The sequence below is a fragment of the Cupressus sempervirens genome, chromosome 6, assembly GCF_028749045.1.
Source record: "Cupressus sempervirens isolate cs-2001-9-10 chromosome 6, ASM2874904v1, whole genome shotgun sequence".
NCBI lineage: Eukaryota > Viridiplantae > Streptophyta > Pinopsida > Cupressales > Cupressaceae > Cupressus > Cupressus sempervirens.
This window is the reverse complement of record NC_143123.1, coordinates 379598807-379887164: the sequence shown is the minus strand read 5'-3', so window position 1 is coordinate 379887164 and position 288358 is coordinate 379598807. Positions and strand designations below refer to the sequence as shown.

At 35.3% G+C, this 288358-nt stretch overlaps 1 protein-coding gene across 1 annotated transcript; it reads right to left on the bottom strand.

Annotated features, from left to right (window-relative positions):
* Positions 1-151581: 151581 nt before the first annotated feature.
* LOC149552644 (uncharacterized) lies at positions 151582-264458 on the bottom strand. The gene is made up of 6 exons (XM_089788219.1): positions 264125-264458; positions 212714-212853; positions 156523-156627; positions 156263-156379; positions 152181-152303; positions 151582-152072 (listed from the first exon to the last, which is right to left on the bottom strand). The coding sequence occupies exons 1-6, from the start codon at positions 264333-264335 to the stop codon at positions 152001-152003; spliced, it is 768 nt and encodes a 255-aa protein (XP_089644345.1). The 5' UTR covers positions 264336-264458; the 3' UTR covers positions 151582-152000.
* Positions 264459-288358: the final 23900 nt, after the last annotated feature.

Sequence of the window (288358 nt, the reverse complement as noted above, 5' to 3'; positions counted from 1 at the left end):
TTAGAGAGCTCTACACATTGGTTCAGATTTGGTGCAGGTTTGGCATGATTTATTTGTTGATATATTGATCTAAATAGTTTATTGATATATTTTGACTATGGTAACATTGTGAGTTTATGGCATTGGAGATTTAAGTTTTGATGTCATTGTATAATCAGTTCATATTTTAGATTGGTCTCATGATGATATGGTTATCAGTGTTTGGATTTGGATATGCATGATGACTTGTTGGATCTATAAGTTGTGCAGTGTTGTAAGTGGTCTATACTTACAGGTTGCATTTATAGCTTGGTTATGGGTTGTCTTTGCCCATTGATCTTTCATTTTTGATGCATATTCAGATTGGTGGCTTGGATTTGGGTTGTCTATGCCCTAAGTCACATGATTTACTATTTTCTTCATGTAGAAGGGATGAGATTTTGTTACCAGGTACAGTCATGGTAGAGGATTGTGGTTGACTATTTTATGCTAACAGGTTGGACATATTAAGAGCTAGGTGCTCGATTCATGGATGTGATCATGGTGTCATGGATTTTGGCATGACATGATTGGATATACAGGTACATCCTTGATGTTCATTAGCTTGGATTTTTTGATACAGTTATGGTGGTATATCTTCTTGGTTGAGGATCATGGTTATTTGATTTCTTTTGAGGACCTCATGATGTTCACTTTGATTTCTTTGATGGTTTGATGCCTTGGTTGATTCTCATGGTTAGAAGATGGTTTTTCATCATTATGTCATGGATAGCTTGGATACACGGTTTAGTGGGAGCTTGTGACATTGATGGGGTGACAGTGCAGGATTAGTTCCTGGTTTGATTTGGATCTTCATATAGGAGATGGATTTGATGATGCCATAGGTGACTTGGTACCACGGTTGAGTGGGAGTTTTTGGCATTGATATATTTATTGAGTGTTTGCAGATGTTGGAGGTTTGTCTTAGATCCTGTTGCTGCAGAAGCGTCTTTGACATTTGCATGGTGCACTTGTTATCTTCATGGTGTATGAAGATGGTTAGATCTTGAGGACTCATGGAGTTCTTGGTTATCTTCATGGTATGTGGAGATGGTTCTTCTTGGTATGTGGAGATGGTTTTCTTCATGGTGTGTGGAGATGGTTGCATCTTGAGGACTCACAGGGTTCTTGGTAAAGGTGTGGTTTATACTTTTATTTGGCATGTTATCCTTGGTATGAGGATGGTTTCATTATTATGTCATGGTATACTCTTGATACGCGTTTAGAGTTGTGACATGTTATAGTATGTTCATGTGGAGCATGTTATCTCTTTAGTTGAGATGGTTAGATCATGTTGTCATGTTTATGTTCCTGAGGCCATGGTTAGAACTTTGACATTGATCTTGGTTTAGTTTCTTGGTATTGAGTACACTAATCATAAGCTGGATACTTCATGATATTGCTATGTTGCATTTGAAGTTGGCATGGATTGATTGGTTACAGGTGCTCATGGATACTTAGAGACGGTGGTGACGCTGATTTCTCTTGGATTAGAGAAGTATTTGTTGGGACGGTTGATGGTTTCTGTAGGAAGTTCGAGGGGAAATCACCTGATATGGACTTGAGAGGAGATTGTTCTTAGATGAGTCTTGGTTGGAGACTTGGGTATCTTGATGAGTATTCTCATTCCCCACTCTTGGTCTACTCGGCGGTTTGCTACTTGAGAGGTATAGCCCATTGTTTCTCTTAGTTGCATTATATTTATGCTTGTCTTTCATGGATATGGATCTTGAGCTATGGTACATGAGTTAGTTATGGAGGGTTCATTTGAGAGATGGTTTAGCATTGGTTATCTCCATGTGCATATGTTGTTATGCTGGTTGAGTTTGGGAGATGGTTTTATATTGGGCATATTCCTTAGATTAGGAATGGTTATTCCTTGGTTTAGGAATGGTTTTATGAGTTTGATCTTCTTGTGAGAGGCTTACATCCATGATTAGTTATATGGTATGCTTTGGATGTTGCTGAGGCTTCTTGTTGGGGTTTTATGGAGGAGATCATACTTGCACAGTTTACATCTAGAGGTGTGTGTAGAAGGACATGATACAGGTTATGATTTGCATGGTTTCTTTGGTCTTGGTTATCTTCCTGGATGTTTAGTTTTTCTTACATTGGATTTGAGATTGGTTAGAGATTGTGATCACTAGTTTGTGCTCATGTATGTCATGTGAGAGATGACATGGTTATTTCTTTCTCTTTCCTCTGTTGGTTGTGGTGAACTTGGGAGAGCATTGGAGACTTTTTATGAGAGTTATTCTTGCAGGATATTGGATTATGTATTATGGATGTCCTTGATACTACATGGATTCACTTCTTTGAGATGTGTTGAGTGGATTGGTTATAGATTTGACATTATCTTTTGCAGTGGGAGCTTCTTGGTATATATGTGGTAGGTATTGCTCTTGAGGCTTGTGATTGAAAGTTATAGATTGGATATGTCGGTGATATGAGATTCACTTGTTATACCTTTGAGGTATGGATAGTTGGATGGGTTTGGCACTTGTTGTGGGTGTTATTTCAGCTATGGATATTTTGACAACTACAGATACATGTGATTACCTTTGGATTAGGTTTTTGTGCTTGGAATTTCAATTGGTACAGGATTTTATGATCTTCTAATGCAACAGGTTGGGTGGTTTTTTCTCTTTGGATGGCTTCTATGTATGTCCAGTGGGAGTGGCATAATAGGAGGTGAGATCATTCATGTTTGAGATGTTGGATACTTTGATTTTGTTGTGGGTACCAAGATGGAGCACTTGGTGTATTTTGATCCATGATGGTGGATGTGCTAGGAGGGATTGTTCCCTTGTTCATTTGTGTGGCTACAGATTGACCCTCCACTTGTAAGGAAACTTGGCAACAAAGAATATAACCGTTTCCACATAACCCATAATAGATCTGAAATAAACACAGAATTAAAATCCACATGCAAGAAAATAGACAACATACCCACAAAATTGTGACACAAGATATACCCTGGGAAACCCTCATTGAGGGAAAAACCCAGCCTCCAAAAGCATCCATCATCATGTATTATTCAGCAAAAAATACCATTGCCATACAACCATGGAAGCCTTCATGGCCATAGCCACAACTGAGCAAACTATGTGAACAAGCATGAATCCACACATCCCATGCCATGCTTTCAACCTTCACAAATGCTCCCTTGGCTAACTTGTCAAGCCTTGTCCTACTCAACTCTTGCCTTTTTCTTTCTTTCTTGTCACTCTCTCTCTATTCTATCAACAACAACTACCCTTGTGGCTGCTTATATAGTAGCAAGTCCTACAAAACCACTCAGTGGTATTACATAAACCATGTGCTAAAACCATGTGCTACCTAACCCACTGACCCCACATTTAATATTGGGCATTTAATTCTTTTCCCCAATATTAAATAATTACATAAAATATTATCGCAATGTTACAATACAACTCATCAAGTATATTCCACGAGAATCTTTACATGTTGCACGTCCATCTAGGTGCAACATTACATAATAAAATAAAATAATAAAATATAACAATATTATGCAATGTGTGCAACACCCATTATCTCAACAAGTTAGAGGTCAAGGATTATAGAAAATGATAGCTAATAATCAGGTTGGGGTTGAAAAGGAATTTAGATTTGATAGAAAAATAGATATAGAAGATTAGAAAAGGATGATAGTATCTCAATTTGATATTGATCAGGGTGTAATAATAGATGTCTAGTACCAAGATATTGTTTACTATCTTTTACAAAATTAGTACCCCATTTGAATGAATAGTTTACAACATAGGGGAGTCAAAATGAAGTGTGAATCCTACATGCTACATGATAGAAAATTATACAAAAGGAAATATGAAGGGATCTACCTGAAGTGCTTAGGACATGAGCAAGTCAAAGAATTTCTAAAACAATTCCATGATAAGTATGGTACAGGACATGGTTTAGTAGAAGTAACTGCTCATATGATTTTGAGATTGAGTTATTTTTGGCCCATGATATTCAAGGATACTTTCAAGCATGTGCATACTTGTCATATTTATTAGACTAGTACTAATAGAGAAAAGCATCTCACAATTCCATTACAATCAAGGTTTGAGGTGTGCCCCTTCACAAATTAGGGGCTTGATTTTATTGGTCTAGTCAATCCACCATTGTAAACTAGACACAATTTTATTCTCACATCCATTGATTATTGTACCTGATGGAAAGACATTTAGAAACTACACAGCTAAGGTGGTAATAGACTTCTTGGAAGAACACATTGTTACTAGATTTAGGATGCCATTTTCCCTAGTGTGCAATAACAGATCAGCTTTTGCATCAATATTCTTGACTCAATGGGCATTGGAAAATTAGGTTATTACCAAGTTATCTTCAAATTATTACCCACAAGGAAATGGGGTAGCTAAATATACAAATAAGAACTTGATCACAGTAATAAGATGTTTATTGAAGGAGAATCCTAAAGATTGGCATACACAACTCAAATATGCTCTATGGACAGATTGACTAAGGGTTAAGAAAACTTTAGGGATGTCTCCTTATTTTCTTGTTTATAGACAAGAGCCAATATTCCCACTTAATCTTAGGATCCTAATTTTGAAATTCATGAGTGGGTATGTTGAAGATGCTGATAGAGTAAAAATCATATTGATGAATCTTTTAGAGATGGATGAGAAATGGACAACTATTTTGGAGCACATGACTAAACATCAGCTTGTCATCAAGAGGTGGTTCAATAAGAGGGTCATGATAAAATCCTTTAGAATTTCTAACCTTGTTCTACTTTAGGATAAGGCAAAAGAAAATTCGGGCAGTAACACTAACTTTTAGCACTTGTGGATTGGTCCCTATCAATTGCAAAAATTCTCAAAGAGAATACTTTTAGGCCCAGTTCCTTACAGGGGGAATTGGTTCTATTTCTAGTCAATGGGCAATTTCTTAAACATTACTTCAAAGCCAAGAAGACCAAAAAAAAATAGATAGATAGGTTTCATTTCTGCAAGTGTGTTTATTTTCTGCAAGTGTGTTTGCTTTTCAATTGCATGTTTTCTTTTTAGTTACATGTTTACTTTCTAGTTGTGTGTTTATTTTTTAGTTTCTTGTTTTCTTTTAGTCACATGTTTTCTTTCAAATTTGTGTTAGTCCAAGGGGTAGGTGCACTTGAGATTTTATCTTGACTTATCTTACTAACTACTCTTTTGGTTCCAATCTTAGGAAGAGGTATTTCTTTGTCAAAACATTTCGATGATTTTGTGTCTTATACCAACTAAAGAATGGATGTTGCTTGCAGTAATAGGGGACTTTTAGTATTTAATTCTGGATTGTAGATCAACATGTTCTTAACACTTTGCAAATTTAAAGATCAATTGTCTCAAGTTTTGTTGAACCAAGGTTGAACATTGCAAGAGATGATCCAAGCCCTAGTGGTTCAAACAAAAGGGTCTTCTTGAAGGAACTGCTAAGATAATTTTTTGGCATGAAACCTTCTAAAAGTCCTTAAAAGAGGAATGCAAGGGATCTTCACAAAAGATTGAATCCAAGAAACAACACCAATTTCTTGGCCACACTATCTAAGCATGGTTAGGATACAAAAGGAAAACAAAAAGGAAGAAGTGTGTTTGCTTTTCAATTGCATGTTTGCTTTTTAGTTACATGTTTGCTTTCTAGTTGTGTGTTTACTTTTCAATTTATTTTTTTCTTTTAGTCACGTGTTTTCTTTCAAATTTGTGTTAGTCCAAGGGGTAGGTGCACTTGAGATTTTATCTTGACTTATCCTACTAACTACTCTTTTGGTTCCAATCTTAGGAAGAGGTATTTCTTTGTCAAAACATTTTGATGATTTTGTGTCTTATACCAACTAAAGAATGGATATTTCTTGTAGTAATAGGGGACTTTTAGTTTTAATTCAGGATTGTAGATCAACAAGTTCTTAACACTTTGCAAATTTAAAGATCAATTGTCTCAAGTTTTGTTGAACCAAGATTGAACATTGCAAGGGATGATCCAAGCCCCAGTGGTTCAAACAAAAGGGTCTTCTTGAAGGAACTGCTAAGATCATTGTTTGGCATGAGAGATTCTAAAAGTCCTTAAAAGAGGAATGCAATGGATGTTCACAAAAGATTAAATCCAAGAAACAACACCATTGTCTTGGCCACACTATCTAAGCATGGTTAGGATACAAAAGGAAAACAAAAAGGAAGAACCATGTTAAGAATCAAGGATTCTAAAAGGTCTGAATGGTAATCTGATTATCTAGATATGCACCCAAAATAAGCTATCTGATACCAAGAAAACATTGCCTCACTAAAGAATCAAATGACAACATTATGAGCTACATGAAACAATTATTCAAAGGATTTCCAAGAAATTCAAATGAAAATTGATAACCCACTGAGAGCCCTTGAACTAATTCTCTCATCTGGTTAGACAAAGGATCAATAAATAGCTTTTGTAAAGGTTCTTGATGAATGAGCCAAATGGGGTGGAAGATTTTTCTAAGTTGTCAAGAAATTTTGATAGACTGCACTTTGAGATGCCAAAGGAAATGAAGGCACAAAGCACACACTCAACTTGGAGCTTGAGATTCTTAAGTTTTGATTACAAAGAGACTCAAAATATGCTTGGAATATTAAGGATTTAGTTGGTGTTTTGATGCACATTGGAGGAATTTTTGTTGATGAAGAAATGCCTTTGTCATTTCTTCCTTTTGTCAAGGCTATTTTTTTTGGTTCCAAAATGCACGCCCCATTTACTTAACTAACTGGGGACCCCCCTACTTCTTTTTGAGCTTTTTAGATCCCTAGTCTAGGATAGAAGTCCTTTTGAGGTCTTACCTAGTCTCCTAGTCTACATTTTGATCTTGATAGAAGAACCCAGTTGATGGAAAGATAGAAATTTGGATGAAGGGAGCTTTTTTTACAAATGAAAGGCACACTAGCACACCTCAATAGGTGTGCCTAGTGTGCCAAAACCTTTTAAAGTCTAAGGGCATCTCCTTTATGTAGATGCACAACAACATACCTATGTAGCTCCAAGAAGGTGAGGGTCTATATAACCTCCCATTTCCTTATTTCCCATCACCTTGGTTCTCATTTGGTTTTCTCCTACTTCCATCTCCACACACCCTGCATCATTACAACTCTATAGAAATAGAGGTACTTTACTCCTTCCATCTGTGCCCCCTATAGAAGCATAAACACAAAACCCTTAAGAGGGTGTGTAGTAGTGCACCTTGTAGGTTGCGCTACTCCATACCCTATAAAAGCTTTAAACATATCCAAAAAACTAGGTGAGCACTAGCGCACCCAAAAAACACTAAAAACACATTAAAAACATAAAAACAAACAAATAAGCCTAAAATAAAGTGTACATTAGCACACCTAATTAGGTGCACTAATGCACACCTTATTTTAGAGGTTTAAGTATGGTAAGGGCACACTAGGAAAACATATTAGGTGCGCTAGGTGTGCCATTTATTTTTTTATGGGTGTAAGATCAAGCTTTTTTGTGTTTTTAAGGTGTCTGGTCTTTAAGGATTTTGTTTGAGATATTATTGGGGTGTGAATTAATCATGTTTCCTAAAAACCAAAATAATGGACATCTTTCTGTGCAGATATAATGACATCCTCATCATCTTCCCTTGGCAAGAAAATGGCACCAAAACTTGTAGTGTTTAAGTTCTAGGGCTTTCCAAAAAAATCAACTTTCAAGATGACAACTCTGAAATCTAAGATACTAATTTGGGACATGCAGATTTGGGCAAATTTTTGAAGATATGCAATAAACCCACTCAGAGGTCCCAAATGGTCTTTGCACTCATCCGATTAGGACTTTTCAATGTAACTTTGCACTTGGTGTCAATGCCTTAGATTTACTAGATGTGATGCAAGTCATTGAGATAGTTAAAAAATTCAAGAGCAAGTAACTAGACATAGCTCTAGTATAAAGGGGAACAAAATCTAGAAGCCAAAATTTTATTTTTAACACTTGGTGAAATTTTGCATTTTTTGATCCTCGAGGTGCGCTAGTGTGCTAGGTGCATAGGTGCACTTTTTGCTATAATATTTGAAAGAAATTAGAGGTGCATAGGTCTGCTAGGTGCACTTCTTTTGAGGTGCATTTTTCCAAAGGTGCACTAAAAGTTAACTACTAGTATCAAAATTAGATCTTTCCATGCATTGGAAACACATTCTGGCATTAGTTTAACTCTAACAGATGCCTAGTGAAGATTGAGCTTCTATTTTCAACACTTTCAGACACTTCCAGATCAATTGAGGGCTCTCTTATTCTTATTCTCTCATGATTTCTTTGTTTTATGACATGTAAAGGCTCATGCATCCAATTAATGATATAAAAATGGATGGAGTCCTACTAGGCACCAGTTAGAGAGTCAGTTTGTACATAATTAGTTTTTTTATTAATTTAGAAGGATATAATTACATGAAGATATCTCTCACTCTCAACACAAATTGAGGAGATGATTTCTTATAAATATGGGATTGTAATATGTAATTAAGGCCACCATTATTTTACAATAATATATGCTTTTGGTGCTTTGATTTGGAGTGTAGTGATTCTTGCCTAACTGTGTCTTATTTTTGTGAATATATGTTCATGGAAATGTGATTGAGCCAAAAGTTTATTTCTTTATTTTTGGTTGTGCAATCTTTTAATTCTAGTGTTTGCTATAGTTTTACAAATTCCATTGACTTATCTAGTTCGAGAAGAGATCACCCATTAAGTTCTTGCATAACTTTTTGTCTCACATGAGTGCATTTCCTGTGGCCTTGTGATTTGATGAAAAGTGAAACATATTATAGTTATTGAATTCCCATTGATTGTTACATTAGTGGAATTAAGAAAGCACTGCTCCTATTTTCATTGGTTACCCAACAATTTCTTCGAAGGCTTAGTTCATAGACGTGTTGTTTCCCTAGCTTAAGTCTATTAGGATTTTACTTTCATGTTATTTTCTTAAATCTCTTATCACCCTATCTTTGTTATTTTCTTTATTAACCCCTTGTTAAATTAGGAATTCATATTAGTTGCATTGTTAGATTGCATTCATTGAAAAATAGAAAAATAAAAAAATATAGTTCTTTTTGTGTGTTTATTTTGAAGCAACAAACAAATTTTACATCTTATCCAAGGTTATTAGAACTAGCAAAGGCCTCCTCATGAACACTCATATTTATCTTCAATTTAGTGAATTCCAGTAGGTCACAAGATCACTTGAAACCTTGGAGTTGATCTTCAAGATTGACTTTTCAAGAGAGGAGTTTGAAAGGATTCCTGTTGTTAAGCATCATGCAAAATGACAGCTCAACACCATTTGATCTCATCATTTTGTCAATTCCAATGATCCTTTCCAGAACATCTTTCCTATAATAGTTTCCAAGTACCTACTACATAACTTTGCACGCATTTTATTTTACTTTATTCGTACTTTGTTAGGATTTGGTATTGTTTATAATTATTTACTCTTATCTTGTCCTAGTGGGACCCATGCCTTTATTTAGTTGGGGTGAGGGAAACATTTAATATTTTCTTTCAAATCAATTTCAAATCACATGTAGCTTCAAAAGTTCATTAAGATGACTAGAAATAATTGCATGCTTAATGTCGCATGTTGATGACCTGTCCTTGTGTGATTGTGTCATTATGAAATTAAGGACATGAAAAGTATTTACTTAACTTTTAATGATAATTTTCAATGTGTTCGAGTGATGGACCTGTACATGAGAAAAAATAAGAAATTTGATGCAAGAAGGATATTAGGAGATATTTTACATTAAACTCTCCAAGTACATGTCATTTTTATGAATAAACCAATGCTAGTGCCTTGATTCACCAAGCTCTAAAACATCACCATTTTTGCCACAATTAAGCTAGAATAAACCATGGGTGGATAGGGGTTTAGCTTATATCTACTAAATTAGAACAAACTAGAATTATAGAGAATGGCTAGATAGGGGTCTAAGTTACTCACCTTTGGCTAAAATGTAGTTGCCACACTCGTGACTCACCCAAAAATGATCTCAATAGTATGAGAAATTGAGACTTCACTAGTGATTAGAATTGAGACAACCTACCGATCTATGAATGTATTTATACTTGTCTTTTTTGGTAAATTATGTAGGAGTATTATAGTGGATACAAATATTTGGCAAAGCCCGCATAATAAAAACATGCATTCTAGAATTTCCAAGGCAAATATGGCTCATCCATTATATGACCATGCATAATATAGTTGGAAAAATTATATTAGTGTGTGACATGCATCTGCATATTTGGGGGACACATTTTGTCCCCCTCCTATTTTTTTTTAACCAAGTGATGAGCTTCTAAAAGGCCATTATTTTGAGAACCTTTCATCTTGTTTTTAGACAATTATCTTGCATAAACATTTTATGACTCTCTATTTTAAGTAAAGAAACCTATGTTTTTATGAATATATTATCTATATGTTAAGACATGAAGATTGAAGTATAGATAATTCATATATGCTATGCTTGGTTGAATCTATGGACTTCTATGGTATAATGAAGAAATGTTACATGTTGATAAATGTTTCCTCATCCATCCTATGTTTGGGTAGATTCCTTCATGTAGCCATAGGATTTGAAAAGAATGATAGTTTGAACATTATAACTTTTCTAACATTGATGATGAAATATATATATATATATATATATATATGTATGTATGTATGTATGTGGAAGTTGTATGCATTCAATATTTTTTGGGTACTTTCCATACATATTCAAAGTTAAAATTTCAGTGTTAAGTCAAAGTCGACTAGATTGATGAATCACCACAATAAGTAGATTGTTGTGTATTTTTGCTATGGTAGTGCACAAATATAGATCCCTCAACCTGCTATATTCTTGGAGTTAAATCACAATTAATGATATTTTTTTGTAAATTTTATGAATCTATAATTGATCCTCATTGTAGTTTTCCTTTAAATAGTGCCCATTGTAGCTTTGAAAGAATTTTTTACCGGGATAAAGATAGAATAGATTAATTTTCATAACAATAGTGTGTGATCTTTTTTTCAATCATATGTAATCTCTTATTATGAATTAATAGAATATAAAGTTCAAATTTCCATCTTTTGTCTTCATTGTCTTTTCTGTATATTCATCCAAGGGGGTCCACTTGGTGAGTGAACTATTTTTTTAATAGATTTCATTTCCTTGTTTGTTTCTTTGCAAGGTAGACTTTTATTTTTCCTACAACCATTGATAACAAAATCATTGAACTGTTCCTACAGCATAGGTGCATAGATAGATATACTATCTATATCATTACTCTAAGCTCTAAGATAAGATGTCATTTAGTTCCTAGCTTAAGTCTCCTTCAAAATTCTCTACAATTTTAGTTGTAATAACTTAAAGAGGAATCAAAGCATATACTTCACAACCACCCTCTCAAGCTTACTCTCCTAGGTTAACAAAATAAAATGAAGCCAGTATGTTATTCTAAGGAAAACACATGATTCTATCTAATCATAGTGAAAGGATGTCCAAACCTTTGTTATTGAGGTATTAAGGTGACCAGCCACCAAGGGTGAATTGAGGTCATCTAAAAAGTTCCTCTTCAAAAATCATTGGCAAATGTGTTTAATTTGTCATGTGCAAAAACTATTTCTAATTGGCTCTTTCATTTAAAAAGGAGATCCAATGGCATAAATCCTATAGTGATGGGCCTAGGGGTTTGGGGTAATGTGCCATACCATATATGCATAAAAAATTGCCAAATTGACATTGGTCAATGGGCAAAATTCACCAAATGGTGAATATTTGCTACTAAAGTGAACCTTGGGTATAGTTTCGATAATTGGCCCAATACATGGTATCCATGTGGAGTTTTTTGAGATGCAATATTGGTATTTCTAGTAGGTGGAATGGTGGATGCAAATATGGCTAGTTGAAGGATAACATTTTGGTTTGATGAAGTGGTGGGTCCTATAATATCTAATGGGATAGATGTAGGTTGGGTGGTAGCAATAGAAGCAATAGGAATGTTGGTTGATGTCATTTGAGGTGAAGTGGCTTGTTGTAGTATGGTATAGATTATAGATTTCATGATAGTTGATGAGTTGTTTTGGGAGATGGGAGCACTAGTTTTGGTAGATCTTGTATCAGGGTCTATGAATGATGGTCTCAATAACTAGCTTTTATCTATAGAGTGGGGATTTATGGATTCCGAACATGGAGACATTACAAAAAGAGGATGATCAATATCTATGATGGCACTGAATGAAAACATTCACCCAAAGTCAAATCTTTTGACATCTTCTCTTTCTAGATTCTCTATGATAGTATCTCTATTATGTTCAATAATGGCATTGACAAGTGTGGTATTTGTTGGGTGATCCTTGAATGCTACCATGGAAGAGACTATAGGATGCAGACTCATATTACCTTCACTATTATTTTTTGGATCTTGAGATGTGGGATCTTGCATGTTTGTCATTTTCTTGGATATGAGACATGCATTAGTTCTTTTGCTAAGAGTGTGTGGGGCAGTTTCTTTTTTATTCCTTTTTCTTTTGCTAATATGTGTGGTTGGTGGCAGGAAATGATACTACAACCTTGATGTAGAATGCAAAGATGATGTGATAATAGATGCAAATAGGTCCATGATCTTCCTATAATGTACAAATTCTTCTAAGGATCTATAGGTGGTGACCAATGAAAAGAGATAGGTTGATGGTGGAGGATTAGCCTAAGGAGGTGATGCCTATAGGACCATGAGGATTATTTTTGTATCAAAAGGATGGATGAGATGTGATCAGTGTGGGAGTTGTAGGATGATAGTAGATAATCAAGTGTAATTCCCAACCTTTTGATCAAGGTGGTGTGGAACACAAATAATGAGGTAAAGTGCCTTAGATAAGTTTGTTAACCAAAGGATAGTTTGTAGTGAGATAAGATTGCTAGTTTCTAAGATAATGATAACAAACATGGGATGAGGTAGAGGATGCAATTTGGATGAGGAATTTTGATATGATAGCTAAAGGATGATGGATGTGCTAAAATAATTAAAGAGGATGACTTAATGATTATTACTAATGAGAGATTCTAGTATAAACAGAACAACAAAAGTGTGTGATGAATAAAAATGAAGTTTTAATTGTGATAGTTTTAGGTTGTCATTTTTGGCATGAAGGCTCAAATTGTACTACTTTTTGGCAAAAAAATTTTAGATTCAAGTAGTGACTATAGTAAGCATACCCTAACTTAGTTTATATGATATTTTTCTCTAGAACAAATCCTAGGGTTGTTGCCAATGGACTTGCTAACAACCTTTTGGCACATCAATGATAGGGATCTCAATGGAAAATTGCATATGCAAACAAAAAATATTTTAAAAGCATTGATAATGATTTGACTGATAATACTTACTCAAGAAATAAATCTTAGGATTATTGTGAATGAACTTGCTAACAACCTTTTAGAAAATGTTTATAAATTTATCAATCAATAAGATAAATTAAAAATCATGATATTTCCAACCTCTAATCAGATCTTTAAAATCAAACAGCTAATATCCCAAGATCCACCAAATTCCTCAAGAAACCCCAAATCGGGTATGTTGAAAATAGTGCTAAAAGCTTCACAACTTCACAAATTATTAATGAATCTGAAAATGGAAATTTTTACAGAACTTTCAGAAGCATAACAGCCTAAAAATTTACATTTCCAGATCCGTATAGCCTTTACACAACAGCTCGAAAATGTAGGACCAAAACTATGCTCATCGGGCTCCCGAAATAGCACAAAATATGCCCGAAAACACCACAAGAACACTAATAATCTATCTCAGAAGTTTAATAACATCCCAATATATATATTCATCTCTATTTTAACAGCTTAAAGTATAAAATACAGCAGCAACCAAAACTGATATGAAATACTCAACCGGAAACACCAAACTCTTACAAAAATACACCCGGAAACTCACAAATCTGCACTGTTCAGCACAAAGGCAAACTCTGTATGAGCATGCACATGGAATGGCTTCAAAATCCCATCCTTAGCCTTCCTGGAAACCTGCAAACTCCCATTCTTGGGTCTCCCTGGAAACCTGCAAACTCCCGTTCTTGGGTCTCCTTCTCCACAGGTTTGGCAGCCTCTGAAGAATAACAAAGAATGAGCAAAAATCAAGTTCTGGAATGAGCCCAAAATGCCTCCAAACCCCTTAAAAGAGGGCATAACTGTAACTCACGTCCAAGAGAGGTTAATGAAACTAATTTTAATAATAATTTTCATTTATTAGTCCAACGGTTTCCAAAGATTAACCCCCTTTTTCCGAAACTTCACTTTCTTGGGCCTGCCTGCCTTAGCAAAGATTTTCTTTTTTAATTATTTGAAAAGGGGACATGACAAGTCCTCCCCTCCCAATCATTTCTTGTCTTCAAGCAATGGCTGAACAATAAACCAATCAATCCACCTGGATCCCAAATGTAGTCATGAACTATACTACTACCAATTAACACAAGCTCCTGCAATATCCTCTGCAATATGACCAAGAGGAATCCATAATCAAATTGAAAATTATAGCTCAACCAAACTCCGAAATCACCACTACCACAATCAAAAACCCATGAGGCACAAACTCTTAGAACATCAGAACCCAAGTAAAGTGGACAAATCAAACTACCAACACAGTAAATACCATCAACACATCCCACTGGCCTATATGGAATGTACAATCCAACTCTGCAACAATGGTGAACCCTCTCGAATGAAACTGTACCAAGTATGGAGAATCCACACACTGTACAACTCCTACAGTCAACACAACTCTGCAAATTATCGGCCACTATCTCATAACCATAACTCCCATACACTGCTGGATGTGAAAAGACATTACAAGATAAAGAGTAAGAAATGGAATCCAAACCAAATTTTTCTGCCATCAACTCCTCAACACAAGGATCAAATGCTAACTGATGTACATACCTTGCAATATAATGTTGATAAAAAAAACCAACCTTAGTCAACAACTCACCATGAACAAGTGATACAACCCATTGTGATTGATCACCAGCTAAGTCAGGAGATGTCATAGCCAAAGGAGTAGAATCAATAACAACACCCGCTGAAGCATCACTCTGAAACTCCTGCTCTAAGTCATGTATTATCAAGCTTTCAACTGTAGAACCTATCATCATGTCATGCCCATCACAACTCTCATCTTGAGGCATCAATTTGCCCCATAACTGATGATAAGCACTAGGAACCAAAGTACATCTCTGTATCATTATCTCATCAACATGGTCATCAAAGGTAGATAGATGAGCATACCTCATAGTGTAATGCCGATAGAATGCACCAATCTTAGTCAGTGGCTCAGACTGCAATCTAGATGTAACTAACTGCAATCGATCATTAACCAAGTTGGAACTAACTACTACCTCTGAAGACATTGCGAAGGGAGTAGTATTACTAGTAGGAACCATGCCAACTATCAGCTCACCAACGTCACACATGGTCTTTGATACAACATCTCTAGTCTTCGTGCCATTAGTACTAGAGGTCACCACCATGTCAGGCACACCACAAAAATCTGCTACAGCACCCAACTCAATTGAACCTGACTCTAGTGGGAATGAACCTGATATGCCAATGTTAGTATCAAGGATGGATGCATCCCCATCTCCACTGTCTCTAACAATCTCGGCCATGGACATCCTCGGATCACCAAACACCATAGCTTGTGACTGTATAGAATTAGGTAAAGACTGTAGTCGCTCTAACTCCATGGTCACCTTAGCCAAATGAAACTGTGACTCCTTGAGAGCCAACTGTGTACTCTCAAGAATCTTAGAAGTCACCTCAAGCTGCTTAGTAAGCTCACTCACCTCATCTTCCTTGGCCAACAATGCATCATATGTTGTACTGCCCCACTCCATAAGATAATCTCTGTCGGCTACCAACTGCATATAATTTTGTCTCAAAATCTGAATAGCCTCCCATAAAGAGTGGATCTCTGTCAAGGAAAGATAACTTCCTCCCTGCTCATCACTAATAGGAGAACCCCATCCATAAACAGCTAACAACTGACGAGCAGCATCGAAATGTTGGCAAGTGATAGCAATGTCTTGGTCACTAACTCTCAACTGATTAGACACATGATGGCACTGGCTTGACTGTCTCCTACAAACCTCCTCTGATGCACTGTCTGAAGGAGTGTCCTCAAAGTTACTAGTCTCTAGAGTATTACCATCCATATCCTTTGAATCAAATCTAAAGCTCATAACAACATACGGAGTATCAAAAACATTAGCATTTCTGTCCAACTCCTCTGTACCCAAGGAAACTAAGTCTTCAAAACTGCCCACTGCATCCTCCTGGATGTCATCAGTGCCAATATGATCCTGGGACTCATCTATACACACTGCCAAATATGAAATATCATCAACACATTCCAGCAAGTATGGTCGACTAGATATATGAACAAAGCCCAACACCGGTGTATAAAAACTAATACAAACATCGGATAAGCTCCTGGCACAAGAAAATACAACACCGTGCAATCTGCTAATCAAATCCATGGTAGCACCCAAACAATCACTGCTACCAAAAAGTGTTAATGATTTACAGTCAACTGAACCCCAAATGCCAATATAAGAATCTCGAGTCCATATCTGTAAACTAGAATTAGCTGGTAACTCAAGCAAAATCCTGACTTGAGTAATATGACCAATACCAACTAACTCCACATACCTATCATGATGAGATAATGTAGTGACAATACTGTCTTCACACACCTTCAGCTGGCGGGATAAATCATGTGAAGTACTACTAGCCTCAAACTCATGTGACGAAGCATCTAACTGTGCCTGGTACTCTCTCTCAAAAAAGTCATGAATGCTCAATGTCTGCTCATCTACACCAGGTATCTCACCATCATGCACAACAACATCCTCATAATCATCAACCTTGAGGTCAAATCTATCTATCACTCTTTGACTAAAATCATCAAATGTAGTTACCTGATCATGACCTTGAGTAGTCATTCCATGATACCACCAATCATAGGCTGCATCTTCCAAGTGTAGACTTTCAATTTGAACAACATCACTCTCCTTCATGGGGTTAAGTGTGAAGAAGGTCTGTAATTTTTGTAGCCATGCTCTAGCTGAAATTTTATTTGTTCCATCAAAAGTAGGTGCTATAAACTTGCTTATTTTATTTTTGAGCTCTCTTCCACTTATGTCATGCTCCCTTCTGTACTCTTTCTTGGGCATCAAAGTGTTCATCATATCCACATATTCTCTAAAAGGAACTGAACTACGAAAGTCATCATCTAAGCCATTATAAGTAGCTCTTAATGTAATCAAGTTACCTGTAACCTCTTCCATAGGATTAATGGCTGGATTTGGTACTGGTGGCTCATCTATAGGCAAGAAAATAGTTTTGGTTGATTTAGATGGTGGGGATTTCAGATTTCTTGGCTCCTCTGAAGTGCTCCCTTTCTCATTAATAGATGCAACTCCTTGTAGTTTTTCTGTCAATATTCGCAAAGCCTCTCTAGTTTTTGCCAAACTATCCACTGTTTGCTTCTGAGTATTTTGGATGTCTTGGAAGAATTTCTTTTCCATCTTATTTGGATCAGCCATACTTTTCCATTCCTTGGATTTTGTACTTTTACTTTCAACTGGAGGTTTGATCAAAAATTTTTTATTCTTTTCTCGCTGCAAATATCTTTTTTTCTCTTTCACTTAGTTGCATGCAACCATAAATTTTGACATGCAACTGATTAGAAGCAACATGCAACCACCAAATTCACCAAGAACTAACATGCATATGATTAGAAGTAGAATGCAACCATAAATTTTGACATGCAAGATTTGGGTAGTTATCAAAACTGACATGCAAGATCTGGGTAGTTGTCAAAACTAACATGCAAGATCTGGGTAGTTGTCAAAACTGACCTGCAACTTCTACAAACCCTCAGGCTGGCAAGATCATAGCTCTGATACCACTATAATGTCCCTTTTCTGATTTTTCATGATATTTCCAACCTCTAATCAGATCTTTAAAATCAAACAGCTAATATCCCAAGATCCACCAAATTCCTCAAGAAACCCCAAATCGGGTATGTTGAAAATAGTGCTAAAAGCTTCACAACTTCACAAATTATTAATGAATCTGAAAATGGAAATTTTTACAGAACTTTCAGCAGCATAACAGCCTACAAATTGACATTTCCAGATCCGTATAGCCTTTACACAATAGCTCAAAAATGTAGGACCAAAACTATGCTCATCGGGCTCCCGAAATAGCACAAAATATGCCCGGAAACACCACAAGAACACTAATAATCTATCTCAGAAGTTTAATCACATCCCAATATATATATTCAGCTCTATTTTAACAGCTTAAAGTATAAAATACAGCAGCAACCAAAACTGATATGAAATACTCAACCGAAAACACCAAACTCTTACAAAAATACACCCGGAAACTCACAAATCTGCACTGTTCAGCACAAAGGCAAACTCTGTATGAGCATGCACATGGAATGGCTTCAAACTCCCATCCTTAGCCTTCCTAGAAACCTACAAACTCCCATTCTTGGGTCTCCCTAGAAACCTACAAACTCCCGTTCTTGGGTCTCCTTCTCCACAGGTTTGGCAGCCTCTGAAGAATAACAAAGAATGAGCAAAAATCAAGTTCTGGAATGAGCCCAAAATGCCTCCAAACCCCTTAAAAGAGGGCATAACTGTAACTCACGTCCAAGAGAGGTTAATGAAACTTATTTTAATAATAATTTTCATTTATTAGTCCAACAGTTTCCAAAGATTAACCCCCTTTTTCCGAAACTTCACTTTCTTGGGCCTGCCTGCCTTAGCAAAGATTTTCTTTTTTAATTATTTGAAAAGGGGACATGACACAAAGGACATAACAACTTTGAGAGAAATAAGAAATTGGTTTCTTCTAAAATATTTCTTAATAATAGGACTAAAAACTATGTATGTTCAACAAATGTTTTCATGAGGTCAAATCACAATACAAGCACTTCAGAAACACATTATCCTTAAGGTCAAATTGGATTTGTAGAATATACCTAAAAAGGTGGCTACTAAGTTGGTTTGTAATTAGTTTTGTGTAGTCCTCCCAAATGGTTTTTATTCATGACATGACCCACTTGAGAGTCTATTTTGACCATGCTGAAATTGTGGGGAAGTTTTCCTACCTTAGACTACCATTAGAGATGCATCTCTCAAACTTGCATAGATATAAGGTGAGAGGTTTTTTCAGCACCTTGTTTCTATAGCAAATGGGGAATTAACTAGTGTGAGATCATTCTCTAATGGGGTGAAACTTCCCAATGGATATGCCTCTCTAGAAGTGATCCCAAGGTTGTTGTGAATGATCTTGCTAACAACCTTTTAGTACACATGTCATGTAATTAACTAGATTCTAAAATGCAAAGAAATCAAATGAGCCCATAGAAGTGTTGTAGTAGAAATACTTCTAGAAACACACCAAAAAGTATGTTCTTTCCAAACTAAAGATTTTAAGTTGGCTATCTATGAAAAATGAGACATGTGATTAATATTGCAACATTTATTTTTTCAATTTGAAAATGCATGTAGTCAACTTAAGAAATCAATAGTCAACTTAATAAATTGTTTGCGGGAGTCCACTTAATAAATTGAACTGTGAAAGCTAGAAAGAGAAGGGAATAAGAGCATGTTAACCTTAGTCATTCAAGAAATGTGCATTCATTTTAAAGTCCAAATTTTCAATTTTCAATTTCTAATGTTCTTTAAAACTTTATATATTCAAGATTGTGTAACTTCATTTTAAACCCAAATTGAAAAAAATCATTGTTTGGTTCATTTCCTTAATCATTCAAGATTGTGTGTATGTGAGAGCATGCATTATTATTTTTAGTGCCCAAAATTAAATGTGAGTTAAATTTTAAGATTTAAAAATGTAACTCCCAATACTATATTTTAATCTAATTTTATTGATGCCTCCTAATAGCATCACCAACATACAAACAAAATCATTAGACAATGCCTTTATTTGCTCTTGAATGAATTATTTTAATGAAAACTCATGAAAAAAATTATAAATTGATAGAAATTGATCTAAAAACTCTATTACTATAGGTTGCTAACATTGATAACAACCTCCAAAAAAATCTTCCAATTCTTTTATAGGCTCCCAAAATATTTTTTTTGATGAAAGATCTTGCAAAAAACATAAAAAATCACAAATTGCTTTAAAACTTCTAAATTGTTTACTACACCATTACAACATCAACAACAACCTTCAAAAAAAAATCAGCTCTTAGTTCTTTTATTTTCTCCCAAAACAAATTTTTAATGAAAAAGCATGCAAAAAATATAAGAAATCATAAATTGCTCAAAAAATACCAATTTTTTTACTGAAGGGGTTATGGACATCAACAAAAACCTACAATTTTTTTTTTGCTTCCAATTCTTTGATTTTCTCCCAACAAAATTTTTTTAATGAAAAATCATATTAAAAAATACTTAAAATTTACAAATTTCTCAAAAAAATTGAGTATTTTACTATAGGACATTAACAAAAACCTCTAAAAATAATTTTATCTTCCAATTCTTTCATTTTCTCTAAATATAATGGTTTTTTAATGGAAAATCATAATATATATATATATATATATATATATATATATATATATATATATATATTTCAAAAATTGATCCAAAAAATGTTTTTTTTTTGTAAGCTCATGATATGAACCTTCACCTACAAAACCCAAGAAAATATGCAAACAAAACACAAAAACACAAAAATGTTAGATAATCCTTTAGTCCTTTAACAAAGAGAAAATAAATTTTGGATAGAAAAATGACCCATTTGCAGGGTCCTACCAAGCATGCCAAAATGTACACATTAGAATCACGATGCAAAAGATATAAATATCCAAAGCTAAACATCTAACAAACTAAATCAATTAACAAACATATACGATAAACCAATAAGGAAACCCAAACAATGAGAATACAAACCTAAATACCTATGTAGCCTCCTCAATATGCTCATAATTATGGATGTGTGTTCAATTGTTTGACCTGTTGAGACTCAAAATTGAAGCCCTAATTTTGAGTACCATCTAAAAAATCAAGCCATATAAGTGCTTTTTGATGCATGTGTACCTGGTTGTACTTGTGAGGCCTAAGAGGTGTTTAATTTTTCTAACACCTTGCATTCAATATGTCCACTTATCCCTTGAATGTTAATTTCCATTTCGAGCCATCCCGTGAAGTCCTGTTTTGAGCAATGTCCAAATCTGCATTTTTGCCTGAGTGTCAAATAATGGCAGTAGGTCATGTTTGCATCTAAATATCTCACACTTAGTTATGTTTCATGACTCACTACTTTTGGAGTGTTTAGAGTCTATACTAGAGAACCTATGTATCAAATTTTGAGTTGTTTCAATATGTTTTGACTAGGTTTTGAATCCCTCAAAGTTGGTCATTTATTGTTGTCATTGCTGATGCTAATTGTTTAGAATTCTAGGAGGCCTTGTTTGACTTGTTATAATTTTGACCGAGTTGACCTAAATGAGAGAATTCTTTTTGCATTTCTTTCTAGAGGTAAAGACTTGCTATGTTAAAATTTTGAGCTTATGACGAATCTATTTGATTAGTTTTCAAATGTGATTCTAAATGCAATTTATAACCTTTTACTACTGTCAAGAAATGCAGATTTGTCGGTACCCCTATTTAGGATTTCATAACTTAGAATCCGTGATAGGTGACATTGAATGGATGGCACTATTTTTTTCTAACCTAAAAATTCTTTAAGTGTGCCAATTTTCAAATCCTAACAAATTCATCTGCACACTTTCCTAGGTCCATTCCATTTGCAAAAATTGCTTTTATGCCAGTGTTTCTAGTCTACAAATTCTGAGTAGCCCGATTTGACCGCTTGCCAAATTTTCCTCATTATTCGTCATGAGCCCTAATCCTAGATTTATTTTTTCCTCATGATAGTGAACCAATGCCCCATTTTCTCATCTCCCAAGTATCTATTTACCCAACTTTCAAAGCCAAATCTGAGCATGTTTTATTGTTTTTTGACATGTATTGTAAGCAATTTTGAGAGGGAAACTTTAACAGTTAATATATTTTGATTGAATGGTTGTCATCTGACAAGATCTGGTAAGGTGCAATAATGCAAAACAACAAACCAACATCTTAGTTTCCAGAGCCCAATTACTTGTTTGGGTCAGTTTTTAAGGCCAGTCTATAGGCCTTCCCTATCAATGAATCATAGTTTGTAGATATGATGTGAAATGAGTTTTGATGATCAATTAGTGTTTAAAATTGATTCTATTATCAAGTGTTCTACAAATCATTTTGTGAGATCAATTATTTTAGTTTGAAATTTTTTTTAGCCGGACCCACTTTGGGGCCTGCTAGCATCATCAAACTAATAGGAGAATGTAATAGTGAGATAAAAAAGAGTAGCTATTACTTTAAATTTTTGAAGAGGATCATAAACATTCATAATGATCAAATAAAGACTAAATGACAAGGAGTATGTTTCAATTTTATTTTTTGAGATGATCATATCTCCAACATACATCATCAAGACAGGTGGATTTTAGGTGGAGTAAGCCTTTGCATGTGTCTAATCTATGCATTTGGATGGGGATCACTTAATTAAAACATTGAGATTGAGTTGATGATTTAAAATATTATTTCAAAATGGTTTATAAATTCAAGGTTTCGAGCAGGTGAGTGAAGTTCTATACTTAAAATTATCGACCCCATAACATGCCAAGCCCCATTCAGATATAGATAATAGAGTATCTAGTATGAAAAACCCTATTTTATCCCAAGGATTGCCATCTTTAGTAAGTTTTGCATCATTAATTGGAGATGGAAGCCCTCATAAATGTTTTGGGTGTTTGGGGAAGACATGGTAAGGAAGGCAATATAACACATCTATAGCATGAGCAAGCTGACTCCATGTCTAATGGCATGAATGAAGCAAACACCCCACGGCATGAGAAGAGGATTAGGAGATCCACATTTTTTAAGGTAGATGCCAAATTAAAATAGATCACTTCCACCCAACTCCACATCTACAGCACAAAAGTGGATGACAAGATCAAAAGAAGAACATCCCATCACAAAGATAAAGTTATAGCATGTATAAGGAGTCCCATAATGAAGGAGAGCAACCTGCAAGATGGAAGAATATTCAAGTTGAAAAGGCATCTAATTGTGGCACAAAGTGAAAATAGAATAGGAGCATCCATACTAGCAAAAGGCTCCAATACACAAGAGGAGATTGGGCACATTTTTTTAAAAAAATGCAACATGAAAGTGGAAGGCAGTTGGACCAAGGCCACAGCTATAGAGGACATGTTTCCACTTTCTCAAGCAATTGGAGATCACAGAGCTCACTCGCCAGGGTCAAAGCTATCATATTCAAAAATTCCAAACCTTTTATTTGAGTTGGAAACCTGTCAAATTTTCTAGTTAGTATCACAACATGAGTGCAAAGGAAGAAGGGGAATGGTTTGCTTTAATGAATCGAGCTAACATGCATGGCACTACATGGGTGATCACCTATTCCATCCTTCCTTCTTGTTGTGATGCATGCAAAGAAAACCATCAAAATCACATAGATCTGCTTTAATTCTATAGGAATGATGATTTATCCCACATACTTGGTGAGAGGAATGAGAGGTATGTTTTTATACCCAATTATGTCAAAGTCAAGTGTCTTAAGAGACACATGTTTTGGAACAAAACATACTCTACGTGGTGGAGTCCACTAGGTGCACAAAAAGGTTAGACAATTTTGATGTTGTAGAGAAGGTGCTAGATTTCATTTCCAAATTCTGATGGTCTCCATGTCACCATCAAAAAATGGGAGGTCTTGTCAATAGAGACATGGTGACCTCCTAGAAAACTTAAAAACTAAAAGAGATTGTGAGGCCCACATGGATGGAGGTGGCAGTGACTAGATAGTGACATGGTAGTGTGGATTAATCAAGCACTGACACATGGTGATGAGGTGATGGGGAAACAACCCAACAAAAAAATAGACACAATAGAAAGGGGGAATTATATTAACTGAGAAAATAAGCTAGTACAAACAGTGCAGAGAAAATATACTTCAAAACATGCCCTACGGGCTTACAATAGCATAAATCTGGAGAATATTTCTCCTTTTAGCACCTCCTCTCAAGCTCCAATCTGAACTGCCTTTTACAATGCCAGAAATCTCCTTAAATAGACCCCGGAGGGTTAAGGACTAGGAGTACATTCTAGAAAGTGCTAGTAGGCATCCACCGACAAAATAGAAGGTTCCAGAAGCTGTGTTAGAAGTCGGTGCAAATCTAGAAGAATCCAGAAACGGTAGCCAAACTTCCGGGAGGCATAACTTTTGAACCGTAGCTCTGATTGACAAACCGTTTACATTTTCGGAAAGCTCTCGAAGCGCTCTATAGCCTTATGGACAAGCTTTGCTCATCCCCCATTTTTTGACCCTTTTTGAGGTCATTTAATGCCCCAAACCTGACTTTGAAGCATTCTTAGGAGGTCTCCAAAACCCAAAAAACTACAATAACTTTCAAACCGTGGGGCCTTTTGACCTGATTCTTTTTCTGGAATGCTCTAAATCTTAATTACATTCATCTGGGCAAGTCGCACCTTCTAGGTCACCAAAATGATGGTCAAATTGCATGCTCCTATTTTTTCGAGATTTTCAAATGCACTAATAGTTGAACTATGAGAGTTGGAACCTTTATTTGAGCCAAATGGGTATCCAAAAATGTAAAGACATAAAACAAAAACTAAGTCTAAGTACATTTTTTTTTGGCGACATAGGATTGCCCTTATACCTCTGGATGCTCTTGCATCATGAGGTGTTGTGGTTTGACCAATAGTATTGTGCCACATGGCACACATTTGGCACTCGGGTGCATTTAAGACTAATAAAATATTAATTATTTTAATGTTTTATCCAATATTTTCAAATGGGTGTTTAAAAATTAAAAGTCAAGGTTATAATTAAAAACCTATAGTTTATACTATACAGTTTTTAAATCTATAAAAATATTTTGCATTTCTATGTCCAGCACATACTTGGAGTCTGGAACTTTGAACAGCTACCAAGGGGCATTTTTTGCCCAAAATATGGACTTTAATATGTTGTTGGAACAAGGAGGAGATGAATTTTTTGAATATGGGATTAGAATTTGCATAGCTATTCAGTAATACAATCTATAAGAAAATTTGTATTTTCCAGAGCATTCTCAGCAGAATGGGTAGAATTCATCATTGAGCATCAAAATTAGTTGGATGACATATATGAAAATTTATTGAAGCTTGAATGTGGGGGAAAATGGTTCTAAAAATTTTATCTTGCCTCTAGAGGTCATTTGACTGATTTTTTGCCTTTTCCTTGATCTCAGATCTGGCATCAAAATTAGTTATGTTTTCCTTCAAATATCTGAGATATTTTATCCTTTTGTGAGGCAAAATGAGTAAGGATTTGATTTACCAGTTGTTGAGAGATATTAGAGAGATTTTTTTAACTTCTTGTGGAAGTTTTCCAAGTGGACACATGGCAATTGCAAAGCAGATAAGAGAATTCATTCCTTCTATATCTTTCTTTCTCTCATTCATTCTAGTGGTTGGAAATTTTCTCTATGAAACCAATAGGGGTTCTAGTTTTTACTATGAAACTAGGGGGTTGTCTGGTATTACTTCCTATCTATTGAGCAGAGCTCTAGCAATGAAGGCCACACATCCATTCTTGTACAATTTTCATGTTTCATTTCATCTATTGTTTCTCTAAGATAATGAAGATTGATCATAGATCATTTAATGTATCCTGAGTTTCATTTAGTGTTGCTAGTTAATGTGTTCTATCTTTTCAAGGATGAATACAAAATGGGATTTACAATGAATTATCTGTGTTCTCTTATTTTGTCTCCTAATTCTTTGATTACTATTAACTTTGTGATTGAATGAATAAGGTTCATTCAATTTAAGACAACTAGGATGAGTTTTGTGTTAGATTTTTTGTTACTTTTAATTCAAGGAGTTATGTAAATGCTTCAATGATTTGATAGGGTTTCTAGGTGTATGGAGGGAATGCTAGTAAGAATGGAGTTAGGGGATTTCAGTTGATAAACTTAATTATAAGGCAATCAAGTTAGGTCATCCTACTGGTAGAGACTCTATGTTGAAATGGATAAGGCACTCATCACTAAATTACATGCAAGCTGAGATGAAGGTCATTTGCACAAATCATTTTAATCAAATTAGTTCAATTTTTAATGTAATGTAGTGAGCTAAAAGGAATTAACCCTCACTTATCTTATGGGTTCATAGGTTATGTTTTGTAGCTTTTTCATTCCTATGCTATTGCATAAGTATCAAAAGATTATAAGAGTTGTATCTATTGTTAATAGGTTCAGATTTTATGTTTATTTGTATTGGTACCATATATTCAAACCTCAAGGTATACCCACTTAGGTTTTGAAGAGCCTAAAGTAGAAGAAAGAGTTATGTCTTATAGTTGCCCCAAGATTGTAGTCAAGTGCATCCATCATGGGAATTTGCTAGCCTTAGATGTATTGGTTTGGTTTCTTAATTATTCTTAAACCTATTAAATTAGGAGCCAACAAAATGGTGACTCTATTGGAGAGTATATTGAATTACTATGGTAGACAAATCTTGAGAATTTGACAGTAGGAGTTGTTCATGGAAAAAGTTGCAGCAATGAGTTTTTTGATGTGTTTTCCAATTTTCTTACTCAAATATCATGCACCCTAGTGATGTTTTTTTTGGGACAGCAATAGCTTTGAAGGTTGAATGCAATTTGTATTGTTACTAGGTTTTATCTTCCATCAATTCAACTAGTTTTGGTTTTCAAAGTATTGCTATAAATTTAGAGTCAGAATTGATCAAAAGTGGTGTTGGAAATATTCAAGACTATGCCATGTTACTAAGAGGGGAGGGGTGAATCAGTCACCTCAAAAAATTTACCAAATTCAAATCTTAATTGTAATAATCCAATTACCATTTAATTCATTAAATCAGATCTAACTGCATGCATGAGAAACTGAAAACATAAACATCCATAACACTTGAACACAATAATTTGGTGACCCAGAAACCTTCCAAATAGAAAGTAAAACTGGGGTGGGGATGATACCCACAAAACTTCAATACTGTAGCATAATGTTAGCTTGTTAATGCTTACAATGATCACTTCTGATGATCTACCTTGTTAGGAGTAATTAGGACTACTAGGTCCACCTTGTTAGAGGTTTTACAAATATACAATGAAGTATGCACTTGGTAAAGAGATTTGACAAAAGACTATTAAGTCTACCTTTGTAGAGGATTTGGACTAGTTCACCTATTAGGATGAAATAGTAGATCTTTGACTTACAACTAATTTTTTGATAGAGATTCTTTGAAGTACTGATCACCTTTATGTGATAGATATGACTCTAGTGCTCCTTTGCTAATATGGCCTTACAATACACTTTTCTACTTATTCACATTTGCATGCTTTTATTTCATACATTCACCCTTCTTACTATCTTTTTATTTCATGCTTGCTTTCTTTCACCCTTGGATATGATACAATACATTAGATATATATCAATCCAATTTACAAAATTACTAAGTTGGCCAATATACAAGTTAACACCAATATTACAAAGTCAGCCTAAATGAAAACACTCAGGTTTTGAAGACTGACTTGGTGAACTTTTGATACATGACATCCACTATTACTACTCGACATCATCATGCATTCGATAGAAGTAGAAACTTAGTCCATACTAATCATCTTAGAGTAGTCTCAAACTCAGTTTACATTGGTGACTCAGTAGATACTATATAACTTGGTAGAAACTAAGTTACTCATTTACCATGACTGCACTCAATAAACACTAATTATCACATAGCTCAGTTAATCACTAACTTTGCTTCTCATGAACTACTAGCTCGATTGAAACTGTGAAGGTTGGTAACCACTGAATTACTTGAGTTGAATTTTTTTGACTTTACACTGCCTGATTATACTCAATTTGAACTATTTCACTTCACACTAACTAAATTCACTTGGTAACCACTAGAATGCTCAATAGGAAATGTAAAGCTTGGTGGCTATTGAATTACATGGAAAACACTATAGACTATTCAATGATCTTGGTAACCATACAAAATTTGAATAAGTGTTGCCACTAATAACAAGCTTGACTTAAAGTCAACAATCTCCCCATTTGGCTTTAGTGACAAAAACACTCATCACCCAAAACTTATATACATCATAGTGTGCTACTGGCTCGATGTGGTATACTATTTTTGAGATTTTTCAAAGTTTGTCTTTGTAAGTATAATACTTTCCTTTCCTTTGAATGATTCTCCCCCATCTAATATGTGTAGTATAACAAGTATCTCTCATTATATATGGCAATCTTCCTTTTATTGTATCACCCCATATATAGCATAGTAAGTGTCTCTCCCCATATATACATAGTGTCTCTCCCCCTTTTTGACAATAATGCCAAAGATTTATTCAAAACTTATTTACACAGAGACACTAATATAAAAAAAAAAATTAGAATTTACCTTAAGTATGAGTGCTAAAGTCTTATCCAAATTTTCTTGCAAAACTTTACACATATGTAGAGCAATTCAGACTTTTGTAGAGAGTTCTATCATGTGATCTGCAATGGATAATTTGATGTCATAGATCAATGTTTTTGAGTAAACAATGTAGTTCTACATTGTATCCATGATGTGAAGGATCATATTTTGAGCATCTATCAGTGAAGACCAGATCCTTGCTTCTTCTCTCAACAACTTTGCCTGCATATTTGACAAGAATCTGATTTTGATATGATGTTCAAAGCTTGAACTATAGTCAAGTTGCAACTGTTGTGCACTAGCCTTCAGATCTTCATCAATCTTTGTCAATTTTCTCTTTATTTCCTTTTTGAACTTGGTAACATTACATAAATTTCCAAAAAGTGATGTTACATTTGTGCAAGAGGTTCCAAGATTGGTCAAAATTGAGGAAAGCTCCACTTTCTAAATGGCAATTTGTTGAACAATATGCTCAAGCACTTTATTATCAAATTTCTTCTCTACTTTCTTAATCAATTTGTCTTGACCACTGGAGTCCTCATTAAACTTTTGGATTGACACTTCCAATTGAAACAAAATGTGTTGAGAAGTATCAACTTCAACACCTATCACCTCAGTCAAAATATTCTTAGCATCTTCTATAATTTTATGTTCTCTGTCTCTTTCCTCTCTCAATTTTTTCTGTTTTGCCTTCTTTTGGAGGAGTTAACTAGCTATTTGCATTTGATCTATATTAGCATTATCAAAATCCCATTTTGGAATCTCAATCTCCTCATCTAGGTCAATATCCTCCTCTATCTGCTTTCCACTCAAAATGTTTGTACTTGGTTGTGCCTTAGGTTCAAGTGCCTTTGTACTTAATGCCTTGGAATCTGGAATGGAAACAATAGTTGAGATAGTAGGACTAGCTATGAAAATTGATATAGTGCCAATAGATGGAATCCTAACTAGTATGCTTACTAAATCCAAAACTCAAGTACTTATAGAAGTATCCAAAGCTATAGCAAACAAAACTGTAGAATCCAAAATTGTAGAACTCAAAATTGAAGTACTTACTGCTGAAGAACAAAAAATTATAGAACATACTGTACTCATTGTTGATGATGCTAACTAAAGAGCTAAAGAAGAGGGAGGCTACAACTTGGTAGATGAAGTGGTAGACACTTCTATTAGTGATGTGCTAAGCTATGAGGGAGCAAAGAGTGATTGGAAATTTGATGTATCTGTTGTGCTCACAATCAAACTTGCTAAAGTTGGATCCAAACTTGATGTAGCTACTAATTTACTTGGAGGGTGAGGACTTGAGGCAATGGTTGTGGCTTCTATCCTCATAGGATCAGTCTCCTCATCATCTTCTTTCTCTTCCTCGATAGCTTCTTCCTCTTTATCTTCTTCAACTTCTTTATTGTCGAAATGTGTTGGCTTAGAGTATATTTCTTCTTCCTTATCATCATTGTCATCATCCTTAACTTCTACTAGGAAGTCACTTTTTTTTATGCAAGTGATAAACATTCTTCCACATACTTATGGCATTCTTGACTACATGCTCTATATCCTTTAACAAAATTAAACAAGTATTAAATCTAAGAGTCATCTTGTCTTAATTTTTCTTCATAGACTCTTTTACCTCAACATTTGTGATGTTTAGTAACATTTTCTTTAGGATTTGTTCATAGATATCTTTTTCTATTTCCATAGCTAAGTCCCATCTTGGCTTTAATTTCTCTAATAATTCATTAGAGATCTAGGAGGCTAACTAATCAGGGGAATACTTCCATTTGCTCATCTTGGTTAGCACCAATTCTGCAACCTATTTCTTCTCAATCTCTATCCTAGTCTCATACTTTAATGATTTGAATTTGGTTATGCCTACACCTTCTTCCAATTATTTTAGTTTTTCTTGGAAGGTGGAAGGAGGCTTGCTAAACAAAACTTCACATCCTTTCTTTTTGGATCTCCTGGTGAACACTACAATGGATGGCATGGGTGGCTTGGTGATGATCACCTTGCCTTTCTTCTTCACTGGCTCTTCTTCCTTTTCTAACTTCTCTTCATTCTCTACTTCATCATCATCTTCTCTCTTACACTCGATGAACATAACAAGTGTGTTGGTTTTGAGTTTTTCTGTTCTCCTCTTTCCTTTGTTGACTACTTGTAGAATCTTGATTTCAAGCTCTATTCTTGCCTTGGCTTTATCATATATTCCAAAGTGTGGTGCCTTTGGATAAATAGGTTCATTTATCAAGGCTTCAATTATGTCCTTTTCTTCATAAATGTTCACCTCATAGGGAATCCTGAATCTATTATTCATTTTCTCCTGGAAGACGTCAAAGTAATTATCCATTATGCTAACAAAATTCTCACCCATTTTTGTAATATACTCATTAATCTGATACAAAACTAGCACATCCTTTCTCCATACTACCATGCCTTTTGAAGGGAAAAACTTTTGAACATAGAAAAATAAACATGTCAACAAAGAACCAAATTTACAAGGATTGTTCTTGGATTTCCTCATACTTTCTATATTTTTGTTAAACTATTTCAACAACAAATCTGCAAGATCATATTACAGATTATTCTTCATGACCTTGAATGCAAAGTCTACTTCACATGACACACTATTTAGATGACTAGAACTATAGATCTTGTGAGCTATTAAATTTATTCTGAATTTCAATTGTACATTAGTTACACTATTAATCTTCATACCTCTATTGTCTCACTTGGCTAGGGTTTTCTTCTCTAACTCCACCCGACCTAGGGTTTTAGTGGTTTTGGCTTTGGAGAGCATAGGAAGGTTGGTGATACAATGAATAATCTTCTTAGTGATCAAAATTGGTTGCTCAAGCCGTAACAAACCATCGTGAACTTGACTTAGGATGTATCTAATTCATTTGATTTGGAAACTTTAGGGTAGGTGGGGAATGTGGGTTAAACCCTTATCTTCCAAGTGCTTATGTTTGGGTTTAAGAACACCATTCACACACAATTCACCTAGGGTATCATCCATCTCTAGGGTTCCAATTTCTTGAATTGTACACTTAAAATGAGTTTGAATATCATTAATGAGTAGTACCTTAGGAGGGATGTGTGATTGTGCTCCATTTAGATTAAGGGTTTTAGCAATTGCTAGCACAAGTTTGAAATTTGGTGGTTTCAATTTGGCTCCTCAAACCAACATTCCTAAACCTTTCTTTTCCTTGCTATTGCTGCTTTATGCTACCATGGCTAGTTGGTAAGCTATGAAAAACTTTACTACAAATTCTGCTTGAAGACGCTTGATCACTCTGCAATTCACTTGATCGCAATAACACTTAAAATTCCTGATAAAAAATGAATTTGATTTCTTGCTTTTTGATAATACATCACCATTAATGCTTGATACAAAGGTAGCTATGATGACATCATTATGGGCGATAGGATGTCATCCACTATCTATTCAGATCACTTAGTGAATGCTTCATAACTCGATAACCAAACATGTGTGACTAGTTACTCCCGACCTTGCTCGGTAAAGTCTATGACCCAACCTAACTTGGTAAAGAAGGTAACTCAGTGATAATTGATACTGATCTTCTATGATCCTTTTGTATCTTGAATTCTAATTTGGATCTTTGCTTCCTTTCAATTTTGGAACTATTTGGATGTGATCATGATAAAGTAGTTCCAGTCCTTACTTAAGAACTTAGTTGGAAATGGTGGAGTCACCCACTTCTTGAGTGACATTACCATCATTTCTTGGACTAGCTTCCTCAGTGGATTTAGGAATCCATTGCTGCCCCATTTTCTTTTTAATGTTGTCTACTTTTACTTTCTTTTCATCTTCACTTCTACCTATATTCATGCAATTCTTGGCTAGATGACCAAGTTCTTTACAAGTGAAGCATCTTATGGTGGTATCTCTTTCTTGTGTGATGTTTAACATATTTCATGCCAATGTGTCCATACTCTCCATAGTAATGAAATCTACACCAAGTGTTATAGTGCCAATTGAATATTGCTTTCACAATTTGCTCTGCTAGATTGAATAACTTGATTCTAAAGTTTGATGCCTTGTGACCTTGTTTCTTGCATTTGTGACACTTGCCTTCAAATTTTGGTTTCTCTTTGCATTCATTAGCCTTGTGATCATGCTGATTGAAATTGTAACATTTACCATTGAATTTTGCTTTACCATTACTCCAACATTTGTTTGATATATGACCTATCTTACCATAGTGATTGCAAGTAGGTATTTGATTCCTTTGAGCACCTTGTTTGGAGGATTCACCTTCTTCTTTGTATCCAATTCTTGCTTTACCTTTTTGTCTATAGAGATTCTTCTCATTTAGTTGATTCAATTGATTCATGTCTACTTGGGATTTCATCATTCTCTTATTGATTTGCTTTTCAGTTTTTAGGCCATTTTTCAATCTTTCGTTGATTTGGTTTTCATAATTCAGCTCACTTCTTGTTCTTTCATTGATTTGTCTTTCTAAATTTAGATTATTTCTTAGTCTTTCATTTCTCTATCTTTGGCTCATGATTTCCTCATTTGCATCAAAGATTTACTTTATAAGATCTGCATGTTGAAGGGATTGGTTTTGGATCTCATTATTTCTTCCATCCATTTCTTCTTTCATCTTGTTCCTTTGTTCCAAGATTTCACATAGCCTTACTAACTAAATTTCTTGTTCTCTTTTGAGCTTTCTTACTTCTTCTTGCAAGGAACCATTCATCTATAAGAGTTCTTTGATTGCATCATTTACTTCATTTGAACTGCTTGAAGGGGAAAAGTCCTCAATCTTTTCTTCAATGTACTGATGATTATTCATTTGATTTTCAAGTTCCTTCCTTCTTTTCAAGGATTGGGAAAGTTGCTCCTTAGATTTCTTGAGTTGTGCAATGGCCATTTCTAGATCTGGCTTTTCATTGCCAATTGCCTTATCAAGTTTGAATATCTCCATTGTCCTAAATCTTTACTCAAGCTATCAAGCTTTATCCTAAGAACCACAAAGCTCTAATACCAATTGTTGGAAATATTCAAAACTATGCTAGGTTACTGAGAGGGGAGGGGTGAATCAGTAACCTCAAAATATTTACCAATTTAGATCTTAATTGTAATTATCCAATTACCATTTAATTCATTAAATTAGATCTAACTACATACATGAGAAACTGAAAACATAAACATCCATAGCACTTGAACACAATAATTTGGTGACCGATAAACCTTCCAAATAGAAAGTAAAACTAAGGTGGGGATGATACCAACAAAATTTCAATACTACAACATAAAGTTGACCTATTAAGGCTTATAATGATCACTTCTGATGATCTAACCTATTAGGACCAATTAGGACTATTCGGTCCACCTTGTTAGAGGTTTTACAAACATACAATGAAGTATGCACTTGGTAAAGAGATTTGACAAAAGATTGTTAACTCTACCTTGTTAGAGGATTTGGACTGGTTCACCTGTTAGGATGAAACAATAGATCTCTGACTTACAACTGATTTGCTGATAGAGATTCTTTGAAGTACTGATCACCTTTATGTGATAGATATGACTTTGTTTCTCCTTTTCTGATACGGCCTTACAATACACTTTGCTAATGATTCACATTTGCATGATTTTATTTCATACATGCATCCTTCTTACTCTCTTTTTATTTCATGCTTTCTTTCTTTCACACTTGGATATGATACAACACATTACATATATATCAATCCAATTTACAAAATTACTAATCAACCAATATACAAGGTAACACCAATATTACAAAGTCGGCCCAAATTAAGACATTCAAGTTCTAAAGATTGACTTGGTGAAGTTTTGATACACGAAATTCACTATCACTACTCAACATCATCATGCATTCAGTAGAAGTAGAACCTCGGTCTAGACTATTCATCTTAGAGTAGTCTTGAACTTGGTTTGCATTGATGACTTAGTAGATACTATGTAACTTGGTATAAACTGAGTTACTCATTTACCATGACTGCACTCGATAAATACTAATTATCACATAGCTCAATTAACACTAACTTTGCTTCTCATGAACTGCTAGCTCAATTGAAACTATGAAGCTTGGTAACCACTAAATTGCTCAGGTTAAACTACTAGAATTCACACTGCCTGATTGTGCTTGGTTTAAACTATTGTACTTCACACTAACTAAATTCACTTGGTAACCACTAGAATGCTCGGTAGGAACTGTAAAGCTTGTTGGCTATTGAATTACATGGAAAACACTGTAGACTATTCAATGAGCTTAGTAGCCATACAAAACTTGAATAATTATTGTCACTAATAACAAAATTGACTTAATGTCGACAAGTGGTTTCTCTCTTCTAAATGTTTAATGATTTGCAAGTTCTACAAGTTGAAAATCTAGTTTGTTTTGTCATGCCATGATTCATGTTTTACAATATTTCTCATGATTGTGAGTGGTGACTCTCTAGAAAATCTCTATACCAATGCAAATTGATTCTATGTAAATACTTTCAAGAGTTTTCAACTTGGTTATGCAGATCCAAAAGTTATGATAAAGTGTAATCAAGAAGAGAGAATATATGAGTTCTGAGAGGGTAACTTTAATAGTCAATATCTTTTGACTGATTGGTCATCATGTGATGAGATTTGGTAAGGTGCAAGAATGTAGAATAAAGAGCTAATATCTCAATTTTTAGAGCCCAATTACTTGTTTGGGTCAACTTTTAAGGCCACTCTATAGGCCTTCCCATAAATAAATCAAAATTTACATATAAGATGTGAAATTAGTTTTAATGATCAATTAGTGCTCAAAATTGATTCCAATCAACATTAGGTGTTCTATGGATCTTTTGTGAGGTCAATTGTTTTAGTTTGAAATTTTATTTAGCCAAACCCAACATCATCAAACTGATGAGAGAATGTAACACTGAGATAAAAAAAGAGGAGTAGCTATTACTTTAAAGTTTTGAAGAGGATCATCCACATTCATAATGATCAAATAAAGACTAAATAATGTTGAGTATGTTGCAAATTTTGTTTTTTGAGATGATCATAACTCCAACATACATCATTAAGATAGGTGGATTTTAGGTGGAGTAAGCCTTTGCATGTATCTAATCTATGCATTTGGATGGGGATCATTAAATTAAAACATTGAGATTGAGTTGATGATTTAAAATATTCTTTCAAAATGGTCTAGGAATTCAAGGTTTTGAGCAGGTGAGTGAAGTTCTATACTTAAAATTACCGACCCCATAGCATGCCAAGCCCCATTAAAACATAGATGATGGAGTATCCAGAATGACTAAGCCTATTTTACCCCAAGGATTGCCATCTTTAGTAAGTTTTGCATCATTAATTAGAGATGGAATCCCTCATAAATGTTTTGGGCAATTGGGAAAGACACAACAAGGAAGGCAATACAACACATCTATAGCATGAGGAAGTTGACTCCACATCCAATGGCATGAATGGATCAAACACCACATGGCATGTGAAGAGGAGCAAGGGATCCACATTTTTGAATGTAGATGCTAAATTAAAATAGAGCACTTCCACCCAACTCCACATCTACAACACAAAAGTGAATGGAAAGATAAAAAGAAAAACATCCCATCACAAAGATAAAGAAACAACATGTATAAGGAGTCCCACAATGAAGGAGAGAAACCTACAAGATGGAATAACATCTAGGTTGAAAAGGCATCTCATTGTAGCAGAAAGTGAAAATAGAGTAGGAGCATCCATATCAATGAAAGGCTCCAATACGCAGAGAAGATTGGGAACATTTTTAAAAATATGTAACATGAAAGTGGAAGGCAATAGGATGAAGGCCACAGCCACAATGGACATGTTTCCACTTGCTCAAGTTTTTGGAGATCACAAAGCTCACTCACTAGGGTCAAAGCTATCAAATTCAAAAATTTCAAACCTTTTATTTGAGTTGGAGACTTGTCAAATGTTCTTGTTAGTATCAAAACATGAGTGTAAGGTGGAAGGAGAATGGTTTTCTTTAATGAATCAAGGTTACATGTGTGGCACTACAAAGGTGATCACTTAATCCATCCTTCCTTCAAATTGTGGTCATGCAAAGATAGGCATTGAAATCACATGGATTTGCTTTAGTTCTATAGGAATGATACTTTATCCTGCATACTTGGTGAGAGGAATGGAAGGTATGTTTTTATACCCAATTATGTCAAAGTCAAGTGTCCTAAGAGACACATGTGTTTTGGAAACAAAACATACTCTACATGGTGGAGCTTGCCAGGTGGATGACAAGATCAGACAATTTTGATGTTGCAAAGAAGGTGTTGGATTTCATTGCCAAATTTCAGTGGTTGCCATTTTGCCACTAGAAAATGGGAGGTTTCATTAGTGGAGACATGGTGACCTCTCAAAAAACTTGAAAGCTCATAGAGATAGTGGACCCCGCTTGGATGGAGGTGACAGTGACTGGGTAGTGACATGGTAGTGTGGATGAATTGAGCACTAACACATTGCGATGAGGTGTTATGGTCTAACCAATGGTATGGTGCCATGTGGCACACATTTGGCACTCAGGTGGATTTAAGACTAATAAAATATTAACTATTTTAATGTTTTGTGCAATATTTTCAAATGAGCATTCAAAAATTAAAAATCAAGGTTATAATTTAAAACCTATAGTTTATACTATAGAGTTTTTAAAATTTTAAAAATATTTTGCATTTCTATGTGCAACACATAGTTGGCACCTGGAACTTTCAACGACTACTAGAGGGCATTTTCTTCCAAAAATATGGACTCCAATAAATAGTTGGAATCAGGAGATGAATTTTCTAAATATGGGATTGGAATTTGCATATGTATTTAGTGGTACAATCTATAAGTAGATTTGTATTTTCCAGGGCTTTCTCAGCAGAATGGGCATAATTCATCATTGAGCATCAAAATTAGTTGGAGGGTAGATATGAAAATTTGTTGAAGCTTGAATGTGGGGAAAAATGATTCTGAAAGGTTTATCTTACCTCTAGAGGTCATTTGAATAATTTTTTGTCTTTGCCTTGATCTTAGATCCAACATCAAAATCAGTTATGTTTTCCATCAAATATCTGAGGTATTTTATGATTTTGGGAGGCAAAGTGAGTGAGGATTTGATTTACTAGTTGTTGGGAGAGATTAGAGAGATGTACTTCTTTGGAAATTTTTTTAAGTGGACACATGGCAGTTGCATAGTAGATCTAAGAATTCATTCCTTCTATATCTTTCTTTCTCTCATTCATTGTAGTGGTTGGCAATTTTCTCTATGAAACTAGTAGGGGTTCTAGTTTTTACCATGAAACTAGGGGGGTGGTTGGAATTTCTTTTTATTTATTAAGAATATTTCTAATAGTGAAGGCCACACATCTATTCTTGTGCAGGTTTTAGGTTTCATTTCATGTATTATTTGTCTAAGATAATGAAGATTGATGATAGATTATATAATGTATCCTGAGTTTCATTTAGTGCTACCAGTTAATGTATTCTATCTTTCCAAGGATGAATACAAAAGGAAATTTACAATAAATTATCTAGGTTCTCTTATTTTGTCTCCTAATTCTTTTTATACTATTAACTTTGTGATTGAATGAATAAGGTTCATTTAATTTAGGACAACTAGGATGAGTTGTGTGTCAAATCTATTGTTGCTTTTAAATCAAGGAATTATGTAAATCCTTCAATAATTTGATAGGGTTTCTAGGTGTATGGAGGGGATGCTAGTAAGAATGGAGTTTGGAGATTTTAGTTGATAAACTTAATTATAAGGCAATCAAGTTAGGTCATCCTATTGTTAATGACTCTATGTTGCAATTGATAAGGCATTGATCACTAAATCGGATGCAAGATGAGATGAAAGTCATTTGTGTAAATCATTTTAATCAAATAATTTCAATTTTCTATGTTTTGTAGTGAGCTAAAAGGAATTAACCCTCACTTAGCTTATGGGTTCATAGGTTATAATTTGTAGTTGTTTCATTCCTATTGTATTTCATAAGTATCAAAAGATTATAAGGGTTTCATCTATTGTTAATAGGTTTAGATTTAATGTTTATTTGCACTAGTACCATATATTTGAACCTCAAGGTATACCCACCTAGGTTTTCTTAAGCCTAAGGTAGAAGAATGAGTTATGCCTTATAGTTGGCCCAAGATTTTAGTCAAGTGCATCCATCATGGAAATTTCCTAGCCTTAGATGTATTGGTCTGGCTTCTTGGTTATTCTTAAATATTTTAAATCAAGAGCCAACATGGTCGATGCTTCAGCAATAGATGATCGTGGATGGATGCATGGAAATCTGAATATCATCAAATAGTTCTTTGAAAGTGATTATCTCTCAAAATTCTATAATAATTCTACTCAGAAGGTGGATGATTTGCAAGGAGCAAAGGGTTCAATTTATAGAAAATTGGGTGAGGATGAGTTAAGAATTCTTTATGGATAGTTAACTAAGTGATGTGTGAGATAGCCTTTAGTTGACTAAGATAGGTGGAGCAAATATACTTTTTTTTTTAGAGGTAGATGTTGTCAGTTAGGTTTGTACCCTTATCCAGAGCCTATGTGTGAGGACAACCTAGTGAAACATGGAAACAACCTCCAAGCTATAGGACTTGAACTGTGAGGTTGAGTCTCCAAAGAAGGCCAGCTTCCTCTTACTATCAGGGTGCACCTAACTTCTCTTGGAGAGGAAAAGGTAGAAAGAGAGCATGAAAGAAAATCTACCTAATCTAATCTAAAGAGGTGATGCACCAAAATAGAGTGTTCAAACCAATCTCCGCCCATATATGCACTATTGAACCAAAATGAAACTAGGGATATACACATCCAAACTTGCTTTAATCTAATAACCACATGCAAATCAAAAAACCAAAATGAATGACACATGGAAGAGAGATTCACTTATATTATCATTCATAGGCCAAAAGAGATACAGTCATGTAGGTTACAGATATCCACAAAACAATGGTGAAGGCAAAGAGTTCTTGCACTTTCATACTAATGGTTGAAGGAGATAAAATAGAGAATCATACAATTCAGAGGCACAAGGGAATTTACACTAGAATTGTAGAGCAACAGTAGAGAAAAGTCAAAGAAAGGTTGATCTTTACAAAATCTACAAAATTTTCCTTTATAGTGTAGGCATAACTAAGATTTTCCCTCCAAAACTATCTTGTAACCACTGCCATCAAGGCTCTGCCAAGGACAATCATGGTGATCTGAAGAAAATTTGATCCTTTGTGTCAAATAATGCCTTGAGAAGATAGAAACAATGCCATAACTATGCTCTCACCAAGTAGATAGGTTGGATCGGAGGGGTGGAGTGTTCTTCTATGTTCAACATTCACTTCTAGGTAGTTGGGACTGATCATAAATATCCAATCATGCAGAAAACCTGATCTCTTATCATTTTTGGTGCATGAATCAGTAGAGTCAGCAAGTCAATCAAACTCTGCATCTAGAATGGGCCACATGGGCCAATAACCTCCTTTCTTTTTGCCACCTCATAAGGTCTTCTCGTGTTGACCACTCTCTTTCTTTACTAATTGTGCCAACCTTTTAAAACTTGATCGCAACGGCTTACAACATAACTGCCAGCACTTAACTGTTACTGCCCACACTGGACTCATCGAGACACGTGTCACTTAGGTGTTATGTTGCTATGGTTATCTTTTGAGCACTTTCTCATAGTGAGATAACATCCACCGTAGATCCTCCTTAATCTGACGATTGTGAAGACTTGTCATTTCTTATGCTTGCCTTTAAGACCTCTGGGCCCACAAACCACTATCAACACACCTGGCACAACTTGGCATCTGACTTAGCCTAAACTGGTACCATCCCCATAGCTTTATAACACTAGGCCCCATTGATCCACATGGTGAAAGGGTGTTATGTCACTAATGTTAACATCCTTACAGTTCTCCATAGCAAGATAAAGCCTATCGTGGATCTTCTTTTAGATCTACGGTGAGCCACAAAATTGTACTACTATGCATCAAGCTGGTCAAATGGACCAATGAAAAAATTGCCACCGTACTATGACCCATCTGACAACTACCACCAAGGATGAGTTGTACTATCACTTTTGCAGAAGGGCAAGCCCATTACATCATCTGTACCATGCATCACCGAGGCATTATTTCGCTATGGGTATACATCGTGCAACTCTCAATGGCACGATAGCACCTATCGTAGATGTTCCTTGATCTGGCGGCAAGCAAGATGGGTTTGTCCTGTTAGTATACCGACTAACGAGAATCGACCACGTGAAAAAATTTCTGACAAGTCCTCATAGGGCCCACATTCCACACAATCATGCCTTAGCCAATGAAAATACTGATCAACTACCAACAAGGACCAAGTTACATCACTAATATCTGACGGGACATACCTGGGACCCACCTTCCTTCCTGATGTCACTAACGTATCATTTTTCATTTGGGCACTATGTCGCTAATGGTGAGAAGCATAAATTTTTTGATAGCACCATAGCGCCCTCTGTTGATTTATCCAAAACTGACATTGGAGAAACAACCAGGCAAAGAGGGACCCACCTGACACACAACAAAAGGGTGCTATGTTGCTAATGCAAAACATCATGCAATTTTCAAGAGCGACATAACACCAACCATCGGTCTAGATTGATCCAACAATGAGGAACTTGCGGGCCCATAGAAACATATCATAAGTTTTTTTTTTTTAATTTTTTTGATGTTTCTTAGGCATTAAAATAATATTAACTCTAGGAACTAGCCATTGATGGGTAAGCATTTAAAATTTGAATATTGGTGGGGCGCAAAAATGAGCAACATTTTTGGCGACTCACATGGGATGCTAGCCTACTATGCATAAGACCAGTGGCATGAAGCATCCATTGGGCTACAAAGTCAAAAGATGTAGATCCCATGTATACTATGAAACCCTAACCCTACCTTTAAGAGGAAAACACTGGAACCCCTGTCTCTACAACTAGAACCAAAAATCAAACATCTCTACAATCTTAAAAAAAATTGGGACTTGCTATCTCACGGAGACAACCCTATGCTTGTGCACTTCTTGGAAGACAAGAAACAAACAAAGAATAGAACTAAACTAACTATTTACATGGAACCTCAAACCCTATCAAAAACATGACTTAAGATAAATCCCATTGACTAGGATGGGCAGAATTTCACCACTAGGTCTACTTAACTAGAAAGCATTGGCCTATTTGTAACTGATAATTAGATAGGGGCCACTCCATAACACATCAAACTTTGAGTGTCTTCCCAATTTTGCACTATCTACATCCCATTTTAAAACCAAATCTCCCTCCCTAAAGATTCTGACCCTAGCCTTCTTGTCAAAGCTCCTTTTCACCTGCTGCTGGTGTGTCTCTAGGGTCTACATAGCTATATTTATCTTTTCTTCCAGCTCCATCAGCTCTACCATTCTCACTATCATGGCATCATCTTCAATCAACTCCAGTTGATGAGCTAGTTCCAGGGATGGAAATTCCAACGAAATTGGAAGCCTTGCTTCTTTTCCATATACCAGCACAAATGGTGAATTCCCTAATGATCTCTTAGGTGTTATCCTATCAGCCCATAGAGTTGTCCTTTATTTTGTTATGCCAACACCTTTGGTTATCTTCAATTGTCCTTTTTATGATTTTGGTCAGGTTCTTGTTGGAGGACTCAACCAAACCATTACCTTGAGGATAGTAATTTGAGAATGTGCTCAAATAGATATTATGATCCACTGCCCATGCACAAATCTGAGCTCCAACAAAAGACTTTGCATTATCTAAAATAATGGTTGAAGGGGCACCAAACTTGGTCACAATTCCATCAAGGAACTCAACAACTAAAGATTCAGTGGCATCCTTCAATGTAACCACCTCTATCCATCTAGTAAAGTAATCTGTAGCAACTAAAATCCATTTGTGACCTAAACTAGAAGGAGGATTGATAGGGCTTATGAAATCCAATCCCCATTGAGCAAAAGGTTGGTCCACTTGAATAGGATGAAGGGGAAGAGCTACAAGCCTTTTGTTGCTAGAGAAGAAGGCACATTTTTCACACTTCCTCACATACCTATGATATTCATGAAACAGAGATGATCAATAATAACCAACCCTCATGATCTTCATTGCAGTTGTTCTAGCTGAGAAGTGGCCACCATCAGGACCATCATGAATCTTTTTGATCATTCTTTTAGCCTGGTCTGAATCAAGGCATCTTAATAGGGCTCCATTAAAATCTTTTCTAAAAAGGACACCATCAACTATGACATAAGGAATTGATTGTAATCTATACTATCTCCTTTTAGTTCTATCCAATCCTTGAGGGTATCCATTCCCTAATAAGAAACTCTTCATATCATCCATCCAATTTATTGAGCCATCATTTCTTGCTTCTTGTTCTTCTGTTAATACCATGACAACTTCTTCATCAAATTCTTGAGATGATAACATTTTTTTACACAATCCTTTCCCTCTTACCAGCCTGGTGACCTGGATGTCAACATCATATTCCATCACTCTTGTAATCCAACCAGCTCTTTTCTCACTAATATCCTTGCTTAAAAGGAACTCCTTCACACTGGTGTGGGGTACTAACAAATGAATCTTTTTATGGGATAGGAGGTGTTTGAATTTCTTTATAGCTCTAATGACTACAAGGGCTTGCTTGTCTACATAACTGTACCTATCTTCATACTCCTTGAGCCCTTCACTAGAGAAGGCTATGGGCTGCTCTTCATTCTTGTCATTTGTTTGAGTCAAGAAAGCAGAGATACTTGACTCACCACCCAAGGTATAAAGAATGAAATCCTTCTCAAAATTTGGATTCATGAGAGTAGGGGTTGAGGCTATGGCTATCTTGATCTCTTCAAAACTTTATTTCCCTTCCTTTGTCCATGCAAAGACCATACCTTTCTTAAGCATAGTTGTAAGAGGTTTCACCATGGTAGCAAGATTTGGGATAAATCTTCTCACAAAATTTATCCTACCTAGGAAACTTTGCAGCCCTTTTTTGTGTTTAGGAAGAGGGAGGGCAAGCATTGCTTTTGTTCTCTCTGGATCAATGGTTAAGCCATCTTTAAATACAATGTGTCCTAATAATTTTTCTTGGTTAGTAGCAAAGACACAATTTCTTGGGTTAAGGGAAACCCCAAACTCTCTGAATCTTAAGAATACTTGTCTGAGATGATCAAAATGATCCTCTACATCCTTTGAATACACATTGATATCATCAAGGTAAACTAAGACAAATTTGTCAATCAATCTTTTGAAGGCCATCTCTATTGCCTTCTGAAATGTAGCACCTACATTGGTTAGCCCAAATGGCATCTTACAATAAGCATAGGTACCCCACTTGGTGGTAAATGCAATCTTGTATCTATCAGACTCCTTAACCAGCACTTGATTGTAACCAAAAAATCCATCAAGAAATGAAAACCTCTTTGAACCACTAACCTTGGACAAAATTTTCTCCATAGAAGGGAGAGGATGGTGATCTTTAAGGGAAGCTTGGTTAACATCCCTAAAGTCCACACACAATCTAATTTCTCTGTTCTTCTTCCTAACAAGGAAAAGGTTTGCTACCCATGATGAGTGTTTGATGAGAAAAATTATATTGGCCTCAATCAATTTGGATAACTCCTTTCTCATTAGGGGTTCAATCTTGGGATTCATTGGTCTTTGTTTTTGTCTTACTGCTTTTACATTATCAACTAGATCTATAGTATGCTGAAATAGCCTTGGGTCAAAACCCTTTAAATCATCATATGTCCAAGCAAATATATGATTAAATTCTTGACATAGATGAATAAAAAAAATTTGTTCAATTTTAGAACATACCTTCCCCATGTTTAAAGATTTTCCATTAGCAACCATGATTGGGGTGTAGTCACTTTCATCAGTAGCTAGGTTCATGCCTTTGCCTCTTGCTTGGTCATTAGGATTAAAAACACTCTCTAAGGTGATGAGACCTTTAGGTAGCTTGTTGGAGCTAAGGTTAATGATCTGATCACCATACTGATCTTGCAGCCTTGACTGATTTCTTTCTAAAAATTTTGCCTCATTCTACAAGAAGCTCACAATTTTCTCATCAGACTCAAACACTTGCCAATGGATGTTGTTATCAGGGATGGTAGGCCTTACTACCACTCTGATTTGTTGCTTCTTCTCCTCCTCAAGATTCCATGGCACATCATAAGATGCACCTAATGCTGCAAGTTTATCAGCATGTCTATTTTCTTTTCTAGAGATGTTTTGAATAATAAATGCATTGAAACCTTCAAGCTAATCCCATACCCTATTTTAATAAGACTTGAGCAAACCATTTTTGGTGATATTCTGATTTCTCACTTGATTAACCACCAACTCACTGTCCCCATACACCCTTAAGGCTTGAATTCCTCTTTTTTGAGCAAGTAGGAGACCTTAGATCAAGGATTCATACTCGGCCACATTATTGGTGCAACTAAATTGGAGCCTAAAGGAGAAGTAGTACCTTACTTGTGCAGGAGAAACTAACATCACACCAACCCCTGATCCATTTTTATTCCTTGATCCATCAAAGTACATACTCCATATCCCACTTACATCTTCTTTAGCACCCACAAGATTTGGGACTAGAGCATCCTTTTCCAATATACAATATGTACTGAGACCTATCTCAAGGATCTCTGACATAGGGTCAAATTGATATTCATCAGCCCACTCATCCAAGAAGAAATTAGATATCTCTACCAAGGGAGTTGTGGGCTCCTTCGCTATGTCATTCTCATCCATTTCTAGGATAGTACAATTCATGTTGATGAGATTAGGGGTGTAGGGTTCAGTATAATGAAGGGCTTGAAGCTCTACTCTAATTGAAGTATTGGCTCCATATCTCATCTTAAAAGACATATATGACCAATTAGAAGACATGTAACCACCTATTTGGGTAGTGAAATCTCTTGACAGACAAATGGCAAAATATAGCATGACCTCAGCAACTGATATATCTTGGGTTACATTACAACTAGGGCATGCATGTAAGGCCATCTCTACATTCTTAAGGATCCCTACAATCTTGACAATACTACCATCCAACTGTAACACATCCTTAACAATGGGCTCATATTTCATCTCCAAAGCATCAACAACACACATAGGCATTACTAAACTACTAGCCCCAGAATCAATCATGCAATTATGAACTAGTTTCCCCCCTATAATTAGAGAAACATAGAATGGAGGAGGTCTAACCTTCTTGCTTGTTTCTACCTCCCTTGATGGTTGTACTGGGCTTGTGGCACTTTCCATGTTAGGTGTCTGATCCTTTGGTTCAATTCTTTCCAATTCTTGCTGCAGCAACCTCTTTTGCATAGGTATAGTAGCAACAACATCCCACATAGAGATATTCACATTTGCCTTCTTCATTTGCTCTACCATGCTTAATGTCATAGTAGGTGTTTGGGTAGAAACTTTGGGAGCTTCATTTGTATGAGGTTGGGATGGAATAACCTAAGGATCACTTGCATTCTTTCTACCATGATTTTGCCTTTGCTACTGAAGGGTACTTGATTGATTATTTTCTGCTTGCTCATTAGATACTGCACTTGAAGTTGAGGCCTGATTGGGAGGAGGAGGGACAGCATCTTCCATAGCTCTTCTTTTTCTTCTAGTGTTATGAGCAATGGAATATTGGTTTACATTACAATGCTCCCCCAACTGATGATTCATAAAAGAGAAATCACCCTGTCTTTGCATATCTGAGGCATCCTTAAATTGTCCTTCTTGGTATGATGGTTTTGCTACGAGTTCTTGGACCATTAGGGCCAAATAAGATTTGGCCTTCTAACACATACAATAGGCATAGAAGTAATTGCAGGATGGACAAAAATCTTGACCTTGAGCCATATTGTTTTGAGGAACTATGGCCCTACTTTGGTTTACATTTGAAGTTGAAGCATGGTCATTCTGCCTACTCTGATCAAAAGAATTCTTCCAATGATTAGGATTTGGAGGCCTACCACTTTTGGGAGCTTGATATTACAATTGATGAGGCTTACTACCTTGAGCTTACTATCTTTCTAAAGTCACCACCTTGTTGCTCATTTTTTGCATCATAGAAAAATTATCCTCTAGCCTCCTTCCTTGATCTTCTAACTTCTTCCCTTGATCTTGCAATTATTTATCAAGGTGCTTCTATCTTTTTTCCATGTTCTACATTAGAGATTGCATCATTTCTTTGATTTCATCTATCCCATTTGAAGATGTGGAAGCTTGAGGGACTGGGACAAGGGATTGAGAGGTGGAAGTTGTGGGAAGAGGGGCCATTGTTGGTTGATGATTTGGAACATCAGGGAAGAAAGGCATAGGAGGCCTTGGAGCTAACTTACCTCCTTGTATTAGGATGTTCTCTAATTTTATTGCTATGTCATAAGCATTAGGTAAAGAATCTCTCCCATAGTTTGGATTGTAGTGGCAATATCACTGTTAAAAGCTCTAAGGTAATGCAAGAAGGCATTATAGGGGTAGGCTTTACTAAAGTAGGTATTCTATCCCATGTCTTTTGAAATCTATAGTTAAAATCAGTCATACATTCATGGGGGGCTCTTTTTATAGTAGTCAACTACTCTAAAAGTGACAAATAGTCACTTTTATCCTCAAAAAGTTTGCGCAATCCTGCTCCTAATCCATCCCAATCTGTTATAGAACCATGAGCTAGACCTCTATACCATTGTAGTGCTTTTCCTTTCAAGAATGAGGCTAGGAGCCTAACTGCAACATCATCCTCTATAATACCATGGATATTGCAGACATTTGCAACTTCTTGAATGTGTTGTGAGGGAGAGATAGAAGTTTCACCAATAAACTCTAGTAGACTTTTGAGGGCAGCTACTGGTATATCATGTCTTTGGGCTAGTAGGAGAGGGCTCCCACCATTAAAGGTGGCAAAAGTATGAGCTCTAGGAAATGCCATATAGACAAGTGGTCTATTGATATGTATGGATGGTAGTCTAGGCTGAGATCTAACAGCAAGAGGAGTAGAGATAGATCTTATAGGTGTATTTTTTACTATTGCACTCCTAACTGGTGATAAAGATATTCTAGTCTTCCTTCTTCTAGTGTTTGAAAATGAAAGCTCTTGATATTGAAACTTACCTCTAGAAGATGCCCTTGTTTCAGCTCTGGGCATGAATCACTACAACTTTGGTCTGGAACCAGATATGTATTTGAAGCTCAGAGTTGCCAAGTACTTGAAGAACGAGCCTCTTGAAGGCTCAAACATCAAACCCAGTACTATCTCTTCAGTACTAATCTTGTTATCTTCTTTTTTGACACCAGTAGGCTTGCAGTTTTTTGAAAGTTTGTTCCACCGAGCGTGCCAAAAATTGTTGTCACTTAGGTTTGCACCCTTGTCCAGAGCCTATGCATGAGGGCAACCTAGTGAAACATGGAAACAACCTCCAAGCTATGTGACTTGAACTATGAGGTTGAGTCTCTAGAGAAGGTTGGCTTCCTCTTACTATTAGGGTACACCTAACTACTCTTGGAGAGGAAAAGGGAGAATGAGAGCATGAAAGAAAATCTACCTCATCTAATCTAAAGAGGTGATGCACCAAAATAGAGTGTTCAGACCAATCTTTGCCCATATATGCACTATTGAACCAGAATGAAACTAAGGATATACACATCCAGACTTGCTTTAATCTAATAACCACATGTAGATCAAAAAACTAGAATGAATGACACAAGGAAGAGAGATTCACTTATATTATCATTCATAGGCCAAAAGAGATACAGTAATGCAGGTTACAGATATCCACAAAACAATGGTGAAGGCAAAGAGTTCTTGCACTTTCATACCAATGGATGAAGGAGATAAAATAGAGAATCATACAATTTAGAGGCATAGGGGAATTTACACCAAAATTTCAAAGCAACAATAGAGAAAAGTCAAAGAAAGGTTGACCTTTACAAAATCTACAAAATTTTCCTTTATAGTGCAAGCATAACTAAGATTTTCCCTCCAAAATTGTCTTGCAACTACCGCCATCAAGGCTTTGCCAAGGAAAATCATGGCGATCTGAAGAAAATCTGATCCTTTGTGTCAAATAATACCTTGAGAAGATAGAAATGACACCATAACTATGCTCTAACCAAGTAGATAGGTTGGATCAGAGGGGTGGAGTGTTCTTCCATGTTCAACATTCACTTCTAGGTGGTTGGAACCTATCATAAATATCAAATCATGCAGAAAACTTGATCTCTTATCATTTTTGGTACATGAATTAGCAGAGTCAGCAAGTAAATCAAACTCTACATCTAGAATGGGCCACATGGGCCAATAACCTCCTTTCTTTCTACCACCTTGCAAGGTTTTCCTTTGTTGACCACTCTCTTTCTTTACTAATTGCGCCAACCTTTTAAAACTTGACTGCGACGGCTTAAAACATAACTGCCAACACTTAACTATTACTGCCTGCACTGGACTCATCGGGACATGTGTCACTTAGGTGCTATGTCACTATGGTTATCTTTTGAGTGCTTTCTCATAGTGAGATAGTGCCCACCATAAATCTTCCTTAATCTAATGATTGTGAAGACTCGCCATTTCCTGTGCTTGCCTTTAAGACCTCTGGGCCCACGGACCATAGTTAGCACACTTGGCACAACCTGGCATCTGACTCAGCCTAAACTGGTACCATCCCTGTAGCTTTATAACACTCAGCCCCACTGATCCATGTGGCAAAAGGATGTTATGTTGCTAACGTTAACATCCTCACAGTTCTCCATAGCGAGATAGCGCCTACCGTGGATATTCCTTTAAATCAATGGTGAGCCACAAAATTGTACTACTGCACATTGAGCTAGCCAAATGGACCAATGAAAAATGTCCACTGTACTATGACCCATCTGAAAACTGCCACCAAGGATGAGCTGTACTATCTGTGCCATGCGTTGCTGAGGCATTATGTCGCTATGGGTATATATTGTGCAACTCTCAATGGTGCGATAGCACCTACCATAGATCCCCATGATTGTCCTTGGTAGAGCCTTGATGGCAGTGGTTGCAAGATGGTTTTGGAGGGAAAATCTTAGTTATGCCTCCACTATAAGGGAAAATTTTGTAGACTTTGTAAAGGTCAACCTTTCTTTGACTTTTCTCTATTGTTGCTCTGCAATCCCAATGTAAATTCCCCTATGCCTGTGAACTATATGATTCTTTACTTATCTCCTTCAGCCATTGGTGTGAAAGTGCAAGAATCCTTGCCTCTCATTGATGTTTTATGGATATCTATAACCTGCATGATTGTATCTCTTTTGGCCTATGAATGATAATATAAGTGAATCTCTTTTCCTCGTATCATTCATCTTGGTTTTCTGATCTGCATGTGGTTATTTGATTAAAGGAAGTCTAAATGTGTATATCCTTAGTTTCATTATGGTTCAATAGTGCATATATGGGTGGAGATTGGTTTGAACACTCTATTTTGATGCATCACCTCTTTAGATTAGATTAGGTAGATTTTCTTGCATGCTCTCCTTCTCCCTTTTCCTCTCCAAGAGTAGTTAGGTGCACCATAATAGTAAGAGGAAGCCGGCCTTCTCTAGAGACTCAACCTCACAATTCAAGTCCCACAGCTTGGAGGTTGTTTCCATGTTTCACTAGGTTTTCCTCATGCATAGGCTTTGGAAAAGGGTGCAAACCTAAGTGACAATAGTAGATGACGGTAATGTGTCATGAGAGTGAACTTGGGCTTGAGTCAGAGGGAATAAATCATGTTAAAATCTATACAAGTTATCTAGAGAGGGATTCTAGACATGGAAGAGGAGGTGATGCGTGCTAATTAATGTGGGTGAGATGCCTCAATTGACTGGATGATGTGGGAGGTGGATGGATTTGTTAGAAAAAAGGTTGGTGGGTGAGCTTAATTAAATAAATAAATTATCTAATTAAAAGAGGAATTTCTTGGTGCATGAAACTTAATTAAATAAATAAATTATTTAATTAAAAAGAGGAGTTATTGGTGCATGAGTTGAGTTTGGGTAACTATTGGTTTATAGGATGAGATTATGGGTGGAGCGATTTAATTAATTAAATTAATTAAATAGAGAGGGGTTTTGGAGATCAAATTAAATGGATTTTGCATTTATTTAATTTACTAGAGGAAGGGGGATTTGATTAATAAATTAGACTATTGGTTGTTTGTTAATTTATTAATTGGGCTATAATTAATTAAATATATTAATTAATGAAGGGATGACACTAAAATTATTTAATATTTAATATTTAATTAAAATATACTTTAGAAGATGAATAAATTTGATTACGAATCTATATGATCAGATTTAGGTGTCTACACCCATTATATGGTCTCTTTTGAGCATACATGTATCAAAAAGAAGATTTTATTTTGTCTTCCTATAGTGACACAAGTCAAATAAAAGACCAAAAGGAAGCAAAGGAGGAAAACTAACTTACAGAAGTTGAGCTTAATGGGAATATAGTTTCAAATCAAATTATTTTTGGAATACTCAGGTGAGACATTCAATAAATGTTAAAGAATTTTGGATATTAAAGAAGAATTAAGGAATGGATGATGAGAAATCTAGAGAGTTTCACAAAGGTTTTCCTCATAGAAATTATACTTGTATATGCAAAGTATTGGGTAAGGACTATCTTTTTTTGTTAGTCTCTTTTATAAAAATCTAGTGAATAAAAATGAGTCTTCAACCCACCTTGTTGAAAACCTCAATCCATAGAGGTGTATTAAGAATCTTGAATTTGTGTTACTTCTACTTATTCAAAAATAATTTTTCAATGATATGAAATGGGAAATTGATTTGATTCTGGATTTTAGATGATTTACATGAGCAATAGTTATTTGGAAATGGTGTCTCATTCAAAGTAGTTGCACATGCTAAACATACCAAGACTAGAATTCAAGAAGCAAAGATACAAATAATTTAATAGCTACTTGAGGATTTACACTTGTGGTTATACCATGGTTTTTATTTTCCCTTTCTTTTCAATGGGTTCGCATATTCCACTTGGAGTTATTTTGAGATAGGCTTTACCTACCATATACATATTTTAGGTAGAATTTTTTATTGTTTCATCCCCATTTTCAGCTTGCCTTTAGTTTCTCCAATTTAATCCCTATGTTGTCTCTTTTATGACTCTAGTGACCATGGATAACACACATATCTTTTTGAGATACTAGATTCATTTTACGTCCTTAGTTATTTTTATTGCTTGTTAGAGATAGTTGTTTCATTAATATCTATATCCCTAAAATTTGAAATTTTGTATTGAAAATAATATCTTATAGAGGCTTTGTGTCCTCCTTGGTTACTTTTCTTAAATTTTTATTGATTATTTTGTGCCTAACCCTTCAAAAATGGAGTCATTCTATTCTATTGCGAATCGAAGCCACCAAAACTCTATCAAAAAATTCTAATCATTTTTTTGGAATTGTGTTGGTTTTATGGAATAATTAAGCTAGGTTGTTCTCTAACTCTAGTCTACAATTAAAATTTCTAGAGAATATCATCCCGCTCAAAATTTATGGTTGGTTAATTGTGCTCCACTTTTTGCACATTTTCCAAGATTCATTAACCTACAAAATAGAATAAAAATAAATTAATCACTTAAAATACATAAAATTAAAAAATTAAATAACCTCTTTCAAAATAATAAAAGAAAAAGAAAGTAGAGGTTAATTAACTTTTACAAAATTGGTTAACCTCTTCTTGATTAAGCAAATGACATATTTTGCTCAATTTTCTTAAGAAACATTAACCCTCTCAGAGCATGTATTTATTTGTTATTTCCTTCTTTCAAGTTGAATAAATATATGGTTTCAAGAAGACACCATTTTATATAGGTTGTTGATGTTTCAAAGAAAAATATCTTATATTCTTCACTTGTAAATTTTGTTTGATGAGTCATCATGACTACAATAATATAAGAACCAAATGTAGAGTATGCATGTAGGTGGTTACATTAACAATGAATAGTTTGACCACAATGACATAGCTCTTTCTTTTATATGCATAAAAAATATGTGATTATGAGCAATGGATATGAGTTGTCTAAAGATAAGTTCTAAAATCCTACCACAAGTGTGAAGATAATTGGTGATGGTATATAAAATAATCTCAAAATAAGTTGTGTCATTATGATGTATTTGAACATCTACCAAAATGTGAGAGATGGCAAAAAGTAATAGATTATGTAGGTTTAAGGATCATGAATTCTCAAAGTTATAAATTGATGCATTCTCCTTTAAAATTGCGTGTATAATTAAGGTTATCAAGAAATTAGAATCCATCAATAAGAGTTTTTGCACAAGTTTTTTATATTTCAATTCATCTTTACAGAAATATCACTTTCCCCAATCGAGATCAAGCATCACCCTCCTACCTTGTGGATCTTTGGAAAAACAAAGATATGGTATAATACTTGTTTGTAAAAGTTCCTCATGATGAATATAATTGACCAAAATGGGTAGAATAAATGCATATGTGGAGGTGTACAGTAAGCATGTTACCTATTTGAAAAAATTCTTTAAAAGAGGAAACATTTCATAGAATGAAGTAATCAAATATTTTAAATAGACAAAATGCTAATTATTTAACCAAAATTATAGACTCTTGGAATATGATGATCCGATGATTGAAATTATAATTTTATATTCTGATGTAACAAGTGCTTAGAAGATATGGAATCATAAACAACATAGTTAGCTTCTTTGGTGAAATACTTCAAAGAGTTGTCACATTAGTGAATGGACTATTTATAGTGTACCATCTTAAATTGGACAGACTCCAATTCAATGAAGGTTTAGCACCTATTTAATGCAAGATCATTAATCTCATTGTATCTTTCATTCCTTCTTACCTTTTCTATCCTTCCTCCTAGGTTGAATTGGGGTAAAACCTAATAGATCCTCTTTAAAGATCCTATTTTAATAGAATTAAGCTCAAGGTAGGATCTATCCTCTTAGGTCCTCCATTCCCTTCATCTATCCACTTTGGAATCTACTCCTTGCACCTTAGTGGCTATATCTCAGATTTTGCACTCAATTCTAGAAATTTGGCACCTATTTTGGGATTCCAAAGGGATCTCAAAGGTTTTAGGATCTTGTTGTCAGGGGCGTAGTGCACCCCTAATTGAGACCTATTTGGGGTCTACTCTTTGGGTCTCATTTCTATATATGTTTGGGGTGTTAATTACTAGGCAGGTCATCTTATAGGAGTTGGTCAATTTCAAGCTGTATATAAACCCTTTCATTTCTTCATTTTCATATCATCAATCTACATGCTCAAGCACTCTATCATTCTAGCATTCAAGTTCAAGTTCTCAAACCTTTAAGTCTTCAAGCATTCCTCCATTGAAAATCAAGGATTCAAGAATTCAAGGGAAATTGAAGTAGTTTTTCTTCAAGATCTTATGTAATCAATTCAAGACCATTTGTTGTATCTTCTATGTCCATTCATCTTCATCTTCCAAATCAACTGAAATAGGCACATTACATTTGACTTGAGAGCTTCAAACATTGTAAGCTGAATTCATACATTTACTTTACATTCATACTATTTCAATTCGGGGTTTGACCAAGGAAAATCCCATGTCAAAAAAAAGCTTTTTTTATTTGCAAGTTGTGGATATCAAATCAACAAACTTTGGAATTTTGAAATTAGAATTAGCATCATAGAGACTCAAATAGTGGTGTATTGCACCCTTGATTCTCCATCCCCTAAAGATCTAGTTTACCCCTAACAAATTTCTAAAATATTTATAGGTTGTATTTGTTGTATAGTTTTAGGCTTGAATCCAATAATTTCCATTTATTCAATTAGAAAATCAAGCTTAAAATAGATTATAAAGATGTATTTTTTACCTTCTATGTCTTTTTAGCACATTTACTTATATCTAACTCCATCTTCTTACATTCATCTAGGGTTTTCAAGCACTTGGATATATTTTCCCCTATTCTTTCCTAGAACTAGTTTACATTAATTATTCTTACTTGCTTTGGTTGGAACTAATCTCTCTAGACCTACTTCTTTAGAATTGGGATTAAAAAGGACTCATCTCCTTGACCTCCCTCCCTCTATATGCATATATATGGGTATTTTATGTGATGAATTTAGGTTCTTATCCTTGATTCACATTTTTGTACACCATATTTATTTGTGAACATGTGTACGTCAACTCTTTCTTTTGTATTTTTAGATTATCCTTTGTATTCTCTTGTGTGTTCTCTTTTATTGCTGAGCATGGCTTATAAAATTTCCACTTTTAATTTGGTGTTAGATCTTTCTATTATTTTTTGATCTATCTTTGCATGATTTATATCTTGCTTTACATTATTTTGAATTTTGATTCATTTCATAAGGTTGGATCTTTTTGTATCTCCTTCTCTTGTTTTGTGTATGAGATTTACTACTTTTAGTTGTACTTATAGTATTTCTAGATAGGAAAATTTGTAAACTTGTAGCTCTCTTTTATCTAGAATCCTCTTCTTAGAAACGTTAGTGAACCTATGGTTTCTTATGGTCCTATTCCTTCTATGGAGAATGACTCTTTCCACTCATCTCGTGATGAAGATGAGACTTTAAGGGTTCCTCCCAAACAATTTGAAAAGCTTACTACTAAGATTGATAAAATGATATATTGACTTTTACAAGAAAATCACAATACTAAGACTATTGTTTCTTTTGATGCTCTTAACAAAGTGATCTATAATTATGAAAATGGTGTTGATATTTTGTAAGATCTTACTTACCTTGTCCATATTCATGTTAAGCTTGGACTCAAGTTTCTTCTAAAGTAGGGATGGCTCTACATGTTTCTACTCTTGAGCCTATTTTAATACATATCTCTAGCATTCCTACATATGTTGTTCCTAATGTGATTACTTATTTTCAGGCATCTAATCTTCTTAGTAATCTTCCTATTCCTTCTTTTCATGTGAGTGTTCTTCCTATTTCATTGTGGACTTCACAACCTTCATATAATAGTGTTCCATTCACTTATCCTAATCCTCATACTATGATTCCTAGTGTTACACCCATAGTTTCTTCTATTCTAGATATGTTTACACTCTCCCTCATGTTTCAAATGTGTTTGTCACTCAATCTAAGTTTAATGTTCCTACATGTGATATGGGTAGTCCTCTTTCTTTTGACATTATATGTAATGTTGCTCCTTAGCAAGTTGATATTCCTTGCCTTAACACTTATAATACTAAAGGTGATTGTCTAACATATCTTAAGACTTTCCAAGTTCTTTGTAGTGACTATACTCATGACCATAGGATTTTAACTATAAAAAATCTTGTACCTTCCTGGACAAAAATTTGCAATGGTATTTCTCTTTGCCACCTTATTCTATTGATTCCTTTCATAAACTTGCTAATGCCTTTATACAATAGTTTTAGAATAATATTGGTCCTTTCGTTTACTTGATTTATTTGATGCTTCGTAAACAAGGCCCTAAGGAGAAAGTAACTCATTTTATTCGTAGATTTAAGCATTTGTATGCTCACATATCTTATCCTCTATTTGATCTTTGTATTCAACATATATTTATTGTGAATTTATAAAAATACATTATAGATAAGATTATACTTACCGAGTTCACTTCTTTTTCACAACCTTTTATAGCACTTAATCATTATCAATTACAAGTGAATCAATTTGAGAGCACCCATCCAATGGCTCATGTACTAGTTGAAAAGGGTGATGCCACACCTAATCCTAACAAATTTTAGAAACCTAACAAAAATGTCAAGATTTAAAAAGCCACAAATATAGTAGATGACCAAGTAACTTCTCCATCTTGAGGTGTCAGTACTTCTTCCTCTATTTTTTAGATGAATCATGAGTTTACACCTCTTTCTAAGGCTTTGCCTTATATTATGAGTAGGTTGGTTAGTGCTAATATGATTACACTTCCTCCTAAAAAATCTCTTCTTCCTTCTACTACATCAAGTACACACTTTAATCATAAAGCCTTCTATCAATTTCATTACCAACCTCGACATGATGCTAAGCCTGGGTATTCTTTTGAAACATTAGATTCAGGAATTGATCGGTTCTAATGTATTATCTATATATAGTCAAGATAATGGGAATAAATTTATGGCACCTCCTAATCAAAATCTTCAAATTTACACTAATCCACTACCTCAACATACTACCAATACTATTTTTCAACATCCTTCTTCTTCTACTACTCCTGAAGTGAATGTTCCCTATGATACATTATGCTGAGAGAATGTTAATGTTGTGAAACATGTAGTTTAACCTCCACCTACTTCTAGGGAAGACATTACCTCTATGTATATAATGATAAACCTAAACCTAAACTGATGTCATGACCTAAATTTAACAAGGTAAAACACAACCAAATTTTTTTTTTTCAAAAGGTGAACTAAAGGTAATTTGTATAGATCTTTACTTGTTATCAATGTTTTATTGAATTGTGAGGTGTGCAGAAAATCAATTCATGTTTCTTCAAGGGTGTTAGAAGGTTACTAATTTGATCATTAGGTTTGGAGATGATAAAGTTAGTTAGTGTAAAGGAATTTGTTTCATTCAAAAATCTAGACTTCAAGTTTTCCATGAGAGGCCACCTTGTTTTCTATCATTGGTTGAACTTCCAAGTTATAATGACAAAGTTAGATGTTGTTATCATTTTGAATTTTCACCTCTTATATCCCAATTAAGACATTTCATATATGCAAGTGGAGTACAAATTTCGTATCAATTTAGTTGCAATGATTCAATGGTTTGTGGATGCAAAGATGTTTTATAGTTGTCCTAAATGTTCTGAATACAAGTCACCCTACCACATACATATATACACAACCGTATTACATGCCTTGTCCATTTATCTTCCATTTCCATTTATTTGTACATATATATCCCCTTTAACGAACTTCTTACATCTTATCCCTTTTCAACTTCGATCATATTGATAAATTACTAATTAGGTACTACTAACTAGTTTTTTTAGATTAATTATTAATTATTTATTTGATTGGATTTTAAATAATTATTTATTTATTTATTATTATTATTCTTTAAATTTACTAATTACATATAATTAATTACTAGATTAAAAAAACAATCATATACTCCTATAACTACCACCCCAAAAGCTACACATATTTCCTATTAACACATGTTTTTAAATAATATTCTAACTTGCAAATACTACCAAATCCTATACATCCATGCTATTTTCCATCCTAATTACTAGTCCACCCTACTTACTAATTTCTACCTTACTTCCTAAAAGCCTTATGCTTGACCCATACATTGTTAATTTAAGTATCACTTAATCACAACTTGAATTGCCTTAGTTCAATATTTAACTATTCCTATGTCCTAACATTAACCCATCAGTTGTCCTAAAGGCTAACCTACTAACTACCCTTTCATACTTTACTAACTATCTTATCAAATCACCAATCTAACTCCCTTAACCCTATCTATTAATTTTCTAATTTAATCACCTTATTCCCAAGCTACCATACTCCCCACAATCCCTCTAACCACTAACAACTACCCCTAACCCCTCCCTAGGTGACATAAACAAGACAAGGCATTCTCACCAATGTGGGATGCTTTCCCATGCTCCGAAGGTGCCAAAGAAAAGTCAAATCCCCATCCCATGTGCCAAAAAACCTTTATGGAGTTTTAGGCACCAATTACATGGTTTGCTAACTATGTCAGCTTAAATGCTAACCTATTCTTTTTCATAGGCACTCAAGTATTGCCTAGGGGTATGGGGACCACTCAAGCTTTGAAGAATTTCCACTTTTCTCCTTGAAAAAAGGGTGGGTGCCTCAGGTGAATTCAATTTATATATGTTTTAAGTTTTTCTTCTTTTGTTGTTTATTTAATTTATATATGCTATGATGTGATTAGGACATATATGTCCCCACCAAGGATCATGTGAGAATTTGGGGAGACTTAAGAGATTCAATCTTTGTCAACTTATATTATAACCCCTACATTTTTAGGTTCCTACTAGGAGTATCAAGTATATTCCCTTATTATTTTATTGGTTGGTAATCTTGGAGAAGGAATTATTTTCTTCCCCCATACATTTTCTAGAGGACATAATATGCACTTATAGAATTGTTTCCTTATACATTTTCTTGGTGTTGAATTTTCTACTTGGTTATTCACCACTACTCTTGTTTTTGGTATGAGTTTGATGATGTCCTAACCTACTAACATATATTTACAAATCAATGAAATTTATCAACTTTATTTTAAGGCTAGCATTTATTATATGTAAGGCTTTGGAACAATATCAAGTATGAATATTTAGATCACATAAAGTCTATCAAAGAAACTACCAATTCTAATCCTTTGTTCTATAATGAAAGAAAATTTTAAAATGATTCCTCTCTTTTAACTCATTACATAATGCAAAATTTCTTTACATGATCGACATAATTTTGAAAATAAAATACAATTCCTTCATAGCATCTAATGGCTTGAACGTAAATACAAGATCGCATATACTTGCTAATCTCAAATAATCTTCAAATACAATGGAGTCTCTGAATTATTAATTCTTCTTTTGCATGAAATGTTATTTCATTTTCTTTTACTTAACTATGATAAAAATACAATCTTTCTCTTGTAAAGACCACTATATGTAGGATATCATTTTTCTCTTTACACATCTACAACAATGTAAAATAGGAAATAAATCCCCTTTACTTTTCAGCAACACAACAATGGAAATTTTAACATTTCAATACATTGTGAGATAACATGGATAGAATCTATCTCTCACAAATGAACTTGGTTCTTCACATAGTCAAAGGGGAGAAAAATCCTAATCTCCTCAAGGAAACCATCTTCACAAAACCTACAACTAACACAAAAACCAAGAACCATGGAGGCTCACCTCCCATCCTAGGCTTCTATGAAGCCACCCACCAAGTAGGGGAAACAAGATCCAAATTAGATTTCATTCCAATCTTACAAATGCATAAACATCTCACTTCAAAACTTGAACAATCCTATCCCAGGGGTATTTCACAATGGTTCACCAATACAACCTTGAACATAGGGTGAAGGTGTGCTTTCAAAAAGGAGGCTTTCCATATCATACCATATTTGCAATAAACAATTTTTCATTCCCTTTTGGGGTTTTGCACAAGTCAAAAAATTTCAAGCCCTTTCAAGTCTTCCACAAACATCCTCCAAACATACTACCAATAGTTATAGCTTCCTTGAAACCCATACTTCATCAACTTCCTTTCTACACCATCTTTCCCTTATCACCCCCAAAGTAAGATATGGATGAATATAGCATACAATGGATCCCATATGATGTAGGCAAGAGGACGAATAACTAGGGCCAAAGGCTCACCCAACTATCCAAACCACCCTACAAGAGTTAACACAATGAAAACAAAAACAAAGAATAGCAACCAAAAGAGGAAGAAGAGTGAATTACTTTTATTGATTCATCAAGATATCTTCATACATGCCCAACTATAAGGCCTTCTAGGTTATGACCAATTGCAAATACATTCAGTTACAAAGATCCAACAGCAAATTTGCACTTTCAATTCTGCTCCCTAATCTACTCTCTCTGAAGCTTGCCTAATTCTAAGCCTGACCATTCTATTTATACTTGCCAAAATGGCTTATAGATCATTATAGAATCATTGCATAAGAGTAAAGCCAACCCAACAACAATCTGGACTCATCCCAAGAAAAGATCTTAACATAAATGTCACAAATGAAATAAATTTTGCAAGTCGGCTTGCAAAATCACGTCCAAATACTGACACTCAGCATACACTGGGTAACTTGGCACATGAAGAAACACTTAGCATGCACTGAGTAACTTGACACATGAAGAAACACTCAGAATACACTGGGTAACTTGGCACATGAAGAAACACTCAACATACATTGAGTAACTCAGCACATGAAGAAACACTAGGCATACACTAAGTAACTTGGCACATGAAGAAACACTCAGCATACACTGGGTAACTCAGCACATGAAGGAATGCTATAGTAACTCGACACATGAAGAAAAACAGGGTTACTAGGCACATGAAGAAAATACAATTGCTAGGCACATGAAGAATTGCTAGGCACATGAAGGAATTACTAGGCACATGAAGGACTACTAGGCACATGAAGGAACTGCTAAGCACATGAAGGACTAATAGGCACATGAAGGAGCTACTAGGTGAACAAAATGAGCACGATAACAAGGCAACCTAGGATGCTCCTACATTAGACAACCGAGGTTGAAAGAAATGATTCTCCTGAATCATTGAGTTCTCCCAACCTGAGCTAAATCCAACTCAAATTGAGAAATCCATGAAGCATCTTCAATAGGTTTTTTCTTCCACTTCACCAAATATTCATAGTAATCTTTTCCTCTTGTACTCTTGTCAACTCTCTGATCCAATATTTGTTCAACTTCCTCAATCTGTTTCTTAGGATAATCATCTGGTATATCAACTTCATCCTCTGACTCATGATACTTATGTAAATCAGCAATATTAAATATAGGAGATATATCCATGTCATCAGGTAACTCAACTTCATAAGCATTACCACTGTCAAACTTCTTCAGGATCTTACAAGGTCCAAATTTCTTCATCTTCAGCTTGCTATATGTTCCAACTGGGAATCTTCCTTTCTTTATATGAACCATCACCTCATCACCAACTTGAAAATCATGGTGTCTTCTAGACTTATCAGCATTCTCCTTATACTTCTGATTACTTTTTTCCAGCCTCAACTTCACTTCCTTATGCAAAGATTCTATGAAATTAGCAAATTCTTCTCCTACAGTGCTTCTCTTTTCTTCACTAGCAACATCTCTCAAATCTGATATACCTCTAGGATGAATTCTAGTAACAATCTCAAAAGGTGTATTCCCTATAATCCTATTCACAAAATTATTAAATGCAAATTCAGCTTGTGCCAATACCATCTCCCAATTACTCGGCTTATTCCCAACTAAATATCTCAGCAAATTACCCAAGCTTCTATTCATAACCTCTATCTGTCCATCTGTTTGTGGATAGAATGTAGAACTAAACTTCAATTTAATTACCGTCTTATTCCACAAAGTCTTCCAAAAATAACCAACAAACTTACTATCTCTATCTGAAATAATGCTTCTTGGTAATCCATGCAATCTCACAATCTCTTTAAAGAAAAGTTCAGCAACATGCTCAGCATCTGATGTCTTCTTACATGGTATAAAATGAGCCATTTTAAAAAATTTGTCCACTACAATAAATATGGAATCATACCCTTTCACTATTTTAGGCAATCCAAGAACAAAATCCATACTAATGTCAGTCCAAGGTTTCTTAAGAACAGTAATAGGTGTATACAAATAAGTATTTTGACTCACTCCCTTTACAACTTGACAAATTCCACAACTCTTTACAAATTTTTGAACATCCTTATACATTTGTGGCCAATAATATTTCTCTTTCAGCAAACTCAATGTCTTATCAATTCAAAAATGTCCAGCTAATCCACCGCTATGCTTTTCCTTAATCAAATTCAACCTCATAGGACTTCTAGGAATACACAACTAAATACCTTTGAACAACATACCTTCTTGAATGAAATATTCATCATACTTACTTATGTGATCTATCAAAATTGGTGCTCTACACTCTCTCCATGCCTCAAAAAAATTAGGATCAACATCATACAATTCTTTCATTTCATCAAAACCAAGAACTTCAACCTTCATTTTAGACAACAAAGAATGTCTTCTACTCAATGCATCAACAACTTTGTTAGTGACTCCACTCTTCTAATTGATCACAAATGTAAAAATCTGCAAATACTCAACCCACTTTATATGTCTTTGATTCAATTTATGTTGACTTCCCGAGTATTGTAAAGCTTTATGATCAATATACAACACAAACTCCTTAGGCATCAAATAATGTCTCCACTTCTTCAATGCTTGAACAATGGCACAAAATTCTTGATCATACATAGAATATTTCCTTTTAGCATCATTAAACTTTTCACTAAATAAAGCAACAGGCTTACCTTCTTGACTTAATACAACTCCTATTGCATTACCACTTGTATCACATTCAACTTGAAATATTTTTTTGAAATTAGGTAAAGCCAATACAAGTAATTCAACAACCTTTTGTTTCAAAGTTTCAAAACTCTTATCAGGTCCATGTGTCCACTTGAATTCCTTTTTATCTCCCCTCATTGTTTCAGTCATAGCATTACAAACAACACTAAAATTCTTTATAAACTTTTTGTAAAAATTAGCCAAACCATGAAATGATCTTACCTCACCCACATTCTAAGGTGTAGACCATTCCAAAATTTCTTTAACCTTCTCAGGATCCATCCTCAATCCATCAGCTGAGATCACAAATCCTAGATATACAATCTCCTCTTGCATAAAAGAATACTTATTTAGATTGATCAACAACTTTTCCTCTTTCAAGCTCTGTAATACTTGTCTAATATGCTCAAGATGTTCTTCATTAGTCTTACTAAATATCAGAATATCATCCAAATAAACAATCACAAAATTACGCAAGAATCTTTTCAAAATTGCATTCATCAACCTCATAAAAGTACTAGGTGCATTAGTAAGACGAAAAGGCTTAACCAACCATTCATACAAACCATCTTTTGTCTTGAAAGCAGTCTTCCATTCATCACCTTCTCTAATTCTAATCTAATGATAGCCACTCTTCAAATCAATCTTGGTAAAATACTTTTCTCCACTCAAAGAATCCATTATGTCATATATCCTCGACATAAGAAACCCATATTTCACTGTTATCTTGTTAATGGCTTTGGAATTAGTACACATTCTCCATTCTCCATTCTTTTTAGGTGCTAATATAGTAGGTATAGCACATGGACTCAAGATTTCTCTGATCAAACATTTTTGCAACAACTCATGCACTCGTCTGTTAAGTTCTTCATTCTCTACAGGTGTCAATCTATATGATGCTTTGTTTGGAAAACTAGCTCTAGGAATTAGATCCATACAATGACTTATACTTCTTGATGGAGGTACACCATTAAGAATATCATCAGCAATAATTTCTTTATACTCATTCAACAACTCTACAATTTATTTTGGTACTCGGTCGATACTACCATCTGTCATTCGATCACCACTGACTAGCACTAGGTTAACACTATTTTCTTGCACTCGGTCTCCATTGACAAAACTCATTTTTCTTGGAATTATAGAAAAATAGACTTGATTCTTTTTCATTTCCTTTTCAAATTGTTTCCCATTAACCATGCAAATTTTTATAGCAATATAATTAACCTCATCTAGACTTTTGATCAAACACAACAATGTTTGTTTCTTCCCATTTACCCAAAGAGTATATTGATTCAATCTTCCATCATGTACAACATATCTATCATATTGCCAAGGTCTACCCAACAAAATATGACAACAATCCATAGGCATAGTATCACACAAAACTTCACCAACATAATGTCGAATCTTGAATTTCACAAGACATTGCTCACTTACCAATATCTTATGCTCATCTTTGATCTATGAAACATGATAAGGTTTGGGATGTTCAGCCTCTCCAACTATAGCTTGGTAACCAACTCTTCTAATGCTAGATTTGTAGAACTTCCACTGTTAATTATCACTTTATAGCATTTTCCAGCCATCTTACATCTTGTCTTGAAAACACTTCTCCTTAAAATAGGTTCCTCATCACTTCCCTTATTGCATAAGGTTCTTCTCACCATCAAACTTTCTCCAGCCTTAGGTCCACTTGGTGAACCCTCATCATCTTCTTGAATCACATCATTTTTGTTACCTTGTCTACTTTCAGAGGATCTACATTCAAAAGATCTGTCCTTGTTTACCACATCTAAAACAATTACCATGAAATTCACCTCTAGAATAAGAATTACCTCTTCCTCAGTAAGAATTAGTGCCTCCTTGGTAAGAATCACCACATTTCCATTCAGTCTTGCCTTCGTCATCATTCTTCCATTCAGATTTTCCTTTATCCTGCATAGAACTGTTAGATCTGCCACTTTCTCCATAAGATCTACCTCTGCCTCTCTAAAATCTACCACCTCTACCTCTCTTCTTTGTTCATGTTTCTTTGTCAAGATCTCCTCAGCTTTCAAGGCATATTGATATGCTTCTTCTACACTTTCTAGCTTAAGAAAACTTATTTCATCTTGTATTCTAGATCTCAATCCATTAATGTACCTTGCAATTTTCTCAACATCATCATCCACATGTTCAGATTTGATGTCTAATCTATAGAATTCCTCGATATATTCTTTTATAGACATGTCCTTTTGTTTCAAATTTTATATCTTTCTCAACAAGCTAACTTGGTAATCAACAAGAAGGAATTTGTTCTTTACCTTGTTCACCATCTTTGGCCAAGTTCTGATCTTCTCCTTTCCTCTCCTTTGTCTATCAGTTTGCAAGTGCTCCCACCATAGTGATGCATGAACTTTTAATCTAGTGACTAAAATCTTCACCTTTCTATTATCAGGAGTGTTTTCATACTCAAAGAACTTCTCCATATCAGAGATCCAATCTAGCACAACATTTGTATCCAATTTTCCATCATAAGGAACAACTTCTACATCAGGTTTTGAATTTTCCCTAGACAATACTTGCAACAATCTTTCCTCATCTTGATCTTCTTCAGGTTCTAGATTATGGTTTGGTGCTACTACTTCATCATCACTCACATCTTCAAGATGTGCTCCTCTCCTCTAGGATGTCTCTATAGCATCTAATTTGGCTGCAATTTGTCTCAACTAATCCAATATAGCATTATCAACATTATTTCCTCTACCACAAACCATCTTCACAAATCAGGTTCCCACAAGATTGTAACCCTCTACAAGTTATAGGTCAAATCCAATAATCTACCACCCTAAAACCAAATCGCAATCAGGGTTCCACACGATCCAATATCCACAAGGATGAACCTCAAGCTCTGATACCAATTGATGCAGGAAAGTGGATGAATAACTAGGGCCAAAGGCTCACCCAGCTATCCAAACCACCCTGCAATAGTTAAGACAATGAAAATGAATACAAAGAACAGCAACCAAAAGAGGAAGAAGAGTGAATTACTTTTATTGATTCATCAAGATATCTTCATACATGCCCAATTGTAAGGCCTTTTAGGTTACAGCCAATTACAAATACATTCAGTTACAAAGATCCAACAACAAATTTGCACTTTCAATTCTACTCCCTAATCTGCTCTCTCTGAAGCTTGCCTAATTCTAAGCCTAAACATTCTATTTATACTTGCCAAAATGGCTTATAAATAATTCTAGAATCATGACATAAGAGGAAGGTTGATCGAACAATGGTCTGGACTGATCCCAAGAAAAGATCTTAACATAAATGTCACGAATGAAATAAATCCCACAAGTCAGCTCGCAAAATCATGTCCAAATACTAACACTCAACATACACTGAGTAACTCAACACATGAAGAAACACTTTGCATGCACTGAGTAACTTGGCACATGAAGAAACACTCGACATACACTGGGTAACTTGGCACATGAAGAAACACTCAACATACACTCAATAACTCGGCACATGAAGAAACACTCCACATACACTGAGTAACTTGGCACATGAAGAATCACTCGGCATACACTGAATAACTCCGCACATGAAAAAATGCGACAATAACTCGGCACATGAAGGAAAATAGGGTTACTAGGCATATGAAGAAAATAGGATTGCTAGGTACATGAAGGAATTGCTAGGCACACGAAGAAACTACTAGGTAAACAAAATAAGCAGGATAACAAGGCAAGCCAGGATGCTCCTGCATCACCATACTCCAAGGTCCTCAACTATATTTCAAGCCCAACTAAACCCTTCACCTTGGACTTCTCTTCCCTTCTCAAAGGGTGAGTGAAGCCCTCACACCCATAACAACACTTGACATTAAAATCAAAATAAGGAGATCAAGAAAGAAAATAAAGAAATCTCATGAAACACAATGTACAATCACACCACCATAACATGATAGAAAGATTCACAGTGATAATACATAACCCCATAACAACACTCCATGCTTGCAGATTCATTATCCAATGCTAAAAGAAAGAAAAATGGTCATAGTTTGAACACCAACCTTGGTGCAAGCTAATGACAATGCTAGTTGATGAAGAGCTCCCTTTGCCTCCCTCCAAAAACTGTAACTATCTCTAAACTTAGAGAGTGGGTGAAAACCCCACTAGTTTTTCCAAGACTCCCTAAAAGGCCTTCCACTAACTATTTTGGAAAAAACACCTTGCCACTTCCTCTTACAAACTTGTCTCCCCCTAAGTTTGTTATTTTTGATTTAGTGGAAACATGGGAAAGAGCTCATGTGAAAACTCCATTTTCGAATTGATGGAAGAAGGCATTAGTAAAGGCCCCCCCTAGGCTACCTAGGTATCAACAAGGTAAAAATTAGGTCCCTAACATGTTATACTATCATATGGGTATCTTATTTTCACACAAAAGGCACTTTGGGACCACCTAATGACCCTTCAAAACCCTAGTCAAGTCTAATTTCAATTTTCTTTTGATTGTGACCCATCCTATCCCTTATCAAGTGGGTTTACTCAGTCGTTAAGAAGATAGTTAATTTTAGGGTAAAATGTTACCATAACCAAAACCCTAGGTGACATGTCATTAACAACAAAAATATACAAGTGTTAAGTGACACATAAAATCACATTCCACATCATCATTACATGTCTCTAATACATCTTTGAGATTAACAATTATACACACAAAAAAGCCTACATTTACCAAATAAAATACATCACAACAAGGCTTTTGAATCTTCCAAAGATTTTTCTTGACTAAACCATGTTCACATAGGTTTGGAACTTGTTTTTCCCAAAAAATTTCATGGTTCCACTTCTTGCACACTAAACTTGAGCATCAGTAATCGAAGGATGTCATATAAAATACACATCATAAATGCATATGAATTTAAATGTTACGTAATCCATATTAACATAATTCAATGGAATTCCTTTACTTAAGACATCCAAAAATATCAAAATTTGCACAACACATTTAATAATCAATTTTAACATACTCAATTGTCATAATCAAATTTTATTTCTCAATCATTTTCATATAAAGTTTTTGAAATATTAAAATGTCAAAATCTGCATATCACTATTAATTTTCTAATCAAATGATCCAACTAACATTATGAACCACATCCTAATCCATTTCCTATCAAAATGAAAAAATGTTGGAAAATTAGTTTTGATTACATGCCTTAGGTCAAAACCACCAAAATGTAATCATCACAACTAGTATCTTTTATTCAATTACATATATTTGATTACTAACACTATCTCGTTATCATTATGAGATATTACATTATAAGGTATATGTGCCTAAAATCATTAGTGTTAGGATGTTTTCAAAATCATGTCTGTATAGGTTCAAAATTGGTCATTAGGTAAACCCATTTTATATGTTAGTCAATATATTATATTTTCATCTTAATCATCAAGCATTGTAGCCTATCCACCTAATACTACTTGTACAATAGTTGACTTATTATATTTACATCATTCTGAGCTCTACCGAGTAGGCCTTTATCTAAATTGATAACAATTTTTGTCTATAATTAGTACTCACAAGGGTGGGCATTAATTTATCTTTACACAATGGCCACCTAAAACAACTATCCTAATAGATTATAACATACTATGAAGCATCGGCATAGTTTTCTAAGTTATAACATCTCGAGTCTTTATTTCATAGGTTCTTAGCTTGCCAACCTGATAAAAAATTTGTAACACCTCGCCAAGGGACCCAAACTAAATGACCTAAAATTTTACTAAGTTTGGCAATAAATTTTTTTTTTTTGAAACAAGAGAGAGTAACATACACATCAAACACATAATAGCAAAAGCAATAACATACAATCATCTAAAACATACATTATAGGTTACATTTCTTAAGGATCCCAAGATGTTGAATTACATATAAATTTATTCTAATACTAAGTCCATCAAATACCACATCCATATGAAAGAATAATCATAAAGTCCAATGTCCATTTAATATACATTTTTTCCAAATTCCTCTTGAAAAATTAATTCAAAATGCTCAATCATCCACTGTACATGTCATAGGATATGAAAGGCTTAAAAGAATATACATATTTAAAAATAGAAATATATTGTCCTCTTTGGACCCATAATACAAGTACAATAAAATAAATGAAACTATCCACCATACATGATACATCCATCCATCATAATGATCCATGAATAGAATGAAGGTAAATGCAAACAAGAAATCTCCAGCCATCATGGTTATGGATGGATCTCAATAGTAAGAGTGAGAAAGCACTACCACCCGACCGTGTGGAACTTAAATGGCCCACTCCCACTGTGCTAAGGAGATAGTCTCAAGTTCCAAACAAGATATCAAATCACATAACACAAATACTCTCTAAGTCCAAGAAATCCTAAAGGTATACTAACTCAAGGGTTCCAAAATAGATCGACATCTATACCTAGAGGCACGCAAAGACAAATAGGAATCTACTATGTAAGCAGGCAAGTGTCATCGCATGAATCATGCTTGGAGTTACCCAAGAAGTCCCTAGGACTCCTAGGTCCCTAGTGATCCCACTATGGCCACTAGTATCCTCTCGTATACTCTCTAAGTCTAGAAAATCCTAAAAGTATACTAACTGAAGGGTTCCAAAATAGATCAACATCTATACCCAGAGGCATGCAAAGACATGTAGGAATCTTCTATGTAAGTGAGAAAGTGTCATCACATGAATCATGCTTGGAGTTACTCGAGCAGTCCCTTAGGACTCCTAGGTCCCTAGTGATTCCACTGTGGCCACTAGTATCCTCTTATACTGACAAGGCATACTACAAAATGCAAGGTTGCAACCAAGCATTCTCTCTACTCCCATCCTAGTTTGTACTAGCACTCAAGGCATGGGAGAGAAAATACAGTTAACTCTTATTAGGTTCATTTTACTCTCATTTAGTGTAAAGTTTTCACTTATTAAACAACTTACAATGAGTTACCTTGGCATCCATTTAGGGCCCTAGCCCCCATTGCAAGCCACTTCCTGACACTACAACTAGATAACCTACCCTAGGCTCATAAAAATCACAAATCAATAATCATATAAAAATTAGCTCAGTCCTATACAAGTGACTGGAAAGCATCATAAAGATAATCATAATAATCACATCAGTTCTCTACGAGCAACTGAAAAGCATCAAATGATAAATCATAATATCCACCGATTCTCAACGGGCAATTGAAAAATATCCCAAAATAAATCACAATATCCATCGGTTCTCAATGAGCAACCAAAAAGTATCCCAATAATACTAATCAATGAATCAAAATGGTTAAGTCAAGCATGTCTCAACATGACATCACCAAGGACAAAGCAAACACTTCAGTCCCATCAAGTTGACTAGAAAGTAATCCTAACTATAATTGATCGAGGACTCATAAATGGTTAAGTCAGATATCTCATCAACATACACCTCAGTTTCATACAAGAAGACTAGGAAGCAATAAAAAATAGTGAATACAACATATCATAGAGCATACCATCACATACCATGGTTAAGTAAAATAATCAAGATCAAGTCAGCATGATACCACACTCACAAAACCCCTAAGCCTCTAGTAGATGCCCTAAAATTGGTCAACAATCTAGTCAACCCCAAACCCCAAAATATAGACATCATATAGAAATAAAATGCAAGTACATGTTTTGGTTTGTTTTAAATCACATGGTTGGGTTAAATACAAGGTTTCCATTTTAGTTCCAGTGTAAGTCTCAAGTTAAGAAGATTTCCCATTTATCCTATAGTTAGCCCATGAATTTGTTTAATTAAAAAACAAAGATTTACCCCTCGTATATTTTGAAATCAATTTTCTAAAAATTTACTGAAGATAATACTATATTTGGATTTACGATTTAAAAAAGAGATCTCCTATCTTACTAACTAATGCACATAGTAATTTGAATTAAATTTTATTTTTAAATAAACTAATATATATTAATTAACATTTAATTATTTTTTATAAATTTAGTTTAAATAAATTAATAACTATATTAAATATCATTTATTACTTTTTCTTTTATAATTTAAAAACTTTTTAATAAACTTTATTATTAATATAAATATATTTTTCTCAAAAAAAAAATTATTATTAAAAAATTTAACTAAAATAAAATTTTAATAAAATAAAATAAAAACTTTTAATAAAAATCAATTAACATCAGCCTGTGCTTTTAAAAAATGGTGTTGTATATACAATTGCCAACCCTTTATAAGGGTGGTTGCAGCTCTGCCATGACAATGGCTTGCCACATAGCCTTTAAAGGCTATCGACAGTCCACTATCGTGGACTGCTGATTGGGGGGTGGGATGTGACTACCCACCCTCCAAAACAAATTAATTTTTTTTTAAAATATTTTTTATAAAACATTTTTAATAAATTTTTTTTTTTATTTAATATAAATTTCTTTTAAAAGACAATTTAATTTATGAAACACAAAATTATAATAAACTTCTAATTTATTTTTTAATAATTTTCCAGCATTATTCTGATGGGAAATTTATTACCAACCCCTAATTAATTTATATAATTTATTTCTTTTAATAAGAAGAATTCTCATATTCATTCAAACCCTTCTCAATTAATTTCATATTTCTTTAATCTACTGAAGAGGGTTATATAGATCTTTTGGTTTTCCAATAAACTAAAGATTTAACACACACTCTAGAAAATCACAAGATGATAAATTTCATCACAAGAATTATCCAGGCATCCATTAAAAAGACATGATGAAGACAGGAAAGAAAAGAGCATATTAAGATATGCAAAAATCACAAGCATCTGCCTGGACACTGATGCTAATCGCTACACTCCAGAAGCTATAGAGAAAATTTCTCCTCCTAGAACCTTCTCCTTTCTGAAAACTTCTTCTCCAAAATTTGTGGTCATTTGAAAATGAATCCCCAAGTTTTGATATGGAGTTCTCTCCCAAAATTTGAAGCACTAATTGTGCGTTCACCCTAGAGAACTCCTTGCTCACCACTCTTAACTCCTTATTAACTTTTATTTATCTTTCTCATGCACACTCATTAATTAATTAATTTACTTTATTTTAATTTTCACTTGACTCTCTTAAAATTAATTTATTAGATTAAATGCACGCATCATGCAATCATGAAATTTTTAATTAATTTATTTTCCCATTTCTAAATTTATTTTCAAAACTTAATTTGATAAAATATTTATTAACTTAAATAATAATATTATTTTAGCATTTATTTAAAAATAAACTCTAAATATATCATTATTAAATATTATAAAAATTATCACATTCTAAATTTATCCTTATAACTTCTATCTTCAAATTTAATTCTTTTTATTTAATTAATTTCCTAATTAATTAAATATAATTAAATAGTAAAATATCATAATAATTTTCCATTAAATTAAATCATTAATTTAATCTTTTAATTAGACTTAATTAATAGAAAATTCACCAAAGACTCATAAAACAAAATACGAAAACCCGTCATAGCAAAACACATACAAAAACAAACTAAAGGGTTATAATCATGAATTAATGTCATTCAACACATTCAAAAGATATTCAACTCATATACTTGTTGTAATTTTCAATTAGGAAAAATGGCTTAAGGATATAGGATTTGGACTTAAGAATTTATCTCTCCTCTCTTACCATTGAGATAATGTGATAGGGTACGCTCATCTTGGCAATTCAGGAAAGTTGATACCCAATACCTGCAAGCTGCATAAAATCCATATATGTACATACACAATATATACTAAGCTAAATAGGCAATGGTAGAAAGTGGTGCATCATGTAGATCCTGACTAGTAGGTGACTACAACTCCCTTCTTTACCACATCAAAAATACCATACATAAAAAAAACAAACATGCACACCATACACATGCAGTATGGGGTAAGTATCCAAAAGAAAACACATATGATAATCCATCTAACTAAACATCATCAATTACTTAACAACATTGTAATAATCATCATGCATACATGAATTATAGAGTATAAAATAATCTCATCATATATCAATTGAGTCTAAAACAATATCTAATAATCTCAAGATAATGCTACTAATCATCAAATGTAAAACTAGCCTAAAAGAGTTTGAAAATTATAGAAAAATGTAACTTAGGGGTAGGAACTACAATTTTGAATATGATACTTATGATAATAATGACTACAATGTATATCAGTCTTAATAAGATCTTAGGTCCAATATTAATAAGAATATTGCCAACCTGGACATACCTAAATCTTAGAGCCTACTTATCAACATTCTATCATAAGGTGTATGGTAACAGTCTATGATTCACATACCATGCATGACATCTCTCCTCCTTACACTTCCTAGTTTTGACCATATTCATGTTATTTAGGGTTTATAATATGGTACTAGGGAAGGGGGCTTACAATTGAATCATAATTGTTCTAGAGCCCTTACTATCTCATTCACTAATGTTGAAAGTTCAAGGCTCTGGATGATCCTCTCTCTATATTACTACTCAAAATTCTAAATATTCTTCTTATGGGTTTCTTATTGATACTACTTCTATGGTTAACATTATTACTGAGGAACATTTATATACTAAGAAAAACATTGTGATTTCTATGACTTAATTGATACTTGGATTTAGGCTTGTAATGGTTTCTTGTATCCTCCTAAAAGTTTCATCTCTGTGTTTTTGCTGAGCTATATGGTAAAGTGGTGAGTAGTACCTTTATTTTCATTCCTACTTCTAATTAGTTCCAAGTGAAGCTTGTTTTACTTTGATTAACTACCATGCAATATATTTCTTCCCATATTCATCAATGCCTTTCCTTATAATGGTGAGATCACTACTACATTTGGGCTCCAATTGCAATGGTTGTCTGTCAAAATTATGATGGTCACTCATCAAGTGAGCAACAATGACTAGAATTGGGTTTCATTGGAAGGGTGTAAGACTTTTTTTTTCACAAATTGGAATGGCATGGGCTTATGTTGCCATTGAAGTAGCCAAAGCCATTACAATTTGGAAATGCAAGGTTAATATTACCTATTCACATAGTTGTATGTTCGATGGTATACCATCATAACTACAACAACCTACAGTTTCAACTAGTCATCATAGGTCCAATGACATTGTTGTAGGCTTGACAAGCATTTGGATAAAAGGGCATCACAATGGAATTGGGCATGTGATAGAAATATTTTTGGAGTGACGTCTAGCCATTGGTGGTTTTTTTCATACTGGTGAAGGCATGCAATGGTAACATTGTCAAAGTGAGGGCTGCTTGTTGAACATGTCATCGCAATTGTGATGAATTGTTGGATTATTAAAAAATATATAGAATTATTTGTAAAGCTCTGAATGGATTATGTAATCATGCTCTACATAAATGGCTACCAATTACCAACTTCTATACAAATATTATAATGATCTGCTCCATTGAAGCCTTGGTAAAAGTTGAAATAATCTTAGCTATACAATAATTAATTAAAAAAAAGTTACCAACTTTATACATAGTAGCTAAATTTCATAAATCAATGAGTTTGACTATGGGGTCCTTCTGCATTTCCTAAAACCAAGAGATTCACACAGTTAGTTTTCATGCAATCATAGGTTAATATTGAGCTTCAATTCGTTTCAAGAATAGTTTAATATTCTCTACTAATCAGGGCCAACCACATGAAATTGGAACCTCATTTGGCCCCACCCTCGTACCCCCCCCCCAACATATGAATTCCCCATTAACATCTAAAATCTCTAAGAAATGATCAATCTTTAAAGTATGAAAAAAGGTTCTAGACCTACAAAAGTGACATCATTTTCTCATCTTCTAGTACATGTCATTTTTTTGTCGCATCCAAAATAAGATTCTGCCACTCCAAATTGAGAATGCATGTGCAACGGCATTCTATATACATGGACAATAGAAGAATCTTAAAAAACCTAGCACATTTACATTTATTTAATAGGTCAATGCAAACTTCTAACAAAAATAAAAGCTTGTTGGGATTTTTTAGCTCCACCTAATGCCATATGCATATGAATTCAAATCACATATTGAACTATGACATCCTTTTACATTGCTTAAAAACAATAGATTCATACATTCAATTGTCATACAATCATAGGTTAATGTAGAGCTACACTTGGTTTTGAGAATAGTTTAATATTCTCTACTAAGTAGGGCCAACCATGTGAAGGTGGAAGCTCATTTGGCCCCACCCCTACCCCCCACCCCCCCTCCCAAACATCTAAATTCCCCATTAAAAACTAAAATCTTTAAGAAATGATCAATCTTTAAAGTAGAAAAAAGATTTTAGACCTGTAAAAGTGAAATCATTTTCCCATCTGTAGACGCTCAAAACTGGTTTACATCTACGGTTTTATCACTTCTTCATACTAATTTGTCCCACTTTCTCATTCTACTAACTTTGATCTTTTGGCCAAATTGAACATATTTCATTATTTGTATCCTCTTTTACATCAATTTCATATCGACTTGAAACCATTTCATATCAACTCAAAATTACCCCAAATCAACTCAGAATCACTTAGAATTAGTCCTAATCAACCTGGAACATATCAAACATCCCAAATCAATCATCATTTATCCATTCCTAGGTATCATTGTGGCTTTTAGTGCCTTGGAAACCTATCAATCTTATCAATCTAACCTTAGTACTATCGTGGCTCTCAGTGCTAGGTCAAACTATCATTCATGCCATTCAATATTTGACATTGTTGAGGCTTTCAATGTCAGATCATGGCATCACCAACCACTTTAATAATATTGACAGTGTCTGTTGATGTTATTATGATCAAACTTTTTCCATCATTTTCAATCCTATAGCATTTACAATGTTGGTTAAATGTTACATGTCAATCAATTCATATCATGTGTCCTTGGCATGTTATCAATTTGACCATGGCTTTGGTCTATTTGTCATCATCTTATTTGATCTATATTATCATCACATTTTCATCAAAGGGTCCTATCACATTTATTTAATCATTTTTGGCCAATCATCTACTAATTTTCCCTATAGGATTAAATAACCCATAATTTAATCCTATTATTCTTTCAAATTATTCTTCCTAATTATCATCCTTAATTAGTTAATTTTATTAATTAATTGGTTCATCATCCATAAACCTTGGAAATTCTTAATTTCCTAAGTCACATTTTCCTTCATTAATTCCATTTTCTACCAATTCTTATTTTGTGGAATAAAAGGATTTTTAATTCAAATATTCCATAAAATATTGCATCATAGTGACACTTAGATATGACACCTCATGGATTCTCCTTTGACACTTGGCTAAGATTTTTTGTAATCAAATATTCTTATTCCCTTACGCATGTCCATATTTGGCTTACTTGTCATAGATTCTTGGCTTTAAGTGGGTTGAGGTGTCTTATGACGGTTCATAGATTCTCTTCCACATTTAGCCAAGTTTAACTTCCATGAATCATAGAATCCTACATTTGGCATCTTTTGTCATATGCATCATGGATTCTCAAAGGAATCTCTTGCCACATCACATATCTAAGGGTGACAAATCCAATGCTCTCATCCTCCATGCCCATTATAAAATGAGCATTCTTTCTCTCATTTCTGGTCCTTTGGTCCTAAATCTTGAGTCCTTAGGTCCCTAATTCTTGAGTCCTTAGGTCCTAATTCTTGAGTTATTAAGTCCTTAGCCTCTTTGTATTCTCATACCATTTTCTCTCAAGCTTAAATCACAACTTCAAGTATTCTCATGGAATTATGCATATCATAGACTTTTGCTTCAATATTGTGTGCACTATAAGCAAGTTGGAGCTACAATCATTTGGAGATGACAGACGGACATGGTAGCTACAAATGAAAGAGGGGGTTTCTAACCTTGTGTTTGCCTCTTTCGATTAGTTTGGCTTTCATGGTAGACTAGTGGGTGCTAATGTATGTTTATTGATTCTTGTGATTTCTCATAGTATGTTATGAATTTATCCCATTTTCTAGTTACTACATTTGGTGAACCCGACGTAAACATGCTTATCTAACTTGGGTTTTCTTATTTTGTGCTTGTAGGTGCAAGGAAGGAGCTCACTTGGAAGGGAATAATGACTATTTTCTCTTCCTTTTCACACCTAGATTAATTAGGGGGTACATTAAAATTCTTATATGCTCTTGTTTCATGCATTCTATTAGCTTGTTGTCCTAGGGTGCACTATGCTCTATCAGGGCCTACTTGGGACCCCTAGGAGCAGTTTTAGGAGTCTAGAAGCTACCAAAACCTCTTTCTACTATTTTTGACTTACCAACTATGTCCAAAAATTACCAACTACATCATTGACACAATTTACACTATTTGGGTGCACTTGGGAGTGTAGCTTTCAAGATTTCCAATTTTTATGTCTCATTTAGGGCACCATTTCCCCTCAGTTTGCACCTAACCTCCCAACTATGCCCTAAAACTACCAACTACACCCAAATGGGCCCCAACTATGTCATTGACATAGTATACACTATTTGGGCACACTTGGGAGTGTTCTTAGCCATTTTGGCCTTCTACGGTGCCACCTGCTCTATTAGAGGACACCTGGTTCACAGTAAGCACATACATCAATCAGAATCTACATATAAGGTTTCCATTTCCTTCTAGAATATAGATTAGATGATTTTGTGTTACTAATGGTCTACTTGTAGCATGTGGCAATCATGGGATGAAGACATGATCATAACATACTACTAATGCTTGCTTTGTAGGACATTGTCAAAGACTGTGTGTTTTCCAAAACCATGTGTGTGAATTTCCTAGATTAGATAATACTTTGTTTGGTGCTTAAAATGAACTTTTTCTTTTCTACCTAGTGTTTCTATAGTGTTTAAATCCCTAGGGGTTACATTGGATGTATCCTCTCCTCTTGCCATTCATGGATCTTGGGTGTAAGAGAAATTTGTGTAACTTCTAAAGGAGACCTGCCTTGGACCAAGATACTTGATATTAGGTATGCTAGGTGATGACCTCAAAGAGGTAATGGGCCAAAGCCAGGTCAATTTTATAGCCACTATATAAAATTCAATTATGGTGAAAGTCGTGTTGGTGCTATTGTTGTGTGATAGCTCTCCTCCAGTACCCTTGTGGTGCGTCAAACCCCAATTCTTGGGGCTGGGAGACCTTCTGCGCAAGTTTATCATTCACTTGTTGAATGGAATGCCCTTACTAAAAACCATGTTTTAGTGGCCAAAATATTTTCTATCCATTAGCTCAAGGGGTCACCCATGCCCGTGAAGACATCCTACATTCTTGCAGTCCTTAGTAGAGGAAACAGTCCCTTGGGAAGTCATGCCCCTTGGGAAGTGGATCTTGGTAGCCTTGAGAAGTGACTACGCTATAAGGAGGAGCCTGTGGTGCCAAAATCCTAGGTTTTCAACTTTGGATAAGCACGGCTGGTCTTTAGTTCAAGTAGGAATTTAGTGGATACAGTCCTAAAAGCCTAGGTTGTGGTGTGTTTGTTCATTTTTAACAATGGCTATTCTTGTCTTAATGTGTCTTGCATGTGTGTAAAACAATAATCAAGATAATAGCCAACATTCAAATTTACACCTTGGAAACTTTCAAACACTTTTCAAAACATTACACATTGCCAAAACATTTCAACCTTTTTCCAAACTTTGTTTCAACACGTTCAAACCTTAGAAAACATGGCAACTTGTGATCCTAAATGTGCTTGGCAAAACGTAGATTTCATTCTTGCATAAACTCTACTTGCATTCATCCTAGTTTAGGCCTCATTCTTGCATCATATAGACTTCATATTGCACCTTTTAGTCCTCATTTAGTAGCCATTACATTTCATATTGTACCCATTTGGGTTTAGTTTACCTCTCTTAGTTTTTGCATTCCAATCTCAAAATCTACACTTTGCATCCACCACCTTGCATCTTTTCATACCTAACCATCATCCTACATGCTTTAACTCTCATCCTAGGTATCCTAAGCATCATTTTGTTCATTCATACTAGTCTTAACACTATCCCCTATTGTTTACCTCTCTATAGCATCAATCTGGAAAACATAGCTCCCAAAATTGCCTTAGTTTTAGCCCAGTTTACCAACTACACCCTGAAACTATCAACTATGTTTTGAAACCACCAACTACATCATTGACATAGTATAAACTATCTAGGTTCACTTGGTGGCCCTTAGACCCAGTTTTCAATTTCAGATACCATTTTGGGGCTTCAAATGTGTCTTTAGGTGCCTAGTTAGCTCCCCTTGCATTAGCTTGCCCAGATCTACATCCTACATCATCTAGTCTTCATTACCTTAACTTAGGACATCATTATATAGGTCATAACCTCTATTCTACATCTTCCAAACCATCATACAATCAACCCTAGCATCTTAGCCTCCTTGCATACCAGTTTGGCAACTATACCTTTCAGGATCAGCAAACATTCTTCCTAGCTTACCAACTGTGTCCAAAAATGACCAACTACACCCAAACTAGGTCCAAGTGTGTAAATTATGTATTTGGTACTATTTTGGTGCACTTGGTGCTATTAGGGTGCACTTGGGCACCTGCATGACCATTTTGGGCCCCCAAACTACACTTTAGAACCCTAAAACTGCATCTAGGAGCCTTTGTACCTCCACATTCTGCACTTGACCCAAAATTGCATCTTGCACCCAAAATCCCATTTTTCTTCATAGGAATTTTTTGTATGACATATCCACTCAGCATAACCACCATTTTGAGTCCCCTAAACATCATTTTGAGCCCCAAAACCTTTGAATTTGGTCAAAAATCTAAACAAAAGTATGAACTCTAGAGTATTACATTGTGTCAACAGATAATGGATCTTGACCATGGTCATTTATCATTTTCCTTTATCATTTTCTTTGGTCAAATTTTACCTATGTCAATGTAGATTTGGCTTTGTCATTTTGATCTTATCACTTTTTGTCTTTTTTTGGTCAAGATCCAAAGTCTATTGTCATAATGTTAAACTCTTAGGTTAATACCTTGTAAAGATTCCACCTAAGTTCAAACCTTGCATATACCCTTGTCATTGCATTTTCATATGATTAGTGTCCCTAAACATCATCTTGACTTACCCTAGTGGTATATCTCCTTCGTCTTGCATTGATCAAAATTCTAGCATCATTTTCATTACCAAACCCTATCAAATTGTCCATCAACCAAATTGCCTTCTTGAGCATTTACCCTCATTTTGCATATCCCAAATGTCATTATCAACCCTTGAAAACCATCCCTTTCATAGTATACCTTGCATACACCAACCTTTAGCATCTTTAGCAAGTCCAAAACATAACTCTAATTTTCATTTTTCACACCTTAGAGTCATTTTCATCCCCTCTAGTCAAGCTTCAAAATGGCACCTTGCATTTGGATTTGCATAACATCCCTAGCACATTCACACTTTGCATGTCAAAACTCTAATTCATTTAGCATTTCCTCACATTGATAACATCTCTAAACACTTAAAAATCCCAAAAACACACATATCTTGCATACCCACATCTTAGTTATCAAGTTTTGACCTCTTTTACCAATTGCAACTCTATTTTACCAATCACAACCCTATTTTACCAGTTACACACTTCAAGTACACAATTGGTATGTTTAGGATGCACTTGGTAATTAGGTGTTTCATTCTAGGTTCTATAACCCTAATCTTCACTTCCACACCTTGCATTGCATCCTGAGACGTTAGGAAACACTCTAAATCACTCAAAACACTCAAAATTTACATTGCATCTACATTCTTAGGTATCATGCTAGCACTTACTAGGACACAATCAGCTTAGAGACCAAAGGAACTTTATCAACCTTTATTTTTTAAGGCACAAACACAACCAAAACCTTATCCAAGATAGAAGAAGAGCAAGAAAACCCAACAAACCATTGACGAAGAACAAATCGAGGCATCACAACCTTTACTTGCAGACCCCTTAACCATGTATCTACAAGAACATCATAATCAAACTTTGACACAAAAAACCTTAAAAAATGTACCTAATATGATTTTTCCTTCAAACACTTCCCCTACACATGGGATGGTTCAATGGAGTCTAAACTTTGAACCAATATTCGTACCAATACTACCAGGAGGAGGAAGTGTACCAACCACACCTAAAGATGAACAATCACATTCCTTTGAATTCAGCCAACCTAACACAAGTACCTTCCACCCTAACACATCAAACATACAACAATGTATCTTGCACCTAAGTGATGACTCTGACACTAATTATGGCATCACTAATGAAGAAATGGCTAGGACATGTCAAGACAAAAACTTTCGTAAAAACTTCAAACTTTTGGTAGCCCAAGAAATTGTCAAATTCAACCCAAATGTGGAAGGACCTAAGTCCAAACATCAAACCAACACAACCATTGAAAACATACAACCCATGATCAATCTAGACTTAGATAAGGGAAAACAGCCTTTGGAACTTTCAAACATGATAATGGCACCTATAAGGTCCCATCAAGAATCAACCATCAAGATCCTCCAAAGTACATTTGAACACATCAATGTTAACCCCTTGTTCAGCGAAATACCACCAATTCCTAAACACCCCAAAAGGACATTAAGACTTGATTTTAGTCACATGATGCAACAATAAGACACACCTAAAGGGATTGGTGCTCTAGGAATGCCAAACATACCTCCTTTGGAAACAAATCAACAAAATGCACCTTTGTTCCTAACTCTACCAAGTTTTATGACATCAAATGTTATGGAGCCTCCACAAGTACACTATGTGAAACATCAAACACAAAAATCCCTATTGATGTGCTAAGGAAAAGACTTATTGACATTAAACCTATTCCTAAAAGAAATACACCTCATTTTCAAGTCAATATGATGTCCCGCGAAGAACCCTCCAAAACTCAAAGGAGCCAAAACAACAATACTAACATGATGATCACTTCTCAAAGACATTACCAACTACCCCAACAACATCAACCTATGGTCGTACAAGGACTTAACACTTCCAACCCTCAACCAAGTCTACATCCACTTAATGCACATCCCACATATCAACAACAAAATCAACTACAACAACAACAACCTCAAGTGGGGCGAACAACCAACATTCCTAATATGCAGTCCCATGTGAACCCACTTGACTTACACACAATTTATCAACAACAATTTTAGTAGCAATTATAGCAACAACAATCCATGTTTTCTAAACAACAAGAACAACTCAAACAACAAATGGAATATCAAAGATACCTTGAGCAAAAAATTGCATACTAGCAATATTTATTACAACAACAACATGTGTCACAACAACCTCAATAGATACCTCTACAACAACAATCACATGCATGGTCTCACATACAACTGACAGAGGTATCCCAACAACAACTGCCACACATGGCAGAACAACAACACATAGTACAACAATTTTAGTCAATCTCGCATAAAGTACCACATCAAATACCACAACAAGTACCCCAACAACAAGGACCCTTCTATCTTTGAGGTACCAACATACCTCCTCCACCTAGTGACACATCACCAGACTCATCAGACACAGAAATGTCAGAGCCAAGTAGACATAGCTCTCACCACAGCAAATGATCTACTTACAAACACAAAAGACTTGAAGGAAAGATTATCACACAAAATCCCAATGAAGAGCTATTGCAATAGTTCAAAAAACTTTCCAAACAAGTCAAGACATTGGGAGTCAAAAAGAAACAGGCTCTATATACAGAAAGGGACCTACGTCCTAGTCTATTTGACAAAAGTCTATATATGCCTCCATTCCCAAAACACTTTGAAACTCCAAGTTTGAAAAATAATGAGGAAAAGGAAACCCTATTGATCATATCAGAGAATTTTTTGCTTCATGTACCAAACTTAGTGATGAGTCCACTTACCTCATGAGATTGTTCCCTTGTTCTCTAGGTGGGCCCGCACTTGAATGGTACTCCAAACTTCCTGGTAATATCAAATCTTGGTTAGAGCTAGCAAATAAGTTCATCTCCCACTTTATCTTTAACATTACAAATGAGGTGACACTTTCTAACTTGTGCTCAACTAAACAAAAGGTAGGAGAGCCATTCATCACATTCTTACTTTGTTGGAGAAGCTTAGTCAATTAATGCTCACTAGACATTCCTGAAGAACAACAAGTTAACTTGTGCATTGAAAACTTAGTCCTGGACTTGACGTATGAACTCAAAATCAAGAGCCCAAGCACCATTTCTAAACTGATGAAAAAAGGGCCTAGTATTTAAGGTGCTCTTATCCATAAGGGAATCCTCAAGATAAACAAAGAAAACACAAGCACTAACTCATCTAATGACAAGCCAAAAAATTTCTCCAAAAATAAGAATGTGACTAATGATGGTATCATGGATGCCTGCATGATTAGCATAGCACAACCTCAATTGACTTTAAAAAGTGCAAACCCCACAAATTCACAAACTCCTAATCAATCAGTACTTCAACAGTAGAAGACTGAGACTTCCATGCAAGACAAACCTTGGATACATCCTAGAACCAAGGACAAGAAATTCACACCATTGGGGATACCACTTGAGACTGTACTACAACAGTTACTGAGTAATAACTTCCTACAATTACCCCCAATCAAAGATAAACCATTGACTAAAGCGAATCGGTGGGATGACAAAAGTACTATGATTACCATTGCACCAAAGGACATAAGACTTCATCATGCTTCCAATTGAAACATGCAATACAAGACCTTATCAATGATGGTGTAATCACAGTTGATCCATCACTATTAGCATCCAAATCTAACCACAATATATTCAAAGATCCTTTGGGTAATCATGACAAAGCGAAATCCTCAAGTTCAAACTCAAACCCACAAGGTAATGTGAATTACACACGCACCGAGTATGACTACACCATCAATTTCTTTAATGAGTCTGATTACCACATATCCACATTCAAATTGAAGGATGAAGACCCTCATTGTGTTATCACTACATGTTGTACCAAGATCACCCTACCTAGAGCTCCATCTAGACCTATTGCTTGTACTAGACTTGCACCCCCTAGTAGACCTGCTACTCCCACTTCATCTTATTATAGCCTTATTGAATAGCTTGGTAAGGCCCCTATGCAAATATCCATTTTGGACCTATTGCATGCATCTCTCCAACATTAGAAGATCTTGGAACAAGCCCTTAAAGAGTCAAAAGTCCCAAATAACATGGATGTTGCCCAGTTCCAAGCCATGGTTGGGAACTTAGATGCCTCACAACATATCACCTTTTCCTCTCAGGATATTCCTAAGGACAAACCTAATCACAATGATCCCCTTCATCTCAAAGTCTTCATCCATATGCCAAAGTCAGACGTGTCTTAATAGATGGAGGAGCAAGACTGAACATCTACACTCTTAAGGTTGTCAAAGGTTTGGGTTATTCTAAAGATGATGTGGATCCCTCTCGAAGAATCACAATAAAAGCTTATGATGATGGTGAACGCTTCTCCAAGGGCATCATCACATTGCCTGTTAGAGTTGAACCATCTACTGAAGTACATTGTTCCATGTCCTAGATATAGAAATAAATTGCAACATGATACTAGGATGCCCTTGGCTTCGTGCTTTTAAATAAATCCCTTCTACATATCATCAATGTCTAAATTTTTCCTATGACAACATGGAGGTTACCATCCCTGGTGATCCAGATCCTTTCTAGTTTTGTGCTAATCTAAGAGATGCTACCACATACCAAGTCCTAAAAAACAATGAAGCACAATCCATAGATTCCTCTAAGTATGTGGATGTTGATATGCTCCTCAGTAAGACCAAGGAAGAGATGAAAATTGAAGACAATGTGCGTGGAGAATACTTTATGTCTCATGTATCCCACATCAGGGAGTCACCACTTTCATTCATTAGTACAAAGAATGATACTTCTGTCAATGAGAATACATTTTTATGCATTGGTAAAGCAAAAGAAGACCAAGAACCCACTTTGATATCTCCTAGCCAGTACAGACTTGGGTTTACTAGCATGTAGAAACAAGGCTATGATGGCTATAGCAGTCTTGGATATCAGAACCAAGGAATAACTGAACCTATCACTACAAAAGGAAAACTTCCTAGTTTGGGGCTTGCATTTAAACCATTACGAATAGGTCCTCCTAGTACTACATTACCTACATGTAAGACTATGGATGTTTTGAATGATGAAAAGGCATTTGAGGATATCCCACCTAAAACCAATAATCCTCTAGCTTCTGAGCATAATCCTAATGATCCAACTGAAACAGATACCCATATATCTACCTTCAACCAAAGCCCATTCAATACTAATGATGAAATGCCCTCAAGTTATCCTGAACTATTGGATTGGGACCAATGTGGACCACCAATTTTTGATCAATTTGACAATGATGATGCTCTCACAATAGACTTTGAAATCTATGAAGGCATTATGATTGACAATCATAAAGAAGCAATTTCTTCTAAAGAAAAAACATTGGCATATTGTTGGGAGTTAACTCCATCTGATAGCAAAGAAAAAACTAATGAGCATAGGTCTCTTGGTGAAAACTAAAAGGTGCCATTAGATTGTGAAAAATCAAAAGCTAAGCAGCTCCCAAAGATACAAAATGAAAAATATGATGCCATGAATATCAGTGTTCCAATCTTCAACATGCTACAAATTCTTTTGGATCTCTCTCAATCAACATTCATGTGGAAGGTCATTGGTCTCAACCCTCCCTTATATCTAGTTGTTTATCCCCACATCCAGCTACCTAATTTTCCCAACACCCAAGATCAAATCCTTATCCAACAAGCCTTTGCATATGTCATCATTAGTGACATCCCACATGACATTTTTTTGACCCAATTATCCTCAAATGCCTTGATTCGCAAGAGACATACATTGTCTTACATATGGTACATGATGGTATATCTCGAGGCCTTTCCAGTGGTTTGATTTTAGCTACAAAATCAGAATGACTCCTATGTAGTTATGGTCAGTCATGGATCCAGAGCTTATTAGCTAGTAGCACCAACAATAGATATTTTCTTAGCATTTTTCAATGACATTCTTGATTCCATCTAAAAGTCCTGAAAAAATATCAAAAAAATAGTAAAAAGTCTTGAAAAAAACAAAAAAAAAAGGATGAAAAAGGTCATGAAAAAATGGATGCCTTGATGAAAATCTAGAAAATAGGCATCTTGGCATGAAAAATTGAGTCAAGAGAAAAATCTTGTCCAAAAGTGAAAATCTAGCAAACAGGCACTTTGGGCAAGTACCATGGTGAAAACTTGGCAAACAGGCACCATGTGTAATCAGTTGTTGCTCCTCCATCTATCAAGATTCCATCTAGTCTTTTCCCTCTCTATTTTTCCTTGATAATATCTTTCCTATTGCAAGACATCCTTGGCTCCTTGACCATGGCTTATGAACTGGTTAATATCCATCATTATCCTACTTAACACATCAACAACCTACACACACTCTGTCATTGGCCTTTGTACATAGTTTATGTCTTGTCTAGGGGCATATTGCCTACACATTGCATGAGTTTGAACTTGGATTGGAGACATGTCCCTAACAACTTTTTATCCATTGGACCTATCGCATAACAAACTGGAGCTAACACTTTGATATGCTTTTATGATCTTGAAAAAATCCTAAAAATTCAAATACAATCCTAAAAAAATCCTAAACATTCAAATACAATCCTTTAAAAAATCACTAAAAATCACATAAGATCCTAAAAAATCACTAAAAATCACATAATGTCCTGAAAAAATCACTAAAAATCATAAAATGTCTTGAAAAAATCACTAAAAATCATAAAATGTCTTGAAAAAAATCACTAAATATCATAAAATGTCCTTAATAAACCCTAAAAATCATAAAATGTCCTAAAAAAACCTATCACACAAAAAAATCAAATATTCCCAAAAGCCCTAAAAATCACAAAACCCATCAAAAATTTGCAATAAACCTTGTACATATTCACTACGGATAACCACCCCTTTTGTGTACACACTTGCACTTTGCTGACTAAAACTCAAAGCACTACACTTTTAAGACAATCACACTATGTGAGCAATGTGAACCAACAGTCAATCCAATCCACAACCAAAACTATCACACCGTCAACATGTCAAACACTATCTGAACACCTCACAACATGAAAAAAACAAGTAATAATTGATCTATGAGAGTGATCGAGATGGTTCATGGTCATCCTTTTCTATTTCTATCTATTACAATGTACCTTTGAGAGTCTGGGGCATGTAAATATGCCTTAGGAAGGACAAGGTCATTCTCTATCTGCATCATGCTTGTTTATGCAAAGGGCCTGCATTTGCACTCTAGCCTTTCTACCATGATGCATTGCATTCCATTTTCCATATCAAAATAAAGCTCTATTTGACATATAGTGCACTTTACAAAAGCAAAAGTCTTCCCATCATACTAACTACTCCTTGTCTCATCTTCTCTTTCTTCTACATCTCCTTCTTCTCCTACCTTGGTCTTGTACTTTGATACACCAAAGGTGTTGTCATCCTACATTCCTACATATTTCCTAAGTCCAAAATGATCCAAAGAAATAAACATGGCATTTATATTATATTCACATTTCATTTTTATCCATTTTACATTTCATTTACATTCATTCCATATCATTCCCACTACATTAGGCATTCATTCATGAGAAAAACATGTGGCAAAAATAAAAGATGGCATTTCCTACACATAACATGTGGTAAATCAACATGTGATGTCATCATATATAAGTCCACACAAAAGCATAAATGCATCCATGTAAAACATATAAAGCATATAGGCATCACAACATAACTCATCATCTAGTCCATCTCATATAGTCATCATAACATAAGTACATCTCATAAATGTCTCACAAAAATATCAGAGTACACGACCATGGTTTACATCAATACTAACTGCCCGTAGGTGTGAACCATGAAAGAGCATAATAAAAACCAAAAAAAACAACATAGGGAAGCCCTTCTATACATGAGTATGCTAGTGTCATCCTATGCTATCCCTAGCCTCACATCCTTTGTTTGGCCTTGAGGAGGATCCCTCTACTCTCTATGGTGACCTCTTAGGCCCCATCACCCCTGCACTGCTCTATGTCCTATGTGTCCTATGGGAATGAGATCTTGATGCACAAAAACTCTCTACTCTCTACCATGGTGGCACCACTCTCTCATAATGATCATGCCAATACTGTGCCTCCATGTGATCCTTTCTCATCATCATTTCTAGATCTTGAAATTTTGCATCTCTAATGCTGCTAATAAAAGTCTAAGACTCTTACCTTGCCATCTCTGCCCTGTGCATAGTTGTGTCTCTCTCAACCCTAGCTTGGTCTATCTTAGCCATTGCCTAATCTCTCTCTACTATAACTACATCCCTCTCTCTTGTCACAACATCCCTCTCTGCCACAACCCGATCCAACTGAATCTATAGCCCTCTGATCACCTCTAAGAGATCTAACTCACTAGGCCTTGCTTGCATTGGTACTAGTGCCCTGTCAGCATAATCCATAGGATCCCCCTCCATATCCATCACAACTGCATCCCTATCCTCCCAGTAGCCATCCCCATCCTCACCTCCAATGTTATCTCCACCCTCATCATCATCATCACCCTCATCTTCCCCCTCATCATCACCCACATCATCCCCCACACCCTCCTCTTCACCCTCATCATCCCCCCCTCATCATCCTTAGTATCATCTCCCTCCTCATCCTCCCCCTCCTCATCATCACCATCATCAAACCCCTCATCATCATCTCCCCCATCCTCCTCCTCCTCATCATTCTCCTCATCCTATGGCCTCCCTTGGGGTACTGGTATTGTTGGATCTGTCAAAGGTCTCGGTCAATGCTGTGAAAACCACCTATCATACACTATTTTCATGCTTGCATCAGATATATCTGCTATTGCCCCTCATAGTCTCAGTTGTAACTCTACTAACTATGCATATTCTACTTGTGTCCTAATAAGTGGTCCCCACTCTCACACCTCTACTCTAGATTGAGCAAACAATGCTAACCCTGAAGCTATATCTTGTGTCTCCCCAAACTATCTTTGTACCTACTCTAGCAAGTACATCTCTATAACTAGGTGACTAATTAGTGTGCACCCTATGAGGTAGTGCTCCTACCTATGGTATGGTAAGTGGATGTCATCATCATCCCATCTGGGGAAATCTCTATATGGTCTCCATATGAACTGGGTCATTGTGTCTATTTGATGGCAAAAGTACCTCACATATTCCAATGGTCCTCAGGCTACTACACCTCTATAGCTATAGGCATATGGCATATCATCCACCAACACTTGCTCTACCAAAGGCCTAAATACTACAATATGCTCATAGGCCCAGATCTATAATAATGTCCCACCAATGCTAAAGGATAGTCCCCCTCTATATGCTACCTGATGTAGATAATAATATAACATCCCTAACATGAATGGGCCCCAAGCAAACATAGTGCCCTCCATAATCATCTGCTTAAGTACTTGACCCCATCCAACTAGGAATCCATGTCCCCATCTACCAGGTATCAACAATCCACCAATCACCCAATAGATCACAACCATCAACCACTCATTGTGTGCCACCAATAGGTCCCATCCAATCTCATAGTCTCAGATCCCTAGCTCTACATCTTTGCATCCAAATAACAGGTGTAGAGCTGCTCGTCTGGTAGCTAGGTCATATGTTGCTAACTCTCCATGTATAGGGATCCTCAAGATGTGTCATACATCCTCTAGTGTCACAATTTCCTCCCTAGTCAATAGGTGGAATGAACTAGTCTCTGAGTGCCACCTCTCCGTCAAAGCTATCAACAAAGCTCTATTCCCCCTCACCTCTGGCATAAACATCACATAATATAATCCCAACCCACCCAATATCCCCCACTCACCAAGTGTCATCTGATGATGTAATGCAAGGCTTCATGGCTTATCTCTTTGTATCCGTAATAGGGGTAGCTCCTCCTACATAATCACATAGCCTATGTCAACCTCTTATGGTTTTGCATCTAGTTTACCCTACTTTTGACCCAAGTTTAACTTAGTTTCACTCTAGTTTTACTAATTTTAACTTTTTTTTGAGCATTTTTGACTAATTTGACTTATGTTTTGAACTCTTCCTATGGTTTTGAACATGTTTGCCAAGTTTTGGGTCATTTTGAGCTCATTTGCATCATTTTGACCCTATCCCTATACATCGATCAGCCTTTCTCCTCCATCACAGCTAAGTTTGACCAAGTTGACTCTTTTTTCCCACTATCCTAGCCTTATTTAACCTATTTTTTCAACTCTTAATAGGGTTTTGAACATGTCCTCCAAATTTTGAGTCTGTTTGCACCCTTTCGAGCCCTTTGCATTGTTCGCTATCAATATTTACCCAGGTTTAACCTTCATCTACCCTAAGTTTGACCAAATTCTAAGAATTTTGACCACCTTTTACTACATTTTATCATGTTTCTAACATATCCCTAGGGTTATTCTAGCCTCTGCCAAGTTTCAACTCGATCCGGGACCATTTGATCCTCAATCAGAGCTCTGGCGCATCCTAGGGCGTAGTTGGGGTTCCCAACTATGTCATTGATGCACTTGGTCATACCAACTATGTCATTGATGCACTTGGGAATGCCAATTGTGTCATTGACACACTTGACTGCATTTTGGGTGCAGTTGGGGCATTTAGCAAGCCCTACCTAGCCCCAGGAACCTTGTTTGACCCCATTTGACCCCCATTTCCCCTCGGCAGACTCCTAAGTACCTAAAAACTAGTAAAAAAGCATGAAAAAGCATAAAAAACACAAATTTGGCCTTGATGTACTCACCGGAGGTCCAACATCTACTCGTCATTGGAAGGTCCACACCCGTTCACCATGGTGTTCCTCCCTAGGTAGTCGATCCATCCTCCTTGCTCCAGAGCTCTTTCCTTCCAAATGAGAGAGTGAAAATGACTTTCAAACTTCTCTCAAAGCCCTTTTATAACTTTCTACTACCTAGATTATTGTGCCAAAGACTCTTTATGTGCTGGTCACAATGCCTATTTGCAATCCAGAGGTCATAACTTTTGCGTTTTAACTCCAATTTTTCATCTGTCAATTGCTATGACTTTGTTTTCTCATTGTTGATGAAATTGACCTATCAGGTCAATTTATCAAGGGGGCATAAATATAAACCACATTGCTGGGCCATGCTTTTATGGCTTTTTCGTTAGCATTCTTTGACACAATGCTCTAAATCACATTGTATCAAATAGGGGCAAAATGTAGACACTCAAAAATGGTTCACATCTATGATTTCATCACTTCTTCATACTAATTTATCCCATTTTCTCATTCTACTAACTTTGATCTTTTAGCCAAATTGATCATATTTCATCATTTGTATCCTTTTTCACATCAATTTCATATCAACTCAAAATCACCCCAAATCAACTCAGAATCACTCATAATTAGTCCTAATCAACTTGGAACATATCAAACATCCCAAATCAATCATCATTTATCCATTCCTAGCTATCGTTGTGGCTTTCAGTGCCTTGGAAACCTATCAACTTATCAATCTAATCAATCTGACCTTAGTACTGTCGTGGCTCTCAGTGCTAGGTCAAACTATCATTCATGTCATTCAATATTTGACATTGTTGAGGCTTTCAATGTCAAATCATAGCATCATCAACCATTTTAATAATATTGACAGTGTCCATCGATGTTATTATGATCATACTTTTTCAATCAATTTCAATCCTATCGCATTTACAATGTCAGTTAAATGTTACATATCAATCAATTCATGTCGTGTGCCCTTGGCATGTTATCAATTTCAATCAATCAATCTGACCATGGCTTTGGTCTATTTGTCATCATCTTATTCAATCTATATTATCATCACATTTTCATCAAAGGGTACTATCACATTTATTTAATCATTTTTGGCCAATCATCTACTAATTTTCTCTATAGGATTAAATAACCCATAATTTAATCCTATTATTCTTTCGAATTATTCTTCCTAATTATCATCCTCAATTAATTAATTTTATTAATTAATTGGTTCATCATCCGCAAACCTTGGAAATTCTTAGTTTCCTAAGTCACATTTTCCTTCATTAATTCTATTTTCTAGTAATTCTTATTTTGTGGAATAAAAGGATTTTTAATTCAAATATTCCATAAAATATTGCATCATAGTGACATTTGGATATGACACCTCATGGATTCTCCTTTGACACTTGGCTAAGATTTGTCGTATTCAAATATTCTTATTCCCTTACACATGTCCATATTTGGCTTACTTGTCATAGATTCTTGGCTTTAAGTGGGTTGAGGTGTCTTATGATGCATCATAGATTCTCTTGCACATTTAGCCAAGTTTGACTTCCATGCATCATAGAATCTTACATTTGGCATCTTTTTTTGTATGCATCATGGATTCTCAAAGGAATCTCTTTCCACATCACATACCTAAGGGTGAAAAATCCAATGCTTTCATCCTCCATGCCCATTATAAAATGAGCATTCTTTCTCTCATTTATGGTTCTTTGGTCCTAACTCTTGAGTCCTTAGGTCCCTAATTCTTGAGTCCTTAGGTCCTAATTCTTGAGTTCATGAGTCCTTAGCCTCTTTGTATTCTCACACCATTTTCTCTCAACCTTAAATCTCAACTTCAAGTATTCTCATGGCATTATCCATATCATAGACTTTTTCTTCAATATTGTGTGCACTATAAGCAAGTTGGAGCTACAATCATTTGGAGAAGAAAGGACATGAGAGCTATAAATGAAAGAGGGGGTTTCTAACCTTGTGTTTTCTTCTTTTGATTAGTTTGGCTTTCATGGTAGACTAGTGGGTGCTAACATATGCTGATTGAGTCTTCTGATTTCTCATAGTATGTTATGCATTTAGCCCAATTTCTAGTGACTACACCATCTTCTGGTGCATTCCTTTTTTCATCATATCCAAAATAAGAATCTTCCACTCTAAATCAAGAATGCCCACATGCAGCTATGTTTTATATGCATGGACAATAGGCACAACTGAAAAAATGTAGTATGATTACATTTATTTAATAGGTCTATTAAGTTTTAAAAATTATAGACCATCATAAATAGTAGAACTCGAGTTGCTATGGCCAAAAGAATGTTTGTGAAGGTCTATAACTTAAAATACCTAATTGAATATCTCTAATAAAAATTGTAAACCTATTTCATTTTTTCAGCTACACCTAATGTTTTATGCATATGAATTGAGATTTCATATTGAACTATGGTCTCCTTCTGCATTGCCTAAAACCAAGAGATTCATATAGTTGGTTTTCATGCAATTATATAATGTTAATGTTGAGCTTCACTTGGTTTCAAGAGTAGTTTAATATTCTTTAATAAGCAGGGAAAACCATGTGAAGGTGAAAGCTCATTTGGTCCACCGCCCCACCCCCCCTAACATCTATATTCCTTGTTAACATCTAAAATATTTAAGAAAGGATCCATCTTTAAAGTGCTTATAATGTACTTATTGCCTCCTACTCTCAAGGGAAGTCCATCCTCATTACTCACAAGAAATTCATCATAATTCTTTATTGATTCTTATATATCTAACATGGGTACATCCAAGAATGTCCTCATCACTTCCTACATAAAATGAATCCAATACTACAAAATTCCCCCTAAGAAATAATTGTTCAAGTGAAATAGACACATAGAGGAATATACTTACTAATAGGCATTTTCATCGCATCTATGGCCATGCTACGTGTTAAGTGAATTTTATTATTATTTTGTTGTGCCAAGATCTCTTTTTTATATACATACATACATAAACACATACATGTGTGTGTGTGTGTGTGTATATATATATATATACATATGTATATATATGTATGTATGTATGTGGATATATATATACACACACACACACACACATAAATACATACATGCATGCATATACAAAGATCACAAGGGCACGATAATTAAATGTAGCAATCATAGTGACACATACATACATACATACATGTATATATAGAAAGATCCTTTTTAAGGTTCTAAGTGACTTCCCTCAATATCTTCCACAAAAATAATGCAGACCAGGAAAAATTGGTAGAGTTTACAAGAAATTTTATAAAAACATATCACACCAGATATTTTTAGAAAGAAACAAGCCATAACCTAGTTAAATGGGTCTAGTTGCTGATTAGCTAGGTTGATTACAAATTCTTGTAGAACTATCATCATATTAGGTACAATAAAATGAATGAGATGCAGAGATCAAAAGGGCACAAAAATGAGATGAAGACATCACAAGGTAACGACAAAAAAATGCAATGATCACAAGGGCACGAAAATGAAATCGTAGATCTCCACTAATATAGTCATATATACATATATACATACATATACATACATCATACATATATATGTATGTATGTATATAGAGAGATCTCATTTAAGGTTCTTATTACATCTTAGCACAACAAAAAAATTGATCCAACTGCATACATATTCGAGAGTCCAAATAACAAAATATTAAAACTCACTCAACCTGTACTAAGAGACTTACCTCAAAATTTTGAACACAAATAATGCAAATTTAATGGAATATATATGTATGTATGTATGTATGTATGTAGGGGAAATATAATGCCCATTGATAATGACATTAATTATGTCCATTTTTCCTAGTTTATATATATATATATATATATATATATACATATATGCATGCATATATACATACATACATCTGTATCCTTAGCATGGTTTAGAAGTAATGTCATTGTGGTAGAGAATTCTACAAGGGAATGAGCACTGTGATTATGGCATTTACACAAAAAAAATGGGGAATGATTAATGTCATGTTTTCTTTTCTTTTTTGTTTATTTTATTTAGTCCTTCATATGGACCTATGGCCTATAGTAATATATGTATTGCATCTGCATTTTCTTTTTCATTGTAGCAGTAATAGTAGATACATGGGATCCTCATAGAGAGAGCATGTCAATACATGTGTGGTTACATCCTTGGCTTCCATTATTAGGCCAACATATGGAGCCTTTATAACAAACCATTCATTATAAATTAGGGAATGCACTTCATGCTTGGCATTCAAGTGATGCATCTATATATGCAATTTTATCACCTTCAAAAATTGTATTTGATCTTGCTAGCTAGGAACAACTGATTATGGAATTTACACAAAAGCATAACTTGATTCTTCAACTCCTTACACTCAACTCTTCACTAAAGTTATTGTTCTAGTGCTGATAATAGCTACTACAAATTCTTGGGAGCCAAGGGACCCTAAAACTATGCTACATTTTCTAGAGACATGGAAGAAGTTACTACTAGCTTTAGTACTTCATAACATTATGGATCATATAATGATGCCCAAATTAATAGCAGTAGTAGATACTTGGGATCTTCGTAGGGAGAGCATGAAAATACATGCATGGTTGCATTCTTGGCTTCCATTTTTGGGCTAGCATATGGAGCCTTTATATCCAACCATTCATTATAAGTTGGGGAATGTGCTTGATGTGTGGCATTCAAGTGATGCATCTGCATATGCAATATTATCACCTTGGAAAATTGTATTTGATCCTACAAGCTGGGAATAGCTGATTGCTAGTTTTATTAGACCTAATCTGATAATAGTTCTACAAGAATTTGTAATCAACCTAACTAATTAGCAAGTAGAACAATTTAGCTAGGTTATGGCTTGGGCATCTATTATTCTCATTTATCATATGGTTTCAATGTTGGAGGTAGAATTTTTTCCAAAGTGGTAGTAGATCATGTAAAAAAACAAGTGATTGCATAATCTAGAGATAGATGGGTGATTGCATTATTAGAGTAGCTAGTTGAGATGCACCATAATAAAACTAGAGGAAATCAATGATAAACCAAACATATAATGAAGAGAAAACTTAAATGTTAAAATGCTGAAATGAAATCTATTGAGGATCAAACACCTATGCCAGAGTTACAACACAATGTGAAGTTGATTTTAGATATGGTAGAGGTGGGTATTCAGAAGCTTGATCAAAATTTAAGGAACAAGAGAGATCTTGTGGCAATATATCCAAGAAAGTGTTGTGGTAGGTACTCTAACATTGGAGTCACTTGCAAGTGTCTTTGAGAATTTATAGTCCAAATATCAGGAGAACTAAAAGTTCTACAATTTATCATGTATTGCATCTGCATTTAGAGGAATAAAAAATTATTTCTCATCTTTGTCTCATTGTTGGACACAAAGTGTACTTGAAATAATGAAGTTTAATCATCTTCCATTAGTGGACAGATATAATAAATATGCGAATTTGGTTTCTCACTTGATACAAATATTTAAAGAAAAACACCATCTTACAAAGAAGATCAAATTTTCACATTTGTAGTGATCTAATGACTAGGCTATTCACCTAATCTAATGATAGTTCATTTTACTATACCTAATCTAATGATAGTTCTATGAGAATTTCTAATCAACCTAGGTAATTAGAAACTGGACCAATTTAACTGGGTTATGGCTTGGGCATCTGTTATTCCAATTTATCATATGGTTTGAATGTTGGAGGCAAAAAAAATTCCAAAGTGGTAGCAGGTGATTTTTCTGGGAGCAGGGAACGAGCTATTCCCATTTATCTCAATATAGCACTAGAGGCATACTCTTTGGTGAGACCCATAGCCCCAATCCTTAGTGCATAGACCATGTTCATCTTCAATTTTGATCTCATTTGGTTACACATCAATAATGTACACTGCCTTTTCTTCTACACACACCTTCCTCTCATTGAATACTCTTCATTCATAGAGTGCATGAAAAAAATCATCTCATCATTTTTAGTGCATTTCTATCCACTTTTTGGTTGGTTGAAAAAGGGAGAATTTCATGGCAAAACACAAGTTGATTGCAATGATGGATGGGTATGTATAAGGAACTAATGCAGTAAGCTCTCCAAGATTTCCATTGTACAAATATGTAGATCATAACAATGAATGAAATTAAATTATTATTTTTGTCATGTGGAAAGGATAGAGGAAAATAAATTTTGGTCTCCACTTGCATTCTTCAACACCAAATGAAACTCTTACATAATATTCTCTCTATTTAACTACAATGACTTGCATTATTCCTTTTCTCTCCTCACATTATCATCTCCTCCATAGATGTCTTTCAAATTGATCCACATCTCATAAGTAGTACCATAGTATTTGACTTCATCAAACTCATCATAGTTGAGAGTTGAAGCAATATTAATCATCATGATATTATGATTCTTCTTTTCTATAATGTCTTCAATAGTCATAGTTCCAAAACATGCCACATACTTGGTGTCTAGGTATTTTAGGCCTGAGTCCTCAATGGTTGCTAAATAAAATCTCATGAGTTCCTACCATGCCTTGAAGTTATCTTTTTTCAGCTTAGGGATCTCCATTCTATAAGACATCCTGATCTTTAGCTTAGGCCCTTGAAACCTTCTCTACAAGCACCAAAGTCTCTAATACCAATTGTTGGAAATATAAGAGAAGTAACTGATAGGGGAGGGGTGAATAAATTACCACAAAAATATATCCTATCTCCCTTAGATGTTAATACAAATCAAAACTAAACTCTGCTGAAATTGAAAATAATTTTGCAACTCAGTTAGCACTGAATCACTCAACAAACTAAGAATTTCAGCAACTCAATAAGCACTAAAATATTACTTCTTAAGTTATTTAATGTGATAACCTTAATTAAATTAGTTGTAAAATCACAAACAAAATAACATGAACACATATGACACCAAGATTTAACATACAAACCTAGTTTGGAAAAAACAATTGATTGCAACTAGTTACTATTTTTCACTCTTCTGAAGTGAGCCATGTTAGGAGCCAACCCTATTAAAGGTTACAAAACACAATTTAAGGCATGACCCTATTAAAATATTTAATCACCCTATTAGGAGTGACCTTTTTAGAGGTCTTTAGATATTTCAATCTAGAAATGCCACCTTGTTAAAGGAGTTCGAAAATAGTTGTTAAGCTAACTCTGTTAAGAGATTTGATACACTACTACAATTATTAGAGAGTAAAAATGATATGACCTGATTGATGATGCAACTATATTGCTGATTTCAAATATATTTTCTAGCTTCAATACTTGATCCTCCTTGATTAGATAAAACTTTTCAACTTAGTCAAATCAAGATACTCTATTATCCTTCCAATTTTCTGCCTTGGTTTATCTTTTTAATCCCATGCTTCTCTCTTTGAATCCCACAACTTTACCTTATACTTGTATCTCTTGCCTAGTCAAGTCAGCTTGAATATACTTACAAATATTCAATATTCATCCCTTAAGTTAGCTAGACTTAAGAAATAAATTTATCAAACTAAATATGTTAGTTCAAGAAAATCCTTTGTTAGCCAACCCAGCTCGGTCAACACTAACTCAAAAAGTAATTTCTTTAGACTTCATTTGTTAACCATGTGAACTAGGTAAAAAATACATCCTAAAATGAATTCCTTTGGTAGCTGAGTGATCTCGATTAACATTGCTTCTGTGCCAAATTCTCCTTGGTTCCTGAGTGAACTCGGCAGATACTATTTCCTTGAAAACTTCCTTTGGTGCTCAAGTGAACTCAATAGATATTAGTTCCCTACAATGTTCCTTTGGTACCCGAGTGAACTTGACAAATATTTTCTTTGAACATGATTATCTCTGGAACACTCGACAAACACTGGAAACTATCTTCACTACACAAGTGAGCTTGGAAGACACTGACTAAAAAAGACTTGGCATTTTGTGTAACATCAAAGACTATACAATTGAATAATTGTTTTCAACATATGTATGTACATATATATATATATATATATATATATATATATATATATATATATGTATGTATGTATGTATGTATGTATGTATGTATGTATGTATGTATGTATGTATGTATGTATGTATGTATGTATATGTCTATGTTTATATATGTGTATATACAAAAAGAGATCTTGGCACAACAAAAAAATTTTCTAATTGCATACATATTCACAAATTGAAATAATAAAACATTCTGAAGTAGGCATTTGTGAGCACTAGGTGTGTGAAGGCTCCATGCAAAAACATGTAGAAGCAAAAAACGTCGTGAACATTTTTGATGACATGTTTTCCAAGAGCATACACAAGCTCTCAAGGGGACTTCCATTATTAAATTTTCATATACATTTTTCTTGTTATCATTCATTTCTTTATTAATTTTATTATAAGAATCCATTGCATTTTGTATTAGGTGATGAAACCTATGGGTACAGTTATATGTTTAGAAAATGGGAGTATGTTTACACTAAAATATGTCCCACATTTAGCTCAATTAGGGTTTTGTGTAAGTTTCATGTGGACTCAAAAGGATTATCATTTGGTGTTGTGGGTTATAAATGGAAATCTCTTTATTGTCTAATTGTGGAACTAAATTTGAATTGGTGGATACATTGTATTTCATTTGTAGATCCAATAGAGCTTTTGGTAGTGTGGATTATAAAGGGATTTCATGTTTATGATCTACTAATGGAGATGAGTTTCTTAATTGTAACTTTAATTAATACATATGTCTATTGGTTATGAAAGGATTGAAAGTTCCTGATGATCTAACAATGGAGATGAGTTTCATAGAAGTTGAAATGGTTCATATATAAATTATAAATCTCTTAGTATGGTGAAGTAGAAAGAGATTTTGTTTTATGATTTGATGTGTGTCTTATAAATTATCTTGTAGATTTATTTTTTATGCTCTCATTATGGGCCTGAGTTTCATATATGTTGGATTGCTATTCAAAATATTCTATAGACTTAAATATAGATCTTTTGGTATTATTTATGTGGACTACCTCTAGTAATAACCTTATTTATTACTAGTCATTGCCCATAGTTTGTATCCTACAATGGCAAGTCTCAAAGGAAAATTTTATCAAATGAGGATTAGAGAACATGAGAATATTGCAAAATCTAGTGAAAGAATCAAATCTAGTGTGTGTGCAATCAAAGCCTTAGGAGGAAAGATAGAAGATGAGATAGTGGTAAGCAAGGTTCTTAGAACACTTCTTCCTATATATGAAATTAGAGTTTCAACAATTCAAGAGATGAGATGCAATCCCAAGAATGATATAACATTGGATGTAGTAGTGGGAAGGTTGGTAGCATTTGAGTTAGATAACTATTACAGTTATGTTCCTAACACTAGAAACCTTGAGTCTACATTTCAAGCCAAGCTATCACTCAAGAAAAAGGTTACAAAATCTAAAAGTAAATCTTATAGTGAGGATGAAGATCTTGAATTCATTGAAGCATTACTTGTAAGAATATTTCCCAAGGGCAAAGGCAAGTACAAAGGAAAAATCGCATTGATCTACTTTTCTTGTGAAGAAGTTGGTCACATTGCTACAAGATGTCCAAACAAAGAAGGAAAAGAAGAAGAAAAGAAGAATTACAAGTACAATGGCAAGAAGAACTTCAAAAGATACAAGTACTACAAAGACAAGTGATATTGGAATATGTAAATACAAAAGAACAAATTGCAAACATATTCACCAAGCCATTACCTACGGATGCACTTTTGTATCTAAGATGTAAACTAGAGATCATTCCCCTATCTGAACCACACTGATCAAATTTTAGTGATGCATCAACCAAGCATGTTGAAGATCAGTCAAGGTGATGTAGTATTAAAAAGGATAGATTGCATATGAATCAATACATTAGGTATATGAAAGTTCACTGAATTTTATCTTTGGCATGAGATGTTAGAGAGGGAGAGTTTTGTCATACATTAGAGAATTTTAATGTCTAATAGAGAAATTTTTCTATCATATATTAGATATATTTTTATATATGTCAGAGATGCCAAAGAGGGAGAATGAACTTGAGTTGATATTAAAGAAGGAAAGTTTGATATTATAGTCATCATAATCAGAGATTGATGTCAGAGGGAGTTCACACTAATACGGGGAGTTCTCATAGATGAGAATTATAATGAAACTAAGGATATTTATTTTTCTCTAAAATTTCATTGTATTATGACATGTTGTGTTTCCATCAATGCCAAAGAGGGACATTGTTGAAAATAATTATTCAATTGTATATTGTCTTTGATGTTACACAAAATGTCAAGTCTTTATCAGTTAGTGTCTATAAAGCTCACTTGGCGAGTGTGGAGTATTCTAGAGATAATCATGTTCAAAGATAGTATCTATTGAGTTCACTCAGGCACCAAAGGAAGTTTGCAGGGAACAGTATCTACTAAGTTCACTTGGGTACCAAAGGAAGTTTCTAGGGAAAGAGTATCTGTCGAGTTCACTCAAGCACCAAAGGAAGTTTTCAAGGAAAGAGTATCTGTCAAGTTCACTTGGGAACCAAAGAGAAGTTAGCATGGAACTAGTGTTAATTGAGCTCATTTGATTACCAAAGAAATTCAGTTCAAGATGCAATGTTAACTTTGTTCACATAGTTAACAAAGGAAGTCCGAAGAAAGCATTTTTTGAGTTAGTGTTGACCGAGATGGGTTGGCTAATGAAGGATCTTCTTGAATCAAAATATTTAGTTTGATGAATTTATTTGTTAAGTCTAGGTGACTTAAGGGATGAATTTTGAATATTTGTAAGTGTATTCAAGCTAACTTGACTAGGCAAAAGATATAAGTATATGGTCAAATTGTGGGATTGAAAGAGAGAAGCATGGGATTAAAAAGATAAACCAAGGAAGTGAACTGGAATGATAGCAGAGTATCTTGAGTTGACCAAGCTGAAAAGTTTTATCTGATCAAGGACGATTAAGTATTCAAGATAGAACAAAGATTTGAAATCAGCAATACAGTTGCAACAGCAATTAGGTCATATCATTGTTACTCTCTAATAATTCTAGTAGTGTATCAAATCTCTTAGCAGAGTTATCTTAACAGATATTTTCCAAATTCTTTAACAAGGTGGCATTTCTAGATTGAAGTATCTAAAGACCTCTAAAAAGGTCACTCCTAACAGTGTGTTTTGTAACCTTTAACACAATTGACTCCTAACAGGGCTCACTACAAAAGAGTGAAAAATAGTAACTAGTTGCACTTGGTGGTTTTTTCCAAATTGGGTTTCCACGTTATATATATATATATATATATATATATATATATATATATATATATATATATATATATATATATATATATATATATATATATATATATATATATATATATATATATATATATATATATATATATATATATATATATATATATATATATATATATATATATATATATATATATATATATATATATATATATATATATATATATATATATATATATATATATATATATATATATATATATATATATATATATATATATATATATATGTATTCATGTTATTTTCTTTATGATTCTGCAACTAAGTTAATTATGGTTAATCACATTAAACATCTTAAGAAGTATTATTTTAGTGCTTACCGAGTTGTTAAAATTCTTAGTGTTTGTCGAGTGATTCAGTGCTAACCGAGTTATAGCAGTACTTTCATTTTAGAAAAGCTTCATTTTGATTTGTATTGACACTACGGGATCTACAAATTATTTGTGTGGTAACTAATTCACCCCTCCCCTCGTAATTACTTTTATTATATTTCCAACAACACATACATAAATAATATTAATATATGTATTGTATCTGCATTTTCTTTGTCATTTCTTATAAGAATGTTTCAATTTTGGGAACCACTTCAACATCCTTTACATGGTTTAGAGGTAATGTCATTATGGCCAAGACTTTTGCAAGAGAATGAGCCTCATGAGTTAACATATAATGTCTTAAAATAGTTAAGTTCTACTTGACTATGTCCAAGGCATCTACACACTGGAGGCATACTCTACCTACTAGGCTACCTACATACTCATATCCATGGGATCAAGATCCTTGAACTAATCACTCTAACAAATATGTATTTTTGGTTGTTAATTTTTTTGATGTAGTTTTATTCCTATAACCACTGGTGAGCTTTATTTACCTAATACAACTCCTTGCCATCATACACCCACTCAAGCGAATCAGACAATTTTCTATAATTACAATATTGTAATACCCTAGTGCAACCTTTGTATTGTAGTTTATAGTTAATGTAAGGTTAATCTATACACATCCTAACTCACTCCTCATATAGTTATGCTTAAAAGAGGTTTTTGAAGAACATATTCCTTTTATTAAATCTAAGGTTGATTATCTGAACATCCATACGTGTATAACCATGGTAAGTTACTTGGAATGTAATGAGATCAATCTTTAAAGTACCTATAATATTGACCTCATCACCTCCTGCTACTCTCAAGGGAAGTCCATTTGCATTGCTCTCAAGAAATTCATCACATGATACATCTAGGAATGTCCTCATTGCCTCCTACATAAAATGAATCCAATACTACAAATGACCCCTAAGAAATAATAGTTCAAATGAAATAAACACATGAAAAATGAGAGAGAGAAAGAGGAATCTAATTACCAATAGGTGTTTCCATTGCATCTATGGCCATGCTACCTATCGAATGAGCTTTATTATTTTTCTCTTGTGCCAAGATAATTCTATTTATATACATACATACATACATATATGTAAATATACATATATGGACTTCCACCAAGGCATGAGGATGTATACAAGATGGATTTTTTGAACAAGGATGCATGTAATATCTTGCATAGAAGATTGAAAATGGTCTAGCTTATGAATTATAGCTAACAACATTAAAACTTAGAAGTTTACACCAAGGAGACATGTTATTTAGATAAGCACCACTTGACACTCTTATAAATGTTAAATATAGAAAAGGTGCAAGGTTGAGCTTATAAAAATGTAGAACACTAGTTTTTGTCGTGGACCTTCTCAACATTTAAGGTGGAGGTTCTACTTTCTAGAACTATCTAAATTGTCTTTCTATTTAGATCCTTCATGGCCTTCTAACCCAACCTTCTCAATCTTGAAATAATTGAACCACATATTTCTTCTCTTTCTTCTATAGCTATAAAATGTGGTAGAAGGTCCATTCTCAAAAATGGCTAAAAAGATCTTGAAGAATTCACCCTTCTGTATTGATACTATATCAAATGAAAATAAATATTAACAAATTTTTCTTCAACTATAACCTCTTCATAGAAACTTGTACCCATATCTCCCAAAAAATGTTATAATAGGGTTGATTTTTGTCTTATACAAGTGTTGTAAAAAAGGAGCTAATGTGTAGTGTCCTAACAAGTAACCTTCAATATTAAGGTTAATTCATGCACAATTTTTGTTGAGTCAATAACATTGTGCATGTATAGTATAAGATCTCATTACTATCATCAAACTTATAAACATGTCGATCATTATGCAATCATGCAATAATAATAGTCCACTACTAGTTTCCAAGGTTTCCATTACCAAGTACTTCCAAGAATCCCAATCATGTCTAACAAATGTTATAGTCTTTAGGTACTATAATTAGGTCAAAAGAAGACTAGGAATTAAAGGATAATTAGCCATGATCTCATTGTTGATCTAGCTTTCTGTTTTCCCTTCTATTGTGAAAGATCAATTAAAAAATGCACAAAAATAGACCTCATATGCACAAGAAATAATGTAAATTCAATGCACAAAGTAATGTTTATCATTGTCATTGATGCCATTGTGTAGGATGATAGTCTTATCTCCAACCTATCTATGGGTATGGAGGTGGTGTTACTAGTAGAAGTTTTAATCTATACAATGGTGTATTGAAGTTTTTTATCCAGTCCTATTTGATATAGTGTGAGATATTTAATTTTGACATTTTTGACATTTCTAACACTTTTGGGTAATGCTCACACAATTTCATCTTCGGTTTAAGCTAACATGAAAAGATACAAATCCAATGTATGCATATATAGGAACTGATATCAACACAAGATAGATGATAACAATGTGGATATGATGATAGATTATATATGATATGTGAAAGTGATTTGTTTATGTAAGTAACAAGATGATATATGTAATTTAGTGTTTGAATAGTAAAATTTTGTACTTAGCAAGAATTGTATTTCATTCATATATAAATGTAATCATGATAGTTTGATTTTGTAGTTATACTTCAATTGTAAGTTCTCTTAGCTTTGTGATCTAGGTGCATCTAGAAGACCTAAAATTTCACAATCTCAGAAATCATCCATGTCAATATAATTGGGAAAAAGTCATTATCATGATACTAACACAACTTGAATGACCCCTATTGGCTCATGATTTAACAAATTTAAAAATAACCAAGAAACCAGACCAATACATCTAAGGCTAGCAAATTCCTATGATGGATGCACTTGGCTATAAATCTTGAGCCAACTATAAGGCATAACTCCTTCTTAACTTTAGGCTATACAAAACCTAGGTGGATTAACCTTGAGGTTCTAATATATGGTACCCATGCAAATAAACATAAAATTTGAACCTATTAACAACAGATGAAACCCTTATATCTTCTAATACTTATGCAATAACATAGGAATGAAATAGCTACAAATCATAACCTATGAACCCATAAGCTAAGTGAGGGTTAATTCCTTTCAACCCACTAAAAAACATGGAAAACTAAATTGATTTGATTAAAATAATCAAATGACCTTCATCTCAGGTTGCATCTGATTTAGCGATCAGTGCCTTATCCATTACAACATAGAATCACTACTAGCAGGATGAGCTAAATTGATTGCCTTACAATTAAGTTTATCAACTAAAATCCCAAAACTCCATTCTTACTAGCATCCCCTACATACACCCAAAACCCCTATCAAATCATTGAAATATTTATTTAACTCCTTGAATTAAAAGCAACAACAAATCAGACACACAATTCATCCAAGTTGTCCTAAATTAAATCAACCTTATTCATTCAATCACAAAGTTAACAGAACATGAAGAATTAAGAGAGAATAAAAGAACACAGATAATTCATTATAAATTCCCTTTTGTATTTATCTTTGGAAAGATTGAATAAATTAACTGGTAACACTAAATGAAACTCGGGATATATTACATGATCTATCATCAATTTTCATTATCTCAAAGAAATAATACATGAAATGAACCCAAAAACTTTCACAAGAATGGATGTGTGGCCTTCACAACTAGATCTCTCCTCAATAGATAGGAAATAAAACCAACCATCAACCTAGTCTCACAATAAAAACTAAAACCCTTACAATGGATGAGAAAGAGAAAGATATAGAAGAAGAATAGAATCTTGGATCGGATCTAAAAGTGACATGTTTCCACTTGAATCTCCATTCCTTACTATTGTAAAATCTCTATCATCTTTTTACCCATGAGATCTGATTTGGTTTTCATCATTATTTTGTAACAAACCCAAAATACCTTTTCCTTAATGATGAAAAACCCTTTTGTTACTAAAATATCTGAAAGCATCATGAAATGTTGATAATGCTTTGATTTAACTAACTTGGAGGTGACACAACTTCCCCATAGCTATATTCATGCTACCTTTTACATTCAATCATTTCACCATTTTACTAGAAATTAAATCTAGATTGCCCCAATTGAATTAAACTTAAAAGTAGGTACCTAAGACAAATCCTTGCATAATTTGAACAAGTTACCTCCTATGAAAAAAAAAACTTTAGAAACAAAAAGTTCATTTTCTCTTGATTCTGGTGATATATAATACTCCTATATGGGCTTATCAAAAACTCTTAGAATCTTGCTTTGAAATCAAGCTCCTTCTATGCTTTGATACTGCACTTGGACATATATTTGACTAGTTTCTATAGTCTAAACTATTGAATTAAATCAAATTTTATTTAAAAGCTCCACTTCACATTTAGAAATGGGAAATAATAAAATATTAACTTTTAAATCTGTTTGATTTTTCTCTCCTTTTCTCCATGTGGGTCAAACCTGGTTTGGCCAGCCCTGCCATGTGTCATGCCCTATTTGTTTGGATTTTTGCACAATCAGCTGACAATTTCCACCTGGGTGCCATGTGTCACCACCTTATTGGTTGCCTATTTTACCATGTCATTATGCCATGTCACTACAATGTCATTGGTTATCATGTCACATGATGAGTCAGCATCATGCCATGTCATCATGACATAGAAACCATGTGACACATGGCATCTTGATCCTCAAAAAAATCCAATCATCACACCATGTCATTGTCCTATCATCATGCCACCTCAGCTTGCTATGTCATCGCTACATCAGTTGGTCACCATGTTGCATGATGAGTCAACATTGTGCCATGTCATCATGACATAGTGAACATGTGAAATGTGTCATTTTCTACCACATCAACACCTCAATTTGTGTGCCATGTCTGGAAGCCTCCACCATGTGTTATTTCTAGGTTTGTCCTCTATCTTGCCACATCTCAATTTTTGGCTAGTTTTATAGGTTCATGTCATCACTAACATTAACATCTTGGTTTGCATGTCCATTCAAAATTTCCTTAGTTATCTTAGCCAATTGGGGTCCACATGAGTTTGAGGCCTTCAAAACCTTGGTGTCTTTAAGAAAATATCCTATTATGTTGAATTGTATTTAAACATTATAAGGTGTCCCTTCATAATAGATGTGGGATTAAAAAAATTCTTGTTTTTCTATGAATTCCTTTATGATGGAGTTTATATGTTGCTTGGTAAACAAACTAGTTATTTCGAAATGGAGTCAAGCATACACCCCATTTTACATCTACCACGGACAACTCTGAGTGCAAACCAATTGTCATAAACCTCTTATATTTCAAGTCTCCTTCCAAAACTATTACTTGTGCCTTTCCAAGAGTTCAAGCATTCTTTCTTGGCCCTCTATCAACTCCTATGACAGAGACAATTAGCTGCATGTTTTTAAAGTTGTTTGATGCCTTGAATAATCTTGAATCACCCCACTTTTTGAGCAATTCAAACCATTATTAATGAGGACCTATAAAACGTCAAACCCAAATTCGACGGTAATGTACAAAGGAGAAAGTTTATAATTGAAATATTCCTACATGTGGCCTCATATCATGATTGATTGGTGGTCTATATGGAGATGTTGTGCAAACAAGATAACCATGAGCAACAACAATGTTATAATTAGGAAGCATAAGCGAAGCTGGCTATACAGCCATGTCACAACCCTTCTTTACAACCTAAATAAAATAGGAAGAGTAGTGCCACATGGATTTTGTTACAAAAAATTTAAAACCACCAGGTCACACTTCTAAAGGATGTTTTTTGTTTTAGAAAATATTCCCACTAGCTTTACTTCAAGGGAATGATTTATCTAATTAGTACTCTTTTATGTGCTTGAGAAACCCCACGAGCTTGTGGAATAAAGTTGTAGATGGCTTGAAAAGAAGAAATCCAATCAAATACTCACTTATCATGAAAAATATAAACTTGCATAAGTATTAAACTTGGGCCACTGGTACACATATACCATGTTATCTCATTGAAACAATTTTCAAATCTTAATCCACCTTTATCTGATGACACACTCTTCCCCATTTGGAAAGTCATCCTCAATCATTTCATTACATAAAAAGATATAGGCCTAATACCAACTTGATGAGAAAAAAAATTTTACATTCATTCCTTATACGCCATTCAGTCTTCAAACTTAGGTGTCCATATCAAGAAATAATAATGAGTAAAATCACTACACATCCCTTTTAAAACCATGCCTAGCCAATCTACTAAAATAGGTCAGGCTTTGAAGTGGGTCAGGCAAAAATAAATTCAAATTCAAACACTTGAATTCTCAAACTAATCAAACGGACATCTGATACTGACTGAAAACAATTTGCATTAGCCTTTTAGAATTCAATTTTACTCATTTTGCAAATTGTCAATTTCATGTTGAGAGGTCCTTTGACTGGCTTTAAAAACTGACAAAAACAATTGACTAGGCTTTGAAATCAAACATATTGATTCTCTATTCTGCATTCTTGTACCCTATAAAATCTCATCTCATGAAAAATTCTCAGTCAAAAGTTATTGATAGTCAAAGTTGCTTTCTCAAAACTGCTTGCAAGCAAACATGTCAGAAAACCATAAAATGCATTCAGATTTGGCTATAAAAATAGGGCAGACTAACACTTGGGCTCATGAAAATTGGGGCATTGGTTCACTATCATGAGAAAAATATAAATATATGATTAGGGCTCATGAAGAATAACTAGACACATTTGGCGAGTGGTCAAAGTGGGCTACTCAGATTTGCAGACTGGAAACAATGCCAGAAAAGTGATTTTTGCAAATGAAATGGACCTACAAAAGTATGCAGACAGATTCGTCAAGACTTGAAAACTGGAACACTTAAAAAAAAATAGAGTAGAACATGGTGGTACAATTCATTCATCTAACCTATCATAGATTCTAGGTTATGACATCCAAAATAGGGATACCAACCAATCTACACTTTATGACACCAGTAAAACTTTACAAATCACATTTGGAATTGCATTCGAAAACTGATCAAATAGATTCCTCATAAGCTAAAAATTAAAATATAGCAAGTCTCTAACCTCTAGAATGCAATGCAAAAGGAATTTTCTCATTTTGGTCAATTGGGTCAAAGTTATAACAAGTCAAATAGGGCCTCCCAAAATTTTGAACAATTTGCATCAACATGACAATACTAAACAAACAACTTTGAGGGATTCAAAACCTAGCCAAAAACATATCAAAATGACTTGAAATATGAAATATAGGTTCTCTAGTATGAACACTAAACACTCCAAAAGTAGTGAGTCATGAAACACTATTGGGTGTGAGATATTCAATTGCAAACAAGGCGTCATGTTGCTGTTTGACACTTAGGGAAAAATGCAAATTTGATATTGCTCAAAACGGAGCTTCATAGAATGACTCATAATTGTAGTTTATTTTCATGGGATGAGTGGACATGCTGAGTGCAAGGTATCAAAAACATTAAACACATCTTAGGCCTCGAACGGACAATCGAGTACAAATGCATCAAAAAGCACTTATAGGGCTTAAAGTTTTGAATGGTACTCAAAATCAGGGCTTCAATTTTGAGTCCTAACAGGGTCAAAAAAAAAATTCATGAAAAATTTATGTGTAGTAAGAGGCTAGGTCAAACTAGTGAATCGTATGTTCAAAAAGGTGAAAAATGGATTGTCTTCTATCTATAAAAAATGACACTATATTGTAGTGATCATTGTGTTGATTCCAAAACTATTTTGAACTTTGAAAAAATAGTTTGTATGAAGAAGTAATGGCTGATCAATTTTGCGTAGGGAAAGGGTTGACCAGATGACATTAATAGCCTAATCAACATTTTGACCCAATCTCAAAGTGACACATGGCAAATAATTTGGTAGTACATGTGGCATGATGAACTAGCATATACAAGTTGCATTATTTCTTGAGTCAACATAGTTGATGGTGTCACATATGGACCAATCATATAATGACACATGTCAATGTGAAGGTAAATTAAACTGTGACAAATGGCACCCTATGTGTCTTTTGACAACATCCATTCAAAATTAGGAGGAAGAGGGTTTGAACCCTTGACCTCCTCTTTCCTAACTTTTCTCTCCGCCAACACACTTTATGTACTCTTTATAGTTTTCCATGGGGCATTTCTTTAATTTTTTTGGTGTTAACAAAAATAGGATGAAATTCATAAAAGACCCCTTCTCTCCTAAAGTTTCTCTTCACCAACATACTTCATGTATTCTTTGCAATTTTGTATGGTGCATTTCTTTATTTTTTTGGAGCTAATGCAAATAGGACAAAACTCATACATATAAATGCTACTAGCTCCCTTCAATGATGCATCAATTATATATGTTGGTATTGATTGGACAACAAGTTATATTCAAATAAAATGCATATAAGTGAGTTCATAATTTAACGTTTGATATTTGAACCCACACCCATTTGCATACTATTTGTAAAGAAATCCAACTATGCTAATGAATGTTTCGGAGATAAGGATAGAGGATATTTATTTTATTCATATTAAAACAAACTCAAAATAAAATAATCTCAAATAAAAGGTAAATAGTTGGAACAAACTTAATGCTTGTTAATTAAATTCATTCCACCCCCTTAAAATATGAAATTGCATTCCAAGTTTCTTACGTGATTGAAGGTGGGGCCTTTAAATTTTTGTAACAGATATTTTAAAATATTTTTAGGTGGATTTTGGGATTTTGTGGTGGTGATTTGAAAATATGGATATATTTGCAAATAACATGATTTAAACCCATATTAGAAAATAAATGTATATAAAAAGGGAAATTTGGGCTTTGTAAAGGAAGTAATTTTTTAAGAGAAAAAAGTGATAATATTTTGGAGAAATAATTTGAAGAGTGGGAATTTTTCGAGAGGAGGATTAAGATTTTGCAAACACCAAAAATTGTGAAAGAGAAAGAGACTTTGAGGAGTCTAAAGCGGTTTTTCTAAAGCTTGAATATTGTGAGAAGGCATTTTTCTTGGCGATATGAATAAAGTGATTCTAGCATTGAGAAGAGGACCCAGAGACATAGTGGTAATCTGATGAACTCTATTATCAACCTGCATGTTTTATCTCCTAGCTTTTTATTCTTCTCTCTCATATCTTAATTTTTTTAATTTCCTTTTAGTTTAAAATTGAATTAGTTTATTTTTGCAATTAGGTAATTCCATTAAATTATGTAATAGTGTACCCAATTGTAATTTCAAAGGTTAAAGAGCATAATTAGGTAACTCTACTTGGGTCAGGTTATTCTGAGCATTGATTTACAAGTTAATTTATAAACTACTAATTATAGATCAAGTTGGTATCAGAACCCATTTTGTAGGAAGTTATAGAGTGAATGTGAACCAAGTTGAAATTGAAGAAAGGAGAAGGTGCACTAACTAAGTTCAATGTAGTAATTAGAAAAAAGGACTTTTCCTCAATGAAAGATGGCTTTTGTATAAATTTTCTAGAGAGGTTTTGTATAAATGAAGGCATTGGTAGACAGTCTTTTCCAAGAGAGGAATGAGTGGCAAAAGAGAAAGGAAGACAATTCTAAGAAGGAGAAAGTTAAATCCTCGTCAAAAGAAGAAAATTGAAAAGGAGTAGGAGGTTGTCATGACCCTCTTGAACCTTTATCTCCATCTTCTTCACCATCTTCATCTTCTTTTTCTACTTATTCTTTGAAGAAACAATCTATGTAGATGGCGGCCTTGTTATAATTGGATGTTAAATTTGATTTGCCTACATCAAATGGTGAATTAGATGCAATTTTTTTTTGGATAACTAGCTTTAGTCAATTGAAGTGTATTCTAGGGTTCAATAGATCTTGGATGATTCTTCTAAAAGCTAACTAGCTACACTATGAATAAGAAGTATCACATCAATTTTGTGGGAGAGAAAGATTCAAGATGATCTTTCTATACATGATAAAATCATTTCATTTTGGTATGAATTTACCTCTTCTTTAAAGAATCAATTTTATCCTTTTTTTTATATGCAACAAGTTGTTATGGATGGGAAAAATCTATGACAAGGAAAACAAAAAATAGTGCAAAAATATACACAAGTGTTTAGGAAGAAAGATCTTACACTTGGTATCCCTCTTTATATGCATGAAACTGTATTAAAGTATATAGGTGGATTGTATTCACATTTGAAACATGCAATCTTGATGTTTTAGTCCATATAACTTTGATGAGGTATGTGTAAAAGAAACCCATATTGAAGCAGGTGGAAGTGATGCAGGAGCATCTTGGGTACTTTGCCAATTTTTCATCAACCAAAAATATTTCCTATTAATTGTTTATGTCCATTGTTTGTGGAATGGCCCTCATTGTTTGAGTTCTTTCTTTCCACACAATTAACTTATTATTGTGGACCTATCATGTATCTTTTTCCTATGTTTGGAGAAATTAATTCAATAATATGGGACAGTTCTTTTTTCTCTTTTCTCGTGGCATGTCCTTTCTTGGTAGTTTGAGTAGCATGCAAGTTTGGCTTCTATGATTTTTTTGGTGATATCAAGGTTTATGGGTTCTAATTCATCCTATCTCTAGCTATTGTCTTGACATCTTCATTCTTTGAATCAATGTGTTCCTAGATCGATCACACATTGACTCAAAAAAGGGAAAATAAGATAACCCAAAAATGGTCTAGTAAACCATGAGGCCCATTTCTACATTTTTAAATTCCTATATGCTAGACTAAATCTCTTTTATCTATCATTTTTTATCAAACACTACTATATTTGGGCCCAAATTGCAATGGTAGGCCATCACAATTATGATGGTAACCCATTACCCAACTGACATTAGTCAGAATTTGCTCCCATCAAACAAGTGTCAAAGTTTTGCTATCGTAAGTTGTGATGGGGTGACCATTGCAATTGTGATGACCAAAGGTGTCATAAATCGAGCTACCATTCTATCAAACCAATCATTTTCATTATAACAATTGCAATGGAAATATGTCAAAGACACCATCGCAATTGCAACATTTGTGTAACAAAAATGTTATGGGCCCCATCAAAAGCCATTAGAAACATCTATCATAATTGGGATGGGCATGTGGCAAGAATGTTGTAGGATTGAAAACTATTGTATTAATATAAAAAATTGTGGCAAATGTTGAATAGTTATGATACAATCATAGGTTAATATTGTCATCCAATCAAAGGTTAATATTGTCATCCAATCATAGGTTAATATTGAGCTTCACTTGGTTTCAAGAAGAGTTTAATATTCTCTACTAATTAGGGCCAACCATGTGAAGGTGGAAACTCATTTAGCCCCATGCCCCCTCCCCCCAAACATCTAAATTCCCCATTAACATCTAAAATATTTAAGAAAGGATCAATGTTTAAAGTACAAAAAATGGTTCGAAACCTGCAAAAGTGGCATCATTTTCCCATCTTCTAGTGCATGTCATTTTTCCATCACATCCAAAATAAGATGCTGCCACTTTGAATCAAAAATGCACGTGTAGCTACATTCAAATGCATGGACATCAAGTGGTATGGAGTTGATAAAACACAACATGATTAAATTTATTTAATAGGTCTATTAAGTTTTTTAAAATATATACCATCATCATGAATAATGTTCATGATGTTCTATAACTTAAAACCTAATTAAAGACCTCTAACAAAAATATAAACTTGTTGTGTTTTTTAGCTCCACCTGATGTCGTATACGTATGAATTGAAATTTCATATTGAACTATGGCATCATTTTTCATTTCCTGAAACTAAGAGATTCACACAATTAGTTGTCATACAATCATGGGTTATTATTGAGCTTCACTTGGTTTTGAGAATAGTTTAATATTCTCTACTAATCAAATCCAAATGTGAAGGTGGAAGCTCATTCCCTCCCCCCTCCCCCCAACAACATCTAAATATTTAAGAAGGAATCAATCTTCAAAGTGTGTGGAATATCCTCATCACCTCTTACTACTCTTAGGAGAAGTCCATCTTCATTGCTCACAAGAAATTCATCACACGGGTACATCTAGGAATGTCCTCATCACCTCCTACATAAAATGAATCCAATATTAGAAAATGCACCCTAAGAAATAATAGTCCAATTGAAATAAACACATGAAAAATGAGAGAGAGAGAAAAGAGGAATCTACTTACTAATAGGCATTGCCATCGCATCTATGGCCATGCTACCTGTTGAGTGAGTTTTATTATTTTTTAGTTGTGCCAAGATCTCTCTATTGATATACATACATGTATACACACACACACACACACACACACACACACATATATATATACATATACATATGTATATATGTATATACATATATATACAAATATCACAAGGGCACAATAATGAAATGTAGTGATCACAAGGACACAGACATACATACATATATGTATATGTGTGTGTGTGTGTGTGTGTGTGTGTGTGTGTGTGTGTGTGTGTGTGTGTGTGTGTGTGTATAGAGAGATAGAGAGATATTTTCTAAGGTACTAAGTGACTTACCTCAATAGCCTTCACAAAAATAATGCAGACCAAGAAAAATAGGCAGAGTTTGCAAGAAATTTTGCAAAAATATATCATAGTAGATATTTTTAGAAAGAAACAAGTCATAACCCAATTAAATTGGTCTAGTTGTTGACGAGTTGGGTTGATAGATACGTATATTTAACTAGGTTATGGCTTCTACAAGGGAATGAGCCTTATGATTATGGCATTTATACATAAGCAAAAGCTTCTTCTTCAACTCCTTACACTCAACTCTTCACTAAAGTTATTCTTCTAGTAGTGAGAATAGTTGCTAAAAATTCCTAAGATCCAAGGGACCCTGAACCTATGCTACATTTTTTGGAGATATGGGAGAAGTTACTATTGGCTTCAGTACTTCATAAAATTCTAGATCATATAGTGATGCCCAAATTAATAGTAGTATTATATACTTTGGATGTAGAGATCACAAGGCTGTGACAACAAATTCCTATAGAATTGTCATCATATTAGATACAATAAAATAAAAAAGATGCAAAGATCACAAGGGCATGACAACAGGAATATAGAGATCACAAAGACACAACAATGAAATGCAATGATCACAAGGGCATAGAAACAAAATCATAGATCTCCACATGATACATACATACATAAATACATACATACATACATACATTTACATAAATACATACATATACATACATACAAATACATGTATGTATGCATGTATACAAAGAGATGTTTTTTTAAGTGCTTATTATATCTTAGCATAATAGCAAAATTGATCTAGCTACATACACATTCCATAATCTAAATAATTAAACAATAAAACTCACTCAACCTGTGCTAAGTGACTTAGCTCAAGATCGTGCACAAAAAAAATTTTGATTGATCCTTTTATTATACCTAATCTAAAGATTATTCTTAAAAAAATTGTAATCAACTTAGTTAATCAGCAACTATACCCATTTAACTAGGTTATGGCTTGTATATATATGATGCAGGAGCATCCTAGGTGTAAGGGCAATCTTGCATCATCCAAAAATATTTTGTTTTCATTCTTTTCTATTTTAATAAGGGCTAGTAGACAGCTTGGTTACTATTTATAGGAACTTGCTATTTTTAGTATGTTTCTCATACGAGCTAAGAATGTTCTCATTTTCTACAAGAAGGTTCATTTTAGAGTTGTAAGCCTACCATAAAATTATCATTGCTCAAGCATTAGTATTAGAGAAGTTATTGCATATTTTTGGTGGAAAAATTTGCAAAAAAATCTTCAAGCTCACTATTGAAGGCCTTAGAATGCCTAGATGAGGTCTAAAAATTTGACGAAAGGGTGTGAGCATTGTTCCAAGCCTATAGATCAGGAACTGGCATTTCTGAAAAGTGGTTATAATAGCCAATCGGAGCAACAATTTGTGAGTTATGGCCTTTGAAAGTTGGGCTACAAAAATTTCTAAAATAATCTGTCAAAGATGTATTTGGCCAACTCTATGTGTATTATTAGGGTCTGTTAGCCCTAGGTATTAAGTTTGAGCATCTAGAACCTTCCCGACAGCATAAAACTGCTTGTTTAAGAAAGGCCCAAACATTGTCTAGGACAACTCTGGGTGATAGTTTACAACCTATCTTGCAAATTATTGTACTGAAGGCACCCATGTTGGTTAGCATATTTTGCAATTCCACATTTGCAATGCAAATAAGAAGTCTATATTTTGTTCTTGCATTTTTTGTTTTTTTTTGTTTTTGTTATGAGTTTATGGTATTAAGGGGAACACCCTACATCAATATACATATATTTAACTATGTTATGGCTTGTGCAAGGGAATGAGCCTTGTGATTATGGCATTTACATAGAAGTAGAACTTGCTTCTTCAACTCCTTACACTCAACTCTTAACTGAAATTATTCTTCTAGTAGTGAGAATAGCTACTACAAATTCCTAAGAGCCAAGGGACCCTGAACCTATGCTACATTTTCTAGAGACATGTGAGAATTTACTACCAGCTTCAGTACTTCATTACATTCTAGATCATATAGTGATGCCAAAATTAATAATGACAGTAGATACTTAGGATCCTCATAGGGAGAGTGTGCTAATACATGCATGGTTACATCCTTGGATTCCATGTTGGGCTAACGTATGGAGCCTTTACATCCAACCATTCATTATAAATTGGGAAATGTGCTTCATGCCTAGCATTCAAGTGATGCATTTGCATATTTAATTTTATCACCTTCAAAAATTGTATTTGATCCTACTAGTTGGGAATAACTAATTGTTCCTTTTATTGTACCTAATCTGATGACAATTCTACAAGAATCTATAATCAACCCAGGTAATCAGATACTAGACCAATTTAACTAGGTTATGGCTCGGAAGTGTGCTATTCCCATTTATCATATGGTTGTAATTTTGGAGGCAACATTTTTTATTTGTGTTGGATATGGAGGAAGAGCAATGGTGTTGGCAAACATGAAAATTTAATAATGTGAAGTCACCTTGAGCAAATTGTGTATGCTCTTGGCAAACGTGTCATCGAAAATGTTCATCGTGAACTATTTTTCTTCCACATATTTTTTCATGGAGCCTTCACACACCTAGTGCTCACAAACGTATACTTAAGAATGTATGTGAACCTGCAATGTACTGTTATGTGGTAAAATATGTAGAAAATCATATAATCCTTTATCTTGGTGTGCTCATTCATTAAGTTAAGCACCCAAGTTTGCATTTAAAAATCATGATTCATCTATTTTGGGCTTAAGAATTGGTACAATAGCCTAGAAAGAGTAGCTAAGAAGAGATAGATCTCACATTCATTCATTATCACATGAAGTAAAAAACAATAATGAGCATCCGTAAAATAATCTCATAATGTCCAAAGCTATCATCTAACATTATTTCATTGTTTAACATTCATTAATAGTAGCACATAAACACATAACATGCAATAACATGTGAAATAAGATATTTGAACATCCCTCAAACAATTATGATTTAATTTTAGATCGCCTACCTATTTAGTTTGAAATTTTGTTCTCACCAAAAATCATAAAATGTAAGAACAACTGTGCCAAAAAAGAGCGTAAAAAATGATTATGTTTTTTTATCTCTTTTAGCACAATCGTTCTTACAATTTTTTGCCTCAATCTCCAATTGGTTAGTATGTGTTTTGAAAAATTATTTTTGGACTGTGAGTCAGGTAAAAGAGAAATATCAAACTTGAAAAAGATGTACATAAATACAATTAATTCTAAACTTCAATTTTATAAACTTAGAAAGAGAACCATAGAATTATAAGAAACTATTGTGTTTTGTACTATTTTAAAATTATAGTTACAAGTGATAAAGTTATATACCTTTGATTCAGAGAGCACAAATAATAAAAATGAAGTATTATAGAAGGTGCAAGCTCAACTACCCCTCCCCCCGTGTGGATGGCACTATTAAGTAGAGAATAGTTACATTCATACATACATAAATGCATGGTTAAGTGCTTCCTAACTATGTCCAAGGCATTTGCACACTGGAGGCATACTCCACCTACCAAGCTACCCATATACCTATATCCATGAGATCAAGACCATTGAACTACTCACACTAACAAATATGTAGTTCTGGTTTGTAATTATTTTGATGTAGCTATATTTCTATAACCACTAGTGAGCTTTGCTCACCTAATATAGCTCTTCACCATCGTACACCCACTCAGGAAAAATGTGTGTTTTTCTATGATTACAACATTGTAATACCTTGGTGCAACCTTTGTGTTGTATTTTACAGTTAATATAAGGTTAGCCTATATACATCCTAACTCACTCCTTATATAATTATGTTTAAAAGATTGTGAGAATATCCATGGCCATGTTACCTATTGAGTGAGTTTTATTATTTTTATGTTATGTGAAGATCTCTTTTTTTATATACATACACACATACATATACACATATATATACATACATATACAAAGATCACAAGGACATGGCAACGAGATGTAGATATCACAAGGGCATGAAAATGAAATGCAACAGTCACAAGGACACAACAACAAAATTCTACATCTCCACTAATCTCCACAATCTACAAGATCTCTTTATATATATACATACATATATATACATATACATACATACATATATATACATATATATACATACATATATATATATATATACACATACATACATGCATGCATACATCTGCATATGCAATTTTATCAGCTTCAAAAACTGCATTTGATCCTGCTAGTTGGGAATAGTTGATTATTCATTTTATTGTACCTAATTTGATGACATTTATATAGGAATTTGTAATCAACCCAACTAATCAGCATCTAGGTCAATTAAATTAGGTTATGGCTTGTTTCTTTCTAAAAAGATCTGCTATGATATGTTTTTCCTAAAATTTCTTGCCCGTTTTTCCTCGTCTACATTATTTTTGTTTAGGATCTTGAGCTTAGTCAATTAGCATTGGTTAAGTGAGATTTATTGTTTTATTATTTGGATTCTAGAATACGGGCTTTGTTTTATCATTAGCTTTGTTCAAGTCTTGATTTTAATTAAGTAACAAAGTGGTTTTTAGGGTGGAAAGGACTATATAATAAAGAGGAAACTTTAAAACTTGAATGTTGAAATGTTGAAATGAAAGCTATTGAGGATCAAACACCTATGGAAGAGTTACAACACAATGTGAAGTTGATTCTAGATTTTTGTTCTTTAAAAAAAATACAACATAAATAATTCCCCATTTGTTTTGATTGTGGAGAGTTCTGTGTAAAATAGGGTGGAGAGCTCCAAACTAGGGTGGTGAGCTCTGAAAGAGGGTGGAGAGCTTTGAATTTTGGTAGAGATTTCATTGTCATTCCAATATAATCTCTGCATTTTTTAGTCATGCCCTTGGTGGAGATTAGCGGAGATCTAGAATTTTGTTGTCATGCCCTTGTGATCTCTGCATTTCATTGTTGTACCCTTGTGATCTTCCTACCCTTTCTTTGTGATTTCATTGTCGTGTCATGCCCTTGTGATCTTTGTACCCTTTGCAGCACTACAACATTTGGGGTCAAATTGTGACAGTGATGTAATTTGTGGCATTCAAGCCCAAATATAATAGTGCTTTCTCTACAATTTTCTTCAAGGGGATAAGACATACCTATGTGAATATTCTTTTCTTTTCCTTCTAAACATGTATCTCTTTATATTTTCCCCAGTAGGTGATTAGAGAAGCTTCTTTTTATGCATATATATGTGTGTATATATACATACACACACACATATGTGTATGTGTCTATGTATCTATGTAAACGTTCTTTTCTTTTCCTTCTAAACATGTATCTCTTTATATTTCCCCCAGCAGGTGATTCAAGAAGCTTCTCTTTATGTATATTTATGTGTATATATACATGCATACACACACATATGTGTGTCTATGTATCTATGTATGTATGTATGTATGTATATAGAGATCTCTATGTTTATATACACACATGCATACATGGACACACATGTGTGTGTGTGTATGTATATATATATATACATACATACAAACATACATATATAGAGATCACAAGGGCATAGAAATGAGATGAAAAGATACACACACACACACACACATATATATAGATATATACATATATACATATATATAGACACACACACACACATATATATATATACATATACATATATATATACATATATACATATATACATATACATACATATATATATATACATATATACATATATACATATACATACATCTGCATATGCAATTTTATCACCTTGGAAAATTGAATTTGATCTTTACTCAATCACCAAGAGATAATATTATTTATAAGTACAAATTTTTGCATACTTAGTTTGGTATGAATAGTTGAGGAGAGTGAGTCTATTCATCATGATAATGGCCTTGTGTATTAGGTCTTTGGAGGAGAGAGATTTATAGAAGATTAGATGTTATTTATGGATATGAGATGATCCATTTGTGATGCCAAAATATCCTCCTCCATGTTGAATTTCAATATCATCAATTTGCTAGATACAAATCACTGGGCTTGGTCTTTTGAAATGGTGGGACTAAGATATAAAGCTCAAACAAGGGTTGTGTTCTATGGTGGGGTAGGAGGAGGATGGTTGTGTGAATGGCTAATATGGTAAGTTATAGAAAATCAAGGTGTCAATTGCAAGTAGTTTCATTAATTTGATAAGGGAAACAACTTTAAAAGCAAGATGATCAAAATTGGCATGTGCATTCTCATGATAGATGTCTCTATCTTGGAATAGAAAATTACCTCAAACAACAAGTGACAAATTATTAAATATATGGAAAATCAGAAGAACATTCACTTATAATTTTTTTGAAGGACAAAAATATAATAATAATATAATTTGGTGGAAAATGCCATGAGCTATGTAGCTCCACATTGTGGCTATTCCACTATCCAGTAGTGGAAACTCTTCACGTTAAATATGAAGATCTTTAAATTCAAAAAGATAACTATCAGAGTTCTATATTTGTGTTTTAGTGATAACAAATATATAGTCTGATTTTTAAAAAAATAAGTCTTAAATGTATATGATTAAATAAAATAAAAAAGAGTACTAGTTGTAGCTATATAATTCTAGTTTTATTGATTATGTTAAACAAAATGTTCAATAAAACAAGTATTAAGTAACATAAATGGATCATCTACTTGATCCTATTATGACTTAATGTGAATGCATCTGATCATTACCTAGACGATATTATACACGAGATCTTTACTCAATCACCAAGAGATAATATATCTCTAAATATAGATTTTTGCATACTTAGTTTTGTATGAATAATTTAGAGTGGATGCAAGGATAATTTCTTGTGTGAATTCAAGACATGAATGATTAATTTAATTTAGCACAATTACTATGCACATGTGTATGTATGCATGTAAAGTAGTTCACATAGTCAACTGAGATACATACATACATGCAGATATACATACAATCATTATAATTACCTAACATATTATATATGAACAAGAGATACATGTTTAGAAGGGAAAAAAAGAACATTTTTATAGGTACCTCTTCTCCCCACAAAGAAAATTGTAGAGAAAGGGCACGAAGATCACAAGGGCACAATATGGAAATGAAATACAATGATCACAAGAGAATGACAAAAAAATCCTATATCTCCACTAATCTCCACCAATGTTTAGATCTCTTCACCCTCATTTGGAGCTCTCCACACTCTTTTGTGCATAGCTCTCCACAATCAATCAAAAAAAATATGGAATTATTAATGTCATATTTTCTTTTCTTTTTTGTCTATAAACCATAATCCACAATTCACAAGATCTCTTTGTATATATACATACATACATACTTACATACATACTTACATACATACATACATACATATATACATACATACATGAAAACAATAATGCACTTTCTAAGTGTTTACAATTTTTCAACAAAATTAATGTTTTACAAGATAATGCACCTGAAGAACTATTAGCTCAGAAGTAAGAACATGGTGTTGAAATAGTATAGGAAGTGCTTGACTTAACGAGAGGTAGATATTTAGAAGTTTGATAATCAAAATATAAGGCACAAGAGCAAAGGAGAAGGAGCGGCTTTAGAAAGAGAAGGAGAAGAAATGACTTTAGAAAGAGACTACATGGTAGAAACAACAGTTAGAAAACATAGAGAATATTATGTGAGCCACTAGATAGAATCTAGGAAAGTGTTTTGGTATTTACTATGACATTGGAAACACCAATTAAATTGGTCAGTTGTTAATTAGTTGGGTTGATTACTTCATTACTATATGATCCAATGGTAATTTTAGTTATTATTTTGACATACATGAAAACATTATTATTATTAATTATTATATATACATACATACATTAAAACAACAATGCACTTTCTAAGAGTTTACAATTATTCAACAAAATTAATGTTTTAGAAGAAAATGCACCTGAAGAACTATTAGCTTAGAAGCAAGAACACGGTGTCAAAACAACATAGAAAATGCTTGACATGAGAGGTCTGCAAGTGAGGGGTTGACCTAATCTGATGATAGTTCTATAGGAATTTTTAATCAACCCAACTAATCAGCAACTAGACCCATTTAACTTGGTTATGGCTAGTTTCATTCTAAAAATATTTGTTATGATATGCTATTGTAAAATTTCTTGCAAACTCTGCCCATTTTTCATGGTTTGCATTATTTTTGTGGGGGATCTTGAGGTAAGTCACTTAGCACAAATTGAGTGATTTTTATTGTTTTATTATTTAGATTCTGGAATATGTATTCAGCTAGATGAATTTTTCTGTTGTGTTAAGATGTAATAAATACCTTTAAAAAAAAATCTAAATATACATGTTTAGAAGGAAATAAAAAGAGATACATGTTTAGAAGGAAAAGAAACCAACATTTACATATCTTCCTTGAAGAAAATTGTAGAGATAGGGCATGACAACAAAATCATAGAGCAAGGGCATGACATGGCAACAAAATCGCAAAGCAAGGGCACGACAATGAAATCATAGAGCAAGGGCATGAAAATGAAATGTAGAGAACACAAGGGTACAAAAACCAAATCACAAAGCATGGGCACAATAATAAAATGTATAGATACACAGAAATGAAATTATAGAGCAAGGGCATGGTAATGAAATGTACAGATCACAACAATGAAATACACCAATGACAAGGGTATGACAACATTTAGAGCTCTCCACCCTCATTTGCATGCAACTCTTTGCCACAATCAAAACAAATGGGGAATTATTATGTCATCTTTTATTTATTTTTTTTATACTCACACAGGCATCACAATTATGATGTTGATGTCAGTATTGTAATGACATCACAGACAATTGCAAAAAAAAAAAAATGAAAATCACCACAAATTACACTGTCATCACAATTTGACCCCAAATGTTGTAGTGGATTAAGATGATCAATCATAGCCTTTATTATCCTTTTAGACCTCGACATTATGTTATTCTTGATTTCTTTTGGCCTTATATTCTTACTACTCCTCATACTCATCTAGATTATATTTTTTGCACTTATCAAGCTCATAAATATCAAAATATTGTTGAATTAGGTATGCCTAGGGATATTTCTCATGGTATTTTACCTACACCTTCTATGCCTATTTCTTTTGATCCTTTTATTTTTAATGATCAACCACCTCTTGCATATACTCATCCTCCTAGTGTGGTTCCTTCTTCTAGTGTGCATCCTTCTCCCAGTCTGATTCCTCCTACCTCTTGGACTCTTGTTGTTCCTCCTCTTGTGCCATCAAAAGGAAAGGAACCTATGGATCTTGAGTGTCCATCATCTTCTCAACAAGTCTCTAATTAAACTAAGTGTAACCAACATGTTCATGAATGTCAAAAGAATTGTCAAGGTCATGTTAAAGATTGTATAAATATTTCTCATCATCCCATGTCTGGCAAGGAAGTCAATCATAAATTAATATTCCTATTCTAGATTCTATTGATATTAATTTAGATGAAGAAGATATTTTAGATGATGATGAGCATGAGATTATTGATCTTGATGTTTATTTATCTAACATGCTTTTTATGTAGCCTATTCTTATATCTACTCTTGAGAGTAATGACTCTCCCAAGTGTCCTTTAGATCTAGCTATTGTTCCTTCTATTTGGATATAGCTCCTCTTTCAAGTTATCCACCTTCTCTTATTACTATTGACCAAGATAGGGGAGAAGGGAAACATTATTGAACTGAGTGCTCTAGCATAGTATCCTTTTGTGTGTTTTCTTGTTGTTATGTGCTTCCCTTGTATCCTACAATTTTCTTAATTTGTGTTTAGTTTTATTTAAACAACCTTTATTTCTCTATTGGAACAAGGTGATAAATAAATCAATGCATTGCATCACTCTTCTATTTTTATCTTTTCTCTTATATCTATCATTATATATTATGTTGTACATGTGTTATTGTTTATACTTGCATCCTTGTATTATCTGCTTTGATTTTCTACATCGTAGCACCAATTATTTTTGGTCTCTATGGTGGTGGTCCAAATAGATTCTTCTTCATATCTCTTTTGTGACTTCATTACATTGTGTCGTTGTTCTACTTCCTTTGGAGAATGATGATATTTCATACTTGATATAATAATTACATATTATTATATGATTATACTAACCCCAAAGTTAGTAGATCCTTTTTTTTCTCTTGCATGTTATGTTTCATTGCCCATGATTTGTCTTCTTCTAGGGGCATCTCATAGTGGAAATGTCTTTCAATGATTATATGTACATTCTATTAAAGTTATTTCTCCTACTAAAGTGTTAGCAATGAGTTTAACATGGTGGCATATGCTCTACTCATTCTTGTAATCCAGTCATGGGGTACTAAATATGGATTCAAAGTATAGCTTGTGGTACTTTAGACATAATTTTTTAGTATACTTTTTAAGTTATCCTCAAATCTATGCATTATTACTTCATCCTATTTTTCAATACATGCATCTTATGAATCCCTTTATGGATTATGCACATCCTAAAGAATGGATTCTCTATGCACACAAATTCAATACAAAAAGTGAGCATCCTTGACATTGGGTCTCTCTTTCCTTTACATACACATATTCTAAATCTCATCTATGGGTAATGCATAGCAATTTGCTAAGTCTCGTATGTGAGTAATGTAGTCTTATTAGACATTACTGTAGTGATATGAAGAATATTGATCTATGGATGGGCTTTTGGATGGGTTAACTAGAAAGTTACCATCCTAGTAGACTATTTAAATACCATCTTTTACTATATCTTATTTAGTGATTCATAGTAGGGTGGACACTCTACTAGGAAAGATAACACTTTTCTCTTCATTCTTTTTAGTCAGCAATTTCTCTCTTATTATGATTTGGAAGTTAGCAAAGTTTCAATCCCTTGGAGGATTGATGAATTCTTTGTCCCCTTTCTTTTAATAAGAGTATTTTATGCTTTATTTTGTACTTTACAAAGAGTTTGGATTGAGTGAATTATCTTGCTAAAGTGGGGGCTAAATGTATCGTCTTAATTTGTGTGTACTCCAATTTAATGAAATTTTAGGACCTATTTAATGTAAGTTCATTAATATCCTTATGTCTTTCATTCCTTCTTCCCTTTTTTGTCCTCCTTCCTAGGTGGAACTGGGTAAAACCTAATAGATCCTCTTTAAAGCTCATATTTTCATAACATTAAGCTCAAGGTAGGATCTATCTTCCTAAGTCCTCCCTTCATTTCATCTATCCACTCACAATCTAATCCTTGCATTATAATGGCTATATCTCATATTTTGTTCCTAATTCTGGAAATCTGAGACCTATTTTGGGACATGGATGTCTACCTACGATTGGGACCTCTTTTGGATCTCTTATTTGGGTCATGTGTCCTAGTATGTTCAAGGTGTTAATTCCTAGTCAGGTCGTCTTACAAGAGTTAGTAAATTCTGAGCTCTATATAAACCCTTTAATCTCTTCATTTTCATATAATCAATCTATATGCTCAAGCACTCTAGCATCCTAGCACTCAAGTTCAAGTGTTCAAGCCTTCAAATCTTGAAGCAATCCTCCATTAAAGATCAAAGATTCAAGTATTCAAGCAATTGAAGGATTTTATCTTCAATATCTTCTTCAATCTATTCAAGATCCTTTTTTTCATCTTCTACATCCATTCATCTACATCTTCTTGATCCAAATCAATCGGTGAAGTAAGCACATTATATTCGATTTGAGAGATTCGACTATTCTAAGGTAAATTTGTACATTTAATTTACATTCATGACATTTTAATTATTTAAATTTAAGGTTAATTCCTAAACTTGGATTTTGATAGAGGCAAAACCCCCTCAATAATAATTATCTTTTTTATTGTAATTTGCTAATATCAAATCGATGAACAAGTTGTAGATCTTAGTACCCTTTTCGACTTTCTTCAAAATTATGAAAACAAAATCAACATCATACATAGTTAATCAGTAGTACATAGCACCCTCGATGCTTCATTATTTCCCTAAAGATCATGTTTTCCCCTAATAGATCATTAAAATACTTTTGGGTTTCATCTATTGTGCAATGTCAAGCCTATAATTGATGATTTCCATCCATTTTGATCAAAACAACAAACTTAAAATAGGTTCTAAAGGCACATTTTTTACCTTCTTTTACTTTTTAGCATATTTGCTTATATTTGGCTCTAACTTCTTACATTCATCTAGGGTTTTTAAGGACTTGGATATCTTTTCTCCTATTCTTCCTAAACCCAATTTTCATTGGTGCTCCTAACTTTTTTATGTTAGCACTAATCTCTCTAGTCTTAGTTCTTTAGAATTGGGATTTCAATGACTTATCTCTTTGACTTCACTCCCTCTATATGCATATGTATGTGTACGTTATGTGATAAACTTAGGCTCTTATCCTCGATTCATTTTTTTTTACACCACAAATAGATCGTGCTTAGAAGGTTTATGTATAATGCTAGTGAAATGGAGGCCATCGAAAAAAGACTGAGCATCCATCAAAGTTTACAGAAGGAGGAACCTTTTCCAATCATCATACTTAGGAAAAGTATGGAATACATGCATTAAGGTTGTCCAAAGAGAAAATGAGGAATGTGAACTATTTTATGATGTTTTATAGAAATTCCATTCTATAAAATACAATGATTTTAAAAAATTTCTAAAAATAAATTTAGTGAAAACAATATGGAGCTATTGTAACCTTCTTGACAAAATGTCTAAAGAGTAGAACTATTCTATGAAATGTAATGATTGCAAGATTCTCACAAAAATGTTTGTTAAAATGGTCTTAGAAATTTTTGACCAAATGCAATGCCAAGTATAATTCAAATGTAGAGCCCTTGCTACTATCATCCATGTTTATAAAAACTTTTGAATAGATTAATAGGCATCCATAGTCATGGGGGATATTCTAATAGATATTGTAGTTAGCATCCATGCAAAATGTGGATCCAAAGACAATGCTTAGGAATTGTTTAATGAAATGCCTCAAAGGCACATGGTCTCATTGCATATAGTAGACATAAACTAAGCTTGGTGAAAATATTTTAAAAATTCCAACAAAATGCAATTGGCTGGTGTAAAGTTTAACTCCATGACCTCAGCCATGCCCTTCTTTCCTCGCACAATGATGTAAATCTCTCCAATCAACATGGAACATTGTGAACAATTTGGTTAAATACCTCAAAGATGTGGAATTTCATGGAATGTATGATTACATGGACAAAGTAGCTAACTCATTTGATCGAATGCCAAATGGTATGCCATCTCATGGAATGCAATGATTGCTAAAAAGTACAGATAGACAGTCAAGCTAAATATGTAAAAATGTTTCTCAATAAATGTGACATGTGGAGAATGGATTTAACAAGTTAAATGTTGGACAAAATTTCTCAAATAAATAATATCTAACAATAGGCAATGACCACATGGATTAAATAATATGAATTTGGTGGAAAGACATTAGAAACCTAGAAGTGATTGCAATTGCTTGCTGTAACACAAGAGTCCGAATTAAACATCCACTGAGACACAAAGGAGAATATCCAAAATGTGAAGTCAAAGATAAGACACTTGATGTTTGACATAACACCTTCAAGAAACTTGGTCTCATGAAACATGGGAGAGAGCAAAAAAAATGTAATTTTTTGACAAATTACCTTTGAGGAAAGTAGTGTGTATGGTATGTGCATTAAATATATTATGCAAGAGAACTCCAAAATTATGTATGAAAAAATAATGCATTAGAGAGACGTCATGAAAAGTAATAAAACAAGATGGTTACAAGTTGAACAAGAGTTGTAGTGCAACATAGTTCCTATGATGTTAGAAAGGTGGCTTTTGGAGACAAGAAGGAGGATAAAACTATAAAATAGCAAGAACAATTATACTTATACTTTGTAATCAGGAGGGTCAAATAGTGAAATAGTAGGAAAAAATAAATTTATGCATCAAATAATCAAGAATTCTTCTTAAATCTTGAAGGCAACCATATTCAATTGGCATTGTGTACTTCAATGAAGTATAGCAATATAAAGCATGGAGTAATATGATAAATATCAATCATTGTTCTTGTTATATAAGAGGGTGTGAACCACTTCATCTAAAATTATACTCAAGAAAAAAAAAAATATTTGTGAGTAATGAGACCACATCAACAAAGTCCTGAAATCTTGGAAATTATAATTTGATCTATGTGTTGTCATAACATCCCTAGATAGTTTGGATTAGAGAAATCAAGAAGCAGGAGGTATTCAAGAGACTAGTCTAATAGGGAAATCTACTTTGTATCCTTAGTATGGACACATATCAAACTAATCAAGGCAATAATAGAAACAAGAGCAATGGATGAAATAAGGAGGTGGTGGTAACATTAACATGTTGATCAATAACCATTTAAGGGCTGCTAAGAGGAACATCTTCTAGATCATTGATGTTTACATTTGTGGTAACAAGAGGCAAAAGAAAAAGATGTATAAGGTTTTATAAATTGGTCACTGTAGTTAGCCATTAGGGAAATTATCAATAAGAACAAGCATGATGCTCTCACTCAACTTGAAAACATTAACAAGTCAAGTTTGTAAAAGTTAATTCTTCAAGTCTAATTCTTCAATGGATGTGAGAGTCCTATTTAAATATGAGATAATCATAAGTTGGCTCTAAATCATAAGGCTCCATTCTAGATTACATTATAAAGCACAAATTGAGACTAAGGGTTTAATTTGAGACAAGCAAGTGGCTTGAATTTAATAGGTCTCTCTATAATTGGCATACCAGATACAAACTTCTAATTAGTCATAGTTTATCCAAAATCTTGATTTGATAAATATCATAATCACCAAATATTTATCCACAAGACTCATAGATGTGAGTTTCCATATTAAATTTATATGATTCATGCACTTGGGTACAAAATTTTTATAGCTCTATTTCTCTATTTGTAAGACTCACAATGGGCTAAAGGTTCCTTGAAAATTTTATCTTAATACATTTTTTATATAGTGTTTCGAAAGGGCCACACCAACCTTCTCACCAATATAAAACATGTTGACTAAGGGTCATCGAATGCAAGATATTTAGGGTCAAGAATTTCCCTAAAGTGTGGTCTCAACGAAAAGAACACAAAAAATTTAGTGCTACAACATAGCCCATGTTCTAGTTTGTATTTTCTAAGTAAAACTATGGGAAAATGAACTTGTTCAAGAAAAGGAAAATCTGTATGCTTAAAGAAACATTAGTTTGCACAAAGTTGCATTAAGATGAATCAATAAATTGATCAAAGGGTGTAAATTTATTCAAAGAAAAAAAAATCAAAATGGAGGTTTCTAATAGAAAAAGGAAGAAAGAAAAATAGATTTCAAAAAAATGAAGAATCGCAATATAGAATTATATAGTTTTAAAGATTTAAACAAGGGTTTTTTAAGGAAAAAAATTGCAATGTCATACAAATGAGGAGGGAAGAAAAAATAACATAGATCATCTCGTACATAGCTAGGATGAAGAGAAAAAGTTTCTTGAAGCAAGAAAACCTTGCAAAAGATGAAAGAACCTCTTTTTGAGGGTGATTATTCCAATGCAAAGGAGCCAAAATATTACTTTGGGAGAAGAATAAGAAGTAGAGAGAACTATATACTACATTGAAGCTAAAGAGTTTACTACCTTGGAGGCGAAGAAATCCTTGGATAACAAAAGACTAATTGTAATGTTGCAGCAATTTCTCTAGTGGACATCAAAATGAGGGTAAGGATACTTCTAGCATTGGATTGGAATGGAATGATGGAAGAGATTTCCATCAAAAACATGAAAGTAGAATAGTTTAGCGTTAATAAACTTAATCAAAAAACATGAATGCATTAAGTGTTGAGGTGCACAGGCCCTTGTTTACCTCTAAACTGCCAAGCTAATTAATTATCTAAAAATAGAGTTCACAAAAAAAATTGTATTTACCTAAATTTTATGACAAAATGAGAGCATTGTTTCAAAGACATTCTAGGTGAAGGGAGTTGTCTAACAAAATCTAAGGCTAAGGTTGTTGGAAGTGAAGATGTTAAAAAACATCTCTCAACCAACTTCAACAAATGAAAAATAATGAAAAATATGTTTCTAATTTTAGTATGAAACAACAACAATTGAAAAAAATAAGTAGCAAGTTTTCTAAGCTTTTTCTACTCTATAAATTGTCCAAAATCACTAGAGTTGCTTTTGATACCTCCAAGAGCCTAGAAAACATTTGGCATAGGAGGGTTTTAATAGTACAATCATCTTATCACCTCCTTTAATAAAGGGTAAACAAACAAACAAAATATTGGCATATGTTGGCGTTCAAAGTAGAGACCTTAGAAATTTCAACATAAATTCTTTGAAATGCAAGTAAAATAAACACTCAACCTTAAACTAGAGCAGCCTATCTAAAGATGACTAAAACTAGTCCATGGTGCCATACAAAAACACCTTACAAAGTGAGTTCAAATTTTAAATAGTTGTAAGAAAACTAAACATGGAGCTACAACCTACTGCATAAAACACTAAAATAAGATAGATTTATACTTATAATCAATCATATGAAATTTAAATGACCAGTCAAGCCAACGAAAATAGTTAAGGACCTTCTTTCAGAACTATCATCTACAAGAAGTGGATAGCATTTGACATAACTGGGTATTGAAAGTGCAGTGGTCACATAATCTCCTCAAAGAAGAGGTAAAAAAAAAAAAATCCAAAATCTTAGCCTATGTTACTATTCAGGGAAGATATATCAAAAATTTCAATAGAGAACCTTTCAAATGAAAGCTCAAAAGAAGAAAGCAACATGATCCAGTGCATGGGAAACCCATTTTACCCTTAATATTACAATCATCAGAGAGAACTAGAGTTGATGCCATATTTCTATTACCACACACATGTTGTACACCAATGAAGGACACCTCAATGTTGAAAAAAATAAAAAATAAAAGTAAGAAAAAGAAGAAACTTGAAGGATCTGAGCTACAAGTAATAATATGATGTGTTGTGAATAAAAAATAAACTTAAGGAGCTATCTCCTACAAGACCTAAATATCAATTGTCCAACACCCTTGCCAATTTTCCAAACCATTCATTACTCTAGTATAAGGGAGATCTGTAGTTTTTTAGGTCTAAAAACCTTAGGACTTGTTTTGCAACCCCTGCCCTTCGAAGGTGTACATTCTCTATCGTTGATATTGTTGAAAGAAGGAGATTGTTGAAAATAGATTGATACAAGTATGATACATGTGTTTCAATCATTATTTTGTCACTAATGTCAAACGTACTTTTTGTTGGTGAGACAACTACTTATATGATTTAAGTACTATCACTTGTTTGATTGATGAAGAGGATTTGATCAAAAAGATGTAGCAAAATCACCTAGAGGAAAGGTTGAATTATGATATATAAAATAGTACAAGAATTAGCTAAGATAGTGATATCATAGTGCATTGATAATCTACTTAAGGTTGCAAAGGTTGGCAACACTAAGCAAGTTCAGAAGAACAAGTTAAACTAAGTGTGTTTTCCAACCTTGACTAAATGGATAGTAGGTGTTGAGAAAAGTCAGTGCAAGCCAAGCAAAAAAATAGTTGAAGCTGAGTAAAAGCTCATTTAGTAGATGCCAAGTAAATAAAGTTTAGTTGATGTCAAGCACCAATAAAGTTTATTTCATGCCGAGTGATTTTTTAGTGGATGTTGAGCAATGCAGTATATGTCGAGCATCATAAGCAAGTTAATGTCGAGTGCCAACATTATTAGAAAGATCATGAATTTGATGGATCTCAACTGACAAGTTTGTTTTCTTAGATTATGTAAACTAGGTGAAAGATAAGATTGATGAGCTGGTGGCATAGAATTCATGGTAAACTATTTTGAAGCGAATTCAAAGAGGATTGAAGGAGAAGTTTCTAGAAGTGATATGGGATTAGGGGTAGATTCATTGCATCCTACCTAATATGTCCTAACCCTAAATTGGACGATTGAGAATGAATAGCAAAATATCTTAATTCTCTATTTATAGGGATGGCTGGTCAGAAGCAAGTGTTTTTATGTACGAGAACCTAAGGACGACAAGGAGTCAAGGGGTATTACTTCATTAAGTGACCTAAGTGAAGATTTTTCTTTGGCATTTTAAGAAAGAAGGCTTAAGGGTATGAATGCTTGAAGGGTGAATAAGTTATTAGAACTAAAATGTGTGAAAGCCAAGCAGAATGGAGGACTAAAATAGAGATAGGTAATCTGCAAATGAAGTTGTAAGCTATTATCAAATCAAGCCTTACTGTTACTCTAATAATTGTATCAGTCTAAAGTAAATCCTTTGGATTAAGGTTGACCTAATAGTCATTTTGTAAATCCTTTAACTGGGTGACATTCCAAGTGAATGGTCTAAAGTCCTCTAACAAGGCTCACTCATAATAGGATGATTGAAATCCTTTAGCAGGGTCACATTTAATAGTGTGTATTGTAACATTTAACAGGGTTGGCCTTTCACAGGGCATCACTTTAGAAGAGTGAAAAAGAGCAGCATGTTACTAGTGGTTTTTTCCAAATTGAGTTTTCACGTAAATAATTGTGTCAAGTGTGTTGTTGAATCTATTATGTTTCATGTTTACATTTTTGCAAATTGATTTGACAGTAACCTACAAGTTTTTAAGTGATTGCATAATCTTATGAATGCATGCATGATGATAAATGTTTTATGGAGTTCACTAAGCTATGAAAAAATTTATTTTTACATTTGAATCTTGGATAATTGATTCACCCCCACCCCCCCCCCCCCCCCCCCTCTCCTTGCCCTCTCAATTATTCTAAAGAGTTCTAAAAGATATTGTTAACATGAATGTTGATGGCATTCCTTTCAGGGATTATCCTAAGCATTGGAGAGATTTTTTATGATTGACATGTTGCATTCATGACTATGTTTGTCATTGATGTCAACATAGTATGGTTTCTATGATGACTAGTAGAGTAGTAGTCTAAGAATGAGGTCGTATGGATGGAGTATTGATGATCAGGTCAAGCACAGTTATGAACATTTTTGACACTGTATCTTGATGATGCAGTTAAGTGTGCATCAAGAAAGTAGAAGATATATAAAAGATATGGTTGATTTACAAAGAATAATTTGCAGGAAAAGTACCTAAGAAGTATTTTCTAATGTTTGGATTGTATCTCCTAATAGAGATAGAATCATGATATACAAAGTTAGACAGTAACAATAGATAGCTTGATGATGGCATTAGTGAGTGTGTAAGGTCCGATGTTGCACGTGTGAGAAGTTGTAAAGTAATCTAAAAATATTGTGTAATTGTAAAACTATTAATTATCTTAAAGAGGTACTATTATAATTAATATGGAAAGCCTCAAGGTCGACTCAAGGAATTGTTTTGAGGACAAGGTATAAAGGATTGTGGATTTTGATAAGTATCAAGTGTGTATTATGGAAACAAGAGCAGAGTATATGGTAAATGCAAGTAAGTGATCCAAGGGATTATTGGATGTGAAGTTGGCGATCTGGTATCGAGATCAGAAGATGAAGTTCGGTTGACAGGATAGAGGAAGACAAGTATAGTTTATTCTATTATTCTGTATGGAATAATACAAAGATCAATTGGACAATGAGTTTAGTGATCTTACCCTTGAAGTTGTTTAGACAGTGGGTCCATTCGCCTTCTACAACTCCTAATAGGGTTGACACAACTCCTAATAGGGTTGGCACAACTCCTAACAAGGTTGGAATCTCCTAACAAGGATTCAAAGTCTCCTAACAGGGATTGATATGTATTGAATGTATTTATTGACTCCTAATAGGGTTCTTCCTCTAATGAGGAATATTTATATTAGTACATCATTTTTTGGGTACCGTCCCTACTGGGGTTTTCTCTTTGATCAAGGGTTTCCCTAGTTAACATATTTGGTGTTATTGTGTATGAGTATTTTGATATTGTTGATGATTATATTGTTCACATGCTTAAAGCTTAATAAGATTGATAATTGTCATATAACTGATTCAACCCCCCCCCCCCCCCCCCCCCATTTATATTGGTGGACTTTACTTTCTAACAATTGGTATCAAACAATCGGGTACTTCAAGAGAAATCTTAACAGCTTTGGGAGGTCAATGGTGGGTCACTTTAGAAAAGAAAGTCCTCAATTTGGTGTTAACTATGACAGGTGGAAGGAGAAGATGGAGTCTCATTTTCTATGTATGGATCTAGGATATTGGCTTTTAACAAAGAATGACAAAGCATTATTTGAAGAAAATAATCTTAAGGAATGGAATGTAGTAGAAAGAGATCTATTTATGTGTAATATGCGAGCCAGAGAAGCATAACTAACAGCTCTTCCTAAAAATGAATATAATAATGTAAGATCTTTGGAAACATCTCATAAAATTTGGAAATCTTTGGAAAATAATTTTGAAAGAGATAAGCATGCTAAAAGAGTATGACTACATAATTGGATATGTTTGTTTCAAGATCCTAAAATGTTGGAAGATGAATCCATGAGAAGCTATGTTGGTAGAATATATAAGATTTTGCAAGAATTAAGTCTTGTGAAGGATCTAAAGAGGGGGATGAATTTGTGTGGAATATTCTAAAACATTTAAGACCACCATTTAAATAAATAGCAAAGATGATTGAACTTTTGATACCTTGCACTAAGAAATTCATTGGAGAAACTTTTCTTGGAAGATTAGAAATAGCATAATCAAGTTTGAGGCAATCTAGAGAATTGACCAAAGTGGAAACAACTTTTAGTGCATTGAGTGTTCTTCCTTGTTTTAAAAGAAGTGCAAGCACCAATGGAAACTATGCTAGTAGTAGAAGATCCAAATCTAAAGAAGATAGGACAAATGAAGAAGGAAGAGCCCTACTTGTGAGAAGAGAACCAGATGGTAAAAATAAAAAATGTTGGACTTGTAATGAATTTGGTCATTTTGCTTCTAATGTCCTAAAAGAGAGAAAAGTTATAAGAGGAATTTTAGGCATAGAAGACCTAGAGACCATTTGTATGCAAATGAAGATGATGAATCTAAGGAAAGAGTTAAAAGTGAAAGTGATGATGACTTAGGATTTGTGGCTATAAAAGAAAAGAAAAAAATCCTAAAATATGAATTAGATAAGAGAAGGTCTTCGTTTCACAAGTTGAAAATAAATCTGATTAGATTATAAACAATGGATGTTCACATCACATGACTGATGACATGAACAAGTTTGTTAACTTTAGAAACCGTGATGGAGGAGTTGTTAGAGTTGGTAACAATGCAGCATATCATATCATAGGGATAGGCTCTATTGCTCTCAATGGAAAGACTAACATTGATGACGTTTATTTTGTTGATGGATTAAAGCATAACTTTTTGATTGCTGGACAGTTAGTTGATAAAGGTTATTAGTTGCAATTCACAAAGAAAACTTGCATTATTAAAGATAAGAATGGTAAGTTGATTGGAGCAAGTACAAGATCCACTAGAGGTAATGTATTTCAATTGAATCCTACTAAGATAAAATGTTTGGTTGCAAAAGTAGATAATATTTGGCTATGGCATAGAAGGTTTTTCCATATAAACTTTGATAGTATTGTGAAGGCTAGTAGTGCATTTGTAGTTAGAGATTTAACTAGGATCATGAAGCCTACTAATTTTGTTTGCAAAGAAAGTATTGTGGATATGCAAAAGAAGATTTCATATCCCAGCAAGAAGTTCGCTACAACAGAGAAATTGGAGATTGTTCATACAGACTTGAGTGGTCCTACCAGAACAAGAGGATTCTATGGAGAAAAGTATTTTATAATCTTTGTTGATGATTTCACTAGAATGATGTGGGTAGCTTTTCTTAAAGAAAATTCTGAGGCATTTGAAAAGTTTAAGGTGTTTAAGAACAGAGTTGAAAATGAATCTTGTGTAATGAATAAATATTTGAGATTAGATAGAGGTGGAAAGTTTACTTTTAAATAGTTTAACATCTTTTGTGAAGGAAATGATATTAAGAGATAATTATCAACACCAAGGACTCTTGAGTAAAATGGGATTTTAGAAATACTAAATATGTATTAGAGGAAGTAAGAGTTATGATGTTTGAAAATGATGTATCCAAGACATTTTGGAGAGAAGTAGTCAATACAGAAGTATACATTATGATTAGAGAGAAGATTAGAAAAGGTACAAACAAGAATTCATACGAATTATGGTTTGGTCATACACCTTCAGTAAAGTATTTTAGAATTTTTTGGAGTAAATGTTAGAAAAAGAGAGATGAAGATATTGGTAAGTTTGACCCTAGAAGCAATGAAGGTGCATTCCTTGGTTATTCATTGAAAAGAAAAGCTTACATATGGTTTAATCAAAGAACTAAGACAATTGTTGAAAGTGAAAATGTAAAGATAGATGAAAAGTTTGGAGTTAAAGAAAGAATGTTGGATTATGTTTCTGATAAAGAAGAATATAATCCTAGATCTATTAGATAGAATGTTGGATTATGTTTCTAATGAAGAAGAATATAATCCTAGATCTATGAGATAGAATGTTGAATTTTTCTTTGAGACTAACAATGATTTGCAGAATGATGTACAAATTGTTGAGCAAAGAGGAGAACAAAGAACATAACGAAGAGAAGAGATAAGAGTTAAGATAGCAACTCCTACACCAAACAAGAATTTGGCAAAGAATCACCTTGCAGAAAAGATTATTGGAAGTAAAGAAAAATGAGTAATGACAAGAAATAGAGTAAATCAAGAATTATGCTTAGTTTCTCCTGTTGAACCTAAGAGCACAGATGAGGTATGCAAGGATAATCATTGGATTCAAGCAATGAAGGAAGAACTAGATCATATTGTGAAGAATGAAGCATGGGAATTGGTTTCTAGACCTAAAGAAAAGAATGTTATAGGAACTAAATGAGTATTCAGGAATAAAATGAAAGAACAAGGTGAAGTTGTAAGGAACAAAGCTAGATTGCTATGCAAAGGATATTCACAGCAAAAAGGTTTAGATTATGAAGAATGTTTTTGGTTTATGCAGCAAGTAAGAAGTATAAAGTGTACCATATGGATGTCAAGTCAGCAATTCTGAATGGAGAACTTGAAGAAGTCTACATTGAGTAGCTTGAAGGATTTCCTTTGATAGAAGAAAATGACATGGTTTGTAGATTGAAGAAAGCATTGTATGGTCTAAAGCAAGCACCTAGAACCTCATATGCAAAATTAGATAAGTATTTGGAAAAACTTGGATTTGCTAAAGGTACAACAAATAGTAACTTATATTTGAAAGAAATTGAGAATGATTTGTTGATTGTTGTAATATTTGTTGATGACATAATTTTTGAAGGTAATGATGAAGCAAGTGATACGTTTTCTAAAGAGATTAAAAATGAATTTGAGATGAGTATGATTGGTGAGATGAAGTTCTTCTTAGGTTTACAGACTGTGCAAAACAGAGATGGTATTTTCATTTCACAAGCTACGTACTTCAAATACATGTTAAAAAAATTTGGCTTGGAAAGTTGTAAGCCTATTGGTACACCTATGGTAATTGGTCACAAGTTATCTAGCAAAGATGAGACACCTACAATTGAACAGAAGAAGTATAGATCTATGATTGGAGGTTTATAATATCTAACTTATGCTAGACCAGATATAGAAAATGTAGTTGGGATAGTAGCAAAATTTCAAGATGATCCTCAGGAATCTCATTATGCAGCAGTAAAAAGGATATTCAGATTTCAAAAGGGCTCACTTGATTTTGGATTATGGTATGATAGATCAAGTGATTTCATTTTACATTCTTATACTGATGCAGATTGGGTGGGTAGTACAGATGACAAAAAAAGCACCAGTGATGGAGCATTTTTCTTTGGAGGAAGATTGGTTTCCTGGCTAAGCAAGAAACAATATTGCATTTCACAGAGTACAACAAAAGCAAAGAATGTAGCAACAACAAATAATTGTAATCAAATCATGTGGATGAAGTAGATGTTGAGAGATATTGGGATAGAGTTTTCAAAACCTGTTATCATACATTTTGATAACACGAGTATATCATGTATTGCATTCTAAGACTGAGCTATATATATAGATATAATCATGTTTTGAGAGAGAAAGTTTCTAAGAAATAAATAAGATTGGAGTATGTAAATACTAAAGAGCATATTGCAAATATCTTTATGAAGCCCTTGCCTAAAGATACATTTGAGTATCTGTGAGGTATGCTTGGGGTTATGCCACTGTCTACTTCTGAGTAGATGATGCAAAGAGTGTATCAGTCTAGTGGTATAGAGCACTATTGTTTGACTGGACTGGATGTTGATGCTTCATGTATGGGGGAGTATATGAGATGAGCAGAGTCATCAAGGACTCTTGATAGTTGATCTAGAACAGTGTCATTGGACACTCAAGCTGATTAAAGACTTGGAGAAAATGATTGACATAATGAAGCCTTTCTCATTGATGTCAATGGTAGAGAGAATGCATGAAACACATCTCCTATGAATGGGGAGAGAGAAGTACCATGAATGGGGGAGATATTGCATAGAAGACTAAGAGTTGTTCCTAAGAATTAGAGTGTGAATAGTTGATGTCGATCCTAAAGAAGAGATGCAAATAGAGCATTGCTCCAGAGGATGCCAGAATTGATTGATGAAGAGGCTTTGAAAAAAAGAGAATAGAAAGCAGCAACAACAATAGAGTTTGGTTTGGTATTCTTCGAACTTAGATGTTTTTCATCTACATTGTCATCAATGCCGAAGGGGGAGATTGTTAGCATGAATGTTGATGGTATTCCTTTGGGGGAGTATCCTAAACATTGGAGATATTCTTTATGATTGACATGTTGCATTCATGATCATATTTGTCATTGATGTCAACATAGTATGGTTTCTGTGAAGACTGCCAGAGGAGCAGAAAAAGAACAAGGTCATATGGATGGAGTGTTGATGATTAGGTCAAATTCGATTATGGAGGTGTTCAACATTATATCTTGATGACATGGTTAAGTGTGCATCAAGAAAGTAGAAGATATGCAGAAGATATTATTGATTTATAGAGAACAATTTATAGATAGAGTGCATGAGAAGAAGTTTATGATGTTTGGATTGTATCTCCTAACAGAGATAGAATTGTGATATGCAAAGTTAGACAGTAATAGTAGATAGGGTGATGATGACATCAGCGAGTGTGCAAGGTCTGAGGTCACACGTGTAAGAAGTTGGAATTATGAGATGACAATATTGTGTAATTGTAAAATAATTAATTATCTTAAAGAGGTCCTATTATAATTAATTGGGAAAGTCTCAAGGCCAACTCAAGGAATTGTTTTGAGGACAAGGTATAAATGAAGGTTATTTTCCTTTTGAAAAAGTGTGGATTTTGATAAGTGTCAAGTGTGAATTGTGTGAACAAGACCAAATTATTTAGCAAATGCAAGTAAGTGATCCAAGGGATTATTAGATGTGAAGTTGGTGATCTAGTATTGAGATCAGAAGAGGAAGTCTAGTTGACAAGACTATTATCAATTTAGCCTACCTCCTAAATTGCTATGTTAAGCTTGCTTATATGTTGTACTATATTTTTTTCTTTAAGATGTTGATCATACATATTACAGAATGGTTTGGATGCAAAAAGTAAAGTACAAAAATCAATAAACAAGAGAAATTGATCATTTTTTCAATATTCAAGATACATACAACTACCAAAATAGTATACTTTATTGAAATATATTTCAGAACTATTTTGATAAGATACAAACTATTCAAATTTTAAATAGTACTTGATACAATGCATTCAAATACCACACAAGTCATGGCAACTCCTAATATAAAATCTAAATAAACACATTGCATAAACAAAAAAGTATTGGATAAATAAGGGGAAAAGCCTCCATTTCCTTAATGGAAGGATCATTGATCTGAATGTTGAAGAAGATTTGAGCCCACATCTCCATATAGGAATAGACCTGCAAAATGTAAAAGAGGAGGGTCAATCCATACGAACTGAGCAATAAGAACCATTCCAATTATCTCTAGACTACTTAATGTTCCTACAACATGGTTATTCAGATAAAAGCATGAAAAGATGCAAAGGCAAGTGAAATATCTGAAAGAAAAGCAAGTTTTATGCTAATAAGTTTGTTTCATGTGCAAGTACATGTATGAAGTTTGAGGTTATTGAAGGATCATGCATAGGTTATACGTATGAAGTCTTTCAATTGAGATTTGTAGAGGTGAAGACTGAAGGACTGATGAGACTATTGAAGGGACACACATAAATTATAGGTGTGAAACCTTCTGATCAAATCATGTAGAGGCAAAGATTGAAGACATGGGGAGACCGTTGAGGGGGCATACATATGTTATAGGTATAGGACCTTTTGGTTGAACCAAAGAAGTTAACTGAAGACATGAGGAGATTTTCAAAGGGACAAACATATGCTACAAGTATGAAACCTTTTAGTTAAATCATGAAGGGATTGGAAGTCTACAATAAGAGATAAAGTCTTCAGCAAGTAACCAGAGCCACAAACTAAAGTAGCAAGGAAGATGCTCAAACGAATGTTGATTCATGAAGTCATAAAGGTTGATTCAATAGCAAATAAAGACTGGAATTTATTACAGTCAAGCAAAAAGATATTGTGCATAGCTATTTTATAATCATTTTTTTTTAGATGCAAGTTGAAATCAAAATGTAGAATTAGTCATTTCCATATTAAGTTTTGATTGTTCAAACAACAAGGAATATTAGTTAAAGGTTTGTTATGATGCAATTAACAAGAGCTTCAACGTAAACACAATTTTCAGAGTTTGAAGTGAAAGATGCTATAGGATACTAGTAAATTAAGTATCTGCAAGAGAAGTTTCAAAGAGCAATGATTTTTAACAATCAAAATAATGAAAGTATGTAATCTTCTATGGTGGAAATATAAATATGATACTACACTATCACGAAGGAGGAACATTTCATTCATATGTATTTTTCAGGATAACAACATGTGTGTGCACAGGCCACCAAAAGAGTATTACAGTTAAAGATATAATGAACAATTGTTTCTGGTCAAATGCAGAAAAATATGTTGTGGTAGCAGAAGTGGATTCTTTTAAGGAAACTAATGTTTTGTACCAAGCCTTGAATTCAAGTGGGCATCATGATTTATTGGAAATATCAGAATTGGCTCATCAAGCATTGATCAGTGCAGTAGAATCTATCCTTATCACTTCATGAAAGAGAACATAGTGGGTGTCCAGGCTATCAAAGAGTAGAGGATGGGTCTATCATAGAAAAGAAGAAAACCTACAGAATAGAGCTTGTTGGAGTCGTCTGTGATGCATATCTTGTTCTAGTTCATGGAGTGAGGTTTTAAGCCAAATCACGATAAAACAAGCGAGAATAGAGGAGTGGTTCTATGTAAGCAACTGTGAAATACAAGTAATGTAATCCATGGAAAAGAAAATGTGTATCTGAGATAACAATGAAGCAAAAAAAACAAATATAGAAAACCCTCCAATGCAACAGAGAATACCATAGTGAAGAAGATCATATGGCACAAACTGGAGGTAAAAGAACTTACATAGAATACTAGTGATCACCTACATTTGAAGTAATAACCCAACCCAACAAGAAATCATAAATCCATGGCATAGAAACATAAAATAGTAATGGGGAGTCATGATAGAGCAAACGAAGAATATGGAGCTCATAGCAGCCAATATCTGAGAAGAAATGGAGGAACCCATGAACACATACCGAATGCCCAGAGAAGCACAAAACATGACCATGAATAAACATGTCTCCTAGCCAACGAACAATGGCTCACGGCATGGAGATTATAGTGAAGCACAACCAAGCCCTGTGAGGTATAATGGAGTTGTGAACCATGAAAAAAGTAACCATCAAAAATGAAGAAATATGCTATGTTTCTCATCCAAGACAACAACCAAAGCAACAATGACATTAGCACTCTCGGCTAGAGAAGGAGAAATGGAGCTCACAGCCAAAACCATGAAGAATAATGGTGTCCAAAAACAAATAACAATTCAGTTTGGTGGCTATGGTTTAAAAAACCCTTGTCAATATGTCTTCCTCTCATATTTTTTCTCCCAAGGCTTTCGAATGACAAAATAACTAAAGACTTCAGATTATGTGATTTTTGATATGCCCCTTAAAACAGATTGAATTCTTCTTTTGGGTCCATATGTAAAGGAAGTGTAATAATTCTATAAAACATTTTATAAATGTTTATACATATTAAATGATTTTGTTCTATTTTGTCATTTAATATATATATATAATTTTATAAAATATTTTATCGTACTTGTCTTTTATCATATTTATAAACATTAATATGTTTAATATTTAGTAAATAATAATATTTATTATTTAATATTTATTAAACACATTAATATTGATAAATATGATCAAAGAGAAATATTTGCATAAATCTTGTAAAATTAATATATCAAATGGCTACAATTATAAAGCCTTTGTTAATATTAATTATTATAAAATGGGGGAAACAAGTGGATGAAGCAATGCAAAGGATAAGATAATTATGAAGTTGGGAGTCTATTTTAAGATCTGAAGTGTTTTTAGTTGAGTCTTTCAATAAAAGCAAAGAGTTTTATTTTTAGTAGAGATAGACTATTTCAATCAACTAGACGTTACATGGAGTTTGTTCTTAGTTAAGGGTGGTTTGAGTTTTCCATGCAGTGATGGAGCACTTTAGTGCTACTTTTGGCAACATATGGAGCAATTAGGGCTAGTTTTGCATGCAGTTCATTATGGGACCCTGTTTTAAGCATTTTTGCATGGTTATTGACAAGTTTCACACGTTATATTCTTGGGTTGATTTTGAGATCCAACATGGGGTTTTTAGGCATGATTTTGAGGAGGCAATTTTCTAGTTGGCTATCGGTTAGATAGGTGGTTGAGAGCAATTTTCAAGGGTTTCTTCATAGTTTGGATCAATTTTGACTTATTTTTTCCATGCATGTTTCTAATATTTGAATTAGGGTTTTGAACTCTATTTATTGTACATTCACCTCATTATGAGGTATCTTCTTTCGGGCTCAAATTTTTTGCACATTGCAAATTTTGAGTTGATTGTAAGAGCACTTTGTAGCATAGATTTTTTCAGCATTGATTATACAGATTCATCGATTCCTTCTCATCGATTTTTGTGCAATATTGTGGATTCTTTATTTTTATGTTGTGTTTGTCCTTCATTAAAGCTATATTCCTTATTGCATGTTAGAATCTCGATACTTTTAATTGTAGGTCTTTTTCTATGTCTTTTTTGTTTTTTCAGAAAATTGGTAAAACATATGTTTTCCTTTCAAAGCAGAAGATTTTAGGTCCTTGCATAGAATCACTTTTGTATTTGCATGTTTATCTAGGTATTGTGAATCATTCGTCTTATGTGTAATTTGTGTTGATTTGATTAAAGATGCATACGAATTATTGGTATATCACCTCATTTAGGTTTAATATCTATGATTGTCATTCACTTCTCATCCCTTTTCCCTCATACAATTTAGTTTTTAGGTGATCATTATTTAGGAACCGACCTAGCTTCCAAAGATTCATCTCTCATTTTAGGACAACCCACCACCCGAGAGAGTTTCCATGTTTCAACAAGATAGCTAGATTCTGCATCTCGCTATAAGTGCGATCCTAATTGACAATAAGGACAAAGGAAGTACAAGAATAGTTCATTCTATTATTCTTCAAGGAATAATACAGAGATCAGTTGGATAGTGAGTTCAGTGATCTTACCCCTAAAGTTGTTTGGATACTGGGTCCATCTACCTTCTACAACTCCTAATAAAGTTGAAATCTTGTAACAGGGATTCAAAGTCTCCTAATAGGTAACTACTGAATGTATTTATTGACTCCTAACAAAGTCCATCCTCTAACAAGGAACATTTATATTAGTACATCATTTATGATCAAGGGTTTCCCTAGTTAACATATCTTGGTGTTATTGTGTATGAGTATTTTGTTATAGTTGTTGATTATATTGTTCAAATGCTTAAATGTTAATAAGGTTGATAATTGTTATAATAGTTATATAATTGATTCACCTGCCCCCCCCAACCCCCCCACCCATTATATTGGTGGACTTTACTTTCTAACATATATATGTGAAAGTGTCTGCCAGACACCAAACTCACTAACAAAACATATGGTCTTGTTTGTTCGCTTGCATTGGAATATGGCTAGCCATTTGCTACACCAATCATGGGCCTCAGAAATATCGTGAATTAAAACCTTAGGTAAAAAGTGCACAAGTTTGGATATAACACAAGCAAAAATGAATTTGTGCATGAAAGTTGAATAGTTTGACTGGCTGAATAAAGATTGATTAATCATTGTTTACATGTGGTAGGCTCTACTATAGTTCATTGTAGTAACTAACAAGTTGTAGGAGTTTGGAAATAATCATATCGATAATCATACATGTGCAAAGGTTCACATAATGCTTCACAAATTTCATCATGTAGCTTTGGAATTTCTATATATAATGAGATTGCCAAGTGTAAATATAAATTTCCCTACCTTTTTGTCATCGTTGTCTATCAAAAGATTGATGAACATTCTTGAGATTGTGTTGGGTGAGAGATATGAATCCATCAGAGGATGTCCCAAAAGAGAGATGTTTGATTCCATAAAGAAACAAAAATTTAGGATAGATAGAGGATAAGGTAAACATGTGCTTCAGAGAAAGAAATAAGCTTTGAATGTGGAAGCATTGAAGAGGACTGCAAGTATGTATCCAATCTTCTCAACAACCTGAGCTATGGCTTGCAGTAGAAGCAAAACATATGAATTGTTTACCAAATTGTCTCATAGCATTGTCACCTCCTAATGCATGACTATTCACAAAATGAATTTGTTGCATGGAAAATTTCCCAGGGATTGCAAGTATTGACATAAAATAGGCTCTAAAAATCCATCAAGGCGTGAAGCATTCATTACAAATACCTCGAAAAAATATGTATCACAGAATGCCAATATTTGGAAAGTGCAAGGATCATTCAATGAATTGTTTTCAAATACAAACCAAGCTAACAATTAGAATTCAAAGTTGTGCACATTTATACTTCGAGTGTAAAAAGATTCACTCAATTTTTATGGAGATCAATGCTTACTTTAGATCAGTCATTTAACTTCTCAAATTTATAGGCTTCAAGTTATGAGCTTGAAAATGGTGACTTTGGTCACTCTTGGTTAGAGTGAATCATTTGATTATCTTTGCACAATAATCATAAGGTTCATAACTTCATCCAATTTACACAAAAATGAGTACTCAGAAGAGAAGTTAGTTATGTGAAGAATCCTATAAATACAAGGATATTTCCATTGTAAAAGCAAAATTTTGACAAAGGGGAAACTATAAAGAAAATTTTAAAAAGGCTTTTGGGTCTACACTATGAACAAAATTATTTTTAAAGTTGTAACTTTTCAAAGAAATAATGAAGAATGCATTTTGTCGTATTTCTCGAAAGTGGTCGTCACTTATTATTGCTACTTTTCGTATTTTAAGTTAGTAATTTGTTATGTAATGGTGGAATCCAATAGTCTTTCAAATCTATGTAATTGATTTGGCAAAAAATGCACTCACTTTATGGTATCTTGATGTGAATGTACTAGGATAGCTTATATTTTTGTATGTCAAGTTTTGTTATCCATATTTCATCATCATTGCATTTATGTGGTGAAAACCCCTTTGTGATCATTGTCCATTTTGAAATTCTATTTAGTATTCTTATGTGTATCATTTGGGGTTTCTTTTCTTCATCTTGTTTTAGTTTTATGTTTTCTCCTTCATGTAATTTCAGGGTAAATGTACACAAAAAATCACAAATACCCCTAGTCATGTAAAGTTTCTGCTAAATCCTTATCTCTTAATCAAACTTTTAATCCAGTCTTATATGTTGAGAATGATCTTCTAAGTAGTATGAATATTGATGAAATTAGTGCTTATTATAATGCAAATACAATACTGAATATTTAACCTTTTATTGTGATAGAGAATCTCATATATAAATTGCAGGATATAAAATGCTTATAGGAGCAGACTTTTGTAACTGTGTGTCCTATAATTTGCATTTACAACCTACTTATATATCCTTTCTAAAGGATATGTCCCTCAAGGGACATAACCCTTCCTAACTTGGCACCTATAGGAGAGAGATAAATATATCATTAAATGCCAACATTAGAGATATATTACTATTAAGAGGAAGTTTGGTCCGTACTATCAAACATGTAGGTTTATCTTGGTTAATATTCTTAACACTCCCTCTTAACCTAATAATCCTACAGAGAGATATTATATCTAGCAACACCAATATAGATGAATAAGCAAGAACTAATACTCTATATCTGTCTATCTTTTCCTCGTATGTGGTATCATAGAACATGTGATACAAAGTCATATTACTAATCCTGTGAAATGACAAATCACTGTCACTAATGATATTATACAAGATAAATATGAAGAGTAATCTGTTCATTTATCCAAGTTATGATTTTATTGAAACTGGTATTTCCATATCACAACATGATCCTGAGTATTAAAATCTACCAAAATACAGGATAAACCCAAAGAATACCAATATTCTTCCTTTATCCAATTTGTGACTCATGAACATAGCAATGTCAATATCACAATATGATCTTGAACTCATCTAAATCTTACAGTAGAACTCTACTATTTAGCACATTATCTAAGAGATCATCACCTCTCATAATGTTTTATACAAGTGTTCATTATTTTCAAAAATTGTCACCTCTTAAAATAATGAATACAAATGGTGGAGCCCATAATAGTCAATAGCCTGACAAAATAAAATTATTTTATTAATAATCAAGAAAGTACAAATGGATTACAACTCAACCATACCAAGTCCCCTCTTAAAGTTTTCTATCTTCACTCTAGATAAAGGTTTGGTGAATATGTCTATTGTCTGATCTGCAGTGCAAATGTATTCAAATTTTATAGAATTCTTGTCTACCATATCTCTTACATAATGGTAAGGAATTTCAATATGCTTGGACCTATCATTGAAAACTAGGTTCACTGAGAGCTTGATGGAACTCTAATTATCACAATGAATAATCGTGGGATTCATAACTTGCCCAAATAATACCACAAGTAACTTCCTCAGCCATACTGCTTCTCAAGAGGCCATCGTCGCTGCAATGTATTCGGCTTTTGTGGAACCCTATGCTACTGAAGACTGCTTTCTACATATCCAAGATATCATTATTGATCCCAAACTGCAACAGCATCCTGAAGTACTTTTCCTATCTTTAACACTTCCACCCCAATCTAAATCAATGAATCCATGTAAGTCTAAAGCAACTTTCTCATATTTGAGTCCGAAATTAAGAGTGCCTAGTAAGTATCTCATAATGTGTTTAACTATGACTAGGTGAATCTCCTTTGATTCACACATAAACTGACTTAAGGCATTAACTTCATAGCAAATGTTTGGTCTTGTATTTACTAAGTACATAAGAGACCCAATCATCTATCTATAGAGAGTAGAATCTATGGATGTTGATTCTGCAGCTACTTCCTTGAGTTTATGTAGATTAGTATCCATTAGAGAAGACATAGGTTTGCAATTCCACATTCCAATTTTTTTAAAAATATCTGATGTATACTTCCCTTGATTTAGTATGATACTGTCAAAATTCTATCGTACTTCCAGTCCTAGGAAGTAATGAAGGAGTCTCAAATCTTTCATCTCAAATTCTCTAGTTAGATCTTTCTTACACTGATTTATGAGATGATCATCACTTGTTATTAATAGATCATCATCATACAGTATCAAAATCACCATATCATCTTTATCTCTTTTATAATATATATTTGGATCAACTGCATTCTTGGAGAATCCTAAGTTGGTGAGATACTTATCAACTCTTTCATACCAAGCCCTAGGAGCCTGTTTAAACCCATACAGAGCTTTCTTGAGCCTGGAAACAAAAGCGCTAGGATCATGAGTTTCGAATCCTTTAAGTTGTTCTAGATATACTTCTTCTAAAATCTTTCCATTTAGGAATGTTGTTTTCACATCCATCTAATGTACCTTCCATCCCTTTGATGCGACAATTGCTAAGACTGCTCTTACGGAGGTATATTTGGCAACATGAGCAAAGGTTTCTTCATAATCAATCCTTTCTTTTTGAGAAAATCCTCTAACTACAAATCTGGCTTTATACTTCTCAATAGTACCGTCAACAGCGTGCTTTATTTTAAATATCCATTTGGAAGAAACAACATATTTTCCTTTAGGTCTTGGACCAATTTTTCAAACATCATTTTCCATGATAGATTTGTATTCTTCTGTCATAGCTTCTTTCCAAGTTGTATGTTTAATAGCATCAGAGAGATTGGTTGGCTCTGTTTTGGATAAATCACTTATGTTAGTTGTATAACCAAAGAATCTTTTAGGTCTTTTGCTTTCTCTGACTGTTTCGGAAGGTGCAACAAAGTCTTAAGCTACTTCAACTTTTTTAATGGCCCAAAGTGGTATTTTCTTTGAATTTTCTTGAAGGTTCATATTTTGAATTCCATCTTCAATTTCTTTTAAGTTCTCCCTTTGGGACCCATGAATGCAACATTGTGTCCATCATCTTCAAATGTTGTAATTGAGATTAGATTTCTTTTAATCCCTGGTACATAGAGTACACCTTTAAGAAAAAGAGTATTTTTTTATTTTAGTTTCAAAGTAAATTTCCAATTCCTTCAATGGAGTGTGTTGAGTTATCACCAATGGTAACTTCACCGTTAACCTTCTCTAATAAAAAATCTAGAGTTTATTTGTATCTTATTATATGTCTAGAAGATCCACTATCAATTACCCATGCTTTATTTGAAATTTCATTTGATAGAAAGGAATACAAAACACAATTCTCATGATCATAAGTATCTTCTTCTCTAATGACATTTGTACAATTTCCCTGTTGTTTGGAACTTTTAAGACAATTAGATCTATAGTGTTTAAATTTTTCACATTTGAAACACTTTATTTTAGATAGATTTTTCTTAGGCTTTCCATTCTTTTGATTTTCTTTTTTTTTTTCTTGAAATGCTTCTTCTTGCTTTTATAGGAGTTTGCATTAAGAACGTGAAGTTCTTCATCTTCTATTTTGGTTTCCCTCCTTTTTTTAGTTTTCTAGATTCCTCTTAAAGACAATCATTCTTGAGTCTATTAAAGTCTGAGAGCTGATCTCTGGCACTTATTCCATGTATGAATGTCTCCCATGAATCTGGCAATCCATCAATAGCCATAAGTGTTAATTTTGTGTCACTAATGATGGTTCCTATGCTTGATAGTTTATCTTTAATGCTAGCAACCCTTAAAAAGTAAGAACTTATTGATTCTCCTTTTTTTATCTGAATGTGATTCAATTGTCTTTTTTTGCATTGTTTACTTCATAGGCATTTCGTAATGCATTCATCATATCAAAGGCAGTTTGATGTTTTGTAAGCATAGGTACAATATCATTTTTAACTCCATCCAAGATTATTTGAATAGCTTTTCTACTTCCTCTACTCCAAATAGATTTGTGAGGTTCAACTAAGGGTTGTTTGGATGCTCCATCAATGAATTATTTTACATTGTTCTCTTCAAGAATCATCATGATTCTTAACTTCCAGGCTTTAAAGTGCTCTTTCCCATCAAACCTGTCCTTGGGTCTAATTGTGTAAGCCATGGAAGATAGAAGATTGTTGCTTGATGTGTACAAAGTTTGATTACTGAAATTTAGCAGAGCCTAGGTTTGATTACCAAAGTTGTGATACCATGTAAAGTTTCTGTTAAATCCTTCTCTTAATCAGACTTTTAATCCAGTCTTATATGCTGAGAATAATCTTCTAAGTAGTATGAATATTGATGAAATTAGTGTTTATTATAATGCAGATACAATATCAAATATTTAACCTTTTATTGTGATAGAGAATCTCATATATAAATTGCAAAATATAAAATGCTTATAGGAGCAGACTATTGTAACTATGTGTCCTATAATCTGCATTTACAACCTACTTATATATCCTTTCTAAAGGGTATGTCCCTTAACTTGGCACCTATAGGAGAGAGAGAGATATATCATTAAATGCCAACATTAGAGATATATTACTATTAAAAGGAAGTATGGTCTGTACCGTCAGACCTCTAGGTTTATCTTGGTTAATATTCTTAACAAGTCATACAAGAAGTTGCCCCTCACACAAAGGAAGATTGCAATCTCTCCAACTGTTAACCCTTCCTAACTTGGCACCTATAGGAGAGAGAGAGAGAGAGATATATCATTAAATGCCAACATTAGAGATATATTACTATAAAAAGGATGTATGGTCTGTACCGTCAGACCTATAGGTTTATCTTGGTTAATATTCTTAACAAGTCATACAAGAAGTTGCCCCTCACACAAAGGAAGATTGCAATCTCTCCAACTGTTGGCACTGCTCATTGAGCAAGGAAGGTCATTCTGGAGAATATTTTTGCAGTAATGAGTCAGTTTACCAACATGTTTCAAATTGACAAATTGATCTGATTGACAGTCTTATATATAGGCTTTTCTTTTAGGCCCAAATCAAATGTAATGTTAATTGATAAAAATAATTCCATTTGAATATGAATAATGATTTTTCAATGCATGAATAGAATGTTAAAACTACATATCTCTGATTTCAAGCAAACAAATTTACTTGTTAAATACACTCTTTTTGACTATTCATCACACTGTAAGATTTATACGTCTCAATGAATCCATAATCAAATAAAAATAATAGAGCGGGCATCTGTGAGACCAGACTTCAAATAAATGTATCGGGTTTTTGAGCAACTACGACACTAGAAGGTTCTTAAGGCTCTAGTTCAAGGTACAAGAACCACAATTGGAAATTCTCTTCATTCTCAAAGCACACCTTACAAGTCCAATGCCTAAATCTGTAACTGCAGTTCTGTGTGCTAAAGATAGGAGATTTGCAGGGTGCAGATTCCTTTTACAAGCACTCTTTCCCCAGGATTCTTACAAAATATAAAATTTCAATACTGTGATGAATGTTCTTTCACATATGATGTGTCTTTTAGAAGTTCGTAACAGATAGCTGAGAACCACCTCAGGCACTGGCATAGTCTCCAAGTTTCACACCCATAACCATCCATATATTCTTGTATGGCCCTCGAAGTATCTGTAAACCAATAAAAAAAGTTAGTCTATTCAATCAAATCTACAACATAATTGTGCACTCCAAATTTAGACTTTCTAGCATTCTTATCACAAATACAACTGCCGTCACCTTTTCTAGGCAAAATGTGTAAGTATATTCTTTCCTAGACCCATCTGCATTTTCTGTTGTTACTTTTACAGCCTGTACTGCTCGTGAATCACCTAGTCCATGGAAGAAAACAGAGGATGCAACCTACACATGCAGAAAAGCACACATTATAAGCAAACGCCAAAAGTAATATATCCCTGATCACAGAATATAACACCACCCCACAGGTTCATGGAAGATACGCTGAAGTTATTTACTCCATAGTATGCTACAACATATTTGAAAATATGGCCTGCAGACTGAGGATCAAATATGACAAAGAAAATGAAAAATAGAGGAGAAATAGGGCAAAATTTTGAATATTTTCAGAACAGTTTTCATCCCTTAAGCTTCCCAATTATCTTCCTCTGCTGGTTCACTCAGTGCTGTAGCAGGATCACTTCAACAATTATCTAATCGAGATCACCAATAAATTATCCTTTGCTATTGTTTCCAGAGAAAGATAAAGAAATAAAAACTGAAAAATGAAAATTTCAGTCAATCTGACCTTGTAACTTGATGACCTTCAAAGGACATTAAATCAACAGATATCACTAGTGATCATGGATCAAAAGTTTGTACCCCAAAAGGACTTCCCCAAGCACATAAAATCAAGAGAAAATTTCTGGCCATTGATTAACTTCAGGCCCTCACATTACTCAAATAATAGAATTCATGATTAATTATCACAAAGTTTTAATCCAAAAATCATAATCATTGCACCAAATTGGGATTGAATAACATATTTTCTGCTTTTCCTAGCTCCAGCCATTCTAGGACTGGTGCATGGGTTATCTCTGAAAATAAGTCTGGCCAACCAGGACATACCATTGATATTTTATCAAACTGTGGTATGCAATACCAACAGCAATGGTTCAAACTTCAGGTTACCTTCATACCAATGATATCACCTGACCGCTAGACAGCATTCTGCAAGTTCTTCGATTGATAGTATAATTCATTGTTTTAAAATTATTACTATTCTTACTGAAATTATTAGCATCATCATCATTGTTATCATTATAATTGTTTTTATCGTTCTCTTGTTTCCCTGGTTTATAAAATCCACCAGCAGGATATTTTCTGCTTCCCCCAGTCCATAGTAATATGACTACTGAGTACCATCTTCTATCCATGCTTTATAATAAATTGCCAAAATATATTATTCCCCATGTTCGAGCTTCTTATAATATGGGAAGAAATTATCTCCTCACATGGGTCTGTAGCAGTGTAACACAGGGACTTTCCCCCTGCCCCACAAACCCCATGCACCCGGGTCGGGGACATTTGCATTCCCAAGTTCCCCACCACCACCTTTGCACCACAATCTCACAGCCGGGGGTTTCTGCAAGAAGGTTGCAGCTGCAGACCTTGTGATAGAAAGGGGGTTTACTGGCTACTGTAAAGGTCACCATTACAAACACAAACACACACTCTACATATACATATTCTTGACTGTATGTATATGATTGTGTGCTTTTTTTAGTATCATAGTAATCATACAGTTCAATGTGATCATCTTTATGATATTTATGTTGCAATTTTGCTAGGTTCAAGTATTTGGTATTATAATTTATTAGTTCTTACACTTGTATACATCATTTGATAACTAGCATTTGAAGTACTATATGTATAGTATATTACAACACTGCTGCCATCAACCCCCCCTCCCCCCACACCAAATTGAAGCCTTGTTTTCCCATCCCAGAAACTCGTCCCCCAGCACCCATGTTGCATTGGTCTGTAGTCAACCACGTATATAATATTATCTATTGTTGTGGAAATATGGTAAACTTTTGTAGAAAAATAATCTTTAGCACTCTTTGGTGATTTTCCTCATTATCTTGTCCATTGAGGGTGTACTGATCAGTTGATTAGATGATGTATTCATCCCCAGATCTTTGATGATGAGTAGATCAGATATGATCTTTTATAAAAATGGCCAGAAATGATTACATACGTTGTGTTTTCAACTTAATCAATTTGAATTCTAATGGGAGAATAAGGTAGTTAGGAATTTGGCACCCTAACTTATAATTCTCAATATTTTTGACAATTCCAATCAAGACTCGGCGGAAACCCACATGTTGTTAGGATTTTCGTTGCAATGTAAACCAGAAGTGAGCAATTGATTGGAAGTTCAACCAAACTTGATCTATACTTAGAGAGATTCTATTCAAAACAAAGATTAGGCTTAGGCCTTGGCAGTCCACTTGTGTTCCTCTATCTTGCAGTTTAAAATCTCATGAGTAACTGGACCAACCACCACTCAATAGAATTGAAAATCCACTAAGTGCTTGGATCATGGCTTGAAAATTACAACTTCTAACTCACTCAGAGATCCAGACTTGCAAACTAGGAGTTGACTTGTACCTCTGCATTGCCCAAACTTCACTTTATCAACACATGAGACTTCAAAATTATTGCCAGACTAATACAAATTACTAATTTACAAAGAAAAAGTGGGGGTTCCCATTTGCAAGAGGGTGATGGTGTGAAAAGGTCACAACACGATGCTCCTACATCAACCTCCTATCTCACAATGTGTAGGTTCACAACTTCCATAGTAGACTGATGGCAAACAAGACTAAATGCCATTGCAAGAACAAACTGAATAATTGCCTATCCACTAGATGACTGCATACTCCACCTCCAAATAAATGGTTTGCATGCTTAGTTAACTTGGACAACTTTGTATTTGTCCCACCCATCACCATAATTCATCGAAAATCATAAGACCATACACCTTATGATTCCTCCGCTAAATCTATGGCATAATTTTATAATCTATTTTCCATCGAGTTCACTTCTCAATAGCAGTGTTTGCATTCATAAACAAAGAAGAAAGCCAAAAAAATCCAAGCTTCTTGAAGAATATGATTCAACCTCAAATTGTAGTGCCCTTTTTATTGATTTCATCAAAGATTACCCTTTGATGATAAAATGGAAGATCCAAAACGAGAGCTTATGCCTCAGCCTCTTTATTGGTCCCCTGAAAAACATTCTAGAAGCTACAAATGGTACCTAACTATTCAAGTCCTTGATTAGGCATTGTACACATGAAAACCCCAAGTCAAGTCATCAAAGTTCAATTTTTAGATAAGAATTTGTGGACTTCCTATTTGACAGTGGACCTATGTACGGAAAAATATTGGAGCCTTAGGCAATATAGTGATTTATCATTGTCCATGCTCTCACAAAACATAAGAGGCCTCACAAACAATGTCAAGATATAGATATGGTCCTTCATGCCCTTTCGTTAAAATCTCTAGCAGCTCCTATTCCTTCCAAATTGAACCCTAGTAGATACCCTAGAGCTAACTTTGACGGACCAAACAAAATATCCTAAGAATGCAAACCTTTACAGCCAGGCTTACCTTTAGAGAAGCTAGAATCTGCATTATATCTGACTAGAATCTTCCAAGGCTCAACCCCGACTAGAGCATAAGCAAATCTATTTAATAGCAAAAGAACCTCATGGCTTAACAGATTCTTGATCCACATGCCCCCAATTTCTCTAGGTCTATTTCCAAGAAATAACATGAAAGTGTTCCTCAAGAAACATGAAACCCACAGCAATGTTTCGAAACATTGTCAAATAAAGTAGCATTGAGGTTTCTTGTCAGTAATGATCACTAATATTGCATTACTTCAAAGTTCAAAAATATTAACCAGTAATTTTTTGCACTTTTATCAATGTAGAAGACTTGTATTAAATTTTCATTGATTATAACCCTTCAATTAGAATTGATGGATACCTCATCTTGAAGTATATAGAATCTGAAACAAATACTTCTCTGAATTTCTTGAATACTGTTCATAACAGCTGAGCCTGTGCAAGGGATAAACCAAACAATCCTAATAGATTTTTAAAGGAAACATAGCCAAATTGGAATCTATTTATAATACCAAATCAGAGATAATTAGGTTTCCAGACAGTGAAAGTTGAAACTAGTCTATCATCAGCCAAATATAGCAGTTCATTTAGTGATTTCAATAAGAAACAAAATTGGGCATGAAATGAAGAACATTTTTTCTATATGGTCTATATGGTTAGTTCTTACCTCCCAATCTAAACAGTATATCATTGGTGCATATTGGGATTCTTTGATATGTGTAACAAATTGTTCAAATGTAAGATAGCTTTCAGCAGCCCTCCAAGTTTTTGCAGCTGTGACAGCCTGCGGTCACCCTTCTACATGTTCACAGTTTGTCATAAAGAACAAGCAAAAAGGATAAATTAAATACATTAATAACAAACCCAATTTAACAAGAAAACAACACAATAAATGTTATTCACTAAACCAAATATGAACATTGATACCTGTCCAACATGCATCTCTTCAACTTTATTTGGCTTTGAAAATAAGAAAGCAGTTCTAATTCCACTATTTTCCTCAGGCCAGTCGTTGCGCATCAATGCATCCATCTGCAAGATTGGGAAGGAAAAACCAAGTACTCATTAAAAATTGAAATGTATTTAATAAAATTATTTGTTCGCACCTTTTTAAAAACATCACATTCTCTATCCAGATAAATTGATCCCTTTCATATATTTATTGCCACACAAATTAAATCATGCAGTTACAATGCTTTCTTAATCCTCTGTGTCCAAACCAGCTCTCTCCTTAAGATTTTATTGACCTTTAGTATTATCTTTGTTAATAACCATGAAATGCTGTAGTCGATAATGGATCAGAAATACAATTCAAGCATGTCATGAAGAATTCTTATCTCTCAAAGAGCTGCCCCTTAATGTTTATAGGGGCATACATACTGGATTACCAGTTAACACGCTACAAAAGAAAAATAAAAGACATTCCATGGTTCTTTTTACTCTAAATGGTGAATTGATTGTTGATTTCTAAGATCTAGAAGAGAGGTACATTATCCATGTTACCATTCTTATAAAGAGGTGCTACACAAGAGTAAATTTATTAGTTAGGTTTTGGGAGAGCTGAATGTCAGAAGAGGGTAAAATATCTTCAGGATTCCATTCAAAATATATTGCCAACGTGGTCCTCAAATATAGTTCTTGTTATCAGACATGACAACTAACATACCAAGTACTAGTTACATGGAATCTACTGAAAGTAATCATTTAATATTCTAGTCAAAAATTTGTATGTTGAATGAGGTTACAAAATGCATTTAAGTTGACTAATATTATGTAAAACCCCTATCGGTTTAACTTAAACAAACACCCACTATTCAGATGTTTGGCACTTCTTCAAACACATGCAAGCAAACTTGATCTTTAGAGCATATGAACTTTTAGATAGATATATGCATATAACTAGATCTAATGCCAGCATAAGGATTAATTCTCCAACTCATTCAATTAAAACCACACATACACAACTCAACTGGAAATCGATATCAGACTGTTGATAAACAATTAATGAGCAACTCCCGACTTTATTAATTGCTTTAGCACAATTTTCATTTATTGAACTTGACACAATTATGCGCAAGTCGAAATAATGAACCTGATAATCAAAATACACAATAACTAAAAAGCTTTTTCACAAAATGCAGCTTGGAATGCAATGCCAGGATTGAAACCAATCTAGGTGCTTGAAATGCAAGCATAAATAACACCTGAAAAAGACGTCGGAGCAAGCCCGACCAGGTTGATTACAGTCGCCAACAATGATGTTTTTCCTCTGTGATATTCGCCGCTCTAACAGAGGTGACAGCTGCCAAATACCAGAACAGGCAGCGCTGAAGAATACAGGTCAAAGCAACCAACTATAGTGTTTTTGGACAAGCCCGATAGGGAAATCAGTGCCTATTCCAAATGCTGAAAATGCTGGCCGAGCGCAGATGGTATTGGCATTTGAACGTCAATGAATTTGTGGACTCCCTATTGCAGTAGGAATGTCATCTCCAGGCACAGGAAGTAGGCATCCAATACAGGAAATGGAAGACATTAAAGTCAACCCAGTGGCTCAGGTTGCAGATGAATTTCCCTCCAAATTGGCAAGATAAGACTCACGCCACACTACAATTACACATGTTTGCGTGCAGAACTGGATACTGAAATCATAGACGCTGATGGAGATTACCCAAAGTGATATAGACACCACAACGATTAACACCTGGGAAATGAATTCCTCAAACACTCATGCCCAACACAGATAATGAGTTGCTCAACAACAAGACTCCAAACGTCAATTCTCCAACAATAATGCTTCTCAGCAACAGCAGTATCTATATGCAAGATTCAAACCTCCTTGTGACAAATAAATACACTACAAACTCTCCACACAAACTCTCAGCACAAACAATTTCTTCCAGAGCAAGAAAAATATAAAAGTGAAAGACTCAATAACTCGGATGCAAACTCTTATAACTCAGCAAGGGAATTGAATTCACAGATCAGAAAATGCTCTCAAGAAAACAACAAAAACAAATTAGTCAACTGGATAGATCATTTGCTTCATAAAGCAACCTTTTATAATCCACTTGGCTTCACCAACACACCATTAATTAGAAGCTTCCATTTAATTCTTTTAATAAATGACCTTTTTAGCACAAAGCTTCATGAAGAAACTTTTCACTTAAGAGGCTTCAACTTCATAACACCAAATTATAACATAAAGTACTCTATATTAATGAAGGCCCATTAATAAAGTTATAAATATTAACTCCATTAATTAAATGCACCAACCAAATGCAGATTGCGACCAAAAACTAATGCCACCATCGCACTGCCAAAGACAATAATTGCCAAAAGTAGACTTACTAAAAATTAGCAAGTCCACAATTGAGACCCTCAAATCTCCTTGCCAACTCATGCGGGTTGCAATGATGAACTAACCTGGCCAACATCAAACACTCACCAAAAATGGGGAAATTACATATTAGCAAGTGTTGGGTTCTTTTTTGTCAATTCTTAAACTTTGTAGTCTCGTTATCATTGACATTCACTATCAACTAGCTTGTCTGCAATAAAATTTAAAAATATAAATTTGATGTCCTTTTGAGAACAAGATATATTCACTAAATTGTACCACATATGGACAAATTGGTGTGGTAAGTGCAAGGGGAATAGGATTAGTTCAAATTATCTCAAAATTCTCGTACCATTTGTACCGTCTTAAAATGGACTGTTTACCGTACAGGTAAAGTAAATGAACGCATACAGACCATGGAACAGAATAGCAGAATTATATCTGCATATGCCAAACATACATTATGCTTCATAATATCCGTAATAGTAGATGATTCCCCTTTACAATGATCCCAGATGGGATATAAATACTATCCGCCGAACCTTTCCGGAGGAGTCCGTTGACCACAAACATTATGTCCGCTACAAACTATTTACCCGTCGGCTACAAAATACAAAACACCGACGACAATCATTCCGTCGGCTACAGAAACACCGCCAGGACCATCCAGTCGACTAACACCATCCACCCAAAAAGAAAAGTCGTCTCCGAACGAAAATTACAAAATATCTGAGACAAATTAATAAACAAAATACATTATCAGAGTGACTACAACAAGAAAAATCTGCTTCTGTCACATCACTTCCACATTCATCCCATTACATCTGGAGCCTCTGCTAACACAATACTGTCTCCTCAAGCTGACCTTGATATCCACCCGTGCTGCTTTCTCTGCTTCCAACACTGGGTCCACTGAGCTAAGTGTCGCTGCACTGCCTCCAACTGGATGATTAGCTCCTCCCGAGCTCTCTACGCATCCACCAAGACAGCCTCCCGGCCAACACCAACTCGCAGTGCCTCTGGTACACAGAAAGTCCATCCTTGCAGCAACTTCAACTCTTCTCAACTGGTTAGACTCCCACGACTGATATCCACAACGACTGGGGTTCCAGGGGGCAACGCCCCTGGCCCAAGTGCGCTCCTTGTCACAGTACAGGGCAGGGTCGAGGGGCAGCGCCCCTTGTCGCGAAGACCAAATTAGCACTCTGAAACCCACACAAAACTGCATGGAACACACTGTTTCTGTCATTTTCTGCCAATTCCACACTCTTTCTGGCAACCACTGATGCTTCCCCTTCCCTTTGGCATTATCTGTCACTCATTTTGAACAACTTGAATCTATTGTCTTTTTTTTTTTTTTTTTTTTTTTTTAAATTATTATTTTAGAAAACCCCGCACACCCATCTTCTACACAAACTCAACAATCTCTCCTCCGCAAATGAGAATCAAAACTCCAACAATCTTTCGCTGAAACCACTCCTCCAGCAATGAGAAGCTCAACAATTCTTCCGACAATGAAAACAGACAGATAGATCATGCTGCGGAAGACCTCCCACGAAAGAGTCTGCGGGACATGTCTGCAGGAGCTACCCACGGGACAGTCTGCAGACATCTGCCGCGAGACAATCCGCAGACCTCTGCCGCGAGACATGTCCGCGGGAGCCACCCGCGGGACTGTCCACGGACCTTTGCTGTGGGACAGTCCGTAAACAGCTACCCGCAGGACATGTCTGTGGACCTCTGCCACGGGACAGTTCGCGGGAGCCACCTGCGGGACAGTCCGCGGACAGCTGCATCTGCCCGCAGGACTTTTACTACTTTTTTTTTTTTTAATTAATTTTTTTTCTTTTTCTTTTTCTTTTTTTTTTAATTTTTTTTTTTTTTTTTTTCCAATTTTTTTTTTTGACAGAAATAAAATAAAATAGAAAAACAGCACCTCAATTTTGCCTCCAAGCGTCGCCATTCTGCAACGACGACGGATTCAACTGGCCATTCTGTGACAGCGACGGAGTCTTCCTGGCACCATATATTTGCAATTTAAATCTGTTGACTACCGAAGGCACCTCTTACTCGTCCAATGTCTCCAATTTTATCATCTGATTGTCGCCGACCTCCCGGGTCTGATATGGTCCAACCCATCTTGCCTTAAACCTTTCCTGTTTGATTTCATCACGACCGTCGTACTTGAGTACCAACTGCCCCGGCGAAAACTTGTTGAGTTTGAGATGTTTGTCATGCCAGGCCTTACGTCTGTTCTGTATCACCTCCGTTGCCCACTGTGCCTGCGATCGTCGCACATCTAACTTATTTCCTTGCTGTCGGCACCCTTCAACCAATTTTATGGTGCAATGCATTCTTTTCTTCTTGTGCGGTCCGTTCACCGTGTACCGGACGATGGAATTTTTCTTTTTTCTGGGTCTGTATTGTATGTTCTTCCCTTCTTCAGCCGTAACCTCCTTTGCGTCATCTGCTTCTCTATATTCCTCCGGACACTCATTTTCCTCCTTTTTCTCACCTTCGTCGACCCTTAGCATATTACAACTCGAAAAGAGTTCGTCGTCTTCTATTTGCCAATGGTAAAGGCCATTCACCGAGTCTAGGTCGTCGTCATTCGATCCTCTGTCTAGTCTCAATATTCCTTCTTCGTCTGGTTCCATTCTCCTCTTTCCTTCGTCGTCATTTCTTTCGTTGTCACTGTCACCTTCACCTTCTGAGTCTGACGATGTTGCCTCCTCACCTACCATTTGTGTGTGCAGGTCAATTATGAATTTTTTGCCTCCGCGCTCCATTGATAGGGTATTTCGTTTCCAATCATGTTTTACTTTTGCTTGCACCAACCAATCCCGTCCCAGAATAGCATCATATCCTTTTCTTTTCAATAGAATGACCACAAAATCCAATAAAAATGGTTGCGTACCAATGGTTACCGGTTGCGCCCTCAAGGTTCCTAACGGTTTGATCCCATGCTGGTCCGCCTTGAGCAACTGGAATGTAGGTGGCCACAGCGTCGGCTTTCCCAACTTCTTCCAAGTGTCCTCCGGCAACACATTCACACCGGACCCTCCGTCGATAATTGTGTCTGTCAGAACATTTCCCAAAATCCCCATCTCGACGACCGTCGGATGCTGTCCGGATGTGTGTCAGCAACATTGGGTCTGTTGTCATCACTTCCCTACTGTCCCTTCCTGTGTCCTCCGTTGCTTTCGAAAACAATGTATGATTTAGAATGGTCGTTCATAACTGGGGCATTGTGAGAAGGAGGTCACTTATCTTGACCGGTATCTCCGTTTGTAAGATCTATCATACAATGTTTTGTTCTGCGAAGTTCCTTGCCAAGGTGTCGGTGATGTCCTTCAACTAAGATGTCCCTGCCGACGATGCCTTTGCAATTTTCGCCTGCGCTTCCCCCAATTTTCTCTTTTCCTCCGCTTGCCTCCGTGTAATTGCCAGAACCTCCTCTACATCCGTGCCAACAGTGATCAAGTTTACTCCAAACTTTGGACACTTGGAATCTTTGTGGTCGCCAGGTCCGCACCATCTACATAATAATTTCAGTGTGTTTTCTGTTGTACAATCTCGTGCAAAATGACCCCACAAATTACATGCTCGGCATTGAACAATCGGCCGTCCGTTTGCATCATACTGAGTTCGACTTTGGCTCCCATTATTATTGTTGTTATTTTGCCCTCTGCTATTATTCCTATATCCTCCGGATGTGGCACTTGCACTATTCGTATTTCCGCTATTGCCCGACGGGGAAGCCTCCTATGTGAGAAACACCTGTGTAGATCCTCTTGTCTTCATGTTAAAGGGGCACTCTTTTGTTGAATGGCCCATGATCTGACAAATGTCACAGAATTGGTTCTTTGGACACGATCCTTTAGTATGACTGTCGGTCTTACACTCCGTGCACCACAGCTCACTGCCTTTTGGCTCTTTCTGCATGTTTTTAAACTCCATCATGTGAACCATATCCTTCTGTAGGGCACGAACCTTCTTGCTGCTGCCTTCGTCGTCGCTGCTATCATCTCCAGCAGGCTAGTCGTCATCAAAATCAGAGGAGCTAGTTTTCTACTTCTTTGTCTTCTGCTCACTTTCAAGGTCCAGTGCTCTGTTATACGTGTCCACATCTGACGACGGTGGCACAATTTTCATTTTCCTTCGCAACTTCGAGCGTAGACCGTCCATGAACCATCTTTTCTGCAATCCATCCGCCGGCTTGCTTTCCATTTTGTTTATTAAGTCTTTTAATCTCCTGGCAAAGACACGGACAGTTTCGTGCTTCCCCTGTTTGGTATTGAAAATCTCTGCTACGATTTCATTATCATCCCGCAAGAGATTAAATTCCGCCAGGAACCCCTTTTTAATGTTATCCCAGCTATTTAGCTTTTGTGGATCCGTATCCGAAAACCAATCAATCGCCAAACCCCGTAGGGTCGCCGGAAATTGCCTGACCCATTCGTTGGCATTTGTGATTCCATTTGCCCACCAGATCGTCTGACATGTCTTACAATGTCGGATAGGGTCGGATGTACCATTGCCCTCAAACTTCGGCAGCTTTTCTTTGGGTCCCGCCATCACAACACTGGAGGTGTGCACTCCCACACCGGAGGTCTGTACTCCTACACTGACGGTCGGCACTCCCACACTGGCAGTTGGCACTCCCACACCGACAGTCTGAACTCCCACACCGGCGGTCTGCACTCCCACATCGGCAGTATGAACTCCCACACCGGCGGTCTGCACTCCCGCACCGGAGGTGTCAACAGCTGCGAACCTTGGTGAAGAAGGATCTTCTGAAGTTGTTTCTCGTGGAAGTCTATCCCGGACGAAGAGGTCACTCCACACTTGTGCTCCCTCGACACTGCGAGCCGTGCGAGTTGATGCTCTTCCGTCTGAATTTTCCTCCGTCGGCGAACACAAATTCAAGAACTCCCATGCTTCTTCCACCAATTCCACCCGTTGCCGAGTCTCCTCCAACAATTCTTCGGTGCTCCGATTTCCGTCGGCAATCTTCTGAAATCTCCGTCGGCGTTCGGCTTGCTGTGCCAGAATTAAATTCTCTTGCGCAGTACGGGTTCCATCTTTTTCCTTGACCTTATTCCAATCTTTGTTAAGCTGATTTGGCATTAACCTTCATTCCTCCACCTTCCAAATTCATAAGGCAACAGCGCCAAATGTTTACCGTACAGGTAAAGTAAATGAACGCATATAGACCATGGAACAGAATAGCAGAATTATATTCGCATATGCCAAACATACATTATGCTTCATAATATTCGTAATAGTAGATGATTCCCCTTTACAACGATCCCAGACGGGATATAAATACTATCCGCCGAACCTTTCCGGAGGAGTCCGTCAGCCACAAACATTATGTCCGCTACAAACTATTTACCCGTTGGCTACAAAATATAAAACACCGACGACAATCATTCCGTCAGTTACAGAAACACCGTCGGGACCATCCAGTCGGCTGACATGGACACACTTGCCTTTTAAGACCTTTTAGCTCCCTCTTCATAATTCCCTCTATGGACCATGGATATGCTTGTGCTCGATCTCCTTTTTCTCCTATCTTCTTCCACTTTCCACCCTTATCTTTATGTGGCATCCAAGACTTGACCTCCAGGACCAAGTCGACTCAAGTTGACCTTGTCTAGACTAGGTCAACCTAGGTCAACCTAGTCCTAGACCAGGTCAACCTTGATTGACCTAGTCCCCGGTAGTTTTGGAGCTCGAGGCCCGAAAGGCCTTGAGGGTTTAATTAGTTTTTTACCATTATCCAATCGAACTGTATTGTTTTCCTGCCTGAAAACTCATATATAAGGAGACTTGGAGGCTTCATCTTCGTATCTCATAATCATATATTCTCAAGCATCTCATGCACTCAAGTTCTTGCTTTCAAGTGAAGATTTTTGCCTTTTACATTCAAGGAGTTCAAGTATTCAAGTCTTTCAAGCATTTTTGCAAGCAGGTTTCTATCTAGCATTGAAGGATCCTTTGTGAGTGTTTCCTCTTCAAGATCTAGCTTATTGTCGACCATCAAGGAAGGAGATCTACATTGAAGCATCCATCATCTTCTTCATTGATGCACTTTTATATCCATGGCACCATGACAAGATTATGATAGATCCTTTGCAAAGAGTGGAGATACCCTACATTCCTAATTCAAGATCTACAATACATTTACATACATACAACCAACGTGAATCCTGACATTTATCTTGTCTTTCAATCATTTACATTTACATTTCTCAATGACAGTTATTTCCTTAACCTAGAGCTTGACCAAGGCAAGCCCTCATCAAACCCCAACCCACAAACCTTTTTGTTCTGTGTTGATTTGCAGGTTGGGAGCAAAAAGGATTATAGATCTGGAACCTACTGTTCACAAGCTTTCTAGAGTCGTCAGTTGCAAATTGTTGAACTACATCAACCTGGTCGTAAGATGTCTTCCCAAGTCGACCTAGTCCTTTAGTCTCAGATTCCAGGGAGAAATCTAGGTGTTGTTCCTTTTGTCATTTGGTTCCGAGATCTGTGGACATATATTCAGATACAGTTCAGATCTGTGAGCTTTTGAGCAAAAATACGTCTCCCTCTACACATTTCAGGGTGAGTCATTTATATTTTATTTCCTTTCATATCTTTACCCTAGATTTACATCTTAATTGGGCTAATTGTGTTTACATAGCATCTAGATTTAGATTATTTAAGCAATTAGTTCAATTTCACATTCACGTTATCCTATTAAGGGCCAAAGAGAGTACATTTCTTTGTATTTCATTACTCTTTATAATTCGAATTTAGTATTAGCACCCTTCTTCCTTTGGGTCCTAGCTAATCTAAGTTGGATCATAAGTGGAATCATACTTGGAAATTCCCCTCTTTACATCACACACATATTTGAATGGCTTAGTGACCCCGTAAACTAGAGGCCTACATCTTATCAAAGTGCTTCCACTTTACCACTAAACATTTTGGTAAACCCGACTTGTGCCCCTTTCTTTGTGGAGTTAGATTATTTATTTTGGGTGTTTACCTTCTTTTGGTGAACACGCCCTTCTTACCCTCTTTCATAGAGTTAGATTTGGCTATCTTGTGGTTAGATCTCTCTTTTATGCTCTTTATTAGATTTGCAAGGTTAGGCCTCATTAGGACTCTGTTTTGTGATGTCCTCTTTTATGAGCTTAATTACACGAAGTCCAACCTATTGCATTCATGTTAGGCGAAGTCGTAGACTCTGGGTTCTTTTGACCATGATTCCTCTTTTCTTCCTAGGACTCATGATGACACACATCTTTACTGATGATCTTAATCCTATAATGGAGCATAACTCTTCTCACTCATCCCATGATGATGATGATGCTTTAAGAGTTCCTCCTTCACAAGTTGATAAGCTTTCTAGTGAATTTGATAAATTGAAAACTTGGCTTGCTCAAGAAAATCAGAATCCCGATAGCATTGCTATAGTTGAAGCTCTTAAGAAGCTTGTTAATAATGATGACAATAATCTTTTTATCTTGCATGGTATATCTCACCTTATTAATTACTCATGCTAAGTCTCTGACGAAATGTGCTCAAGAGATAGGATATCCTCCTCCTTTCACAGCTGTTGAACCTTCCATCCGGATTTCTACCACTCTTTCCAGCATACCTACATATGCTCCACCTCTTATGACTACTTCTACACAAGTGTCCAATCCTTTAAGTGTTGGTCTTCCAAGCCTTTCACTTCCCGTGAGTGTTCCTCCTACTTCCATTCCTTCTTCATTTCCTTCATATAATGCGGTTCCTTTTACTTGTTCGAACCCTTTACCCATTCCTTCTCATCCTCTGCCAACATCTTTACATATTCCTTCCACTTCTTATAATTTTCCTAATCAATCTAGCATACCTAGGCCTAATAGCATTTCTTTTGATCCTACCATTATTACATTGGTTCAAACCATCACCTCTTTACAACAACTTGCTCAATTAACTCAATCCAAGTACAATATTCCTACATGTGATGTTGTTAATCCCCTTTCCTTAGATATCCTTCGTCTTGTTATTCCGCAACATGTTGAGGTACCTCATTTTGAGACTTATAATGATAAGGGAGATCCTATAATTCATGTTAAAACTTTCCATACTACATGTAGTTATTTTGCTCACAACTATAGGCTTATGCCGAAGTTGTTCTCACGCACTTTTAGAGATAGAGCCTTGCAATGGTATTGCTCTCTACCTCCTTATACAATTGATTCTTTTCAAACTCTTGCTAATGCTTTCATTCAATAGTTTCAAAATATTATTGGTCCTCAAATTTCTTTAATTGATTTAATGCATTGTAAGAAGAATGTCAAAGAGAAAATTACTGAATTTATTGGTAGATTTAAACATTTGTATGCTCAAATTTCTTATCTTGTGCTTGATCATGATATTTAGCGTATCTTTATTTCTAATTTACAAATAGACATTAGGGATAAGATTATCCTTACTAAGTGTACCTCCTTTTCACACCTATGTACAATGCTTCACCATTACCAGTTACAAGTGAGTCAACTCGAGAGCTCTACTCCAATGGCTCCTATTTCTAGGGATAAAAGTGATGCCGCCAGAAATTCAAACAAGTTTTTCAAACCTAACAATTTCCTCAAAATCAAGTCTACAAATACAATTGATGATCAAATGGCTTGTACGTCTCAAGGTACAGCTACGTTCTCCTTTTTGTTTTCTCCTAATCATCAGTATTCTCAACTATCTGAGCCTTTGTCGGAGGTGATGACTAAGTTGATTCATGCTCGTGTTTTTAATCTTCCTCCTATTCATCCTATTGATCATAGTAAACCGTTGCCTAAGTCTTTTGATTGAAATGCTTTCTATCAATATTACCGTCGATGAGGCCATGATACTCAAAAGTGCTATGGTTTGAAGAATGTTATTCAGGACCTTATTGATTCTAGGACCATATATGTTGATGCACAAGTTAATAACACAAATAAATCTATTGCACCACCTACTCAAAATTTGTAGATTTACACTAATCCTTTACCTTCTCACTCAGCAAATGTTATTAATCAACCTTCTTCCGATCAACATATTGATATGATGAGAAGATACAAGTGACTCATGTGGTTAATCATGTTGAGTTAGCACCTCAACCTATTATTAGCTTTAGTCGGTCTGATATGTTTAAGGCACCTAATGGTCCTCTTTACATCACTGCTAAAGTTTCTCATATTCCTTCTCGTGGTACTTTGGTTGATCTATCCTCTGATGTGAATGTTATCACCGAAGAACACCCTTTTTAACAAAGTTCTAAATAGAGATACTTATGATTCTACTCCTATGTGGATTCAAACTTGTAATGCTTTCCTTTATCATCCTCAAGGTTCTATTACTTTGAAGGTTATTTTATCAAGGAGATCTATTTTTACTTTGTTGTTATTCCTACTTCTGATCAATTTCAAGATAAGCTTGGTATTCCATGATTTTCTTCCATGCAAGCCACAGCTTTCCTATTCATAAATGACTTAAATTCCTCATAATGGAAGCATTATTACTATTAATCATTCTTTTTATAAACCATCGCATCCTATAGATTGTGCTGAGATTGATTTTTATTGGTCATCTCATCCTGAAAAACCACCTACTCATCCCAATTATTTGTATAGAAATTATCAACAACATAAAGTAGCCAAGATCATGGCGCTGAGTCATCCTAAGGGTTGTTCATTTGCACTTGTCTTGCCTACTACTAAATCTGAACCTATTCAACCCATTGATGTTCCTTCTTTGGAACCTATGGTAGTTGATCCTAATCCTTCTATTGTATCTCGTACGACTATTTGTAATCGACATGCTCGTCAACGTCACAAGAACCATCAAGCTAAAGCTAAGGCTAAAGCTCGTTCTCTTGCTTCTCAGCTTTTACCTTCCTTAGATCAAACTATGCATAAGTCTTTGGAAGAAGTTAAACAAGGTAACATTTTGCATTTAGATAAACATGATGATTTTGTTTTTATTTTAGATTATGTTAATCTAGATATTGAAGATACTATAGATGATAGTAGTGATGAAGGTTTAATTGATATGGATAGTGATTTTCCTAACATGCTTTCTACGTAGCTTACAATCATTCCTAAAGTAATAATGAGCATAGTTACTCTCAAAGTCCTTGCTTAGAACTTGTTTTGATTCCCACCATAATGGATATTGTTCCTCTCGCATGTTGCCATCCTTCCCATAGCATTTCCGACCTAGATGGGGGGGCACGCAGAATGCTTGAAGTGGACTTTATTCATTATAGTAGTCTTTGTGTTCTTGTGTTGTGTTTTCCCCCGTGTTGTGTTTTTGTTTTATGTCTTGTCATTTGATTACTTTAGATGATCCTTGTTGCTTTGTTGAGCTCAAGAGGATAAAGTAATCACCCTCTCATTCACATTCTTCTATGTGTTGTTGCGTGTTATGTCGTGCTTGTGCTATTGTTCATACTAGTAGTCTTGTGTAGTCTTCTTGGTCGCTTATAGTATGGTAGCATTGATCCTTTTTGGTCTCCATGTTATTGGCTCAAAAAGACTCTTCTTTGTAGTTCTTCTATGTCTTTTCCTCCATTGTGTTGTAGTTCTACTTCCTTTGGGGAATGATGAAATTTTCATACTTGATATAATATTACATATTATCATATTATCTCACTGACCCCAAAGTTAGTAGATCCCTTTTGTGCTATCTCTTCTTGTTATGTGCTCATTTCCTTGGTATGTTTCTCTTCTTAGGGGCATGTTATAGTGCAAACGTTATTTAGTGGATGCATGTACACTTTTGTTAAAGCCATTGTTCCCATTAAGGTGTTATGCAATTGCTTTAACGTGGGGGCATATGAAATGTCCCCATTTTTGGCAGGTCTACTTAGTTGATGGAGTTAGCTCATCATAGCAACCCTTGTGAGCTGACAGGGTGTTTTGGGGATCTCAATGGTGGACTTACTATTTTTAGTAAGTCTATTTTTGGCAATTGCTATTTTTGGGTAGTTCAACGGGTGGTTGGGTAGTTGGTCATCACTTGTAGTTAATCAGGTTAATAATTGTATGAGCTCTTATTTGTTTATTAATCATTAAGTTGCATTATTATAATAATGTTATAATAAGGACTTTAAGAGATATTTCTAAACAAGCGAGTTAGAAAGTTTCTAGTGTTGAGTTTTTTTGGGAAACTTCCACAATTTTTGAAGTGGAGTTTTAAGGAAACTTTGGCCAACGAAAGCTTATAAATGAGAGCTCATTTCATTGAGAAAAGCATGCTTGAAAATATATTTGTTTTTTGTGCCTTCGTAGATTTTCCTGATTTCTAATTTGTGAGCCCTTGCTGAAGTATAAGGGTCTTGTCTGGGAAGTTCTTGGCAATTGTGTTGAAGTATACAATTGGCTAACACTCTCCTACTTTATCTTTTGTAGCTAAGGAAAATAATTTTGAATATTATATTTCTTATTGTAATCTGTTGTTGAAGTATAGCAAATGTGCAAATTCTCCTACTGTGTCTACTATGGTTAGGAGACTCTAATAATATAGGTTGACGTTTCTTGTTGAGATTTTACATTGGGTTTTCTGAATAAATTAATATTGGAAGCCTACGAATTTGCAAGTACTAGTAGGGGTGGTTGAACGCTAGGGAAAATTGTTCATAGCGATTGGCCGGCATCATCATGGGACCTCTACGCCACCCCCAATCCTGTGTTTGAGAAAGGACAGTTGTTTGAATGCTAGAGTAATGCCTAACTGGAATTGTGATTTGAAACCAGCCAAATGAATGACTAGACCAAGCCGTGAGTGGTAGTTGGGTCTGAATTTTGGAGACGGTAGCTGCCGAAATTGTTGTAGAGGCCGAATTCATTGTTGTAAGAAGGAATTGTGCATATCCACATTTTTCCATGAGGAAGTCAACTACAAATGAACACTAGAAGGGACGGCTATTTCACAATATTCAATTCAGGTTCCAAAATGCTATTCAGAATTGTATTGAAATTATTGGCAAGTTCTTTTTTTTTTCAAATTTAATAAATTGGCAAACGATATCTTGATAAGGTTATGTTTTTGAAATTTGTCATGAGAATTTATGTAATGCAAAGTAAAACAAGAAACAAATATATGATAGAAAATTAGAAAACTTTAAAGCAATAATTTGTTCATCAAGATTTAAATTGGGAACCGGCTAGGGGTTTTTACAACATACACTCTGCTCATTCTTTGTCCATGGAATACAAATACGGATTCTATGTATAACTTGGAGTACTTCAGCCTTTACTGCTTGGTATGATTTCTAAGGTATACACAAATCTTTGCATTGTTACTTCATGTTTATCCCCTCTCGCTTTTTCTTTCTAGTTTCCAAGAGTCATTCTTGGGGGCTTGGTCTCTTTTTTGATCTCTCTCTAAATTATTGATAGTTCAGGAGGCTCGATCCTTTTTTTTGGACCCTTCTTTTGACTACTACCGGTCTTGGAAGCCCAGTCTTGTTCCAATACCTTAAGGACACACACATCCTTATGCCTAGGTCTCTTTTAGATTCTTCTTTTCGGGACATGGAGTTCCCTTGAAGTTGAATCACTTGATGGACTGACTAGCATGCTACACGCACTTGCTAGACCATTTGGTTCATCTTTCGATGGGTTGACTAGCATACCACACACACTTGCTAGACTATTCAATGTCATCCCCTTTAGAAGAGACCTTTCCCCCTCTTCTTTTTCTTTTTCTTGTGTGGGTCACAATAAGGCACACAAACCTTATCGAGCGAGTAATTACATCCCATTTTCTAGCACTTATCTCTCTTATTATGATTCTGGATGTGATAAACACTCAAGTTTGTTGAGGGCTTGATGATTTCTTTTCCTCCTAAATCATGATAAGATTTGTTCTTTTGCAATTGCTCTACTTGACCATGAGTTTGAGAAAACTCATACTACCACTACCATCTTAAAATGGATGCACTTGCCTTTTAAGACCTAGCTCCCTCTTCATAATTCCCTCTATGGACCATCAATATGCCTGTGCTCGATCTCTTTTTTCTCCTATGTTCTTCCTCTTTCTACCCTTATTTTTCTAGTACCTAACCCTTCTTTCTGTGGCACTCAGGACTTGACCTCCAGGACCAGGTTGACCCAAGTCGACCTAGTCCCCGGCAGTTCTGGAGCTCGGGGCTAAGGTCATGAGGGTTTAATTAGTTTTTTACGGTTATCTAGTCGGCCTATATTATTTTCCTACCCAATAACTCATATATAGGGAGACTTAGATTTCATCTTCATATCTCATAATCATACATTCTCAAGCATCTCATGCACTCAAGCTCTTGCTCTCAAGTGAAGATTCCTGCCTTTTGCATTCAAGGAGTTCAAGTATTCAAGTTTTTCAAGCATTTAAGCAAGAAGTTTCTATCTAGCATTGAAGGATCCTTTGTGAGCATTTCCTCTTCAAGATCTAGCTTATTGTTGACCATCAAGGGAGGAGATCTACATTGAAGCATTCATCATCTTCTTCATTGATGCACTTCTATATCAATGGCACCACGACGGGATTATGGTAGATCCATTGCAAAGAGTAGAGATACCCTACATTCCTAATTCAAGATTTACAATAAATTTACATACATATAAGCAAGGTGAATCCTAACATTTATCTTGTCTTTCAATCATTTACATTTCTCAATTATAATTAATTCCTTGACCTAGGGCTTGATCAAGGCAAGCCCTCATCAAACCCAACCCCCAAACCTTTCTTTTTTGTGTTGATTTGCAGGTTGGGAGCAAAAAGGATTACAAATCTAGAATGTATTGGTCGCAAGCTTTCTACAGTCGTCAGTTGCAAATCATTGGACTACATCAATAATGTTTTCTATGAGCGACATTCACCAAGAATGCTCTGTCTGGCTGACATTCATTGAGAATGCCCTCAATAGCCCGACATTCGCCAAGAATGTCTTCTATAGACGACATTCACCAAGAATGCCCTCTATTGCCAACATTCACTAAAAATTCCCTCTTATGATCTACATTCACTAAGAATGTCCTCTTATGGTCAGCATTCACCAAGAATGCCCTCTATGGCCAATGTTCACTAAGAATACTCTCTTATGGCTAATGTTCACTAAGAATACTCTTATGGCCGACATTCACTAAGAATACCCTCTACCAAGCAAAACTTAGATCATTCTCGATGCTCACTAAGAACGTCCTGTACCAAACATAGCTTGGGTTGATCTTGACACTAACATAGAACAGCTTTGATATTGACACCCACTAAGAATAACCATCTTCAATTCTGATATGAATGAATTATAAGTTTGCCATAAATTGATATGTTTATCCTCTTAAATTTGTCACAAACTCCTTATCATCTTTTCTCTAAGCCTAAGATATAGCCCTCTTTTAAATCTAGTGCATATATCTATCATATAAATCTCATACTTATTTATCACATTTCTTCCTTAAACAATCTCAATATGTTCCTTAAGCTTTCATTTTTTAATATTGCTCTAAATAGATATCACTACAATAATATGTGTTTCTTTTTAATATCGAGACTTGTCAAGACTTAGTACTATTTTGTTGTTTGACATTGAATGATAATGATGTCTTTAGTCTTGTGACTGAAAAATGTGTATTCCCTTAAATCCTCTCTTATTCCATGGTTCCCTATTTATCTTTTACCCTACAGCATGGCAGAATCATGCTCTGATACCATTGTAATGTTTTCTAGTTAGGGCTTGCTCAATTTGTTCTAAAACTTGCAGCTAGAATTTGGATTGATAATATCTTTTGTGGAATTATTTCAAGTTCATCCCACTTTCTTCCTATTTAATATTGTATTGAAAGAATTATTTTTGTGATAAATATATAATGAGGGCACAACTCAAGACAAAATGAACACAACAGAAAAGGAGAATTTTATTATCAGAAATGATATGCTATTACATTCATAACAACAAAAAAAGACTCAACTACATGACCCTATGGGCTTTCAACATTATCAGATTATAGACAAAAACCCTTCTCACAATACCTTCTCTCAAACTCCACAAAACCTGCCTTTACATCGCTTATTTGACCATAAGTAACCCAAATTAAGTTTAGGGTTAGGAATACATTTTACATTGTGTCATTTGGTGGCCACCGCCAAAGCAAGAGGTTCTAGAAGTCACTTAGAAGATGGTGCAAAATTAGAAGATTTCAGAAATGCTAGTCCAACTTCTGGGAGGCATAACTTTTGATTCTAGGATTCCGATTGACGAATAGTTTACATTGCGGAAAGCTCTCTGAGCATTCTATATGCCTGATTTTGGGGCCGTAAAAAGCCGTTTGGTGCCTCAAACTAGGCTCCAAAGTGTTCTTTGGAGGTCTCTAGACAACTTTAAAACTGCAATTAACTTTCAATCCATAAAAACTTTTTGACCTAATTCTTTTTCTAGAGTGCTTGAAATTACAATTACAACCTTCCCTCCAACTTACACCTTCTAACTCATCATAATTATGGCCCTATTACAAAATAACCTATTTTCTGCATTGGCACATATCCCAAGGTGCACAAAAACACTAACCCAAAAAAGTAATAATGGGTATATGAAAGTTGGAATTTCTATTTGGCCCGAATGGATATCCAGAAATACAAACACATTAAACAAAAACTAACACAACATATTTTTGATTGATATTGGATTGCCCTTACACCATTGGATGTTCCTACATTAAACACCTGGGGTAATTTGAAAAGTGACCCTGTCACTTCTCGGTTAGATGAGGAAAACTCAAGCAATCAACCTCCACCTTAGATAACTAGGTTGAGTCTTCCATAGGTTGTCCTTTCCACTTCACAAGATACTCCTCATAGTGCTTGTTTCTACTACTCACAAAGCTATCCAGGATTTCTTCAATTTCCTCCTTCACAAAAGTGGTATTGGTCCCTCCTCTACACCATCTTTATGATATCCTACTAAATCTACAATATTGAAAACATGGGAAATATGGATGCCATTTGGAACCTCCACCTCATATGCATTCCCTGAATCATGTTTCTTCAAAATCTTATAGGGAACAAATTTCTTCATCTTGAACTTGTTGTAGGTGCCCATTGGAAATTGTTCTTTTGTCAAGTACACCATAAACAGATCCTCAATTTGTAACTCCTTATGTCTCCTCTTTTGATCTGCTCTAGCCTTACACTACATGTTCATCTTAGCAATATGCTCACGTACTTCATGTAGGTTCTTGACATGTTCAACAAAACCCTTTGCCTCAGCACTAGTCCTCCCTCGCTCCATCTTCCTCAACTCTGGTGTAGTCCTAGGACTACTCCCATACACAATTTGGAATGTTGACCTACCAGTACTCCTATTCACAAATTGTAAGCAAATTCTGCTAGTAGTATAATCAAATACCATCCCTTGGGCTTGTCCCCTACTAAACACCTCAACAAATTACCTAGACTCCTATTCACCACTTTAGTTTGCCCATCAGTCTGCGGGTGATGTGTAGAACTGAACTTCAATTTTGTCTTCAACTTCTTCCACAAGGTTCTCCATAAATACCCAACAAAATTTGTATCTCTATCTGAAACAATTCTCTTTGGGAGACCATGTAGCCTCACCCCCTCTCTAAAAAACAAATCTGCAATATGAACTGCATCATGGGTCTTGTGACAAGGAATGAAATGAGCCATCTTCAAAAACATATCAGCCACCACAAATACTGAACCATTACCCCATTCTGTCCTTAGCAACCCAAGAACAAAATCAATACTTATGTCTTCCCAAGGTCTTAATGGAATGCACAATGGTTGATAGAGTCCACTATTCTGACGGACTCCCTTCATTGTCTAACACACTCGACAACTAACATCCTAGGACAACTGTGGCCAAAAATAGTGTTCACTAACAATGGCAATGGTCTTATCCCGACCAAAGTGTCCCGTCATTCCTCCACTATGTTTCAACTTGATCAAGTTCTCTTTCAGGGAACTCCTTGGAATGCACAGTTGACTTCCTTTGAACAACATACCATCTTGGATCATGTAGTCCATCCACCTTGTCCTATCTAGAGTAACAAGTTCCTTGCAAGCCTTTCAAGCCTCTACAAAATCAGGATCCTCACAGTACACAGTCTTGAGTTCATCAAAACCCAACCACTTCAACCTGCATTTCTATGAGTAACTGTTCTCTCCTACTTAATGCATCTGCAACCTATTAGATCTTCCAATTCTATGTTTCAATATAAACGTATAGCTCTACAAGAACTCTACCCATTTCAAATGTCTATAATTCAATTTACCTTGGCTATTTAGGTACTGTAATGCCTAATGATAAGTATACAAAACAAATTCTTTTGGCAACAAATAACGCTTCCATTTCTTTAAAGCCTGAACTATTGCATAGAATTCCTGATCATAAACAGAATACTCCTTTGCATCATTCAATTTCTCACTAAAATATGATATAGGCTTACCTTCTTGGTTCAATGGAGCTCCAATGGAACTACCACTATCATCACAATCCACCTGGAACACCTTGTTAAAATCAGGGAGTGCTAACATAGGTTTCTCTGTCACCTTCTTCAGCAACTCAAAACTCCTTCAACTCCTGTAGCCCACTTGAACTCTTTTCTATCCCCTCTATTTCAGCTAGGGGTGAACAGATAAAACTGAAATTCCTAATGAATTTCCTGTAAAAACTAGCCAAACCATTGAACAACCTCACCTCAATGGCAGACCTTAGGGTAGGCCATTCTAGGATGACGTTCACCTTCTCTAGGTCCATCTTGAGACCATTAGATGATACAACAAACTCCAAATAGACTAACTCCCTTCTTACAAAGCTACACTTCTTCAAATTAATCAACATTTTTTCTTCCCTCAAGCTCTTAAAAACACTACAAATGTGTAACAAATGTTCATCTAAAGACTTACTGAAAAATAAAATATCATCCAAATAAACAACAAATTTTTCCATAAATTTCTTTAGTACCTCATTTATAAGTCATATAAAGGTGCTCAGTGTATTGGTCAATCCAAAAGGCATGACTAACCACTCATATAGACCTTCCTTGGTCTTGAATGCACTCTTCCACTCATCTCCCTCTCTAATTTGTATCTAGTGATAGCCACTCTTGAGGTCTATCTTAGTGAAGCATTGAGCTCCACTCAAGCAATCCATAAGATCATCCATCATTGGCAAAAGAAACCGGTACTTGATGGTTATCTTGTTTATAGCCCTTGAATCTATATGCATCCTCCACTCTCCATCTTTCTTTAGTGCTAGTACTGTAGGTACTGCACATGGACTCAGGCTTTCCCAAATCAGACCTTTCCTCAACAACTCCTAAACTTGTCTATTCAACTGCTTAGTCTCAGTGGGAGTCATCCTATGAGCAGCCTTGTTGGGCAAACAAGCTCCAAGAACTAAATTTATTTGATGATTGATTTGCCTTATTGGCAGCAACCCTTTTCGGACATTATCAGATGTGATATCTATAGACTCACTTAACAAACGTCAGACTTCTACTAGAACTTCTCTACCACCCTCCTTATCCATTCTAGGAATTAAAGCGTAGCACACATGTTGATGTTTCATGCCATCCAGAAATTTTCTTCCATCAACAAGACATACCCTAGCAGTACTACATACCTTTTCATCTTCCTTTATTAAGGGCTTGAGCTTGTGACAAGCTCCATCCTTCACTAGAGAATAAGTGTTTGCACAATCATTGTGTATTGCATGTCTGTCATACTACCACAACCTTCCCAGCAAAAAATGACATACCTACATTGGTATGATGTCACAAAGTACCTCATCATGGTAACTTCCAATCTTGAACTTCACCAAACAAGGACCTTATGATCATCCTATTGGGTGTATATTTCCCAACCAAGAGTTTTGTGAAAATTCAGTTGCAAAATAGGATGGCCAACCACAACATATGAGACAAAGTCTCTTCTACCTTAAAGGGAAGGCTCCCTCTTCTCGCCATTCCTTGGATCAACTCAAGGTAAGCAAAAAGTTGAGAGATTTGTAAAGGATGTTACCAATATTCTTTCCGCTTGACTTTCAGGAAAGAATCCACTTATCCGCAAATCGAGTAGTTGGCAAGATGAAATCTCTAATTACACTTCTATCTAGTAGTTGGAAACGGCAATACCAATAAACCAGTTGTCCTGCATTTGGTCACCACAAAATGCAGGTAACAGTATGAAACTTTTTCAAACTAGTTTCACATCTCTCTAAGTTGAATTTGTTATTCAATTTCTTAATGTTGATTGATCAATCAACTCAATTCATATATCAAATTATTTTGTTGAAGGCTTTCGTCAAATCCTTTTTTATTTTCTTTCTATCGAGCCTATGCTTGATTTTTGAGGTCTTCATTGTCCTTTCCTTTGTTTTTGAATGCACGTTTGTTAGTTTTTAGTCTTTTGGTCTTGCTCAAGTCATGGCTTTCAATTTTTCCTTCGATTTGATCTAACCTAGAGCATAATCAGTGTTGTCAATCAAGAGATATGGTTGTTTTAGTGCCCAAAAAATGGACCTTTTTTATGCACCAGCACAAATTAAAATATCATATTATATTTTTAATTTGACATTCACTTTTTTGAAAAATATAACTTAAATTCACTTTATGATATGTTTTTAAGTTACTTTATTATTTAAATTCTTCACTTAAAATAACTATAGTGCACTTTATGTTATATTTTTAAGTTGTGTTTACTTTTTGACTTTTCACTTAAGTGAGTATATTAACTGTTACATCCCAATTTTTGACCTAATTTTAAATTGCTCATAGCTGTTGGATCTAATGGGTTCTTCCTTCATAATTATGTGAAGTAGGTAGTTATTTATATCCGTTGTATTAACTGTTAATGAAGATGGTCGTTAACCATTACTTGTTATATAATGTTTAGCAGTTGCTTAATTTTGGAATTATGGTTAATAATTAAAGTCTTTTAAATATTTATTATTATGGTGGAAGTGTTTCACGAGTGATTGCATGAGAAGATGAAGGGGGGAAGCATTGCTAAACAGGATCAACGAAATAGGATATTAGTTTAGTCCAGTCATTAGGATTGATAGGTATGACCTTAAATTGCCTTGGCAAGGACCTAACGACTTGAACTTCAGGATACAACTGAAGGACCCGTACGAGCTATTAAATAAATAATTTAAGAAACATAAAATAATTCAATTAAAATATAATATGTACCTCAAAGGATTTTAAATGATCTTTCATCATATTATTATAATATATACCTATGTATGTACACAAATATAAAAATGAAGTGACACCATAACATTATTTTCTTATAATAAAATGAAGCCACTTCACCAATATATCTACATGTATGTAGATAAATATAAATCATAATATTCTTTTTCGAATTATAACCTTCAAAACTTTTTCCATTCTTTTTATTTATTTATTTTTGTTGTTTGAAAACCAATTGAACACTTGGCACATTTACTTGGCATCCAAGAACCAATACGTTTCCTTTATGTTATGACTTCTTGGAAACCAAGGAGTCATGTCACTCTTCCTATATTTGAAGTCGAAGGAGATAAAAGACAACACTCTATTCTTATTTTCCTACAACACCCAACCACCTTGTTCATGCTTACAATTTTTTGTGATCATTTCCACCTTCTTCCACAACAACCAATTACCTTCTTATTAGTGCTGATATCCCTGCTAATACCAGTCTATACCATTAGATTAATCCTTCCCACGGTTTCCTACCCATTCAAATATTCTGTCATGAGCACTTTCACGTTGGGATTGTGTTAGATATTTTGCAAGTAAAAGTGTGGCAAGTATATGAGCATTCAGCAAGACAACATCTCTAAATTTGTTCAGGTTATGTGTAACACCCGAATCCAATATTTCAAATTTGATTTTCTTGAATCAAATGGTGCAATAACATCAAATTAGATAATAGTAAGCTATAGTATTTATCATGATGATATCTTGTTTGATATTACAGAATTGATCCTCTTTAAAGTAGATTTGTTCATGGCAAGTGAAAGCCAAGTAACCATAATATGAATCCATGAATCATTAAGCCAATGGAGATTAGAGTTAAACAATAATTTTTGCAATCTTTAAGAATATTTTTCTCAAATCACAGATTGTGATAAGCTGGAATATATATATATATATCATGAAATAGTTGAGAATCAATGGACAGAGCCGAATGCTCTGAGATTTGGCACCTAGGGCTCACCGGCTGTATAGCCATGGAAAAGGTGAAGAGGTGAAATGAAATCTGCAAAAGACATAGAATAAAAGTCAGATATAATGAATTAAAAACATTTTATTAAATAGCTCATGCTAATCCCTATTATTGTTTCATGTTGTCAAGTCGAGCAATGGTGATCGGGTCATTGAACCCATTAGAAAAAAAACCTTCGCCAAAGTAGTTTAAAGGGATGTTTGCCATCTATTGATCACTTGATGTCAATGGTGTCACTTATGCAGACATGTTCGTCCATAACTATGTGGACATTCCAAACACCAGAATGCTCAAGTGGCTGGACTAAGAATATCCCAAGCCCGATCTTGAGGTAGGGAGGGCCATTCTAATTCAATAGATTGTGTGGGGTTATGGTCTGAGGTTGGGAGGTTAAGCCTAAGTCAATGTTTCTCCTCTTACCGAAAGTCGAGGCTTGCACAACCAGCTAAAAACCCACCACAAGATACTTGTATATTTCTTTTCTTTTTTCCATGATAAACATTTACTTGTTTATAGAATAGATAATTGTTAACCTAGTTATTTCAGTTGATCATAGATACAGTTATTTTCAGTTAATTGTTAACCTAGTTATTTCAGTTGATCATTGATACAGTTATTTCCAGTTAATCGTTAATCTAATTATTTCAGATGATCATGGATATAGTTACTTTTAGTTAATCGTTAAACTAGTTATTTTAGTTGATCATTGATATGGTTATCACAGTTTAACATGGTTATTTCAATTCACTGTTGATAGATGAAACAGTTAATGTCATATGAAAAGGAATTAAGTTATCTATTCAATGAATGTTAGGAAAATCTCTTTATAAACTGTCTTTGTTTTTGTTATGAAAAACCATTTGTTACAATTGCATATCAAAGATAATGGAGATTGCTGATCTTCCTACAGTGCGTGATGTCATCATCAAGTTCAAGGCACTGAAAACCAATTTAAGATTGTTATTTTGGTTTTTATTTATTTTTATAGGTCTAAGAGGATGCATTGCATGAAAAGATGTAATTACATGTAATGTGAGTTGCATATGTATGAAAAGATGTAATGGGAGTTGCATGTACAGTTGCATGTACAGTTGCATGTAACCCAATAATTTCTCTTTTAGTTGGACTAAGTCAAAGTTGGTTGAGTTGCTCCCACTTTTTCCTCCATTTTTTCTCAACTCCTGTACCTATATAAAGGAGTGCCCCCCTTATTGTAAAATCATCTTTTATCTTATATTGTATGCAAAAGAGCTCTGGAGAAATTGTGCCAGCAGAACTTTGTTTGTGTAGCACTAATTTGAAAGAAAAGTGATTACAAAGGAGCAATTTAGACTTAACTTTAATTGAGTGAGATTGTTACTTATATGAATTAGAAGCTTTGTCTGTAATTCGCATATGTCATCTTTGATTCATGTTACCTTGTGTTCTTGATAATTGAATATAAAAAGGTTAAGAAGCAATTGGAGCCGGAGCTTTGACTAGGAGCAATTGTGGAAATATATAGCTAGAAGCTTTGTCTATAGCTTATATTTCTTTCTTAATTCGCAAACTAGTGAAAATATCTTTACTTTTAGAAGTCTTTGCGCCCTATTAGTAAAGTTTTTGCAATATAGAAGTACAACTGGACTTAGGGCCAAAGTGGTACACTTTCAGCTAGCTTTTTAGTGTTAGTTTATCGATATCATCGTTTCCAGCTTTAGCGAGAAGTGTAGTTAGAGATTCACCCTGCCCATTACTCGCTCCACGAGTAAGTGGATTCTTTCTTGAAAGTTAAGAAGAGAGAATATGGGTAACACCCCTTTTACAAATCTCTCAACTTCTTGCTTACCTTGAATTGATCCAAAGAATAGTGAGAAGGGGGAGCCTTCCCTTTAAGGTAGAAGAGATTGTGTCACACATTGTGGCTAGTCATTCTATTTTGTGACTGAATTTTTACCCAAAACTGTCGGTTGCAAAATATCCACTCAACAAAAACCAACACCAACTGAAAGACTGATTGAAAGCATACCAGTTTGGCTCTAAGTCTTGTTTGTCTAATTTATAAGAAAAATCACTACCACTAGGGCACAAAGGCTTTCAAAAGTAGATGATCTCTATTCCATAACTTATTTTTAGTTTTAATCTATTCTATAAAGAAAAACCTCTACCATTGGGGCGCAAAGACTTCCAGAAGTAGGGAGATTCTAAATATTTTTCATGAATTTGAGATGGTAACACAAGCTACAGTTAAAGCTTATAGTCTATGTATTATCACAACTGCTCCCAATCAAAGCTTCAACTCGGATTGCTTCTTAACTCACTATACTCTATTATTGAACACGCAATAATAACATGAATCAAAGACAATAGGCACAAATTACAGTCAAAGCTTATAATCTGCTCTATCACAATTGCTTCCAGTCAAAGCTTCGAAATCAATTACTTCTTTTATTGAATTCTCTCCCAATTTTGCACTACACAATCAAAGTAATGCTTGCACAAGTTCGGCAGAGCTTTCTTGCATACAACAAAAGATGGTTTTTACAATGAGAAGGCACTCCTTTATATAGGCAAAGGAGTTGAGAAAAAAGTGGAGGAAAAAGTGAGGACAACTCAACCAACTTTGACCTGGTCAAACTAGGTGAGAGAATTTATTGAATTACATGTCATAAGGATATGCAATTGAATTACATGCAATTACATAATTTCATGCAATTCATTCTCTCTAACTACAAACATGAAAAACACTAGAAGAAAATGTTGAGTTTGTTGATTTTGAATGAATCAATCCTGTAGATTGTCGGCAAAGGCGACAAAGGCCTTGTACTTGATGCAATCCCGAATGATCACAGGATCAAGAGTTCCTGTATTTTGTGCCACTGCATTCACCTTGAGTTGTTTGGTTGCAACCTTGCTTCATTAGTATGCCTTGTCTGTACGAAAGGATACTGGTGCCGCATAGAGACACTAGGGAGCCAAAGTCCAGAGAGGCTCCCTGGGTAACCTTAGAGTTGGCTCATGCGATGACACTTGCCCACTTGCATAGTAGATCTCCTACGAGTCTTTGTTGCCTTTGGGTTTAGATGATACTTGGTATTCGTACCTTTGAGATAGATTCCTATTAGGATTTCCTTGACCTAGATGTTGGTTATGACTTGTGGATTGATATCCGTATGGGACTTGAGACTATCTCCTCAGCACGGTGGGAGTGGGCCATATAGGTTCCACGAGGTCGGGTGGTAGTGCTTTTTACTTATACCATTGAGATCCAACAGTTGGATGTGGTTGTTGGATGTACCTGTGTAGCTGTTCCTTTCTTTCTGATCTTGTGTTTTCTAATGGATGGTTATACTCTATTGTATTGTATTTGATTATCAGAGATCTTATGAGATGATGTATATTCTTTGAGCTTTTCATACCCTGTGACTTGTACAGCGAATGATTATGCATTCTGATCATAGTAACGAGAATCGCGCTGAAATCGCGTGAATCGCCAATTCAGCGATCAGATTCATGGATGGCGATTTTTTTGGTGTCGGGAATCGCCATCGCTGATTTCATCGGGTGAATCGCATGTATCGGCGATTCACCCAAAAAATCGCCTAAATCACCTTAAAAAATCGCCAAGAAATCGGCCACGGCATGAAAAATATGGACTTTTAAATTTAAAAAAAATAACTTGTTTTCTTTACTTTCTTTTTGACCTATTCTCTTTGTTATAAGCCTAAAGGGCCTTCTATTTGTTAAGCATGAGTAGAAGAGAGGAAAAGTGAGAGAGAAGAAGAGAAAAAAAAAGCCATAGGTTTCTAACCGGTAAGAAGGAAGAGCACCAAAGAGATCAGCAATCCATTTGGGGAGGCCATCAATTGCATTGGGAGCATTAAGGAGCCAATATCAACACTCCTCAACTCATTTGCAGGAGGTAAGTGTTCTTTTTTTTTTTGCATGTTCGTGTATTATGCATTTTTTGTTAAATTTTTAGTGTATTATGCATTTTTTTGTTAAATTTTTATAGTTTTCAAGATTTTTAGTTTAAATCTTGAATGTTCTTTATTTTTACTAAGTTGCAAACTAGGGTTTGTTGTTTTGTAGCTTTTATTAGCTTCAAACTTTGATATTTTACATTAAAAAAATTATTGCAGCAGCCTTTACTTTCATTTTTCGCAAATTCACAATGGGTAAAAAAGATGAATATTGGAAATATAACGTAGAGTTTCCTGGAAGAACCGAATATCAAACAAAATGTATGTTTTGTAAAGAAAAAATAACTTCTAGAGGTATTTATAGATTGAAATACCACATTGTTGCTATACCTAGACACAATGTTACAATTTGCACTCACCAAACTCTTGAGGAAAAACACACTTGCTTAATGGCATTAGAAAAAATTGAAAAAGACAAAGCGAATAGGAAAATGCAACTTGAAGGGTTAAGGGGTATTGGCTCTCATGTTCCCGCATTCGCAGCCGCATCCACATCTGCAGCATCAGCTTCCGCATCCGTAGACTGTGTTGGAGAGGGTTCTTCTAGGCCTCCTTTTTATCCTAGTTCTTCTACTCGTGCTAGTGCTAGTGCTAGTCGGTCACATACTGAGACAGAGTCCCACACCAACCTATTGCAGCCTAGAGTGCGGAAAAACAAAATGGATAGTTACTTTGTGCCCCGCACTACTCTTGGTTCCCAACCCACGCTTGAAGGCATGGGTTTGAACAAGGAGATTCATGATGCTGCCAGAAAAGAGATATGCAAATTTTGGTACTTTTACAACATTCCATTTATTGCAGCCAAGTAATTGATTCTTTTTTCTTTGTTTTTTTTTAAAGTAAAACTTTAATTATATTTACTTGTTTTATAATTTGAGTCTTTGACATCTAAATTTTTATTTGTGACAGGGCTCCTTATTGGCAGAACATGATAGATGCAGTTGCTATTTGTGGTTCGGGGTTTAAAGCCCCAACTGAGGCTGAGTTGAGCGGATACCTCTTGGATGAGATAGTAGAGGACATGAGGGCTGAGCTCGAGGAAAACCGAAAAGAGTGGATTGCAAAGGGTTGCACCATCATGACTGATGGTTGGACAGATAGGAGGAATAAAACACTCCTCAATTTCCTTGTATCCTGTGGAGGTGATTGATCATTCTTCTTTCCTACATACATAATTGTAAATTTTGATTTGTTGAATGCTAATTTGTTGATGATCCATTTAATATTATAATTTGTTGTTTTGTTACTTGTAGGAAATACCATGTTCATCAAATCCATTGATGCTTCTGCACATGTAAAAAATGCCACATACTTATGTGAGGCTATTGAGGAAGTCATAGTAGAGGTGGGGGAACAAAATGTGATCCAAGTGGTGACGGATAATGCAGCAAGTTATGTTGCTGCAGGTAAACTTTTAACTTTTCAAGTTTTGAAAATAAATTTATTTGAATTTTGAAATTTGAATTTCTAATTCACTTAAAATTGTTGTAGGTAAACTTTTGATGGAAAGGCACCCCACCATATTTTGGTCCCCTTGTGCGGCACACTGCATTGACCTCATGTTGGAGGAAATTGACAAACTTGAGTTTGTCAAGTCATGTGTAGAAAGGGCAAAAAACATATTCAAATTCATTTATAATCATTCATTTGTCCTTAGCACAATGAGGAAGTACACAGAAGGCAAGGAGTTAGCTCGCCCAAGTATCACGAGGTTTGCCTCGAATTTCATCACCCTGCAGTCCTTGTTGACATCAAGGGATGAATTGAGGAGCATATTTGTTGGGCGGGAGTGGATTTCCTCTTCCTATGCTACGACCACTACAGGGATAGATGTGGCAAATTGCATGTTGTGCGGCACACTGCATTGACCTCATGTTGGAGGAAATTGACAAACTTGAGTTTGTCAAGTCATGTGTAGAAAGGGCAAAAAACATATTCAAATTCATTTATAATCATTCATTTGTCCTTAGCACAATGAGGAAGTACACAGAAGGCAAGGAGTTAGCTCGCCCAAGTATCACGAGGTTTGCCTCGAATTTCATCACCCTGCAGTCCTTGTTGACATCAAGGGATGAATTGAGGAGCATATTTGTTGGGCGGGAGCAGATTTCCTCTTCCTATGCTATGACCACTGCAGGGATAGATGTGGCGAATTGCATATTTGATGAGGATGGTTTTTGAAAACCCGCTAGAGAAATCCATAAGGTAAATTTATTGCAATTTAACATTTAGTATTTTACTTTTACTTTAAGTTATATTATTTTATATTTAAGTTTTGACTCAAATTTTTTGTTTTACTTTATATGTAGGTCACTGAGCCCCTTGTAGCTTTGCTACGAACTGCTGATGGGGAGAAGCCCTCTATGGGCTACATTTATGAGGGCATGGATAGGGCCAAGGAGGCCATCAGAGCCCAATATGCAGGAGTGCAGGAGAGGTATGGCCCTATTTGGGACATCATTGATAGGAGATGGCAGAATCAGCTCCATCGACCCATCCATGCAACAGCTTACTATCTGAATCCGAAATTTCATTTCCGTCCTGAGTTAAAGGCGGATGCGGAGGTTCTCACTGGCTTATATACAGTGATTCAGAGGTTGAGTAGTGATGAAGATAGCGCTTCTGCGATTATTGAGCTAGACCAGTTCAACAATAAAGAGGGGCCACTTTTCTCTGGCAGGATGGCCATAAATGCTCAGACAACACTACAGCCAAGTAAAAATTAAATAATATATTCAATGTTCATGAATCTAGATTCTAAACTTAAAGTTGATTATGTAATTTTAAAGTTAACTTGTAATTTGTAAATGAGACTAATTGTTTTTATTTTCCCTTATTTCAAATAGATGGTGGCAAATGTTTGGGGCCACAACCCCAAAACTTCAAAAAATTGCCATCCATATTCTGAGTCAGCCAAGCAGCGCTTCTGGATGTGAGCGCAGTTGGTACATGTTCTAGCACATCCATTCGAAGAGGAGAAATAGGTTGACAGTGCAGAGGTTGAATGATCTTGTCTTTGTTCATTACAACCTCCGTCTTAGGATCAGACAGATTTTGGGCACTAACTCCTCTCCAATCATTCTGGAGGAGATTCATCTAGAATCAGAGTGGCTAACAGAGGTTGTGGATCCAGTCTTCACTGAGGAAGACCGTGCGTGGGTTGACTAGGTGGATATAGAGGCTGAGGCAGCTAGAGCACATTCTTCAGGCATTGGTAGACGCACACGTGCACGCACAGACACAGGCCCTAGCGACGTTCGTGAGCCCATCTTACATGCGGGAGATATGACTCGACAATCCTCTAGGACCTACATTAGACGCCTTGCTACTAGGCAAACTAGATACTCAAAGGCTGAGGCTGAGGCTACAGCCGAGCTTGAGGATGATGATGACTATGAGCCTGAGGCTTGAGCTGGAGCCTTGTTTTTATATTTTGTTTACAGATATTGATACTGAATCATTGATAGACATATGTTTCAAACTTTCATGGATCTTCATCTTAGATTCTTACATACATTTATGATTTAATGTCTTATGGATCATCTTACATACGTTCTATGATTTAAATCGTTATGATCATTTGATTTCTATTTACTTCAGCTAGCCTACAATTTACATTTTAGATAACATAGTTACGTATGTGATGGATTTTCTGTTCCAAACTTCCATGTTTATGTATGTTAAGTTTTAACTTCTATTTGATGATGTTATAGTGTGTTTAAGTTATATTCAATACAGGGTGCATGAAATAAGTTTTAAATTGTTAAAATCTTTAAATTTAAAGGGTTTTTCAAATTTGCCGATTCATCGCCGATTCACAATTCGATTCGGCCTTGCCGATTCCGATTCACGTTACTTTGATTCTGATTATTGCCAAGTGGCATCTTATGTAATTATATATATTTTTAATTGGAATCGTACTTGTGATTATTTCATGATGTGGATTTTGGTTGTGTTAGATTTAATACTAATAAACTTATCCATGTGATTCAATGTCATGGAACCCTTAAGAGATGTAATATGTTTTGGATGGTCATATGTATGTGAGTTAATGCTTCCGCTATATTATATGTTGATGTTATTATCTTTAAAAAAAATGTGTTTGTCAAACTTCAGTGAAACTTTAGGTTAATTTCTTTTGGGTGCCCTGGCAGGGTGTTACATCAAATGTGAGAAATTAGGACATTATGCCAAGGACTGCAGAACCAAATTCAAACAAAAAGCATCTACTACTAGTGTAAATGAAGAAGCATTTGAAGACAAAGAATTCTTATTCATTTCAGTACTCTTAAGAAACATTCAAGAAGAATTTAGACATGCAGCCAACAGAATTAATTCAAACACCTATAATGAAGAAAATCAAGCCCTAACATCCAAAATCTTAAGAAGAAAAGGGAGATTTAATCGAAGTACAAACTTTAAAAGAAAAAGAGACCAAAGGACAGATTCAAAGTCTAAATCTTATGAGAAGACAGATATATCAAAAATCAAGTGCTTCAAATCTGAGAAATTAGGGCATTATACCAAGGACTGCAGAACCAAATTCAAACAAAAAGCATCTACTGTTAGTGTACATGAAGAAGCATCTGAAGACAAAGAATTCTTATTCAATTCAGCACTATTAAGTAACACATTAAACAACAGCACTACCTAGTTGATCGATAGTGGAGCCTCTCGACGCATGACAGGGTTCTAAAACAATCTCTCAAATCTGATTGAAAGAGAATCTGATCTAGAAGTAACTATTGGAGATGATGCTAGTTATCCTGTAAGAGGTTCAGGTACTGCCCATTTAAAATTAGAATCTGGTATGTCACTTCAGTTGAGTGATGTACTATATGTACCTGGGATTAAAAGGAATCTTGTATTAGTTTATGCATTGGAAGACAAAGGTTTTCAAATAGCTTTTGCAAAAGGAAAAGTAATTGCTTGGCCAAAGAATTCTCACATTAAGAAAGCACGTGAAATTGGACATATATATGAATGCTTGTACAAACTATCTACAATTTCTACTCAAGCCTTGCTGATGGAAACTTCAAATCAAAATGAACTATAGCACAGAAGACTCACTCATTTACACTATAAGGCACTAACTTATATGGGAAAGATGGTCAAAGGTATTCCTCATCTCAACCATGAAAGAGAAGGCACTTGCAAAGGTTGTGCTTTAGGAAGAATACAAAACGTCCTTTGCCTAGTACTGAAAATAGATCTAAAGAAAGCTTAAATAGTGTACATTCTGATTTGCGTGGCCCAATGTCAATACCATCCCTAAGTGGATTTTTGTACTATATAACTTTCATTGATGATTACTCTAAGAAAACTTGGATGCACTTTCTTATGTCAAAGAGTCAGAAGAAGTCCTAAACAAGTTTTAAAAATTTAAAGCCCAAGGAGAAAATATTACTGGGAAAAGAACTAAAATCTTGAGACCTGACAAGGGAGAATGCACCTCTAATGACTTTCAATTTTTTTGTAAAGAAGCAGGAATCAAGGGAGAATTTAGTGTGCCCTATAACCCTCAACAAAACAGAGTGGCTGAAAGAAAAATAGAACAATTGTATAAGTAGTGAGAGCTACATTATATGATCAAAATCTTCAAACCTTTCTATGTGCAGAAGCCTCTTAAACTATTGTTTATGTCCACATCATATCCTTCAAAACAAGACTGTCAGAGAAGCCTTCACAGGTGCAAAGCCTGAAGTTAGTCATCTTAGGATATTTGGATGCCCTGTCAATGTACCCAAAGACAAAAGAACTAAACTTGAGCCCTTTGGGAAAAGAGGATTTTTTTTAGGCTGTAGTGAGTCATCAAAAGCCTATAGAATCTATATCCCTAGACAAAATAAAATTGAAGTTAGTAGAGATGTCATCTTTGAAGAGGACATTGCCTTCAAAAGATCAAAGGGATATCATATAGAAGCTTAAACTGAACCTACTCAAGATATGGAAGTTGATCCCCCTATCGAGTCTTAGAGGGAGATTACTAAGATGCAAGAAGACAATGAACCATCTAGACCATTGGATACTGCAAGCGGCCCTAGAGATATTGTGATAAACCCAAAGGGACCACTATGGGCCAGAAAAACAATGGAAGAGGCTGAAAAATTTAGTGCTCCCAAAGGAATCTTTAGAGAAAGCAAGAGACCTCAAAAATTCTCTAACTGCGTAGCAATAACGAGTAACAATCTTGAATCAAAACCTACTATAGTTAAAGAAGAAAAGAAACAACCAGGAAAGACACAATGATCGAAGAATACCAGTCCATTAAAAAAATGACGTTTGGGACACTATACCAAGACCCAAAGAGAAATGGATTATTTCTTCAAAATGTTTATTCAAAATAAAACATGCAACAGATGGTAGCATTGAAAAATACAAAGCCAAATTTGTTGCTAGAGGATTCTCACAAAAGAAAGGCATTGATTATGAGGAAACATTTGCACCTATAGCCTGTTATACATCTATTAGAACCATTATTGTAATCGACATAGCCAAGAAATGGAAACTACATCAAATGGATGTAAAAGCTGCAATCTTAAATGCAGCAATTGAAGAAGTTTGTGATGAACAACCTGCTAGTTTATTGATATATAACAAGGATACTCATGTATGCAAACTAAAGAAAGCTCTCTATAGTCTTAAACAAGCTCCATGCGCTGGTATGAAAGAATTGTTGTTATCTATTAAGCTTAGAATTTAGTGTGCCCTATAACCCTCAACAAAATAGAGTGGCTAAACGAAAAATAGAACAATTGTATAAGTAGTGAGAGCTACATTATGATCAAAATCTTCAAACCTTTCTATGGGCAGAAGCCTCTAAAATTATTGTTTATGTCCACATCATATCCTTCAAAACAAGACTGTCAGAGAAGCCTTCACAGGTGCAAAACCTAAAGTTAGTCACCTTAGGATATTTGGATGTCTTGTCAATGTACCCAAAGACAAAAGAACTAAACTTGAGCCCTCTAGGAAAAGAGGATTTTTTTTAGGCTATAGTGAGTCATCAAAAGCCTATAGAATCTACATCCCTAGACAAAATAAATTTGAAGTTAGTAGAGATGTCATCTTTGAAGAGGACATTGCCTTCAAAAGATCAAAGGGATATCATATAGAAGCTTAAACTGAACCTACTCAAGATATGGAAGTTGATCCCCCGATCAAGTCTTAGAGAGAGATTACTGAGATGCAAGAAGACAAGGAACCATCTGGACCATTAGATACTGCAAGTGGCCCTAGAGATATTGTGATAAACCCGAAGAGACCACTATGGGCCAGAAAAACAATGGAAGAGGCTGAAAATTTTAGTGCTCCCAAAGGAATCTTTAGAGAAAGCAAGAGACCTCAAAAATTCTCTAACTGCATAGCATTAATGAGTAACAACTTGAATCAAAACCTATACAGTTAAAGAAGCAAAAAAACAAGGAAAGATGCAATGATCGAAGAATACCAATCCATTAAAAAAATGACATTTGGGACATTATACCAAGACCCAAAGAGAAATGGATTATTTCTTCAAAATGGTTATTCAAAATAAAACATGCAACCGATGGTAGCATTGAAAAATACAAAGCCAAATTTGTTGCTAGTGGATTCTCACAAAAGAAAGGCATTGATTACAAGGAAACATTTGCACCTAAAGCTTGTTATACATCTATTAGAACCATTATTGTAATCGACGTAGCCAAGAAATGGAAACTACATCAAATGGATGTAAAAACTGCAATCTTAAATGGAGCAATTGAAGAAGAAGTTTATGATGAACAACCTGGAGGTTTAATGATGTATAACAAGGATACTCATGTATGCAAACTAAAGAAAGCTCTCTATAGTCTTAAACAAGCTCCATGCCCTGTTATGAAAGAATTGTCATTATCTATTAAGCTTAGAATTTAGTGTGCCCTATAAAGCTCAACAAAATAGAGTGGCTGAAAGAAAAATAGAAAAATTGTATAAGTAGTGGGAGCTACATTATATGATCAAAATCTTCAAACCTTTCTATAGGCAAAAGCCTCTAAAACTATTATTTATGTCCACATCATATCCTTCAAAACAAGACTGTCAAAGAAGCCTTCGCAGGTGCAAAACCTGAAGTTAGTCACCTTAGGATATTTAGATGTCTTGTCAATGTACCCAAAGACAAAAGAACTAAACTTGAGCCCTCTAGGAAAAGAGGATTTTTTTAGGCTATAGTGAATCATCGAAAGCCTATAGAATCTACATCCCTAGACAAAATAAAATTGAAGTTAGCAGAGATGTTATCTTTGAAGAGGACATTGCCTTCAGAAGATCAAAGGGATATCCTATAGAAGCTTAAACTAAACCTACTCAAGATATGGAAGTTGATCCCCTTATCGAGTCTTAGAGGGAGATTACTGAGATGCAAGAAGACAATGAACCATCTGGACCATTGGATACCGCAAATGGCCCTAGAGATATTGTGATAAACCCGAAGAGACCACTATGGGCCAGAAAAACAATGGAAGAGGCTGAAAAATTTAGTGCTCCCAAAGGAATCTTTAGAGAAAGCAAGAGACCTCAAAAATTCTCTAACTATGTAGCATTAACGAGTAACAATCTTGAATCAAAACCTACTACAGTTAAAGAAGCAAAGAAACAACAAGGAAAGATGCAATGATCGAGGAATACCAATCCATTAAAAAAATGATGTTTGGGACATTGTACCAAGACCCAAAGAGAAATGGATTATTTCTTCAAAATGGTTATTCAAAATAAAACATGCAACAAATGGTAGCATTGAAAAATACAAAGCCAAATTTGTTGCTAGAGGATTCTCACAAAAGAAAGGCATTGATTACAAGGAGACATTTGCACCTATAGCCCGTTATACATCTATTAGAACCATTATTGTAATCGACGTAGCCAAGAAATGGAAACTACATAAAATGGATGTAAAAACTGCAATCTTAAATGGAGCAATTAAAGAAGAAGTTTATGATGAACAACCTAGAGGTTTAATGATATATAACAAGGATATTCATTTATGCAAACTAAAGAAAGCTCTCTATAGTCTTAAACAAGCTCCATGCCCTGGTATGAAAGAATTGTCATTATCTATTAAGCTTAAGTTTTAATAAAAGTGATGCAGACTCTAACCTATACTCTAAATTAGTTAATGGTGAAACCTTGATTCTAGTTCTCTGTGTTGAAGATTTATTTCTTACAGGTGAAGAGCATCTCATCATCAAATGCAAGAAAGAATTAGCATCTGAATTCAATATGAAGGATCTAGGGGCTCTGTATCAGTTCCTAGGATTAGAAATATGGCAAAAACATTATAAAAATATCCTTAGCCAAGGTAAGTAAATTGTTAGGATTAACAAGGCAGAAATAACAATTATATGCAAATATAACCAATATCAAAAAATAATAAATTGCACAGAAGAGAGCACAAGACACAAAGATTTCACGTGGTTCACCCAATCCCTGGCCTACATCCACCAAACAACAAGTCCAATACTCTTATTATCCACTGATTACAATCTAAAATCCCTTACAACTCAATACCGCCGCAAGAAGCTACAATCTCATCATACATTATGAAATCCCTAACCCTAAGCCATTTTAAACAAGCTTTTTGTCTCTTAAAAAAGTTATGGCTAGAATAAGCCAACCAATAGAAAAATATAACTCCCAACGCCTTTTACAATAGTAAATTCATTTTTGGCTCTAATGGCACTGCCCCTTGAACCACCACCTAGGGCCGCTAACCCCAAGACCAAGCAAGGGGCGCTTCCACTTGACCCTGCCTAGGGTGCTACCCTAAGAACCCGCAAGGGGCATTGCCCCTTGACCCCTAGAGCATGGGGGCACTACCCCCAAACCCCTACACTAAAACCTTTGAATCTGATTAGGCTCCACATCACAACATAAACTATTGATATCTTAAAGAGACTCAGTATGTCAAACTACAAGTCTATGTCAACACCCATGGAAACCAATCTAAGGAAGTTATGAGAATTAATAGCAAATTCAGAACTTGTTGACCCCACTTTGTATAGACAATTAATTGGGTCCCTAATCTATCTCGTTAATACAAAGCCAGACATTCGCTACGCAATAAGTGTTCTCACCCAATTTATGTATGAACCAAGATATATACATTTGGTTGTAGCTAAACACATTCTAAGATACTTACGAGGTACAATTGGTTATGGATTGAAGTACTCTTATAATGTGAATCGAAATTTGCAAGGATTTACAGACTCAGATTGGGTTGGTAATATGACTGACAAGAAAACCACTTCTATTTGTAGTTTTAACTTAGGATCTGATATTGTTTCCTAGTATAGGAGGAAACTGTAAAGTTTAATAGACCGTGTTTGGTGTAGACTTATCAAAGTGTTTGATATGTATTTTGATATATAACAAACTAGTTTCTTCCTATTGATAATCTTTAATGTACTTGCTATATAATATAATATCCTTATCTGAGATCAGTATTGCCAATTTTATTGATATGATCTGCAGAATTAGATTGAGACACACACACACACATATATATATGTTGAAACATGACATAATAGAGTCATGACCCTATACGTTCATGTCCCAACATATATACACTAATTCATAGCAATTATATTAACACTAAACAGTATTATATAAATCACGGGTTAAACCCGATACCAATGTTGATTAGCATAATGAAGCCACCTGATATCAAATCAAAAATGGCTCTTCAACACCGATTAGTGGTCTATCGATATAAATATAATCGGCAGTGTCCTTCATATGGTCTAGTGTAAACTAACCACCCAACTATATAGGGTTAAACAAATAAAACAGAATTGAAAATACTACACTATAAATTGTGTGTGTGTGTGTGTGTGTGTGTGTGTGTGTATATTACTAGTTTAAGGCAAATGTTTCAATACTCAAGTGGCTAACTTTCTTAACACTCCCTCTTTAGCAATGAGGGATTGAAACTTCTGTATACAATTGAGTAGACTTGATTATATTTGATGAAATATGATGACCGGCAAAAATTTGGTCTAAATAACCATAATAATTGATTTTCATGATGTCCGGACAAAATCCGGCCTATAACCATGATGGATATTAATATGTGTGGCAAAGTCCGGCCTATAACAATGACACCAATAATTTTCATGATGTCCAGACAAGATCTAGCCTATAATCATGATGGATATCAATGTGTCCAGCAAAATCTGGCCTATAACAATGACACCAATAATTTTCATGATGTTTGGACAGGATCCAGCCTATAATCATGATGGATATCAATGTGTCCGCCAGAATCCAGCCTGTAACAAAGGCACCAATAACCTTCAATACTTTTGGTATTTAAAGGTTGGTCATCTATTAATAAGATCGTCACCTTTCATTTAACAAGTTTGCAAACAATAATTTAATATAATATTCATGAATAAATTTACAAAAAATGTAATTACATATTTGTCATACCAAGTTTAGATCTAAAATACTCTATTTTCACTCTTACAAGAGGTTTAGTGAAAATGTTAGCATTTTGATCATTTGTGTTAACATAAATCAGCTTGATCACATTCCAGTCAACCATGTCTCTAATGTAGTGGTAAGGAATCTCAATGTGCTTTGACCGATTGTGGAACACTAGATTTGCTGAAAGTTTGATGCAACTCTAATTGTCACAATGGATCACAGTGGAATCTAACTTCTTCCCAAATAATCCAAATAATAGCTTCCTTAACCAAACTGCTTCATGTGCTCCCATGGAGGCTGCCATATATTTTGCTTCAGTAGAACTCAAGGCATCTGTAAGTTGTTTTCTACTGAACCATGACACCATTGCTGATCCGAGACTGAAGCAACATCCAATGGTACTCTTTCGATTTAAGGAACAAATAGCCCAATCAAAATCTGTGTAGTCTTCAAGTTTGATTTTAACATTTCTGTACTTTAGTCCAAGACCAATAGTGCCACATAGATATCTCAAAACATGTTTAGCGCCATCAAGTGTATTTTCTTAGGTTCACACATAAAGTGACTTAGTACATTCATAGCATAGCAGATGTTAGGTCTAGTGTTTACTAAAAACATGAGAGATCCAATAATCTGTCTGTAGAGGGTAGGATCAATAGATTCTGAATGTGTTGCTTCCTCTTTTAACTTGTGTAGATTAGTTTCCATTGGAATTGCAAGTGGCTTGTTGTCCATCATCCCAAATCTATTCAAAATATCTTGAGTATATTTTCCTTGGTTTGAGAATATGCAATCTTCCTTTTGACATACTTCTAGGCCCAAAAAATAATGTAGCAAACCTAGGTCTTTCATGTCAAATTCAGCAGCAAGGTCTTGTTTGCGTTTAGCAATCAGATGATCTTCACTTGTTATTAAGAGATCATCAACATAAAGAACCAATATAATCATATCTCCATTAGATATCTTGAAATAGATGTTAGGATAAGCTTCATTTTTAGAGTGCTCTAATTTGATGAGATAACTGTCAATTCTTTCATACCAAGCTTGAGAGGCTTGTTTCAAGCCATACAATGCTTTCTTTAGTTTACATACATAAAGATTTTCAATTTTTATCACGAAACCTTCATGCTGTTCAATATAAACTTCTTCATGTATGACTCCATTTAAGAATACAGTTTTCACATCCATTTGATGCACATTCCATCCTTTTGCTACTGCTAAGGCAAGAATTGTCCTGACTGAAGTAAAACAAGCAACAAGGGCAAAAGTTTCTTCATAATCAATACCTGCTTTCTATGAAAACCTCGGGCAACAAACCTCGCTTTATGTTTCTCAATGCTGCCATCTGTTGTATATTTGATTTTATATAACCATTTAGAAGAAACAACATATTTGACTTTAGGTGTAAGTACAATGTCCCAAACATCATTTCGAAGTTTCGATTGATATTCTTCAACCATAGCATCTTTCCATGCTTGGCAAGTTAGAGCTTCTTCAACAGATGTAGGATCAGATTTAATGAGCTCAATTACCAGTGCAATATAACATGATTTGTTTCTAGTTTTCTTGAGTTCCTTAGTAATTTCATCCGGTTCAATATTATTTTCTTCAATCATTTTTCTCGCTCACAATGGTCTCTTTTTGGTATTTGAGATGTTTCTATTTTCTGTATCTAGTACTACACTAGTTTCTTCTGATATATTCTCCCTCTGAATTTTAGATTGTGTACTTTCATCTAAATCTATTAAAGGTTCATCATTTGTGCTTATGGTAGTATTAGAGCAGTGTTTTCCTCAAATATGACATCTCTGCTTACTTCTACTGATATTTGTCCAGGAACATAGACTTTGTATCCTTTTGAGTTTTCACTATACCCAACAAATATTTCTTTTTTTCCTGAAGGTTCTAACTTAATTCTTCTTTCTTTAGGTATATGTATATACACAGGATAACCAAAGATCCTAAGATGACTTAAGTTAGGTTTATTCCCTCTAAAGACTTCTTTAGGTGTTATATTTTCTAGGATAGAGTGTGGACATCTATTTTGAATGTATACAGCAGTATTAGTGGCTTCTGCCCAGAATGAAAAGTGTAGGTTTTGATCATAAAGCATAGCTTTTTTTGCCTCAACAATAGTTCTATTTTTTCTTTCTGCTACACCATTCTATTGAGGATTATAAGGTACTATATACTCCCTCTTAATCCCAACAGATGTACAAAATGCTTTGAAATTTTCAAAAGTATATTCTCCCCAATTGTCAAATCTTACACTCTTAATTTTCTTTGACACTTGATTTTCTACCAATTCTTTGAATTCTTTGAATTTTGATAACATTTCATTTGATTCCTTAACTTTTAGAAAGAAAATCCAAGTCTTCCTAGAGTAATCATCGATGAAAATTATGTAGGAGTAACCTCCTAAAGAGAGAGTTGGCATGGGCCCACATAGATCAGAGCAAATTAGTTCCAGAATTGATTTAGGCTTGTGTTCACTAGTAGGGAAAGGTTTTTAATGTTCTTTCCTAGAGCACAACCTTTACATATACTTGTATAGGTAGAATTTGAGTTTGGAATTCCAAAGGTGATTTTGCCTATCTTTGGTAGGGCACTAAAACCAATATGTCCAAGTCTCCTATGCCATATTTCATTAGAATTTGTTATTTCATGATTAAGTGCTTGATTTTGAATATTACATAGTTTATATAAGGTCCCATCTCTAGTCCCGATAGTGATAGCATTTTTAAGACTTGTGTTTTTAGGCCAGTACAAGAATTTGTCTTCGTTGAAAGTAACTTGAAAACCTTCATCCGTTAATCTAGAGATTGAGATTAGGTTTCTTTTTATACAAATAAAACATCTTTCAACTTTAATGTAACTCTAGTCCTTAATTGAATAGAGCAGGTCCCAATGCCTCTGACTGTATGAGTGGAGTTGTCTCCAATAGTAACTCCTTCAGATCTGTAATTTTCAAGTGTTTCAAATTTGTCTCTGAATCCTGTTATATGTCGGGAAGCGCCACTATCTATTATCGACACACTTTATCACTTGATAAAGCAGTGTAGAAGACTAGATTTTCATCTCTCTTACTTTCGGCTAATGAGGCTAAGATTCTTTCCCTTTCAAGACATTTGTTGAATACATGTCCTAATTTCTCACATTTAAAGCATTTAACTTTAGAGACATTAGTATCGTTGACCTGATTATGCTTTTTCTTATAGTCATGTTTCTTTCCTTTAAATTTCCTTTTCTTTTCTTGATGATTTGGAGCTGAGAAAAGAGCTTGATTTTCTCCCTCTTGATTTGATACAATACCTCTAGAAATTAATCTTAACTCTTCTGATGTACAATCAATTTTTAGTTGATCAAATAAAGGGATTGAAAGTCTACTGATAACTTGAATGAATGCTTCCCATGATAGTGGTAATCCTCTAAGTGCTAATATAGAGAGTTCTTGATCTTCTACTTTGTTTCCAATGGAATTTAAGTGATTCTTATTCAAAGATCCTTCCAAAATAAGATGAGATTGATTCTCCCTTATTCATTTTAGTATTCATCAATTGATTCTTCAAAGTGATCAATCTGCTTGAGTTGTTTATATCAAATGCACTTTTTATTGTTGTGAATACTTCAAAAGTTCTCTTCAGATTTGAAATGGAAGGAAGTATGTGATCCTTTACAAAGTCTATTATGATTTTCTTGGCTTTATTGTTTCGCCTTCTCCAAGTGATTTCTTCAGTTTCATCTTCAAGAATTGGATTATCAGATTCAATGAATGATTCTAGTTCTAGTTCTTAAAGGATTGTGGTAATCTAAATTTTCCATAAAAAGAGATTTACAACACCTTCGAGTCTGCCTTCTACTCTTACATTATTTGACATATTTGCAGTACTTTTGATAGTCTCTCTACCAAGTAGGCTTTGATACCATGTAAAGTTTAATAGACCGTGTTTGGTGTAGACTTATCAAAGTGTTTGATATGTATTCTGATATATAACAGACTGGTGTCTTTCTGTTGATAATCCTTAATGTACTTGCCGTAAAATGTAATATCCTTATCTGAGATTAGTATTGCCGATTTTATTGATATATATCTATGTGTGTGTGTGTGTTGAAACATGACATTATAGAGTCATGACCTTATACGTTCATGTCCCAGCATAGATACACTGATTCATAGCAATTATATTAACACTAAACAGTATTATAGAAATCACGAGTTAAACTCAATACCAATGTCGATTAGCATAATGAAGCCACCTGATATCAAGTCAGAGATGGTGCTTCAACACCGACTAGTGGTCTGTCGATATAAATATAATCGGTAGTGTCCATCATTGTAATGTCCCCATTATAAAATAAATGACTTAATCTTTGTAACGGGCCGATTGATTTATTTTATCTCGGACCCATTTTATTTTGCTTTGTTTTTGGTAGTTTGTGTCGCCATCAGCTAACTTTGTACACCCTCGGAAAGCTTTTCCTGAAGGGTATTTAAGCACAACTCGTAGTAGTCTGTAGGCATGCTTTTGGATTAAATCTCTCTGTACTACAGATTCCTGTTGGAGTTCGGCATTGTTTGTCATTTCGGAAGTGAAAGACCTTCCCTATTTGGCTTGCACAGTTTCGGTGGGATTCAACCCTCACCCTATTCCGTTGGTATTCATCTTTGTGTATCTGGCAAATCAGAGTATTATCTTCTGGTGGTAATCAATATTCGCATTCAACTCTCTTTCTTGTTGCATAATTGTTATCAACATTCTGTGTATATGCGACATTGTGTTCCTGTCACTGTGTGTATTTCCGCTCTGCTCACTCCTCCCCAGCCCTCTATCGGTACTGCCTTCACCCTCTTGTTCAGCTTTGGTCTTAGAATTCTCACAATTGAACCCCCGTACGGATTCTCTTGCTGCACACCACCTTCCATACAGACTTCCTTGCTAGGCAAATAGCACCATACGACTTCATTATCATTCACTCTTTCCTCCTTAAGTAACGTACAGCATTCCAACTCCCCGTACAGCAGTCTTATCCACCGTACGGCTGCTTGCACTACCTGTACGGCCTATCCTAACATTGGATTATAATCATACTTCCCTTTAGAATCCATACGGCCTCTTTTGAATAGCCGTACAGCCTCCTAGGCCACAGACGGACTTTCTACATTTGCTTACCTTGTTTCAAAGTGCGTACGGATCCATACACAGGTTACACAAGTTATTGTTGATAAACTCCACCGTACGACTATTGGTTCCACACTTTCGTACGGCCATCAAACCTCACTTAGCTTCCATACGGCCAGTCACCTGTATCTTCAGACATCACGAAGGCGTCGGTACACCACAGTGGTATCAGAGCTCTTCGATCTTGCCAGCCTGTGGATGGTGAATGAGAGTTTATAGTCGAAAGAGGACACATTCTGTTGATCGAATGGCTGACGAACGGAAATCGATAGGTACCGAACTTGTGGCACTTCTGAAGGAACTTGCTCGGAATCAGGCACCGATCACAGATACGCAACGACTCATGGAAGAAACCCTCAAGAGGTTGGCAGAGAACAAAATGGACATAGCACGGATTCAGTATCGAGTAAACCACACCCTCAACCAACACACTCTCGACCTTCCATACCGACCTTCCCACCACGGACGGAAGCACATCACGGAGAGAAACTACCAACTTTCAAAGAAATAAGAGAAGACTAGAAGAATGCATACCTTGAAGAGGACATTTCCTACAAAGATTACATAGATCTGAGGATGAGATACTCGAGAGGCGAAAACAGAGGAGGATACTTTAACAATGATCTCAAGAGAAAATTGAGTAAGGTGAATCTTTCTCCATTTGACAGATCGAGTTCCATTTCAGTACAGGCATGGGTGATGAAAGCCGATACCTACTTCCAACTGAATCCTATGCCTGAAGAAGAAGCTATCAAATTTGCCGCGTTGCATTTGGAAGGAGTTGCGCATGAATGGTGGCACCACGACACCATCACATTAGGGCATGATCAAATAAAGACCTATTCGGCATTTACGAAGAGATTAATAAAACGATTTGATGGGAAAGACCCCGAGCTCAATTTCAAAGATTTGGCGCAACTGAGGCAAACTGGATCCGTAGATCAGTTCATTGTAGAATTTCAGAGACTTTTTGAGTTGGTCACAGATATCTCCGAAAGAAGGTGGGTCATGCTCTTTATGGACGGGCTAGCAGAACCACAGAAGGGTTGGGTGAAGGCAACCCTATAGGAAGCAATTAGTAAGGCACGAAGCATGGCACCGTTGTCGGCATCATCCTCATCCTCTCGGAGTCACTCACATCTGAAACCGCTGACATTTCTGAGGGACAAACCTCCGCCCAAGAAGCCATCATTGGAATGTCGTACATTACTTAAGGAGGAAAGAGTGAATGATAATGAAGCCATACGGTGCTATTTGCCTAGCAAGGAAGTCCGTACGGAAGGTGGTGTGCAGCAGGAGAATCCGTACAGGGGTTCAATTGTGAGAGTTCTAAGACCAAAGCTAAACAAGAGGGTGAAGGCAGTATGTATAGAGGGCAAGAAAGAGAGTTGAATGTGAATATTGATTACCACCAAAAGATAATACTACAATTTGCCAGATACACAGAGATGAATACCAACGGAATAGGGTGAGAGCTAAATCCCACCGAAATCGTGCAAGCCAAATAGGGAAGGTCTTTCACTTTCGAAATGGCAAACAATGCCAAACTCTAACAGGAATCCGCAGTACAGAGAGATATAATCCAAAAGCATGCCTAAACTCCAAAGGAAGAAGTTGTGTTTCAATTGCAAAGGGCCTTGGGAGCCTGGCCACCGATGCCTCAAGAAGGGGAAGATCCATTACATCAAGGTAGTGTCCGATGAAGAGGACGAACACGAACAAGAGGAAATGTTAGTGGAAGATATCCAACATAGTAGTGACACTAGCATGGCCAGTTTAAATCGTACGAAGAGGATTGCGGCCTTGGTACAGCGCGGAGAATCTATTGCATTAGCTGGCAGTCCGAGGTGCAAAGTTTTCCGTGTACGGGGTACCCTTCAAGGACAAAGGGTCACAGTGATGTTGAATAGCGGAGCTACTATGAATTTCATAAACTCATCCTTGCTAAAGCAAAGAAGTCTCTCTATGGAAGCACACGCAGGCTTTCAGGTCAAGGTAGCTGGAGGGACTTTCCTGCTCTGCACCCACCTTGTTCCTTAGTTGAGCATCACAATGGTGAATCACACGATGAAGGAGGACTTTTTCATAGTGGACCTTGCTGACATGGAAGTCATTCTGGGCATACAGTGGATGGAGACACTTGATAAGTACACTCAGAGTTTCAAGCGGATGGACTTCACTTTTGTGGCTAACAGAAAGAAGGTTGTCCTCTGAGGAATGGCAAATGAAGGTCCGAAGGAAGTTTCCACGCATCGGATGGAAGTAGTCTTGCGGCACGATGACGTCGAGTGGGTTGCGCATTGTTTTATCTTGGTGAAACCTATAAAGGGGCACCGAACACCTCCACAGGATAAAGAGCTTCAGGATATTTTAAGTAGGCATGAAAAAGTTTTCATGGATATTCCACTTGGCATACCACCGCATCGAGGGTTTGAACACACAATAGAGTTGGAATCAAGGGCAAAACCAATCATACCCACACCGTACTGCCACCCCAAGAAATTCAAGGATGAGATCGACCAGACGATTCAGGAGTTTCTTGAGAAATGATGGATCCATCCCAGTTCTAGCCCGTTCGCGTTATTCGTGGTGTTGGTCAAAAATGACGGAACAATGCGCATGTGTGTGGACTATCACGCGCTAAACAAAAGGACAATAAAGAACAAGTACCCCATCCCGAGGATAGATGAGCTGCTGGATGAACTACATGGCGTGGTCTATTTTTCAAAAATAGATCTTCGTTCCAGATACCATCAGATCCGAATGAGGGAAGAGGATGTGGAGAAAATGGCTTTCCACTACCACTATGGACACTATAAGTTCCTGGTCATGCCGTTCGGTTTAACCAACGCACCTGCTACATTTCAGTTGTACATGAACTGCATCTTCAACAAACAGTTGCGTAAGTATCTATTGGTATTCTTTGATGATCTTATTTATAGCAGGACATTGGAGAAGCACCTGAAGCATCTTAACGAAGTTCTAAGTATTATGGACGAACAGTCCCTGTTCGCCAAACAATCCAAATGTGAGATTGGTATGACAGAGCTATTGTACTTGGGGCATGTCGTCAGTCAATACGGGGTTCAAGTGCATTAGGAGAAGATTCAAGCTATCCTCGACTAGCCTCCCCCAAAATCACTCACGGATCTACGAGGGTTCTTCGGATTATGTAGTTACTACAAGAGATTTGTCAAAGGTTTTTCTTAGCTCAGCGCACCTTTAACGGATCTAACAAAGAAAGGGGCTTTCCAATAGAGCGAAGAAGCACAACTCACATTTGATAAGCTAAAAGAGGCCATGAGCACTTGCCCGGTTCTTGTACTGCCTGACTTCACCCGACCGTTCATTTTGGAATGCGACGCATCCAGGGAGGGCATTGGAGGGGTTCTAATGCAGGACAGACACCCCATCGCCTATGAGAGCAAGAAGCTTACACCAGCAGAATGTGTGTATTCTATTTATGATAAAGAAATGTTGGCCATTGTACGTGCACTAATCAAGTTTTGGCAGTATCTGGTTGGTGCCAAGTTTGTTGTCCGTACGGATCACAACAGTCTAAGATATTTCCTAGAGTAGCGAGACTTGAACGAACGGCAGCAAAAATGGGTAAGCAAAGTTCAGTCTTTTGATTTTGACATTGAATGTGTAAAAGGAAAGAACAATGTTGTTGCAAATGCCTTGTCCAACAAACCCACCATCTACTTGCTAGAACAAATCTCAGCTAACTGGAAGGCACAATTGTTGGTAGAATATTCCAAGAATACGTTTGCCTATGAGATAATGGATGGTCACATCCACGATGATCGGTATAGGGTGGTGAATGATATCATCTATTACAAAGATCGGATCTACCTAGTGCTAGATTCCAAACTGAAGTAAAAGATCTTGAAGGAAGTGCATGACTCCCCTCTAGCTGGACATCCCGGCTTCCTTAAGACTTATAGAAGTATGCGGGAGAGATTTTCATGGAAGGCGCTAAAAGGAGATGTGTTGCAGCATGTGAGAGAATGTATGGTTTGCCAACAGAACAAATCCGAACACACTCTTCCTGCCGAACTGTTACAGCCCTTGCCGATTCCCGAACATAAGTGGGAAAGTATATCAATGGACTTCATAACAGGTCTCCCCAAGGTGAACAGAAAGGACTGCATCTTTGTGGTGGTTGACAAATTGACAAAGTATGCTCACTTGTTCGCCATTCCCTCGGACCATTAGGCTGTACAAGTCGCCAAACTGTTTTTCAAATAAGTCTTTGGCCTACACAGCTTATCCCGAAACATCATTAGTGATCGGGATGGACGATTCGTCAATATCTTCTGGACAGAATTGTTTTAGATGGCAGGGACAGAATTATCATTGAGCACAAGTTACCACCCGCAGACAGATGGCCAAACTAAAATTGTGAACAAATGGCTCGAAGGCTACCTACAAAACTATGTCTCGGCACAAGAACGCACGTGGGTAAGATGGATCCATCTCGAGGAGTATTGCTACAATACCACGTATCACATGTCGATTGGGATGACGCCGTTCAAAGCTCTGTACAGGCACGAACCACTCTCCTTCATCAACACAGTTCTGGGCGACAGTCATGCTCCAAGGGCGAAGGATTGGCTTAGGAGGAACAAGGCATTCTAAGGAGCTTGAAAGAAAACCTACAATAGGCACAAAATAGACAAAAGGTGTATGCCGACAAACATCGAATAGAGAGGATTTTTGAAGTGGCGGATCTAGTCTATCTCTGGCTTCAGCCATACTGACAATCTTCATTAAAGGTAACAGGAAAGGAGAAATTGAAGCGACGTTTTTATGGTCCCTATCGCATGATCCATCGCATTGGTGAGGTGGTGTATGAACTGGACCTTCCGGAGAGTAGCCGCATTCACAATGTCTTCCATGTTTCCTGTCTGAAGAAGGTTATCGAGCAAAAAGTCACAGTCACTACTGACCTTCCGCCACTCAGTGAGGAAGGGAAGCTCATTCTAGAACCTATTGAGATTCTTGAAGTACATGAAAAGGTCCTACGGAACTGCACCATGAGAGAGTACTTGGTACGTTGGCGACACCTACCGTTGGACGACGCAACGTGGGAAGGCGAGCACATCCTCCAGCACCCGGCATTGCACTTGCTTAAGGACAAGCAAATTTTGGGACGGGAGGACTGTAATGTCCCCATTATAAAATAAATGATTTAATCTTTGTAAAGGGCCGACTGATTTATTTTATCTCAGACCCATTTTATTTTGTTTTGTTTTTCGTAGTTTGTGTCGTCGTCAGCTAACTTTGTACACCCTCGGAAAACTTTTCCCGATGGGTATTTAAGCACGGCTTGTAGTAGTCTGTAGGCATGCTTTTGGATTAAATCTCTCTGTACTGCGGATTCCTGTTAGAGTTCAGCATTGTTCGCCATTTCGGAAGTGAAAGACCTTCCCTATTTGGCTTACACGGTTTCGGTGGGATTCAACCCTCACCCTATACCATTGGTATTCATCTCTGTATATCTGGCAAATCGGAGTATTATCTTCTGGTGGTAATCAATATTCAAATTCAACTCTCTTTCTTGTTGCGTAGTTGTAATCAACATTTTGTGTATATGCGACATTGTGTTCCTGTCACTGTGTGTATTTCCGCTCTACTCACTCCTCCCCAACCCTCTATCTGTACTGCCTTCACCCTCTTGTTCAACTTTGGTCTTAGAACTCTCACAATTGAACCCCCGTACGGATTCTCCTGCTGCACACCACCTTCCGTACGGACTTCCTTGCAAGGCAAATAGCACCATACGACTTCATTATCATTCACTCTTTCCTCCATAAGTAACGTACGACATTCCAACTCCTCGTACGGCAGTCTTATTCACCATACAGCTGCTTGGACTACTCGTACGGCCTGTCCTAACATTGGATTATAATCATACTTCCCTTTAGAATCCGTACAGCCTCTTTTGAACAGTCGTACGGCCTCCTGGGCCACTGTACGGACTTTCTACATTTGCTTACCTTGTTTCAAAGTGCATACAAATCCATACACAGGTTACACAAGTTATTGTTGATAAACTCCACTGTACGACTAATGGTTCCACACTTCCGTACGGCCATCAAACCTCACTTAGCTTCCGTACGGCCAGTCACTTGTATCTCCAGACATCACAAAGGCGTCGGTACACCACAATCATATGGTCTAGTGTAAACTAACCACCCGACTGTATAGGGTTAAACAAATAAAACATAATTGAAAATATTGCACTATAATTGTTAATGTGTGTGTCTGTGTGTGTGTGTGTGTATATATATATATAAATTACTAGTTTAAGGCAAATGTTTCAATACTCGACCTGCTAACTTTCTTAACAGAAACAATCCTCTACAGTTCTCAGTACAACAAAAGTAAAATATATTGAAGCTTGTATGGCAGCCCGAGAAGCAATGTAGCTGAGAAAGCTACTAGTCAAATAACTTGGTGAAACTATATCTCCTACAATTATCTATTGCGACAATCAAAGATGTGTCAAGGTCTCTGTGAATCCTATATTCCATGATAGGACAAAACATGTTGAAATCAACTACCACTAAGTAAGGGACATGGTTCGAAAAAATACCATTCAACTCAAGTACATTAGAACCAAAGAACAAACAGCCAATATTTTCACTAAGCCTCTTGCTAAAGCAAAATTTGTGTATTTTCAAGGCAAATTTGGAATCGTTGAAAATGAAGCTATGGCTGAGAGAGAGTTCTCAAATCAGGTATAATTTAATATAAGTTCTATTCGTGTCATGTTGAGAGACTCCATGACAACCCTAATTGTAAACGGTCATGTTGAGAGAGTCCATGACTTGTCAAGCGATTTCATGACAACTCTGATTACAATCATGTTGAGAAAGGCATTGATTATGAGGAAACATTTGCACCTGTAGCCCGTTATACATCTATTAGAACCATTATTGTAATCAATGTAGTCAAGAAATGGAAATTACATCAAATGGATGTAAAAACTGCAATCTTAAATGGAGTAATTGAAGAAGAAGTTTATATTGAAGAACCTGGAGGTTTAAAATACATTGCAAGGATACTCATGTATGCAAACTAAAGAAAGCTCTCTATGGTCTTAAACAAGATCCCCGCCATGGTATGAAAGAATTGGCGTTATCTATTAATCTTAAGTTCTAGAAAAAGTGATACAGCTCTAATCTAGACTTTGAAATAGTTAATGGTGAAGCCTTGATTCTAGTTCTCTATGTTGAATATTTATTTCTTACCGGTAAAGAGTATCTCATCATCAAATGCAAGAAAGAATTAGCAATTTGAATTCAATATGAAGGATCTAGAGGCTATGTATTAGTTCCTAGGATTAGAAATATAGCAAAAACATAACAAAATTATCCTCATCCAAGGTAAGTAAACTATTGATATCTTAAAGAGATTTGGTATATTAGACTGCAAGTCTATGTCAGCACCCATGGAAACCAATCTAAGGAAGTTAAGACAAACAGTAGTAAATTCAGAACTTGTTGACCCTACTTTGTATAGGCAATTAATTGGGTCCCTAATGTATCTCATTAATACAAAGCCAGACATTTGCTATGCAGTGAGTGTTCTCACTCAATTTATGAATGAACCAAGATATATACATCTGGTTGCAGCCAAACACATTCTGAGATATTTACGAGGTACAATTGGGTATGGATTGAAGTACTCTTACAATGTGAATCTAAATTTGCAAGGATTTATAGACTCAGATTGGGTCGGTTATACGACTGACAAGAAAAGCAATTTCTTTTGTTGTTTCAAATTAGGATCTGTTGTTGTTTCCTGGTGTAGCAGGAAACAATCCCATGTAGCTCTTAGTACAACAGAAGTAAAATATATTGCAGCTTGTATGGCAGCCCGAGAAGCAGTGTGGCTAAGAAAGCTACTAGTCAGATTATTTGGTGAACCTATATCTCCTACAGTTATCTATTGTGACAATCAAAGATGTGCCAAGCTCTCTATGAATCCTATTCCATGATAGGACAGAACATGTTGAAATCAACTACCACTACATACAAGACATGGTTAGAAGAAATACTATTCAACTCAAGTACATTAGAACCAAAGAACAAACGGCTGATATTTTCACTAAGCCTCTTGCTAGAGCAAAATTTGTGTATTTTTTAGGCAAACTTGGAATTGTTGAAAATGAGGCTATGGCACACAGAGAGTTCTCAAATCAGGTATAATTTAATTCTTACAAGTTTTATTCTTGTCATGTTGAGAGAGTCCATGACTTGTCATGTTGAAAGATTCCATGACAAACCTGATTGTAAACAGTCATGTTGAGAGAGTCCATGACTTGTCATGTTAAGGGATTTCATGACAACTCTGATTACAATCATGTTGAGAGGGTCCATGATTTGTTAAGGTCATGTTGAGAGAATCCATGACAAGTCGAGAGATTCCTTGACTTATTATTGCATTGAGAGATTTTGCAAATATGCACCTGAACATAACCTCGTGATATATATCATATTGAGTGATTCCGTGATAAATCAGGAGTTCTCATACATTTATCTAGATAGATATAGAGGGAGTGTTAATTTCTCTAGTTATCTATTGTAGATAAATCAAACTCAAATGACAAAGGCTGGTAGGCCAATTTGACATTTGAGTTATTCCATTACTTACACTAGTAAATACTATTATTGTTCTGAATTATTTTCTCTCTTTATTAAATGTTACATGCTAATCATTATCTCAATCGCAGGAAGCACATTAACTATTTCTAACTATTGAGTTAGTTAGGCAGCGGTTTATATGAAGGGTTGCCAGTTAAACCAAGAGTTACACCCTCTCAGCCCATGATCAATATATATAATATGGACGATCTAATTGCAAGAGTAATACGAAGACTATCAAAATACATTCCTAATCAAATCATGAGCAAAGACACAGGTTATACAATTGTAGGTTACACAAGAATATATAGAGGATATTTATATCACAGAGCAGTCATAGATCACTCATTATATTGCAGAAGATAAACCCCAAGGTCATGACAACTATTTTTTGCAGAGCATCAGTTGTGATTGCAGTTCATACAATATATATTGCACAGACCATATTGGCGCCGCAGAGTACATATCTTACTGCAGATACAAATCATAACATATATTGAAGAATATATGTGTATTTCAGATTATGACTTTACAGTAGTTTGAGTTTAATTATAAAGCAAGATATTTAAATGACAGCATTATTGTATAGCTGTATTAAATTACTGTGAATCAATTTTCTCTGACTTATTTTAATTTAATATTCAAAATTTACACTTATGCTTTTCCTGTCCTCCTAGCTAAATTCAATCTTCAGACATGGTGTGAACCTCGGGATGTTTAAATATTAATCTTCCATATGTATGGTGCAGTGTTGTACTCTCCTAATTCGATACCTTTTCTCCTTTCGTGCCCACTCCCAATGCCTTGTCTTCTGTCTGCGATTCTTAAATATTTCCAGCGGCCTTAGAAGCCAACTTAGAATATATTCCTCTTGCAAGGTCTACCTAGTCTCCCCATTTGTACTCACACAAGTAAGGAACAAACAACCATTCACAAGTCCTGTCTTCTTCACATCAAACGTCACGTCCTACTTTCTTTAATATTTTAGCGTGTGGTATTATATGTATTTTCTGGTTCATGAAAATTCGATAATATGTTTAATATGTGTCTCTAATAATATATTAGACATTTATATTATGATAATATATAGGATATATATTATAATTATTTGATATATTATTATTACTAGCATATTCACTATAATTTACTATTAAATATATATTATAATTATTACTAGCATATTCAATACCTTTTGTCCTTTTGTGCCCACTCCCGATGCCTTGTCTTCTGTCTGCAATTCTTAAATATTTCCAGCGGCCTTAGAAGCCAACTAAGAATATCCTCTTGCAAGGTCTATCTGGTCTCCCCATTTGTACTCACACAGGTAAGGAACAAACGACCATTCACAAGTCCTGTCTTCTCCACATCAAATGTCACGTCCTACTTTCTTTAATATTTTAGTGTGCAGTAATATATGTATATTTTGGTTCATGAATATTCAATAATATGTTTAATATGCGTCTCTAATAATCTATTAGACATTTTCATTTACATTATGATAATATAGAATCGTAGATGATATTTATTATAATTATTTGATATATTATTATTACTAGCATATTCACTATAATTTACTATTATTCATTTATTTGTCTATTTTTTATTTTATTATTATTTATTTACTTATTTAATTAAATTAAATTATTTGATTATTACTTAATTATTAAATTCTCATTCAAGAAGGGGTCATCACAATACCTTGATTAGAACTTTTTGTGATCATCATCAAACGCAAAGGGCAATAAGAAAAGTAGTGTAGTTTCCTATGATATTTGTGATTAAGCCTAAGAAGATTGGAAGAATAGGCTTAAAAAAACTGTTTACCCAAGGGGTTACTCTTGTTGTTAAGTTGTTATTCAAGGTTGTTATAGGGGATTAGTCTCGGAAAAATCTTTTATAGCATAGCTTGATTAACAACATAATTGTCAACATTCCAAAAACATTTCCTCAGTTGTCTTGGCTATACATATCAGATATTATCTTTAGCAAATCCTCAATGAGGCCTTTAGGGTCTTCAGTTCCATATGAAATGCCTTGCTTATTAGAAGAGACTTGAATAGAGGATAGGAGGTTATTTTGGGACAAGAGGGCAAATCCTTGCATTCAGGTCTATTTGGTTGTGTCTGGAGCACAAAAATATTCCTTTGGACTATACAAGGAATACAGGACAGAAGGTGGTTGATCACTTTCCTGCGAAGGTGGGAGTGCTATATATAGTTTGATTTAGAAGGTCCCTGCTATTTAAGAAGGCATCAATAGTGAGTATACCAGGAAGAAGCTGATGGGCCAAGGTTGGTATTAAACTCACTAGATATGTCTATCTAATATTTCTTTGAAATATTAAAACATATATTTTCTGTAAACGAACCGTTCCACAAAACCTTAGAAAGGGATAGTGAAAATCAAGATGATATCTATATTTTCTGTAAGCGGTTCGTTCCACAAGACCTTAAAAAGGGATAGTGAGAATCAAGCTAAAATCTATTGGGGAAATTGCACTCTCGGATTTGGTTATGCATTACCTATCATACCTTGTCATTAAATTTCCTAATTGTACATATTGTCTGAAAATGTTTTATGTAGAACACTGTAAGTTTTGTTTCAATTTACTTCAGATATGATATGTCTTTCTGGACACTACCATTGCAGTAATAAACAACAAATTTCAAATTTCCTTTCAAAATATTCTAACCTTATTTTTCTGTACCTGTTCAGCTTTTCATCAGTTCCAGATCTGGTTCATAATATCATGTTCTTGGTTTGTTTTGAAGCTGGTAGAACTGGAAATTGAAATACTAAGTTCTGATCATTCTTAATTTTGGACTATCAAAAGAAAAGCATCGTTAGAAGATTTCATGTGCAAACAGAAACCTTCACTGATAGTAGCAATATTCTTCGCAGTTGTAACATTGTTAGAAGTTAGCTCTTAACGATTCAATCTCTCTATTACCAATGGACATTGTGTAGAAATCACACAATCAAAAAAACTAACTAGCTCGGAGCCAAATAATGGATCATCGTAAAGATTTTCTACTGTTTTGAGACTCTTCTAGAGATATAATCTACTGTTCTGTTTGGCTGAAAATTTCTATATAATGCAAACTTTTATTGTTCCCTTAACAAAAGCTGAAACTCTGCTTTATTGCACTAACAAATGTAACAAGTATATATGACGATTTATGAATATTCTGTGCTACTCTGGCCTGCAAACTAAAGAATACAATAACCTATATTAGATTTTCATTAAATTAAATCAGGGCAACAAGGTAATGAAGAGAGAAAAATCAATACCTGAACCTTAACAACAGTGTGTGGTGGCATTAGTGGTGTTGGAGTGCGTCCTTCTAGAGGCCATGATTGACGGGTGGAGATTACATGATGCATGAATTCTGCAACTAAATGGTCTCCCTCATTGCCTCCTGGAGTGCCATCTGTTTTGAGTTACAACAAGGTTAAACTGCAGAAATTAAGAGGCATTGTCTATAATGTATAGAATTCACAAAAAATGAATAAAGAAAAATATTATGTATATAAATGCTTAAAGAGAAGTGGTATGTGTGCGTTATCCTCATTTTTGACATCACAAAATTGTGGCAACTCTACACAACTTTCTCATGGATTTGTAAGTGTATCCTCTATGCTTTAATGCATTGAAAGTGTCATAAAGGAAGTTAGTCATCCTTGAGTTGCACTTTAAGCAGCCTTGTTTGTATGTCTTTTTGAAGGTTTCCGTCAAATTGATCTCCTTAAGGCTTAAATGCTTGCCTAGACAAATTTTTCTTCTCTAACTGTATACACTTGATTATTGGCAATCTTAAAGTTTATTCTTCATTTTTACATTTCTTGTTAGTAGTTTTTAATCTTGTTTGTGTCTTAGGTTAATAGCCCTTGGAGTCAAGCTTGTTTTGAGCTATCTTAGGCCTCAAACAGAGTTGTTTAGCTCAAGCTATGAAGGAAAAAGTTTTCAGGCTGACAACACATTTATCAAAAATCCTTCGAAAGTGGGCTTTTTATTGGCAATTACATAAAATAAAATTATTGTTAATATGTAAAATGGATTTTGATCCCCATTTTCAAATTTCAACTCATTCTGAGTTGATTTGACCACAACTTTTTATGTTTTAATGAAAATGGCATTTTTAAGTCTATTTGGTATTTTCATGTTACTTTATTGAAAACTATAGTTCTATATTAAAAATAATTACATGAGACACTTTAAATGCATAATGGTGGGATTTTTATAACTCATTGCATGTCATTTGATGCAAATCACCTCCTAAAAGTTTAAAACCAACTACCCATTAAATCCAACTCTAAATGCACAAAAGTGGGGTTTGCAACTGCATATGTTAAATCAAAAAGTGTCACTTAACATGTGCAAGTGGGATTTTTATATGCATTTGCATATTAAAATCTTGTTATTATAAACCTATTATGACTTAAAGGCTTATAGTTGGGAATTTGAATCCAATAACACGTGCATATACATTTCAAAAACCTATTATTGTATATTAACTTGAGTGATGACTTGAAAGCACAAAAATGGGGATTTTGAACTCAATAAAACACATGCTATGTGCATTTGATTTTTTAAGAGTAAAAATATATGCTATTGAAGTTTTAAAACCCATTATTACTTCTCCAAAAGTGACATTTTCCCTAAAATGACTAAGGGTGGCAATTTTGTAATCAAAAGCACATGGTTTTGACATCAGAAAACCTGTTTTTAACCTATTTTTTCTTTCTTTTGGTTGTAAAGAGCACATAGTGGCAATTTTGAAGTCAATAACAAATGTTATTGACACTAAAAAGTGCATTTTTATTCTCCTTTGCATGTGTTTCCATTCAAATACCTAAGGGTGGCAATTTTGGGGAAGGAAGCACATGATTTCTTATTGCAAAAACACACTTTTACTCATTCCCCATTAATATTTTTGTTGGACACCATTTTGTGAAGGCATATGCATGTGTTTTGGTCTCTAAAAACCACATTTTTCTCCCTACACTTGCACATTTGGGCTGCATATTCAAGGGCTGGATTTTGGTTGCAAAAACACATTGATTTGTCTTCCAAACTTCTTATTTAAGGCATGTTTTTGCTCAAAAATGGCCCATTTTTCACCATTTTTCTTCATCTAATGCAAACATTTTGCTACAAAGGTGGGTTCTTGGGCATTACTTTTCATTTTCAGCTTGTTTATTATTCTTTCCAAGTTGTTTATTGCCATTTCACAATTTATTTGATTTAGTCAATACGGTTGCTATTTTTGTGCATTTCAATCCTCTATCTCTCCACACATGGCAAGCAATGAATCTTGACTCTAAAATGTACTCATTTTTAGAGTATTGGGTCAAGATTCGAAATCTATATAAGTCGCTTTGCTTCAATCATTTCTAAATCCAGAGATCTTCTTGAATTTATTTCAGAATTTGCATTGAGATTTTAAGAGACTACTTTCTTTGCTTTTTGTGGAAATTACGTAAGATTTCTTGTGATTTTCATAGAGCAAAGTTGTACATATGTTTGTTCTTTCATTGTTTGCAAATCTCTTCATTTCATTTTCAGATTTGCATTTTGTTTTGATATGTGCCCTTTCTATCCTATCTTATTTCTCCAAGCTGCATATGCGAGTGTTTCATCTTGCTTGCATATGTAGTCGGGATTATAAAAGTGTTCTTGAATAAAATTATCAAGGAAAGCAAGCTCATTTTGCAACATTCTTTTGCATGCAAAAAGCCCACTTTCACGCTTGCACACACTTCATCCATGTTGGTTATATCGCTGCCATATGGCTTAAAACTCATGATAGTGGTTACTTGTACACTTGCTTAACATAATAATTCATTATAACTATAAGTATGTAATATCCCGAATGGATATTCACCCAGTTTTATCTCACAATAATTTTCAAAACATAAACAGGTAAATGATGCAATGTAAACCAACAATATAAAGTTATAAACCAGTCAATTCTCATTGAAATGCCTCAGAATATGTTATTGCATTATACATCAGCAATATAATAACCAAATATCAAGTCCAATCTTAAATACAGAAATATAGACAGATTGGACATATAAGAAAATGTAAGTAAAAATAAGACACTTGGCATGACATCTCCATGGACAATGGGATTGGATCCAATGTCTATTGGCACAAGGGTTTATGTCCTCAAGCTGGATGCTAGTTGAAGCTTTTCAAATAACTCTCCAAGAGAGAAAACAAAGTCTGAATCATAAACCAAGCATGCCCAAAATGAATGAGACTTCCTCTTTTAATGCTCAACAGTGACCCTTCAGATTCTCATCCTGTCTTTCATCTTATTTCCCCTTTGTCACATTTTTCCCCCTTTAATTAAAAGAGACTTTTTAAACAGTTTCAATTTAAATGCAAAGTCGCTTTTTATTATTTTTAAGTTGGGCCAGTTATTTTTTAATGTCCCCAAAAAGGGACATCACAGTCCTCCCTCGAGATTATTTGTCCTCAAGCAATCAGCACTCAAAACCCATATAAATCTGTAGGTAGCTCTATAGCCCAATCGAAAACACGTCCTACCACACTACAAAGAAAGGTGTCCAAATGCAACTCATCCATCAACCAGATCCTTGGATCCCATGTCAATCTGTAAAGTACTGTTGCATCTATAGGTTGTGTGATTGATCATAACTGCATCAAATCTCAAACTGTGTAGTACTACAATAGAAACCTCAAAATGCCATGCATACATTCGGTCAACACCTGGATCACAAACCATCCTATCAATGCAATTCTTGGAGGAGTAATGGATGCCTAACAACCTATCATCCTCAATCAACCAATTGAACAAACAAATTAACTACCCAAAACCGCGAAAATACATGAACTTCTACTCATAAATCCATCACGTATCACAGTCATAAACCGGATCAGCAATACAAATGATAATGTTGATGTCACTGCGCCCCTATACCTAGAAGCATAACCATCTCATAAGGTGTGTGCCTCAAGATGAGATATCTCCAACCTGCAACTTGCTAACTTCTAGAGGCTGAACCAAATCTGAAAATGTACTGATAGACCAAGTAGGGCGACCGCTAATAATTGTAGCACGGATGAAGGAATAATCACCAACCAATAGATTAGCAACTGCAATATCAAAGCAACTTGATGTCAAAAATCTGGTTTGACTAGAGAAGCCTTCACTATGCATTGAAGACTACTCCATTTCAAGTTCACCACAAGTATCATCAACCAAATCAGCTTCTCCATCAATGAAATGATCATCATCACACAATTTTTGAAGTAAAATTATTGGGTTCATCTTCTACCTCATGATAAGGTGAGATCATATAACTGTTGTTGCAAAAATCAAAACTCCTTTGTTGGTCCTTGAAGCTTTCTTCATCATAATGAGCCTCATCTAGATACATTGAAGTGGGGAAACCAAGTTCATCTTCATTCTCACCAAGGGTATTGATCCTTTCTATAGTTCGTATGATATCCTTGGTTCTATGATCATGCCTATCATCTATGGGACTGACTGTTATAGAAATATGATTTTCAGCCTAATGTAATGAGTACTACATGATACTTAGTTGGGGACATAACTCATCAATCTCCCTCTCTTTATCCTCAGCATGTTTGATAGTCATATCTCTATCTTTGAGCAACTTTAAGTAATCTGATTTCATTCTTTCCACTGCCTCATAAGAGTGTGAAGACTTGCACTATTGGTTCTCTTCATTATTTATTTCTCCTTTTCAATACTTATAACTTCCCACATGATTTCCTCAATTTTTTTATAAGTGTTATCAAAATGCACTAAGGCTGCAATAATCATATCATTTGATACTTTCAGCTTATCCTCCAAACATATGCTCCAAATTCATCATCTAGAAATGAAATGTCTGATTGGTTCTTCAAATCAGCTCCTATAGTAACATCATCTTGTTCTAGTTCTTCAATACTAGATATGATTTCATTTTCATCTACATCATTTTCAGAATTTTCCTACCACTCCGAATGTATTGTATCATCAACTATCATGTCATTGTCTTCACATAGTTCATCCTCATGGTGAGACTCCTTTTCAACCTCGAGACCACCACAATCTTTGTCAATAATAACCTCCAACTCCCCAAATAGGATGCTAGAATAATCCTTACTATTAACCATGGCGGGTTCCCTCTCATAGCCTTCGTTAGATTGAAGTTGAACTAACAAGTCCTCAACTTCCTCGACGCTGATCTGCGCCTCCTAAGCTGACTCTTCCTGCTTGTTAGCCCCACAAAAGTGACCAAGTGACCAAAAATGTTTGTAAGTGAAACAAATCTGCTCTTTCCTCATTTGGTTCTTACTCAGTTTCTGAGATTCTACAACCTGTAATTTCTTCGCTTTTAGTTCTGATTTAGCCTGTTATTGTTTGTACTTCTCGATTTATGGCTCACAATGTTTAAGCACCTTGTTGACCAAATTAGAAGTAGTTTTTCAAGCCTTTTGTTCTCTGTTTGAAATAGCTAACAACATTTGTAGAAGTGGCTGGAAATGAGAATCACTCTCATTAATTGTCATAACCATAATGTTTTCTATGACTGAAGTAACATTTGCATTGTGTTCTTCCCTAATTGTTCCTGATAGATTGTGAAACATGGTATGTATTACATCATACAATCCCAAGTCAAGTAGTAGGTTGGACAATCTGATATCTGCAAATGATTTTAGTATAGAAGCCCTTCTAGGGAAATGATGATTGTTGCTCTCCCCAAGGTTTTGAAAACTATCATCATTAAGTTGTACTACCTCCTTCGTGATGTCCTCTTCACAAGGTTCTTGTGGTGCTAAAATTCTTATGACCTCCATCAAACAAGAAGCAACCAACAATTTAACCTCACCATCTGAATGTTTCAGTCAATTGTGTTGATTCAATCTTCTTATTATCGAAACAAGAGCAATCCACAAAAAGTCATGGGGTGATTGTTCCACAATGCCAAGCATCCTTCCAATTGAACTAAGGTGACGAGAGCCTTTTCCTTTTTGCAGTAATTTTATCTCGAGTTTGCTACCTATTTTATAAAGCACTTTAGCCAATTCTGATATGCCCTTTGACACCATTTAGAACTGAGGATTTTGAACTGCCCCACAAGCTGTAGTAAGCTTCCCAGTTTGCCGCTGAGTTTCTTTTGCACAATTCTATTTTAATAGCTACAACAGATACTCAGAAAGAAATACTTTGTTCTGCAATTCATTATTGAAATACAAGGTTGTTCTAGACTCAAATTACTCGTGCCTTTGTACTGCTATAAGGAAGTTTAGCAGGCTGTCCCAAATAATCTCTTGTAGATTCATCAAATAACTTCAGAAACTTTCAGTATGTAGAGAGCTGTACCAATGATCAACAATTGCAATTATTTGATGATTGCTAATATGGAAGCTCCCGCTAAGAGAACCCTTCAACCGATAATTTCTTTCCACTCAAACAATTTGTAATCTGCCTACCAAACTAAGACACTGACTAAAGCCTAGCTTGTGTTCCAAAATCACAGAGCAACTTGTAAATAGGATATTTTTCCTCTCTTGGCAATCTAGCTCCTGTTTTCCTTGTACATCCAAGATTTCGCAGTTTTTGCCCTTGAAATTTCTCAATAAAGCTTGTCCAATCACTCACAACAAATTTTCCAGTATTGAATTAATATCTCCTTTGTGATTTTTCTTTATTTACAATTGAGGGGTATGGTAAAACATACAGTTTTGTATGATTGAGCTGAGACTCGTGTTTCCCGATATTACTCAAAAAATTGAATAGAGTTTTTCTCCTACAACCCAAGGGATTCTTGACTAGAGTAATGAGACTCGTTGTGAGTTGGTTAAGTAACCCGGGTCAGCTAGTCGGATTACCCTCGCCAGGTCAAAATGACCCTTAAGCCTAGCTCGGCAGGTCACCTTGGGTGACTCGCCTGACCCTCCTTACTTGCAGGTCAGCCACATGACTCGATCGCAGCTGGGCAAATTTGGATACCAAACAAATTAAATTTTTCTTGATTTTTTTCTAAATTTTTTTATGTCTCTTTTCTTTGTAACCCTAAAAGGGCTTTCATAACACTCTTATGTGAGAAATAGGAAGAGAGAGGAAGAAATAGAAATAGTGTCATTGTTTTGCAACCAGCTGAAAGGAAGAGGAGAAAAGCTCACATTTGTGATATTGGAGCAGCTATATACTTTGCATTTAGATCATCAAGGAGTTTATAGGATCTCTTCTCAACACTCATCAACTCATTTGAAAGAGGTAAGAGTTGATTTTTTTGGATTTAGATGATTTTTTTCTCTATGTTTATGGGTTTTCTGGATGAATTTTTTCTCTATGTTTATGGGTTTTCTTTTACTTTAAATCTTCATAAAATATGATACTTAAATAGTATTTTTTGGTCAAAAATGTCTTATTACAGCAACCTTGACAGTTTGAAAACATTTTTTTCCTTATGCACAATGGCTCCTCCAGCTCTTTAAAGGCAATAAAAAAGATGAGTGTTGGAAGTTCACCATAGACGTTTCGGTTAGAGGTAGAAATCAAACAGAACTCTTATTTTGTAAGACCATTAATAGTGGAGGGATGAATGGAATGAAATACCATATTGTTGGCATATGTGGACATGATGTTGAGCCTTGTAAAGTTGCATCTGCTGAGGCTAAATGTTTTTGTTATATTTCCTTAGAAAAGTATGAACAAGAAAAGGAATTAAGACAAAAAGAATTAGCAGAGTTAGCTCAGATTGGTTCCACTACCCGTCCACCCTCTTTTAAAACTGCATTTGTATCTAATTTTACACCCTTAGGTTCAGTAGGTTGTGTTGGAGAAGGTTCTTCTCTTCCTCCCTATCATCCTAGTGCTTCTTCTAGTGCTACTGGTTCTACATCTATTCTTGCTAGTAGTGCTACACCTAATAGTAGTACCGGCATTACCTTTTGCTCTAGAGTCAGAAAATCTAGGTTGGACAATTTTTTGTACCATATTCCACTCCTAGTGCACAGGCCTCACTTGAGAGCTTGGGCTGGAATAGGGAGATCCATGAAGCTAGAAAAAGAGCAATTTGCAAGTTTTGGTTTTTCTGCAACATTTCATTTATTGCAACTAGGTAGTTCATTAAACATTTATATTTGATTGTTTTACTTTTAATTATTTATATTAAACTTTGAAAATAAATTTTAATTTATTTTTAACTTGATGTTGAAAATTGTTAATTTAAATATTTTTATAAATGTAAGAGGACTCCTTATTGGCAGGGCATGATTGATGCAGTTTCCATATGTGATGCGAAATTCAAAGCCCCAACTAAAAATGAGTTGAGGAAATGAAACTTTAGTTAGAGGACCATAGAAAGATTAGGAGCCAAAAGTATTGCACCACTATGACAGATGGATGGATAGATAGGAGGAATAGGACTCTCATAAATTTTCTTGTTTCTAGCGGAGGTAATTCATCATCCTCTACTTCTAAAAGTCTAAAATTGAATGCATTAAATTATTAATTGATTATTGAATAACTAAAATTTTGTTTTACTAATTGGTCAATGATAATTATTTTGTTTAACTTTCACTTTCAAGATCCACCATGTTTTTGAAGTCTGATGCTTGTCAAAAATGCGACATACTTATGTGAGGCTATTGCGGAGGTCATAAGGGAGGTGGGGTTAGAGAATGTTGTCCAAGTGGTGACTGATAATGCAGCTAATTTTGTTGTTGCAGTTAAAACTTTAACTTTTTAATTTTCTAAATTTTTTATTTTAGTTTTTAAAAATTAAAAGTTTCTTAAAACATCTAAATTTTTACTATTTAATTTAAAATTGCTGCAGGAAAACTTTTGATAGAGAGACACCCAAGAATCTTTTGGACTCCATGTGCGGCCCATTGCCTCGACCTTGTGTTAGAGGATATTGGCAAGACTGAATGGGTGAAATCATGTGTTGATAAGGCCAAAAATCTTTGCATTATGAGGGAATACACGAAGGGAAAGGAGTTGGCTCATCCCGATATCACAAGATTTGCCTCTAATTTTATCACACTAAAATCCTTACTGAACTCAAGCTTACCTCTGAGGTGCATGTTTATTGGTCCACAATAGACTTCCTCGTCCTATGCTACCACCCCTATAGGGATAGATGCAAAAAAATGCATTTATGATGAAGAAGGTATTTGGACCCCATGTAAGGAGATTGTAGAGAAATTTTAAAAACTTAAAATTTATAAATTAATTTATGTCATGCATATTTTTGTTTTATTTTCATTGTGTAACTTTGAAAATTCATATTTCAATGATCATATCATCATTCACTCAATTGTTTTTTTGTTTGATTGTTTTGTAGGTTATTGAGCCCCTTGTAGCCCCCTTATGAGTTGTTGACAGAGAGAAGCCTACTATGGGCTACATATATGAAGGCATGGATAGGGCCAAAGAGGCCATTAGAGCCAAATATGTAGGAGTTGAGGACATGTATGGCTCCATTTGGGACATAATTGATAGGAGATGGCAAAATCAACTTCATAGATCCATCCATGCAATAGCCTATTACCTCAATTCAGCATTCCATTTCCATGATGATTTCAAGGCAGATGGGTAGGTTCTTAGTGGCCCATATACTATGATATCAAAGATGGCAACTAATCCCATAGATATATTTCTTGACATTGATGCCTATAATAATGCAATAGGGCCCATTTTTTCAAGCCAAATCTACAAAGGTCATACAAAATTGCAGCCAAGTAAAAATTGCAGCTTATACACATTGCATATTGATTTTATTATCTAATTTCTAACTTTATAGCTTTAAAGGTGGAAATGAGACTAATCTTTTTTTTCCCTTTTTTCAAATAGATGGTGGAAAATGTTTGGGCATTCAGCCGAAAACCTTCAACAAATCGCCATCTACATATTGAACCAGCCATGTAGTGCTTTTGGATGTGAGAACAACTAGAGCACATTCGAGCATATCCACTCGAAGAGGCATAACAGGTTGACTATGGAGAAAATGAATAATCTAGTCTTGTGCATTACAACCTACGCCTTAGGACCAAGGATATTTTGGATAGTGACACCTCTTTGATTACTCTAGAGGAGGTTGATCCAGAGTCTAAGTGGATTACTGAGGCTTTTGATCCTATCTTCGATATTGAGGACCTAGAGTAGGTTAACGAGGTAGACTGAGAAGCTGAACTCGTGGCTATGGTAGCAGAGGAGCAGAGAGCTACAATTGATACTAGTGGCACCTCACAAGCATTGGCAGAGACTACAATTGATCTTAGAGGCACCTCACAAGCAAAGACTATGGCTAAATAGTCATCCAGGACCTACCTTAGACACCTTAGTAAGAGGCATATTATAGATTATTGTAAGGCTAAGGATGAGGATGAGGACTAGGAGCCATAGTTATAGACTTATTTTAACTTTTTGTTTAACTTAACAAATGTTTGGAACATTTGATGATGACTATTGTTGTGATGGATTTTATATATCTACATTTTCTATTTCCTTCAGCTACTATTTAGTAATTTAACTTTGTACTTATGTAATCGATGTATGTTTATGTAAATTATCAAATTACCTTCTATTTCACGATGTTATTGTGTCTTTAAGCTTTATTAATTAATAGGTGCATGGAATGTTCTTTAAATCCTAGAATCTCTAAATTTCAAGGGTTTTGTCACTTTGTCGAGTCACGGGTGAGTTTGAGTCAGGTCATGAGACGAGTTACCCTTGCTGAGTTAGGGTTGGGTCCAAGTCTTGTTACTTTGCTCTTGACCATACACCAAAACTAGCAAATACCTAACTTGGCATGGACAGGCACAATTTTAGGAATTACATGCATTGAAAATGCCAAATATGTGCCAGACCTTAATATGCTAGCACATTATTCTCAAAGTAATGGAGTTCTTGTGAATAATAGTAGATCACATAAACTCTAACCCTATCAATTTCTTTTTTTTTGTTAGTATCAACTGACATTCATGCAGAGCATTTAGTTATTGCACAATCCCATGAGCATTCATGAAACAAGATACTTGTCATCTCCCTTCTCAAATGTTAATCCACCCAACAATTTTCCCTAGTGTTAATCTTCAAATGTGTCATGCCTCCAACTAAATCCTGCAACTTATTAAGAGCTAAAACCAACTCAATGAGAGCATTGGTTTATGCAAGAAACCGTCTTTGTCAGATAATTTTGATCACAATACAACAAGTTATATTATTGCTCCAGAGAATGATTTGATTTTGGCCCTTAAATGATTTAGCAAAGCTTCAAACTTGTTAAATGTGAGTCATTCCCTTTAGCAATATCCCCAAAAATGGTTCTTAATAGTTTCAATATAATATAAATCTTCAACTAAACTGCATGCACCCACAAAAAACTATGAGGCTCACTTGCAATGCAAAGCCCATACTTCAAATAAATCACTGCTTAAACATGAAAACATGCAACAACAATCATGTTGCACAGAGCTAGTGATAATTATTGGAATCCACAAATGTGAAGACTGTGGAAAATCCAACAAGCATGCCTAAGGAATCAACTGTGTTTGTTCAAAGCGATGCATACTCCCATCTTCGGGTGCTCATAAATTATCCTAGGACTGCTTAACTCCCACCAAATCAACATGGACTTCTATTCAAAATCTTATTGTTGTTCATTATGTCAAACGTCTTTTATTCCAAATTTAGACATTCCCAATAACGAACAAAAGAATTGTTCCTTCCATGCTCACTATAGATCCTAATTGGCTACCATTACAACAAATTTAATTATCGCAATACTCATGGAGAATACAATATTCGCGTCATTAGTTCAGTGTAGCCTATCGCAAATGATTTTGGCAAATAGTTTGTGTAACGACAATTTGTGCACACAGGAATCTGAAAACATTACTACACCAATTTAATCACCAACTGCCTTATGTATATTTTGCAAGAGGAAAGCCTTTCCAAAATCATATCCAAGAAGGGATGAGATACAAGTCATAGAGGAATCCAACTCCCAACTCAACACCTTCATAAGTCTAATGGTTTTGTATTCGTTTCAAAAACATTCTAATCGTGAATGATCCCCGTGGTTCCATATGACCATTCCCAACAATAGTACCCAAACTCAGTAAATGTGCACAAGGAACTTCTACAGCTGCAAAAAATCTCTAGTTCAAGCCACCATGAATCTGGAACCAACTTCTCAACTTGAATATTGTATCCTCTCCATAATACTTCCCCAAATTGAAACACCAAACACCTACTATGTTCTCTTAAGTGTCGCTGAAATCCTGATGCTATTCACACCAAGGAAGGTATTTTTCTATAGCTAAATCTCGATTTAATATTCTTCAACCGCTGCCAATGATAGACATGATTTTTCCCAAATCGCATGTAAACTTTCAATCCCACACTTCCATGAAAATATATTAATAAAAAAAGTCTCCACGAAAAAAATTTAAGATATCAAAGCCTCAACAACTTAAATATTCAGCTAGAAACGTGATCCCTTCCATCGCAATAAAATTGAACCAAATATAAGTTCCAATACTAAGTTGCTCAACCTTCAAGGATTATTATTTTCTCTACTCATTTTGTGTTTGCTTGGTGTTTTTTATTTCAGTACACCCCAACACATACTGCCTTTCAAATGTATCACTATATCACTTAGAAATATAAACTACAATATTCACGTAACCATTCTGACTCCTGGACAAAGATATTTAATAAATCTCTACAAACTTGGCTCCACACAAAAAAAAATATTGAAAAAAATCTTATTTTCAAAATATCAAAAGTTTCTGAGCAACACTTTCACTATTTTGGAAAATTTGTCTCTACTCAAGATGTATTTATCTATGAACCTCACAGGCTAGCAGGTTCGATGCTTTTATAGCACTATAATATCTCAAATGGATATTCGCCCAGTTTTATCTCAAAATAATCTTCAGAACATAAACAAGTAAATGATGCAATGTAAACGAACAAGATAAATCAATACATTCTCATTAAAATGCCTCAAAATATGTTATTGCATTATACATCAACAATCCAATAACCAAATATCAAGTCCAATCTTAAATACAGAAATACAGACAGATTGGAAATATAAGAAAGTGTAAGTACAAATGAGACACCTGGTGTGACATCTCCATAGATAATGGGGTTGTATCCACTGTCTACCAACACAAGGGTTTCCCTCCTCAAGCTAGATGAAATGTGAGAGTTTCCAAATAACTCTCCAAGAGAGAAAACGAAGTCTAAATCATAAACCGCTTATGAGACTTCCTCTTTTAATGCTCAACAGTGACTCTTCAGATTCCCATTTTGTCTTTCGTCTTATTACCCCTTTGTCGCCTTTTCCCCCTTTTAATTAAAAGAGACTTTTCAAATAATTTTAATTTAACTCCAAAGTCATTTTAATTATTTTATAAGTTGAGCTAGTAATTTTCTAATGTCACCAAAAAGGGGTTTTACAAAGTAGATGTTATGCTGCCCATTTTCCATGCATTTTCCACACATAAAGCTTTCTGTCCACACATGTTATTACCCTCCAAAAACCTCTTTTTGGGGTTTTCCACTATATAAGCTCACATTTTGAAATCAAACACATATATCCATTCACTATCCCAAAAGTTTCCATCCATACTCCATATGCCAAAATCCCAAAATTCATGCTTGTGCATCCAAACACATACAATATGTAGTGCCTCTCCCATTTGACTTATGTAAGTCATCCTGACGGATGCAACCTTGTTGATCTTTTCTTGTGATGGATCATGATTGTGACCATGAGTGGTCTACTAGTGGCTTTGATTATGCTTTGGTTGATTTATGAGGTTATAATGTGATTTATGGTTCACTAAGGTTTGTGCCAGTGGTTACCAAGATCGATGTGGTATCATGATGTTATTTCGTGATTACCCTAAGATGTGTGAAGAGATTGCACTGTGTACTATTACCATGCTACACTGGACTAGGTTTCTATAGCAATGGTTAGTCATGGTTATGACTGTGTTCTCTTATGTGTTGTAAGTGCCTTTTATGTTGTTTAAACAACCATTATTAAATGTTTAAATAATTAGAAATGGATTGTCCATGTTGGATTCACTAGTTTTGTGTTGCGGATATTTACCTTATTATATTCTGATTCAAGAGATATTTGTTAATCTATGTTTTACATTTGAGATGACCTGAGGATTAGGTATTATACTTGTATCATAGATGTCAGACTACTATGTTGTTCAGTTGATCATATTGCATGATGATGCCATTTTGAGATGACAGTGGGGAGAAATATCTTAGAAGCTTTACTGATATGCTAAATGATTATGAAGTTGAACATGAAGATGTTGTCATGGAATTATTTGTTAACTTCCTTATTGAAGATGCTAGAGATTGGTTTAGAAGGCTTCCTATTATGATGATATCTAGTTATCCAGTATTTGGACATATCTTTGACTATGTTATGTGATGGATTTAATGCTATGATTATTTACTTCATTCCTGCGTTGTTATGCTTTATGCGAATGTGAGTGATGTAAATAGATTATTTCAGTATAATTAAATAAATTGTTAAATTAGGTGATTTAATGTATTTATTGCTTCATCTATGTTATTATATGCAATTGCACTTGATTGTGTTGTTTAGTGTGCAGGATTTGTATCCCTAGCAGTGGCACACGGAGTTAGTGATTCAGCCATTCATATTTCCCCAAGGTCATCCCTGTATGGTTGACGTACCCTTATTTTAATTTATAAATTAATCCTTTTAGTGACTATTAAATCCGAACTCATTTGCATTATGTAATTTGACCAGTAAGCATGTCTGTGCATTTAGAGGTTCAAATTGTCGTGAAAGTTGTTAAGGAAATTTCTGTGTTTTTGGGTTTTCAAGTTTTCAAGTTTTTAATTATTTTATTTTAATTTCTGGCAGCTTTTTCATAGATGAATTCCTATTTCTAGGAATAGTCTATTTTCATTTGGGTCGATTCGGAGTTTAATTAGGTTAGCTGGTTAATCGCCCTAATCAATTATTCACTCAAAAAGTGAATAAGTATCTAAAAAGGAATTTAATTCCTCACTTTTCACTTTTAAATTAGAAAGTTTGAGTAAAACCCAAAATCCTCTTCATGAGGATTTACTGTTTTGTTCGTTGTGGGAGCGACCGGCGTAGGATCATTGTGAGGTTGAGCTCGTTGGATCTAGCTCAGAGAGACCTTAGATTGCCACGATTTTCAACTACTTCTATGGACCTTTTATTTTATGGTTCAAATTCCCGTTTTGCCCTTTTGGCTGAGGTAGGGCTCTCCCATTTTATTGTTTCTGCTCCGTTTCAGATTTTGTTTTTGGTAGCCGTTTCTTAGGAGGTTGAGAACTAGTGTTACCCTCCGTTCCTGTATGCCAGCTCTACACGGTTGGGCAAGTATGAGCATTTCCCTGTTTTTCAAGTTGAGGGTTTCGGGTTTTGCACCGTTATGCTGGCTATTTTTGCATACGGTGTCCAAACTCAATTATTTTTGGATTTTTGGAGTTGTACCCAACGGCCAAATGGATTTAGATTTCGAAGTTTTTGAGTTCTGAGGTTTTTTCGCCTCGGTTTGCATGCCACCCACTTTTCTCAAGATTTCTTGGCATGATGTTGGTCGTGGAATTGAATTATCCGTAGGATGTCAGTCAAACTATTATTTCACTTTTATGTTTGAATTAGGATGCGTTCCGCATCCATACTCCTGAGGTTGTATTCGGTTGAGTGACTTTATACCTGATGTTATGGTTTCTTTTGGACTTTTGTTCTTGTTTCGTGGACACTAGGATTTGCGTAGAATCCATACTCCTGGATTGAGGCCGGTTGAGTGAGTTCATGATGTTTGGTCTTGTTGCATCCTTGGAATTCGTATAGAATCCATACTCCCGGATTGAGGCCAGTTGAGCAATTTCATGATGTATGGTTTTATTGGCTTTGGGATTTGTGTAGAATCCGTCCTCCTGAGTTGCTTTCGGTTGAGTGATATTTTGCTTGTGTTCTCATCCAATCCTTGTGCTATGATTTTCATGATGGTGGTGCGCCACACATAACTACGTGCGCGTACATTTGTTAGGGGACTTGCGAAGCCCAATCTTCTGTGGTACTTCCGAGAGTTATGATCATTGGGGTTGGGTTGGGAATATGCATGCCCACGGGCACTTGTTGTAGGATGAGCATGGGTAGGGTAGGGTAGCATATGGAGGGGGCTTCTATCTCGCAGCCCGGCGATCATGGTGTCATGGGTTGGCAAAGGAAGCTTTAATTAAGTAATAACTAAATAAAATGTGTGAGTGGTAATAAAACTTAAGATAATGAAAAATGTTTTGTGCTAAAGCCTTTTGTCGAGGAGCTGAATCTACATGATCCGAGCTTGGGCTTGTCAATGCCAAGCGACTCTCCATGATGTCAGCCCCTACTTAGTAGCCCATTGAGTGTCTAACCAAGACTTGTAGTTTATGCGTTGTCTTTGTCGTGGATTCAATCATAATACTATGTGGCGTATGTGTTAGCCATGGACGTTTGCTTGTGTGTGTTTGTAGTTGGATCATTATTTCCATCAGCACAACGGGGGTGTGGACCTACGAGTTCCATGTGGTTGGGAGGCGTAGCTACCTATACCACTGCTGGGGACCGGTGTACAGAGACAGTCTTTTGTCCTAGTGCGACCATTGCTAGATGTTTTCACTTGATGCTTCAGGTTTCGGAGTATGCTTTCTTGTGATTTATGCTTTCATTGGAATGCTTGGATATCATGTTTAAATGTTGTTAGTTTATTTGACGCATTCCCATATTATGATGTTTAGCATATTATTAGATGATGTGATTAGCTTTATTAGCATATCTATTGCTTATTGGTTTAGCATGTTAAATTTCTTATTCGTATGATGTTAGCATATGATAGATGATGTGGTTGATTTATTGGATTATCTAATGCTTTACTTTTAACATGTTAGATTTCCTTAATCTTATGTTGTAGCACGTTTTACTAGTGACGTCCTCATAAGTTAACACTGATGATCTGGTAGTTTGGGATGTTACACACGGGGGATGGCTAGGATCCACAATGGTCTTATGACGCTATTGACGGTTGGGAGGAACCGCGTACTTAGTTTGGTTTTTCAGTTATTGCGATGTTATTTCTGTACATTGCAATGTTATTTATATACATTGCGATGTTATTTCTATACACACGATGTTGCTTTCAGTACGTCCTTTTTACTGCTATGGTTTAGATGGATAGATGTTCCCCTTTCTTGTTTCATGGCATCTAGTTGTTTATGCACTCAAGTATTTGTACCTCATTTTATGCGGATCCGATACTCCTTAGTGTGGAGAAACGTTATCCCTTAGCTTTGTTATCTTTTCGTTCCTTGCTTGCTATTATGGGGGTTCGCTCGAAATTGTGCATCCTCAAGCGAGGATGCAAGACCTTGCGTAGTGTGTTGGGTTTCTTCGCGTGGTGGAGCACTTCCTCATGCGAAACCCAACACCAGTGTTGGGTGCTTGGGCTATTTGGCCAAGCACTTCCTTGCACCGCATGGTGCACATCCTCGCACAGAATGCACTTTCTCGTGGGACATGTTGCACATCTTCACGCGAAAACCTGTTAGTCTATGGTCCTCATGCGGGAAATAGGATGCATCTCCACTAGTTTCCAGGGATCATTTTCTGGTGATTCTAGTGCTCTTTGGGTTTACTTAAATTACCATGCTCTGACAGATCTTAGATTCTTTGTATTGTTGTCTTTTGGTTTTCAATTCCTATTGTGTGTGTGTTGGTTTAGGGAGTGGCGTGTGGAGATTCGTTGGTTGTCGGGATGGTGATTAAGTCTTCCATTGTGATTTTGGTGATCCCTGTATGATGTTGACATGTGCATTCATACTTGTAAAAAAAAAAATATCTTGGCTTATATTGAATCCTTATTCCAAGGATCTCCAGGCAAAGCATTACACAATAGACCCACCCCTTGAAGATGTTCTTATGTTGTGGAATTTTCATGTTACAGTTGCTTGTGCCCACAACCTTGCTATGTCAAACAAGATTGTGCCAAGTAAAGGTAAAGAGAAAAAGAAAATGAAGTATCAATATGATCAGTATCATAACACCATACCACCTTCATAGGTTATCTCGTATTGTGAAGACATCAAGGATACCGATATCTCACATTTGGATGTCAAAGACTTCGTGAAGAGAGTAGACACTGATGCTTAGGATGAGATGTTCTTTATCAAACAAAACAGTATTAATCTTGTCTCCACTTACCCGTTGGCTGCCATCACCAGAGTTTGTGCATGCATGCACAAGGAAAATTGATCTCCCATCAAGAACCATCAGCGACCAAGATGGGGATAGCCTCAGTCTAGACCCAAAGACTCTTGATAGGATCTTTTGGGTTCCTTCTGCTCTGGTGGTTACCAACATTTCAAAACAGAAAGCCTTGAATAGATGGAATAAAGACATCGCATACTGCATCAAGTATGTGAATGATTACTAGTTAATTAACAAGAGGGCTCTTAGTAGATGGCCAAAGGGAGTGTGTTGCACTAACTTTAAGGAGGTCAATGATCTCATTACAATATTAAGTTGCATCAGTGGACTCAAAGGATCCAACATCTTTGAGTCATGGAGGTACCAATATATTGTGCTCATCATTTGATTGAAGCAAAAGATCTTTTGGGGAGAAATGATTAGTGATGTGATATGTCAGCAATTGGCCTAGCTTACTATTATTGGGACTTTCTTGTGATGTTCTCCATCTTTTAGGCCCTCAAAGGAGTTCTTAGCTTTTCATTCTCCAAAAGCTAAGTGGAGAAATAAAAAGAAATAAATTAAATTAAAGTCAATAAATAAATAAATCTAGAGGTGACTTTATATTTAATTAATTTAATTTTCTAGAAGCACAACTAATTATTGTATTGGAAATGGGGAAGCTTCTAGAGAGTGCATTTTCTAGAAGGACAACTAATTATTGTATTGGAAAGGGGGAAGCTTTTAGAGAGTGTAATTAAATAATATTTTATTTCCTTCTAGAAGGGTAAAGGAAAGAATAAATAGAGGTGAGAGCTTCATTGTTAGGCATCGGATTATTGTCAATTGCATTTGATATAAACTTGGGAGAAGAAACTAAGGGTTTCTAATTTCAGTTAGCCATTGGAGAGCGTCGATTCTTCAGTGTTGCAACCATTTGAGGTGGTGAAATATCCACTGGCATTTAGGAGAGCTTCAATATGGAGCTCTATTTGTGCTTAAATTGGAGAATACATTTATTGTTGGCTGCTACAATACATGTGAACAGTGTCGTGCTACACTACCCACACTACAGTATTTATGCTTGATTCCAATTGCAACTTTCATCTCCATCCTTGGGCATCACTATTATCAGGTTCCTCTTGCAACTATTAGTAGTTAGCATTGTAAATTTCTTTGTTGTTGTAAGTGATAATTCAGAATCAGATTTGGCATTACTATAGTCATTATTGTAAGCCCATTTGTCTTGGCAAACTCATAGCAACATTGTACATGGGAATGAATTCAATAAAGGAGATATATATTCCATACCATTTGTTTGACGAAATGTTCATCTAATAGCATATATGATCAGCATAATAGTTGTATGCCAATTGTTTGTCAAAATGTCTGTTGGCTATAGGTATGCATTCCATATCTAGTTTCCATATATATGCATTAAAAAAAATATCAAAAAGAACTGCACTTGCATATTAGTTCATTGTAAGAGGCACTGTAATATCATTTGCGAATATTCTAAATTTCTTAGCATCACTCAAACTATATCAAACAATCTAAAACACAAAATCATAAAATAGAAAGGCAGCATACAAGTGTTTGACAATATTCCTTGAGCTAAAATTAGTTAATTTGGGCAAGGGATATTACATTGGTATCAGAGCTTGCTTGCAAAGTGTTTGATGAAATGTCAAACAACTGAATTAGAGAAGAATTTGGTGTTTCACGAAGGTACAACTGGTTGGGGTTATTACATTTCTACATAAATGCTTACCTAATGTATTTTGTTGCTGCCCTAGGCTCATTCTTAAGCTTAGCATTACAGGAGAGCGCAGGATGCCTTCTTTGGACATTACATGTGCCTATTTAACAAAGAACTCCCAAAGAAGCATGTATTTGATGAGGCATGAACTAGAGTAAATGAGTATGGTTGCTTGTTGCTTTAGTTTACCAACTTCACGTGCCTACGAGTTGGATATTTCAGAGGTGAGTCATATGCACTTCCTACCTATGCCACTGATAAGATCATATTGATGGAATTGGCAAGACAACTTATGGCAGTGCAATCATACCAGTCTACTTTGGGTGTGGGTATTTCCTCAAGAAATCCTTTGAAGATTGGTGGTTACTAGTGCAAGAGCACCTTTACAATTTTGTGGTGTTTTGGTGTAAATAGGAGTGTCGGCATGTAATAAAACTCCTAGGCAACAAAACTAGTCAGTGTGAGCCTTGGGAGTCCAATTTGGTGATCTATTGCTTAAGGTTCCACTTGAGCAACTTTTAGGTCTAAAGGCCTAAAACATTGATCTGTGACAATTGAGAGTTAGAGGAGTCAACTTGTGTAGGAAAGTGACTTGATGCCAAGCAGAATGGTTTGGAATCCATTGGCAACATTTGGAGTCAGATTGCATACCAAAATGCAAAAGTTGCAACTTTGCAACATGTTGTGCAATTTTGCAAGAATTGAAGTATGAACTCAAAAATCAGTTGGGAAACCGATTCAACCGAACCAAGAGCATTACATAAGCCTTGAAAAACCAAATTATACAAGTTGGTTGAGAAAAGAAGAAAAGTTTTGGTTTGTGGCAATTGGTTTGCTTGTTTTTGTTGTTGCTCTACGTAGATTTTGGTTGTGAATGCATGGTACATTGTAAGTAGCATCAAGTTTGATGATTGTCGGTTGAAGAGTATTGCCTTATAGTTCTTTTGCATTTGGTTTCAGTTCTTTATCTGCTCTGGATTTAGACAGCCATAGTTTTAAAGTTAAAACCCTCATAAACCCCTGAAAACTAGGGTTTTGACTGAGAAACGTGGAAAGGCCCAACATTCCACAGTTGGAAAATCTCATGGCTTTGTGAATGTTAGGGCCTTGTACATAATTTCTCTCTCCATTTTTTTAGTTGCCACAAACGGTTTTCTATTTAAATGGTGATGCCCTAGGCTGATCACAGTGGGTGATGAGCAAGAAAGCATGTCAGAAATCTGTTGCGAGCAACTCACCAAGGAGTGAAAAGGTGAAATCTTTGATTTGGAGGGATTTTTCGGTCTATCTAGGATCTCATCCAAGTGGTTTGAAGTCATCAATCATCAAGGATTGTGATGGAGCCTTGATTTGAGTCTCCAATTTTTGTCAAGATTGGGCAAATTTGGAAAGTTGGTTTTGATTGTGGCTGAGGAGACTAGGAAGAGAGGATCATAATATTATAAAATCAGATCCTAATATAGCAGAACCATTTACTGGAGCATGAGGAGAAGACAAGAGTATAAGAAAAGTCAAGTTTTGAAGATGCTAATTCGTCTTCAATCTTTAGTCTACCTATTGACATTGCACTTGTATTGTCAGAAGAATGCAAAAAAAACACTGAAATACTTCAAATGGGCACAAAGTCGGACAATTTTCAAACTTATTTCACTAGTATATGATCCTCTCTTCTCATTGCTGGTTAATAATATGCAAACCTAGAAATTGCAGAATCCACTCAAGGATATGACCATGGATGGAATTGAACCATTAGTTGATTCTTGTGTATAAATTACAAATATCTATACCAGTGTAAGATTGCTAAGACATGATATTGACATATTATATGCAATAGATTGTCATTGGTGCTCTTTGCAAGGTAGATGAATTGGATGGATCTATAGAGTTGCTTTGACAAAAGTGAATCCATGACAAACACACAAGTATTGAATCTTATTTTGTTTCCTTCAGAATCAATAAGATAAGAATATATGGATGCAGCAATAAAAGTTATGAATTCACAATAAAAGATGAAGTCATAGCCCAATGATCTCCTCTGATCATACAGCAATAATAATAAACAAATTGAAGATATGGAGCAACAGCCCGAATGCCTAGAGATGATGGAATGGTATCTGCCGGCAAACACAAAAAATAATAAAGATTCGATTTATTACTAATACAAGAATATTTATGATGTGTGCATAGAAAAAACACATTCAGCGACTTGAGTGATTGTCTGAAGATGATCCCGAAGAAGGTTTATGGTAGGGAAAGTGATGAGTAAAAAAATTTATCTAGAAGAGATTGAAGAGGCTATCAAGGCTCTGGCCAATGACAAATCTCCAAGAATGGATGGTCTGCCTATTGAATTTTATAAGGAGAATTTAGATTGGATTGGGGAAGAGCTTTTATTATTCTACAATGATGCCTTTGATAATGGTTCTCTGGGTAGCAATGTGAATAAAGGAATCATTAAACTGCTTCCTAAAGCAGGAGATAGATCTTTAGTCAAGAATTGGAGACCCATCACCCTGCTTAATCTATCATATAAAATTATTGCTAAGTTGTTGGCTAGGAGGATTGCACATATTACTAAGAATATTGTTTCAGTCACTCAAACAGTTTCATAAAAGGTAGATATATTTTGGAGAATCTTATCACCAATTGGGAAGCTATGAATTGGGCTAAGGCTAGTAGGTAGGATGTGGCTATGATAATCCTTGATTTTGAGAAGGCTTATGATAGGGTGGAGTGGCCTTTTGTTCTTGGCATGTTGAAGGCTTTTGGCTTCCCCTATTATTTTTGCAAATGGATTGAAATTTTGTTTAAAGATGCTTCCACAATTATTGAGATAAATGGGGAACTTTCAAAACCTATTATTCTGCAGAGCTCTATCAGGCAAGGCTACCCTATTTCACCCTCCTTATTTGTGATTGCTGTTGATGCTCTATTTTTTATTCTTAGAGATGCTTCTTTAGGGCATCCTGTTAAGGGCATCACCCTCCCCAATGAAGATGAATTGATCAATGCTCAATTTGCAGATGACACTGTCCTTTTTTTGGATATATCTGAAGATAATTTTTCTATGGCTCTTTACAAACTTAAACTTTTTCTGCTCTATTTCTAGAGCCAAAGTGGCTCCCCATAAGTCTTTGGGCTGGAAGGAGACTCCTCCTAATTGGTTGACAAAGATGGGTTGGAATTGGACTGGACCTAAAACTATTACTAGGTATCTAAGCATTCTTTTCTCCCTGGATCCTTCATTCTCAGACATGTGGGAGTGAATGTTTAATAAGATTAATGGCAAGCATATTAGATGGCAAACTCACTCCCTTCCATTGGCTGGGAGAGTTCAGATTGTATAGAAGGTCCTCTCTTCCCATCATATCTTTTTTGCTTCAGCTTGGTTGTTTACTAAGACTCAGTTTGGGATGCTTGAAAAAATTCTTATAGATTTCTTATGGACGGATGGCTTGGGGTCCAAGAAGAGACACTGTGTTAAGTGGGAATGGTGTTGTCTGCCCAAACAATTGGGGGGTTTGGGGATTAAGGATATTAGAACTCAAGGCATTGCTCTTGCAGCCAAGTGGATCTTCAAAGCATTTTGCAGAAATGAACCTTGGAAAGTTCTTATGAGAAATAATGTTGAAAGGTCAGTTATTAAAAAAGGTAAACATTAGAACAACATTCCTTTTTGGGATATTATTATGGGACATTTTAAGATGAAAGTGTTTGGGTCTAAAGTATTTGCCTCTCTGTGGTCTACATGGTCACAAGTGAGGGAGTTTATATCTTGTAGGTATGCCACTGGGGGCCCTCCTAATTACATTGTTACTAACAGATCAATTTGGTGGGGATTGTATTTGAATGATAAGCCTCTTGCTCTTACTCAGAGTTGTTCAGCTGAAAAATGGAATGAGAAAGGTATTTCTCTTATCAGTGACTTAATGGTTAACAACAAGATTGGGTCATGGGATGACATTTCCAAGAAGTTTGACATTCCCAATTCTCAAAGAAAGACATGCACTCTTCTAAATGAAGCTTTATGCAAGGAGAAAGGTGGAAAGTTTATGGACAGCAATTCTTTTATCAAAAATATAAAATGGAATGATGATACTGGTATTGGTAACACTTCTATTAAGCAAATTTATAATATGTTTTAAAATGATCAATCTATGTTACAGCGTATAGTTAATTGTTGGGGTCTTGACTATCCTTTCTCAAACTAGCATTTTTTCTTCGATTACTTTTGGAAGGGTCCTTGTGAGCCTACGGTTATTTATTTTAGATGGTTGTTGCTTAAAAAGCTTTCTGTAGGGTCAGTTTTATCATCCATTAAAGTTGAGCCTGTGACTTGCAATCTGTGTAATAGACCTAAGAGCTTTGAGCATATCTTTTTTGAATGTATTTTTGCTTCTAAAGTTTGGGCCATTTTCTTTGGGTACCCTATCAATTGGGGAAAAAAATGGTTTTACTTGGTGTGAAATATTGGCTGGTTATGTGAGATCTCTTGACTTATCTCTTAACAGATTTTGGTTTGCTCTTACTGGTGAAATACTATAGTTTCTTTGGAAGGAAAGGAACAAGGAGATATTTCAAAACGTGAGAAGATCCCCTACTGAATTTAATCTTAAACTCACACATTTTTACATCATGTCACAGTTTTCTTTTTGCTTGGAGATTACAAAGCCCAGATTCATGAAGCTGATGCATGATGGGATGCTACTGATTTACAAAGATAAAGTTAAAGCTGCTCATTACATTGAAAGATATCAGAGTTTCCTTACACAAGCAGAGATTGAAGATCTGAGCATACTTATGGAAAAGTGTCATTTGGATGCTGACAAGGAGACAGTTACATGTGTTGGAACTACTACAGCACATATTTATGAGATTGATCAGCCAGTTTTTCAGAATTTATAGTTTTATAGTGCATGTATCATCTTATAAGAAATAGTGATGTATCTTATATGGTCTTGGTTGTTCATATTAGAAATGCTATCTAAAGTCCTTTAGTTGGGTTACTCCTCCCTCCAATTTTGTAATAGTTTTGAGGGTTGGATCTTTTTCAAAGTTACAAGTTTGATTGAATGCTGTTTAAACTTTTTCAATACAAAAAACACATTCAGCGGTTGAAAATCATGGAAGGAGGAAAGGCCAGTTGAACCTGAAAATACCGATGAAGCACCGTTGGAATCCCACAAACACCAAAACCATTCAACAGCATGAAGATGAGACGGTATAGGTTGCAGAAGCTTCACTACAGGGATGCCACGAAAAAAGTATATGTGACTTCATCATTGCCACCTGTGATAGAAGGAAACTAACAGAAAACAATGAAGGAGTTCTGTTTATCAAATTGTGGCATCCAGTCTGAAAAGTGCGATGGCAAAAAAATTACGAGGCAAAGAAATGCTAAAGTAAAAGATCCCGGTAACTATGGGAAAAGATAATAATGTTTTCAAAACCATTGATAGAATTAAAATTATCGGGTGCCATATGCTTTGGAAAAGGAAAATACTTAAATAAAAAAAATACACCAAGGGATGGTGGATTTTTATATATCAGGTGGGATATGTAAGCCGCCGGTAATCTCCATGGAGTGGAGATATTTTAATTAGTTTTGATCACCGATAGAAGGATAATCAAGAGTTGTGAGGTGTGAGGTGTGATTAGTATGTGAAAGGGTATAAGTTTTAAATTGAAAAGTCATGACTTTAGAATAGGAAGATATAAGTAATGAGAAGTCAATAAGACATTGTAATATCTGAACATTTTATATTCTCAAGAAGTATTTTATATCTACTTGTATGGAGGAATAAGTGCTATAATATGACTTTATAATATAAATTCATTTATTTTATTTTAATAATAAAATAAAATGTCTTTTGTTTATTTTTAAATGGCATGGAGATTTAAACTGCAAATGAATCATCCTTTGTAGTTAATTTTTTGGAATTTCATATACAATTTAAATGTCGGATAAGTGGACATGGTCATTTAGCATTTTAAATTCGATCATCATAGATATAGTGAAATATTAAATTGTTTTTGTATCTACGTCCAGTTTGTCTCCCTGCTAGAGGAGTTAAAGCTCAATCTAGACTAATTTAAGATTGCATAATATTTGGTCTGTCACATCTCGATTATTTAATTGTTGGCAGTTCAAGTGCACAAGAACTTTATAAAATTGTACGTGAAAATTCACTGAAGTTGACTCTATTGCCCAGATGAGCAAAGGTACTAGCCTTTCTATTATTGAAGTCAAAAAATCTATATCTTCCTTCCTACAAGCATCAAATTCATTATTAACAAACCTTATACAAAAACAATCAATTATTTCAAGTACTTAGCATTCAGTTTTAGTTTCATCAAGTTCAAGGACCTTGCTAGTCGAAGAACTCCAAAGCTTAAATTCGCTTTAGAAAAGCTCTGAACGAAGTAATCAAGTTCGAGGAGAAGGTCTACCCGCTTAGGTGTAGTGGAGCCTGAAGTGCAGGGGAATCAAAGCGATTCTCGTTCATTGGCCATAACTGATTGCGAAATCCTATCGAAGAAGTGGCTGGCTCTTGGATTTCCAATCTGCGGTTTTGGGAACCAACAAATTGAAGAGAGCAAAGCATTTTGCAAATTGTGCCCGAAATAGGCCTAAAACTAGGAAAGTTGCTCAAACTGGGTTTCATGGGTTGGAAGCAAAGCCCAAATGCAAATCTTTGATATTGTTAAAACTTTAAGGGGTCCAAATGGGCACTCAACACTGCCATTAGTTCCTAGGGTTGTTCAGGAGCAAACAAAGTAATACCCAATTTAGTCAAAATGGAGGCCCAATTCTACTAGCCCTTTCTAGGCCTTTGGTTGCAGGAGGTAACTCTATTCTGTAAGATTGAAATCCATTATTGGCAGCATGAATGAAAAAGGATGTTTGGGGACATGAGAAGTGAAGTAGGGTCTTGTTGATAGAGGTCTTGGTGGATAGGTGGATTGTGGCAAAGGATCATTGTGCTTGACACTATGAGCAGTTGGTTTGGGGAAGAATTAGGATTGTCTTAAACTACCTTGGGAAGGTAAAGATAGGTCTAAGAAGGGTCTCTGGAAGACTCTAAGTCCCTAATATATGTTGAGATGGGAACAATCTAGTGGTGATATAAGAGAAGCAGGAAATCCATAAGGCCTCTACATCAATTACTCTCTTGACATGGTTCCTTAAGCGAAAATATGGAGTTTGAACTCCAGAGGATCACCTTGAAGAAGTTCATGACAAGAACTTTTTTTGACTGGTAGGACTTGAACGATAAGCTGAGAAGGCAATTCATCCATATTCATCATCTTGACGATATTTGGATCGGTTTGCGTATTAAAATAGACATCCACTAGATGGACTATTCCCGGTTAACTTTAAAGCAAATCATAGACTTCAACATAGACTTCAACCTTGCAAAGATTGTTGTCGGAGTTGAAGACAATGACCAAATTCTAGATCCAAACTTTGTCAAGCATCATGTGGAGAATCTACCGATTTCACCCCCATCATGGTCATCAAAGGAGAGCACCTCAATCTGGCACCATTTTCAATCTAGCTTGGCCAACACTAACATTCGGTTGAGGAAGAGAGGGCTGAAAAGCATAAAGACCAAGTCGAGAAAAGACTTCGACCCTGTTGGCCCAATCAGGTTAAAATCCGAGATAAGAGGAAAAGAAAAGGACGACACATTTGCCTCACATCCAAAACCCTTGATAGCATCCACTTTGAAGCTTACAATCAAAGGGGGCAAGTCAACGAATTGTGTGCTTGAAGTATAGACCATGGGGCTTCAAAGGGGGCAAGTCAACAAGTTGTGTGCTTTTCTCCTTGTAGTATCCACTTGAAGTTTTAAGGCTTTGATCATCACCTTACCCTCTAGCTTCTCCTTGAATTCACCTTGTAAAAAGGAGAAAAACACTAACTTTATGAAAACTAATAAGAAAGCATGTGTAATATTCTTGTCATAAAATAAATACAACATCAAAACTTTGTATGTGGGATTGATTGACTTACTACATCTCGAACCCATTTCTATTTTATTTTCTTGTAGGTGTTTGCAATGTCATGTGTTAGCATGTTGATTCTCCTGAAGAAGTTTTCATACTTCTCCTCCGATAGGGTATGTATGTTTGTCAGGTTGGATTGTCCAGGTATGCAACTAGGTTTATTTTATTTGTACTACGAATTCCATTGGGAGTTTTCCTCTTATCTAGGTATATTTGTCTTCCATTTCGGAAGTAGAAGATCTTCCCTATTTGGCCGATGCAATTTTGGTGGGTCTCAAGCCTACTCTATTCTACTTGTTGGATTATTTTGATTTGAACACCATCGTGTTTGCAATTATTATTTCTGCTTTCGAGACAATTTGCATATCTTATTGTATATTCAATACATTGGACACAAACTCAACATATATGGTATTCAATGTTTGTGATACATCCCAAATTTTGCCTAGTTTAAAAATGTTCATATAGTCATTAAGTTTTCATGTGAAGTCAGTTGACAGGAAAAATTAGTTATGAATTTTGCCTAATTTAAAAATGTTCATATAGTCGTTAAATTTTCATGTGAAGTCAGTTGACAGGCAAAATTAGTTATGAACATGTGAAATGATAAGATTGTTTTTCGTTATAATTTCATGTGAAGATGACATGTTAGTTAATCGTTATGATGTTATTATGATTATTGTTATCTTGAAATCATGGAAAGTTGGTTATTCATTATAGATTCATGGGAAGTGAAATGGTGGTTAGTTGTTATGACATTTATGAATAATAACTCATAGTAAATTTAATTATTTTGAGGTATATGATATTATTGTGGAGAATTTCCTTTTTTGCAGGAGCATGTTGAAGGGGGGAAGCATTGTCGGAGAGGAATTGGGCGAGGGACACCAATCCACCATTGGTCGATAGGTATAACTTCTAACCACCAAGGCTAAGGGGTAAACAGCTAGACAAGCAAGAGTATACTATGTACTACCATGAGCTCCCCAGTCAATAAATATGCATTATTTAAAAGATCACTATGCATTAAATTAAAATGTGTTACCTTATAATTGGATGAGCTCAGAGCTTTTGGTGATATTTTCATGCCTTAATACAATAATACCATAATATCTAAATATGCTTGCATATATATATGTATGTATGCGTGAATTAGAATAAGACATGTCTACATCCACTTGATATAAGATGTATACACTAGATACATTGTTAAAATATCACTTTAATATATATATATATATATATAGGTAAGTATAGTATGATATTACTATATTAAGATTCTAGCATGAGTCATTTTCACTCTTGGCAATAGTTTTATTATTTCATCTCGTGTGGCCTTATTTCTATATTATTCCTGTCAGGACTTACATTTTTTTTTGGTCTTTAATATTATTGACACATTTGAGCCGATGGCCTTTTGTTTTGTAACTCCTCATCACCTTTGCATTGTTGCTCGTAACTAAGCATGCAGCCAAGAAGGCAAAGATTTATGGAAAGATAGCTCATTTGGGAACAACCTTCTTACCTCCTGCAGAGTGAATACGATCGCCTGCAATCTGAATATACTTCCATTCCTTTCCTGCTTCGCATTCTTCTTTGTGAGTTCCATACAATTCTACAGCAAACACATACCATCCGCTATCTCCATTTTACATTAGATAGTGACCCGTCTTATTTGGGCATTGCTTTTGATCATATTTATTATATCGGTGCCAAGCTTCCTGCACCAAATGGTAATAGTCGATTGATACTATTCTTGCAATTCATAGCAACCAATGATCGTGATTCCAGTACTGCTTAGGAACCATTCAAACCTTTTCAAGAGGCAACCTACAATCAGGTCATGAAATTATTACTGCTAAACTTTATGCTTTTAATTTGATATAATGAGGTATAGTTGAAGCCTAGATTTGAAAGTAAAATTAATGTTGTTAGAGCTCAATCAAGATATGATATAATATCTTCCTTCTTTATGTATAATATAGTAAGAATGCTTTGGATTGAGCAGAACTATGGCATTTTCATTTAAGTAATTTTGTTTTAGAAACATAGACAAATGAAGTGCAAACTTATATAGAGATATCTGAAATATATTCTCTAAGATTAGAGACCGTGATATATTTTCTACGATAAGAGACTATACCATTATGAACCAAGCATAGATTTCAAGAATTATTTATCTTTTATAATGCAATGGCCCAGGTTGGGCAAATACAATGGTTGTGATTATATATTCTTATGCAACCACCCAGTGATTCATCCAGGAAGACCACCATGGTCGAGATGAAGGGTGCGAAATGGAAATCATCAAACTATGGTTTACTCTTGCATGATAAAAAAAAGAACAATCAGTAACATAAGCAAGGAATATAAGATGTTTAAAATCCATGTCAGCTCATGGTAGTCCATTGTATAAGTCTTGTTGTCAATTTGAGCGGTGGGTGATTGGGTACATAATGCCCTCACAAATCCTTGGCCAAGGTAGGTTAGTGGCATGCTTGTTGTTGTGAACATAAAGGTCAAGGTCGCTAATTGTTCGTAGACAGGTATATGGAAGGTATCCAAAGCCTAGCTGGTTGTTTAGCCGAAACTCTAACACCAAGATGCTTAATGGTTGGACAGTGTGTCCCAATCCTAATCTCAAGGTGGGGAGGGTCTTTCCCAATAGAGATTGTGTGGGGATACTTAAGAGTCCATAGTTGGGAGGTTAAGCCCTTGGCAGTGCTTCTCCTCTCCTCTGAAAGCCAAGGCTTGCACAACTCAAGGATTAGGCCTATATGCAAGACATCTGGATTTCGGGTATTTTACTTTATATTTATGTTCCGCATTTTCAATTATGTATTGTAGATGGATATTATGATTAAGATCAGTTTCTCTTTCATTGGATTAAGTAGTTAAATCAGTTATTTCCTTTATTTGAATGTATATAAATTAAAATGAATATTAATCATCTGTAGATGATGCTATGGTCATTATAACTATCTTTCGTGTGACTTTGGAAAGAAGTATTATTTGTTATTTTTAATTCATTAAATTAGTTAGAAAATTGAACATGTTACAGCATTACTACAAGCACACATATATTCATTGTTGGCATCCCTTTCCACTAAACGGCTAACTCATCCCCTCACCACTCCTGCACATCATCATTGTGTGGACTGCCCCTACACACATCCTCATCTGATGGCCCCTCATCTCCTCACCGTACATCACCCCTCCATCCACCTATACAGTTTGATTCCCAACTGTATGCCACACCATGTATCCCCTCACACCTACAATCACCATACAATGATTCCCTACACCCACAGTACGACTTATACCCATTGTCCCCTTTGGCAAGCCTTCACTCTATACAGTGATTCCCTACACCCACCATACGACTTACACTTATCGTCCCCTTTGGCAAGCCTTCACACCGTATAGTGTTCTAGGTGTGCATTTTGACCATACGGCTTGTCCATCACCGTACGCCTTATTACATCCTCAGTCCTAGGCATGTACGGTTCTCACCATCTTTGATGTACAAACTTAGCTAGTTTGGCTATAGGCACACAGCTAGGACATTACAGTAGTATCAGAGATAGTAATCCTACCAACCTATGGACATTGAATGTAAGTTTATACCAGGCAGTACCACTTACTTGGTGGAATGAGAGATTCACAAGATCCCGTTGTCGAAGTCATGTCACCACTGAGAGAGCCCACCAGGAATCGGATTTAGATTAATGACACTCAGTAGCTCATGGACGAAATGCTATGAAAATTGACCGAAGGCAAAATTTCTAGAGAACACAATGGACACAGTGACAACTTAGTTACAAGAAAGGTAAATCCTCGTTCAGCATTTTCTCGACCCTCTATGTCAACCATCCCTCCACGAATGGAAGCTCCTCACAAAGGTTTGGAACCAGCTTTTGAAGAAATGCAAGAATAGTTACAAGAAGATTTGAGGAATGCATATATGGAAGGAGACATATCTTACAAAGATTATGCTGAATTAAGAATAAGGTACTCAAGTGGTGGCAATCATGGTTATTTCAATGATGACCTCAAAAGGAAATTAAGCAAGGTGAATTTGTCGCCTTTTGATAGATATGGATCAATCTTTGCATAGGCATGGGTAATGAAAGTAGATAAATACTTCCAATTCAACTCGATGACCGAAGATGAAGCAATTAAATTCACTACATTCCACCTAAAAGGAGTGGCGCATGAATGGTGGCATCACGGTATGGTTACCCTTGGACATGACCAAGCAAATACTTATATTGAATTTACAAGAAGGCCTATAGATTAGTTGGATGGCAATGATCCAAAACTCAATTTTAAAGAATTGACACAGCTAAGGCAAACCAGTTCAATTGACAATTACATCACTGAGTTTCAAAGACTCCATACTAGTTACTAGCATCTTAGAGAGACAGCGAACCGTGCTATTCATGGATGGTCTAACATAACCACTGAAGGGATGGGTAAAGGGTTTCAATCTCGTCACCCTCTCGGAGGCTATCAAGTAGGCTTGAAGTATGGCATCATCATCAGCTTCATCTTCTTGGAATTACTCACACACCAAATCACTGTTGACTCCTAATGAAAAAGACAACAAACCCCCACAAAAGAAGCCTCTATTAGATGAAGCCACCAGACAAGAACTCGGGAGGAAAAAACTATGTTTCAACTATAAAGAGACATGGGAACCAGGGCACGAATACCTGGGAAAAGGAATGACTACATTGAGGTCATGTCAGATAGTGATGAAGGACAAGAGGATTCTATACTATTCCCAAACGGTTTCAGTAATGTTCCTGAAAGTTTCAAAAATTTTCTGAATGGTTTTGGAGATGCTCTTGTGTTGCGCGGTCACAGCTCGTGCTGCATGGCTACTGCCCGTGTTGCACAGCCACTTTCCCAAACAGTTTCGGAGATGCTCCCGTGGTGCTCGGCCCCAATTGCCCATGCTACGCGACCACTGCCTGTGCTGCGTGGCCTCAGTTGCTCGTGCTGCACGACCACTTTCCCGAACAATTTCGAAGATGCTCCCAAGCTACACGGCCCCAGTTGCTCGTGCTACGCAGCTACTGCCCGCACCGTGCAGCCACTTTCCCGAATGGTTTCAAAGATGCTCCCAATGGTTTCTGCTCTGATACCACTCTTATGTTCCCAAGTACAGAGGACTGGGTAACTGGTGGAGATGAAGCTTGAATAATCCATACACAAATGAAAAGATCAGCCATACGATGCAATGGGGTCCGTACGGTGGAGGAAACTGGAGAAAGTACAGAGTTGCTATCAAGAAGTTTGTACAGTGCCGAAGCAAGGAGCAAGAGAGGCTGTACAGTATCCATAGGAGGGCCATACGGTGAAGAAGTAGGAACCGTATGGTGGGTGTGTCAAGGTGAGTCCCGTGTGGTAGAAACCAAATGCCGTATGGTATAGATCAAAGGTTGTACGGTGAAGGTGTTTCAAGTCGTACGGTGATGGTATGTTTCAGGTTGTACAGTGGAATTAGTAGGTCGTACGGTGCAAATGAAGGGTAGTACGGAAGTTTGGAGGAAGGAAAATCGTCAGTGAGTATTCGTGTCAAAAGTGATACAACCACAACAATGATGGCAACTTTTGCTCATACAAAAATAATAACAAATTTAGATGAACTCCAGATAATAATAGACTTGAATACAAATAATCCTTCAATTAATATTTGCCAAAGATGATGCTCTAATTTGCCAGATCCGAGTGAAGTAATACATGCAACAACAGAATAGGGTGAGGGTTGAATCCCACCAAAACTGCACGAGCAAAATAGGGAAGATCTTTCACTTCTGAAATGGTGAACGATCCAAAACTCCAACAGGAATTCGCACTACATAGAAAATAATCCAAAAGCCTTCCCATAGACTACCTACAAGCCGTACTTAAATACCCGTCGGGAAACTTTCTGAAGGTGTACAAAGATAGCCGATAGCGACACAAACTACGGAAACAAAATAAAAATGGGTCCAAGATATATTAAATCAATCAGAATCACAAATACAAATATTAACTTGGGCCCTTCTTATTTAATTGAAGTAACTAATTAAAGGTCCTTATATTATTTAAATTCTGGGACCAATTAATTAATTAATTTAATTTAATTATTACATTAAAATTTGGAGACATAACAAATCCTCGCTGCCCAAAGATTGCTTGCCCTCAAGCAATCTATCATCTAACGAAACATCAATAGCCACAAGGTCCCAAATCAAACACGTGGGCGAAATGAGTGAATTTTTATCAAACCTCTCTTGCACCACACTGTCATTAAGCATCTGTTGCGCCAATCTAATACAAACATTGTCATAGCCTTCACCAAGATCCCACTGACACAAATTGATGAAATATTTCACATCATTATATTCAAAAATCTCTTTGGGTATGGTCATGCACACAGATGCAAATGCTGGCACAAACTTACTGACACAACTACAACGATCACTATTATATTCCTAATGGATGAAACTTTGACGAAGAGAGCTTCAATGGTGAGAATGTTGACGAAGGGGGCCTCGACTATGAGAACCTTGGCAACAGGAGCTTCGGCGAAGGGTGTTGCGATGATGGAAGCCTCAGCAAAGAGTACCTCAGTAAAGGGAACCTTGGCAGAAAAAACCTCAACAGAGAGTACCAGAGAGTACCTCAACAACAAAAAAAAATTTAGCTACAGATAAAACCTCAATGACACACAGAACCTCAGTTGAAGCCTCGATGATGGATAGAGCCTCAACAGCGAGCAATGTCTCAATGGCGACAAATGCAGCTATTGCGACTGATGCAGCCACAATGACAGACACACAATGATGACGAAGACAACCATGACGTCATCGACAGATACAACTACAACGAAAGATACACCCTTGACGATGGATATAGACTTGACATTGGTAACAGACACAACGACGTTGACAAACGCAATGATGGTGATGAACATAATGATAGACTTGGCAATAGACACGACTACAGTGACGACAATGGACGCAATGAAGATGACATACATGACAACGATGATAGTGTGGGACATGGTAACAGACAAGGCGACAGTGATGACAACAGACACAATGATGATGACAGTGACAACAAAGGACACAATGTCGATAACGGACACAAACTCGACGACGAATACAAACTCGATGTCGGTGACGGATACGAACTTGACGTCGGTAATCGACACAATGGTAACAAGCACAAACTTGACGTCGGTGACAGACATAATGGTGACAAACACGACAACGGTGACGAACATGAACTCAACAATGGACACAGACTTGGCGTTGATGATGGACGCGATGGTGTCAGACACGAACTTGGCATTGGTGACACGAACATGACGGTGATAGACACGACAATGACGGACACCAACTTGACAACGAACATGGACAAACTCAGCGTCGGTGATGGACACGACGATGTCGGACACAAACTCAACAACGAACATGAACTCAACGTCGGTGATGGACACGACAGTGTTGGACACAAACTCAATGTCAATGACGAATATGAACTCGACGACAGACAGGAACTCTACATCAGTGACGGACATGACAGTGATGGACACAATGGTGACAGACAATGATGGCGACGGACACAAAACAACGAACACGGACACAGACTCTGCATCGGTGACGGACATGATGGCGATGGACACGATGGTGACAAACACAATGATGGCAATGGACACGAACTCGACGATGAACACAGACATGGACTCAGACTTGGTGTTGGTGATGGATACGACGGTGTCGGACACAAACTTGATGACGGACATGGACCTTAGCAACAGACACCACTTCTATGATAGACACAACTTTGGCAACTGATAGAGCTTTCTCAACGGATAGTGTGTCGGTGACAGGCACAACCTCAGGCACAACAAGATCCATGCAAGCGACCTCTTCATTTTTTTGGTGTTCTCCTCATGTAAAGCATCACCCTTATCGTTGTCATCCATTTTTTCCCACTTGTGCAAATGAGATATTAGTTTTTCTTCACAATGCTTGAAAATATTACTGACCAATTTATATGCTACTATAGAGGGGATACAATCTAGATTACGAACAACCCATAACATAGATGTGATGGGTTGGGATATCTCATCCATCTCTTCAATGCACGAAATCATAAGACTCCATAGCAACTGAAATCTTAGTATCATGATCTTCCTTGATGGTGACCAAGAAGTGATGAAACATATCATGGACCAAATTTTGCGATTCGAGATCTAAGAGAAGATTACTTTGACATTTTGCAAAATTCTCCAATATTGTAGATCTCCTACCAAAAGGGTCACTAATGAAATCATCAAGGCTCTGAAAGCTGTCAACTATCAATTGCAATATCTCTATCATGGTGTTATCATCATTCAGTGCTTTAGGAGCTGAAATTCTCAAGACCTCGCTGAGACATGCTGCAACTGCCAATCTTTTATCCTTGTCATGGTGTCTCAAAAGATTGGGTTGACTTAAGGCATACTTAATTGGCGAGAGGATTCTTTGTATAAATCTTGAAGCTAATTGGTCTACCTGACACAAACATACTTCCAATATATCTAATGGAAGATCAACACCCTCACTGAGCTCTATGCCAATCTTTTGTAGTGACTTCAACCACCACTCTCCATCGCTATTCGGGGTCATAGTGTGATCCAAGTACCAAAATCTCTCAATCATCCCAAAAGGCTGGCAAGATCACTAGCTCTAATACCACTGTAATGTTCCTGAACGGTTTCGATAATGTTCCCGAAAGTTTTGAAAAATTTTCGAATAGTTTCAGATATGCTCCCATGTTGTGCGGTCACAGCTCGTGCTGCGCGGCCACTTTCCCGAACAGTTTCAAAGATGCTCCCGTGTTGCGCGGCCCCAGTTGCCCATGTTGCGTGGCCTCACTTGCCCATGCTGCCAGAGATGCTCCTATGCTGCACGGCCCCAGTTGCCCATGCTGCGCTGCCACTTTCCCGAACGGTTCAGAGATGCTCCCGATGGTTTCTGCTCTAATACCACTGTCACGTTCCCAAACGGTTTTGGTAAAGTTTCCGAAAGTTTCAGAAATTTTCCGAATGGTTTCAAAGATGCTGCGCGGTCACAGCCCATGCTGCACGGCCACTTTCCCAAACAGTTTCAAAGATGCTCCCCTGCTGCACGGCCCCAGTTGCCCATGTTGCGCGGCCACTACCCGTGCTGCACGACCACTTTCCCGAATGGTTTCGAAGATGCTCCTGATGGTTTCTGCTCTGATACCACTGTTATGTTCCCAAGTACAGAGGACTGGGTAACTAACGGAGATGAAGCTTGAATAATCCGTACGCGAATGGAAAGATCAGTTGTATGATGTAATGAGGTCCGTACGATAGAGGAAACTGGAGAAAGTACGAAGTTTCTATCAAGAATTCTGTATGGCATCGGAGCAAGGTGCAAGAGAGGCCATACAATATCCACAGGAGGGTCGTACGGTGAAGAAGCAAGTGCCATACGGTGGGTGTGTCAAGGTGACTCCCGTACAATAGAATTCAAAGGCCATACGGTAGAGATCAAAGGTCATACAGTGAAAGTGTTTCAAGTCATACGATGATGGTATGTTTCAGGCTATACAGTGGAATTAGCAAGCTGTATGGTGCAAATGAAGGGCAGTACAAAAGTTTGGAGGAGGAACAATCGTCAATGAGTATTCATATCGGAAGTGATACAGCCACAACAATGACGGTGATTTTTGGTCATACAAAAATAACAACAAATTTAGATGAACTCCAGACAATAATAGAGACTTGAATACAAATAATCCTTCAATTAATATTTTTCAAAAATGATGCTTCGATTTGCCAAATCCGAGCAAAGTAATACATGCAACAACGGAATAGGGTAAGGGTTGAATCCCACCGAAACCGCACAAGCCAAATAGGAAAGATCTTTCACTTCCGAAATGGCGATCGATCCAGAACTCCAACAAGAATTTGCAGTACATAGAAAATAATCCAAAAGCATACCGACAGACTACCCGCAAGCCGTGCTTAAATGCCCATCGAGAAACTTTCTGAGGGTGTACAAAGATAGCCGATGGCGACACAAACTACGGAAACAAAATAAAAATGGGTCTGAGATATATTAAATCAATCGGAACCAGAAATACAAATATTAACTTGGGCCCCTTCTTAATTAATTGAAGTAACTAATTAAAGGTCCTTATATTATTTGAATTCTGGGACCAGTTAATTAATTAATTTAATTTAATTATTACATTAAAATTTGGAGACATGACAGATTCAACACCCGAAGGAGATAATCGACAAGAAGTTCCCAAAGAGGTTAGCTTAATCCATACAAAGAGGATCACTATACTAGTATGGCATGAAGGCACCATCGCCCTCACTAGTAGCTCGAGGTGCACGGTTTTGAAGGTACGGGAAGCCCTCCAAAGACAAAGGGTCAAGTAATGTTGGATAGTGGAGCCACACTTAATTTCATAAACTCGTCACTTGTAAAGCCAAGGGGTATACCTACAGAGGTACACATAGGATTCCAAGTCAAGGTGGTCAGAGGAACACTCTTATCGTGCACCCACCTAGTTCCACATTTGAGCATTACCTTGGGAAACCACACGGTGATGGACTTCTTTATAGCGGCTCTGTGTGACATAGACATCATTTTGGACATCTAGTGAATGGAAACTTTGGATGAGTACACAGAGCTTCAAGCAGATGGACTTCTCCTTTGTATTTAATGGAAAGAAGGTTGTCCTAAGAGGGATGGTGAATGAGGGACCGAAGGAGGTTTCAGCACAATGAATGGAGGTCATTTTCCAACATGATAATGTTGCCTGGACAGCACATTGCTTCATTTCAACAGAACCTATGAAAGGGCAAGAGGCATACTACCAAGATGATGAGGCTTAGGTCATTTTGGATAAGCATGATAGGCTTTTTGTTAACATTCCACTTAGTCTATCTCCCTACTGAGGTTTTGTACATACTATCGAATTGGAAGTTGGTGCCAAGCTAGTCATGACCACATTGTACCACCCTCTCAAGAAGTTTAAAGATGAGATTGAAAAGACAATTCAAGAACTTCTCAATAAAGGATGAGTCTGACCCAGTTCTATTGCATTGTTAGTGGTACTAGTAAAAAGGAAGGATGGGACGTTACATATGTGTGGACTACCGTGCGTTGAATAAGAAAACAATCAAGAATAGGTAGCCTATTCCCAATATCGATGAACTACTAGACAAGATGCATAGCATAGTCTATTTTTCTAAAATAGATCTTTGTTCTAGATATCATCAAATCCACATGAGAAAACAAGATGTGGAAAAAACAGTTTTCCGATGTCACTACGGACATTATGAGTTTTTGGTCATACCATTTGGGTCAACGAACACGCCAGCTACATTCCAATCCTACATGAATCACATATTCAGAAAACAGTTGTGTAAGTTCTTGTTGCTATTTTTTTGAGACATTCTTATTCCTAGTAAAACATGGGAAGATCATTTAAGGCATTTGGATGAAGTCCTCAAAATTATGGAGGCACGGTCATTCGCCAAGCAATCCAAGTGCAAGTTTAAGATAATAGAAATATTACATCTGGGACATGTTGTCAGTAGATATGGAGTTCAGGTTCACCAAGAAAAGATTCATGCTATTATTGATTAACCGCCACAAAAAAATCTCTAAGAGTTGCAAGGATTCTTTGGACTATCTAGTTACTACAGGAGGTTTGTAAAAAGATTCTCTCGACTAAACGCGCCATTGACAGATTTGACTAAGAAGGCTTCTTTTCAATGGAGTGAACAAATACAACACACCTTTGATAATTTAAAGGAAGCAATGAGTACTTGTCTGGTTCTTGCATTACTAGATTTTACAGAACCCTTCATCTTGGAATGTGATGCCTCTAGCGAGGCCATTGGAGCAGTATTGATGCAAGATCAGCACCATATAGCTTTTGAGAGTCAAAAGCTCACCCAAGGAAAATGGTTATACTTCGCCTATGATAAAGAAATGTTGGCCATTGTGCATGCCTTGACCAAGTTTTGACAATATCTGGTGGGTGCCAAGTTTGTTGTCTACATCAATCACAACAGTCTAAGATACTTTTTGGAACAGAGGGATTTGAACGAGAGACAACAAAAATGGGTAAGATACAGGCCTTTGACTTTGATAATGAATATGTGAAAGGAAAGAATAAGGTTGTGGCAGATGCTCTATCAAGTAAACTAGTCGTCTGTTCATTATCCTAGATTTCAGTTGATTGAATGCATACCTGTTGGTGAATACTCCAAGAACATTTGTGCACGTAAGCTAATGGATGGTGACATTTAGGATGACCGATACAAGATAGTTGATGACATCATCTACTACAAGGACATGATATACTTGGTACCTGAATCCACAATGAAACAGAAATCTTTAAGGAAATGCACACCTTGTTGTTGGTCAGACACTCCAAATTTCTCAAAACCTACAGACATATCAAGGAGAGATTTTCATGGGACTTAAGAATGATGTCTTACAATATGTTCAGAAATTTGCAACGTGTCAACAAAACAAATCCGACCATGCATTACCAACGGGCTTGTTACAACCATTGCCAATACCTTAACAAAAGTGAGTTAGCATTTTCATGGACTTCATCACCAGACTTCGAAAGGTAAATGGAAAAGATTGCATTTTTGCGGTGGTCTACAAGTTGACGAAGTACGCACATTTTTTCGCCCTCTTCGCTGAGTTCCAGGCAGCACGAGTGGCAGACTTATTTTTCAGGGAGTTTTTTGTTTGCACAAGCTGCCAAAAAATATTGTGAGCGACAAGGACATACATTTCCTCAATACCTTCTGGACATAACTTTTTTGGTTAGCAGGGACAGAATTGTTGCTATTTGTGTGGGTTTTGTCACCACAAAATGCAGGTAACAGTACGAAACTTTTTGAACTTAATTTCGCATTTCTCTGAGTTTAGTTCATTATTTAATTGATTAGTGTTGATCAACCAATAAACTCCAATTAATATAATGAATCCTTTTACTAAAGGCTTTCATCAAGTCTTTTTCATTTTTCTGTTTGTCGAGCCTATGCTTGATTTTTCAGGCCTTCAAAGTCTTTTTTCTCGTTTTTCAATGTGTGTTTGTTGATTTTTATTCTTTTGGTTTTGCTCAAATCATTGCTTTCGGTTTTCCCTTCAATTTGATCTATCTTAGGGCTTAATTGGAGTTGGCAATCAAAAGATATGACCAATGTAGTGCCCAAAAAGTGAACATTTTTTATGCAACTGCACAAATTAAAATATCGTTTTATATTTTTTTTTTGAGATTCACTATTTGAAAAATATAACTTAAATTTACTTTATGTTATGTTTTTAAGTTACTTTATCATTTAAATTTTCACTTAAGGGATGAGGTCGGGATCGTGCCCCGGGTGATTTTGACGGCATGGATGCCCCTCAATCCTTGGCTCTAAGACGAAGAGGTTTCAGGCACGTGTGGGCCCGTATCAGGTTCCTAAATCTTTCGATGGTGGCCTTCACTGGTTGGTAGGTCGCAGGCCTCATGCCTCGCTAGGTGGCCTTGCAAGTTTGAACCCTCCATCAAAAAAAAATATTCACTTAAAGTAACTATAGTGCACTTTATGTTATATTTTTAAGTTGAGATTTTTTTTTTTTTTTTTCACTTAAGTGACTCTATTAACTATATAGTTCAATTTAATTTTTAATATTATAATCAAATGCTCTAGTAAATATTACTTATTAAATAATATTTACATATTATATTGTTAATATGATAGTGTAAATATAATTTATGTCCCACTTAAGTTATATTTTATCAAAATTAAATTGACATGTGCTTAATTGACCACTTAAGTTGTATGCAACATGTAAATGAGGAAAATGCAATTGCATCTAAAAGGTGAGATTTTGAATGAAAATGCATGTAAGTGCATAAAAAAGATGCAAATGCATACTGCTAAAACATGCAATCACACCAAAAAGATGAGACATGCATATTGCAAAAATATGCAATGACAGCAAAAAGTTGAGCTTTGCCTTGGAGGCCAATTTTAGGACATGTCATTGCACCAAAAAGGTGAGTTTCACCTTGCATGCATTTTTTTTAAACATGTAATGACGCCCAAAAGGTGTGTTTTGCCCTATGGAGGTTATTTTTGAAAGTTTTAAAATATGTAATGGCACCAAAAATGTGAGTTTTGCTTATACCATGTGCATTTGTATCCCAAAAACCTATTTTTAAAGATTCAAGGGAAAAAAACTTGATGTTTGTTTTTCATCAAAAATGCTTAAATCTGCCCATATAATGGCTTCAAATCCATCACAAAAGTGGCATTTTTGAGTTTTAATGCATAGATATGCATTTGGGGGTCATGATTTGCATATTCAAGACTAAAATGGCTCATATTTTTACATTTTTGAGCCACTTTTTTATTTAAAATGCCCAGATTTGGGGCAATTTTGATCACGTTTTGGCTCAAATTAAAGTCGTTTTGGCATTTAAATCCATATATATGCTATTGACGAACATTTTTTGCCACTAGATGTCAAAAAAACTTCATTTCATGTCTTTTATGAATCATGTTTTGCTAAAAGCGCCCAGAAAATCGAGGTTTTTATCCACTTTTATGTGTTTTCAAGTCACTTTTTTGCATTTGGATCCATGTATTAACATTTGGGGAAGTTGTTTTTGCATTCACAAGTCAAAAATGAGTTAAAACCATGCATTTTTTTGCCACATTTTTGTGTAAACGGCCCAGATTTTTGCATTAAAACATTATTTTTTTTGTTACAAAAACTCAAAAAATGGCATTTCAGCCCATACATTTGGATCAAGAGGGGTCGTTTCTGAGTTTTAATGCACGCTCTTTGGAGACCATGTATTTGGCATTTTCATGTCAAGTTCGGCCCTTAATTGCTCATTAATATTTGTTGAATGCAAGTACAGAAAAAGTCAAATTATTGTTTGAGAATCCGGATTTGGAGGAGAATTGGTCTTCAAAGTCTTATGATTCTTGCTATTTTTGGCTCTTTAATCTCCAAGTAAGTGGACTTTTTCAAACTTGCTCATCAATTCATGGTTATATTGCTATTTCCATGTATATTTTAGCTTGAAGTTGCACACTTGTCCAAATGTATGCTATGATAAGTTGATGAAAACTCTCATTTTCACACTTTTGGAATTTCCCCAAATTCCAAATTTGAATTTGCACTTGAAAGCAACTTGCTTGTTGACATGTTTGAGTTTAAGACCAAAGGCATGTGTTTGATTTGTGCTTGATTTTCAATGTTTGCTTGCTTGCTTTTTTGGTTTTTCTCTATTTTGAAGAAGTTGCAAGTTCTTTCCTAAGAACTTGAGCATATTTCATTTCACTACACCTTCCATTTCATGCAAAAGCATCATTTCATTCCATTTCCATCTTTCCATGTCATAACACTTCACATCTCATTCTTCACATAAGATTACATGTGTTTCCATCCATCATCCGCACATACATATAATCGCATTCTCCATTTCTATTTTCACTCATCTCATCCTCCATTCGCATTCACATGTCATCTCAGTTTCCGTTTCTCATTACATGTTGCATATACATGTAATCCACTTTCCGTGCAATGACATCTTGAAAACCCAAGTCACTTTTTAAAAGTCAAGAGTCTTCATTCACACGCATTCCCATGTGTTCCACCTTCATGTCTTAAAGCATATCCATCTCCATCCATTCTCACTTCACCTACCATTTTCCATCCAAATGCATATGTTTTCCCATCAAGAAGGCATGTTTTGATTCTCAAGAAGTAGTAATTCATTTGATATTTAACTTGAGGTTGTATGGGAATGCGCCAAGCACTTTGTTTCAAAAAAAAAAATTATAGGTGCTGATGGAAAATTATTCCGAGTTTACATCCGAACACGTCAAAAATGTTTTCAAAGTGTCAGAGATTCCAGAATGTGTCAATCTACAAGGGAGAATTCACGACAACATAAATGAGAAAAGTTTGATCACATCAAGTTTTCAAATGACAGCAGACAATTCGTCAAAGAGAGTCAAAAGTTAACAAGGTGAATGCAGTGACACTAAATACAGGAACTCCTGATCCTGTGATCATCTGGGATTGCATCGCCAAGTACAAGGTCCTTCAAAACAATCCCTAGGATTGTTTCAATTCTCTTTCGTCTTTCTTCTTCTTCTTTCATGTTTGTAATTTAAGATGATGTATTACATGAAAATGTATAATTACATGTAATGCGAGTTGCATATGTAGTTGCATGTAACCCAATAATTTCTCTCTTAGTTAGACCAGGTCAAAATTGGTTGAGTTGCTCCCATTTTTTCTTCCATCTTTTTCTCAACTCCTTTGCCTATATAAAGGAGTGCCCCCTCATTGTAAAAATCATCTTTTGTTGTATGCAAGAAATCTCTGCCACATTTACGCAAGCATAACTTTGATTGTCTAGTACGAATTTGGGAGAAAAGTGAATAAAAGAAGCAATTGGATTCGAAGCTTTGACTGTAATTTGTGTCTATTGTCTTTGATTCATGTTAATCGAGCATAGTGAATTAAGAAGCAATTGAAATCGAAGCTTTGACTAGGAGTGGTTGTGGCAATACATAGACTAGGAGCTTTGACTGTAGCTTGTATTACCATCTCAAATTCACGAAAAATAGTAAGAATTCCTTATTTTTGGAAGTCTTTGTGCCCAATGGTAGAAGTTATTCTTATAGCGTAGATTAAACCTGACTTAAAGCCAAACTGGTAAGCTTTCAGCTAACCTTTGAGTTAGTGTTGATTTATTGGTATCACCGTTTACATCTCTAGATAGAAGTGTAGTTTGAGGTTTCATCTTGCCCATTACTCGCTCCGCAAGTAAGTGGATTCTTTCTCGAAAGCTAAGAAGAAAGAATATTGGTAACACCCCTTATAAAATCTCTCAATTTCTTGCTTACCTTGAGTTGATCCAAGGAATGGTGAGAAGGGGAGCCTTCCCTTTAAGGTAGGCGAGACTGTCTCACACATTGTGGCTGGTCATCCTATTTTTGCGACTGGATTTTACCCAAAACTATCGGTTGCAAAATAGCCACCCAACAATTGCCAAGTACCAGCTATCATCCCTAGACCAACAGACAAACAAAAATTGTGAACAAGTGGTTGGAAGGATACCTCCAGAGCTATGTTTCAACACAACATGTGTGGGTTAAATGACTACATCTAGGGGAGTATCGCTTTAACACCACTTACCACATGTCGATTGAGATGGTGGCATTTAAAGCACTTTATGAATATGAACCCCCTCATTTGTCAACGAGATTATGGGAGTTAGGCGACAAGGGAGGACTGACTACAAGAAGGACAGGTCTTTTTGAGGTCTATGAAGGAAAAGCTCAAGTGGGCACAGAATCAGCATATGTATGCTGATCAATATCGAATGGAAAGAAGATTTGAGGTAGGTGACTTGGTATATCACTAACTACAACTGCACCATCATTCATCCTTGAAGGCAAGTAGCAAGGAAACGTTAAGGCCACATTTTTACAGTCCTTACTAGGTGATCTAGTGCACAGGGGAAGTCATCTAAGAACTGAAGTTGACAAAGGGAAGTTGCATCTACAACGTCTTCCATGTATCTTGCCTAAAGAAAGTCATGAGACAAAACATCACCATATCGGCTAACCTACCAACTTTGAATGAAGAAGGGAAATTGGTTTTGGAACCTGCCAAGATCCTTGATGTGGAGAAAGGAAACTAAGAAACCGTATTATCAAGGAGTTCCTTGTAAGATGGAAACTTTTAATGATCGACGATGCCACTTGGGAAGGCAAACAAATCATGGAGCACCTGACACTACAATTGCTTGAGGTCAAGCAATTTTCGAGACAGGATGACTGTAGTATTCCCATCATAAAATTAATAAAAGATTAAAACTTTGTATGTGGGATAATTGATTTAGTATATCTCACACCCATTTCTATTTTATTTTCTTCTATGTCTTTGGCGTGTCATGTGTCGGCATGTTGTTTCCCCTTCAGTAGTTTTCTCCTCTGACAAGGTATATGTCCATCAAGTTGATTTGTTTAGGTATGTGACTTCGTTTATTTTATTTTACCTATGAATTTCATTGGGAGTTATGCTTGTGTGCCATTTCGGAAGTGGAAGGTCTTCCTTATTTGGCCTGTGTAGTTTCAGTGGGTCTCAAGCCTACCCTATTTTGTTTGTTGGATTATTTTGCTCGGATCTGGCAAATCTCAGCACCATTGTGTTTGCAACTATTATTTTTGCTTTGGCGACAAATTGCATATCTTATTGTTTATTCAATACATTAGGCACAATCTCAACATATATGGTATTCAATATTTGTTACTAGATCACAAATCTATTCATTATCGGTGTCCCTTTCCACTAAATAGCTAACTCAAAATTGCATATCTTATTGTATATTCAGAACATTAGGCACAATCTCAACATATATGGTATTCGATGTTTGTTATTGGATCACAAATCTATTCATTATCGGTGTCCCTTTCCACTAAATAACTAACTCAACCCCTCATCTTTCCAACACATCATCGTCAAGTAGACTGTCCCAGCGCACATCCTCATATAATGCTCCCTTATCTCCTCGTCATACCTCACCCCTCCATCTGCCTATATGGTCTAATTCCCCACCGTACACTACACCATTTATCCCCATACGTCTACAATCATTGTGGGATGATTCCCTACATCCACCATCCTCTTTGGCAAGCCTTCACATCGTACAATGTTCTAGGTGTGCATTATAACCATACAACTTGTCTAGTAGCCCTATCCTCGGTCATACGGCTTGTCCATCACTGTACGCCTTGTTACATCCTCAGTCCTAGGTCTGTATTGTTGTCTCCATCTCTAATGTACGAACTCAGTTAGTCTGGGTACAAGCACACAAGTGGGACATTACAACATGAAGGAGAACTTGAAAGTTTCCATGAAATCACACTAACAACAAATAAGGTGGCAAAAGTGGATTTTCTCAAGTTTATGATCTCTCTCTGAAAAATTTAATATTAAAATATGGAAAAATAAACGAATTCGACAATATTATATACCCAAATTTGGTTTTGTCGTCCTTATCTTTGAAAAAATAAAAAATGTAGGAAATAAATTGGATTTTTCATCTTTAACATGTCCTAGAACTATTGCCCTTCAAGAAGTTTTATTTTCCTTACGTTGATATATTGTTGCTATGGACAAAATCGCCTCCAATCCAAGGAGAATTCGCTACCAAATAGAGAAGTTCGCTTCTTATTATGCAGAGCTATGATTACTTTGGAGGGACACTTAAATGGTTTGCAAACACCCCAATTGCTTAGGCAGCCAAGGAGCCCAAAGGGCACATCTCCCTAGGGGACCATCTTGGGGTCACAATTTTTAATTTTCAATCTCTGGGTTGTGAAAATGACCAACGACTTGGGTATTTCTAGAGACTTGGAAGACAAAGTTCTTGGGTGAAAATCCTAAGGTGAGAGGATTTCCACCAAATTTGATTTTAAAAAATCATCCCAATTTCAATCACTTGGCTTCAAAATTCCTTTCTCTCACAACTCTATAATCGGCCCATTTGACTTGTCTTTCATTTTGCATGAGGGAAATAAGGGTAAAGGGAGAGGGGGTAATTCTAAGTTGGGAGGATTATTGCAGTGGGAATTCTCTGAAGAAAGGCTTTCCATGGTGGGAATCCTCTAGTCAGAGAATTTCTACCAAACATGATTTAGCTTCCCCTTCAACAATTTCTAACACTTCCCTTATTATCAATGAGTTTCACCTCAACTCATCATTCTTGACCTCTAGCACTTGTTTGAACTCACATTTGGCACAAAGTAAAAAGAGGGGAAATTTTGGTTTGTGAGGATTAATGTGGTGGAAATCCTCTACAAAGAGGATTTCCACCAAACATGATTTATCCTTTTCCTTCAATTATCTCAAACCTTTCTCTTGTTATCATTAAATCTTTTCTCAAGTGGCATCATTCATCTCCAACTCTTGTTTATTAGAATAGAAAAAATGGAGGGGTGGAAATCCTGACATGGGAGCAATTTGTGGGTGGAAATCCTAAGCTCTGAGGATTTCCACCAAGTTAACTTAGCACTTCATTGCCTTACATCTTTCCAAAATTTCATCATTACCAATCAATTTCACCTCAACTCAATATCCCTCGCCTCTAACACTTGCTTGACATTCATTTTGGTACAAAGTCAAAAGGGGGAAATTTGGGTTTGAGAGGATTATGGTAGTGGAATCCTCTAGCCAGAGGATTTCCACCAAACATGATTTCCTTGAAATGTCATTACCTAAACTTATCCCATTTTGACCTTTAACAATTTTTTGTTCCATTTTTCTTCATGATGTTGAGTTTATGCCTTAGAGCAGATGTGAGTGCCTTTGAAGATGGTGGAATTTTGGGCTTGGTAGGACTAATGTGGTAAGAATCCTAAAGAGAGGATTTCCACAATGGAAAACATCTAGTCAGAGGATTTCCACCAAACATAATTTTGCCACGACTCCCAAAACTTGCCATCTCGCATCCCTCATGCCATTCATTTTCAAGTCATCATGCCTTAGCATCATTTTGAATCAATTTTGAGCTGATGAGAAGAAGGGTGGAAATCCTAAGCAGAGAGGATATCCACTAAACATGATTGCAGCCGTTATCCTTAATAAAATTACCATTCTTCCTTCTCTTCATCATTTTAACATCGCATCAACCAATTTATTGGCTTAGTAAGGATCCTTCATAACCAAGTTTGCACCACATCCCTTTGTACTAAGGCAAAATCTTGGGATTTTTGGGAGAAATTATAGCTGATGGAAATCCTAGAGATAGAGGATTTTCAGAGGATTTCCACCACTTTCCAATTTGCTCAAATCCTTCTCCCATCTCCCAAGCATGTAAACCTTTCTTAATTAGATTAAAACTCTACCCTTACACTAGGACTTAGGCTATAACAATACCTCAAAAGGACATCAAAACCCTCGCACAAATCTTGGACACATATTACTTCCTAGCAGGCCAAAATTGCTCAAACTCAACCTTAGACTTGAGACTTGAAAATGCTACCAACTAAAACCACCTAAAACGACTCCTACTTGCTAAAGCAAAATGAGGGAGTCCTCATTTGCAATGGGGCAATGGTGTGAAAATCCCACAACAAGAAACTTGAATGAAATCCTCTGCATTATAAATGTGGAAGTTTAGAATACAAATAAAATGTAGAAATCAAATAAACTCAATATACTATAAGGGAAGATACCGAGTAGTGGCTATAGCTAACTTTGCATCCTCAATTGAGGCACTAGACAATGTCAAAACTTCTCAATTTTTATTGTTCTCGTTGTTATAATTCTTTAGAATAACTGAGACGGGGGGGGGTGAATCAGTTATCCAAAGTCCAATGCCACTTTTTTCCAAATCCTTAATAGCACATAACTGAAACTATCATGCATGCAATTTGAACATTTAAACAACTATGAAAAGTAAACATGCATCACACCATAACACTAAGAATTTGATAACCCAGAAACCCTCCAGGAATAAGAAGCTAAAACTGGAGTTGGGATAATACGCACAAAAATAACTGCGCAATTGATTTCAACCACTTTTGATGGTCTGCCCTGTTAAAGGCTACAACACATTGTTAAATGTGACCTTGTTAGAGGATTTCACCATACTGTTAGGAATGGGCCTGGTTAAAGAACTTTGGAACATTCACTTGGAATGTCACCCTGTTAAAAGATTTACAACATGGCTATTAAACCAACCTAAGTCTATAGGATTTATCTTAACTGTTACAATTGCTAGAGAGTAACAATAATGACTTTTGATCTGATACAACTTACAACATATCTTGCAGATTACAGATCACACTTCAGTTCAATCCTTTGCTTGGCTTTAACCGCTGCAGCTCTAAAAGCTTGTCATCTCAAGCTTTGTCATCTTGAGTCTTCTTACTCATCATACCAATGCAATCATATCTATGGTCACCTATCGAAGCAGAGTATCTGTGCTCTCTTCCACCTTAGCACCTTCTTCATCACTTCATGCTTTCATGCTTTCATGCTTGACCATCACACTTTGCTTCGTGACCTTATGACTCCTTAAATAGAAATCTGGAATACCTTTCCCGCTCGATTCTCCCTCTCCAACTTTAGGGTTTCAATAGATTAGGTAAGATACAATGTATCTATCCCTTATCTTGCTCTTATCTAGAAACTTCATCTAGAATCCAATTGTATTTGTCACAAACGGTTTACATAGTGTTCTGTGCCACCAGCTCATCATTCTTATCTTCTATCTGATTCATAGAATTCTAGATAACAACCATGTCGGCTCAGATCTGGCGAATCTTTGATTTTCAAAATAATGCAGCAACTCAGCATTATTGATTTACTGATGCTCGGCACCAGAAGAAATTCTGTGAAACTCAGCACTTATATCTTGCTCGGTACTTGAAAACTTACTCAACACTTGAAGACCACTCGGCACACACTAAGTTGAACTTTGCTCGGCTTCAACTAAAAATTTGTTCGGCACTAACTAGCTTGCTTGGCTCTTGATCTTTGATATGTCTTGGTGTGTCCATCCTTTGGGTCTTAGAATATGTTATCAATACACTATTTCATCAATGGCTTAGCTGATCCTTATACTTCATTACAACATCATAACTTCAACCTTTCTCTAGGTACTCTAGTTACATCTTATTGATTGCCACCTCCTTGTCAATCAACCAACTTATAGTATTTGGATCAATAAAGCAATTGTCATTCATGCAAGTAGCAAGTTTGACATCAATGACAAAACAATGATTGAAAACATTCTTTACCAGTTCCATTACTCTTCATTCATGAGCTTTTCAATCATTTCCAACACTCATATGTGACTTAACTACTTAAAGTTAAGGTTTCAACTTCTCACCAATAACGATGCACTCTATAGGAGAAGTTATGCACAAAAGGGTCTGAAAGTGGCAAAAAAAAGGGTTCACTGATACTTGACCCCATTGCACCATTAATTATTCATTCAATCACCAATAGGGGTTCACAAAATGTCCCGTAGTGCTTCACAAATCTCCAATAGTGGTTCATAAATCACCAGTAGTAGTGTGCAAATGAGTTGTTCATGAATCAGAAAAGACCAAAAGCCAAAATGACCAATTGTTAGTATATAAATAATCCATGCTAAAGAGTTCAATGTTTAAACCTCTATTAGACCCGGATTCAGTACTTACTGCCAGAAATTCCAAACAAGCACCCATGTAAATTACAAATTGGGTATTTAAGATGTTGCCCCCTCTGAATACCCAATCTGTAAATTGCATATGCACTATATTTGTTCGGAGCGTGGCTTGCTCTCTTCCACCGAAACGTAACTGGGGAGATTTAGGTGCAGAAAACTTATTTGCAAATAAAACTGTATATAAAATGAACAATTTGGTTAACATTAATCAAATAGGGCTCTTCAAAAATAATGATTAAGCTCAATGGACCTTGCCACTAATAAATATTGATAAAGGCTCCGTGAACTTTTTTAAAAAGGAAGAGTGTTTTTAAGAAGCAAGCAACTACACACAGATTGAAGATAAAATTCTACAAAAGCTCCATGAATCGGATTCGTACCAGATGATAATAAACCCCAAGCTCTAACTTGCAGAGGGCGGCTGGCAATGTGGCACAATAAACTTGCGTTCCTTGGCCATTTCAAAGTTGAAGATAGTAACAAGGCAGTCGCTGAGCTAGAGCTGTGCTTGTAGGCACTACATGAATACATGTGATGAGAGGCCACACTCTGCATATTGTTGTAATTGAACCGAGCTCGGCTTAAGTCCATTCAAAACAATTGTTTCAGATGCCGTTGATTTATCTCTAATATTTTTCGTAACCAACCTCCTAACGTATCTTCTTCTTCTAGCATAAGATTATCTTAGCTTTATCCTTTTTTCATACTGTGGTGTTTTCACTATATGAAAATACATTTACTAATCATAATTAAACTAGCTTTATCCTTTTTCGTCCTGTGATGATTCAATATATGAAATTACATTTACCAATTGTAATTAAATTCTCTATATTCGTGGTGTGTTAAGTACATATGTAATTATGGTGATTAGCTGTAATTAAATTGTATATCTTGTGGTATTTTGAAGACATATGAAATTAAATTTATTAATTGTCATTAAATTCTATATATTTGTGATGTTTCAACACACACAAACATATATATTGCAGTCACTTATAAATTTTGTGTTTATTAAAGCAACAACATGAGACACTAGAAACAATAATTGGAAGACCATTTAGAATGCACCTTTTACAATGAGACAAATACAATCAATAAAAGATCAAGAGTCACAACTTAGACTTTGAACTAAGGTCTCCACAATGAGAACTCATTGCTTCAACCAACTAAACTAAACCCCTTCAATATATATGAAATTATGTCAATTAATTAATTGTCTTTCAACTTTATTTAGTCAATAAATTAAAGAAAAAATTCTTTGAGAATTGACACCATTTTCCTAGACTATAGAAAATGTTTTTTTTTTTTTTTATAAGTAATTTTTCAATAAAAATTAGCAAAGAAATTGAAATTAGAAATATCAGTTACCTTATTTTTCCTCTATTCTTATCCTTATTTTTTGGTTGTCTTTGTACTTTTAAAGAATTTTCTGACTTTGTGTCTTTCTATATTCATTTCAATCTATTTTTCTAATAGAATGTAATTTCTTATTTCTTATTTGATTCCACTTGCCATGAATCATGTTGAGTAGGTATTGTAAAAGTTAAAACTACTTTGCATCTATATTTACTAATAATCAAGTTCTAAAAAGTTCAAACTACTTTTCATTTAGAGAATTTGCAAAGAATATTGATAAATATAAATAGAAAATATAAGAGATTCTTTTTTGTTTCTTCCACTTTGTCTATAATATTTTTTGGAATCTTTAATAATTTATTTTTCAAGCATTATTTTTGTATATAACTCTACCAACCACCATCATACTATTGTTAAACTTGGAAAATCTTTTTTATATATTATTCTTGTATATAATTCTAAGGTGTCATTTTAAAATATGATATAGTTAACTTGATACTTGTTATATCTAAAGATGATAAGAAGCATGAAGCTAAAAATGCAGTTAATTTGAGGCAAATGAATAAACTTAGAGTTGTAATACTATAAAGTTGAAGCCAATGTAATGAATAATATGTTGGAAAAAGAAGGAAACAATAAAAGAGTGGTAAAGTATCTGCTTTTGTAAGGGGACCTGAATGAAAACTTAGACCAAATCTAAGGTAATATAGGGACTTCCTTGATCTAAAGAGAGTCTTCAAGCCGATGCAAGAGATCTTTCTTCCCAAATCATTCACTCATCTACTACCTATGTTATATTTATGTTGTTTTTTAGTTCAAACTCTTTTTCCTTTTGCAGGTGAGATAATTTATTATATCCCCACGAATGACCCTTTAATATCTTATAGAGATTGATCTCAATAACCTGCCAGAAACCATGATTATTGAAAAGGATAAATTAAGAAGGTTTCTTAAATATGGGCAAGCTACTTTCTTCTTTTACGAGCTCAAGTATGGCTATCAATGGAGAAGGACTCTTGATAATTTGTGGATGTTTGAGCACATGTGTTGGAAAATGAACCAAGTGATTAGGAGGAATCATAACACCATAAAGGAGGAGATCTTTATGTTGTGCTAGATCTAGGAGTGGAAGAATATTGTCAGGATGGAAGGCCCACTCAGTTGGACCACGTGGGTGGATACTTACTCTAATACTATGCTCTAGTTCTTCTACTTCTTATGTTTTGTTCTTGTTGTTTATGATATGGCCTAGTTGTATATTTGCTACTTTAGATTCGATTTGAGGCTATGCCTCTTTTTTGATCCTCGGTGATCTATGTACTCCCTTTTTTTATCTCTCTATAGCTAATACAAAAAAAATAACCTACTAGAAACCCTAGTGGACCCTATTGTCCTACATTTTGACACCACAAAATGTAGGTAACAATATGAAACTTTTTCAAACTAGTTTCGCATTCTTCAAAGTTGAATTCGTTATTCAATTAGTGAATTTTGATTGATCAATCAACTCTAATTCATATAATGAATTTTTTTACTAAAGGTTTTCGTCAAGTCTTTTATGTTTTTCTGTTTGTCGAGCCTATGCTTGATTTTTTAGGCCTTCATCATCCTTTTCTTCATTTTTGAGTGCGTATTTGTTGGTTTTTAGTCCTTTGGTTTTGCTCAAGTGATTGCTTTCGGTTTTCCCTTTTATTTAATCTATCTTATGGCTTAATCGGAGTTCGCAATCAAAAGATATGACCAATTTAGTGCCCAAAAAGTGGACATTTTTTATGCAACTACATGAATTAAAAATATCATGTTATATTTTTAATTTGACATTCACTTTTTTCACAAATATAACTTAAATTGACTTTATGTTATGTTTTTAAGTTACTTTATCATTTAAATTTTCACTTAAAGTAACTATAGTGCACTTTATGTTATAGTTTTAAGTTGAGTTTGTTTTTTAATTTTCACTGAAGTGGCTATATTAACTATATAGTTCAATTTAATTTTAAATATTTAAATCAAATGCCCTAGTAAATATTATTTATTAAATGATATTTGCACATTATATTGCTAATATGATAATGTAAATATTATTTATGTCACATTTAGGTGATATTTCATCAAAATTGAATTGACATATGTTTAATTTACCACTTAAGTTGTGTGCAACATGTTTATATGAAAAATATACAAGTACACCTAAAAGGTGCATTTTTTATAAGAATGCATGTAATCTCAACTTAAATATGTAAAGACATCAAAAAGTTGTCATGTTTATGTCTTATGTGTTTGCACCCAAAAGGTGCATTTTGGCCTTTGGGTTGCAAATGCAAGTTTTAAATACATGTAATTGCACCCAAAAGGTGTGTTTGGCCAACAAGACATACAAGTGCATCTCCTAAACCCCTTTTTTGGGCAAAAAGCATATTTTTGAAACATGGAATAGCACCCAAAAGGTGTGTTTTGATCTTAAGAAATCCCACTACATGTTTTTAAAACATGTAATGGCCTCTAAAAGGTGTATTTAGCTCTATGTTGCATATTTAAAACATGCAACCACAGAAAAAAAAGGTTTGTTTTGCATTCAACTTCATGCAGTTTTCTTTTAAAACATGTTTTTGATGATTGAGAGTGTTGGGACTCAAAATTGAAGCCCTAATTTTGGATATCATTCTAAAAACTAAGTCAAATTGAGCCCCTATAAGTGTTTTTCATGCATATGTACTCAACAATCATTTTGAGGCCTATGATGTGTTTCAAGTGTTTAGCATCTTTCATACAGTGTATACGTGTGTCCCATAATGATAATTTGTCATTCTGAATCATTCAGTGAAGAGTCATTTTGAGCATTGTTCAAATCTGCATTTTTTGCCCAAGTGTCAAACAGTGACAAAGAGCTTAGTTTGTAATTGAATATCTTGCAACTAGTTAAATATCATGACTCATCACTTTGGGAGTGTTGAGTATCCATATCAGATAACATATTTTTTATATTTGAAATCATTTCAATATAATTTGACCAAGTTTTGAATCCCTCAAAGTTGGTTGTTTATTAATGTCATGCTAATGCAAATTTCACAAAATCTCGAGAAGCCCTATTTGACCAATTATAACTTTGACCCAATTGACCCTATTGAATAAATTCATTTTGCATTACATTCTAGAGGTTAGAGGCATGCTATGTTCTAGATTTGAGCCTATGATGAATCTGTTTGACTAGTTTTCAAACGCAATTTTGAATGCAATTTATGAAGTTTTACTAGTGTCTAAAAGTACAAATTGATCGATAGCTCTGTTTGGGATGTTATAACTTTGAAACCATGATAGTTTGATCCAAATGGATTGTACCACTATATTCTTCTCTAAAAATACTTCAAGTGTGCTAGCTTTCAAGTTTTGACCAATCTATCTGCACACTTTCCCAAGTCCATTTCGTTTGAGAAAATCATTATTCTGCTAATGTTCCTAGTTTTGCAAGTCCAAATACCCAACTTTGCATGCTAGCCAATTTTGCCTCATTATTCCTTTTAAGGCTAAATCACATATTTATATTCCCCATGTGACAATGAACCAATGCCCTAGTTTTCATGTCCCCAAGTGATCATATGACCTATTTTCAAAGCCAAAAATAGTTGCACTTTTATGTTTCTAACTTGATCATTTGCAGGACAGTTTGAAGTGAGCAACTTTGATGGTCAATATATTTTGACCCAGATATCATCAAGAGCTAAGAATTTGCAGGGTAAATATATATGGACCAGATAATCAATATGCCAAGTTTCAACTCCATGCTTTTTAATTTGGTTAGTTTTGAAGTCAGCCTCAGAGTGCCCCTAGCACAAAGTTGACAGTTTGTAGAAGAGGTTAAAGATGTGTTGTGAATGGTGAATCAATGATTGATTTTGATTTTAATCAATATGAGGAGTTGAATGGATCAGTTTTAAATGTTAGTTGTTTGAAAATGAATTTTTTTTAAGTTGGACCCACTCTAGGGCCTGATTGACTGCATCAAACTAGTAAGCCTCGAGGGAGCCAAGTTAAAAAGAGCTACAATGGCGATGATCATTAAGAGTATTTGAAAAATGCAAATATCATCAATTAAAATTAAATGATGTGTCCTTATACACAATGAATAATAAAAGAGAAATTTGAACATACCAGAAGGGGTTTGAAAGCTTACAAAGATAATGTTGTGTTTAGAGATAGGTTTTTCATTGAAATGATGACTTAATGTTGCTCTTATAAGATAATGTGTTATGATTTATTCCTAACCAAGATGGAACCCGAGTCTAATAGGAAGCAAATAGAGTGCTTCAAATGCTTTCTAATATACATGCTAAAGCAACTAATATAGTTTTTTGGAGTTACTCAAGAGTCATACAATTTGTGTTTTTCTCATCATATCCCAAACTAATATCTATATGGTTGTAATGAAACAACTACTCTACAATTTGTTTCATTTTACAAAATAGGGACACAACTATTTAATTGAGATGCTCAAAAGAAGCAAGAAAAAAGATAACTAGAGGAATGTGTCATATTTTGAGGTCAAAATGGTGTCTTAAGTTATTTGACTGATGTATCAACCATGCCTTGATGAAGTAAGCTTTCAAGTCATGTTTTACCTAGATTGTCTATGGACCATCATTTACATGGTATTTTGTTTATTGAACCTTAAAAAAGAATGAGCATTCAAAGCTTGCTCATAGACAAATGAGAAATAAATCCTCTTGCTAATCTTTCATTAAAGAGTACTTGGGTGTAGGCTCATGTGTGTTGAAGTGGATGAATCTAGAGACATGTATACATGCACTACAAGTTAAGTGGGATAAATCCTAGCTCTTATTAGGATGGACTCAAATAAGTATTTTTCCTTGGTGAAGAAAAGTGCTATATATATTTTCCCATCCTTAGAAAATTGATTTTCTTGCATGTGTAGAAATGCTCAATTGTAGTTTGATCATGTAGTCAAACATTGATTTTGATCCATAAGGCTACATTGGATGTGATTGTCTATCCCACTAAGATTGTGGGAAGTGAAGGAGGTGTCATGTTGATGACTTCAAGATAATGAAGGTTTGATCTGCTATGGATGCCCTATTTTTTTATCAACTTCAAGCAGCATCTTGTAGTGATGGGCCTAACTTCTATGAAATCAGACATTCATGATAAGAAGGTGGATTCTATCCAATATCCATAGGGTTGCACAAAGTATGCATTATGCATTTGGGTCTTCTCGGTCAAATTAGTGAATCACTTCCATTAGGTGTGCTCCAAAAATTGTAGTTTCCCTATATATATAGGCATTGGGAATTATAGAGAGCACAAATTCTCTAGTGCATGAATACAATGGGGTGTGTTCCAAAATAAAGGTAGTTGGTCTTTTTGAAGTGCATTTTTTGCCAGTTTGGTATGCATAAGCATGTTTAAATAGAGAAGTCACATTATGGAGTCAAAGAATGAGCAAAAGATTAGCAAGAAGAAAGGATTTATTTTTGCTAACTTGGTGATGTCTTTCATTTCTCATTGCTAGAAAAAGAGGTTTTGTTCACACCATTGGAAAGAGGCCCCATTTGATTATTTGCAAGTGTGATCATGCATAGGAAATGTGATTAAGTTGGATGTCATCTAATTATCATCGATGGTTGCTAGACTGGGGCTACCCATAGATTTGCAATGGCAGAATATTCTCAATCGATACTTTTTATATGAGGCAACTAAGTTTTTCTTTATCCCACATTGAGGCCATAGGAGCCCTTTTAACTCTTTTTATAACCAAATACACAAAGTCATTATGTCTTAAAGACACAAGCCTTTTAGAGGCAAGACTTGCATGCATGGACCCCATGACCTAGCTAGAGGCCAACAGGTTAAAATTTTGATCCAACATGGTGATGATGTGGACTCGAGTAGCAAATGGAAAGATGACATGTGGCACCTTGAGAACCAGCAATAGAGTGCCATGTGGCACATATTTTGAGACATGGTATATAAATCAAGGAGATGACATGGTAGGGTTGACATGTGGCACAACATCATGCGATGTCGCATTGTCATAAAATAGGTGGCAGATGCACGCAAAAATGTGATAAGATGACATGTGGTAGGGCGTTGAGGTGGTTCCAGTGATGTAGCATGTATTATGAGGTTGGTGATGTGGATGAAAAGGACACATATCACATTGTTGAAATGATGTGGTGAGATGTTGACTATGCATGCAAAAATGTGACAGTGCAACACATGGTAGAGGTGATGGCATGGCTATTCACAGATCGACGTTCCATATTGTGCCACGTGACAACAAATCAACGGTTTTCACAAATTTGAAAATGAAGGTGCTCACTCATTAAGAAATGCGAAAATGTGTAGATCAACTAGAAGATGACACATGGTAGCATGTCAGAGGTTGGTGGTAGTTAGCAAGCGAATTATGTGGCGTCATATGATGCCCAGGTGGCAAAGTTGTCCAGAGGGTGTTGATGGGGCAATACAAACTAGCTAGAAGGTGACGTGGAAATGATGTGTCAAAAAGTATGTTGATGTTTTAGGATGACATGGAAATTTGAACCAATCAATGACTACCACATGTTAAGCTGATCAAACTTGGGTTGACCTTGATTTAAAGAAAGAGGAAAAAATACAAAGTCTAATAAATCAATTTTTTATTATCAGCCTCCTCTTCTGGCGTGCATTTTAAATTGGAAGAAGGTTTTATAATCATTTTTTAACTTTAGGTGAAAGTAAAATTTTCAAAAATTCAAGCTCGAGAATCAATATAAAACTTGTAACTTCAAATGGCTACCTTAGGCATTTTTTAAAGTGATTATAGGACTATTTTATATTGACAAAAAACTCTCAGGGTCTAGTTTCCAAATTTGTCATTTATTTTTGTACAGGTATCAATCGATAAAGGTTATACTAGGTTTTGTCTGAGGTGCTCCAGATGCAACTGCATTCTGGTATATGCAGTTCATTTTCAGTTTCTGATAAAATGGTGAAATGGGTAGGTGTCAAATTTGGAGAGGGCCCTAGTAGGGATGTTTTTTGCCTCCAAAGTTTTGCAATGTGGATTTTGGAAACTTTTGGCATCAAATTTGATAGTTTATCAAAAAGGGGATTTTCTCATCATCTAGGAAGATATTTTGCAAGTTTGTTGAAGATAATGATGAGATCTGATCTGATTTTCAGTTCTACAGAGATGAAAGATGTTTGGCAAAAATATTGGAGAGAGATTCAAGTGGACAAGTGTCGATTCCATATCAGATCTAGGATTCCTTCCTCATCTATATCTTTCTTTCTTTATGGGGTTGGTTCCAGTTTATTAGAGGTTGGTTCCAAACTCTTGGATAAGTTTCCATGGTTTTGATACCACCAAGGTTGAATGTTGTTGGTTCTAGTCTATTGAGCAGAGCTCTAGCTATGATTCCACCATGATTTAGCATTTTCTCTCCTTGTATGAACAACAACAATAAATATAGAGTATAGTTATGATTTTTTGGTGTGTTTTATAGTTCTTTCATGCATCTTGAATGTACTTGTTTCAAAGGAATGAATACAAAAAGAAGCAAATTAATTAGTTTCATTATGATTCTTGTCTTTGTTCTCTACTACTTACAATATTTGGTGGTTTATGGACAAAGAACATAGATTTAGTTGCATCTCATTTCGGGTTTTATGTTTTGATATAATTTATCTTTGATTTAAAGAATCATATAAATGTTTGACACATTTTGATAGGGTAGTGAGTTTCATGAGAAGGTTGTCTAATAATTATGAGGTTTAGTTTGAACACTGATGTTTGATTCAAAAAGTGATAGGATAGATCTAATATCTTGATGTATGAGATATGTCATTGATATCCTAGATGTGTGTTCTGGTCTATGGAATACCTAATGGATAGGGCACTGATCAACTACAGGATCAATTTAGTTTATTGTTGCATATGTGGGGTTTTGCTGATTCAATTTCAAATATCAATCATCCATTTTTTCCTTTTTGTTTAGGAGCTAGAAGGATACCCTCACTCAGCTTGTGGATTTCATAAGTTTTGCAATTTTCTATTGGATACCTCTATTATTGTATGAGTATAGGAGAAATAAGGGTTTAATTTTCTTTGTATAGATTTGGATATACATTTTGAATTGGTACCATATGAATGAATCTAAAGGTCTACCTGCCTAAGTTTTGCAGAGCCTAAAGTAGAAGGAGGAGTTCAACCCTATAGTTGGCCCAGGTTCCTGAAAAATTGTGTCTATCATAGGAGATAGTTGCCCTTAGATGCAATCCTGTCTTGTCTACTTGGTAGTTAAAATCATTGTTAAATCAAGAGCCAACAAAGAGCAAAACTCCATGCAAGTTCTTCGTAAGAACACATTTTTGTATAGTAATCTTAGATTTCTTCATGAGATATCCTTCAATCCTCTCTTTTGGGGACATTTTTTCAAATCCAATCCTCTCTAGGCAAAAATGTTTGATCGCTTTGCCAAAGATGTCTATTTTTAGTTCCATTTGAAGCGACATTTTAAGGAAAAATGCCCAAATTTGGGCCTTCAAAATGCACATTTTTTCCCAATAAGGAGTTTTTTTGGGGTCTTAACCAATCTAGATGACATTGGAGGGAATGTTTTGCATTTAGTGGTGAAAATTCATTCATGCAATGCCCTTTTGTAATCACGTTTTTATCAAAAAATAAGTTTTCTTTCATCATTTGTTTAAAATGTTGGAGTTAGGAGGGATTTTAGGGCATCTTTTTGGAATTGTGCATGGAAAATGCCTTATTGGGTGATCATTTGAATTCCTCTTTGCAAGGTTGAAGAAATCCAAGTTTGTTTGAGAAATTTTCACCATTGGAATTTCTTTCTCCTTCATTTTTGGCACACAATCATCACGTTAATGGACATTTTTCTTCTTGTTGATTAATTTATGCTTATCTTGTTGATTTTAAGCATTTTTTAACTTGATGTTTCACACTTGTTGATTTTGATGTCATGGAAAGTGCATTTTTCCTTTAAAAATGATAAAATGGTTCATTTTCATGTTTTTGGTTTTTTCCCAAACTCCAAATTTGAATTTGCATGTTAAGGTAGCTTACTTGTTGACATGTTTGAGTCTTTTGCTAGGTACATTTTTCTTCTGAGTTTCTTTTTGTGTTTCGTGTGTTTGGATTTTGGTTTTTCTTCATTTTGAAGAAGTTGCAAGTTATTTCCCAAGAACTTGAACATGTTTCATTTCACTCCACCTTCCATTTCATGCAAGAGCATCATTTAATTCCATTTCCATCTTTCCATGTCACAACACTTCACATCTCATTCTTCATATGTGATTACATGTATTTCCATCCATCATCCACACATACATGTAATCTCATTTTCCATTTCCATTTTCACTCATCTCACTTTCTTCATCCAATTGCATGACATGATTACATGAAAAGTCTTTTAGAATTAATTGCATCTCTAGAATCCATTTTTGACTAAAGGTTACTTTTTAAAAGGTTAAAAATGTCATGTGCATGTTTTCCCATGTGTACTTGGACTTCACCTTTCCGCAAAGATGTTTATAAAAGACCACTTTGCCTCAAGGCACATTGCATTCATTTCTTCCATATGCACTTACACTTCATGAGCAAAATACATTTCATTCCACTTCCTTTTTCATTACCTATTTCATCTCATCTTTCATATGCGCTTACATGTAAGCTCATACTCCATCCACATTCGCATGTCATCTCACTTTCCATTCCTTATTACATGTTACATATACATGTAATCCACTTTCTATGCAATGACATCTTGAAAGCCTAAGTCACTTTTTAAAAAGTCAATGGTTTTCATTTACATGCATTCCCATGCAATCCACTTTCATGTCCCAATGCATATTCATCACTCACTTCATGTTCTCTCTCTCTCTCTCTCTCTCTCTCTCTCTCTCTCTCTCTCTCTCTCTCTCTCTCTCTCTCTCTCTCTCTCCACCTACTACTTTCCATCCATATACATACACTTTCTAGATCATTTCCATCCATCATATGTGCTCCATAAGTGTCTAATACATACTTTGAATACCCACCCCTCATGGATTCGTCATTGTACCTAAAATCTCAAAGTTCTCAAGGATTAAATCCCATTGAAACTTTCATGTTGCAGAGAGTCAAGATATGTCAGGATTCCTATAAAGAATTAAGACATCTATTAAAGAAAGCATGCTTCAAATCAAACAAGCAGTAATTCATTAGGTCTTCATTTTTCCAATGGTTGTCTGAGAACCTAAGTTTGTGTGGGAATGCACCAAGCACTTTGTTTCAAAAAAAAGAAAAAGAAAAAGTTAAAGGTGTTGATAGAAAGTTATTCTGAGTTTACATTCAGACACTGTTAAGAAGGTTTTTAAAGTGTTAGAGACTCTAGAATGTGTCAATCTACAAAGGAGAATTAGTGACAACTTGAGCGAGAAAAGCTAATGGATAATTCATCAAAGAGAGTCAAAGGCAATCGAAAGACATAACACCAAGGTTATCAAGGTGAATGCAATGGCACAAAATACAATAACTCCTAATCCTATGATCATCTGGGATTGCATTGCCAAGTACAAGGTGCTCCCTAGGATTGGTTCAATTCTCTTTTGTCTTTCTTATTCTTCTTCTTTCATGTTTGTAATTTAAGAGGATGTATTACATGAAAATGTTTAATTACATGTAATCCAATGATTTCTCTTGTTAGTTAGACCTGGTCAAAGTTGGTTGAGTTGCTCCCACTTTTTCCTCCATCTTTTTATCAGGTCCTTTGCCTATATAAAGGAGTGCCCCCTCATTGTTAAAACCATCATTTGTTGTATATATGCAAGAAATCTTTTCCAAACTTGTCTAAGCATGACTTTGATTGCGTAGTACCAATTTGGGAGAAAGGTGATTAAAAGAAGCAATTGGATTCAATGTTTTGACTAGAAGCACTTGTGATAGAGAAAATTAGAAGCTTTGACTATAATTTGTGCCTATTGTCTTTGATTCATGTTATTATTGTGTGTTCAATAATACAACACAGTGTTTTAAGAAGCAATCAAAGCCAAATCTTTGACTGGGAGTGGTTGTGGCAATACATAGACTAGGAGCTTTGATTGTGGCTTGTACTGCCATATAACATTTACAATAAAATAGTTAGAATTTGTGTACTTCTGGAAGTCTTTGTGTCCTAATGGTAGTTTTTTTCTTATAGAATATAAATCGTCTACTTCTAGAAGTTTTTGCACCCCAATGGTAGTGGTTTTTCTTCTAAATTAAACAAACAAGACTTAGAACCAAATTGGTATGCTTTCAATCAACATTTGAGTTGATATTGGTTTATCAGTATCACCATTTACAACTTTAGATAGAAGTGTAGTTTGAGGTTTCATCTTGCCTATTACTCGCTCCAAGGGTAAGTGGATTCTTTCCTAAAAGTTAAGAGGAAATAATATTGGTAATTCCCCTTACAAAATCTCTCAACTTCTTCCTTACCTTGAGTTGATCCAAGGAATGGTTAGAAGGGGGAATCTTCCCTTTAATGTAGGAGAGACTTGGTCTCATATGTTATGGCTAGTCTACCTATTTTATGACTAGATTTTACCCAAAACTGTCAGTTGCAAAATACCCACCCAACAAACCCCCACTAACTAAAATGAACAATTTTAAATATCATGAAAAATATTGAATAGGGTTTACAAAAATTGCAGTTCAAGAGAATGAGAACATAGGTAAGGAAGAACCCAACAAAGACTAGGATACGTGTAGACATGAACTAAGCTCTATTGTCAGTTCTTCTAAAGATGGACATGCAACAATCTCTAATTTTATGGTGTGAGCATCCAAAAAAAACTACATATAGCCTCTAGAGCCACCTCAAGAGCACACAATTTGAAGGATTACTCTATAATATAGGGTGGAAAACATTTTGGAAATTCAAATGGAAAAAACATAGAATAGAGAAGGACTAATCAAAACATGCAATGGAAGTCCAATAAAGAGATGTTTTTATGTATTTGGTATTTCCAGGTGCATTATCATGCAATATTTTTTTTTTTGTGAAAACAACTTGGGGTACAAAACTGACCATAGGCCCAATAAAGTTTTCTATAGAATAGAAAAGTTGAAGAAACAATATTGATTCCCACGGTCCTCCCTAACATCTATGTGTTCTTGTTGTACATTTGATCGGTGTCTTCCATCTCCCAAAGGTCTTCCCTGTGAGAGTTGCTTAACTTGGACAAATGTTTGCACATCTCTTCAAATATTGGAATGACATACTCATCCGTGGGGTTTTAGAGAAGGACCTACTTGCATTGATCATCATATGAACTTGCCATCCAAATTACAACCTAAAACTTGCAAAATGTAACAAACGATCCAGTTTTTATTCATGTTGGCAGTAACTTTAGTAGATAAAGAGAAAGTGACTCAATAACCAAAGCCCAACTAAAATTAAAGCTTGCACCACCTTAGCATGTGATGGAGTTGACTAAAGAAATGGAATCACTAAATACTTCAAAAGGATTGGCATAGGCCAACACAATTATAGCAGCTAAAATTCAAATAAATAAATAGTAAAAATATATGAGGATAAAAAGGGAAAATCTCTACACTGAAGTTTTCCAATCATTGATCTGTATGTAGTTCAATCTACCTCTTTTGAATCATCATCTTTGGAAAGCTTATGTCTAGTAGACATAGTGTTCCAACTAGTCTATAATCCCCTATTCCAAACTTCTTCAGTATCTCCTTGATGTACTTAGATTGAGTAATGTAGATACCATCTTTCTTCTATTGAATTTACAAGCCAAAAAAGAATTTGATCTCTCCAAACATTGACATTTCAATTTCCTTACTCATTTCATCATAAAAAAGATTTGCATAAATAATCATTCCAGTAAGTAATGTATCATCCACAAAGATTTCTACCAACACAATCTTCTTTTTTGGTCTTTCTTTGGTGTATAGGCTACTATTATTATTAGTTCTTTGAAAACTAATCTTTATATGATAATCGTGTAACCTTTCATACCATGCTCTTAGGGCTTGTTTGAGATCATACAAAACTTTGTGTAGTCTGTAAACCATGTGCCTTTTGCTAGGATCAATGAAACCTTCTAGTTGCTCAATGTAGACTTCCTCTTCTAAGATTCCATTCAAAAATATTGATTTCGCATCCATTTGATATACTTTGAATCCTTTGTGTGTTGCATACACAAGGAGTATTCAAACACCTTCTAGTCTAGCATCAGGAGAAAAAGTTTCTCCATAGTTGATACCTTCCTCTTGAGCATAACCCTTGCAAACTAGCCATGCCTTATTTCTTGAAACTTCTTCATTCTCATTCAACTTATTTCTGAAAACCCATTTTGTGCCAATTACATTGTTATCCTTAGGTCTAGGAACAAGAGTCCAAGTTTTATTCCTTTCCATCGAATTAATTTCTTCATTCATTGCTTCAATCCATCTTTCATTCTCTAATCCATCTTTGACAAATCTAGGTTCAAATTTAGTAAGAAAACATGTACCTGTTAATTTGTTCCTTGTCATTGTAACAAATAATTGATCTCCAATTATTTGCTAGAGTGCATGATGCCTTTTGACATATCTAGCTAGTTTGGGTTCCTTCTTTCTGAAATCACTAGATTCACCATGATCAACTAAATCATGCTCAAGTCCCATTGTCTATGACTCGGGTCCATTAGACTATGATTTCGTTTCCACTTGCTAAAATTTAGTTCCTTCTTATGATTTGGGTCCTTCTAATGACTTAGGTTGCATTGGCTGCAACTTAGGTTGAACTAGAGATTTTAGGGACTCGGGTGGTGAAAACTGTTGATTACCAATTGCATTAGATAAAGTGTTAGGCTCATAGTAAACAAAGTCTATGTATGTTTTAGGTTCCTTACTATTTTGTTCTTCTCTCTTTTCTACAAACTCATCAGTCTTCACATGTGCACTTTTTATAACTTTATGAGTAGATAGATTCAAACATTTATATGCTTTACTCTTATTGGAGTATGCTAGTAATATGTTTTCATCACTTTTCACATCAAATTTCCCTTTTCTTGACTCCTTCAAAATATAACATTTACTACCAAATACATGGAAATAACAAACATTAGGTTTATAGCCATACCATAATTCAAAAGGTTTTTGATTGGAATCCTTTGTCAACTAAACTCATTCAAGGTATGAATTATAGTGTTGATTGCTTCCTTCCAATATTTGATAGCAACATTCCTCTCTATCATTAGGGTCCTTGCACAATCCATAATTGATCTATTCATTCTTTTAGCTATGTCATTATGCTCATAAGGTTTACCAAGTTTAGACACTTGCCTTTTGATTTCTCTCTCATTGCAGAATTCATTGAATTCATTAGAAATGAATTCACCTTCTCAGTCTGATCTTAAAAAATTCATTTTCTTTCATGTTTCTTTATCCACTCTAGCTTGATACCACTTGAACTTTTGAAAAGCTTCTAGTTTATCCTTCAAGTACATTATTATCATCATTCTAGAATAATCATCAACAAATAAAATAAAATACTTACCTGTACAGTAGCTTTTTGTACCAATAGGCCCACAAAGGTTTGTATGAACCAACTGCAACACTTCTTCAAAATGATAGTTTTTTCTTTTAAAACTTGTCTTTCCCATCATACCAATTTGACAATTCTTGCACATGCCCATGTTAGATTTCTTCGGGCTTGGAATGCCTCTAACCATTTTTTTTTGTTTATGTTTATCAAGTTATCAAATTTCACATGACATAACCTCTTATGCCATAACCAAATTTTTTCTACTTGTCCAATGAAACATGAACATTCATTTAGATTTAGGTAGAATATATTACCTTTAGTTTGTCTGCTAGTCTCAACCAGATTTCCTTTCCCATCTAGCAGATTGGCCTTTCCATTCATGAATTTTACCTTGAATATAATATTTTTCAATTGAGCCACACTAAGTAGATTATGCGTTAGTCCTTCAACCCAATAAACATTATCACATCTGAGATCATTGGTTAGTGTAATATAACCTTTACCTTTCACAGAACATGGTTCATCATTGCCGAATCTAAGACTTCCACCATTATAGTGTACCAAGTTCTCAAATTTAGATTTATCACCAATCATATGGTGAGAACAATCACTATCAATAATCCATGTATCATTTTTACTACTATATAAGATAAGGACCATCTTATCATTCTCATCATCTAGTTCATCCTTTACAGCAATGTAGACCATTTCATCTTCTTCACTACTATTATAATCTTTAGCAATGTAAAAATATGTCTTACCTTTGTCATTGCAATCCTTGTAGCTTTTGAAGTCCTTCTTTCCCTTGTATTTGTCATGCTTCTTTTCTTCTTTACTTTCTCTGTCTAGACGCCTTGTAGCAATGTGACCAACTTCTTCACAAGAAAAGTAGATCAAAGGAATTTTACCTGTGTACTTTCCTTTGCCCTTGGGAAATCTTCTTATAAGTAATGCTTCAATAATTTCAAGATCTTCATCTTCATTGTCAGATTGCCTTTTAGATTTTGCAGCTTTCTTCTTGAGTGAGCTTGGCTTGAAATGAAGAGTCAAGGGTGCTAGAGTTAGGAACATAGTTATCATAGTTATCTAACTCAAATGTTGTCAACCTTCCCACTAGTGAATCCAATTATATATCATTCTTGGGATTGCATATCATCTCTTGAATTAGTAAAAATCTAATTGCATATATAGGAAGAAGTTTTTTGAGAGCCTTGCTTACCATTGTCTCATCATTTGTCTTTCCTCCTAAGGCTCTGATTGCATGTACATGGCTTTGATCCGTTCATTATATTTTGAAATATTCTCATCTTCTCTCATCCTCATTAGATCAAATTAACCTCTAAGACTTTCTCCCTTAGCTCTCCTTACATTTTCATCACCTCCATATATGACTTGGAGCTTGATCCCCATCTCATAAGTTGTACCATAGTCTTTGTCTTCATCAAATTTAACATAGTTGAGAGTTGAGGCAATATCAATCATCATAATGTTACAATTCTTATTTTCTGTAATTTCATCAATAATCATAGTTCAAGTAGGTGCCACATACTTTGTGTCTAGGTACTTTAGGCCTAAGTCTTCAAAGGTTACCAAATGCAATCTCACAAGTTCCTACCATGCCTTAAAATTATCTTTTTTTAGCTTAGGGATCTCCCTTATGTAAGACATTATGGTCTTTAGCTTAGGTCCTTGAAACCTTCTTTGCAAGCACCAAAAGCTCTAATACTAATTATTGGAAATATAAGAGGAGTAACTGAGAGGGGAGGGGTGAATTAGTTACCACAAAAATAAATCCCATATCCCTTAGATGTCAATACAAATCAAAACCAAACTCTACTAATACTAAAATATTGTTGTAACTTGATTAGCACTAAATCACTTGGCAAACACTACTTAAGACTTACTGTCACTCGACAATCACTAAAATAAATGCTTCTTAAGATGTTTAATCTAATTAACCTTAATAAGATTAGTTGTAGAATCATAAAGCAAATAACATGAGCAAATATGACACCAAGATTTAATGTGGAAACCCAATTTGGGAAAGACCACCAATTGTAACTAGTTACTATTTTTCACTCTTATGAATTGAGCCCTGTTAGGAGCCAACCCTATTAAAGGTTAGAAAATGCACTGTTAAGTGTGACTTTGTTAAAAGATTTAGATCACCTTGTTAGGACTGGCCTTGTTAGAGGTCTTTAGACACTTCAATCTAGAAATGTCACCTTGTTAGAGGATTTGGCAAATAGTTGTTAAGCTAACTCTGTTAAGAGATTTGATACATTACAACAATTTTTAGAGAGTAACAATGATATGACTTGTTTGCTGATCCAACTGTATTGTTGATTTTAGATCTCTATTCTAGCTTGATCCTCCTTAATTAGATAAAAATTTCCAGCTCAGTCAACTTAGGATACCCTAATATCCTTCCAATCCACTTTCTTGATTTATCTTCTCAGTCCCATGCTTCTCTCTTTTCAATCACACAACTTGACCTTATACTTATATTATTTACCTTGTTAAGTCGGCTTGAATACACTTTCAAATATTCAATATTCATCATTTAATTTGGCTAAAATTAACAAATAAATTCATCAAATTAAATATGTTGACTCAAGAAAATCCATCATTAGTTGACCCAGCTCAGTCAACACTAACTTAGAAAAGACTTTCTTCAAACTTCATTTGTTAACCGCATGAACCCGGTTAACATTGCATCCTGAACTGAATTCCCTTTGTTAACCAAGTGAGCTTGGTTAACGCTGGTTCCATGCCAACTTCTCTTTGGTGCCTGAGTTAACTCGACAGACACTGTCTTCTAGCAAACTTCCTTTGGTGCCTGTGTGAACTTGGTAGACATTGACTTTGAACTTGATTATCTCTAGAATGCTTGGTAGACACTGGAAATTGTCTTCATCACCCAAGTGATCTTGATAGAGACTGACTAGTAAAGACTTGACATTTTGTGTAACATCAAAGACAATATACAATTGAACAATTATTTTCAACAACTACAAGTACCACTTCACCCATGGAGATAAGAATATATGAAAAAGTATTAAAAGCAATTGTGAAAGAGTGGAAAAAAGCCATCAACATCATTTTTTGTCGATAATATTAGAAAGGTAACCACATAATTTAACCCCTATTGTGGTCATTTAATAATATTTAGCACTTATTATTGTTAAAACAAGGTATGCAAGTAGATTTTATAAGACATATAGTTGGTAATTGTAAATGGAAAAATATAATTGAGAATATAGTTAATTAATTAATTATTTATTATTAGGTGAAATATGTTCTTCAATTTATAGGGTTCAATGATCCCCGATCCTTTAGAATGTAGATTTGGACCTATAGTTTTTTAGGGTTCTTCAATTTGTAGGGGTCAATGATCCCTGATCCTTTGGAATGCAGAGAACCCATTGTACATTTGTTATCTAGGAAACTTGGATAACATTTATACTCTATAATCCACAAATTAAATGGTATTAAGATTGACATGATATATTTCCTACTCATAAACATCTTATTGTTAGAACATGTAAGGAATTAGCTATGTCCAATCATACTAGGGAACATTACATCCACTTTTTTTATTTGAGTTAGATTGCTTCTTGGTCCAGTCCCTCCTTTGTGTGATTTGTGGAGTTATATCTAGATACCTTGTGAAGTTGGGTCTCTCTATCTTTTTATGCTCCTTGATACATTTATATTCATTACATATTTGTTGTGTCTCATTAGAGTATCCTTTTGTGATCTCCCCTTTTATAATATTTTATGATATTAAGTCCAACCTATAGCATTCCTGTTAGGATAATCCATAGACCTGTGGGGTCATTTGATCATGATTCTCTTTACTTCCTAGGAACTAACATGATACATACATTTTCCCTCAAGATCTCAACCCTACGATTAAGAATAATTCTTCCCACTATTCCCATGATGAAGGTAAAGCCTCAAGATTTCCTCTTTCCCAAGTTTATAAGCTCCCTCATGAGTTTGGTAAGTTGGAAAATTGACTTGTAAAAGAAAATCAATATCCTGATAGTGTTGCCACTATTTAGTCTAAGAACCTTATTACTCATGATGATGACAACATTTATATATTTCATGGTATATCTAACCTTATTAATCCTCATGCTAAGCCTTTTATAGAATAACTCAAGATTTAGGATGCACTCCTCCTTGCATGATCGTTGAACCTTCTAATCCTATTTCAACTTCTATTCCATGATAAGACATTCTTTGGTAAGAAGGCTAGACCAAGGAAGTTCATAGAGTGTGATCTAGTCCTATTATGGGATATAAGGCATGAGCCCAAAGGTATGCATCACAAGGTTGACTCCCTCTGGAAGGGCCCTTTCAAGATTATGCAAGAAAACCAAAATAGTTCTTTCATTCTAGTGCATCCTTCTAGAGAGAGTTTGCCATTTTCCTACAATGGCCAAGTTCTAAAGTTGTATCAAATTCACAATTGAAAGTAGGTAACCCGTATAGTTAGTGTTAGTCTACATAGGTTTCTTTGCGTATTTCCTTTCTTTCTTTTCCTACTTTCCTAGATTAGTTTTCCCTTTTGTTGCATGCTTACTTTAGTTGCCCATGGTAGTTTTCAATTTTGGTTGTGGGAAATTAGAGATTATGGGTCCCTTCATAGACATTTGCAATGCCTAAGTCCCTAGTCAGAGCCATCTATTGCCAAGTTTTAGTCTTACCCTTAAAGCTCGAAGTCATTAAGAAAAAGGTAAGTGTGTGTCCAAGGTATGATGTCTAAGTATTTGTTAGGTCACTTACTTCTCATCTTTTCTAAGTGCTCTACTTTACTTGTTTCTTGGGTCTCACTTTGTATTAACTTTACCAATTTTTTCTAAGTGGTTTTCCTATTTTTCTGATGTGCATGGGGTCGAGGTGATCTAGGCATGGTTGGAGTGTGTTTTGGCATCATCCTAATGAGAAGTAAGTGTTCTACATTTCATTCTCTGTTATCTTGCCCAATCATTCTATATCCCATGGATTTCGAGCTTTTGAGTAGTTTTTCCCCTTGGGAAAACTCTATCAAATGTGTATCTGAAGGATGAAGCTGTGACAGTGATTAATAGGCTGTGAATATGATTTTGTCATGCCCACAGCCCTATGAACGTATGGATAGGGGCTAGAGTGAATCCCATTCAAATTCATGGAGATAAGATCAAGTACTACAAAGGAACATGGAGATATGGGTTTTTTGTTATGTACTCATGGAAGTGAAGTTGTTTTGTTCTACTTCTGATGTTGTACAACTTGATCCAAATCTTAGTCCCAATGAACAAACAATGAAAACACGATGTTGAAAGAACCATTTAAGGGAAAATAACTAGTCAAGGATGCTTGAGATCTAGCTTATAGGACATCAGATTAAGGTGAAAGAATGAAGTGTTGTTGCTCTACTCTAGCTTGGAAAATGTTGTTGAGAAAGGGGATTTCCATCCTAAGGAAATGGAAAAGACCACTTCTCCAAAGGCCTTGAAAATAAAAAGTCAAGTTACTCTAAAGTGTGAATATTCCTTGGAGATACTCAAAAAATACTTTGGGAGAAATTAGTGATAAAAATGTTAACCCATTATGAAGGAGATGTGATGTTAAAATATTTAGGCAGAAAGTGAAAGAATGAGGTGCACAAGATAAAAAAAGATCACTCTTGTGTTACGATATTGAATAGAAGGAAAATTGGTTTGCAAAAAAGTTAGGTGTTTCTCTCTCTCCCTCATATGTTAACATCATCAAGTATATCTACATTCTAGATTTTGAAGCAAAGTAAGGTACTTCCTGTAAAGCTAAATCATTTGTATTGTTAAGCGATTCTTAATCATATCACTTTACATAGAACTTTTAGGAATTTTGTATTTTACATGCAAACAAATGGAGAGTTTAAATAACTATTACTTATGGAATTAAATGCAAATTATGTTATTATAATCATTGGCAAAATTTAATTTTGTTTGTGTGGTGCCACCATTCTAGTTCCTAAAGATATTTTATTAGAATTACATGCAATTGGTTTCTTCAAGTATATTTAAATGACTATTTATTGATAATTGCATTCTATGAAATCATAGCGAATGAAAATTAGAGCTACTAATTATGATAAGTTAATTGGCCTGAAGAGTGACATAAAAGAGATTACAGACACATCTTTCAAATTCTATGATTTGGGTGATCTTCATAAAAGACTTAATTCTCAACCCATTCACTCAATCACTCATAAACTTAAGGAGAGCAGACTAGTTGAAGGAGTTGGTTTTCCTATGGAAGTGCATATACCTAAGATCATTAGGGAATGCATCAAAAGATACAAACTCCCAAAAAAAAAAAAAAAAATTGTTTCTACACCAATTTTTTCTCATATCAATTAACAAGGCATTGATAAAATTCACATTTGGCATCCCTGTGAAGGAGTAATATTGTGATGTCAATTTTGGGTCTTCCACATCCATGTTCAATGAGAAGACATGCAGAGGACATGGTTCTAGACTGCTCACTCAAGGAAGAGCAAAATGCAAAAGACCCTTTTCGACACAAATCTAAAAAAAGAGATAGTAGATATCCTCACACTTCTCCTCAGACTCAAAGGAAAAGAGGACATTTTAGAGATTATTGAGCACCACTTCTTCCTAGTGCAAGCAATATGTGTTGAGGATATGTATATTGACTAGGCACAAATCATCTGTGATGAGCTTTCCTTGTGGTTGAATTTAGCTAGAGGATTCAAGCAATTCTACATGTCCGCATAGTTGATCTATGCATTGGCAACTCACCACTCGTGGCCTAGTCTCCCTAGCATCCCAAACTATGATGAGTGCACTGAAGTATAAAAATTCTACCAAAATATGTAGCTATAAAGAAGCCATGAGGAGTATGTAACTATCAATGATGTCTTCCCTATGAGGATATGTTGAGAATTGCAAGGATGCCCTGAAAGGAGATTCTCACCAAAGACAATTTTGGCCATAAGCAAATTTGGATTCTCATTAATCTAGTTTTTGAGTTTCTTCTATTTGAAAATAGGAGCTTACGATGGATTTCCTAAGAGGTTACCTAGATATCAAGAAGACAAGGTGTTCTAGTCGAACTATGTTGACAATTCCATGAAGTGAACACCCTGTGTTCTAATATGAAGAAGATAGTTGAGATTCCGTTCCCTATAGTGGTTAGCTGGTATTCATGTGCCTCTAAATCAAATGCTCAGAATTTGGTGAATAGTTTTGAGACAAAAATTAAGTTGTTAGATTATGAAGTACTTAGGCCTCAATATAATCCAATTAACTTTGTCAGGGATCATTTGAAGCTAGGGTATGCCTACAGGCATGTTTTGAATATTGAAGACTTCTGGTCTGGGTGTCTCAACAAGTATCAATTGTGGAAGAGATTTTGGTGGTGGCTAATCATTGATGAAATTAAATTATATAATGATTTTTTTGATGTTTCCAACTTTGCAGATGATGGAGCCTACATGCACCCCACATCTTATGAGAAAATCAAAGGCACCCCAATTTTTTCTACCACACTTGCAGATCTAGTCATTGACTCTATGGAGGTTCTTATGTATGGGATAATCAAGAGAATAGAAAAATGGCCAGAGTGGACGCAAGTGAGGAAAAAGAGGGTCGAAAGTATTGATTCTATAGGTAGAGTATCAACTAAAGCCACCCACTCAACCACAATAACCGCTACAACCATTACATCAACATCTACAAGACCATCTGATTCATTGGCCAAGCTAGAGACCAACCTCTAGAAAAGAACGTGCCACTCACACCTGCCTACAGAGTTGGCTCTCTTCCAAACATCAAGAAAGTTGGGGAAAAGGAGGATGACAAGGATAAAGGGAAAGAATAAGAAAAATCAATGGCCAAGCCATCTTCCCCTATTCAAGTCATCAATTCAGATGGTGAAACTAACCCCATGGATGGTCACGAACAAGATGTCTCTAAATAAGGGATACATTAGCCCTTTTAGTCACTAAGGTCACTACCTTTCCTATTGCTTCTCAGAGCAAGCCAATACCATTAGTCCCGAGGAAGCTATTTGATCCTACCACATTGTAGTTTGCTATCAATGTGCTCTCTAAAGAGTCATGGATCAAAGAGACCATTGTTAGGAAGAAGAGAATATATGAGGATGAAGACCCATCAAAGGACTTGATCACACAAGTCACCTCCTCTCAGCCATCCAAGAGGACAAAGAAGTAGGAGATGATTGTTGCCACAGATTCAACAACTAGCCACATGTTAGTTGAGATTGTTGAGCCATAGAAAGAAGGAATATTTCATGAGCTCTTGAAGGATGACTTCCACATCAAGACAATGAATCTTGTCATCCTAGTTCATGACTCCATGATGAACATGTGGAAGTCTACTTATGAGAAAATTGAGGACAAGATGGAAGAGCTTAGAGAAAAGAAGGATATATTAAAGGCTTCAAACAAAGAGTTAGTGGAATATATAAGGTCTTCACTTGAGAACTTCTTGGAGTTAGTTTGACTCAATTACAGAGGATAACAAGAACTTACTCCTAAAGCCACAACAAGAAAGGCAATTTAGGTAGGTAGGCCGAGCATGGGTTGATTAGATGAAGGCTTAAGGTCCCCCACTAGTTGAAAATTTGGGAAGCCTAGTATTGGATGCTCACAAGCTCAAGGAAGTAGCTTCAAACCATCTAACAAACATACAAAAGGCATTAAACAAGTTGAAA

Excerpts from the sequence above, each read along its gene's own strand:
- LOC149552644 (XM_089788219.1), bottom strand. The coding sequence starts at position 264,335 with ATGGACTTAAGCCGAGCTCGGTTCAATTACAACAATATGCAGAGTGTG. Across the intron at positions 156,380-156,522 it reads AAGAGATGCATGTTGGACAG|GCTGTCACAGCTGCAAAAAC; the intron begins GTATCAATGTTC and ends GGGTGACCGCAG. Across the intron at positions 152,073-152,180 it reads ACACATTTTGCCTAGAAAAG|ATACTTCGAGGGCCATACAA; the intron begins GTGACGGCAGTT and ends ATTGGTTTACAG.